This window comes from Phascolarctos cinereus, unplaced genomic scaffold, assembly GCF_003287225.1.
Source record: "Phascolarctos cinereus isolate Bilbo 61053 unplaced genomic scaffold, phaCin_HiC Scaffold_4;HRSCAF=312, whole genome shotgun sequence".
Classification (NCBI taxonomy): Eukaryota; Metazoa; Chordata; class Mammalia; order Diprotodontia; family Phascolarctidae; genus Phascolarctos; species Phascolarctos cinereus.
The window spans coordinates 608,820,549-609,108,906 of NW_027555847.1; the positions used below are offsets into that span (position 1 = coordinate 608,820,549).

The following is a 288,358-nucleotide window of genomic DNA, read 5'->3' on the forward strand; positions in this document are numbered from 1 at the left end:
TGTGTAAGTATATATACACACACATATACACACACACACACACACACACACACATATGTATGTGTGTATATATGTATTTGTTCCCAGCCTGTGGTAAAACATTCTGAGCTCATGTTGGTCTGATCAGCCACAGTCAGACACACTGAAACTTGATTCTAGCATAGTGATGTCATTTTGGTCCTCTTTGAGAATAAAGGACAACAGCCTCTGTGTGTGTGTGTGTGTGTGTGTGTGTGTATGCACACATACATATGTATGTGTATGTGTATATGTATATATGTATATGTAACATAGTTGGAACTTCATAAATGCTTTTTGATTGATTGGTTGGTTGACTGATCTGTGTGACTTTGGGGCACCCCTGGGGAATAAATCAAATCTAGAAAATGTCCCTGGAGATATGCCCACCTTGGACCTAAGCATCTGTGACCTGGTCAAGTACCTGAAATTCTCTGGGGTAGAGAGAAAAAAAAACCTAAATAGGACCTATTGGCAATCATATATTTATAACTAGCTAGGTGTAATGAAAATTATGTTTGACATGAATCAGATGATTTGATATCTACTCCAGATCTTCCAATCCAAATGGTCATGCATGGTTCATGATTATGCATCTTTTTTTTTAGGCAATTTTCTTGGCAATTGGGGTTAAGTGACTTGCCCAGAGTCACACAGCTAGTGAGTGTCAAGTGTTTGGTCTGAGGCCAGATTTGAACTCAGGTTCTCCTGACTTTTGGGCCGGTGCTCTATCCATTGCGTAACCTAGCTGCCCTCATCTTCTTAATTATAAAGTGAAGGAGATGGATCAAGTGATCTTTGAGATATCTCTCTACCTCTAATATTTACAACATGGGCAAACTAAGTGTTTCCACAACTTCTTGGAACAGAGTGTTTCAAGTTCTGGTTCAAGATCCAGACATTCTGTGATTCTATAAATTACAAGGATGGAACTAGATAGTGGTATTTCATAGAATGAGTATCAAAAGTTCAGCCTTTCATGGGTGTATGGATGCTAGAAACCAAAGCTTTTAGCTCATGGTATTTTAGTTCTACCCTGATGATTCATCATACTATGGATGTAACCCTAGACCACAAAGGCGAGGCCATTGGAGCACAAACATCGAATGGTTCAACCAAGCTGAAAATGCTTTGAACATAGTCCTAGTACAAAACTTTGCTCTCCAAGGGTTAGTTGGGTTCAAAGAGGACTTAACATGGCACTTTTTTTTTGCTGTGGTAACTCAGTCCCATTTTAAAAGGTGAACTTCTGAAAGATTGTGTGACTATTAATTGAACAGAAATGGAGCACAGACTTAAATCTAGGATTTCTGACTCCAGTTTTAATAAGAATATTCTCACTATACAATGGTAGCAAACTTTACTATCAACTATTAGAATATATGAAGTGATCGCAGGAGAAGGAATTGATTTCTATCCCTAAGTTGATTTAATTACAGAAAGCAACTGGCAAGGAGATAACAGAAGTGTTGTTCAGTTGTTTTTGGTTGTGTCAGACTCTTCATGAACCCATTTGGGGTTTTCTTGGGAAAGGTTGGAGTGGTTTGCCATTTTCTTCTCCAGCTCATTTTACAGATGAGGAGACTGAGGCAAACAGGGTGAAGTGACTTGCCCAGGGTCACACAGCTAGTGTTTGAGACAAGATTTGAACTCAGGAAGAGGAGTTTTCCTGCCTCCAGACTTAGCACTCCAGGAGCTGAGTGTTCCACCTAGCTGGTCCAAGATAACAGATGCAGTGAAGTTTTAATTTATAAATGAAGTGCAAAGACTTTATAAAATTTGAAGAAGTTGATGGAATTAAAGGGAAAGCTGAGGTTTGTACACTCTTATAGCTTTATAAAATGTTATTCCTCCCCACCTTGATTTAATTAGAAGAGACACTGCCACTGGATGGATAAAGATTTATCCCTCCCTGACAGCTCTCATAAGTCTGAGCTCTTCAGGTCTTTGGCAGTCCAAGCAGGAGACAGCAATCAAGGCAGATTTCAGCTTCTGAGAGAGAATTACATGGAAGGACAGAGAAGGCAGGGAAAAAAAAAGATTTTGCCCGTTTTAGAGTAATGGAGAAGAGTGAAAATTTACTCCCTTTCCCAACCACTCTCTTACACATAGTATTTACACTTCTAAAAATAGTTCCCAGCCTAGACTCTCTCAAAGGTGGTGAGTTCAACCTTTAAAAACTGTCAGGGGGGTGTGGCCAATTTTGTGCAACCAATGACATCAGCCCTCCATTTCAGTCAAAGAAAACACTTTTATATTTGGTAAAAGGGTGGCAGAATGTCAGTGCTAGGCAGCTGCCCTTCTATTTCTATCATGGAGAATCATTTTCACACAGGATGCTATGATATTGTTATATTTCATTATCTAATTAATACAAATCATTGTTTTTTGCTCCTTGCTTTCTTTTATTTTGCTGTTATTATATCAGCTGGGGTAGGCATCAAATGGTGGGAGACCAACCATCTAGGAACTGCATAAAACACATGAAACATGGGCAAAAATAAGGACTATTTGGAGGATCCCTTTGTAACATTTACTTTTCTCCTTCAATAAAGATGTATTTAGCTACTAGCAAAATGAGTCAATGGGCCTATTTTTAGACTTAACGTTCTCAAAATCATTTCAGAGAGGGTTATTTCTTTGTATAGAAAAATCTCAAAGCCATTGATGTAGTAGATAGGTTGATGTCACAGTTCTTGTGTTTAAGCTGAGAAAGAACTGATGGGAAGGGTCTATTAAGATGACTAAGTATACATGAGGGAATTAACTGGACAATAAGACAAACAGGCTGATGCAAATTATCCCTGCGGTACAAAAGAAGAGCACATATGTGGATGAGGGGTTGGATTTGCTCTGTTTTGTGCTAGAAGGCAGAAGCAAAAACAATGAGTAGATGTTAAAGAGAAACAAATTAGAATGATGATGCAAAAAATCTTCTACATAATTAGGGCTATCCAAAAGCAGAATGATCTTTCTTGAGAGGTGGTGATTTCCCTCTCCTTAGTGGTCTTCAAAGAGAGGTTAAATAATCACTTTGGGGATATGTTATAATGGAGATTTAATTTTTGTATGGTGTGGATTAGATAGCTTTCTAGGTCCTTTCTAGTTGTCATATTCTCTTGAAAGCAATTTGGAATACAACTATAGATCATATAGAAGGCAGTAAAACAATAGGGTTGCACGAACAGGGGTTTACGAATTCATTCATAGAAATGACTTTCTAAATTCTAACTTAACAAATATTCCAGAAATTTAGAACAGTTAAGTACCTCAAGAGCCATCCAATAATCTCTCTATGTTGTAGATGAAGCTACTGAGGCATAAAGAGGCAAAGTGACTTCCCCAAAGTCAAACAACTAGTAAATGTATGAGACAAGATTTGAATTTAGGTCTTCTGGATTCCAAGTCCAGCACCCTACCCAATATGTCATTTTGTCACTCATGCTCTCTCTATGCCTGCCTAAGATGTCAATGCTATATGGCAACAGTTACTTCAAAAGGAAACACACACACACACACACACACACACACACACACACACACAAAACTTCATGTGCCTCAGCCAAAAGACATCCAGAAACTATAAAATGACCTCTAAAGTTAATAGCTCTGTCAACCCCAAATGGTGCTCTCATACAGTGAGTAATGTCCTAGACATCATTTATACAAAGTCCTGCCAAAAGAAGTGCAAATTAGCTGAATTTTCACTAACTGCCAAAACTCCAAATATTTACTGAAGTTATCTTGCAATTCTTCATTCTTGTAGTCATTCTCCAAAAAGTGACTTGGAGCCAAGTAATATAAAACTTACTGCCACTGTGGTATAATCATATACAGGACCAACCTATACAGTATATCTGGTGATTGTCCTGACAAAGATGAGCAGTGTGACTTGATGTTTTCCATATTATCAGTTAAGATTAAATCCCCATTACCACATCAAATACAAAGACATCATTGGACTATGTGTTCTATTTATGAGAAAGGGTGATTTCAGGAACATTTTTTTCCTGCTCCTGTAAAGTCAGGAAGACAACTGAAGTATCATGATGACATTGAAAAGAATACATGATTTGGGGTTTATCTAAAATTAAATGAGCAAAAACTATTTAATGCCCTAATCTTGCAACTTTCTTGCTTCCTTAACGGTCCTTCAAGTTCATGGAATGAATTTATCATTGTAATTGGATTATGTATATCATAATTATCCAGCACAGTCATAATGCTTTTAAGGGATTAAAAAAAAAAATCCTATGTGATTGCAATTACTTTCCATTGTCAGTAGATGGTAGCAACTAATAATTTGGAAAGCGTATAATCATTAGCTCTCATGAAAAATTATATTGAAATGCAACAGAAATCACATAATAGGAGAATCAGTACTCCTAGAATAATAAATAAACACAGGGGGTAAATTGCATTCACATCTTTAGAGTGAACTTTTCCCACACACTCTTTCAGATGGAATTTTATTTCAGATATTTATTTCATCCATCAATTCTCTTTCCTTCACTATTCATTACAGTAGTAATAGTTGGAAATTCAATGGAGCTACATTTGAAAATTGAATACTTCATTTTTTCTTCATAATTTTTTTTCTTAATTTGTTACATTTGTTATCTTTTTTTGCTCCAGGACTAAATTTAGCATACTCTTTCTTACTTTTGCATTATAATTTTACTCTCTATTTTCAAGCTTTACATTACTTTTTGGGGGCACATGGGATGTTCATGGAGGACTAGAATCTTTGCTGTGAGGACTTGCAGAGTCCTTTTTAGGGCTGCCCACTTTTTGTGTCCATCTTCACCCAACTCTCACCTGTGACTCCAAGAAGCTGTAGAAAGGGCAGCAGTCACAGTCCAGGAAAATTATCTCAGTAGATGGGCTAAACCAAGTAGACGGTAACCAACAGGCCACAAACCCTTGGGTGAATTAGGGGGATGTCTATCTCAACAATGTGAAGACTTGCACCTAGTAGAACAGGTGGATGAGAACATTTTGTCTCAGTAGCCATGAAGGTGGCTGGAGCAAGCACTGAGGAACCCTTAGAGCATGGTTAGACATCGAAGATGCCAAGGTTATTGACTGCATCCCAGGCCATTGATGATTGTCTTGACTTTTGTCTTGCCACTGAACTTTGATGATTGGAAGAAAGAGTGAAGCTAATGACTTTGTGCAACTCTGCCTCACTGACAATGCAATTCAAAACATCGCCCTGTGATACCATTGGTCTTTTCTGAAATGAAAGACAAACAACATTACTTATTTTTTAAAGGATATTTTTTCTTCTGCTACTTGACAAAAATTCCATTCTTTTCTTGAATTAGTGCTAGTAAAGGTTTGTGCTGTCTTTCCTCAGGTATGAACTACATGGAAATATGAAGGAATCAACAATCAACCCATTAACAAAAGACTGATAAAGTATCTCATACTATTCATATGCAGAAGATGAGGACATTGGGATTAGATCCAGGATTCAGAACTGGTTCAATATTTGGATTAAAAAAGTAATTATTGATGGTTCATTGTCAATGTAGCAATAGGTCTCCAGTGGAGTGCCCAAAGGATTGTGCTTGGCTCTATGTAGTTTAACACTTCTATCAATAACTTGAATAAAGGTACAGATGACACAAAACTGGGAGAGCTGGGTAACACAGTGACTGAAAGAGTCAAGATTTAAAAATATCTTGACAAATGAGAACATCAGCCTAAATAAAATTCAATAGCAATAAAGGTAAAGTCTTGTACTTGAGCACAAAAAAAACCCCCTTCATATTTACAAACATAAGACAGTAGATAATGGATAGATAGTAGCTATTCTGAAGAATATCCAGGGCTTTTAACAGATTGCAAGCTCAATATGAATCAATAGTGTGTTGTAACAAGCAAAAAAATCAAATGTAATCTTGGGATCCCTTAAGAGGAACACTAAAAGGGAGTTTTCCTGTAGCCCAGGTCCCATTATATCACTCCCACCCCACTCAATAAATTCTAATAGTGGCTCCATATTGCTTGCAGGATCAAATACAAAATGCTCTGTTTGACATTCAAAGCCCTTCATAATCTAGCCCCCTCCCACCCTTCCAGTATTCTTACACATTACTCCCTCACATGTAGTCTTTGATCCAATAATACTGGCCTCCTGGTTGTTCCACAAACAAGACACTTCATCTCTTGGCACCATGTATTTTGTCTGGATGTCCCCAATGATTGGAATGTTTTCTCTCTTCTGTTGTGATTACTGACCTCCCTGGCTTCCTTTAAGTCTCAACTAAAGTCTTGTCTTCCTCAACTTTTCTGAATTCCTGTGACTTCTCATTATTTCCCATTTATCCTATATATAACTTGTTTTGTACACACACACACACACACCACACACACATACACACATATATTTATATATATAAAGCAATTGGAGTTAAGTGACTTGCCCAGGGTCATACAGCTAGTAAGTGTCAAGTGTTTGGTCTGAGGCCACATTTGAACTCAAGTCCTCCTGACTTCAGGGCCAATGCTCTATCCACCGCACCACCTAGCTACCCCCTTGTTTTGTACATATTTGTTTGAACATTCTGTCTCCCATTAGACAGGAACTGTATTTTGCCTCTTTTTGTATCCCAAGTGCTTAGCACAGTGACTGGCATACAGTAGGCACTTAATAAATGTTTATTGATTGATTGATTAATTGCTTCCAGCAATATGGAGGTGAGAGTCCTAATATATTCTGCCTTTATCAGACCTCATTATGACTATTGTATTGAATTCTGGATGCCACACTTTAAGAATGACGTTGATGGAATGGAGAGGTTTCACAGGAGGACGATCCACATGGTGAAGGGCCTTTAGTTCACATAATATAAGGACTGAAGAACAAGTTGTGTTTGGTCTTTACAAAAGAAGACTCAGGGATATATGCTAGCCAACTTCAAATATTTCAAGAATTGCCAGAGGTAAGATGTACTAGACTTATTCTGTTGAGTCCCAAAGGAAAAAGCACAAAAACAGGAGGAAATTACAAAGACAAAAATGTGGGTTGATGTCATGAAAAACTAATGCCAGAACTATCCAAAAGTGCTTTAGGAGATTGTTTCTTCCTCCTTATATGTTTTCAAGGAGAAGCTTAACAAGCAGTTGGTAGGCATGTTATAGTGGGGATTCCTTTCAGGTGTGGATTAAGCTGAGTGAATTTTGAAGTGCCTGACAACCTTCAGGTTATATTATTCTCCTGCTTTCTGTTTTATTTTTGAATAAGGTATTTATTTATTTATTTATTTAGTTAGTTAGTTAGTTAGTTAGTTAGTTTACTATCCACTCCTTAGTGTCTTCTCTGCCTGAAGCTAATTTGTATCCAATAGCTATAGATAATCTACTATACTACCGTCTGCTTCCCACTTCTTCCAAAAATATATGTTAAAAACACCATGTCTTTTTGTCTGAATGTTTGACTTCAAATATAAACAAGTCAGGGGGAGAAGAGGAGAACAGCTTTTAAGGGAATATATGTATCTTTTTCCCTCACAAAATATTAGGTTTAAAATCATGGGTAGATGGGCATTATAAATAATTATTTTCTTCAGAATTTCAGTTCATCAGTATACATAAACAACCTACGTGTTAGGATTAAAGTTTTTAAACAATCAGCAAATATATGTTTAAGTCATGGGATCAAACGAGATAACATCTTTAAAGGCACTTTACAAATTTCAATGCATAAGCAAAGTGTCCCAAAAGTTTTAAACTTGAATATCTTAAAACTTATTTTTTCCTAAAATTTTTAGGATACCTTGTATAAATGCTAGCCATTATTATTATTATATTTTAACATACATTATAAGCTTTCAAAACACTTTGAATGTATTACCTCATTTGTGGTAACACCACACTTGCGAGGTGGGTTCTATTATAAGCTTCATTTTTACATATGAGGAAACTAAGGATAAGTGGCATAGCTTGTAAGAATCTGAATCTGGATTTGGACTTAGGTCGTCCTGACTCTAAGATCCTACTTACAAATGGGTAGGATTCCCAAAGTTCATTTGTAATTTTATTATTTGCAGTTTAAAATATACTTTTCCAAACAAGCCAATGATAGAGTGAAAGAATGCAGTGTCTGGCATATAGTAAGCACTTAATAAGTGCTTGTTGACTTACTATGTCTAAAGTTAGAGGATCTGAATTCAAACCCCAAGGATGCTACTTGTGAACTTGGACGGCAACTTGACCTTCTCTGGGCCTCAGATTCAGCATCCGCAAGTAAAAGGGTTTGGACTATATGATCCCGTCAGTTCCTTTCAGTTTTATAATCTATAATCCTTTAAATTTGCAGTTCATTTCAACATAGGAATACAACAATGAATAATATATGGCATGTTTTTTTTAATGACATTGTATTTCAACCATCCAGACATCTCTTAGTAGTCCTGCTTATCTGAAATCTAATTTAAAGAATAACTTTCTTTGGTGAGTATCTTTAAAAAAAACTATTTCATAATAAAACATGAAAAATCTCAGTGCTAAAGTGGCTGTAGCTAAGCAGGCATGCTATTACATTACTAGCAGAGTTATGGATTGGTTCAACCTTTTTGCAAAGCAATATGGATTATATAGTGCATCTTATATTCACCTGCATATATTTAGACCAGTGATCTCACTAGTGAGACTCCCTTAGGAAATTATTGACAGAAAAAAATGATCCCTCTGCACAAAAAATATTTCTAGCAGCATTATTTTTTTTTAAAACAACAACAATGGAAAACATTCTATTTGTCCCTCCTGAGCTGAAGAATGGCTAACAATATATGACTCTAATATCACTGTGCCATAAAATGACAAGGTTAAAGAATTCAAAGAAATATGGAAGACATGAAATGACATTATGAAGAAAGAAGAACTAAAAGAATAATATAATATTGACTATGATTAGGTATTTAAAGACAATAATAATAGCAAAAACATTGTTAATATTCATAGAACATAATTCGCCTTTTAAAAAAAATCCAAATCTGCGCTTGGTTCAATGATGCCTTCTAGTTTTCATCTTATTCTCTCCTCCCCACTGTATCTAAAACCCTTGAGGAAGCCATGAATACTTGATGACTTCATTGCCTTTCCTCTTTCTTCTGAACCTTCTGTGATCTGGCTTCCAACTTCATGTCACTGAAGACACTCCTAATAAATTTACTGGTGATCTCTCAATTACCACATCTAATGGCATGTTTCCAATAAATCCTCATGTTTCTGGGCCTCTCTGAAGGCCTTAACACTATCTATCTCTCTTTTCTCCTGTATGTTTTCTTTTTTGGGATACCATACTCTCCTTATTCCTCCTGTTTGAATGCTCCTTATCAGTCTCTTTTACTAGATCTTTTTGTTTTCTTTTTGCAACTTTCAGTTTTATTGATGCAATTTCTTTTTATATTACACATATTTACAGATTACTCTCACTTCATAAGACATCTTGTATATCAAAGTAAAATAGTTAAGTAAATTAATCATAGTGACCTCATCTGAAAGCACATGCAACACTTGACATTGGTAGAACCTCCCCATCTCTCTATTTTTAAAAACTGACACAAATCTATTTCTCTCCCTCCTACTCCTCTACACACTAAAAAAGAAAAGGAAAAAAACTATTGGTGGGCAACAGATATGCATATTCAAATAAAACAAATTCCCCCAGTGGCTGTATTCAAAAATCTAATTCTGTACCCTAAATCAGTCATCTCTCTCTAATGGATAGCATCATCTAGAATCATGCATGTTCATTATATTGATCATTGTTCATAAAGCTTTCAAAGCTGTTTGTTTTTAAAATGTTGTAGTCATTGCATAAATTGTACCCTTGGTTCTACCAATTTCATTCTTCGGTAGTTTCCCAAAATCCTTGAAATTGTTCATTTTTATAATTTTGATGTTACTGTATACCATATTCATCTGTTTTTGCTCACTTTGCTCTTTATCAGTTCATATAAATCTTAGCACGTCTTTTAAATATATATATTATATTTATATATATATTTTTCCTCATTTCTTATAGCACAATGTTATTCTATCACATTCATATATCACAACTTTTTCAGTCATTCTTCAATTACTGGACAACCTCTTAGTTTCTAGTTATATTGCCACCATGACCTTTTCTCTCTTTCTTTTATTTCTATTGGGTATAGGACTAGCAGTGACATAATTTGGTCAGTCTATGTCATGCCCACTAATCATGAGTATTACCCAAGGATCTTTCCTTCTCATTCTATTCTTCTCCCTCTATTTCTGCTCTCATCAGCTCCCATAGGCTTAATTACCTCTAAGCAGATGATTCTCATATATGTGTATATATATAATATGTTATGACATGCATATATACATAAAAGTATGGGCATCTAAGTGATGCAGTGGATAATTTGCCAGGCCTGGAGTCAGGAAGATAAGTCTTCCTGAGTTCAAATCTGGCCTCAAACACCTACTAGCTGTATGACCCTGGGCAAGTCATTTAATCCTGTTTGCCTCAGTTTCCACATCTGAAAAATGAGCTAGAAAAGGAAATGGCAAACCACTCCAGTATCTTTGCCAAGAAATATGGAGTCACAAAGTTAGAACTGAAACAACTGAACAACAGGCATATGTATACAATATAGGGACACATAAGACTATGTGTATACATGTATACATACATATATGTACAATATATATATGCTTATATTCCTATCTGATTTGGGGTAGATGTGTGTGTGTACATGTACATGTATGCATGCATGTGTATAGATCCATGTACTTACACTTCACTTTTTTCCATGTATGATCTAGTCATATTAGCCTTCTTGGTGTTCCTCCCAAAAATATACATATATGTATATCTATCTACCTATCTGTCATCTCTTTGGTTCTAATATCTTTCATGTGCTTCAACCTCACACCAGCAACAACATCTTGAACATTTTGTGTTCTGTACTAGATGTCCCAGAGACCACCTCAAAATCAACATGTCTAAAACAGAACTCATAATCTTTTTAACCAAACTCTCTCTTCTATACTCCCATGTTTCTGTGACAACCATACTTAGTTGCATGTACCCATAGGCTCAGTATTATTCTCAACTCCCTCTATATACCCAATCAGCTAAGATTTTTTTTTGCCTTTTGCACTTCCACAATGTCTCTAGCTCTACTCACACAGCTGACATCATGATGCAAGCACTTATTACCTCATGCCTGGACTATTGCAATAGAATACTGTTCAGTTTCCCTATCTCAAATCTTTTCTTAGTCTAATTCATTTTTTGCTTAGGTGTCAAAGTGATTTTCCTAAAGCACATGACTAACTATGTCACTCCTCTATTCTGCAAACTCCTGTGGCTCCCTATTTCTTCCAGGATCAAATATAAAATCTTCTACTTAGCTTTTAAAGCCCTTTACAAAGTGGGCCCCTCCTAACTTTTTAGTCCTCTTACAATTCACTTCTATCTATAATCTAGCCACAATGGCCTTCTTGTTATTCCTCTCAAATGACACTCCATCTCCCTACTGTGCCTTTTTGCTGGCTATCCCTGATGTCTGGAATGCTTTCCCTTTTCTCCAGTTTCTGGTTTCTCTGGCTTCCTTCAAGTCTCAGTTAAATTATAAAATACTTAACTAGAATCCTACCTTCTTCAGGAAGCCTTTCTTGGTCCCTCCTGATCTCCCTCTAGAGCCTTACCCTCTGGGATTACCTTCCATTATCAATGCATATATTGTATAAATATTTGTAGGTTGAATCATCCACTAGAACATAAGCTTCTTGAAAGCAAAGATTGTCTTTTCCTTTTCTTTGATTCCCCATCACTTAATATAGTACCAGGAAGATAGAAAATGTTTAATAAATGCTTGCTGTCTAGTTGGCTGACAAAAAATTGATGAAAAAAAATCATGAAAAAAACCAATTATTTAGATAATACTATTAAAGTCAATTCACATGACACCTTCAAGATACAGTTAAAATTGGCAAATACACACAAACATATATTATATACACATATACATATACACATGTGTGTATAGAGAAAGAGGGAGGGAAGGGGGAAGGGAGAGAGAGAGAGAGAGAGAGAGAGAGAGAGAGAGAGAGAGAGAGAGAGAGAGAGAGAGAGAGAGAGAGAGAGAGAGAGAGAGAGAGAGAGAGAGAGAGAGAGAGAGAATTTTGCTAAAAATATGCAAAAAATCTCTATTATTCCATCAATTTGGATGTTCCCTCCAATGATACAAATTGCAACCCATCTATACCTGCCTACCTGGTGCAACTCCCATTCATGATCTCCTGTAAGTTCACTGTTAAATTTCTACTCAACCTGTTGAAGACCTTCCTTATGCTTCCCAATATACCAAGTATGCGAGTAGAGAATATAGACTACATATAAATCATTCCTTTCTTTTACCACATGACCATTCATCTTCTTTTCTGATAATATATTTCCCTGATGCCTTTGGCTTATACCTCCTTCAAAGTTCATTATTTCTCATATATTGCTGCCTGCTTCCACTACCTTAGGCCTCTCCATTGTCACCTGTGTGATGCTCATTTATAATAGAGACAGCACAGTTGCAGTCGCTCTCTTTTTAAATCTTGCATGCTCAGTTTTCTTGTTTTCTTTTCTAATGCTTTCTTTATATTTGAGAACAACTGTATTTGTTAAAAAACATTAAGAGTTATATTTATTAAAATATAAGAACTATTTTAAAATATTCTAGAAGTACCATCATATATAAAAGCTAACACAATTCATGTTATTAATTCTTACCTTATTCCATTGGATTCTCCCTCATGAAAATTAGCTTCAGAGGTAGCTTTTTTCTCAGCCCTTTTTTTTTGACTTTTTTCTAGATTTTTAAGAAAAATAAGCATGTATTAGTTACAGACAAGTTTGTACACAGTTGTTACTTTGCATGGATATTCCAAATAGAATGAAATATCTGACCTTTCTCATTGTCCTCTCAATCTCTTATTCTACAGTATGTATGGCTAAAATTGTCACATAAAATTCATTTTGTGCTAAGTCTATGTCCAAAAGAATGAACCAGAAACAAATTGAATGGGCAGATTTGATTGTTTTTATTATCTATAGTATATCCACACTGAAAATACTTTTTGTTTCTTACCTGTCAATCAATGTTACTAAATCTTTAAATTATGACTAATTAACTGAACACAGATTAATAGACTTCATGATGAAGTCATTTTGAAAATTAATACATCATTAGGGATGATATATTTTCCTCATGATATTATTTTTCTTTATATGTGCCAATCTTTGAGTAACCAAAGGGCAATGGAAAGATGCATGATGGACATAAGGCTTACAACATGTCTCCTGTGCAAAAAATGGCATGAGCAATTATCACCCAGGAAATATTTTATCAGTAAAGGAGGTGACCTAGCCCTATAATGAGAATGAGTGATAAAAGATGGACATCTCTATTGCTGCACTGGCTCTGATTGGGTATGTTAAGGAGAATCACTCTAGAGAATTTATGGGAAGATATGGGAAAAAATATACAGAATGGGAAAGTGCAATCTGTACTATTGGAGGGAATAACTTCAGGATTAATATCACAGATTCACTCCCACAGAGAAGTATCTTTAAAAATTAAAGATGGTGCTAGAAGATGAGGCATTGGCAATGAGGTAATTAAAAACAAAATTTTGATGAAATATTTTGGAAAGGCATATTGAGTATCTAATAGAGAAACTAATTCTGATACAAACCAAGTTTTTCCCAGTTATATGTTCATGTAAATAGAAGCTTCCCAGTTAAGATTATTGGGATCTCATTGGATGATATATCTCTAAATAGAATAAGGAGAAGTGTCATTTACCAAGTGCTATACATAAGCTTCCTTTTGGATTTACCTCTAAAATGGTTGCTTGGTATCTGTCTTTATATTTCAGCACATCTATGATATCACTGATGCAGGTAATCAATTAAACATGTGTTACTTAAGCACCTACTATGCATAAGGCACTCTACTTCTGACATCAGCTCATTTACATTACATAGATAGTCCACTTCCTTTTCCAAAGTCTTGAAAAATATCTGACACTATGTGAGGCTCCTGCCCAGTGGATAGACTTGTAACAATCAGGCCATCCTCTGAGAATTACTAAATTTGTGAACTTTGAAAGTCATGTAAATTCTCTGTTTATCAGGCAACTTTGCTGGTCTCATTTGTTAGAAAGAGATGCTCATAGAAAATTCCCTAAAAAAAATTACATCACATGTCTGGATCTGCCCACTTTCTCTTTAAAAAAAAAATCACTACTCCACTTGTTATGCATAGAACAATGTTGGAAATATGCTGCAGCCTACTCCCAATTGTCCTTTGGCTTACCAACAACTTTAACTTTTTAGAGACTGCAATATTCCCAGATTATTAACTATCTTACATTACAAAGAGACTAAAGATGTTAAAACATGGGCTTTATGCTGAAGAGCAGCTTGGGGTCATTTAAAGTACTAGACATTTTCCCAAATGCTATATGCTCTTCTCTCTTCTTTCTCTTCATTTTTGGACCTAAATGTCCCTGAATGTCAATGTCAATGAATTCTTGTACTACCTCAATAGACTGGTCATCCAACTTCAAGGCATAGTGTGTACAATAAACATTTTTCCATTGATGTAGTTTATCCAAGATTAATTTTTAGGTCAATCTCTAGATGATTTAAAAATAATTGTTCTGTTTTTTATGCTACCTAATTATAAGTGCTGTAAAATTACTTTGTTGTATTCTTGATAACTTGGAAGATTCCTCTTCTCTTTTTTGGTCATTTTTCATAATGAGACATTATTTCTATCCTCATACTCTAGGTGCTTTTACATCTCATCATTAACTGTGTGAAGTTAATCACATATTGTCAGGATATAATGATACTGCACAATAACTATGCCTCCACTGAAATTCTTTTCTGGTACTTCATCAAGGCATGGAAATGACTCTGAGTTCACAAAAGCTATAGCACTTTAAGGTTTGAAAAGTGCTTTTTACTCATTTGATCCTCAAAACTATCCTTTCAGGAAGGTCCTATTATTGCCCTCATTTTACAGATGAGGAAATTGAAGCACAGAGAGTTAAGTGACCTATGGAGGATCACTGTTATTGTCTGAAGAAGGATTTAAATTCAGGTCTTCCTGAATCCAAGTTCTGTACTCTATCTATTATACTACCTAGCTGCCTGAATTCAAATTCAAGACCAATTATGTCCAGAATTTGTGTCCTGAAGAGTCTTCTAAGGACCAGCCTGATTATGCATGGACAGGTTCCTCACCAGAAGTTTGATCACTAGGTAATGATTTTGATCACCTGTAAAATGAAAAGGTTCTACTAGATGACCTATAAGGCCCCTTTTGTCTCTAGAGCTATAATTGTAAGACTATTCCCATTTTATCACTTCATGGTTGGGAAATAAAACCCAGAAAAATGTTTGTCTTTCTTTAAAAATAAATAGATTGATTCAAATTCTCTCTGATATAAAAAGTTGTATGGTTAGCAAGGAGCCCATAACTTCTGGGGTCAATATAAGAGTATTTAATGAAATTTCTACTCAAATGTATGGGCCACTTAAATGAAATCAAAATTAAATTGAATATTCAGTATATCCAAATATATGAGTATTTGTTAAACATGGGGATTTGTTAAACATCTGATGATAAGCTTATTTTTTTTTCACTTCTTATTCAGATGTTTTGGCATCATCTAGGCACAGCTATATTTACAGATGTGATCACTTTGGCCAGTCTATCATGAAAGAGTCAACAAAGTTTTTGATAAACAACAATGGTTTTCTGATTATACCATTAATAATGAATCTTTGTAGATATCCATCAAAAAGAAAATGACAGTACAATTAGAATCATGTTACTAATTTTCTTCAACTATTCCACCCAAATGCACCAATCTCTCATGGTCAGAATATCAAAACTCAGTTTCTTGGTAGTGACCTAAGAGATATGATTCCTCAGCATATAAATAGGTTACATGCCCATAGTCAATGTTTAAAACTTGTTACCTCATATTGTTTAACTTTACCTTCTTAAATTGATAAGTTTCAGATGTTAGCTTTTACTATTAAGAATATAAAATGTTGGGGCAGCTAGGTGGTACAGCGGATAGAGCTCTGGCCTTGGAGTCAGGAGGACCTGAGTTTAAATCTGGCCTCAGACACTTGACATTTATTAGCTGTATGACCTTGGGCAAGCCACCTACCCCTGACTGCCTCATAAAAAAAAAATGACAAAATGTCATCTCTTATAATGTAATGAAGATTAAATATAAAAATTACTCTTGAAAACTTAAAAGCCCCTTCTCTACTTTCCTTTGAAAATGTCATACATTTCCACTGGATATAGCAAACCTAAAAATAATTTTAAAATCCATAGATCTGTAACAATTCCATTTGTTTTAATAACTGAATTTTACTTTGCCACATCTGTTGGTCTAGACCTAGTCTTCCTGCCCTCTTCCATATTGTTGAAAGACTGGGAAAAGAACTTAGCATCTGTTCAACCTGAATATACTCAGATTTCCATGAAATTTACTAGGAATCCTTGAGTGCCAAAGTGGCCCTGGGCAAAGCTAGAAGACAATCATTGTTCTTCTAAATCCTTTCCTAGCCCATTTTAAGTGTCTTAATAAGAGTGTCTTTACCTTCCTACAGCTCTTAGGATTCTCTAAAATAGTATCCTACCTGTCCCTACTATTTCCAGAGACACCTTGTTCCTCTTACCTTTTTCTCCCTTTTGTCTCCATCAAAACTTACCTGTCCTATCCTCTATGCTCTCAGGACTTGATCTGTGCTGTTACAGTTCACTTATATAAAAATAAAGCACTAGTTAATTGCATGATAATGAATTATAATGTCTTAATGTGTTAACCCTAAGTAAGATCTACCATTCTAACATGGTCCTTCAGGAGAAACAACACTTTAAATCTAGAGTAGGTAAGACATTTTTTAAAAAGCTGACTTTTAAAAAAAGTTTCATTCACGTAACCATTATAATATTGGTCTTGCCTAATTTAGCAGGATTGTCAGTGCTTATTTTGATGGTTGGGAAATGGTCACAACCTTTTAACCTTTTTAAGGTTTTAACCCTTTAAAGGTATACATTTGCCTTGATGCTTTTATGATACACATTTGAATTTCTGCTTACTTTGATTCTTAGAGGACACCATGATCTCATGAATATGACTGTTTCTTCCACCACTTCAGATATCAAGGGCCCCATATCTTCTCATCTGCTATGATTCTTTTCCATGTCTTTCTTTAAATCCTCCATAGAGGATCCCAAAAGTCAACTTTTTATGAGTTCTGTTGCTAAGGATAATAAAATTTTTGTGTGAGAATTTACTGAGACTTGGGAAAGTGGCCGGAAGAGATTTGCTAGCCCCATCATATTGTGTGCTAAAAAACAGTTTAATGTCCATTGGCCATTCCTGTTCTGTCATAACTTTCAAAACTGCTCTTAAATTACATCATTGCACCAAGCTCATGAAAGTTATGACAGATATTTCTTAGATTTTGCAGCATGTACATCTTCTCAGATCAATATTCTCTTACTTTCTAAGTTTCTCCTGCCAATACTTTTGAAGAACAGTCAATATTTTTTCAGCTGGATTTCTAGCTTTCCTTTCTAAATTATTTCTCACTCTCATTCCTTGAGTTTTAGAGATCAAAGTCCTTCCTGCCCCCCTCAAAAATATTGCATTTTTAAACCTGAATTTTTTAGTAGGTTGGCATTTTAGTAAATTCTTTTATGTGTGTACACATGTATACATGCAGTTAGGTAACATTTCTCTTATTCAATTTCTGTTTCTTAATGTTGGGGGAATTTGTTCTGGAAACATAGGAGCAAACCAAAACAACCTTGATTTTAATGCCATCTTTCCCATAACTTTGGTATGAGAAATCCTTGTCTGGGACTCTATCAACAACTGCCTAAGAATTCCTCAGAAGGTATAGAGTATATTTTTTATAATAACTGATAATGACCATAAGGATATCTGTCCTTTAAAGGACCCATATTTCCCCACCTGACCAAAGGCAAAAAAAAAAAAAAGAAAAAAGAAAAAAAAAAAGGCTGCGTGTGAGGGAACTGAAAACAGATGAAAAATATTGAAAAGATAATGAAAGAAAAAAAGAACAGGTTTAAAAATGAGAGAAAGAAAAAAAAAACAAAATTAAAAAGAACAAAACCAGAAGGAAGAAAAATAAGAACAGGAATGAAAGAACAAAATATGAAAGAGGCAAAAAGTAGACTTATTTTGGATTGAAGGTTTAAGAAGAGGTACAAAGAGTGGCAATAAGCCTGCCAACATTATATAGATATAACCATAAGAAAAAAGTAAGCTGGATAGGATTAAATGGTATATGAACCATCTTCAAATATGTCTTCAAATATGAAAGAAAAACTTTAAGAAATAAGAAATTAGGAAATAAAAGAAATGGAAAAGAAAAATCCAAAAGAAATGAAAGAAAATTGATTTATATAATGTGTTAAAGTTTACAAAGAAGACAGCAGAAAGGGAATAAGCATTTATTAAGCACCTACCCAATGCCAGGTACTGTGCTAAGTGCTTTATAAATATAGTATTATTTGATCATAAACCAGTGTACATGTGTTACACAATAGGAAGTTCCATGTAATTTACTAATTTATTTGATTATAAAGTCATAGTCATTGTGCTTATTTATGAACTTGAAAAAGATGGTATAGTATAATGGAAAATGTTAGATCATGGAAAGAAGAGAATTAGCAATAATCAAAGGTTCATATCCTGCCTCTAACGCCTGCTAGCTTTCTCTTTAACCTTAGATAAGTCAGTTATTAACCTCTTTGATCATCACTTTCATCATCTGAAAAATGGAGGTAATACCTTTGTTGCCAAATTTTCAGAGTTATTGTTGACGCTCAAATTTCATAGTGTACATGAAGTTCTTTGCAAAACTCAAAACTGCACACAAACGTCAGCTATTATTATACCGGCAATTGCACTGGGTTTGCATGTCAGCCCATTTATCATGACTCCAAAACATGACTATCAGGTCCTTAGCAATAACGTGAAAGTATATTGGTAAAGGTGGGATATGGAATTTTGAAAGACAGACAAATCCAAATTAGATATTCATGAATAAATATTTGCATTTGTGAAAAATACAGCTATCTGATTTTTATCCTGCTACTACTTGTATAATGCCTTCATTCACTTCAAATAGTGTGTCAAGGTTATAGATCTATAAAACAAGAAAAATAAACTCTATTTTTCACTTTTGTATTGCCAGTACTGGGAAACAGAATTTGTCAGTTTCTTAACTAGTTAATATCTCATCATTTTCACAGTCTTCCCTAAGTCAGATTAACAAACTGAATTTGAAAAGACCACACAGTATTTAAAAAAAGCAATTATCCATTTTTATTTTGTTTACATTGCACTGAAAATTTACATCATACTTTTACAAATTCTTTTTTTCATAAAAATATACTTCTTTACAAAAGGGTATGCATTAATATAAGAGGAGTAGCCAGTTGCAGAAGAAACATTGTTTAAACAAGGTCTTAAATGTATTAACCTTAACATTAATGAATGAATCATTGTTATTGCAGTCATTTGAATAAACAAGAATAAATAACTGATGGCATAAAATATAAAACAGCATCCTATCAGTAGAATACAGTTTTGAGAGATTTATATGAATTTTCAAAGCAATGGGTTTCAGAGTGGTTTGTACGAAATTCATTAAATGTTGTAGAAATCCAAGCAGCAGTCCTGGGTGCAATGATTTTTGGTAGGCACTCTGTATCATGGTATGAAAAGTTTAGATTTTCACAGAGTTATTCATATTGGAAAGGGACAGTAACAGATAGTTCACACTGGGTACGGATTTGCATCTAATGAAATATAACATGCTATGAAAGGAAGACAATGGCCCACTAAATAAAGAAACTGGGGTTATTAGATGGTCCATTTGAAATGAAAAGCCATCAAGCTGAAGTGGATTTCCTACCATGAAATGGAAACCACTCTACCATGGCCCAAAACTTCCCATCAGGACAAGGAGTTGCGAGAATTTGTCAATATGGCAATCTTTGATAAAATTGCGGCTTTTTTAAAAACCAGATTTCTATTGCTTGACCATTATAAATAAATATTCTAATTATCATTGTTGGGGGTTGAAACCAAAATATAGATCCAAACTCTTTGCATTTCAGAGATAATACATACATGTCTTGATTAAACACAGAAACAGTGAAATAATGTTTACACAGTAATAAAATAGAAAATGGTTCAGGTAGAGACTTCAATATGGAAGTATAATTGTATCAATACAGCAGTTTAACATATACTACTTGGTCTTTTGAAAAAAATGGGAACTTTAATAAGACAGTCACTTTGGGAGTATTATATAATTGCAATTTTTTAAAATTCTTTTAGCAAGTTTTGTCAGGTTCTGAAAGCATAATGAAATGAGGAATTCCGTACTACCCCAGTACTCACTGATTAAAATAATTATTGAACAATGGGGCTATCAAGGAGAGTAGCATGATCTCACTGCCCTTTGTAGAAGTTATTACTGCCAACCTAAGACAGGAATGCTGATATAATATTGAGGAACTGAAAACACCGGCAAATGAAATAAGAGCATAAACCTTATTTTTCATCTGTGGTACAAATTAACTCTTTAAATAATTTCAAGGTCATGTCATGATCTTAAAAACAAACCAATATGGAAAATGATATTTTGGTTAACAAAGATGAATAGCTGACAAAGTGGTACAAAGCACATACGCGTGGGAATGATGTAGCTCATGACTGTTAAAGAGAAGTCAGTGACCTATTGTCTCTTGTTAAGTATAGCTCTTATTTTCTACCCTATATCTTTTTTTTTAACCCAGTCCCTCTAATATAGTTTATAAAGCACAGAAATACTGATAGTGGATGCTCCTCCAATATATGCAAATAAGTTTATGTTTTAGAATAATCTCCTTTTTTAAAAAAGCAAATAAACTGTGAGTAAGCACTCACAGAGTGCAGCCGATTCTCTGTAAAACTCTCCATGGTAAACATGAAGAAGAGTTGTGTTCCAGTTTATGGAAAACAAAACAAAACAAAACACTCTTCTCTATCATTCCTCAGGAAAAGGTGACCCAGTAAATCCTGAAATGTGTGCTTTAATTTGTTTAGCAGTGGCCTAAATGTGCACTGTGTTGTGTTTCCATTTCCAGATATCTGAAGAAGCCAAAGTGTTACCACGTTATACCATTGTGCAGACTGTGTTCAAGTTGGGGTCAAATCGTACTGCTTTCCCTTCGACTGATTTTGCATTGGTATCGTACATGGGGTTTTCAAAAGCTGCTTGGCCATTGTTATTTTCATGTACTGAACATCCAGTGTATTGTGTTTTAGGTGCAGTCCTATGGAAGAGAAAATGGATTAGACAAATTGTGACTACTTTAGGTTTCCTTTATTAAAAACAGCTGATGAAGGGACAGTCCATTAATGTGTAGTCTCATTCTTTCAGAAATAATTAAGTTCTAAGGAAAATTAAGGAATTTTAAGGTCATAGAAAAAGATATTCATCATTCTTGCCTAGAAATGAAATTCACCATTAACTACACTACAGTCATAAGAACAAAAACATATATACATATATACAACTAAAGTGAAAACATGGACTATTTATTGTGGGTAACTAGTAATTAGGAATTCAATTTTGGATATGTTACATAGTAAAGCCTATTAACATATTATTTTAAATAACAATGATAGTAATAACATTTGAGACTTTAAGATTATACCTTCCTAAAATAATAATAGCAGCTAATTTTATATATTTATTCATTCAAACATTTATTAAGCATCTACTATGTTCAACATCTTGTACTAGGCGCTAAAGATAAAAAAAAAATTAAATGAAAAATAATCCCTTAGCTTCTCTGGGCAAATGGGGTGGGATAAGGCATGCAACATATCTACAAGTTAACTGAAAATATTAACAATGTAAATACAAAGTAACATGGGGGAGTGTGTAATCAGAAAGTCCTCTTCTGGTAGAGGTGCCTAGAGTAAGCCTTGAAGGAAGCTTGGGATTCAAAAGCACTGAATAAATGATCCTTATCCAAATAATCACCATACTTTCTCCCTAGGTTTAAGATGTCTGTATAGGGACAGGAGAGAGGGAAAAAGCATTTATATAGTACCTAATATGTACCAGACATTCTGCTAAGTGCTTTGTAACCATTATTTCATTAGAACTTCACAATAACCTTGCTGTTAAGTGCTGTTATCCCAGATTTACAGGTGAAGAAACTGAAGAAGTCGAGTTGCCTGGGGTGACATAGCTAGTAAATGCTTTGAGATTGAGACTGGATTTTGAACTCAAGCTTCCTAACTACAAGCCTGGAAGAGTGCTACCCATTACAATACCTAGGTGCTCATAGACAAATATACTATTGATGTAAAATATTCCATCACCCTTTTTATAGGAGCTTTTCCTTTTAAACAAGGTGTACTCTCCCATTGTCATATTCCAGATACATGTTGTATTCTGCCAAATCTCAATAATTTCTGCTTCTTTAATTCATTTTACAAACGCTCTACTTTAAGGTAACTCAAAAAGAGACATACAAATAGAGGGATTCACAAAAAACACATGAAAAACACATATATAAAAGGTGACAACAGAGCAAGTACCTGCAAATGCATACAAAAAAAAATCTATAAGTATAGTGTCAAGGAGGCTAATTCTTAGCAGGATCTAGGCATGGGATAAATGTTAAACATTAGAAAGCAGTTTTTTAAAATTTCAAAACAGGTAGGGACAACTTTTTTAAAAGGTAGAATTGTTGCTTAGGGTGGATGGGAAGATGATAAAACCAAAAAAAAGTGCGTGGACAATTCTCATTTTGCTACTGTTTTGTTTACCAAGTAGAATCACCTTCAGATTAGAAAGGAGAGAATAAAAATGGTTAATGAGTAATTGAGACCAATACAAGTTAGCTGGCCAAATTTACTCAATTTACTAAAATTTACTTAATTTACTCAAATGTTATCTGTGACATTAGCAAAAGTCCTGCTGGTAATCACGGTAAAATCCTGGAGAACGGGGCAGATGTTATAGAGTTAGGCAAAACTGTCCTGAGTTTTTAAAAGGGGAAGAAGGTAAATAAATATATTGAGACAGAATGGGTTTATTCAAAGTGTTAGGCAGACTAAACTTAGTAGCTCCTCTTTACTTTTTTTTTCTTTAGTGGGAGAACAAGGTCATATCATGGACACCATTAAACAGCTTGCTGAAATCAAAACTAAGAAGTGTCTCTCATGAGGTAGAAATAAATGCACGGAGTGATAATACTGCTCCTAAAACAAAGATGGTCAAGAACTAGTTGACTGTTACATGGGTTCTAGTGAATAATAGTTAATGTATCAGCATCAACCTGAACCATCTAGACTATGGCCCTAGGCTCTGGGGCTCTGATATGTGAGTTTGTTTTTTTTTTTCCTTTTTCTGGTCTAGAATTTGGCCTCTATAGTAAGTCCTGGCCATTTCCCAATGATGCTTCTGTTCCTATACTTTTCTTATACCTTCCTGCTCCCCTTTATCTGTTGTGTTATTTTATTAGAATGCAATGTCCTTGAAGGCAGAAACTGTACTTCTGGTTTGTAACTGTATTACAAGCAATTAGAACAGTGATAGGCCAATTACTAAGCACTTAATAATTTTTTTTTTTAGGCTAGGCAATAGGGTTAAGTGACTTGCCCAGGTCACATAGCTAGTAAGTGTCAAGTGTCTTGAGGCCAGATTTGAACTCAGGTCCTCCTGACTCCAGGGCTGGTGTTCTATCCACTACACCACCTAGCTACCCCCTTAATAAATTCTCCATCATGCATTTATTCAACCTGGAGGCAGCTAAGTGCTGCAATGGATAGAGCCCTGGGCTCTATCAGGAAGACCTGAACTCAAATCTGACCCAGATATTTACTATCTGTGTGACCCTGGGCAAGTCGTTTAACCTCTGCCTCAGTTCCCCTCAACTGTAAAAACATGAATTAAGGTAACAGTAGCCCCTACCTCCCAGGGATATTATAAAGATTAAATAAGATAATAATTGTAAAGCTTTTTAGCACAATGCCAGTAACACAGCAAGCACTAGGGATTCACAGTAAGCCTCCTGTTTTGGCAAAGTGAATTTATAAAAACTGTGAAGGGATTATTTACTTATTCTTTCCTATCCCCATGGCTAATATCTGCTAAAGAGGCAACCATTTTGAATTTGTACCTAGGTCCTGTATTTCACAATGTTTCAATTTGTCACTGGAAAGAAGACTCCACGAAGTTTTCTCTACTTGCCAGGTCCATAAAGGGTAGATTAAGGTTAACATTCATGCCATTTTATGTAGTACTTCCAATAAGAGGTGTGTGTGCGTGTGTGTGTGTGTGTGTGTGTGTGTGTGTGTGTGTGTGTTTAAGGGGAAAAAATGTTGCAGTGACTGAGGATAGAATTCTGAGTAATGCCACCTACCTCTGTTTATAAAGGTAAAATCCAAAACCAGCAAAAATAAGGGCAAAGAAAGGCACAAGGATAGCAATGGCCACAGAACTACTATTGGTACCATGTGGTTGGTTGGTAGTGTTAGGACCTTCTGATGTGTTCAATCCTGCAAAAGAAAAATGAAAGCTTGACAAATGCATAGTGTCTCCCTACCCTAAAGGCTTCAAAGGAATACTGACAATCAGTATTGTCTTGAATGAGTTTATCTGTACTCAAGCTATTTGTTTCATTGTGTATGAGTTTTAGCACAAATGTTTCTACTTGTTACAGTTTCACTTAATATACAAAATAAATGGATTCTAATCGAGTTTCAACAACTGCCTTGCAACATCGATTCCTATAACGACATTCCCTAATCATTTTAGGATTTTGTTTTTTCTTCTGGAAAAATAAATATATTCAAACAAATGTTAGTTGAGATTTGGTAAAAGACTGAGATTCTATTATTTCTTTTATCACAAACTAAAATTATTCAAGTAATCCTGAGCATTTGTGTTTTAAGAAAAAAAAATGAAAGTACAAGAATTTACAAGGTCAAGGAAAAGAATCAGTTCAAGATGAAATTTATGCTTTATATTTTTGGCTAGAGATAATAGAGTGGAGAAAAGGAGAAAAAGAGATACTATCACCTGAGATAATATGTAATATCGTATGCCACAGAAGTTCTTAATAAATCCACTGAAGCACTAATATTAAAGTGCTTATGCATTTTCTCAGACAATTTTGGTAAATGAAAGTGACAAATTCACCTTGGAAATTACAAGTACCTTTCACCACAGAAAATTAGTATATCTGAAGAGCACTAAGCTATTTCAGAAGGGGGCCCATTACTCAAAGTTATTTTCCCTCCTAGATACTACAAGCTTATTATCTGAGTGCCTCTACATTACCCAAGCAGTAAGAAAATTGCAACAATATTCAAAGCAAAAGGAGGTATTACTGCTCTTGAGAGATAAAATCAAATAATTTATAGTTTAATATTTTCCTTTGATAAGTTTCACATTTCCTTCTTTTTATTTGCTGAAGGGAAAGATGTTTTGTGTTGTTTATTAGAAATATGGGGGGAAAAGTAGGGGCTAAACAGACTTGGCACACAGAATTTCAATATTTCTAAAGAATTTGATCACTGAAACAGTTATCAAAGCACTGCACATGACCAGGACACTATTGAAGAAAATAAAATATTCAGGATATCTAATACACAGAATCCATGGCATGTTTTTTTTAGAATGTTCACAGTACAAGATAGTCAAAATGAATAATTACCTAATCGTTGAAGTCCAAACTGCCCATAATCTTTACCCTGAATAAATCCTTGAAACACATAAGTTGCTCCATCAGGTTCTGCAGAAACCTTTAAAACAATTAAGGAGAGAGAAGATTAAATCTGGAAGAGTTTTTTGGATATATCTACTCTTATCCTATCAGTGAATACTTAGGTTTATGCTGAAATGATTAATTCTGTACAAGTTGTTCCACTGTATAGCTTAGCATTAGGAAACAGGTCATTTTAAATATTATAAAAAAAAAATACACAATCATTGAGAGCATTGAAAAAATTTCTCATGGTTTTCAAATCCCTCTGAAATTAGAAAAATAAATCCCAATGGTTACAGTTGTAAACCAGAATTGCAATCTAAGAATACATTGCCAAAGAACTAAAAGCAATGACTTCATGGGACAACATGGAGAACGCCATGACAGATTTGCTAATGAAAAATGATACCTTACACTTGGATGATACATTATTTTTTTCTAAAATACTTATATATACATCATTTTATTTGATTTCCCAACAATCATGTGAGACATCAGGTATATTTATTTTATTAGCCTTTAGAAATTATTGGCTAAGTGAATCACCAAGTAATAGTGACCTTAAGTTCTGAAGTGTACAGTCTCCTAAATTATGTAAACTAAGCTGTTAGGAAAGCACTCCTACCTCTCAACTATCCTCCATTTACATGTTGTTTCATAATTAATAATAATACTATAATATAATAACACATATAAATAATTTGTGTTAAACATTGCCCTCTGTATGTAGTATGCTTTTCAAACTCAAATACTCTTGAGAAAAGCAATAATCTTAACTACTCCTTACTGTGAATGAGTTCATTAGATCAATTTTTCCATGACAAACAGCACTGGTGCAATGTGAGGGCAAGAAAAGCCTGAGGGAAATAAAGGAGACAGTTTGCAGAGGAAGGAGGCTTGGGGATGCCAAAAGCAAATTTAGCCAACTTTATAATTTTGCTTGGAGCCATCTCTGACCAAGGCACTGACCTATCACTTTATTTACTATTGGGACTTCCAGATAGGCAAAGCTCATTAGGAAGACTATTTCCCGAGCTATCCTGTTCAATCAAAAGCAAAAGCCTGTCAACAGGCAGCTTAACATGATTTCTCTGACCACGTACTAGCATTGTCAAGCCAGAAGTCTCATACTACATTTGATGTCTCTACTCCTCCTGGGCTAAGTGTTAAGTGGAGAAAGTTACAAACCTGAGTTGATTATTTACATGTCCTACCTAACTTAGACTGTTTGACAATATTTTCTCTATACCTCGTTCAATTCCTTATCTCACTTTCTCTTTTCCTTTCTCCAATAGCCACCAACTTCATTTCCATTACCTATATAAATGTACCACTAAAGCATACTGAACTTATTTTTCCCCCCAATACATGTCTAACATAAAATTTCATTAATATATTTATGTACATCATGATTTGCTTAAAAAAAAATTCTGGTCAAACAAGGAGGTGGTAAGTTAAACTAAAGCTAACAGATGATGTTTATATAAAAATACTTACAAAACCATCCATGGCCCAATTTTCTTCCTTCATTTTGCTCACTGAAGCATGAGCTGGTGTTTTAATAAGATAAATATGTAGCATTAGGCGAGCTTCTTGGCTTTTATAAACCCCTAGAAAAATACAAAAGCATCTTAGGACATGAAACATTAAAAATAACTGGGATTAATTTTATTTTCTTGTCTAACTCCTTAAACACATCAAGCATTATAGGTTGTAGGTAAGAGATGAAAAATAAAGCCCAGCTTAAGCCCCCCCTACTCCATTAAGTTTTCACCAATTAGCCTAACCTTCAGTGATCTCTGCTTTCTGCAGACACTCAGATTACTACATATTTTAGCCTTTAAGCACTAAATAATGTTTCTATTATTAGTAGTAGTACTAGTAGTAGTATTTGTATCTTTATTCTTTTGTGTGTACATCTTTTTGCCTCAAAATATAAGTTGATAGAAAAATGTCATGACTTATACTTGGTGCCACAAGAATATCTAGTAGTCATTCATTCAACAAATGCTTATGGAATGCACTGACATTAGGCTGGGTGCATTTCAGGAATGAAAGGAAGTCCTTCTACTCAAATACTGAAGATGACACAGATACACAGCTACATACAAGGCATCATTTTGTGAGAAATAAAGTATGCATGTAATCATGCTATAAGAATTCAGAGGAGGTATCAATAATCACTCCTGGGAAGGGAGTAGGGAGAATTTCACAAAAGAAATATCATTTTAGCTGGTCCCCAAAAGATGAGGAAAGTATGGCATAAATACTGACTCAGAGTCAAGAAAGCAAAGGCGATATCCAGGGAATACTGGAAAGTTCAGTTTGCTTGGAAGTTAGCGTATACAAAAACACAGGAAGTAAGTTAAGGCACCGAAGGGAGCACAGTGCCAGTGTTCAAAGATAACTGTTGACTGATTGCATTCATTGCTTCTCACTATGCCTCTATTAGCCCAGCTCTGCTGTAACTCATTTGACATTTCTCTTTACATTCCCAAGTGTGTGAACACACATTGGTCCAGAATCTAAATTATAGACTCTAAAACGCTTTTTGCGTACATATTCTAAGCTAAAAGAGCCATGAATACTTTGTTGGGGATCAGTACGACAACAGAATTTATAAATAGAAGGGATCTCAGGGGTCATCTACTCTAACTCCGTCATTTCTGAGACCTTATGGAAAATGTGGCTAAGGTCACATAAGTAGCAAGTGGCACTGATGAGGTCTACATTCTTGGGGTTCTGGGCCCCAACGCGGCATGGTGGGCCTTACCCGAATGAATTTGACCCAAATCTACTTTCAGCCAGAGACAAAGTTTTGTTAGGGATGGACCATACAGCCCAGACTCTTAAGGAATCTGAACTTTAGTGACGCCCATAAGGACAAGCAGGCATGAGGAAATCTCAGCATTTAAACGAGGACCAGGGTATATCTTATATACGCTCAAATAATTTTTGGGTGTTTGGAGAAGGGGCTGGGAGAAAGATCCTGAAGCTGGGGTAAGTTTAGGGAGAATTCCCATGGGAATGTCTGGGAGGTTGAATAGACAATGGAGCAAAGAACTGGAAGGAAAAGGTTGATAAAATCAAAAGGTGGGATCAAAGACTAGACTTCTTCCTTAGGCTTTCAAAGGAAGATAGGGAGAGAACAAGAGATAAAGAAAGGACAGCTGAGTGGAGTATAGCCTCAGGCAACCATCTGAGATAAGAGTGAGGTCAAAGAAAGTTTAAGGGTTTTCTGGGGCCCATAGATAAATGTGACCCAAATTCTTTTGGGGGTGAGGGGGCAAAGGTCTCAGCTTGGGCCCATATCCCGTCAGCACAACCAGGATTCACACTTATATCAAATAATTCTATATCCACCACTCTTACTTAGGAGTTGTTACTGAACAGAAATTAATTGAGCTTCTTTCTTTGAACACAGAATTTTGTTATTTGCAAGTGTTTTTATTTTAACTGTGAATATTTATAAATGATTCATGTCAATAAAAAGTATCATTTATTATTAATTCTCCTACCTTTCTTTTGACACTTTACCAACAAAATAACAAAAAAAAAATTGGGGGCTTCAAGAAGTATTGATGTAATGTAAAAAAGTGAGAATTAGATCTCTTCCATCAATATATTTTATTATTCATGATAACATTATTTACATAGCACAGAAACTTGTTCTAAGGATTTATTTTCAATTCAACCTAAGTGTATATACTCCTAAGACTAAATCAAAGATTTGTTTTCCCTCCATCCCCCATAATACTGAGTTTCACAGTCCCACGAGCAATTAGATTGGCAAATGACAAACTGTCTATAGGCAGACGTCATTCCATATATATATGGCACGAAAATACTGATGATTAAGTGGAATTACACATTTGAGCATACTGGGAATTCAGAGTACAAGTTAGTAACATTGCCTACTCATTGAATTCAGAAAGACCGAAGTTAAACTCCTCAAAGGCTTATTGTGTGACTCTGTCCAAGACAACCTTTCAGCATCAGTTTCTTCACCTGTCAAATGGTGATAACATCTATCTCACAGGATTGTTATAAGGATTGAATCAGGTTCTTTCTCCTTTTTTTTCTCTCTTCTCTCTCTCTCTCCACACACACACACACACACACACACACACACAGACACACCACACACACACACACACGTATATTTCACTTTGCAAACCTCAAAGTGCTATATTAATGCCACTGTTAATACTAGCCATATTTAAAAATGAGGTAGTATTCCAAGCTATTTTACATTCTATTACTATAGTTAATAAAGTATATTATTAACGAAAGTGTCATTGTTAATTATGTCCATTAGCAAATGACAATTTTTAAACATGTTTGAATTTCTTTGAAGTCTTATAAATGTACACCAATAAAATCAAACCACATTCAATAGAAATGTGTGAATTTAGTGTCAATACTGCTAATCATGCAAAGATGTAAAACAACATGCATGCACACACACAAACAAATTAGCTTTGAATTATATCATTTATAAACTTTAAAATTCTTTTTTTTTCTTGATCAGGACTTCGGATTGCACTTGGTCTTAGAACATATACACGCGAAAGGAGTCTTTAAAAATTCTATTCTAATTTTCATGCAAAGTATATTTCTGTATTAGCCATTTCACAAACAAAGCAAAGATTACACTTCAATTTGCACTGTGTTAGTTCTCTCTCTGGATATGGACAGCATTTCTTCATGATGAATTCTTTGGAATTGTCTTGGATCATTTTATTGTTCAGAGTAGCCCGGTGCTTAACAGTTGATCATTATTTCAACATTGCTGTTACTGTGCACAAAGATTTCCCAATTCTTCTCAATTCATTCTGCATCACTTCATATAGGTCTTGCTATATTTTTTTCTGAAATCACCCCATTGTATTTCTTAAAACACAACAGTACTCCATTACAATCATATGCCACAACCTGTTTAGCCATACCCCAACTGATAATTATCCCCTCAATGTCCAATTCTTTGCCACCACAAAACAAGCTGCTTTAAATGTTTCTGTACATATAGGTCCTTTTCCTTTTTCTTTGATCTCTTTGGTGTACAGACTTAGTAATAACATTGCTAGATCAAAGGATATGCAGAATTTTATAGCCTGTGGGTATAGTTCCAAACTGTTTTCCAGAATGGTTGGACCAGTTCACAACTCCACCAACAGTTTATTAGTGTATATTTCTGACAGGTATGAGGTGGTACCTAAAAATTATTTTAATGTGTCTTTCTCTAATCAATAGTGATTTAGAGCATTTTTTCATATGACTATAGATAGCTTTGATTTTTTTCTTCTGAAAATTGTCTATTCATATCCATTGACCATTTATCAACTAGGGAATGATATATTCTTATAAACTTGACTCAGTTCTCTATATATTGGAAGAACGCTGCTTCCCAGGCAGAGGTTAAGTGACTTGCCCAGGGTGACATGGTTAGTAAGTTCCTGAGGGTGGATTTGAATTCGGGTCTTCCTGATTCCAGACCTAGTGCTCTATTCACTAAGCTATCTAGATCCTTTCTCAAAAGTCTTTTTTTTTTTTTGCTTTTGACACTGCCTCCCTTAATCCATCACCTCTTTTATCATCCCTTACCCCCTTATCTTATCTCCTTCCTTTCCTACTTCTGTATTGGGTAAGATAGATTTCTATCCCAATTGAGTGTACATACATATTCTTCCCTCTCTGAACCGAATTTTGAGAATGAGGTTCAAAGCATTGCCCACCACCCCTCCATTATGCCCCCTACTATAAAGCTCTTCCTTGTATGCTTCTTTTAAGTGAGAACATTTCCCCCTTTTTATCTTCTCCTTGCTCCTTATTCCAATGCATCCCTCTTTCTCACATTTATCTTTTTTTTTTTGAGATTATCCCAACATAGTCAACTCAAGCCTGTGCCTTTGTCTATGCTGACTGCTTCTAACCCCACTAATAATGATAAAATTCGTAGGAGTTACATGTGTTATCTTCCCCTATAAGAATGTAAAAAATTTAACTTTATTGAGTCCCTTATGATTGCTCTTTCATGTTTACCTTTTTATGCTTCTCTTGAGTCTTCTGTTTGAATGTCAAATTTTCTTTTCAGCTCTGGCTTTTTCATCAAAACTGCTTGGAAGTCTTCGATTTCATTAAATATGCATTTTTCCCCAGAAGGATCATATTCAGTTTTGCTGCATAAGTTCTTCCTGGTTGTAACCCTAAATCCTTTGACTTCCAGAATATCATATTTCAAGCCCTCTGATCTTTAAATGTAGAAACTGCTAAATTCTGTGTAATCCTGACTGTGACTCTGTAATATTTGAATATTTTCTTTCTGGCTGCTTGCAATATTTTTTCCTTGACATGGGAGCTCTGGAATTTGGCTATAACATTCCTAGGAGTTTTCATTTTGGGATCTCTTTCAGGAGGTTATTGGTAGAATCTTTCAATTTTTCATTAATAATTTCTTGATATATGATGTCTAGACTCTTTTTTTAATTGTGGCTCTTAGGGAGTCTAATAATTCTTAAATTAGCTCTCCTTGATCTGTTTTCTAGATCAGTTGTTTTTCCAATTTCTTCTATTTTTTTTCCATTCTTTTTGACTTTGTTTTATTGTTTCTTGAAGTCTCATGGACTCATTATCTTCCACTTGCCTAATTCTAATTTTTATGATATTATTTTCTTTAGTCAACATTTGTACCTCTTTTTCCATTTCGCCAATTCTGTTTTTTCAAGAAGTTCTTTTCTTCAGTTAATTTTGTTCCTTTTCCATTTGGTGTAATTTGTCTTTTAAGGTATTCTTTTCTACAGTATTTTTTGTGCCTCTTTTACCAAGGTGTCAATTCTCTCTCCATAATTTTCTTGAATAACTTCATTCATTCATTCATTCATTCATTCATTATTTATTTATTTATTTATTTATTTATTTTGGCTAGGCAATGGGGTTAAGTGACTTGCCCAGGGGACAGCTAGTAAGTGTTATGTGTCTGAGGCTGGATTTGAACTCAGGTCCTCCTGAATCCAGGGCCGGTGCTCTATCCACTGCACCACCTAGCTGCCCCTTTTCTTTTCCAAATTTTTTCTTTACCACTCTTATATTTTTCTTTAACTCTTCCAGGAATCCTTGTTCTGTTTATGTACAATTAAGATTTTTCTTTGAGGCTTTGCTTGTAGCTGTTTTCATGTTAGTGTCTTCTTCTGATTTGGGGTCTTGGTCTTCCCTGTCATCACAGTAGTTTATAAGATCAAGTTGGGTTTTTTTAAATATTTGTTCATTTTTAGAGTCTATTTCTTGACTTTGAACTTTATGTCAAAGTTAGGCTCTGCAGGTGGGGAGACACACTATCTCATGTTTCAGGCCTTTTTGTGCTGCTATCTTCAGAGCTGGTTCTAGAAGTTGGCAAGTTTTTAGGGCTTCCGAGGTTGTGTGATCTGGGGAAAGGTACAGTCATTGCTCTCCTGGTTTGCACTCTGGTCTTTACCCTGGAATGGCCCCTGCTCCCCTGCAGTCACAAGTTCTAGAAATCCTCTTGGCTCTGGAACTGTGACCAGGTCCTCTGCTCCCTTTGACTGACCACAAGTACCACTTTCTATCATAGGATTGCAACCGTGTATGAACAACAGAGTTGCCTATCAATACCTTTGTACCCAGTGCCAACAACAGGTCTCTTGTAATCTCTTTCTAACCAGTTGTCTGATCCCCTTATTGTCTCCGGGCTGGTGTTGCTGTTGCTGCTCCAGCTGCTTTTCTGTTCCTATGTGTGGACTCTGGACAGGCCTCCACCCCAACCTCTCCTGGAGCTTCTAAGTTTAGTTAGGCTGGATAAATGTTTCATCCTGACCTTTTGTTTTCTCTGCTACTCCAAAATTTGATCCAAAACATTATTTTAAAGTTGTTTGGAGGGGAATGTTGAGAGAATTCAGCTGGATTGCTGCCTCTAATCTGCCATCTTGGCTCTGGCCCCACCATGAAGACTTTTTTTTAAGACATAATATCAACTTTCCAAATGCATAATATTGCTAACAGATTATATGAATATTTTGTACTATTATCTCTGTCATTAAAGGATTATATATTGTTATATTATTATATTATATTTGTTTTATGTATCCATTCTTTGTTGTTTTGCTGTTTTTCGGTTGTGTATGATTCTTCATGACCTCATTAGAGATTTTCTTGGCAAAGATACTGGAGTGGTTTACCATTTCCTTCTCCAGCTCATTTTACAGATGAAGAAACGGAAGAAAACAGGGTTAAATGACTTGCCCAGGGTCATACAGCTACAAAATGTCAAAGACCAGATTTGAACTCAAGAAGAGTTTTCCTGACTCCTGGCACTCTATCCACTGCACCACCTAGCTGCCCTTATAACCTTTCTACTTTTATTCATAGGCATTCTGAATTAATAATAGTCATTTAAACCTCAAAGAATGTTGTCTAACTAGAAAGTCTAATCTACTTAATGGCATTAAACATCTGATATTTCTAAGTATTTAAATGATATACTAAAATTACTCTTCATCTTGTTTTTATGCTATGTAAAGAAATTCTAGATAATGAAAATGATTAATTATTTTATAATGTAAGCCCTCTTATTCTGCCTGTATAAAAGCCCTTTTGGGGACTTATTTCATAATATTTTTACTTGAATAAATAAAGCAAAAATTCATTTAGTGGTCTATCAATAAATATTAACTATAAATGAATTACAAATTTTATCACAAACAGAATTATACACAGAATATTGTATAAAATTATAAATTATGAAATTTTAAAATTATGACAAATGCTGAAAATGAAAGCATCAAAGCACAGTATAGTTTTTAGTTTCTGACGAGGTACCTGACAGTAGCAATTCCATATTGCTGTTGCTTAGTGTTGCATTTACTCTTCCTGTGGATGAATTAAAACTGGTCACTGTCAAAGTCATGGGCTGTTTCCTCCCTCTGAAGTTATAAGAGCCCTTCCATATGTAATTCTGGGCAAAGACATCATCAGGAACTGTAGGTACACAAAAGAGTCATAGCAATCAACTCCTTGGGACTTGTACTTGAAATGTACTCAGTAAATATTTCTTCAGTGAATGATGATTTATTATATGTTAAAGTTCACAAAATGCTAATATTGGTGAACACAAATAGTTACATACTGAATAAAATTCATATCACTGTGACAAACACTGTGATTTATAATCTAAGAAACTGATGGGGAAAATGAAGTTATAAAATCAACACAAAACAGATTCATAATTTCACAGGAAGCTATGACTGAAATAATGCTGGCATTATGTAAATAGTAATATCGTTTTCAAAAAGGCATTAGTTAAAACCTTACACTGTACTCGTTAGATTAATGTCTTCAGAGAATGAGAGATACTTTATTCAATGGTATTGACATCAAAAGTCACTGAGTCCATCTGAATAAAATGTAAAATGACTTCTGATTTTAATTGTAAACTAGATGGATGAACAAGCTCTCTCCTATTAACATTCAATTTTCAGATAGAATTAATACCTAAAAATCAGGGGTTCTTGACTGAGAAACTGTGACTTTGTTTTTTGAATATTTTGACAACTGTTTACCAATATAATTAGTTTCCTTTGCAAACCTACATATTTATTTAATGCATTTGAAACATTCTGAGAAGTGACTGATAAACTTCACTAAACTACCAAAGGGTACCATAACACATGAAAAGGTTAAGAATCTTACATTTAAATAGAATAATGAAAAACTCTTTTACCTAGAGAAAAAGGAGTCAACAGGTTAAATCATCAATCATTCATTTATTAAGGACCTACTATGTGCCAAATGTTGTGCTAAATACTGGAGATACATGGAGAGGTGAAAACAGTTATTGCCCTCAGAACTATGTTAGAACTTTGCATGTAAGATCTGCTGCATCTCAGTTCTTAGTAAAATAAAATAATTCATATGTAATTTCATTAAAATTTAAAAATTATTTCACAATAGGCGAAAGACTTACAACTAAACCATTTAGAATCCAGGACACTTACAGATATGTGGCTTACCTCTTATCTCCTATTTCTGAAATAGTGATTTTAATCTTTCAAAGGGGAAATAAAGATACATTAAAGAACCAAGTCAGTTTGTGCAGCTTTTCTTTCAGCAGTTATATCAAACTCCTTGTATGTATTTCTTCTTTTCCTTTGTAGAAAATAATATTTAAACTTGCTTACAGAATGATCCCAAAGACCCAGAAAGGGACAGTGCTCTGCAGTTCTGACAGAGTAGGAAGCTTAGGAATTCCAGTAACAACAGACCTTGTTCCTAAGAAAGGATTACTGTCTACTGTACATATTTATATAAGCATTAAAAATATCTGAAATCAAAATCTATAAATTCAATTACCAAGTCTTATCATTTTTACCACTACTACATCTATCCAGTCTATCTTCTTCTCTCTATCACACAAACTTCACCCTAGTTCAGTCCCTTCCTATCTGGAGAACTGCAAAAGCCTCTGAATTGTTCCCGCTGCCTGAAGTCTTTCCTTGTGCCAACCCCTCTTCCAAATAGCTGTCACACTGTTTTCCTAAAGTTGTAGTCTGATCTGTATTTCTCCCCTATTCAACAAACTCCAGTGACTCCCTATTAACTCTAGGATCAAATACAAATTCCTCTGTTTGACATTTAAAGCCTTTTACAACCTGACTCTCACCTTTCATTCAGTCTGGCACATGACTGAATGTTAAATTGTCTGAAATCCAGCCTATATACAGATATTTTACTAATATGATAATTTTCAAGTAATATTAGCATATAAGGCAAAACACAGGGCTCCAAATAAATGGCAATATGGGGAATAAATGGCATGGTGGAATAAGTGTTGAATTTGAAAAAGATTTTCATTTCTTATCTTAGCTCTAATATCTTTTTATTCATTCATTCATCCATCCATTTTCTTTTGTTTCAAAGATCTAATTATCTTTTTCTGAACCCACGGAAATCTGTTTTCCAAAAATCGCTGGTGTATATGTCAATGATACCTAACTTTCCCCTATATTTCTGTCACCTGCAACCAGATTGTACACCGAACGGAGAGGCGTGAAATAACTTATGACATGGGCCAGGCGGAGTAGAATTACTGACTCAGTTTATTCATCTGAGGGCACAGAATATATAGGGAAGATCTAGCCTAACTTCAAAGAGTCCTCCCCGTGAGATATTCCCCAGAACATCTGCTGAGGATGTAACAATCATGAATTTCCTCCTTATCAGGGTTCCTAGATTGGGCTGTAGATTCCAAGGTTTTCCCAGGTGCCTAGGCGCCACCTGCATAGAGGAGTAAATATGTAAACCTAAGGTTCAAAGAGAGAGAAGGGATGTCTCAGAGACCTCGTTATCAAGAAGGAATTTAGGGAGCCGTACCACTTAATCCCTGAACCCTTTGGGGTGAAAGCCTGAGCAGAGGTCAAACTCTGCCTTGGATCTTAAACCCTTATCAGACTCTTAAGATCGGCCCTCAACATATTTCTATTTAAGTCAGCAAGCATTTATTAAGCATCAGAGATAGGTGCTGAGTGTTCTAAGTTTTAAGTGTTTTGGTCATTCCTTCATTTCTGCAAACTTTGTCATATATTTTCAAGTGTCATCAGTCACTTCTTCCTAGATCAGAATTAGGACCTAAATGACATTTCCATTTGTCAGTTTACCTATCTTTAGAATCGTTCTTAACCTGCGGTCTGTGAACTTACTTTAAAAAATATTTTGATAATTGGATTTAAATATTAATATTTCCTTAGAAATCTAATAGGTTTAATTTTGTTTATTTAAAAGCATTATTTTTATATAGAACCCATATTCTTCACTACACTATGAAAGGTGTACATGACATAAAAAAGACTAAGAAAATCTACTTTAGAAGCATCAAAGTATCGTAAAGGCATATCAAGGAAGAATTAACTTTCCTGAAAGAGGGAAGGAGAGGAAGAAGAAGAAAAAGAATGAGGGAGAGAAGCAAAGAGAGAGAGGGAGAGAGAGGGAGGGAGGGAGAGGGAGAGGAGGGAGGAGGGGGAGAGAGAGAGAGAGAAAGAGAGAGAGAGAGAGAGAGAGAGAGAGAGAGAGAGAGAGAGGGAGGGAGGGAGGGATGGAGGGAGGGAGGGAGAGAAAGAGAGAGAGAGAGAGAGAGAGAGAGAGAGAGAGAGAGAGAGAGAGAGATATTCAGAAAAGTCTAGATAAAGTCCTTCATCACTGCTCTGCCATAGACACATTCCAGACTTGTAATTTATTTCCTGTACTTTCTGTGATCCAGTGACACTGACCTCCTTGCTGTTCCTTGAACATGACACACCATTTCTGATTCTGGCCATTATCACTTGCTAACCTTCATGCCTTAATGCTCCCTCTCTCCTTATCTCTGCTTCCTGGCTTCCTTCAAGTCCGAGATGATATCTCTTCTTCTACAAGGAAATCTTTCTTGAGCTCCCTTGATTCTAGTACTTTCCCTCTATTGATTATCTCTAATTTACCCTGTATATAGCTTGTGTGTACACAGCTATTTGAATGTCATTTCCCACTTTTCAATGTGAGCTCCTTGAAAGCAGGCACTATATTTTAACTTTCTTTGTAGCATCAAGTAAATAACACAATGCGTAGGCACTTAATAAAAATGTATTGACTAACTCTCTAGTAATTCTATCCAGGTAGTCTGTGACATAATCTGATTACAGCATCACTGAAGTTTTTGCCTCTATCCTCTCTACTACGTTTTTTTCCACTGCATTGTCTCACATAAGAATATCTTAAACATCTTAATCCTATCCATCACAATCATACCCTTATTACCATTTGGCTTATTATATTACTTTTTTAAATAAAGCATACCATTTCAGAGTCATATTCCAGTGTTGTAGCTAATTTTACCTTGTCTTTCTGATACCTCTGAAGTTAAATCTGCCGCCTTTCATTAAAATTCCTTATTCCTCTTGCTTGTTATCTTTCCTTTGTGAAACTGTATATAGAAATCTGAGGCCATGGGTTTGTAATGTCTTCTGAATAATTAAAAAAATTACATCATACTGAATGATTAAAATTACTATTCAATATTCTTTTTCCTATGAATTTCTAGGTGTCTCTTACGCTTCTTTCCCCCCTAAATTTTAACGAGTCTTTGTGCTATTTATTTTGGTGGATATGCATAGGTTATTTCTCTCCTCCACCCTTCCCACCCCAACACACACTTGCTTTTAATTTTAAAACCCTTTCAGTTAGGTTTGCAAATAGCAGTATCATCAACCTGACTCAATTTCTGGTCTAGAGTCCATACTTCTTGTTTTCTAAGTTGTGGTCCTGAAATCCACATCCTTAATCTAGACTGTATCTTCTTAACCATATGCTTGCTTCCCTGAAGTACAGCTTGACTTGCAAACTCCATCCCAAAAGGTCATAAATAGTTTATCAGGAAACTAAAAGCTCTGTGGAATAAGGCTTTTTTCTGTTTTGGTTGGGAAGGAAATGACAAGGAATTTCACTTGTTGAGGGATCAGAATGAATAAGTATTGGTAGTCATAATTTTTTTTTATTTTAGTGTTTTATGCGCTTCACGATACCCATCATATCTCTGAGTTTATTGCCTTTGGATCAATTTTGTCATTTCATAAGTAACCAATATCTATTTCATACAATCACTATGTATTTCTAGTTTGCTTAATGAATGCTACAAGCTTTCCTTAGATTTCATTCTTCAAGGGTTCCTTCTCTTCTTGATTACCTTATCCTATGATCTTGCCACCACACACAGAACCAACCTCATGAAGTAGCCACTTAGGAAATGTTTCTTGAAATGAATTGCAACTTGGACCCCAATGTAACATAATAAGTGATAATGTCTGATCATGTGAAATAGATCTATTCTAGGATGTTAATTCAATTTGTAATCACACTTAAAATTCCTGAACATAATATAATCTTTAACAAGGTGTTTACAAAAATATTCAAATGATTCCAGTCTATCATTCCAAGTAGAAATTATAATGAAATGTTATAAAAATCTGGTAATATAGCTTCCTTTTTGCTAAACACTTAGATGAAAAGGGGTTAAGTTTATGTGTTTTTAAGGCTAACATTATTGTAATAGTTAAACCAAAAAAACCAAAACTGACTTTGATATAAAGAATGTGATCATGTTCAAATCTACATCTTTGCCCTCAACTTCTCCCCAGAGCTCCAGGCCTATATTCCTAACTGCTTGCTAGACATATACAACAGATGGTATTGCAACAACCTATTTTATTAGTACCAGAAGCTAAACATATTCAAAACAAAAATTATCATCTTTGAGTAAAAACCTGCCCTTTTCCTTATTTTTTTGTCTATTTTTATTGATACTTCCATCATCTTCGTCACCCAGTCTTGGAACCTCAGAGAAATCTTTGACTCCACAACCATCCATGTCTAATTAAGTTCTCTCAATTCTTTCTCCATGGTATATCCCGTATCCATCTCCTATTCTCTACTTCTACAACAACCATTCAATTTCAGGCCCACACATGAAACTTCACCTGATCCTCCCCCTCACCTTCACCCAACTCTCTGCAGACCCTAATGTGTTCTCAGCCCAAACTACCTTGAATCAATTTCATATACATTATTTACACTCTTATATAACTTTAGGTTTTCTCTCCCATTAGGATGCAAGCACCTCAAGGACAGAGGACTGTTTCAAATTTATCTTTGAATCCCCAGTATATATCTCAATGCTTGGTACATTGTGAGTACTTAATACATAGTCGTTCATTAATTGATTTTCTTGACTATTTTATTCTCCTTGAGGCTATTACCTTTCTAATCCATCCCTCACACTGGTGGCCTAATAATAAAACTAATTATTAATAATGATCACATTACTTCTCTTTTCCGTCAATGAATCCTCCTTATATTTTATTTAGTAGGTGAACTCCTTCCTGATTATATCATTCAAGATTCTTTATAACTTGAACTCTAATTTTTCTAATCCCACTGCAAACTATTCCTTTTGTGCAGAAAATCAAAACCAAACTGGTTAATTAATGATTCCTTGTCCTTGTCCTGCTCTCTCCATATCTAAGATCAAAATTAAAGGCTCTTTTTTCCTTAAATGTTCAAAGTAGGTGCCAAACTTCAACTATGAAGTTTTTCCCAGAACCTTCTAATTGCCCCCCACCCCCAGCTGAAAATATTTTTATCCACAAATTTGTCATAGCATTTTGCCTGAGTTCCTCCCTGTCCTTCACCCCATTCTTCCTCGTATCATGAGAATTTATGTGCATGACTCTTCCCTACAATTAGACTACAAGTTTCTTGGGAATGGTGATTATGTTATATCTAGATTAATAATCGTAGCACTTGATAAGGTTGTTGACTGGAATTTTTTGGATTAAAATGAATTTGGTTCTAAAACAAGAGGTTCATTCTAAGCCAAGTCTAAGTTCTATAGCTATGATTCCAAGTTAGGCATTAAATAAGTTTCTAGACTTATCCAGACATCAATTCAGAGAGTATGTGAATGTCATGGATGTCTGATACACTCCCAAAGACATAAATTTTAAAATCTCTTGTTAAAAAATAATTGTCAGCTCAACATTTGACATTGAACTAGAATACATTACAATTTAATGAAATCTTTCAATCACTCAGATAAAAATATTTGGGATATGATTTGTTTTGAAAATTTTTTTTTAATATTTTAGAAAACATTATCATTTTGTTATACTGTTAAATTTCATATCGATACTAAGTCTCAGAGACAAGATTCAGATTTTGGTCCTAAGAGTCTCAAGTTCAGTGTTCCAGTATTAACTCTTAACTATGAAATTTGTTTACGATGGTTTGTAGACATTGTATTAAGTTACTTACCACTTAACTTTGGACTAGGTGTTCCCAAAGCTGGTCTAGGATCTTTCACCAATATTTTGGAACCAGCTGTTGACAAAAATGGCAGAATGAGACATATGTATAAGCAAACATACAATATACCACTTTATGTGAAGATTTTCCGTTTTTAAATTTTTAAAAAAATTTATATTAATATGTTATAAGAATTATAAGAATTCTCCATTATTACAAGATGAACTACAAAATTTATTCTTTAAATTTGAATGGGACTAGGAGAGAGGGAGAGGGGAAGGGGAGAAAGAGAGGGAGAGAGGGAGGGAAGGAGAGAGAGAGGGAGGGGAGGGGGGGAGAAAGAGGTGGGGGAAGAGAGAGAGGGAAGGGAAGACAAAGGGGGAGGGAGAGGGAGAGAGAGAGGAAGGGAGGGAGGAAGAGAGAAAGAGGGGTAGCTCAGTGTCATATGAAACTGAGGACGGGAACTCAGGTGATTCTGAACATTGGAATTGACTTGACAGATATATAGAAGAGGTTAGGGTTCGAGGGAAAAGAAGAGTTCATTTTGGACATGTTAAGCTTGAAACATCAATAGGACATCCAATTTAAGATGTCTAAAGGCAATCAGTGAAGTGAGACTGTAGATCAGAAGAAAAACTAGGGCTAGATACATAGATCTGGGAATCATTTACATATAGACGATAACTGAATCCATGGGAGCTAATGAGATTCCCAAGTGATATAGTATAAAGGGAAAAAAAGAAGAGAATATAGAATAGCACTTTGGGGAAAACCCATAATTATAAAATCTAGCAGAAAGGAAGTCAGGTTCCCATATTTAGAAGGAAAAAATGGTAAGAGGAAAATTCTATATATGCAGCCAAAATTATTCAAAGATTTAAGAAAAAAAACATGATTATCCATGAAATAAGAATAGCTAAGAACATACAAAGAAAATCTAGTTCTGGCTACAGAGGAGTAACATTCTAGTAGAATAACAAAAAGAAAAAATGGTGAAGCTCAATATTCATTTATATTAATCTTTATGTTCCATACATTTTCAGGTGCCAGCAAACAAGCATTTGCCAGGAAAATATATCTGTACCTTAGTAATTGTTATATTGTAAGTTAACATGATAGAATCTGATAGCACATAATTAAGTGAAGAAAATGATAAAAACATTCACAGAAAAACATGGATAGACTTGCATGAAATAATGAAGAGTGAAATGAGCAGAACCAAGAGAACGTTGCATACAGTAACAAGAGTACTGTTTTAAGTACAACTCTGAGCACATAAGTCATTTTGACTACCATAAATACCCAAATTAACTACAAAGGACATATGAAGATGCTATCTGCATCTGGAGAAAGAACTGATAAATAGAACTATGTATAAGATGGTTTTACATATAAATATATATATATATATATATACATATGTATACATATATATATATATGTATATAAGCGTATATACATATATATACACATACACACACAGACATACATACACATATGTGCCTTATGGTAGCCATCTCTAGGGTGGGGGGAGAGGAGGAAAAAAGTAAAAAAAAAAAAAGAGAAAGTTACATGATAACTTTATTATATATTTTAAAGGAATAGCAAGTTGTACATAATAGATTTGCAGTTTTATATACAATTGTCTTTTTTTTTTCCTGTTCTACTATGTTATGGAAATGCTTGTTTTCTTTCTTAACTTCAGAATAAAATAAATAAAATTTTAAAAAAGCAAAAGACATCAATAAAAATGAGATTTTTTTAAAGAAAAAAAAGAACACCTAGTGGTAAGCATGGTATTTGGGAGTCATTTTTCTTTCAAAAGTTGGAAGACCATGCAATTTAATCTCCACAAAGTACATAACAGAATCTAGACAACTGGCACTTTTCTTCTACCAGATTTTTTTTTTGTATGGACAGTTAGACTTAATCCATTTGAATGATTATAGATTTTTTTTAGGAGGCTCTGCCATGTTCCAAAGTTTGATGTGATCAACACAGTGCCATCTACAAACAAAAGCAATTTGAAGAGCTTTTCACCTATAAGGAATTCCCAATTTATTTAGGTTCAACAGTGGAAATAATACAAAACAGAGGCAAACACCTTTGTCATATCTACATTTGCATATTTATACATTAATATTAATAAGAAATTCTTGAAAAAAGTTATTTCTAATATTACAAATTTCAACGAATACTGTATGATTCTGACATATATCTGAGAAATATCTTGTTGGAGAGTCAATAAATAATTATTTGGTGTTATTAAATTAAGTGCTATCAAATTCTCTAAGTTTTTTAAATTAAGTGTGATAATAAAGATGTAGTATGCTTTGCAACATCAAAAAATATTCACAGACTTCTATGAACTTTTGAGAATAATGACTACAACAATTGCAGAGATAACTGCTTCTTCATTATCTTAAGGTTCAGATATATTTTAGGGGAATGAGTACCCAGATAATTTCTGTATCAACCTTTTCACAAAATATTGAAATAGGTAAATATATTCTTGATTCAGTTTCAGATTAATACTTTTATTACTTGGATCTTTGATTTCTAGTAAAACTTTAAAATACAATTATGTAACTTAAAAATGAGACTCAATCCTATCATTCTAAATGTGTATAACCTCTTATCATATTATAATCAACGTGTTCCATATGGCAAATAACTACGGCCACAACAGAATTCTTAATAGAATGTATCATTATATATCTACCTAAAATTACAAATATCTTATCAACATTTAAACTATTTATGCATTTTGCTTAGATTCCTTGCAATGTAAAGATACCTCTAAATCATGTGCCCCCAGCAGCAAAATGCCCACTACTGAGAAGGTATTAAAATTGTTAAAAATCCTATTTCTGGGAGGTTGAGGCAAGATGGCAAAGAAAACACAGTGACTCACCTGATCTCTCCCCCAAAACCCCTCTGAAAACCTTTAAGTAATGCCATAAAACAATTCCTAGAATGGCAGATCCCACAAAAGGACAAGATGAAATAATTTTCCAGCCAAATACAACTTAGAATGTTGTCAGGAAAGGTCTGTTGCACCTGGGTAAGAGTAGAGCACTGTCTAGCACAGGCTGCACTAGCACAGATGTAGCCCCAGTAAACCAGAAGGCAGGCCTTAGAGCCACTGAATCAGCAGCAGTAGTGGCAGCTTCTGGAGCTCTCAGCCCACAGACAGTAAGTGGGTCGAACAACTTGTCAGAAGGAGATTAAGGGGTCTCTTTGACATCACTGAAGCAAGACTCTATTGCTTTACCCTTACTTGGATTCCAGTAGCAGTCCTGGGAGGCAGTCCCAGGACAAGGAGGAGCATTAGCACACCAGTGGAGCAGGGACACTCATCACGTTTTCAGGGCAGAAAAGAGCAGTAAAGAGTAGTAAAGAGAGAGAGAGTAGTAAAAAACACCTTTCCTTGCATCATACCACCCTGGAAGAATTGAAAACTTAGAGGTCTTTAAAAGTATCTCTGAAAACAGATGTGCAAACCCCCTGAAGCTTGAGAGAGTGTTCCTACCAATGTGGAAGCAGAGCCTCACTTTAACAAAGAGTTAAGTCAAGAAATAGGCTGAAAAATGAGCAAACAACAGAAAAAAATTCTGACCATATAAAGTTACTATGGTGACAAGGAAGATCAAAACACACATTCTGAAGGTAACAAAGTCAAAGCACCTATATTCAAAGTCTCAAAGAAAAATATTAATTGGCCATGGAAGAGCTCAAAAAGGATTTTGAAAATGAAGTAAGAGAGATAGAAGAAGAATTGGGGAGAGAAATAAGAGTGATTAAAAAATCATGAATAAAAGAGTCAACAACTTCGTAAAAGAGGCACACACAAAAAAAATATTGAAGAAAATAACATTTTAAAAAACAGAATAAGCCAAATGGGAAAAGAGGTACAAAAAGCCAAGGAGGAGAAGAATGCCTTGAAAAGCAAAATTGGCAAAATGGAAAAAGAGGCACAAAAATTCACTGAAGAAAATTATTTCTTAAAAAGTAGAATTGGCCAAATAGAAAAGGAGGTACTAAAGCTCACTGATGAAAATAATTCCTTAAAAATTAAAGTGGAATAAATGGAAGCTAACAATTTTATGAGGAATCAAGAAACAATGAAACAAAACCAAAGGAATGAAAAAAATATAAGACAATGTGAAATATCTCATTGGAAAAACAACTGACCTGGAATATATATCCAGGAGGGATAATTTAAAAATTACTGGACTACCTGAAAGCCATGATAAGAAAAAAAGGCCTAGACATTCTCTTTTAAGAAATCAACAAGGAAAACTACTCTGATATTCTAGAACCATAGGGTAAAATAGAAACTGAAACAATCCACTTATCACCACCTGAAAGAGATCCTCAAATGAAAACTTCCAGGAATATTATAGACAAATTCCAGAGCTCCTATATCAAGGAGAATGTATTGCAAGCAGCCAGAAAGAAACAATTCAAGCATCACATAGCCGCAGTCAGGATAACACAAGATTTAGCAGCTTCTATATTGAATTTTTGGAGGGCTGGGAATATGATATTCTAGAGGGCAAAGGATGTAGTATTACAACCAAGAATCATTTACCCAGCAAAACTGAGAATAATCCTTCAGGAGGAAAAATGGATATTTAGTGAAATAGAGGATTTTCAAACATTCTTGATGAAAAGACCAGAGCTGAATAGAAAATTTGACTTCCAAATACAAGACTCGAGAAACATAAAAACAGGATAGAGAAATCATAAGGGACTTAATAAGGTTAAATTGTTCACATTCCTGCATGGGAAGACAATACTTGTAACTTACAAGAACTTTCTAATTATTAGAGCAGTTAGAAGGAGTATATATAGAGACAGAGGGCACAGGTGTGAGTTGAATATGAAGGGATTATATCTAAAAAAATAAAGGGGTGAGAGAGGAATGCACTGGGAGAAAAGGAAAGAGAGAGGTAGAATGGGGTAAATTATCTAACATAAAAGAGGCAAGGAAAAGCTTTTACAGTGGAGGGAAAGATGGAGGAGATGAGGAGGAGTGAGTGAACCTTACTCTCATCAGAATTGGCTCAAACAGAAAATAACAACTTAATTGGGTATAGAAACCTATCTTAACCTACAGGAGAGTAGGAAGGAAGGGAATAAGAGAAAGAGGTGGTAGTGGTGATAAAAGGGAACGCAGATTGGATGAGGGGATAGTCAAAAACAAAACACCTTTGAGAAAGGACAGGGTAAAAGGAGAGAGAAAATAGAATAAATGGGGGGGCAGGGAAATAGTATATAGGGAAATACAATTAGCAGTTTTGAAGCAAGTTTCTCTGGTAAAGACCTCATTTCTCAAACATATAGAGAAGTGAGTCAAATTTATAAAAATAAGAGACATGCCTCAATAATCAAAATGATAAAAAAATGGAACAGTTTTCAGATGAAGTATTCAAAGCTATCTATAGCCATATGAAGAAATACTCTAAATCACTATTGATTGGAGAAATGAAAATTAAAACAATTCTGAAGTACTACCTCATATCTCTTAGATTTACTAAAAGACAGAAAAGGAAAATGATAAATGGTAGAGGGAACGTGGGAAAAATGAGACATTAATGCATTGTTGGTGGAGTTGTGAACTGATTAAGCCATCCTATAGATCAATTTGGAACTATGCCCAAAGGACTATAAAACCATTATTCTCTTTGACCTTGTGATACCACTACTAGGTCTGTCTCCAAAAAGAAACATAAAACAAAAAGGAAAAGGACATATATGTGCAAAAATATTTATAGCAGCTCTTTTCTGGGGGCAAAGAATTGGAAATTGAGGGGATACCTATCAATTGGGGAATAACTGAATAAATTATCATATGTGATTGTGATGGAATATTATCGTGCTATAAGAAATGATGAGCAGGAGGCTCTCAGAAAAACCTGGAAAGACTTGCATGGGCTGATGCAAAGTGAAATGTGCTGTGTACAAAGTAACAGCAATATTACAAGATTATCAGCTGTGAATGACTTAGTTATTACCAGCAATACAATGAAAAATACTATCCATCCCCAGAGAAAGAACTGATGGTGTCTGAATACAGACTGAAGCATACTTTTTTTTACTCTCTTTTTGAGGCTGTTTCTGTCTTTGTTTTCTTTCATGACATGAATAATATGGAAATGTTTTGCATGACTACACATTTATAATCCATATTGACTTGCTTCCCTTCTCAATGAGGAGGTGGTGGGGAGGTAGGAAGGGAGAAAATTTAGAACTCAAAATTTTAAAAACACATGTTAAAAACTGTTTTTACATGTAATTGGAAGAAAAATAAAATACTAAATTTTTTTAAAAAAAGATACACAAATTAATTGGGAAAAATAATATTTCTACACTTCACAAATATATACTATCACTGGAATTGGTAATCCCTGATCTGATGGTAGCTATCTTTATATAATGGGCTTTCAGAGTTGCTGTGGCCAAAAAGTTCATCATTCTGTGGCCATTTGGGGTGACGATATTCTCTAAATTATGTTACAATTTTTAAAAAAATCTAGCAATTAGTTATTTATCTATCTGGATTGTTCAATAATTATCTCTCTCCTCACAACAGTTTGATTTTAAGCCTTTAAATAATACTGACAATGAAATTACGATAAAATATGATTAAAATACGATGCTCTTTCTAAATAATCACATTCAAAAAACTAATTGCCTTTTGGGAAATTGTCTTTTGTCTTCATAAAGTTTCAAGCCATGTGGCAACAAATGAAATATTTCTATTTAATATTAATGTTGCTATGATATTTAGGCTATCAAAATCTTACCACAGAAGATGACTGAATGAAATTACCTTCACATACTGGAACTTTTCCTGTCCATGTGCTATCGGATCTACAGACCCTATGTTCTGTTCCTCCTGCTAAGAAGAAACCAGGCTGACATGTATATATCAGTGTATAGCCATGGGATGGAAGATCCATTCCTACAACATTTGCATGAGCAGGAGTTTCTGGCTGTTTACAGCTGTGTGCTACATGAAGGAAAGAGAAACATGGGAAAATTTCACTGAAGGGCCAGAAAAAGTCACAAGTCATGTTTTTCCTAACATTTCTCCAACTATTAGGATAACTCACTTCCCCATGGAAAATAGTTTAGGAGCCATTTAACATTTTTGGATGATTTAAGTTTTTAGTCCAATACAATGGCTTTTAGCAAATGAATGCACTTGTTTGGTAACCATCATCCTAAATAATGATGTAAAAATAAAATAGTATATTTATGAAAAATTATTCCTTATCCTAAGATTTTTCCTACATAAAATTATGTTAATGTCCAAAGACTATGTATATTAGATTGTCTTTTTAAATGTTATAACACTAACGTCTTCCATATAGACAGTCCAATGTGAAAAATACCTTCTACTGAAGCAAAATAGCTTTTTTCTTAACACTTAACAGGGCCCTTTATTTCTACATAGCATCTTGAATCATTGGGCCTGTTCCCTTCTCTTCCATCAACAGGAGACATTCTTTTCTTCTCAAACAATGCTTTTACCTGACTTCCTCTCTCCTCTTTCCCAATTCCACTAAAACAAAGCAAAACTAACAAAAAACCCAAGGAAACACACACACACACACACACACACACACACACACACACACACACACACATTCTTGCTTATATTTCAAACCATGGGGTATCCTTTAGGATTGTGACCTTCCTTAGGAAGCTCGAGGTCAGGATATTTTCAGAGGATAAAACCTCTACTCAAGAAAGTCCTTAAAGCCAAAGGCCTCTTGGCTCCTAAACAAACTCATATTTTCTTCCTACTTCAGTCAGTAGGTTAGAGCTTAGAGGTTGAAGGCTGAAACTGATTGTTTACAGACTGTCCTTTTAATTATTAGCCTAATGGACAGACTTAAAAAAAGTTCCTGAACTTTTCTGAAACTCATTTTCTTAATTTACAAAATGGTAATAAAAAGAACCACAGTCTGTAACTCACAGGGTTGTTGTGAGGATTGAATAGGATAACATACGAATGTGCTTTGGAAACTTTAAAGTACTACATGAATATCAATTATTGTTGTGATTATTAAAAGGGCTTTAAGCACAATGAAAAATGTGTTGATATTTAGTTATATTTTAGGTATATTTAGTTATATTTTGAGGTTTTTTGCAAAGATATTGGGCTCTGATAAAGAATAAAAACTTGAGTGATGAATACTTTTATAATAACCATCTCAAAAAAATAAAATATATCCATAATGTACTTATTAAAATTTATTTTCAAATGTGAGGGAGACATAAAAAAGGCCAATTTTCTTACAACCAATACTCACGTATACATTCAGGCTGAATTCCACTCCATGTGAGGTCAGGAAGGCAAGTTCGTGTTGTTGAACCTTGTAGAAGGTGTCCTTTTTTGCAATGAAATTGTACAACATTTCCCACCTATTTAAAAATTCAAGGGGAAAAAAGAGCATCATTGCAAAGAAATTTCCATTATCTTCAGGATGAAAAGTTATACTAGATCCTAGAGGGAAAAATGTTTCAAAATACGAGTCTTTGTGGGGGAAATTAGAAGCAGAAGAACAATAAATATTAAAAGAAGATGATGTAAACTAAATATCTAATAAATATGTCTCCTCTTAATCACACAAGAAACAGTAAACATATAGCAAGTAAGGCTGTATGCTAAGCATGAAGAATGATAAAGGTTATAAATGCTAAAGCCATTCAGAAGGAGGAACCACCACTAGGGAAACTGAGGAAAACTTCATTAAGGTGGTAGGGTTTGAGCTGAATTTCAAAGGAAAGTTAGGATTTAGATAAACACGGAGAAAGGGGAAAGTCTTTTCTGGTGGAGGAAACAGCATAAGCAAAGATACAGATATAGGAATGTTGATGGAAGCAGACAGCAGATCACTTTAGTTAGAAGACAGGAATTAAAGTAGGGGAAAGGTAGATAGAGTTGAAAGTGTTACTGGGGCCAGGTTGAAGAGGGTCTTGAGTAATGAGTAAGGAGTTTAGACCTAATCCAGGGCTAGCAAGCAATTCATGGGAAAAATAATTAGGAGAGTAAGTACAGTATAAGTCTGAGGAGGGTCTGTAATGTGATATGGTAACTTACAGAATTTATGTGGTCTTAGAGGGCTTTAAGAGACATATGCCAGACTGGTCAGACTACATGTTGGTCAAAACTTTTAGTTCAGGCAATCACATTTTAAGAAAGACACTATTAAGTTGGATCATATCCAGAGAAGAGAGAGCAGTATAGTATTGGACTTGAGATGACACCTACAAGGATCAGTTGAAGGAACTGAGTGGGGATTTTTAACTTCAGGAAAAAAACAAAACAAAACAAAACATGCCAGAGTATGGAGTAAGGATGGGACTAATTAATCTAGTTAATATAATTAAATAAATTATGTAAGTAATTCAGATTGTCTTATAAAATTAAATCTAGCTGAGTTACTTGGAAGGATTGTCATGTAGATTTGGTCTGTTTGGTTGTTTTTCAGTCACTTCAGTCATGTGCTGCTCTTTGTGACTCCATTTGGGGTTTACTTGGCAAAGATGCTAGAGTGGTTTGAGCAACAACAAATACACTACATAAACAATTTAAAATCCATTGAAATGAATCTTCTCATCAACAACTCTTTTAAATTGGCATGGTGTGGATTTTAACAATTGGTAATTGAACATATCCAAAGAGACATGTTTAATAGATAATATCTTTATTAAGTCCTTCATTTGTTCCTCTTTCTAGCAACTTAGTTTGCTGTTCATTAAAAGATGTTTCATTAATCTTGATCATGATGATACATCATATCTAGCAGTGTCTCTCTCTCTCTCTCTCTCTCTGTCTCTGTCTCTCACTCTTTCTATCTGGGCTTTAACAGAGTTTAACATACATTACTTTTTTATTTTTCTTTTGTAACAAGGTTGAGGTAAAGGACTTGCTTGGCTAGTATTTCATCATGTTATTCATCCCATTAAGGCAAAGGTTCTTGATCTGGTGTCTGTGAACTTTAAAAATATTTTGATAACTTTATATTAACATAATTGGTTTCTTTGCAATACTAGGTATTTGATTTTAAATTGATTTAAAATTTATAAACTATTATACTGAGAAGGGATCTAGAGAGACTTTTAACCCTTCCACATCACATAACTTTACAATGTATGTATACTAAGAGTTTGCCAATGGTTGATGTCATTTCTCTCTATATACATAATTTTAAAACACTGATTGCTTTTACTATATCAGTTTGTTGGTAAAACAAAATTATCAAACATTATAATTTTATAAATAAGTGGTTTACAAATAATTAGAGAAAGTATATTTCTTGTTGAATGATGCCCTTTTTTATGTCATAAATTTTGTCAATTATATCAGGGTGAAAGATAGTATAATAGTTGTTGGGTTGTTTCTTTTTTATGACATTCAATGAACATAAGTATCATTCCTTGTCAATAGAAGATCTTGCTTCTATGAGTTTGGGAATACGGTTGAGAAGGATTAAATGATTTAAAGTATATGTAAAGAAATATGATGAATTTATTTCTATGTTAACTGTCATAAATCTTTCCCAGGTTAATTACTGTTAACTCTTTTAGTAGCACTTAAAATGTTTTTGTTAATTTTTCTATTCATTACACTTCATAGCTATCCTGTTCTCCAAATGAAAAACCTCAATTGTTTCTCTTTGATGAAATTCTTAGACCACAGACTTTGCCATCATGAGATCTACTATGTATTCTTTCCCGGGTGCTGACACTGATTTGTTTTGTGACTAAAGCAAATCATGTAATCACTGTTTTGGTTTATCCATTTGTAGGACGAGGGCCAATACATTTGGCTGGCCATCCATTTCATGGAAGTTAGATGAATGATACATGCTTTTAAGTAACTGTGAATCTGAAGTCCTCTATAAAAACTGATATAACAGAGATGGAGGCACTTTCTTACTCTTTTGTTAACATCTGGACAGGATTCAAGCATCCTGGAACTATTGGAAAAGCTATGAAATCAATGCCCATGCTGTGACTGAATGGTAGATAAATGAAAACTATTCTTAGCAACAGCAATATGGCACCTTTGATGAGTGCTTCCTTTTAAAATGGCTGTTCTTCAGGCTCACATTGAATTTCATACAAAATAGCACTGCTAGGGAAAATTCTGCCACAGATTACAATTGGGCAATGTGTAAATTGGCTATTTCCTTTTTTGAATTCAGTATGCACTTTGGCTCCCTTTAGGCTCCTTAAATGGAAAAGTTGCTGAATCTCTACCTAAAACCTAAATTGGAAAAAGACAGAGCAAGAATGTCTGCTATACATGACTGAACATGCCAAAGAATTCTATTATAACAATTCACTTTCACTTTGCATTATAGGTTATGGTCAAATTGTATTCAGAAATTTCCCACATCAATAACAATGTCTAAGAAAATATCTCCTTCTAGGAATCCATTATTATTTTGCTGAATATCCAAAATAAGTCTTTGTTCACTCTTTGTCTTAACAACTTCTATCCTGGTTAACTTCCTCTTTACATTCTTCTAAGATCATACATACCTTTTTCTACTAGTCATCGCTAGTCTTTACTACCCATTAAATTTCATGCTGCCTGAACTATCTAGTCACTTACTGCCTCCTGTTTTGTATTTTCTCTATTTTTTCTTCATCTATTTTTGCTTCCTATCTAACATTTTTCATGTGACATTTTTATCCTTCCTCTGATCTCCTTCTCCCCCACTACAACACTCATCACAGTGGCTTTCTGTTTGCTTTTTCTGGGTTTATAAATGTGTGTCTAAGTGGAAGCAATGCAGTTAAAATGACTTCTGGGTGTACCTATCTGAATTTTTGTGAATTTGAGAGTCACTGGAGCTGAACTTATGAATATCTAGACTAACATTGTTCCTAATTCTTTTATGAGCAAAAAATTTCTGTCCTGAAGTTGAAAAGTCTATGTAAGTTGTTGTCTGACATTTCTAGGTGTGTAAACTGTTGACAAGCATTCATATAAGTGACACAGAGAACACTCAAAAGCGAAGTACTATTGTTATTGAAAAAAAAAGAAGAAAAGGTTGCAGTGAACTGGGCTTTATAAACAGGATTGACATGCTTGAGCTTAAGCTGAGAAACAACTAATTGGATAGACTTTTCACTCTCCAGGTTATAAACTGGCATTGCAACCAATTTGTGTCTCTACACATTAAGATATAAATAGAAATCAGGGGAGGTCTATAGAAGGAGGAAAAAAAAAATATCTCCAAGGCAAAGTTTAAAGAATTGGAATTTTTTACCCAGGATAAAAGAAGTCTGACAAGCAAGACATTTCTAATAAAATGACAATTATTAAACAATAGGGATTTCTATTAAGTAACACTGTCAAATCTTTAAGGGTAGACTATATATACATCTGAGTTGGGTAAAGTGGGGCCCTGCCTTGTCTTGAGCACCTGAATTGAATAATCTTTAAAAGTTTATTCTAATTAGAATTCTATAAAAATAAAAGAACATAAACACACTATTTCCTCAGCAAAAAGATGTTAAAATAAATGCAATTTTGTGGCTTGCTTTGGTTTACCAAAGATAAAGCATTTTCTTTAGTAGCAAGCTTCCTAATTAGATTTGAATTTTAAAATATAAACCCTTTTTTGAAACACATATTTAAAATACCCACTTGAAATCCAAATGTATTGTTCTGTGATCCATGACGTGGTACTCCCGGGTTTTCACATGATGTGCGGGTGGGCTCTGAAGTAGAGTTAAAAGCAAATTATGCCTCTGAAAGTTAAAATAAACCTCTATCTGTCATATAATTCAATTTTAAATTAACTGTGGTTGAGTGGACCCAGTGGAAGAATGAGTAACATGATACCATTTCATAGATTATGTAAAACTAAAATCAAACAATAATGTAATGTTCTTAGAGATTAGAGAATGAGACCAATGGTCCATTTAACTGCATCCAATGTGATCATCTTTGATGATTACACAAGTATCTATTTTGAGGCCCTTTTTAGGGGATTGAGAAAGGAATATGGTACTGTGGTAGTAACAGTGTTGGCAACATATAATTTCTTTTTCAGTCAAATATGGCTTGTTAAAGTGATTTTCTGAAGATTTTTAATTGCCAAGTAAACACATGATGAGTTATGCTTAGGCCTCTTGTTTTCTTAGTAGCAGCCAGTGCCAACTGTTTTGAGGACAGTATAGAAAAGTGAAATTGAGGACAATAATGCCCAGAAATATACATGGTCTCCTGAGCCACTGGGTAAAGGGATGGATAAGTTATACACACATAATACTAATGTGTACGAAGGTAGATTAACTTTTATCCATTACTTATTAACAAGTGATTCCCCAATTCAGAAGATAGAATATGAAACTGATGGCCAATAGCCATTTTGAAAGTTGGCTCCATTTTGATATTTATATCTGATGTTTAGTCTTTACATTGTTTTTAAAGAAAAAGAAGAAAGTGTTTATTTATAAAAAATTCCTATATGGAGCCAGGTTAACAAGAATTATATTTGCTATCAGAAGTGACCACTCCTCCCCTTCAGAAGCCAAAATTTCTCTAGAAACAAATACTTAAGCATTAAGAATGACCTTTGGGATTTGACCTGAATTTGCTGACACTTTGGGCATAGTTATATTCACTGTGGGGTATAGGATTTTTTTAAATGGTTTATCAACACAAAAAACAAAATCTTGTAGATTTATCAAATAGACCATGGCTACATACAATTTTTGTTCCTTCTCCATATTGTTTAATCTTATCTAGAATAAATATGTGAAAATTTCTAAATATCTGTAATTCAATATTCCAAACACTTACGTGTGTCTTCTTATTATGTATTCTATTGATAAGGTTATTTCCAGTACTTTTTTTTTTCTGGGAAAGTGATTTAAAAAAAAATCAAAACTATCAAAACTCTCAAAGTACCTATTCAGAGTATCCTAGTAATATTTCCTCATATTAAACATTTCCTAAATTAATGCTAATCTCAAGGGTCTCTAACAAAAAATGCCTCCAAAAACAATGTACCATTTTTTTTTAGCATTTAGTAATTCCGGAATGATTGAGCACAGTATTGTTCTTTACCTATACAATGTGGTGATGAACCACTCCAAGTTCCATCAGCTTGGCATATTCTAGTGCTTGATCCCACTAAAATAAAAGGGGCATTACAGCTAAAGGAGACTTCTGACTGGTAGATGAAGCTCTTGCCTTCTCTTTTTCCTTGTGCAGGAACTCCAGGGTCACCACAAAATTTTGCTATGAGGGGGGAAAAAGTGTGACAAAAAAGTTTAGATTTATTTACATTTTAATAAACTTGTTTATAGTCTTAAAGGTTTGCAAAGCACTTTACAAATATTATCTCATTTGATCCTCACAATAGTCCTATGAGGTAGGTGCTATTATTATCCCCATTTTATAACTAAGGAAACTGAGGCAAACAGAATATAAGTGATTTGTTCAGGGTCACACAGCTGGTAAATGTCTGAGGCTGGATGTGAACTCATAATCACCTGAAAAAGAATGCTTCTTTTGACTGAGTTATGCCCAGAAATAGAAATCTGGATTTCTCTGTTATCCTCTCCAGCAGGATGGTGAATGGCTAGAGTTTATAGCCAGGAAAACCTTGGGCTTCTCTTGCCTGAAAAACATACAATCTAGGTGACCTTAGACAGGTAACTTTACGTCTCTGGGCCTCAATTTCCTTACCTACAAAATAAGAGGCTTGGACTTGATGATTTCTAAAATCCTTTCCAGCTGCAGAACTATGATCCTATGTCTTTTGAGATATTCATAGAAACAAGGTGTACATATACAAAGGCCTTTTTCTCTTCTTTATCTCCCATGTAAGAAGGCTGACATGGGTTAGAGCCACATAAAGTTAAAAGTCTCACATTTTTTAAAACAAATCATAAAATTAGCTGTCAAGATCATCTCAGGCACCTCATTTTACAAATAAAGAAAATGAGACCAGCTAGAAATGAAGTTCACATTTCTAGTCCCTTCTCTCTAAAATCACCTTTTATTCATACTGTATGTATTTTTATGCATATAGTTGTTAGCATGTTGTCTCTCCCATCAGAATGTGAGGTCCTTGAGGGTAAAGCCCATGTTTTTGCCTTTCTTTTTGTCCCCACCATTTAGTATAGTGTCTGACACAAAGCAGGTGCTTAATGAATGCTTGTTGACTGACTGTTGCTGCTCAGTCATTTCAGTCATATCAAACTCTTCAAGACCTCATTTGGAATATTCTTGGCACACATACTGGGGTGGTTTGCCATATCCTTCTCCAGCTTATTTTACAGATGAAGAAACTGAGGCAAACAGGGTGAAATGACTTGCCCTGGGTCACACAGCTAGTAAGTACCTGAGGCCAAATTTGAACTTAAGAAGATGAGTTCCTGCCTCCAGGCACAGCATTCTATCCACTGGGCTCCCAGCTGCTCTAGCTGACTGTTAGTGTCACAGTCAGTATCATAACTTGCTCTTTTTATTCCTTTACTAGTATTCTTTTTACTAAGCTACGTTGCTTTATTCTCTCTTCAGATGTTATCCATTCTCTGTCTACATGGCGTGCCTGCACCTCTGGCTGCTGGTTCCCAAATATAGTTTTGCATATTTCAATTCACCAAATCATGCCTATGAGTACTCTCTTTCACAGCCTGTTTTTATAATAATCCCCTCCACCAATTTTGGCTCCACTTAGTTACATCCTTTTCTTTTTCCACAAATAAAAGAAAAGACAGTGTCTTGATATTGCTAGGATAAGCTTCCCTCATTACTATTCCTCCAATCCTAATAGGTACTTTCCCCATTCCTCCTCCTCCTCTTCTCCCTCTCTCCCTCTCTCTCTCTCTCTCTCTCTCTCTCTCTCTCTCTCTCTCTCTCTCTCTCTTTCTCTTCTCCTCTCTCTCCCTCCCTCTCTCCAACTGATCTTCCTAAAGCAGAGGTCTGACCATGTCACACACCCCACCCACATCAATAAGCTCCAGTGTCGCTCTATTATCTCCAAGGTAAAATAGAAATTCCCTAAAATAGAAATATAAAATTTTAAAATTGGATTCAATTTAAAATACACAAAAGTATGTATTTCCATGTTTATATATGTGCACATACATATATGCATTGTATACGTATGTGTGTGTGTGTGTGTATATATATATATACATACACACATATATGTATATAATGTTTTGAAATTATTAAATCTTAAACTTGCACAAAGATTTTTGGGGCACCATGTGTATCGGTATATAACTATATGTAGAAACACATATGTATATATGTAGATATAGATACACGAGTTTATATATATATGTATATATGTGTGTGTGTGTGTACACACACACACACACACACACACACATATATATATGAAACATATTCCTTACTGAATTTTCTATAAGGAATTTCTTACAAATCTGCTTCCCTAACCTCTGCATTACAGCCTTCTTACACTTTACACCCAACATTGTACTCTACAATCCAGTGACATTCTGACCTCCTTTAGCGTTCCTTTCTCAAAATACTTCATTTCCCAACTCTGGGCATTTTTACTGGCTATCTCCCATGCCTGGAATTCTCTCCTTCATTTCCTGGATTCTTTGGCTTTCCTGAAGTCTCAGCCAAAATTCATCCTTCTGTAAGAACCCTATTCCAATAACACTTGTGCTTTCCCTCTGATATTATCTCTTAAGTTAAAATGTATCTGTCTTGTTTGTGTGTAGTTGTTTGAATGTCCGTTTTGTTATTAGTGAGTTTCTTGAGAGTGGGGGTCTGTTTTTGCTTTTCTTTGTAACCTGTGTTTAGTACAGTGTCTGACACATACAACACACTTAATAAATGTTGGTTAATGTCACTTAACTTGACTGATTCACTCCTCATATGACAGGAATTACTGGTATTTGCCACTATGTCTGAAGAGCCTCCTTTGCCTATAGGGATTCCACTGTGCCAAAGTCCCAGTGAACTAATAATGTGACTCATATCCATTCTCTTTCTATTCCCTGCATGATATTAAACTTATAGTATTATGAAACATCCTCAATAGAGTTATAAAACTGAACATGCAACTAAAATATCAATGAATGCACATCAGATAGGGTTCCTCTAGATTGAATGTTAAAAGCATATTGTATACAAGAGTGACACTGTTATCATAATTCATTCTACATGATGCTTAATGTGATGCTTTAACATATGAGTAAAAATAGTAACATCTTTAAAAGAAAAACTGTACATTACATACAGAAATATCTATATTAAAGAAGTCATAAATCCTATGAAGTCGGCAACAATTTAAAACTTATCACTGCTACCATTATCATAATACATGATAATAATAAGAAGACCCAGATTTGAATGAAAAATCAAAGAAAAATTGGCAGGGATTTATTTTCAAAGCAACTTTTAGGGGTAAATCATTTGCAGCATTTTTCAAAGTTAAGGTGACTTGAGTCAAGCATAATCTTTCAGCAGATTTCAATCTTTTGCTTGATATTAACTTTTAAGCAGGTCTCTCTCCTCCTGAAAAATATTTCTTAAAGGTTATAAGTAGTTTTCACATATAGAAAAACACATTTTCACCTATAACTGGAGGATCACCAATTTTTTTTAACCCAGAAATTAGTCATTCTTTTTATATGAAAAAATACTTACGTAAGCACTGTGGTACTTCCCCACTCCAGGTTCCATTCCCTACACAGGTCAAAACAGCAGGAAAAGATAGTTCATAGCCCGGAGAACAGATGTAGCTAATACTAAATCCCCAGTCAAAATTTGTTCCTTCCAGTCTTCCATTAGAGATCTGAGGAGGAGTTGTGCAGGTAACAGCTGTAATTACATTAAAAGCAATTAGACACAGCTGCTATAAATATCTTGGGTATTAAAATATCCATGGAAGAACCATATGTGCTCATTTAACCTTTTTGGAGGACAATATGGTACTAACATGTTTTATTCCCCTGACAACATTTCTGCTTTGGGGTTGCAACTATGTCTTAGGGATATAATGGTGTGGTTATCAGGGCTTCTCTTACAAAATAGCAGGCTGCCCAACATCTAGTGGATGGAGAACATAAAGTGACCTCCTATAAACCGTACTGTAACAAATTATTAGCTTTATCTAAAATTATTTTACAATGACTTTTAGACACATTAGAGAGAAATATTGTTTAGATAAACATAGTGCAAGTGTTCTTCTGTCAGGCAAGAAGCCCAGAATTTAGAAGTAGCTCTAAGGCATTTTTTTCCTCATTTTATTTTTTTTCCCCTGAAGTAAGAGAGATCATGTACTTCACCCAAACAGCTTGCTTTCTTTAACAATACTTATGAATAGGATTAATGCTATGGATTGTGAACCCAGAACCACCATATTCTTTTTCCCCTTGTTTCTTTTCTTTTTGCCATTTGAAGTTTTTTAAAAAGCTGATCGTGAATCAACTTAATCCCATTTAACTAACTGCAGGATGGGAACAATAAAAGGGAGAGAGAAAGGAATAAATGGGAGTAGAAAAATAAAAGAGAAGATATCAACTTTAAAATAAAATGAGAAATTATTGGCTGTCAAATAGTTATGAGTAATTTTGACCATAATTAACATTTTTGTTTCCACTGTCACTACAAAAGAACAAAAAATGAGTTTTTAAAATCTGTTCAACTATATCATAAACCATTTTATTGAGTTCAAATTCTCAATGAACGTTATAGTCTTCTGAGTCAGAGTGAACACAAAGGAGAAGGAAAAAAAATGAACATATGAAACACCTCGTCATCCAGCTAATTAGCTATCAGCTCATAGTCATTTAGATAGATGAATGGCACTAACTGTTATAATCCCACAAATAACAACAAAAATGAGCAAAACCAGGACGATTTAAGAAATGATTTCAGTAACTGATAATATCCTATACTTATCCAGTGTAGTAATTCATATTCAAAGATGGCAAAATGGTTTGAAAACCTTCTTCAAATATTAAAAATTGAAGGACAAGGCTGTTAACCCCGACACTAGAGAAATAAATCACATCCACCCCCACTCCACACATATATACATACACACACACACACACACACACACACACACATACATATATATATATATATACACACATATATACACACACACATATGTATAATTTTAAAGTAGCATATTCTTGATCACTTCTATGGAAAATCTTGAGTCTAATTCAATGTAGTTCTTAGACCAGGTATAGACTTTGTACTTTCCATGTCTTTAGAAGTTCATTCCAACTGTCAGCAAATTAAAGCTAGCAAATTAAATTGAAATTAGAAATAATGGACTGAAGTACTTTGTTAATCATTAGACTAAGCTCCCTCAATCAAAGTAAATAATTGTAGTCATCTTTCAGTAGGCCATATAATTATATGGATTTTTTTAAGAAGACGTTCTAAATAAACCTTTGATATGACAAGAAAAACATCAATTTTCTCTCTGCAAAGGCTGCTTTTTCCCACAAGGAAAATAAAATGAAAAGACATTCATAAAAGTTTTAGATACTTTTAAATGTACTTATATAAAAATTTGAGAAAATATGACAAACATCAAGCACAAATATTCAAGAAACAAAGTCACACCTTTACAAGTTGGCATTGTCCCACTCCACGTGCCATTAGTAGTGCAAGTCCGAATTCTGGAGCCATTCAATTCCATTGTATAGCCTGGCTGGCACATGTAAGTAACATTTTGGCCAACCACATAATCATCTCCATACCTCATTCCATTGGCAGGTATACCAGGATCCCCACAACTGATAACTGTAAGAATTGAAGTTGGAGAACAGATGGTTAATGGGGTCATGCATTTATGGACAGGGTTTGGAAACATATGGTAGACATCATAATTAACAGAAAAAAATAGGCAATATGTTCATTATAACCACATACCCATTTAAATCCCCTACTGAAAACTCCTCACTACCCAAACATTGATTATCATTGTCAATTCTCTGCATATGTCTGAAAACCTGAAAAGCTTAGGTTTCAGAGAATGTAAATTCAAGAGAATACTTGCTGCTATGGCTTCTGGTCAGTTAAATGTCAAGCCCGCTAGCAATATTTCCAAGAGGATCAGGCATACTTGAAAGAGCTCTGAGAACAGAATTTAAAACATAGATTTGAGTCTTAGCTTTGTCATTTATTAGAGGTCTGACTTTGACCAAATGTCTCTAAGCCTCAGTTTCTTCTTCTGTAAAATAAGGGATTTCGTGTTAGAAGACCTCTGAGGTTTCTACTAGTTCCAGATTTACTATCATATAAAGACAATCCTTACATTCCTAACATACCTCCACAAGGCTTTTATGAGGATCAAGTGAGATAATGCATGAAATAATGTAAAAGGTTTTATAGACCTAAAAGTGCGACACAAATATTGTGATGTTACTACAATTTGGAGAGAGCTTCAACCATACTTCTCTCAGGGAAGATATTTGCCATTATGTAGAGCAGTTGACTTAGAGACTAGATATTTTGAGCTACTTTCTTCTACTATACCTGTTCTAAGGATGGGGCCAAATAGCCACTGTTTCATATCACATGTACTACTGCAGATTAGAGGATGGTTCATAATTATTATTGCCATTTTAAAAAGATTGATAATTTGCCGATGTTGAAAAGGTCTTAAGGTAGCTTACAGATAAAAACAAACATTTAAAGGTAAAGTTTTAATAGACAGTTTCTCAAATAAAGGTCCTGTATCTCAAACATATAAAGAACTTTTCCAAATCTAAAGAATGAGTCATTCCCCAACTGATCAATGGTCAAAGGATATGAACAAGCAGTTTTCCAATGAGGAAATCAAAACCATTTATAGTCATACAAAAATGCTTTAAATCATTATTGATTAGAGAAATGCAAATTAAAACAACCTTGAGATATTGTTTTATACCTATCAGATTGGCTAAAATGATTAAAAGGGAAGGTGATAAATGTTGGAGGGGATGTGGAAAAATTCAGACACTAAGTCGCTATTAGTGAAACTGTGAACTGATCCAACCATTTTGGAGCACAATCTGGAATTACGCCCAAAGAATTATTAAATTGCTTATGACCAGGGGTGGGGAACCTTCCCCCAGCAATACCACCACTAGATCTACTTCCAAAGATGATTAGGAAAAAAGGAAAAGAACCTAAATGTTCTAAAATATTTATAGCAGCTTTCTTTGTGGTAGCAAAGAACTGGAAATTGCAGCAATGTCTGTCAATTGAGGGATAGCTGAACAGTTTTTGATTGTGATAGAATACTACTGTACCATAAGAAATGATGATCTGGTTGATTATAAAAAAAACATTGATAGACTTGCATAATGAAGAGAGAAATGAGCAGAACAAAGTGAACATTGTATACAGTAACAGCAATATTGTTTTAAGAACAACTTTGAGTGACTAAATAATTTTGACTATTACAAACAGTAAAATTAATGAGAAAAGACCTATGAAGCAAGACACTATCTGCATCCAGAGAAAAAAACTGATAAATAGAATTATGTATAGAATGATTATACACACACACACATACATATTTGTGTTTAATGGTAGCCATCTCTAGGGCAGGGTATGGGAAGGGAAGAAAAAAAGAAAATTACAAGATAAATTTATTATATATTTAAGAGGAATAACAAATTGTACATGAAAGATTTGCAGTTTCTAAAATTCTACTATGTTATGGAAATACTTGTGTTATTTCACAAATTAAAAATGAAAAAAATAGTACAAGTACCATTTTTAATGAAACAAAGGGAATAGACATTTTCATGCAACTAAATTAAACTGATTTGGGCAAAGAAGTTAGGTGTATATTTGTTTTCAGAACTAAGGCAAGTTTATTTATTTTTTGCTTTCTGATAAGAAATTTTAATTTCTTTGTACTAATAGTTCACATTTATATTATACAGCATATTTTATGTAAAACCTCCCTCATAAATGATACAGTAAGACAGTAAGGACAAGGCATCTAGATGATGCACTGAACAGAGTGATAGACTGAGTCAGTTCAAATATAGTTTCTGATAATTTAGCTGTGTATCCCTGAACAAGTCATTTAATTAAGTGAGATAACATACATAAAACAGTTTGCAAACCTTAAAGTCCTATATAAATACTAGCTATCATTTGTCTCCCCTTTTTTAAAAATGGAATTTAAAACATTAAGTGATTTTACTAGTCACATAGCTATTAAGGGTCAAAACTGGGATTTTAATTTAGATCTTCTGACTCAGTGCCCAGTGTCTGGATCTTTTCATGAATCATTCAAAAGGTGTACAAGAAATAAATGTCTAAAATAAATTACATTTAAATTTAAGAAATTTTAGGATTAGGGCATCATACTGACTATAGACACACACATACAGTATTTAAACTAAATTCTTTTTCATAATTAACTCACCATTAAAATGATACAAGTCAAGATTCCTTTTGTTCTTTTCTAATCAGTTTAAATTATGAGGAATTAATACCTTGAACAATCATTTCAATGTAAAAAATATGTATGCAGGATATTCTCTCTACCTGATATTCCCTCCCATCCCTCAAGACAGTCTGCTAAAATCACACCCACTGAGTACAGTACTTACTTCTATCTTCTTCTTAATTAAAGTTTTGCATGCTTGATGATTTCCCTCTTATGATTATTGATGAGAAAAGAAATAATTTCTAAATCTATTCTGTATGGCTATGACAAAGTAGAACAAACAAAGAATAATACTGCTCATTTATTTTCCAGGATCGACACATTTCTATTTACAGAATAAACATGTATTAAGTAAAGAAATACCCACCCAGTGCCTGAGATGCCATAAATCAATTACCTACATTCCTATGAAATGGTTTTGTTGACTAGAACACTTCATGAATCTTTTCTTTCTGACTACACTATATCAATTATTTGCATCAGGAAGTTGTCAGAGAAAAGAGATAACACATACATGATAAACTGAAGTCTATCAGGATGAAGGTCAGGAAAAAAAAATAGAAAGAAGTCACCTTAATGATCTTCAGAAGCAAAGCTTAAAATAGTTAGAGAATCTCAGAGATCAATAAACAAGGTTTTAAGTACTTGCTCTGTTGCAAATACTGTGCTAGGTACTGGGCACACAAAGACAAGAATGAAACATTTCCTACCCTCAAGAACTTTACACTCTCTTAGGGGAGACAGTATGTATGTATGTATGTATGTATGTATGTATGTATGTATGTATGTTGTTGTTGTTTGTCCTTTGTTTACCAAGACAACAGATGACATCATGGAGGTGATGTCTTGACTTGAGTGTGAGTTGTATTTAAGTGAGGCAGAGTTGCACAAAGTCATCAGCCTCACTCTTTCTTCCAGAGTCATCCAAGTCCAGTGGCAAGACAAAAGTCAAGATGACTGCTGATGATATAGGATGCAGTGGATGACCTTGGTGTCTTTGCTGTTCGACCACGCTCTAAGTGCTCCACAGCACCTGCTTCAGCTGCTTTCATGGCCCCTGGAACAAACTGTTTTCTTCAGCTCATTGGGGTGGGGGTGGGGGTTGGGGTGGGGGTTGTCTTCACATGTTTATGGTAGACAATCCCCTAACTCACTGATGGTGGATAAGCAGCCCTGAACCAAGCCCTCATACCAGAGGCACTAGTCCTCCCTGAACACCCTATACACTCAAGAATCAATAAAAATAAACACAAGTTGACTTGGAAGGGAATGTGCTAGAAATTGGGGATGATTAGGAAAGGCTCTGTGCAAAAGGTAGAACTTTAAAGAAGTGTAGGATTCTATTTGGCAGAGTTGAGAATAGGTAATTGAGATGTCATATGTTAAACAACCAAAGTCACACACATGGTAAGTAGCTGAATTAATATTCAAACTGAAGTTCTTTGATAACCAAAGCAGCACTGATTCCACTAAACCTTGTTCAGAAACATTTGCTCTTGATCAAGTTCTATGAAACACAGTGACTGGCATGGAGTAGCTGCTTAATAAATGTTTGTTTAGTTCCAGGCATGGGGGACTGCAGGTACAGAGGTTTAGAGATAGAAAATGGAGTGCTTTATATGTGGAACAGAGAGAAGGCCAGTTTGGCTGAACTGCAGAGGACAAGAAGGAGAGCAGTGTGTGAAAAATTACATTGAGAAGGGATTTAAAAGTCAGTGAAGTTCATCTTAGAGGCAACAGACAATAGAGGCAATTGACTGAATCCAAGTTTTACAGAACAAATCCTTTTCTTAATGGGATTTGTCAAAAGGACACACTCAAGGACCTAGAGGCTGCAGGTTCCCCACCCCTGATCTAGATCAATCTCTAGCTAAGGGGTAGACTATCTACAACAGATGTCTCCACTTTCTTTCCTCTTTCTCCTTAACTCCTTGCAATGTGGCTTCCAAACTCATCATTCAACTGAAACTATTCTCTCCAAAGTTACTTACTAATGATCTCTTAGTGCCTTCTCTCAGTCCTTATCCTTCTTGATCTCTCTGCAGCCTTTGACACTTTTTTCACCCTCTTCTCTTTGACACTCTCTTCTCTCCAGATTTTCATGGCACTGCTCTCTTCTGGTCTTTCTCCTAACTGCCTGATCACTCCTCTGTCCCCTTTGCTGGATTTTCTTCATTTACTTTATATCCACTAACCACGAGGGTCTATCAAGGCTCTATCCTGGCCCCTATTCCAGTTTCCCTCTATACAATTTCACTCTGTGATCTCATCAGCTCCCATAGATTCAATTAACATTGATATGCAGATGATCCTCAGATGTACTTGGCCAGCTCTAACCTCTCTAATGACTTCCATTTTGACATCCCCAACTGTCTCATAGACATTTAAACTGAATGTGTTGCAGACATCTTAAAATCATTATACCCAAAACTGAACTTATTTCCCCCTCTTCCTAAATTCCCTATTACTTTCAAGGGTACTGCCATATTCAGTATCACCCTCAACTATTCACTTTCTCTCACTCCCCATATCCAATCAGTTGTCAAATCCTTGTGATGGGGAGCTTGGATCCCAGCTAAAGACCAAGAGACAGTAACCTAGGAGTAGGCCCCAGTGAAGCAAACTATCTCTCCCTGCTACAGGAACAAACTCAACCTGTAGAATTTCCCTTGTATAAACAGGACTATCTTGTACTGACAGATTATCACATACTGACCCCTATAGTTACCATATACATTCCAGAGGTTAAGCAATAGATGTCAACTCCTGAGGCTATTTTGTATAAACAGGACATTGATTGGCAACAAGCAGGACAGCCATGACCATCAGTTGACTTACTGATGTAACAGACCTAAAAACACATCCCTTAAAAGCTCCCCCTCCTTGGGCTTCCTGTAGTGAACTCTGGGTAGGATGCCAGTGTACTAGGTATAGAAATTGCACGTTCCTTTAAGAACTCACCACTCCTTAATCCCACCCCAGGCCACCTAATTAGCATAGTTGGAATACCATGCACTGAGCTCTTCCCCATGAAAGCTTTAGCTTAACTCCCATTTGGTGGAAGTTCCCTAAGGAACTTAGCCTACTTTACAGCATCACAATAAAGCTTTAGCCACTTGAATGGAAGACAGTTTGAATCCATGAATTCTTTCCAGACAATACCATTTGACATCCCAATAATTTTGGGGATCCCTGCACCTCATCACTTTCTCCTCTACCTTTGTAACATCTTTCCTTTAAATGCTTTTTTCTCCTATGACATTGCCACTACCCTGATGTGAACCTCATCACCAGATGCCTGGACTAATGCAATATCCTGCTGGTTAGGATTCCTACCTCAAGTGTTTCCCCCATTCCCATCCATCAACTACTCAACTGTTGAACTTAATTACCTAAAGTGTCAGATCTGTCTATATCACCCCTCCCCCATTCAATAAACTCTAATGGCTCCCTATTACCTCCAGTATTAAATATAAAATTCTCTACTTGGCTTTTAAAGCCTTTCATAACCTGACTCCTTTTCTACCTTTCCAGTCTTTTACACCTTATTCCCTCCCATGTACTCTAGCATCCAGCGATAATGGACATCTTGCTGTTCCTTGAATATAATATTTCATTTCCCTAATTTTCACTTGCTGTCCTTCCCTGCCTAAAATTCTCTCCATCTCCAAGATGCTTCCAAGGTTTCCTGGCTTCCTTCATCTCACTTCTATACTTTGTACAAGAAGCCTTTTCCAGTCTTCCTAAATCTGAGTGCCTTCCCTTTGAAACTGTTCCCAATTTATCCTGTATGTATCTTGTTTGTACAAAGATGAATGTTATCTATACAAGAGGTGTCAAAGCTGCAGCCTGCGGGCAATATAGCCCACAACCCTCCCAAGTGGAACCAGATTAAGACATAATTAGGAAATATTTAACAAATAAATAAAAACACAATAAAGCATAGATAATATTAATATATGTTTTTCAAGTCAGTGTATGACCCAGAGGGATCCTTATGAAATGACCTTCATTTTTATTTGAAATCAATACCACTGGTCTATACCATTAGCCTGAATTCCTTGAGAATAGGTATAGGATTTCCCCTTTTCTGTATCCTGGTGCTCAGCATAGTGCTTGATACATAGTACATGGTACATGGTAGGTACCTAATAAATGTTAGTTTGTTAGTTCCCAATAAATGGTCATCTACCTTCCTTCAACTGGTATTCAGATAGGATACTTTAAGTACCCCTACAGTTCTGGTAACCTTCCTCTCCAACTGTTAAAGTTTGTCAGTCTTCTTCCTAAAATGTGATGTTCAGAAAGGGACACAATATTCCAAATAGGTTCTGACTGGATCAGAGTAAAAAGTATCTATTACCTATATCCTTCCAAACAGTATGTTTCTACTAATACAATCTATAATTGCATTCCTCCATGAAAATTCTACTCCAATGACCTATAATGGTATAGAAATTAAACTAAATTATCAAACATTATGATAACAAAGTAAAAATTCTAAGAGGTCCTACCAAATTGTATAAGTCTGGTAAGTATTTCTGTATCTTATTGTCTAATAACCAGCTTAGTGAAGTTCTGAAAAGATCCAAACCAGAACTTTGGCCACTGGCTGATGAATTTTGAGTGCATGGCAACTCAAAGGGTCATAGAGTTATATATTTATTGTTGGAAAGGATCTTAAGAAATAACCTAGTCTAGCTCCCTCAGTTTTAAGAAGAGAGGCCTGAGGCCTGGAGAGGTTGTGATTTGTTCAAGGTCATATGCATAGTAATTGGTAGAATGAGTATTCAAACTAAGGTCCTCAAATTACAAATGCAGAACTCTTTCCAATACAACAAGTTCACATATATTTACTGAGCTATCTGTCTCTCTAGTGGGAGTGGGGAGGAGGAAGGAATAGGAAGGAGACAGGGATCTACACTAAGGAACTCGTGAATGTTTTGGAATACTGATCCCATTAGCTTGTTTGGTCATTACAACAAATTATTCACTCATGTAATTTGTGATTCAATTTTGTCGTTTAGTCATTTTTCAGTCATGTCCAACTCTTTGTGACCCCATTTAGGGGTTTCTTGGCAAAGGTACTTGAGTGATTGGCCACTTCCTTCTCCAGCTCATTTTACAGATGAGGAAACTGAGACAAACAGGATTAAGTGACTTTCCCAGAATCACACAGCTAGTAAGTGTCTGAGACCAGATTTGAGCTCAGGAAGAGGAGTATTCCTGACTCTTGGCCTGGTACTCTATCCACTATGCCACGTAGCTGCCCAATAAAATCTCAAAACCTTTTCCATAAGAACTATGTGCTAGCTCTGCTGTCCTAACTATGTCTATCTTTTACCTGTGTCATTTTTTTTTTACCCTCGTATGGGACTTTACATTAAATTTTTTCTTACAATACCCATCAATTGGGGAATGGCTGAATAATGGAATATGATGGAATGCTATTGTGCTATAAGAAATGATGAGCAGGCAGACTTCAAAAAAACTTAAAGACTTATATGAGCTAATGCAGAGTGAAATGAGCAGAACCAGGAGAACACTGTGCACAGTAACAGCCACATTATTGGATGACTGACTTTGATAGACTTGGTTCTTCACAGCAATGCAAGAATTTAAGATAACTCCAAAAGATCCATGATGGAAATTGCTATCCATACCCAGAGAAAGAGATATGGAGTATGAATGCAGATGGAAGCATACTATTTGCTTTCCTTTTCTGTTGTTGTTTGTTTTATTGCTTCATTCTTATTGTTCTTCCCATTAGTTCTAATTGTTTTTTACATCATAACTAAGGGGAATATATGTTTAACATGAATGTATATGTAGAGCATATATCAGATTGTATGCCATCTTGGCGGGGGAGAAGTGGGAGGAGGAGAAAATTTAAAACTCAAAATCTTATAGAAGTGAATGTTGAAAACTAAAAATAAATAAATTAATTAAAAAAAGAAAGGAAGGAAGAAAGGAAGGAAACAAAGAAAAAAGAAAAGAAAAGAAAAAAGCTGTACTACCAACTGTTCTAATTAGGTCCCCAGTGGGGCAACTACGACTACTCACAGAGTTGTTGTTTGTTCTTTGTTCTGGAAGAGGATCCTGACATCATGGGATGCCTGTCAATTGAGAAATGACTGAACAAGTTGTGCTATATGATTGAGATGGAATACTATTGTGCTATAGGAAATGATGAGCTCAATGATCTTAGAAGAAAATGGCCAGACTTGCATGAAATAATGAAGAGTGAAATGAGCAGAACCAAAAGAATGTTGTATGTAGTAACAGGAATATTGTTTTAAGAACAACTGTAAAAAAAAACTTTGAGTGAATAAGTCATTTTGACTTTTATAAATACCCAAATTAACTACAAAGGACATATGAAGGGAGACACTATCTGCATCCAGAGAAAGAACTGATAAATGGAAATATGTATAGAATGATTTCACATACACACACACACACACATACATACATCCCTCCCTACATATTTATGGTTGATAGTAGCCATCTCTAGGATGGGGGTACGGGGAAAGGAAGAAAGAAAAAAAGAAATTTACATGATATCTTCATTATATATTTAAAAGGAATAACAAGTTATGCATAATAGATTTGCAGTTTCATGAGCAATTGCCTTTTTAAAAATTATACTATGGGGGCAGTTAGGTGGCATAGTGGATAGAGCACCAGCCCTGGATTCAGGAGGACCTGAGTTCACATCTGGCCTCAGACACATGACACTTACTAGCTGTGTGACCCTGGGCAAGTCACTTAACCCCATTGCCTAGCAAAAAAAAATCATACTATGTTATTAAAATGTATATTTTATTCCATAAATATAAAATAAATAAAAATTTTTTATAAAAAAGTTTCTCTTTTTAGCAATCTTTCAAGATCTTTTTGGATCCTTAATTCTGTCATCCAATGAAATAGTTATTCCTTCTAGCTTCACAGCATTTAACAGGTATATTATCTATGTCTTTATAAAAGGTATTGATTAGTGTGTTTAACAGATGTGCCAAGGAAAGAACCTTGTAATATTCTATTAGAGACATACTTCTAGGTTGATATCAAACCATTAATCATTCCTCTTTGGATTCATTTGGTCATGAGATCACAGTTCTAGAGCTGGAAGTTACCTCAGTGGCCATCTGTAGTCTAATCATCTCATTTTAGAGTTGAAGAAACTGAAGCCCAGAGAGTTTGAGTGATTTGCTCAAGTTTACACAGGTTAGAAGCATTAGAGGCACGATTTATATTCATGTCCTTTGATATCAGTCACGATATACTACAGTACCTTATACTGTACTGAATTGCAACTAATTTGCATGTTTCAGGATTCTGGGAAGATGGTGGAGGGAATGGCAGCCTAGGGAGAGATACTCTTCAACTACAGCAAAAGCAAAGAGTACCAAAATGTAGAAAATTCAACAACAACCAATAAGAAGAAAAATGAATGAAACTATCGTAAGTTGATTCTTAGAGAAAAAAAGTGCTGAAGACTATATTACCAGTGCTTTGTTCCAGGGTTACCCTATCACATGCTACAAGATGATCTATGAGGACCTTTAACCCTGAGGTTGTAACAATTATAAGCAATGACTGAGGAATTAAATGCTTTTTTATTGGTATCCCTGTTCCCAAGGCAGGCGGATACCCCAGAGCTCTGGATATTCCCACACTTTACCTTCTCACAACCCAGACCCTGGCTCTGGATGGCTCTTCAAATAACACAAGAGGGGAGAGAGAGAAAAGTTGGAGAAGAAATATTCAAGGATAAAGCACCACTGTCAGCAGCATCTCGTGAACCTTTTCTTAGCGCCATGGGGTAGCTTGGGTCTAAAGGTCAGTTACAGTGAGGGCTGTGGAGCTCGTAAGAGTGAGAGTATTAAAGGTGAATAACAGACCAAGAGAGTGGCCAGTCAGAGTCTTCTAGAAGCAGTGCCCCAGATAATCAACATTACCTTTTCAGGGAAATAGACCTGGCCAAGCTCTGGTCGTCTGGGAAGACAAAGAGCCTGCACCATGAGCATGTGGAGAGGTACAATAGCATTGGCTCTTTAAAATGGAAAGGACTGGTAGCAAAAAGTATGTTGTCAAGAAGGACATTGGAGGAACATCGGCACTCTGCTCAAATACATTAAAGAGGAAAACGAATAAACTTCAGAAGAATCATTTCAATGGACGAGTACATTATAACAAAGGGAAATGAATCAAAATCCCCTGAGGAAGGCCACAGAGAACAAGTAATCCTAGTGGCGAAGAAAAAGAGGGAAGGATAGCACAGACATTGTCAGATATGTCACTGGATCAAATGTTTCTGTTAATTATTTTGTCACAAGGGAGTAATCAAATTGGGGTGTGGGAAGGGGTTGAAATAAAACATAAAGACAAAGGCCATCAGTAAAGATGCGTATATATAGCATATGAATGCTGTATATGAAATAGTAAATAGTATTATTGCATGTTAATATATGCCATGTACTATTATATATTAATATACACTACATATTTATATGTAGACTATGTACTATTGTATATTAACATATTAATATATACTACTATATGCTACTATATAATATTTAGTATTATGTAAATACTATACACACACACACACACACACACACACACAAAGTATATGGTTCTGCCACTGCTGAGAATGGTAGCTCTGGCACCAGAGGCCTACTCTCCCCATCCAGGTATACATGAAGACATGAAGACATGAAGACATGAACACATGACCCTATTGTTTCTTCTGGCTCTGTTCATTCTATTTCTTCATGCTCTTAGCTGAAATGGACTTGGAAATGGACTTGAATAGGCTGCAACTTTGTGAGCTCTGAAAGGTTAGGAGAGATGCTAAAGGTCCAGAAGTTTTTGGAGACCATGCTAGAGTCTGCTGGCAACTGAGGCTGGTCCACCAGAAAGACCCTGAGAAGCGGCTTACTTGACCCAGTCCATTAGTAGATTGACTCTAAGATACCATGTCCTGTTGAAGCAAGGTATTGTGTCTTTCCATCAGTTATGCCACATTTGGAAGTTTGAGTCCTGGCTCCCAAAGGAATGATTTAGTATAGGGACAAGTATGTCCCTAGTTAGGGGCAAGATGTGTTTGTACTTATTAGTTAAATGATACAGGGACACTAATCACTGATGCTTGGTATTGGAGTGAAGACACAGGAATGTGGGAATGAGCCAATAGCGTTAGAAGCCCCAGTGTCTATCAGCAGTACCCCTAAAGCCACAAGAGGGAGCTACTGCTTTCCTTTGAGGGAGCCAAATCATGAATTGGAGTGTGATTTGGGATAAGGGCCCCCAGAATTTATAAGGCTACTACACGTATCCATGTACATATAAATGCTTGCATTATGTACTTACGTATATTGTGACTTGCCTCTGACACATACTGCTGTGTGACCCTGGGCAAATCACTTCAATTCTAGCGCTCTAAGCAAGTCTCTGAGAGGATAAGTTTCAAAGAAGGTGCTGACCTACATTGATAGAAGGAGTTTCCTCAACTAGGAGCTCCCTATACCCATGAAATAATATACAGTCTCTATTCCTATCCCTATTATGATAGATTCTGCTGGCCTAATAAGGCTAGGCCTGTTCTCTCCCAGAAAGGGTTCTGTTACTGCAGAGCTAGGCCTTTAGCCTAGAGGGTGCAGGTTCTTTTCTCACAATATCTGATTCTTCAAGCTTCTAACCCTAGAGTCTCAGGGAAAATTATTTAAAGCTAAGGGTCGCTTATGTATAAATATCCCCAAAAGGGAGTAGAAATTATCTTAATGTACAATGTATGGGATGGCTATTTTTTTCTGTTACTGAAAAGAAATGCTTTAAACACAAATAACTAAAATTCTTATATTCACGAAGACTTAAGACATGAAATATATAACTTTTATACTCAGCAGTTTGATATTTAAAGCTTTAAAACATGAGACAATTAATGGGACTGCTCAATAGGCATTTCCTTTCAGCCTTGGTTCTACCCTCAAGATCCACAGGCTTAGGCTCATTCTACTGAAGGTAGTCATCTTCTTTGAGAAGCACTGTAACAATTTCAGGGAGCATCTTGCAAAGTACTGCTGGCACCTACTAAGGGAGCCAGGAATTCCCAAATGTTTTACTTCACTAGGCCTTGTGGCCTCCTGGATTCTCTAGGAGGGGAAACAACTAAGTGGCTAGCACAGAGGTCTGTTCTCAGAGAGCTTTCCCCTTCCCTAGCTTGCCTGGCACCTGGATTTATGAACGGTCTCCACCTTCAGGATTCCTATAGTGTCCTCATGGTCAATCTTAGGCTGTAAAACACAGATCCTATTCATCCTCCCCTAAGAGTAAAGCCCTAGAAGAATCCCTCAACTTGGAAAGCAGGGTCTAACTGCTCCTGCTATAGGAAGAAAAAGAATTCTAATGTGAAAGGCAGTAAATGAGCGGGGGTGTGGGGAGAAAAAGGTAATCAACCAAACATACAATGAGATTCCATAGGACAAAGTGGAATGGGAAGGAAGGATTAGATGGGTGAAGGACAGGGTTGACATGGTTGATATGAGACAGCAGAGATTGGTGGCCAGATAATAGAGCTTCAGCAGAGGCATTTAATAACCACTGAACCACCTAGCTCCCCCAATATGATTTTTTTTTGGGAAACTTATACGGACTTTCTTGCTGACAGGCAGGGTCAGACAGACAAGGCAAAAGGTACAGAGTTAGGGATGTTTCCAGACTCACAGCAATGCCATTTCTGGGTTTCAGTGACAGGGGGTCAGAAGGGTTGCCATGAACTAGCAATTCTCTCTCTTGCCTTCTAACCCTTCTGAAGATCCAGGCAGTCTTCTCTTTTTGTATTTATTTGTATATATGCTGTATTTATCTGTAGATATTTTGCATCCCCAGTAGAACATAAGCTCTTTGAAGGCTGGGACTAGCTCACTTTCGTATTTGTATTCCCAGTGACTAACACTTTGCTTGGGACACAGTAAGATTTTTAATAAATGATTGTTTAATTGGTCTGAATGGCAAAGATTTTAATTTTTAGACTGACTTTGAAGGAATTCCATTCCATTCCATTCTGATTCATTCAATTCAAGAGACACTTACTAAGTGCCCAGTATGTTGAGCACTGCACTAGATTCTGGGGAACGCCATTTTTTTAATATAAACCATGCTCTTTGTTCTTATGAATTTTACCATCTGTGAGATAAAAACTGATTAGATGCATGACATAACCTCTTTAACCTTAGTTTCCTTATTTGTGAAATGAGGTGAAAGGATTATTAAGATCCTTTCCAGTTCTCATTATTTGATCTTAAGAATATTATTCAATTTGCTCATTTAACTTTCACTGGAATACTGATTTCCAAGCTTCCTTCTTTCTTAAAAAATTCTATTACTTTAGTACTCTATCCCACAGGGCCCTCGACAGGACTTGATATTGTTGGAATAGGGAGAGTGTTATCTCTGAGATTCAAGATGGCAGGTCACTACTTCAAATCTGTTTCATACATTTCAAGTTTCATTATATAAATACTATATCTTTTTATTAACATGTATAAACTTAAGCAATTTATGTAAGCTGTGGTTGGTGTCATTTGTGGGCTGCTCAAAGTCTCAATTTGCATTGTAATGGCCTTGTACAGATGGAGCAACTTGACAAGTTTGAATTAGAACTTTTCATTCCAATTAAATTTAGTTACCCCATGTAGACACTGCCTAAATCTATGATTTAAAATGGTTTGTCTCATCCTGGGACATTTTTGTTTCTTTACTGAGTTTGACATCTTCTGTAGAGTTTTTCCCCCCCAAAGAACTAAACCAAGAGTTACTGATTTCAGCTCTTACTTCAATAGCAAATTCATCTTATAAATGGCTAGCACCTGAAATCAATCAATCTCTCTCTCTCTCTCTCTCTCTCTCTCTCTCTCTCTCTCTCTCTCTCTCCCTCCCTCCCTCCTTCTCTCTCTCTCTCTCTCTCTCTCTCTCTCTCTCTCTCTCTCTCTCTCTCTCTCTCTCTCCTCTCCCTCTCTCCTTCTCTCTCTCTCTCTCTCTCTCTCTCTCTCTCCTCTCTCTCTCCCCCTCTCTTTCTCTCTTAATATATCTCTCTTCATGGCTTTTCTTCATCACTCCCATAAGTTTTACTTAGCAATGAATTATAAAGGTGAAATTCATGTCTCCAAATAGCACAGTACCTCAGCATAGCACTGATTAGCTGCTGTATTCATTTATCAAAAATAATAAAATGGCTTATTATATCTAATAATATATGTATACATACATACATGTTGTATATATAAAACATATTTACATGCATGTGTGTATATATGTATATATACATATTTTTCATTTTACAGATGAGGAACTAAGACAAATAGGGTTAAGTGACTTACCTGGGGTCACATAGCTAGTGAACGTCTGAGGCCAAACTGTAACTCAGATCTTTGTGACTCCAGGCCTGTATCTTACTGACTCCAGGCTCTATCCACTACACCACCTAGATGCCTCTCATTCAGTGTAATCTATTGATTTTACATGCGAAGAAACAAGATCTGAGAAAGGTCAGTGACTTGCCAAAGTCCAAATAGCAAGTGAAAGAACTAGGATTTGAGGCCAGGTCCTCTGATTTCAAAGGAACAGCTCCTTCTATTACACCATTCTGACACCCACTTATGATCCTATAACAACTCACAGAAATGTGGAACACACTTGAAAGAAATATGATGGTTTTTATAAGTCTCAGTCTTTCACAATTCTGCCTTACTGTCAAATCCAAACATTACAAACATACTTTGAATATAAGATGACATTACAAACATACTTTGAATTTAAGATGTATATGTTCAATAGTATTGAAAGGCTATTTCATAAAATAGGACCTTTGACAGAATTGTCATTTCAGAAAATGACTCTGGAGTGCAACAGATTATTGGTCAGCCAATAACAGTTATGGGTTGACATTAAAGTCTTAGTAATTTGGTATTTGGGACCTGAACATCATGGATACATATACTTAAATAAAAGAATGAAAAATAATATGGAAAACAAATAATTCTAGCCTTTTCTCTATTCCAAAGTGTGATTTGCTATGACTGCCCACTTGAAGAAAATGCCCATCTACTAGAAGTTTCTTTAGTTGATAAACACATGTCATTGTGGCCAATAAGGGGCTTTATATCTGCCAGTCAGAAAATCAAGAGTCAGAAAGAGTCAGAGTCAGAAAATCAAGCATGATTATTACAGTGTAACCTGAAAGAAATAATTAATAAAAAGCCTTTGGGCATTTAAAACTAGAAAACCTAGTCAATATGCCTGATACCTTTGTTTTTCCTTTTAAAATACTGCCTTATACCTTTGTTTTTCCTTTTAATGCTGATTCATTTGGTGCCAAACTGAAATCCAATGTTCCCTCTTTAGACCAGTAGTTGGCAAAATCAATAATACATTAGTTCCATTATTTAAAAATAGGAAGCACTTTTTAAAATTTAATACAAGTTGAAGAATTCTAAATAATGTTTCTTTTTTTCACTTTTTCTAGGTAGAATTGCAAGTGGAATCTCTAGAATGACATAGACTGTATTTTCTCACATATTTTCAAACAAAATTCTTAAATTTCATGTGACTTTCTGGAGTTGTTGAATAACATTGCATATAACACAAATCTATTTTCAAAAACAAATTAATAGGTCTTAAGAGCCGATAGATTTTATCAAAACAAAATCACATACCATCTTTGCTTGATCCTGGAAATTTAGAAACTAACACTGCTTGTGAAGAGAGAGATTGAAACGATAGTGACCAAATACTGGAAAAATATATAAAATATTTTGTTTTTAGTATAGCAGCACATAAGACATTTAACTGTGCTGAAATGATCACCTGACAGAAAACCGGAGTTTAGGGAAGATATTTATTCATTCAGGTTACCAGTATGTCTTATAACATATCAAGATTTCTATCTCTTAATATGAAAGAGAATGCACATATTCAAAATACCTCACAATTTAAAACATAATTCTTCCAATTTTCAACATTATTACCTATATTAAAAAAAATCAACTAATACAAAGTAGCTTCTGGAGTGCCAGTATCATCGAAAGAACACTGCTTTGGGGCTGTATGGATTTTTCAAAATGTAAGTGAGTAAATATGACTTCATTTCCAGGTAAAAATTCTAGAGCATATATTTTAAAATTAAAAATAACCACAACAGCAGTAACAATAATTAGTGTTTATGATGACACTTTAAGTTTTTCAAAGTACTTTATAAATATTATCTCATCTTATCACAACAACTCTGGTAGGAAAGGGCTATAATTATTCCCATTTTATAGATGAAGAAACTAAGGTAGACAGGCTGCCTCAGTGATTTACCCAAAGCCTGTTACACAGCTAGTGTACTGCAGGCCAGATTTTAATGAAAGTTTCCTGATTCCAGGATGTCCACTCATGCCACTTAGCTGGCTTGTGAGCATATTAAAGGGAAAGTAGTAATGACTGAGGGTCAACATTGGTTCAATCATGCTAAATTACATCAATTTCCTTTTTGAATAGCCTTAGTAGACTTGAAGATCAGTGGAAGGCTTTTAGCAAGCTTTCATCTTGCATAATCTTTCACAAGATGGAGAGTCGTGAGCTTGGTGCTAATATGGAACATCTCTGAATTGTCTTAGTTGTCAGTACTCTGCCTGTCCTTAAATTATTTTTGCATTTACTCATCTGTATAACATTTTATCCCTCTAGTGGAATGTAAGCTTCTTGAGGACCTGAGCAGGTGTCTATCCATCCATCCATCCATCCATCCATGCATTCACAGTATTTATTATGTTTGTTTTTGTTAATTTTATTCTGTCTTTGCATTACTAGAACCTGGCACATAGTAGGTGGCTAACAACTCTTTGCTGAAATGAATTGAATCGAATTTCAGGGTATTCACAAGGTCCTGAGTATACTCAGATAGATAAGATGCCAGCCCTCCTCTCAAGTTGCTAACAATCTAATGCATATAATATCTAAAGTTTGGGACTGTTGATTTCTTTATCTTAGGTTGGAGATGATCTCTAGTATCCTTTCAAGCTCTAAAAGACTACCAATTTACTGTCAGTTAAATAATACTTCACATCCTTTAGATGGTATATTGTTTATATGAATGCAAGCATCTGTGACTAAAATTTCTAAAGTGCTCTAGGAATAACTCCACTTTGTTCTCTGAAGAGAAGCAGAGCATAGAGTACAGAAAACAGGACTGTGAGTCAGAAGATCTGAGTTTGTGTCCTGACTCAATCACTTAATAACTCTGTAATGGTAGAATTTTGTAAACTTCTATTTACTATGTAATTGTGAGCTGGTAGGTGGCACAGTGAATAGAATACCAGGCCTGGATCAAGGTGACCTGAGTTGAAATGCAGCCTTAGACCTTATTATGTTTGACCTGGGCAAATCTTAACCTCTATTTGCCTCAGTTTCCTTCTCTGGAAAATGAGGAAGATAATAGTACCTACCCTCGCCCCCAGGGTAGGTGAGGATCAAATGAGATAATCATCGTAAAGCACTTAGCACCAGGCATGGCACATAGTAAGCATTACTAACGTAAATGTTAGCTATTATTATTAGCTATAATAATTCACAACATCAGAGAAATCATAGCTCTAAAAAGTTATCTTCATAAGACATAGGAATACAGACTTAGAGATATCCTTTCAATTAGACTCTGAGCTCCTTGAAAGGGAGGAATGCTTTTTTCCTTTGTATCCCCAGCACTTAGTACAATGCTTGACACCTACTAGGTGCTTAATAAATGCATGTTGATGTGATTTTACTTTCCCAACTCTTCATTATCTTAGTCCTGTTGTGTTAACCCTTTCATGGCATATAACTTCTCTGTCACAATTATGAATGAACAAAGTATTTACTAAAAATTTACCATATCTGAAGTGCCACATAGTTGTTTCATTTGGTGTCTTTGTATTCTCCAAGACCATATGCTCGTTGAAGTCAGGGACCATGCCTTACTCATACTGATATCCACATAGCACCTAGCATAGTGTCTTGCACATAGGAGATGCCCAACAAATGATGAATTAAATAGAACTGAATCATAATAATTTCAAGAAATGATTTAGTTCTCCAAACTTTTAGTGTTAATACAAGCATTTTCATGAGGAATACTTAATTTAAACACGAACGCTAGTATACTTCCCACATTCCAAAACCTTTTACATCATGAACATACTTCTCTTTATAAACACACTATTGTGTGACAGGAAATGATCAAGACATTTTTCCACATTTTTAGTAATACATATGAAAACAAGTCACTGAAAATTTAACTTACTGGTACAATTGGGCAAAGATCCAGACCACGTTCCGTTGGCTGTACACTGCCTCACCGATGATCCAGAAAGTATGTATCCCTCCATGCAGGAATAAATGACTGAGCTGGAGAATGTTGTGCCATCTATACGGAACACTTTCCCATTGGCAGTAGTCCCTGGGTTACCACACTGCACAGCTATAAAGCAAATTGATAAGAGCGTATATAACACAGCAATTAGAGAAGCTCTCACAAAAAGTTAATGACTAAATAATTACTAAAAATTACCCAAAGGAGCTATAAAGTACCCTAAAAATAAACAAAGTACCCTATTTTAGAATTGCTTGAAATTCAAGATGAATTTATGTGGATTTTATTAGTTTAATTACTAGGAATGTAAATTGCATTATGGACTACTTGTTCAGACTTTTATTGTTGAATTGAGTGAAAAACTTGTGTGGTGCAGTAATTACTCAATAGCATAGCCTCGGGGCGCCACAAAATCCTTGAAGAAAGAATTATAAAACTCTGTGTCTTATACTAAATATATACCTAGTGTAAAATTAGAAGATAAGCTTTGTAATAATAGTGAGCTCCTGCAGAGGTTTATTTTTATTTGATTTCTTTTATGGGAGGGGTATAAAAACATGCTATTTAAATATTACAGATATTCATTTATAATGTGATATATACAGACATGTAACTCATAAAATGATCATGAATTCTATTTCAAGATTAGGGAGAATAAAAAATTTACTACACATAAACTAAAATAACTGTAGTTAAATTCAAATAATGCATTTTAATAAACTCTTACTATTCTTCATGCCTTTAGAGGGAAGAGAAGGGAATAACCATTTATATGTCATTTACTACATACAGGTACAATGATAAACATTTTTTAGAACTATCCCAGCTCATCCTTATGATAACTCTTTGAGGTAGATGCTGTTATTATGCCCGTTTTATACTTGAAGAAACTGAGGCAAACAGAGGTTAAGTGACTTGATGAAGGTTACACAGTTAGTAAGTGTGTGAGGTCAAATTTGAAGTCAGGTCCTCCTAACTCTGGGACCAGTGCTCTCTCTACTAGGGCACCAGATGCCTCCATGCACTCCATGTTTTCCTCTATACAGAATGATTCAAGCATAAGACATTCTGATCAATTTAACTTCTGGTTAAACTCCATTAACCAGTTGTTATATATATCACATGTGGATTTCAAATAGTCAGAATGTTGTTGCTTCGTCATTTTTCAGTCATGTCTGACTGTGACCCCTTTGGCACGTCCTTCTCTAGTTCATTTTACAGATGAGAAAACTAAGGCAAACAGGGTAAGTGATTGGCACAGGGTCCCACAGCTAATAGTAAAATATACAAAACATAATTTAAAATTTTGCTGATAATTCAGAATATATATTAGGCTGTTGTAATGATTCATGGTCTAAGGCATTGGTCTCAGGTTCCATTGTGATGTTGCATCCTTTACATGGTTCACTGTATCACAAAAACACTCAGAATATAATAAAAGTCAGATTATCTTTATCTGACAAACCTTTTATCACCGTACAGACAGCAAATAAACAAGGTTTAAATAGTAGGTAGATAACTGACTGGAGTAGTAATGCAAGTTGACTGCAAGAAATGAGGCAGAGAACAGAGTGGAGAAGGGACAGGATAATAACTGGCAGGCAGGTACATCTAGGCAAACTCAATTCTAGGCAGGCAGATCACTCCTTACATGGGAGAGAGTTTATGATTATATTCCTTTGGGGGTAGGTAGTACTCTTCAATTACCATCAGCTTATAATTGGTTGAACATCTACCTTGAACCACTACCCATTTCTTAGAGAGGCAAAGTTGCCTGGCTTCTGTTCCTACGTGGCTTCTGACTCCCTCTATCCATCAGGCCTTTCTTTATAAGGGGGAACCAAACCAAACCAAAACGAAACAAAACTATACTTTCTCTCATCTCTCTTGCTAATAAATGGCCACACTGCGAATGCTTTGTCTCTTGGGATGAGGTAGATATCCACAGCTTGCTAAAAGGACTTGGAGATACTTTTAACTCTGCTGAGAATTTTAACTTTGTTTCCATTTTTCATGTTGTATTTATGCAACTAAAATCTTGTACTTTTTTTGTTTTAAGAGAAGAGGGTGTTCTGTACCTTCTGCCAGCCATAATGAAAATGTAGAATGACAAGAATGTAGCTGAGTCTTCGAGACAATGTTTTCTTGAGTTTCTAGACTGATCAAAGTATTCTGCACAAAGTAAGGTGTTTTTAAATTTTGTTTAAAGAAAAATAGTAAATAAAGGTACAGACTTATAAAATATAATTCCTCATTGTAAGATTATTTCTCAAAAGTGACCTAGGATAATTAAGAAAGGGAAAAATTCTTCATGCTTTTTTTTTCTTTTTTGCTTAGGTGACTGGGGTTAAGTGACTGGCCCAGGGTCACACATCTAGTTTGCTGTCAAATGTCCGAGGTTGAATATGAACTCAGGTCCTGCTGACTCCAAGGTCAGAGCTCTATCCACTGAACCACCTAGCTGCCCTATCTTCCGGCACTTTTAGAGAAGCAATTGGTATCTCACAAGTAAAGTAAATGGGTATTAAGGAAAGGTAAATACTAAAAGCTATATTCAATTACCCCTCCAGTCCTTGGGAGAACTTCTGCCTTGGTACTTCAAAGGTCATCTAGTCCACTAAAACACTGATAACCTTTTTACTCTAACAAGTCCACTTGGCTTTTAGAACTATTCATGGCCTACCTTTGCAGCTTTACTGCACATTATGTGCCTTCACATTCTATTTCAGCCAAATAGGCCTACTTGCCTTTTTGCCATACTTGAAATTCCATCCCCTAAAGGCACAGTGGTACCTTTGAATAAGCTATCTATTTGTCATAACTGGAAAGCAGTCCCTCAAGTCTCAACAACACATTGTTGCCCAACATTCTTCAAGGTACAACGAAGGACCCACCAGCTATAAGATGCTTACCTGAATCCCTCCTTTTCCTAACTGCTATAACACTTTCTGGAAATGACCTTTCATCTTATTTTTTTTATGTTAGATTTAAATACTAAAACTTAAATACCCAATAGAGAAAAAAAAGGTGGTTACCACATAAAGACTAGCCTAGAGGTGTTTACTCTTCACAGGGACCAAACCTTGTCCTGGGATTTTTCTTCAGATCTTCTCCAATTGTCCCATGAGGGTCCCTGTTTTGCCCTTGCTCTTATTTATTTCCACTGCTCTGTGTTTGCCCTGAGGTGCCATTTTATCTCTTTTGTAGGGGAAAATCTTGAGCGCTTGGAATTTTCTGACCAACTCCACCATCTTCCCATAATCCTCCCTTTTATTTTAGTGTTATGCTTTGTTTTTGCTCTTCTGTGTACATGTCATTCAACAACAGTAAAATGTAAACTCATGGAAGGCCAGAATTTCTTTGTACCCTAACAGTGGCTGGCATATGGTACAACAGGGATAGGGACTAGACCTGTGATTTGAATAATAATAATTTCTGGATGAGGGCACTTCCCCTACCAATTGCAGCTTCTCTGCAATTTATATTCTTAGAGAGTTACCTAGAGCACCGAAAGACAGAAAGATAAAGTGATGTGTCCAGGGACACATAGCTATTATGTATCAAAGGTAGGACCTGAATCCAGCAAAGCGCTCTTAGGGAGGGACAGGAGGTTGTAGGGATTGGGCAGATTAAGCCACTGCCACCACTACTTCTCCTCAATCCCTCGTGGACCCAGACCAGCACACTGAACAAAGGTCCTTGGAATAGCAGTGCTCCTCTCCCTACGTTACCTGCCTTGCTTCAAGGGTTCAAGGCTGTCTTTGGCAGCCATCAGCAAGGGAACAAATCCTGTGGAGAAGAAAAGCTATCTTGTGGAAAAGAGGCCAACAATTCCCAATACGACCAATACCAACTAATGAATGACTTCCACCAATGGGGCAGGCGAGCCAGCCTAGCTGACGCAAGAAGATATTATGAAGAACAGACAAGAAGTAGGTTGCAACAGGGTAGGTGTCAAGTCACCTTGACCACCACCTCCTCATTCTTTAGGTGACACAGCCCAGTACCCTGAGCTCAGCCTTTGCAGCTATTATTCAGAGAAGGCATTCTTGTACAGAATGTGCTTGCTTTTCTTTCCACCATCAAAACCAAACAAGACTGCCACTGATGGCCAAACAGCCAAAAAGCAGAACAACAGCAGATTTTATGGCTTTTAATTGAATTTTTCTAGGCTTAAGGACTTTCTATATTATTTTTTATTATAGCAGCCACAATATGTTTTGGGGGTAAAATTAATTAGTACTGTTCCTGATAAAGTCAACATATGAATTCAATAAGCATCTTTGAAGCACCGATAATATGCTCAGTGCCGCGGATATAAAGAAAAACAAAACCCAGCCCGAGCTCACAGACTGTTCACTATGGGCAGGTAAATTACTATTAGAGTCATTACATGGTAACCACCTTAAAAATCAGCACTAAAATTATTTCACACACTTTAGTTAAAATAATATGATGATATATTATTTCAAAATATCACTATTACTTTGTTCGGTTTTGATCATACTACACTTACTTTTTGCTTCTCAGAAGTCATTTGCAGCAGACATGTACTAGACTTTCCACTTTGCCTGACATGGCTATTTGATTGATCACAGGGCTTAGGTGAAATGGGAGTCAACGACTCCCTTCTCCATGAGATGGAAGACTACCAGACCTTACCTTTTATTCCAAACACTGGCTTATAAGAACTCAAGACCTTTCAACTTATTCCCTGCCATCCACTAACACTGTCATTTCTTCTACTTACGTAATCTGAGGAACTTCAGGAATTGCCTTCTACCCCACCAATACATCCTTGGGAATTCTGGGCCTTCCCATTTGCCCTGCAACTAAGCTTTATTTCATGCATTGGTCCTCCAATTTATATGAATTTTTTGAGAGAAATAACTGTCTCATTGTTTTCCATTTGTAATCCCATTGCTTAATATAGTGTTTAGCACATATCAAGTGCTTAATAAATGATTTTTCATTCTTTAATTTCCTTTGTAAAGCCTGCCATGGCCTTTGGCCCATGGCAATAAAATCCTAATGCTATCAAATGCAGAATATCATCTTATTTATATGTTAATTATCTTTTTCTAATAAAAATGTAGATCTGAAAATAATGTAGTTATCACAAACTAGACATCCAAAAGACACTGTTTTCTTCCTTTCTCATCTAGGCTTCTGGAATCAGCAATTTTCTCATCTCTCTCTAATTCCCCATCCATTCTTCCCTCATTTCACTCCAAGCTGTCAAGCACTTGAAGACATTGACCAAATGGTGCACAAAAACTGTTTTAGTTGCTTTACTATAGAGCTTGCGAGGGGTTCTGAATATGAGGATTATTCATACATCAGTGATTCAGCAAGCAAACTCAGCTCTCCATGTATTTCTGTCTTACTTAAAGAATATATAAGCATCAGTTCTGTTCAGTGAAGTTTCCTTGTACTTTAAAAGTACTGGTCAATCTCTCCAGAACTCAACCTGCAGTTGTACTGAAGGCTTCCTGGAAGATCCTTACAAACCTTCACATTAGCTGGTGCCTTGACTCTTTCTGAATTAATACACATTATACTTGTGCCCTGTTCAAACTTCTATCTCCTATCTCTTACAAACACACTTTAATGACAGTATGACATCTGGCCTGGAGGATATGAACTAAAAAGGAAAGAAAGGACAGGCAATAAAGAAAGAATAAAGAGAGGTACAGTCTTGTAAGAATAGAGTCAGGATCACTAAAGCAAAGAATGAGGTGAGGCTGATGAAAAAAGTTCAGGAGAACAAGGAGCTGTTTATGTGTTTCTGTGTGTGTGGGTAGGGGGGTGTTAAGCTATATAGGGTAAAAGAAGAAGAAAAAGGAATACTACTTAGGATGGATGGTACAAAATAAAAAAAAAAAGGAAAGAAGAAAAAACTACTACTGTTTTGAATCCTATACTTCCTTGACAGAGAATAATCTTTGGAAGGACAGAATTTGAATGGGAATAAAAAAAAATACTCAAGATACCAGGGAAACAGAAAGATATCGCATTGCTACACTTAATGAATTCAAGTCATCAGGACTAACTGAACTACTTTCTTACAAAAGTACTGAATGAACATGAAGATATGATCAGGACTGACTTGCTAGCTGTTCTTCAGGTACAATCTCCTATCTCCTCTCTTACATACAAATTGTGCAAACCTTGAATGCTCCATTTATACCCCCCTCCCCATCTCTGCCTTGTAGAATCTTCACTTTCCTCCAAAATTCAGACATGTAGCCTTTCCTGACTCCCAGTGGTTAGTGCCCTGCCAAGAATTAGAGGCCTGCTTCTCTTTGGTAGAATCTTTGTAACATACCACTAACTTATTCTGAGACTACTAGACATCTGCTGACCAATTAGTGACAGATTGCCCCAAAATTATGTTTTACCCATGTGCCAAACTTCCTTTCCACATTTCCTCCACTAGATATGATCTACTTTGATTTCCTGCTACCAGCCCTGACATTAAACTCTTCTCCTTTCATTTCCTTCTACTGCTCATTGTTGCTCTGTCTTATTCAAATTAACCACTCTGCTTTGGCAAGTTTGTCAAATCTCTTTCCCGTGCCTGTACTGAATTTTCCCATTCCCCACTAAGCCCGGTGTTCTGATGTTATAGCTTTTCCCCCAGCTTTCTTCTACTTGTGCCACCTTTCTCAGTCAGCCTCATGCCTCTGTTTCTTATTCCTATTTTCATGCTATCTCCTATATTTGAAGAAATGGCACATTCTTCATGTTCTTGTTGACCTTTGCCCTTTTTAGCAGGAATACTCATAATATTACATAGAATGGTACATTTATGTTTTCATAAGAATTTCTAAAATTTTTTCAATTCATCATGCTTGAGACCTAAACTATATACCACGTAACCACAGTAATAATCATATCCAACAACTTGTTAATACTCCAAAAATCTGTAATTTCATTGCTGTTAGTAGGCAAAATAGATTATCTTTGAGAATTGCTATAGCAAAAACAAAATAAAAAAATTCTTTTTTTTCTCTTGTCAGCCCGATGAGAAGAAGCCTTTGTGAACTGGCCTAGTCTGTTCCTATATAGTCTATTATCAGGCTCAAAAGTGGCACAACTTGTAAAGTCTTGTCATAACATATCTTTTGCTGGCATTGACTTAGTAAACACAAGGCCACTGACAAATGAGAGGAGAATATCTTTAGTAGAACTTTAAAAAAAGATTTCAGGAAGGGAATCCTGAGAAGACAGCAGAAATGGAGGCTCTATAGGGGCAGCTTCCCCTCAAAATATTACAATTTGTTGTTGTTCAGTCATTTCAGTCATGTCTAATTCTCTGTGACCCAATTTATGGTTTTCTTGGCAAAGATACTGGGATGGTTTGCCATTTCCTTCTCTGGCTCATTTTACAGATGAGGAAACTGAGGTAAACAGGGTTAAGTGACTTGCCCAGGGTCACATAGCTAGTAAATATCTGAGGACACATTTGAACTCAGGTATTTCTGACTTCCTTACTCTAAGTCTGGTGCTCTATCCACTGTGCCACCTAACTGCCCCAAATATAATAATACTAGTAATAAGCCCACAAATACAGAAAACTCAACAATGCCAATAAAAGAATAAAAACCCAGGGCAAAAGCCATTCTAAAAGAAACAAAATATAAGTGAGGATTAATTCATAGACCATTCATTCCTGGTAATTCCTTGTACACTCTTACCCTACTTGCACAATACAATCAATGACCTCTATTTTTCCTAATACCAGGGCAGCTAGGTGGCACAGTAGATAGAGCACTGGGCTTGGAAGCAAGAAGACTCATCTTCCTGAGTTCAAATTTGGCCTCAAACACTTAGTAGATGCATGACCCTAAGTCAATAAATCCTGTTTGCCTCAGTTTCCTCATCTGTAAAATTAGCTGGAAAAGGAAATGACAAATCACTCATGGATCTTTGCCAAGAAAATCCTAAATGGGGTCACAAAAAGTCGAATACAACTGAAAAATGACTGTACAACAGCAGTTCCCAAACCCCAAATGACACTTTAGGTAATATCTTTTAGAGTTAGTCACTTGGCAATGGGTGTGTAGGGGATGGGGCAAAAGGAAGGAAACAATTCCAAGTACACATAACCAAGAAATAGCTTAATCAGATATCAGAATTTTAATATGAAGGAATAAATTTTGCTTGTAGCAAGGTAAACAAATAAATGGTACTTAAAATTATAAGGAAAACCAATCAGAATAGTGTAGGTGTACTTTAACTCTGTGGTTACATGAAATAATAGGGAAAAAATGGAATAAGATACTTCACAGAGTGAAGTAAATCAGAATATATATATATATATATATATATATATATACATATATATATATATATTTATATTCAACATGTAAAATGATCAAACAGCTAATTTTAATAGTCACGGCTATTCCCTTCTCCTGATATTCACTGATATTTATTTTTTTTAAAAAAGAATCTACAATAAGTAATATTAATTTAGCCATGGTCTAGAAATCTTATATTTTAAGTTTAAGTTGACTTGGATCAACCTTGGATTAGCTCCCCAAATCACACTGCTCATTAGTTTTGCCCTCTTATATTTCCCTCTAGGAAATATGACACTATAGCTAATATATAACTTGGTTCCAGGTAATATATACCTTGTTCTCTTTACCAAACGAAGGCAAAAGAATTCTTAGTTTCTGTGCTAACATTCATGATAACAAATCATGTTGAGAATAGAAAAGCTGTGTCTTTACTGATCAAAAAAAGAAGAAAATGTGGTTCATAAGGCCATAAAAAAATAAATTTAATTTGCTCCCTTTTTCCAGCAGATCCCACTTTTTCATTAGGCCCCTATATCCTCTCACAAACCCAGAAAACACTGGCTTGGACTCCATTCATGAGGTAAAATAATTTGGGGTTGATTGAGAGACAACTTGCTCACCCATACCACTTTGCCCTAGAGATTCATATAATCATTTAAGAGACCACTCTAACCATTTGAATTCTCCATGGAAAGAAGAAATATGACCTGCTGTGCATTAGACCTGAACTGTCCAAGTAAGCCCTAGCAAAGTAGTAGGAAAAATTCAGTTCTTTAGTATCCCCATGTCACGACTTCAGTTTCTTGCTAACCTACCTTGAAAGTAATATTGAATGAGGGTTTCTGAGTTCTCAAGTCAGGAACCAGGCACTCAAAGTGAGACTTCCTTAACAGACTACTTCTCAGAGGAGAGGAGGACCACTAACAGGATGATCACCTTGAAGCTAGAAGACTAAAGATATTAGAGAGGGGCAGGAGATCGAGACCTTGATAACCATCCACAATAACTGTCGTGAATTGCTCAGATGGTGAAGGATTATGATGAATGTACAAATATCTGTTTAGGAGTCTCACATAATATCTACATTCTGGGGACAGAATAATGACAGTAATGGGTTCTCTTTGTTCAGCCTTTTTCTCTTCTTTATTTTCTATGGTGAAGTTTCTCCTTAACATCCAGACTACAGGAAGATACAAATCTCTAAACGAAGGATCATGCCCTTATAACTTTATCAAGTTAAGATTATCAAGGAATTACCTTGATGAATGCTAGGTGGCACAGTGGACAGAATATAATGCTGGGCTTGGATTTCAAATCTGGACTCAGATACTTACTAGCTATGTGACCCTGGGAAAGTCACTTAATCCTCTTTGTCTCAGTTTCCTAATCCGTAAAATGAGCTGGAGAAGGAAATGGCAAACCACTCCAGGATCTTTGCCAAGAAAATCCCAAACGGGGTATTTGGGAGGTGAGGACCTGAGAGAAGTGTTCATGGAATAAATTTCCAAGATTAAATGACTATTGTTTTAGGTTGAAGTAGCAAAATATTAACTTTTAACTTACCTTTTGTTAGATTTGATTTATTATTTATATTTATTATTTGATTATATTATTTATATTTATTATGATTTATTATATTGTGAGATTGTCCTTCTTTGTTAAAGAATCCTATAAATCCTACTTCAAAAATGTAAGGGAGAGACTTGTGTAAAGGCATGAGAGGATTGGGTAGATATGGCCCAGGGGTGGGGAAACCCCTCTAGGGTGGCTCTCTAGGTGTCAAGTGTAGTCCTTAGGACTTCTTAGCTCATTTTGAGATAATGTGCTCCTGATTCTTTTCTTACATGATTCTGTCACACTTTTGCATTCATTTTCTGATACTTGTTTTTGTTTCCCTTATCTGTATATATCTTTAAAAAAAATCTAATTCTGTTGGTAAGTTTCTTGTGCATTCATATTGGTCTTTCAATACCACTCCCTCTTTTTTGTCCTTTACTGAGCTTGTTTCTCTTTGTATCTTCTCATCTATCCTAGGCTATCTCCTTTAGAATTTTAGGACATGGAATCCTACTTTCTTACCCTTTGAAACTTTCACTCCAAAAAAAGTATACTGCAAATCAAACTATGCCTAGTTTTCCTCTCCTTCACAAACTCTAAGACAGTGTCTTTCCTTTCAAGGTTCTCATCATTTCCAGCCCCAGCAACTAGATGCTCCTTATTAAGGACCAAATGGTAAAGAAAAGACATTTTTCTTATTGTTTCCTCTATCTTATTATAGCTGGCTTGGTTTGGTGGATAAAGTGGTGGATCTGGAATCAGGAAAGTTGAGTTCAAATCTGTCCTAAAACACTTACTAGCTGTATGGCCCTGTGCATGTCACTTATTTTATGTATGTCTCAGTTTTCTCAACTGTAAAATGGATAATAATAGTACCTACTTTCCAGAGTTGCTGTGAGGATCAAATAAGATAATATTTGTAAAGTGCCTGACATACAGTTGATGCTATTTAAATGCTTATTCTCTTTTCTTCCTCTTCCCCTTCCCCTGATCCCAGAATAGTCACTAGAAGTTTGGTAGCTGAGCCCAGATTAGTCGGTTCTGACCAATAATTTGCTTGACTCAGACCAGCAGTGGATCAATCAGGAAGCTGAGACACCACGTCCTGCATGCAAGAAAATGACCAGGAATTAATTTGAAATTATTCTTATGGACCAGCTCTCACATGTGAGGATTTAAAACAAACTATAGGCATCCAAGGGAGTATTTGTAGTAGGGTCTATATTTAAATAGATAAGATTTGTGTTTTGGCCTACCTCGTCTCCAAAGAGACTACAATTTCTGCCCTTGTAGAAAACAGTTGGAAGGTTGTGATTGGGCAATCACTCTTTTGCTTTCCTACTATCTAGAGGGATATTGGTCTAGAATTACTCTGCATCATATATTTGTAGTTTAGGGGTATAATCTAATTTTGGGGACCAGGTAAAAGCCATTTTCCCTGGTCACTTCAAAGGTGAGGGTAAAAGCTAACTCAATTACCTCAATACTCACTCTCTCTCTTTTTCTCTGTCTCTCTCACCAAAAGCTTATTATACAAGTCAATCACATGTATCAAGCAAACATAGCAAACAATAAAACAAAAACCAAAGAAGTCTTACAAATTAATTTAAACAATGGAACATACAAGAGGATGAAGTCTTTTTGACTTGGGAGGGAGAGGAAAATTTACTTCAATCAAAGAGAGAATGATTTTACCCCAGAAAGCTATTCCTTGAGGTCTCTAGGAGTGCAAAAATTAGGAATCAAAGGCTACAATGGGGGCAGTATGGATTGCTTTTCTCTCATCTCTGTGGATCTCAGAAGCTCTTCCATTTGCCATTCAAAGTTCATGCCCTGAATCTCACACTATCCCTCTCAAACTTGGCTTCTCCCTTCTTCTATCTCTCCATTAATCAGGATTCTCATCTTCCTCATATACATGATAAATAACATTACAGATACAATGGCTTCTTAGTCATTCAGGAGTCATGTTTCCTCACATGCAGGCATTATCACAGGATTGTCCATGGAACTGTCCAAATCTACTTGGATCAGGGGTGTTATAATTCCATAATAATTTAAGGTTTTTGCTGTGGTTTTTATACTGATATCTTGTTTTTACATTATGTGAATTTCTCCTTGTATCCCTGCCTCCCCTCCTAGAGAGCTGTTGTTGTTTGTCTTTCATTCTTCAAGAGGACTACGACATCAGGGAGGTGATGCTATTACATGAAAGTGGATTGGATTTAAGTGAGGGAGAGCTGTGCAAAGTCACCAGCGTCACTTTCTCCTCCAGAGCCATCTGGGTCCAGTGGTGAGATATAGATCAGGACGACTGGAGACCCTGAATGCAGAGTGAGGCCTTGTCCTTTTAAAGCTAAGGTCTTTCCCAGGTCTCAGTTTGACTGAGGCAATGTCCATTCAGTGATTAAGGCTAGGTAAGAAATGAGATAGAGAATGACCTCTTTCTGACTAGGTAAAGAGGTTATTCTCTACTTAGAGAGCTATCCCTTTTAAAAAGGAATTTGAAGCTGTTTCCAGGGACATACAATTTTACTATCCCTCACTGGTGTACTCTGTCTCCTGCCAAGAGAGCAACATTCCTATATTTTAAACTGCAGCCCAGAAATACAAATCTTTTTTATCAGACGCCATCTTCTTAACCACTTCCTAAATGCATTTGTTTGTTTTAAAATCTTGCCATAGATCAACCACACTGATGAAAAGCTCACATCTGTCCTTAAGGTCAGTTTCTTGCCCAGGGCTTCACAATCTGTAGCATGGTTCCTAGATTCTTTCTGTTTGTATCATTCCCTTTTCTCCTACCCATTTCCCTGAATCCCTAGAAACTGGTAGCAGTCCTCAGTTCTGACAAGTTTTGTGAGGTCCTTGATTATGTCCTGGGTATAGGCCTGGGAAAGTATAGAACTCTCTTCTATTCTGAATGCCAGTGCAACAGTTGGCTGGCTCTGTAGGGAGACACTTACTACTTATATTCATTTCTTTCTCTGACTCTTACTGAATGAGATCTCTCACTAGACGGCACTTATGAATCCACATGATCATTCCTTGAAAGACAAACAGCTGTCTCCTCACAAGTTCCAGCTCCTTTCTCCCCTCTAAAGAGTTCACATCTTATGCTATTTATGCTTATTCTGTGATCCTTTCACCCTTTGTTCTCTGTGTTTTCTCTTTTAAATTCCTAATATTCAGAATTTCCCTCTGCCTCTTTAGATTCTTCTTTTTCTTTGGATGCCATTCTTGGATGTTTAAAAGACCATTTCATTCTCCCTGATAACTTGGAGTTTCAAGAAGTAGGCAAGTCTGTACATTTGCTTGTTTGAACCTACTTCGCCACAGCAGAAAGATCAATTTGTAGGTTCTGATCTAGTCACTCAGTAATTCTTGTTTTCCATACTTGCTTGAAATAAGGTTCTAAGTTCTTGCCAGTAACTCTTGAGGCTATATCTTGTGGCGAATTGCAGTGGCAAACTACTCTTGGACATAGTCGGGGACTTAACTGTTGATATTTATTTCTCCTGAATTGTCACTGCTTTTCACCTCAGCTGCTAAAATATCACTCAAATCTCTGCCCTCCTCTTTAGTCCTATGGTCATCATGCTAGTGCAGGACCCCTTTATAATTTATCTGGCCTTTCAAAAAATCATCATTACACATCTTCCTTCATTCTATCTCTGTTAACACCTTCTTCTGTATTATGGCCAGAATAGCCTTTCTTATACAAAGTTATGGTCATATAACTTCTCTGCTGACGAATCTTCAGTAGCTTCTTATTGCCTAATTAAGTTCAAAATGCCTTAGCTTAAGTTGTTCCTTTGCTTGGAACACCTCCTTTCCCCTCTTCTGTTGACTTCTATTCATTCTGTAAAGCTCAAATCGAATACCTCCTCCTCCTCTTGGAATCAATGAATCCTTGATCCTCCTTAATCAGCATTGGACTTTCCCTCTGGGTTTATACAGTACTTTGTCTTGTACCTCTCTGGTATAGTTATCATATACCGTAATCTCATATATTTCATCTACCTATTTTACTTTCTTATTCTTCAGTAGACTATATGATCACTGAGGAGAGTAATGGCATCAGATCTAACCTTTGTATCTCCTCTGGCACCTAGCACTATCCTTTGCACACAACAGATCAACTAATTAAGTAACAAGCATTTTTTAAGGGCCTACTATATGATAGGCACTATGCCAGATGTTTTGCATGTTAATGAAAAAATGAAACAACCCATACCCTCAAGCAGCTTATTTTCTAATGGCAAAGAAGACTATACACACACAGACACACACATGCTGCAGAATAATACAATATATACAGAACAAACACAAAAATATATAATGCTTAAATACTTATGATGAATACCTGTTTGCTGCATGATACTTTATATAAAGAAAATTATAAAAATCACACTTTCCTGTAGCATGAAAATAAATTATTCCTTTAGTTCTATTCACACAGTGTTTTATATATTCACAAGTTATAAGAGATATTGATAGAGATTTTGCTTTAACTGGAATTTACCTTTACATTCAGGTTGTCTTCCCGTCCAACTTCCATTGGCTAAACAAATTCTTTCTTCCGAGCCATGGAGGATATAACCAGTCTCACAAGAGAAGCGGACAACACTCTTGGTCCTAAAGTCACTCTCCTGTCTGGAACCATGACCTGGAATGCCCGGATCCCCACAAGAACCAGCCACATCACCTGGAATTAAGCACAGTTTAGAATGTTATGTTTTGACAAAACAAGCCAATCAGTTGAAATCATAACATTTACTTTCTACATGTTCCATGTCTTATATGAAGAAAGAATTGGGAAGACACAATGGCTTCATAAAGTAGGGTTCCTATTTCTATGGATTTTTATCCATGTTCATGGAGTTTGGAGGCATTCAGCAGGCAACATATGTTTCAAGAACATTCTAGATGCCTACTTCCAGAGTTTTATGACAATCAAGATGTGCAATTTGTAACTAACAGGAGAATTAGATTAAATAACAATAGTTCTGTATACCAGGTGACTGATAATTTATTCATGATTTTTCTCAGTTTTTCAATTACATCTTATTAGGTAGAACAGCTAAATTCCAGGAAATGGGAACTGACATTTATATGGGGCTTTTAAAGCCTGCAAAATGCTTTACATATATTATCTACCTTGAACTTCATAACAACCCTGTGACGAAGGTATTACAGTAATTATCATCTCTGTTTTACAAATGAGGAAATGGAGGCTCAGATAAATGACTTGCCCATAGTCACACAGATCATACATGTCAGAGGCTGTATTTCAAGACATTCCTTACATACCCCATAGCCAACACTATATCTACTATATCCTGCTGATGTCTAGATACATATCATGTAGTCTAGAATTTTACTTCATAATTCATTGTTTCATTATTTCTTAAGCAAAGATGACTGACATATTTATATACTTACTCTATATGCCAAGATAATTAATTTGTAAAAGCTGAAGTTTAGGCAACCTATTTTGAATACTGAAAAAAGAAATTGTATATGGCTAGGTATTAATTCCTTTGAATTTCAGTGTTAAGAATTTATTTGACTCTGTCACTTCCTAACTCACTTAAAATCAGTTGTCTCTACAGGTTCTTTTCTGTCAGAGGTAGAGAGAAAGAGGTGGATCTATCAGTACAGCTAATCATAAAGAATAATTAGTAATGACTTATCAAAGGATTTTGGTGGATTGAAAAGAACTTTTCTAACAAGACATATATATGTATTTATATATATGATATTAAACGGATAAATCAACATGTGCTTATATGTATGTGCTTACATATATACATGTATATATATGTATATATATGTGTATATATATGTGTGTGTGTGTGTGTGTGTGTATATATATATATATATATATATATGCAGCTTTGTAATCAGTAAAGAAGGTGCCAGTTTACAAGAATATAAGATAATTTTGGATTCATGGACACATTCATCTTTTTCAAAAATACAGAAGAATTTTGACACTGAACTTTATTTTGCTATGTGCTTATTCTAAGACAATAATTGTGATGAATATTATGTTGAGATGTACAATGTAGTTAAAGAAAACAAATGAAGTTATCTTGTGAGTTTTTGTTAGCTTTTAAGAATAGTGTAGCACAGATCAACACGTGCACTTTTTTACATTTCTCCTAGAGCCAGAGGGTATGCTAGTAAATATGTAGCAACCAATTCTCTGGGAGAAAAAAAATTCATCACTAGCTTTTAAGTTTAGTGTGCATTATTAACATTTTCTCCATCACTTTCCTAAGTCTAGACAATCAACAAACAATAAATCAAGCCCTCATTTGTGACATTTACTGATTTCCAAGGTGTAAATGCTCACAGTGACAATATATTAGGCTTTCCTGTTTTGAGCTGGCTCTAGCACAACTTTATCCATACACTCCTGATTTCTAAACTTTCTGCCAATACCCCTGAAGTGGTTAGAGGTACCTGTGTTTTTGTTTTTAATTTATCTTGTCAATACTTTGCATATCAACAATGTTTTCCATTAACATTTTCAAAGGCATGAAAACTGATGGAGTATAAGACGTGATTCTGGCTTTCTAAAAGTCCACTCGTTGGCTCCCTACCCCAACTCCTTCCACATCACAACAAGTACAATTACATGGGGAAGGCAAGGGAAGAGAATAAGCATTTGTACGGTGCCTACTGTGTGCTAGGCTCTGTGCTAAGTGCTTTACAAATATTACCTAATTTAATCCTCACAACAACCCTATGAGGTAAGTGCTGTTATTATCCCAAATGGAATACCACTAACCTTAACCAGTTGTCTTTCACTCACATGGTTCATATGCATGTGACTAAATTTAGATTATACATACAAATCTAAATGTACATACATATACAAAAAGATAATGCATGTATTTTCTATTATAATTACTACTTTAGGGAAGTCTGGGTCAGACAAGTTCTTCACACAGTACTAAATGGTTCAAGATCAGTAATTTCATCTCAAATACATCAATTTGCTTTCCATATAAAAAAAATACCAGATCTCTGGCCACAAATTATCTTTGGAACCCAAACTAGCTATTTGAACCTGTTGAGACTGGAAAACAACAAAACTGCTCATGATTTGTCAGTTGTATTAACTCTAGGTAGAAAAAATATTTTAAGGAAATAAAATTATCTTTAGAACTGTACAGTCTATTGTTATTATCCTATAATTTTTAAATAAAAGTTCTCTACTAAAAATGTTTATACTGATATGTTCTAAGATTTTGCTATGAATTTCTATTTACTCTTTCCCCATTTCACGTTTTAATGGCATCACTAGAGTGACAGTCGATATTAGCAGACTCAGAAAATTGTTTTTCTTAAAATAACCCATGTTTCAACAGGAAACACCTTTACGTAAATTTTGTACCAGTTATAAGAAAACTTGCATCTCAAGTTCCATGTTTTATTTTTTTTAACCATAAACCTGTATCTCATATCTAATTCTATTGCTGACTATTGGTATATAAAGTTGTGTAGAAGGGAAAAAAAAGGAAGGAATACAAACTGAAATAGGAGAAGGCATTTTGAAGTGTTTAGAGAGCTTCGGAATTATGAGGAAGTTCAAAGATCAAATATTCAAAGGATAATTTGGTACCCAGGCAGGAGATGATTGGTAGAACAAAATATACAAACAAATCAGTAAGACATATTATTAGTAACTAGCATTTATCTAGCACTTTAATCTTTACAAAGCACTTTACAAATACTATTTAATTTAATTGTAATCTTCTCAACAACCATCTAAGGTAAGTGCTATTATTTTTCCCTATTTTACAAATGAAGAAACTGAGGCTGAGAAAGGTTAAAGGACTTGCCAAGCGACACACAGCTAGTGAATGAGGTAGGATCTAAACTCAGTTCTTCCTAATTCCAAGTCCAGCGTTTTATCCACTATGTCATTTAGTTGCACAAGACTAGGTAAGGGGGTAATAAAATAAAGGAAAGGAAATGGAGTGTGGCTGTCAAGATGTTAACTGTTGCTAAGCAGACTTTTCACAATTGTATTTAAGAGAGTTAAAGAAGTGAGGGAAATTGAAGTCACCCATAAGCTGTTTGCCAAAGTAGTTCTGATTGTGAACTACTAGCAACAAAGTCGTGTGACTAAAGCTCCCTAGTATAGTAAGTATAGAGAGCAGAGAGAAACTTGTGATGACCTAGAACAAGTATTTCTTCTTCTGCCAATGCCATTAGATTGCTATCTATCATCAAAGGGCAGACTGGTCTTTTTTCTAGAGGAGAAGATAAAGGGATTCCAGGAAAGCCTCTCAAACCTTCAGGTTATGAGGAGAATAGTTTTTAGTATATGTAATAGACCAAAGAGCAATATTTATTTTAAAGTGGACACAAACTTAAAGTTTCTTTAAAAAAAAACCCAAAACAAAAACTGGTAGAAATGTTTCAGTGTAGAAACTGAAAAGAATAATTACTTGAAAAGGCAGAGGAGAATCCTGATACATGGCACACTGGAGGATGGGGAAAAGGTCAAAAATAGAAAGAATGAGAACCATTTTGTAGAATTAACCACTGAATACTTGGAGCTAAGAGAGAAAGTTGAGGCTCTTCTTTATGAAGAGATGGTTGCTCTGATTAAAAAGCAGCTCCAAGGAATAAGACTGTAGATCCACAGGTGCTCTCATGTGAGAGATCATCTAGTAAGGGGGTCATGTGGCAGGTGATGAGATTTTAGAGGCAGCTGGTAGTGTAGAAGGTAGAGTGATTGGCCTGGATTCAGAAAGACCTGAGTTCAACTTCTGCCTTAGATACTTATCAGCTGTGTGACCTTGGGCAAGTCAACCTCTTTCTACCTCAGTTTTCTCAACTGTAAAATAGCAATGATGATAACAGCTACCTGGTAGGTTTATTGTGATGATGAAATGAGATGGTTTTGTGAAGTACTTAGCATAATGCCAGGCATGTAATAAGCATTTAAGAAATGCTTGTTCTCTTCCCCTTTATGGTAAGGAGCAGTTATTTTTCAATTTCGCAACAAAAGAGATGTTGCTCTTGGATATTATTCAAGATGCACCAGAGAACCTCCTAAGAGTTATTGAAACAGATCACTATTATACATTTTCAGTGACCCAGATGGACACAAATGCTACTTCCAGAATGAAACTAGAAAGCAATGAAAGAGATTAAGAAATTTTGGAAAGAAACCTGAGGGACACAGGTAATGTTATACCTGATGCCACTTAAAGGCAACATTTAATGAAGTAAAAATCAGATTTGGGAAATGAAACATGGTAAATAAGATGATGTCTAAGAATGGAAATTGAATTTCTGGAACACAATTTACAATATAGGAAGCTTCTGGCCAAGGATGGAGTAAATCTAAAAGGAGGTTTGTATTAATGCATTACCCTGGAGTCATACAAATGTAGTCAAAACAACTTTAAGCTGAAAAAAGAAAAAAAAGAAGGAGAAACCTGTATAAATATGCATAGATACCATGAAGAGTAGGTAAAATGTAGGAAGAGAAATATCAGAAGAGATGCCTAGGAATTTATAGGAGACATAATCCAAGAAAAGAGCCAGTAATAAAACCCATGTCTTTAGAAGTCTATGTAAAATTGCACAAATTATGGCTAAAAGGATGAGAACTTAAATGCAGAAAGGCAAATTTGATCTCACAGTTATGACTAAGATACAACAGAATAATACACATAACTAGAATGCGGCTCTGGAAGAATACACTTTACTGAAAAGAAACATTGGTAGGGGGATGAGATAAGGGATAAACACTGACTATTAAGAAGAAATAGTTACATGACAAAATTTAGTAATGGGGGAAATTACTTTGTGAAAGATGAACACAGGAAGAGATAGGAATGAGAGTATCAGTGAAATGTACCATAGATCACCTAGACATAAAGATGAAAGATTAGTTCAGAGACCATATCACATTTCTAGCAGAGGCATGATACAGCAGTGAGGAGGAAGTCTGGTTTGTTGCTGTTCAGTTGTGTCTGATTCTTTGTGACCCCATTTGAGATTTTCTTGGCAAAGATATTGGAGTGGTTTTAGCCATTTCCTTCTCCAGCTCATTTTACAGATGAGGAAACTGAGGCAAATGGTGAAGTGACTTGCCTAGGGTCACACAGTTAGTAAGTGTCTGAGGCCAAATGTGAACTTGGGTCTTCCTGACTCCAGGCCTGGCACTCTATCCACTATGCCACCTGGTTGCCCCAAAGTTCAGTTATCTAGTCCTTATTTGAGCTCTATCTCTTTGTCCATAAGAAGCAGAGAAACTAATAATTTATGGGTTCGTCTCATTGTTAATTTTATCCTTCAAAGGGTGGAGGATATGAGGTGGAATCTCAGAAGTGCTTTGGTTTGCATTCCTCTGATTTTTAGTGACAATGGCAAAGATAACAAAAAAGGAAAATGATAAAGGTTGAAGAGGCTGTAGGAAAACTGACACATCCATGCAGAGTCGCTGGATTTGTGAATAGATACAATGTATATACAAAAAATTCCTAAGCAGTGTATGCCCTTTGACTCAGCTATACCACTGCTAGGCCTATAACTAAAAGAAATCAAATAAAGAGGAAAGGCTATTTATGAACCGAAACATTTACAGCATCTCTTCTTGTGGTGACCAAAAGCTAGACTAAGGCGATATCTATAAACTGAGGATTGTCTGAATAAGTTGTGGTATATCAATGTATGGAATATGTGCTACAAGAAATGACAAAGCAGAAGATTTTATAAGGCATGGAAAAGCTTAAATGAACTTATGGAGAGTAAAGTAAGCAGAACCAGAAAAATAATTTATACTATCATTATGATAAAAATAACAATTTTGAGGACTTTTATAAACTGATGAAAATGAAATGTGCAAAACCAAAAAAAATAATTTAAACTGCTAAAAACAAACAAAAATAAACCTTGAATGATGTACAAATTATGACCAATACAATGATTTAAAAAAAAGTAACAGATTGAGGATACAGAAGGAAAAAATATATTTTTACATGTAGCCACCGAGGGAATTTGTTTTGCTTTATTATGAATATTTGTTATGTGGTTTATTAATTTTTTTGTTTCCTCAGAGTGGGGACAGGGGAGGGAAAATATAGAAAACAGATTTCAGTTGTTTTTTTTTTTTAAAGAGACGTGGGAAGGTTCTATAGATGTGAAATGTTGAATGCACTTTCAGATGAAGTCTTTGTTTTATTAGATTTACTTTAACAGTTTTACTTTGTTATAAGTGATCTCTCATGAAATATGAGTAATTTGTAAATGTATATATTTTAAAAATAAAATATACCAATAAAACTCATTCTCCCCAAGAGAGAAAGCCCCATGCTGAAGTAGAAATGATGGGAAACTTGGAAGGAAATGTCTAATTTATAGAAGAAGAAAACCAGATACTCTTAACACTTGTTTTCTGGAGACATGATCTCAAAAGATCTATAAAAGGTAGGAATCCCATAAACTAAAATTCTAAAAGGGAAATCGAAACAGGAGGGATACAGAAACTCTTAAGAATTAAACTATGACACAGTGAAGAAATTCTGATTAGGAAGAAAACTGATCATTACCTAAAAATACTAATGCACAGAGAGCTCACAAATCAACTTAGATTTTTTTTTAGATAAGTGGTATAATAGAGCACTTGACCTAAATTCAAGAAGACCTGAATTCAAATCCTGTTGTAGATTGTTCCTAGCTATGTGACCTTGGGCATGTCACCTAACCTGTCTACTTCAGTTTCCTCATCTGTATGGGGACAACAATAACACTGCCCTCCTAGGGTTGTGAGAATAAGATGAGATAATATTTGACAAAGGCTTTGCAAAATTTAAAGCACCACATAAATTATACCTATTGGTAACAATAATAGTTATTATTATTTTAGAGGTCAGGGGAAGTATGATAAAGGTGTGTTAAAGTGTTTTAAAAATATAAAAATTTAAGGAAACAATGAAATTTGGATGAAATAATGTAGAACAAAATAATCACAATCAAAAAAACCATATAAACAATGATCATAACAATATAAATGAAAAAATCAAACAATGAATAAATAACTAAAGCAGTGAAGGTCTTAGAAAATAAATAATGAAACCATGTTCCCACTTTTTAGGAAAGAAGTGGGATAGACCCCTGGGAATACAGTATGCAATGTCAAATGCTGTTGTTGCTTTGGATGTATTTGCTTACTTGTTTCTCATTTTCATATTTTCACAAGGAATGTTTCAAAGTGAGGTGGTGGTGGTGAGGTCCTCGAGAAATGAATGTGGTCTAAAAAGAATCTATTTTTTCAATAGATTAGCACCAGAAAAGATAAAGCTGAGGCTGCCAAGAAAAGCTAAGGAAAACAACCACAAAAGACTTTGATTTTTTGTTTTAGTTATAGTGGAGAGAGAAAAAGTAAGATCAAAGAAAAGAAGGCCTACTTCTTGAGGCAGATGGAATGATGAAAGTGTATGCAAGAGAGGACACAAAACTACTTAATTCTTATTTTGTTTCATTGAAGGTAAGTAAAAAGATAGGAACAGAATACCTAGTTCAAGTGAAGAGTTTCAGTCATGAGTTCCAATGACCTATATCCTCAGATACTAAAAGACCTGGAAGATGTTATTATTAAGCCACTGTCAGTTCAATAAGCATTTACCAAGTGTGTACTACATGCCAAGTAATGTGGATATAAATACAAGCAAAAATTGAGTCCTTTCTCTCAAGGATCTTACATTCTAATGGGAGAAGATAATTCAGAAAAGGGAGCTGAAAATGCTGGTGGTAAAGGGAGGGAGATGTAGCCACATGAGAGCATGGTGATGAAGTCCACAGAATAAAGGATGGCTGGTCTAAGCCCTTGCACAAAATGGAGGTTCTGGGAGAAACTCACCAATAAGAGAAGGGGGCTATCGAGGAAAAGGAAGAGAACATAGCTGAAGCATGGTCATGAAGTAAAGAGACTGATGCCAATAATCTTTGGAAGATTATGGAAAATGAGAGAGGGACTATCTGAGTGAAGAAAAGCAAATACTCTCTTTTCTTAAAAAAGATGGAATATGCAAACTACGGACTAGTGCACTTAACTTTGATTCCTGACAAAAGTAAATACATAGGTAGTGAATATTTACTAAGGAAGTGACAGCTACAGAGAATCAACAGAAATTCATGAAGAATGGATTATGTTGGACCACTTTTATTTCCAATTCTGATAAGGTCCCTAATCTGTTCCCCATGCGTGTGTACTGTACTTGCCCAGTAAACGCTTCTGGGTTTTGCCAATTGATCAGCTGGCTTTAATGGCCACTGAGCTTCCTCCTTTGTGATATCTGTCAAATGCAGTTTTTTATCCTCCAAGCACAGTAGTTTGGAGGAACATCTTTTACAAATTAGTTGCTTATTCTATGGGAGTGTCTGTGTGTGTATGCATAAATATCCACATATTTAGAGTAGACAGAGTGCTACATCTGGAGTCAAGAAGACTTGATTTCAAATTTAGGCTCAGATATTTACTAACTGTGTGACCATGGACCTCTGCTTCCTCATCTGTAAAATGAGGATATTGATAGGACCTACCTTCCAGGGTTGTTGTAAGAATTCAATGAGATAATATTTATAAAGCCCTTTGCAAACCTAAAAGCACTGTATGAATATTAGCTACATACACATGCACACACGTTTGTATATGTGTATACATACAATGTACATACACACAACCTTTTCTGTCTCAAAAGCAGAATGCAGTTATCTCTCTAGTTAGCTTGTTAGGTAAACCGAATGATTTTGCCACTTGTTATGAAACTAAAACAAAAAACAGTCAGATTCTTTCATACATTTATGGTGAATATATTGAGTATTCCTATGATATAATGACTACTTTTTGATCTACTACTACCGGGAATATCAAGATATAGTATTCTATTCCCACATAATCCCCTACTAACCCTGACTTTATAATGATGACAACACATAGATTTAGGGATGCAAGTGGCATCGATACTGTAAAAGTTAGTATCTGGATCATGGAAAGGCCATTACAGCAGAGTAGGTCTGTAATCAGCATGATAAGATTTATGGGATAAGCCACAATCAGCTCTATTTCTCTCCATTAGCTTGGAGAAAGAAACTATTGGCCTTCCTGGAAAGATAAACCAATCTCAGCACTTTTCCCATTTCAAATAATTATTGTTCTCTTAGCCTAGAGTCTCTATGAGGAAATTCTAACAGCCTGAACTTCTGGAGTATAAGCTATTGAAACAACTGAAAAGTTAGCCAATACTCTCATCACTGAATTTATAATTATACAGTCTCAAGTTGGAAGGGAGATTAGTAGCTAAAAATCCAATTTATACCTAAGCAAGAAAGAATCTCCTTTCTAACATACCTTAAACCTAAACCATTAATCAATCCTCCATTTAAAGATCTCCAGGGATCAGCAATCTATTATTTCCCAAGGTATCCCATCTTACTTCTAGATAGACCATTTATCAAAGGAGATAAAAGTTAATACCTACCATAGCTACTTCTAAAGGATGTTGTAAGTTTAAAATATGGTACCATATATGTATGTGTGTGTGTATACACACACACACACACACACACACACACACATATGCACAGTATATGGTATACAGGTGTACATATATGAAATGCTTTGAAAACTACTGAATAAATGCAAAGTGTCACTTAAAGCCTTGTTCATTGCATTTATTCAGTCTGCTGCACTTAATAAGTGTACACTGGACTGCAGATACTTGTTGTGTGACCCTGGGCAAGTCACTTAATTTCTGTCAGACTCAGTTTCCTTATTTGTGTAACAGAAACAATGAAAGCATCTACCTGTCAGGGTTGTAAGTATCGAATGAGATATAATATATAGTACTCTGTAAATCTAAAGATGGCATATAAATGCTAGTTATTATTATAAGACCAAGAGCCAAGCACTTGGACTGGTCAAAACATCTCTAATACAGTAGGAGCTATACAAGTAAATACAATTATATTTTAATAAGAGGTTATATAATACATAATGGATGCATAAATACCACCAAAAGTATCAACAACAGAAATAAAGAAATGCAACAATATCTCCATATGGATAAGCATGAGATATATAGAGAGAAATACAGAAGGGACGCAAGATAAAGGCCTCAGCTCCTAGAACATGTCATCAGACTTATTAAGAGCATTTTAAAATATACAACTACAGTTTTCTTAATTAAGACATTGTTATCCTGAACATTTTCATAAGTAATAAATTAACCGTTTAGTAGACACTTAAAAACAGATTAGATATTTATAAAGGATGACTACACATATATGTGTATATATGCACACATACATATACACATGTATGTATATTGCATAACGACAAAGCTGGAGAAAATAAGAGTTGAAACCTGTTCAATTTTGTAGTTAAGAGGTCAATTTTTAATTAAACTCAAAAAGTATATATTAATCACCTATATTTAGAATACCTAGTTTCCTTAAAAGCTCAGCTAAAGCACTACATACATGAGGCCTTTCCTGATTCCCCATTTCCTAGTACCTTCTCTTGAATTATCTTGAATATATTTATTTTGTATGTACTTATATATATGTACATTTTTTTTCTCCTGGGCTTAAATTTAACCTCCTTGAAAGTAGGAATGTTTTCTTTGTGTTTCTGAATCTAGTATCTGGATTACAGTAGATATTTTAAAAATACTTTTTGATTGGTTGATTGATATCAAGTACACAGAATGCAAAAACCAAGGAATTAGCTTCATTAAATTCTGAAGAGAACTCTGTACAGGGGAAAAATAATAAAAAGATGTATCTTTCATAGTAATTGCCCCCCCCAAGATAAATAGAAAAGTTACTTTCCTATTAAGTTTTAAAATGAAAAGTTATCATACAAGTAAAACATCTGAAGTTTTATTGAGTGGACAAATATGACACATTTTTGAAGATTTATTCCATTTAGAATTAAGCTGTAAGTAAATTGTAGTTTCAAAAGGTAAGTTTGAAATAAATTTGTTAGGTTGAGATGTCAAAGTAATAAGGATTAATCCTAAGAAAAGCTACTGTATTCTTTGCTAAGCTTCCAATGAAAATATATTAAAGTCCAGTTTCCTCATTCTAGCAGAGAGTACTTTCCTTCACATAAATTTGATTCCCAATATAACTCCTTATATCAGGCATTTCACAGGTTGGATCATGTCAATAATCATATTAAAACACATTTTCCAAATACCAATATTATAGGGGAATTCCACTGGATTTGTATAAAATTATTTACTTTCCTCAAGTGGATTTTTACTTAATAGAAATATAAGGTTATTTGTTTTGTTTTGTTTGGGGCTATTTCTAAGAGAATGAAAACCAATAGTTAAAGTATGTAAGTTTTTCTAATACACATCTTCCACCTTTTCAAAGCAGTACCTGAACAATGAGGCTGTGATCCACTCCAATGTCCATTTAATTGGCAGGTACGTGCTGACTGGCCAAGAAGGGTCCGTTTTCCTGTGCACGAATAATGAACAGTAGAACCAAATGTATACTTCTCTCCAGACAGGATTGCATTGGGAGGAACGCCAGGGTGTCCACAGTCAATCACTACAATACATAATTATTGAAGATAAAGAAATATTTTAATTACCAATCAAACGACCTAAAACAAAACATTTTAAAATTATGTTGGAAGCATGATTGTTTTTTACTTATATAAAACACAATTGTCTATCTGATGTCAAGGTATCACCTTTCTTTAATAAAGGGTATCACAGTAGGTATTTTTTTTTAGCATCTGTCCTCTCCTAGAAGTGTTGTTTGTAGGGGAAAGAAGAGCCATAACTAGGTATCTTAAGATATGGAAAGATAGTACAGGTTTGCTTCCCCAGGTGTGCCATACACCTGTGTGATGTATTTGTGGATAGTCCTGAAATCATACAATTGTGGGGGACATCAACAAAAACTGTAAGCCTTTCCCCAACCCTATGTTCAGATATATACGTGTGTGTGTGTGTGTGTGTGTGGTAATCGAGGTTAAGTGACTTTGCCCAGGGTCACACAGCTAGTGTCAAATGTCTGAGGCCAGATTTGAACTCAGGTCCTCCCAACTCCAGGGTCATTGCGCTATCCACTGTGCCACATAACTGCCCCCACATACATACATACATATATATATATATATATATATATATATATATATATATATATATATATATATATATATATATATATATATATATATATATATATATATATATTTATATATATATATATATATTTATATATATATATATATTTATATATATATATATATTTATATATATATAATAAATTTGGAACGTGAAGCCAAGTAACAACATACATATATATATATATATATATATATATATATATATATATATATATATATATATATATATATAAAATAAATTTGGAATGTGGAGCCAGGGCGCAAGGTGGTGGTGAGGTTGGGTGGGTGGAATATGCTTCCTTTTTCAGTTCCAAAGTGAAAAAGCCTAATATAGGGAAGATAATTGCATATCAATCTCAATTCCCTCAATCAGCTTTAAAGACTAGCTCTAAGGTAATCACTGGAAGAAAAGGGTATTAAAATTGTCAAGTTTTCCACTTATTCTTAACATATCACTGTTGTGATCTTTATTCTGAATACTTTGAATGAATCACACACTTAAGGCCAACCTAGTACTGGCCCACTGGTCAGACATTTCCAATCTTACTCTCTCAACCCCCCCCCAACCCTCCTCCACTTCCACACATATTGCTATTTAAAGAGAATAAACACTGTCAGTTGCTGTTAGTTTATTTAAGCTGAAAGTTACAATCAGATCACTAATGTTTGTATTTCAATGACCTGGAATAAGAATGCAGGCTAAATGTTTCTGGGAAATCAAGTTGGTTTGCAAAAGACCCTGACACCGACTAAGCTATAGCATTATGTTGTTTGAGTTAAGGTTTTCTGTTTTCTCACTGTGATTCTGGGCTGTAAGAGACAACACAGTAAATCCTTGTGTATATAATTATGTCTTTGAAAATTTATCCTTTTGTATAACTAACCCCAATGTATTCTCTGAACAGAGGATCAGAACTTGAGGAGAGGTGTTAGTAGGAAGTGAAAGTTATATAGAATTGAAGGATTTGATCCTGTGAAATGAAATGAAAATTGGGTAGAAATCTAGTAAAGATCAACTCATCCATAGATCCTCTTTTCTGATTTTCTCTTGTGATACACTCAACCAGGTGGCTAGCTCATCCAGTTTAATGAGTTCTGAAAAGCCTGGCTCCTTCCTAGATGATTCTCCCTCTGTCTGCACCCCAGCATTGTCTTAGAATGTGGAGATTATGTGATGCCTCACATACTATAACATGAGTGGGATACAAAGGGAATGGAAGCAAGAAAAGTAAAAGGAGGGAGGCCAGTAAGGTCAGTATCTGACAATGTATTTACATTTTAAACTTAAAACCTAGTCATATTGTACCATGCAGCAACTGATACTTTAGCCAAGAGTAGGCTAAGGGACCTATTAATTGATAGACAGATGAGTATAGTTAGAACCACATGCTATTTCATGACATATGTTCTCCCCAAAATTTGATTGAAAGTAAGGACTTCTCTTAATGGAGCCTGTTATTTTTAATTTAGAATGATATGTACTAAGTTATGGCTGCAGGACAAAAAATGGTAGCACAGTGATCATAAAGAATAAATGCTAACTCAGGAAAACAAAGCAAAAGTTAATGAGCCTCTTTATGTTTTGGACTCATGACCACGAAACAATATAGAATGCGAACTATCTCAGTAAAATATATATGAACCACATATTAAAAAAAATAGACTGATGAAATACCTTTCTTGGAATAGGACATTTTGAAAGAAACTCAAGGGAAGGAGAGAATAAGCATTGACAAAGCAACTACTCTGTGCCAGACAATGTACAAATCACTTTACAAATATCTCATTTTATCCCCATAACAACCCTGCGAAGTAAGTGCTATTATGATATACACTGGACAGTTGAAGAAACTGAGACAGAGGTTAAGACTTGCTCAGAGTGACAAAGCTAGTAATAATTTGAGGCTAGATTTGAACTTGGGTCTTCCAGACTTTAGGACAGCTGCTTTATCCATTTCACTTACTGATTTAAAAAATATATATATTCTACTTCACCACCTAGCTATCATCTTATCTGGTTCTAAAACAAACTACTTGATGATTCAAACCAAAATTAATTCAAAGTATTAAAAAAAAATCTGCCAAAACAATTGTTTAGACTGTAGACAGACAACTGGTTGACAGACGTGGACATACCATATTGGATCATGTAGACACAGCTTGAAATTTGTTTCAACTTCTCAATTTTATCAAAAGGCTTATATATTTTGAATCTTTAAATAAATTTATATAATGAAATAATTTCTAAAGAAAACCCAACCAAATAATACTCATAATCTATTCAAATGTTTTAGTATTCTTGATTAATTTCAGATTACAACTTTCCCAGGACTCTAGTAGCTGAACCAAATGGTACTGCTAGGTATTCTCCATCTTACTTTGCCATTTCCCACCTCTTTGAATTTGCATATGCTGTGTCCTCATGTTATCTACTGCCATTTTTATCTTTCTTCATGGTTCAGTATAGGTGCTAGCTCCAAATGTAATTCAATGTTCAAGTTAAGTCACGTATTTTCCTGGCTAATAATGTTTGCCACTTTCTCAAATTTTCCTAGACCATATTGTCTGAATCTTTCTGTAGCCTCATCACAATGTATCTTGTACACATTTATCAACATATGCATTATAGTCCCCTAGTAAATTATAAACAAGATAAGGGCAAAGACTATGCCATTTTTAAAAACCTTTTTATTGGTAGAATCTCAACACAGTACCTACCTCCTCCTCCTCCTCCTATAAGGATTTTTTAAAAATGAATTGAATGTTTGCTATTATAATAAATTGCTGAATATCCTTCAATGTCTTCTTAATTAGAAATTTAAATGTTTAGTAATAAGCTTAACTTTAATAATACTAATAAAACAAGTAAATCTATTCATTTGTCTGAATGTTTAGATCTGTGATTTCATTGTATAGGAAACATTTATCAGGCAGACTCTCTTTACTGATACAGAACAGTAATTCTTTAGTAATTTATAGTTTCAAGTTGCACATTGAGGGTTGTAATATTGGTCAACCAGCTCATAAGTATTAGACACAAAAATAGAACACAGGTTTTTCCAACCCCAAGTCCTGGCTGCTCTTCACATTGTGTGTGTGTGTGTGTGTGTGTGTGTGTGAGATAGGTATAAATGTAGGTGTGTCGATCTAAATAAGTCAGTTTCAAAGTTTCAATCTTTTAACCTCCTAAGTAATCTGAGGTCCCGAGAAATGTTAAAATAAAAGCCAAAGCTACTTAAAATCAATGCTAGAAGACTGTAGAGGGAAACAAGAAGAAAACCAGTGTTTCAAACTCAAAGAAAAGAGGAAGGAATGATTTGTTTTAAATTTGAAAACTATTGACAAAAAAATCAAACATAAATGAAAACTTCTACAGAAGTTGGAAACTCTCAGGCTCGTAAGACCTTCCTTTGTGAAATTAATCTAGAAGAGAAATGTACTTCAAATGCATTGCTTCCATGACATTTTTAAGGAAAAGAACGCATTATCTACTTACTGATACACTCTGGGAGGGGTTTATCCCAGTGGCCATTTGGCTGACATATTAAAACTGAGGATCCAAATAAAAAATACCCAGGATTGCAGTCGTAGAATACCACAGTTCCATAAGTGAAATTCCCATGTTCTATTTTACTTTCTCTTTTAGAATTAGCTGGAATTCCCGGATCAGAACAGTTGACAACTAAGAAGAAAATACATGTTTTTAGAACAATATCTAAAATGTAATAAATATTCATGATGTCAAGTAATTTCTAGGAAGCAGCTCAAGAAGATATATATATATATATATATATATATATATATATATATATATATATACACATATATGCACGCATATGTGTATGTATATACACACACATAGAAACATATCACTGTGTGTATGCATGTTGTAAAGCACTGAGTAATGATCTAGTAGCAACTTTTGCTACATTTTCTAAGAAATTTAGCAATAAAACACAATTTTGCCTGAAGTCACAAGGTTAGAGGTAGGAGAGATTAACTAGTCTAACTTCATTATTTACAAATAAGGTCCAGAGAGACCAAGTAATTCGCCTAAGGGATTCTGGGTCCAAACCCTCTTTCTACTACATCACATTGCTTCTCATGGGCCTGGAGAGTGATAAAATATCATTGTGATGAGAGGTGGATAAGGGGGAAGGGTCTTTCTAAATTTCTTACTCAACTGCAATGTTGCAGATTTGATCCTTGACAGAAAAGAATATTTGAACTTCTCTCAGTGCTAAATAAATGTTTTGAGTGAATCATAGACACCTGCTTAAAGAGTGAGACATTTCTTTAATTATAATGGACTCCTCCATAAACTATGTGAATACCAATATTGGTGTGTACGTATGTGCCAGCATGCACATGTGTGCAGAAAACTAAAATCCCATCTTTTATAGGAAGTCTTCTCCAATCCCTTCTAAAAGTGTGTTTTCACTCTTTTAATCATTTTCCATTCATCCTGTACATAGCTTACTTTGTACATATTTGTTTGCATGTTGTCTTCCCTATTAGATTGTAAGCTCCTTGAGTGCAGGGACTGTCTTTTACCTCTTTTTGTATTCCCAGTGCTTCACACAGTGACTGGAAGATCTTAGGTGCTTAATAAATGATTACTGAATGAATGAATGAATACCAATACAGATATGCAATTCCTATAGTCTTAGAGAACTGACTGGAACACTAAGAAATTAGTCCTCCTCAGAGTCACACTGTCAGTCTGTGATAGAGACTGTATTTGAAATGAAGTCTTCATTACCTGGGGACTCTCTACTCTCTACTCATTGCCTCTCTATCCATCAATAAATTATAAAGTAATGACCATCATATTTACAAACAGATTTTGAAATAAATATTGACTTGATGATTCTGTGGCTAAATGAGGGAAACTTCAAATAGCATTGTATGGTTTTCTGTGAGTATCTGTAGGTTTTTTAAAGATGAAATAAATAACAGATAGGTAACCAAATAATTTTTAAAATCAATTTCTTATGTGTGTGTTATGTGTGTAAATTAGATGCATTGTACATTTAGGTTTTTCCACATCTTCCCAAAATAGTTTCTTGAAATTTTCATACTTTTCATGTACAAATATAGTCTAAGTACAAGGTAATAAAGTTAAATAGATATTGAAGGGGCACTGACTGTTTGTCTCTTTCCCCCCCTTAAATTAAGCGACAATAAGAATAAAAAGCAAATCACTGCTGAAGAGGAAAAAAAATCACTCTTTGAGATTTATTTTTAATAGCTAGTATAGTTACTAAAATGAACACTGAATGAAGCAATTAATATAATGAGCATTTTCTATTAAAGTATTAGTTTACCAAAGTTACCTCAATTATAATGATTACGTACATATCAAACATATCAAACAAGATATTATTAATCATGCCGTCTTCTTTAAAATATGTTTAGAATTGGAAACACTTTTTTTTTTCAAATGGGGACTAACACATGCTTCAATCAAAAGGCTTACCTTTACATACTGGTGGTGGATGGCTCCATTGTCTGTTGGCCTGGCATTGGGCTTTTGTTGGGCCTTGCATGATATACCCAATATTGCATGAGAATGTTACAACATCATTGAAGTTGAATCCATTTCCACTTGTTCTTCCATAAATTGGACTACCAGGGTGACCACAGCTAACAGCTGAGAGCATTTAAAAGAACAAAACAACAACAAAAAAGCCCCAAAGATAGTAATGTTGGTTATTGGTTTGCAATACTATTTAATACCCCAAAGACAATTTAATGAAAATGTTTATTTCTTGTCTTTTTTTTAGCCTGGGCCTATGATTTCATTGAAGTTGGACTGCCAGGTGAGGAAACGTGCTCTGTCAATAAAGATCCACAAATTCTCTGTAACTTAGAGTCTTAGATAGTTGCCTGAGGCACTACAAGGTAAAGCTGTTCTCAAATAAAGTCTGAGTATACCATTCTGGCATTTTGATTAAGACTTTCCACAAAATAGAACGAGCCTGTCTTTCTACTCTAATCCCCTACTATTTCTATGTAATGTAGTACAGTGGAAAACATGCCAGACCTAGAATTAGGAAGGCCTAGATTCAAATCCTATCTTAAACCCTAGTTGTCTGATCTTGGGAGTCACTTAATTACGTCCATAAAAATATGATAAATGTACTAAATATTTCAAAGCAATTATTTGACAGATGAAGAAACCCAAAGACATTTAAGGGGATTTTATGATTTATGTTTCCATATTTAAAACAGAAATGTTTTTACCTTTCCTAAGAAGACAATAATTATAATTAACATGAGAACAGAATTCCCCTATTGTTTTTTGCCATGCTTACTTACGCACACAGGATGGCAGCTGACCAGACCAATTGTGATCCTGTTGGCAGATCCGTACAGAAGAACCAATCAATCGAAAACCAGGATTACACTGATAAACAACTGTGTCTCTGTACCCATAATTTTCTCCAATGACTTGTCCATTCACAATGAGCTCTGGAATCCCACAATGACCCGCTGAAATAATGTTTACATAAATTGAGGGAGAAAAAAGTTAGTTGTCATTTTGACACCTTATTACATGGCTTAATTTCCTATTCTTGAAATGTATATTTAAAAGCTCCTCGAAGACAAAGAATGCTTCATTTCTGTCTTTGTATTATCAGCACCTAATACTTGTACCTGTAATACAGTAGGTACATAATAAAACATTATTGAATAGAATCTATATCTAATTTTAAAATAATTTACAAAGGAATTTACCTTATCTTTCTGATATTTTCTGTGTAAGAACACTGGATGACTTGCAGGCAAATTTACTATATTTTATATTACATTTTGATAATAGAGAAATAATCAGAATAGTATTTATCTTGCTATGAGAAATACCCAACAATAATATGGAGTAGAAATGTGGATCAAAACTTGACACAAAGCAAAACTGATTTCTCTTTCTACAGAAGGCAGACAATAATGCACAGGTTCAGAAAATAAATGGAATGTATAAGCAATGCAAAAAATAACATTTATTTACAGATCCTGTGCATTATTGCCTGCTTTCTGTAGAAAGAGAAATCAATTTTGCTTTGATAGTGGAAAAGATAATCTGAAAGTATCAATAAGGAATAGGGAGAATTCTGACTCCCTCACCTCAACCAGTGATTAGGAGAACAAGAGGAAAGTACTATTATCAGGAGAGAGCTAGGTCTCAGTGATGAAAGGAAATATGTTAATTGAGCAGAAAGCACCACTGAAAGGGCAAGCAGAATTTATTATCTACTCCAGACCTTGGTGGTTAGTGGCTTTCATATGCAGACTCCCACAGCATTCTCCTTCCTTCTTTAACAAGGTTCATTCCCACCCTGCAACTCCTGTCTTCACACCAGGGGCCTATAACATATTTATTAAGTATCCTTCAAATACACTAATTTTTCCCCTCTTCATTTTAATCAATTCACATGGCAAATTCCTCCACTACATTTCAGCTACACAGAGAGATTATTATAACTTTGATCTTGCTATAGCTCACAAGTTTCTACTTCCTGGTTCAAGAACTCTGAAATTTTATTTTATGATCACAAATCTTTAATCTTTCCATCTTTGCCTAAGCTTTACGATACTTACCTCCATCCTTTATTGTCAAAATGACCTTCAATTCCTCTAAAACTCAGTTCTTTCTCAGGCTAACTTCCCTGCACTGGATATATTCTTTTTCCTTCCCTATATGGAACCATTGGTGAATCAATCCAATCATTATCTTCTAGATTAAAATCCCTTGCTCCTCTTCTATTGTTGATAAAGCATGTATATTGTAGCAAAGCGTGTTAGGTCAACAGGAGCAATTCCACTTTAAGCTTCCATTCTGTGACCATGTAATTATTATGTAAGTTTTTTTGTTTGTTTTTGTTTTTCTGTAATATAAGCACTTGAACACTATAGTTTGATGTGTAATGTACTCAAAACCTGATAACTATTGGTGACTGTGTGTGTCCTAAATCTGGTAAACAACTGATAAACATTTGCTAATGACATTAGTTTTGATTTAAAGTTTCCTTTCATACAAGCTTAGGTAATTGATCACCAATCAGAATTTAAATGTAATTTGTAAATGGCTTAACCAGAACCATAAAAATCATTAGTGACCTCAGCCATCAGTCTGCTTCTGAGTGGTCAGAATAGATTCCTACATTCCCCACACTTCAAGATTGAAGCATCCATTGTTTACTGGAGGGCAGTGTCAACTGATGGAGACTTGCAAGAATGCCACCTCAAAGGGAGACGCACAGCCTTCACTTAGGCTAAGAGAGAACCCTAGCAGGAGCACTGGTAAAATACTTGCTTACCAGAACATTTAGAAGTCACGTTGGTGTTTCTTTCTGGAGGAATTGATGTTTGTTTCGTTGAATAAGTCAACAAAGTTAGATTGCATGCATTGATTGTTATAAATCTTATTAATGAATAAGTATATGTTAGAATAAAGTGCTTTTAACATTGGATTACTTCTAACCTCCTTCACTTCTATTCATGTGATGTTGATTGGAGGGTGAAAAAAAATCACAAAAATCATCTTCGCTAGGTCTGCTAAGAATTTAAATTTTCTAATCTTACCTGGGTCTCACTGCAGCAAGACAATCATTACACCATTCCCTAACGGATTTGTTATCCCTTTCTGCACAGCAGCCATTCCAAGCCTTCTTATTTCTCTTCAGGTCCTCTCTACTTAGGACCTAATACTTCATCAAAAAATTGCAGCCACTTCCCAAGAGCTTATTCCTTCCCCTCTTCTTCATTTCAAATCATTCAGATGTGTTCCTCAAATACTTCCTCTCCTTTACTCATCTCTGATGATCTCCTTATTCTTCACATATCTTGATTTCATTGCTTCTAGCCTTTTCCTAGAGATTATCCCCTTATCATTCTCTTCCTTATCTTGAACCTCTCTACCTCTACTGAGTCTTTCCCTTTTCAATGAAACTACTCTTCCAAAAGTTACCAGAGATCTCTTAATTGACAAATATAACAGTCTTATCTCAATCCTCATTACTCTTGATATCTCTGCAGCCTTTGAGACTAGTAGATTGCTCCTCCTGGATCCTCCCTCTAGCTTTTCATTACATTGCTCTCTGCTGATTTTCCTTTCTGCCTGATTGCTTCTTTTCAGTCTCATTTTCGGATGTTCAAAGGATCTCATTCCATTCCCATTTCTCCAACAGATTGTCTTCTCTGTCATATTCATTCTAACGCTTATTCTTAATCTCCCCCTTTCTACTGTCCATGTATTCCCCAGCCTGAAAAAAACGTGACTTGATCCTTTCCTCACTATCATCCTATATCTCTTCTGCCATTTGTAGGTAAACTCCTCAAAAAGGTCATCTACAATCGATATCTCCACTTCTCTCCCTTTCTTCTTAACTCCATACAATCCTGCTGCTGACTTTATCATTTTGCCAAAACTGTTCTCTCCAAGGTTACCAATGATCTCTTGGTTGCCAAATCCCATGGCCTTTTCTGTGTCCTTGTTCTCTTGGTCCTCTCTGCAGCCTTTGACACTGCTGATCATCCTCTTCTCCTGGATACTCTCTTCTCTCTAGATTTTGAAACACTGGATCTCCTTCAACCTATCTGACCTCTCCTCAGTCTCATTTGTTGAATCCTCATCCAAAACATGCCTTCGAAACATAACCATAACTTCAGAGTTCTGTCCTAGGGCTTCTTCTATTTTCTCTCTACGCTACTTCATCTGGTAACTTCAACACCAACCATGGATTAAGTTACCATCTCTATGCAGAAGGTTCCCAGATCTTCCTATCCAGTCCCAAGACCTCCAATCTTACATTTCCAGCTGCCTTTCAAATATCTCAAACTAGATGTCCAGTAGATATCTTAAACCAAACATGTCAAAAATGGAAATTATCATCTCTCACCCTAAACCTTCCCTCTTCCTTAACTTCTTTATTATTGTAGAAAGCAACACAAAGCAACATTATCTTCCCTGTCCCTTAGGCTCACAATGTGGGAGTTATCCTCAACTCCTCACTATCCTTTCTTCCCATTCCACACCTCCAAATTCAAGTTGTTACCAAGGCTTGTTGATTTCATCTCTTCAATTTATGCCTGCTTCTCTCCTCTGACACTGTCACCACTCCAGTGCAAGCCCTCATTACCTCACTTGGGCTACTGCAATAACCTGTAGATCTACTCGTGGGGCTACCTGTTTCAAGTCTCTCTCCATTCAAATCCATCCCTCATTCAGGCACAGAAGTGATTTTCTTAAAGCACAGGTCTGACCACGTCAACCTCCCTCCCCCAAATCAACGAACTCCAGTGGCTTCCTGTCACCTCTAGGATCAAATACAAAATGCTTTTTTGACATCCAAAGCCTTTCATAACCTTAGCCCTTCTTAACTTTCCAGTCTTCTTATACCTTATTCTCCACCACATACTTTTTGATCCAGTTATATTGGCCTCCTGGCTGTTCCATAAACAAGATACATTATCTCTTACTTCTGAGAATTTCTCCAGCTGTCCCCCATGCCTGAAATTCTCTTCCTCTTCAACTCTGCCTGTGGACTTCCTTGGTTTAAGTCCCAACTAAAATTCTATCTTTTATTGGAAGCCTTTCCCAACCCTTCTTCAGGCTAGTACCTTCCCTCTGCTAATTATTTCCTATTCTACATATAGTATGCTTTATACATACATATATATATGTGTGTGTGTGTGTGTGTGTATATATATATATATATATTTTTTTTCCTTTGCATGTTGTCACCCACATTGGATTGTGAGTTCCTAGAGGGCAGGGACTGTCTTTTGATACTTCTTGTATCCCTAGAACTTAGTATGGTGCCTGGCACAAACAGGTGCTTAATATATGTTTGTTGATTGGTTATTCATCCATGTCATTTCCACTAACCATATGTATTCTCTGAGGCTCTGTCCTGGGCCTCCGATTTTTTTTTTCTCTCTGTTATCTCATTTGGTGAACTCATCAATTCCCACGGATCCAGTTACTCTCTCTATGCACATGATTCCCATAATTATATATCTAGTGCTATGGATAATCTCTCTCCTGAGTCTCAGACCCTGAATCTCCAACTGTCATTTGCACATTTTTAACTGGATATGTCATAGGTATTTCAAATTCAAATTGCTAAAATGGAACTCATTTTCAAATTAGACTTTAAAATAAAAACAGGATTCGAACTCCAGAAATTTCTAGAAGTTGAACTCCTTTATGGTCAGTCAATCAAACAATCATTTGTCAAGAACCTACCACCCCTGTAGCTTTACTCATTATGGAATATGTCTCCATAATTCCTACCTCCTCCTCCCTACTTCTTCCATTAGTGAGATCCTCCTGGAGCCTCCCCTCTGTGGAGGGGCCGGACTGGCCTGCCTTTATTTCTCTACCAGCCCTGATTTTCTTTAGACCTCAAAGCCATGTTTCAGAGCTGGGTACTTTCATTCCTCACCCCAACCCCTGTTTCAACTCCCTTTTGTGTATTTTCTTCCCTGATTAGAATATAAGCTCCTTGAAGTCAGGGACTGTCTTTATTTTTGCTTTTACTTGTATATCCTGGGCTTAATAACACAGTGAATTGATCCTCATATATCCTAAGCTCAAAATGCTTCCTCATTCTGGTCACTCTTTTCTGAATATTCTTCAGCTTACCAATGTTCTTCTTAATCTATGATAGCCAGTGTTTTTGATTTTTTGTTTTGTTTTTTAAAGCAAATTAGAATGTGTTCCAAATCTTATATAGGTGACAGCTATTATTTCTGTAGACTTGATCTGCCCCATCTTATTATTCATAGTTCCCTAAACATTTATAGTGTCTTTCCTTTGTCTCCTGTTATACCCTGTACTTGAAATATCCTCTTCTCATGTCAAAATTCTTCAAGATCCAACTGAAATGTCATCTTTTTCATGAAGCCTGCCCTGAATCGTCAACAGATTGTGATAATTCCTTTGAACACTCACAGATCTTTGCTCCTCTCTTACAACACATGGCTATTTATGTATTTATTGCATCAAGCCCTAGCTACTTAGTTTCATGAGACCAAGGCCTGGGTGTTACTTATTTTTGCATTCCTCTATCCAGAGGTTCCCAAATTTATTTGGCCTACTGCCCTCTTTGAAAAAAATTACTCATGTCCTGTTGGGGTTAGGTTAGGTTAACCCTTATTTTTATTCAACATCCCGAAATTGTACCTGAGGCTGCTACGCAGCCCCCTCCCCATCGTTCCAGCTCCCCTGAGGGGGCGGTATCACCCACTTTGGGAACCTATGCACACTTAGATATACTCTTTGTCATTGTAGGTATTCATTTTAAAAGTACTGAATTTAGAGATTGTCAAAAGGTAGAATAAGATGCTTCTGGAGGAAGTTACGGATTGCTCGTGACCGCAGGTCTTCAATCAAAGGCTGGATGATCATGTATATTGTACTGGTGAATTCCTGATGACTACTGAGATCTTTTCCAACTCATAATGCAATGATTTTATGATTTTATGAATGGAATGGATGTGCCTCCCTGATTCCTTCAAGTTTCAGCTGATATCTCACATTCTACAATCCTCTTTTTTTTTGTCTCCCCCTTCCCACCTGCTAGTGCCTTGCCTCTGCATTAACTTCCATTTACATTGTATGTACCTTGTATATGTATAGTTATTTGCTTGTTGTCTACCCCATTGGAATGTGACCTCCTTAAGGACAGGAGCTTATTTTCTTGCATTTTTTTGCGCCCCCCCCCCCAGGGTAGCCTTGCATAGAATTATGAATACTTGGTGACTGACTGACATAATTCATTTCACAATTTTTACATTTCAGTTTATCTCAATGGTTTTTCTGGGGGGCCTATTTTGTACCTTTACAAAAAAATACTGACTTTTCTGTTTCATGTTTTCTTTCCAAACCTGTTGCTCAATCTAGCTCTCTGCTTTTCCAAATTTATGACTACTCAAGCTAAATTTATGACTACTTACTAAAATGAGATTACATTTTTTGGGGGGGAGGGGTTAAGGCAACAGGGGTTAAGTGACTTGCCCTGAGTCACACTGCTAGTAAGTGTCAAGTATTTGAGGCTGGATTTGAATTCAGGTCTTCCTGACTCCGAGAGCAGTGCTTTATCCACTGCACCACCTAGTTGCCCCTAAACTGATATTACATTGAGTAAACTAGCATTTGATAACAGAAAATACACCACTAAGGGAGTTATGAAGAAAAACATGATACCTGTAATTCTTTTAGATATATACAGGTTATTCACTATGCTTTCCTTTTTGATTACTTTGAATTGCTATCTAATATTTGTTATAGATTTTCCCCTGAAAAGAGAATTTTTCTTCTCCCTTTATGAAAATAGTATAAAATCATTGTGACTATCAGATTGTAACCCAGAATATACAGAAAAAGGAGTGTGAAATCATAGAGAAGAGTATTTTTTTCATTCCTTAATCTATACAATACCACCCTTAGATAAAAACCTTCTCTTCCTTGCTCCCCTATTCCCATGGGCTGAAAAGAAGTGAAGATATTTTGGCTCCCAGAGAGACCTCTGAAAATAGGTCAAAAAGATGGTTACCTACGCCCCTTACTTATGTCTTTATAACTTACAGAGAAACAACATAATTTTTTTTGAAGTATGTGTATATTTGGGTAATCTGCCAGAATTTTAAATCAATCAATCAATCTGAATACGTGTATATGTACACACGTGTGTATGTATGTATACATACATGTCACATTGATCATATTTAGATAATATAGAATTTGAAATTTTAAAAACCGCTTAATCATTTAAATTCTCTTAAGGTACAAACTCATATTCTTAATTTATACAAATATTAGCAGATTTGTGCTTGAGTAATATATTTTTTAAGTGCTGGAAAATTTTAAATTCTTTTATTTTTGTATTACCAAGGAGTTGTTTGAATGTATATATAGGATGGGGCCCCTGGCCTACTTTCACCATTTGAGTATGTCCAGTACTTGAATCCAGGGTGAAAAAAGACCCAGGGTTGAGCCTGAACCAAATCTCCTTCATACATGATCACTGGTTTTGAGGCCATATTTAAGCCAAAAACATCCAGAAAAGAAATTTTTGCACAGATCTAGAGAAGATCATAGTACTGATTGCTGCATCTTTTGGATGTAGAATATTCTAAAGAGCTAAGAAGTATTGTATCACCAAAGCTGCTAATACCTCTCCCCCCAAAATGATCTTTTCTTGTACATATACTTATATATATTTTCCCTAAAATAGAATGTAAGCTTCTTGAGAGTAGGCATTTTTTTTTACTTTTGTCTTTCTATCTAAGCACTTAATAGATGTTTACTGATGGACTGACTGACTTTGTGAGAACTATGTGGGTCAATCACGGATACTGATGGTCATTGTTCAACTGATAAAACCCATACAAGCAAACCAACTAGGTTGTCAGATAACATTAATCCTCTTGACTCAGTAACACATACTGAAAAAGTTTCACATTCCCATTTCTTCTACATTCCCATTTACTATTTTTGACAACTTTCTATAATTCTTTTCACACTTTGCCTAATAAAATTGTATTACTGGATTCTAAAGTATGCCAATTAGCAAATCTGCCTCAGAAAAACTGGGATTTAAACTAAAGGCTTCTGGCTATACTCTTTTAACTTACGAATAAAGATTGTATAATATGTGAATATTTTCAAGCTTATCATTAGGCATTTCCTATCTTCCTGCAGGCAAAAATGTGTCTTAAAATACTGAAATATAGGCATTTTGTCATTAATTTCTTTTTTATCAAGTATAAACCTAATTAGCACATAGAGCTAAATTGGGAACATTTAACAGTACTCTGTTTTCTTTGTAGTATTTTTATTAGGTTTGTTAAGGGAAAGATAAAAACTCTTTCCTACACAGGCAAGTTAGAAATTACTGCAGAAAATGTCCTTAGTATTTAATTCTACATGTATTCATATCCTTAAACCCTTTCTTTGGAGAAAAATGAACCATAAATCATGACAGCATTTTAATATTAAGAGAATTAACAAAGCATATTTGAAAAGAAGATGAAACATAAATCATGGCATTCTTTTAATACTAACAAAAAGAGTATAAGTAGATAAATATCTTCACCACTTTACTAGTGAGGAGTCTTTATAATATATTTTAAAAGAACTTAAAGTTTAAAAAAAAATCTACCAAAATTCTATTTCACAAATGGTACTGTAAAGATTTGGATGTAAATATAGTTAAATATAAATAAATTTTCTGCTATAGTCTGATTCTCATGCTTCCTTGTAGAATGTAATTTAACTTCACTTTTTGCAAGGGGATGCTAGTGAATAAGCTACTAAGCAGTAAGAAAGGTGTTCAGTAAGAGATCCGTGATAGATTATATATCTCTTGTCCTCTTACTGCCTTATCTGTATTTGAAGAAACTCATCACGATCATAAGTTTCTTTTTTTTTTTATTCTAGCAACTCAATGGTACCTTCTAATGTACTAAGATGTTGCAGACTGTGTTGCTGAAAGGAGTGCTCACACCAAAGAAACTATAGATCATTCAAGAAAAAAATGACTAATTATATTAATATGAAATTAAAACTCTGGAAATTTCAAGATGTCCAAAAGTTTCTTAAGAGAAAGATACTGACATATGTTACTCTTCTTCTTCATTCACTTACACTCATACTATCAATATGACTGTTTTATTTTTACATCAAAGCCTAAAAAACAAATCCAAATCATACTGTAGAATTACACAATCCAGAGTAAAAAAAAACACAAAACATAACACAAATTAAAGTTAAAATGCTGGAGCAATAATGCATTCATTGAACATTTAGTCAATAGTCAGTTGATATATATTTTGCATGAGCTGAATATGGTTAATGTTAGTCCAATCATATATTTACATGTTATTCTAACTTTCAATGAATTTTCCCCATGGTTCTATTCACCATACCTGAAGGAAAATGGTACTCTAAGATGATAGAATGTAGAGTTAGAAAGTAACTAAGCAATCACCTGGCCTCATCCCTCATTTTACATGAGTTTACATGAGGTTAATGTCAAATTTCTCATAAAGACTGCTAGTTGATTAATTTCAGCCTTAAGAGCTTTTTCTATTGTGTGCTATTTGATACATACAATGTATCCCAAAGTCTTAGTGAAGTTTGAAATACCTGTTTTAAGACTTTTGGGGCACCCTGAATTTCCTTACTTTATGATAATAATAATAATAATAATAATAATAATAGTAGTAGCAGTAGTAGTAGTAGCAGCTAACACAGATTGTGCTTTGTACTACACAAAGTCCCTCTCCCACAACACCCCATTGAGATAGGTAATGGAAGTATTATCCTAATTTTATAGATGAGAAACCTAAAATTCAGTAAATTTCAGGGATTTTCACACTGACATGTATCAGGTTAGGACTCAAGTCCAGATCTTTTGAATCCAAATCACAGAATCAAAGATTCACAGAATCTCAGAGTTAGAAGGGCTTTCAGAGGCTATCTTTTCAGCCCATACTTGAACAAAAATCCCCTCTGCAACAAAGAAAATTGTTCATCCAGTCTTTGCCTGAGGAACTCTGGTAAGAAGATATATGATTTCTCTTGATATGGCTCATTCTACTTTTTGACAGATTGAGTTAAAATCTGTCTCTTAATATTTTCAACTCATTGATTGTATTTCTGCCTTCTGGAACCAAAAGGAAGTCTAATTCATCTTCCACTGCAATAGCTATTCAAATACTTAAAAGATACCTATATTCTTATATCTTTTCTTATCCAGACTAAATATTCTTTATCCCTACTTCTTTTAGCATTTATGTGTGTACCTACACATATGTATATATGTACACATATGTATATAAGCACAATGCATAAATATAAGCATGCATATATGTATGTTATATGTTATCTCTATCTAATCTCAACATCCCTCAACATCTTGGTGCCATACTATGAAGATTCTCCTACTAAATAATGCCTTTGCTAATCTATATAGCACCCCCATTGGGCTACTTTTCCCAACTCCTACTTGCATTATAAGGCTGATTACCTAGACATTGGCTGGCTACTTTTTTCTTTTTCTAGGGCTAACATAGGGAAGATGGGGGTGGTTTTCTAATGCTGTCATTCATAAGGCCCAAAGAAGACATTCATCATTTATTACCTGCCAGCTTTATTATTTATCTTTTATGATGGGATATGTGTTGAAATTACATAATAAAAATAATTGGTACAAAAAAACTTTGACAGAATCTGAGATCCATAAAATCAGAGATAAATTCTCACATGAGTGCGTACAGAGTCCAACAAAAAATGTGTTCAAGCTTAGGGAACACATTTGTCAAAGAGATATCTTATAGCTCCTGATTGAAAGGAGGGTATGTCATGGCTCCATTTCTGAAGTCCTTATGAAATTCTTCTGTCTTATAATTCTCTTCTGGGCTCCAAGAGAGAGGGCCCTTGGAGAGTCTAGAGGCTGCCCCTCTTAGGTATGTCTAGTTTATCCTCCACTACAGATGTAGATATTGCTATTATTAGACCTTGATTTTCCAGGGGCATTGTTAGTTTTGTTGATGGAAAATTCAAATATCCCATCAATTTGACAGTCCCAATGTGACACTTCTTGTGGGCTCAACACCTCCCCTACTTCATTATCTGCTGTGGTGTTCTGGTACAAGTACAAGAAATTGGTCACTACACGCTCCTAAAGTTTTGATAAAAGACATAAATGAAACAGTCCCTGCCCTCAAAAAGATTACATTCTATCAGGGGAAGGAAACAATATGCACATGAAGAAGTATATATGCAAATTATACTAAAATAAATACAGTTTAATTTCCTTTTTTTTTTTTGAGGAAGAAAGAGCCAGAGGGAATAATAACAACACTTACCTTGCAGGGTTGTTGTGAGGATCAAATGAGATAATATTTGTATAGTGCTTAGCACACTGCTTGGAACATGGTAGGTACTATATAAATGATTATAATGTTATATCTATATGCTATATAGACATAAATATAAATTTTCTTCCTTCCCTTCCCCATTATTAAAAATGTTAAACAAAAGGGGTCACTAGAAGCTTCCATTAGAGAGTACTTTTCACATATGACCATGAAGACACCTCTGAATCTAACTGTATGATAATCTATCCCATACCTCTCCATCTTGTCCATAAAGCTGCCACGAAAGATTTTATTAAATATTTTAGCCAAGTAGTTTCTATAGTGCTGTTATACTCTATCATAATACACAATGAATGTAACTTCATGAGCATTTTAAAGAGAAATTTTAAAAACGCCTTTTCTCATTTTTCTTGCTTCCTAATTTTGTAAGAAATAATGATATGTAAACTAAGTAGGGTAATTAAAGTATGTACCTAAGCATCTGGTTTCAGTTCCACTCCAGAGTCCAGAAGAAAGGCATTCTCTTACAGTTGAGCCAACAAGCATGTACCCTGAATCACAGGTAAAGATAGCTGTTGATCCATATGAGATTTGAGTTCCAATCTTGTTTCCATTTGGAGGTGTAGGAAGTTCTCCACAAGAAATAACTTTAAAAAAGTTGAATAATTTTAGAAATTAATATTCTATGCATAGTTTTATAAAACAATATTATCAATCCACAGTATCACTTACTCATTTAAGTTGGAGATTGTAATACATGACAGAAATGGTCTTGCAACTTTACAGAAGAAAATCGAACAAGTCATGTTGACAACTTACTTCTTGAAAAACTTCCCCTTGGGGGAGCTATTTTTCAGGTCAGGACAAATCAAGGGGCTAATATGTTGAAATGCTCTGGGCCTATTTGTTTGTAAAATTAAAATGTACTTGTTGAATAAAAGATACTTCAACAAAGAGCCTAGATAGCACAATTAGAAAGAGAAAATCTGGGGTGATGGTGTACAAGAGAAACATTTCAAACTTGGGGACTAGTTAATATGATTTAATAATATATTTTAATATGGTTATATATTTCATGTTTTACATCACATATGTCATAGTCACTTATTTAATGTACAAATTATGCATATTCTTACAACACAGAGCACCAAAAAGAATCATGAACTGCTAAACAAAATATGAGAATTTCAAATCAGAAACTTCAGGATATTAATTTCTAGTCACCAACAAAAAAGTTTTCATTATGTATTTTCTTACACATGGCACTCTTCTAATTTGTGCAATCATCATAAACCTACACAACCTCTGCTTTCATTAGTTTTCTAAATTGTAGAATGAAGATGTCCATGCTCTACTTACCACAGAGGAACATTCTTAGGATTTCTCAGAAAGGGCTTTTAGATGGTTTGATTTCCCAAAATGCAAAACTTTTTATTGAGCTACTTTGGGGTTCCCATATAAAATGGTACTGCCGTTCTGAAGAATGTGTATATTCACTTAAACAGAAAACTCAAGCTAAGTTATAATACAGCAACTCGTTAGTGCAATTATTTGAAAAGAGAAAATGGCTCAGGTTATTTTCAATGCTATTTTCTGTTTTTCCATCAAAGTCTGCTTTAAGCATTTCAGTAAGTAGGTTCATATACTCTTTAGTATTACCTCTTCTAGTTACTAAATAATTGCTATTATGTAGGACTTCAAGGGAAATCAATATTTATGATTTTGTCTATTTTGTACTTTTAAGGGAAATTCTTTTTGAAAGTCATTAAACTTTATAGATAGTGCAATACTAGATTTCAAAAACTGTTATTCAGTTTTTTTTAATATTTTCATTTTTTAGGGAATGATTTATTTACTTGTCAGGGCAAGCAGCTAATTTTCATTTGTCACAAAGTATTAGAGATTTGGCTATATTTGTTATTGTAACTTCTGTCAGTTTACTGTTACATGCTAGATATAATGAGTTAGAACCCTCATCTATTTTCAGTAGTCTTTAGAATATTAGAGCTGAAATACTGGGCAATGAATTCATGGCCTACATAATTCTGAAGTTAAATTCTGTCACAGTTCCAGCCACTTGAATAGACTAATGCATAGAATACTGGCTTGTGCATCATATAACCTGCCGCCTATTCTCATATTGTCATTGATCAGTTTTGAGAACTTGAGCAAAATACCTAACTGCTAAATGCCTCAGCTGTCTTATTTGTAAAAATAAGCATGGTGACAGCTACTTCAACTAACTCATGATGTTATCATGGAAGTAAAATGACACAAAGTTTGTGTAAAATGAAGTAGAATTCTTTTAATGCAAGGTTTTATTATTTTTTGTTTTTATCATCATCATCATCATCATCATTATCATCATCATCATCATCATCATATGGTGCATGGAGACCTGGTGTTAGAGTCCAGAGGACTTATGTTCAAGTTCTTCCTCCGACACATATTCGCTGAGTGTCCATGGGTAAGTCATTTAGCTTCTCAGTGTCCAAGACAACTATCTGAGAAGATAAGTTAGAGATATACTGATATACAACCAGTGGAAGTAATAATGGCATCAGGAAATCCCCATGATAATACGGTTACAGGTCCGAATAATAACAGATTAATAATAAATATATTATTATCATCATCTTGATTATCACAGGTCTAGCACCCATATCTGATAGTACTAGTTGATATGTTATTTGTGTGTTTTGGGAAACAAAAGACAATTCATCAAATTAGCATTTCAATCACCTGGTATTTTTCATATGAAAATCACACAGTAGGGGAATAAAAAACTAGAGAAGTAAATACTCACTTTGACAGTATGGTCTTTCATTTCTCCAGCTCCAAGTCCCATTAGCAAGGCATTCGATAGATGCTGGGCCTAATCCATGATAACCAGGGTCACAGCTAAAAACTACTTTAGTTTTATACTCATAATGGGAGCCGTTCACAATTCGCCACCTTCCATGTTCCAATGAGAAGGAATTAATGCTTGGGCAAGTAACAACTATATGAATAAAAAACACATTGTCTTAATTAATTCAATCTTTTAGTTGTTAGAGAAATATTTTTTGAATATCTATTTTGTGCTTGACTAATGAATTATAGAATGTTGGAGTTGGAAGCAGCCTCAGAGGCTACTTAGACCAAACTGCTTCTGAACAAGATTCCTCTCATCCAGTGCATACCTGATCATTCTACTTTTCATTAAAAGACTCTGATGAAGGGGAATCTACCAACTCTGATGGGGTGCATGGAACTTTTTTATGGAGGTGATTGTTAGCAAGCTGTGTCTGACATCAAGCCTAAACTTATTTCTTTGTGACTTCTATCCATTGTGTCTACTACACCTGGCCGTAGGGCCAAGTAGAAGAAATTTAATTTGTCTTCCTTGTATTCACCTTTCCAGTACTTGAAGACAGCTCTCAAGTCCCTTGTAAATTATCTCTTCCATAAGCCGGACAACCTCATTTTCTTCAATGAATCCTAGCATGGCAAGCATGTAAGGTCTTTCACTATTATATTTACCCTACTCTGTGATCATATTTCATTTTGAAATAGAGATGAAATGATCAATGTCATATTTTTTATTACAGTCTTTACTTTTAGTCTCCTTAAATCATGTCATAGGTAGAACCATTCCAATTACCATGTCATATTTTTCAAGTAGGTAAACTACATTTAGTATAGTATATGAATTGCCATCTAGAAGTATGTGAAACTGTTCTCTTTAAAATGGTGTTAAAAACAACTTTGTTAGGTTTATAGGAAGTGTCATGTGTGTAGAAGGATTTGCACTTGAGAGTATGTCCTCTTTCTTAAAAACGTTGGTTATAAATTTAGTCTATTGCAATATTTATCTTAGTGTAAATGGTAGTAAGAACAGATACCTATTTGAAGTGTGAAAACAAGTTATAATTATTTTTAATGAATACACAGTTTTTAACACACAATCTACTTCAGAGAGTTATTGTGAGGAAAGTACTTTATAAACCTTTAAGTGAATATAAATAAGAAATATCCTTATAAATAGCATAGGGATAAATAAATGAAATATGGTGATATATAGAAATCTCATTTACTTTTCCCTGTCCAATGTGAATAAAAGGGAAAACCTTAAATTTCAGTCAGAAGTAAGGAGAAGGAAGATGATCCAGTATCACAGATAATTCACTGGTCATATAATTAGCCCCTGAACATAGAGTTGGATATATTGGAAAATAACGATATTTTTTAAAGATAATTTCATTCATTCTGGAATACTATATTCAATTCTAAGACCTGCATCTTCAGAGGGAGAATGGCAAACAAAAGCACATGTAGAAGAGGGTGAAAAAGTCTCAGGTTATCTGATTAACAGGCTTGTTGTCTCCAAATTGTCACAATCTATTTTAAAATTCATTTACTTTATACTTCACACAAAATATTTTTAATATATCTTCTTATTTCATTTCTGCAGTAGCAATGAGGAACAGTTGGGGCAATCAACTCTATGTTAATATTTATTCTCAAAATCACCACACAAGAAGGTTGAAAGAGTGAATATATTTAATGTGGAGAAGAGAAAAAAACAGCACACATGATATTTATATATTTGAAGGTCCCATCTGGAGGAGCAATTCTTTAGATAATATGGGTCTCCAGAGAGCACAACTAGGAATAATACATGAATATGATTCTATAATTCTAAGAGGGAAACAGATTTTAACTCAGTGTAAGACCTTGCCAAAATGTGGCTAGCCCAAAACAAAATCCACTGCCTTATGACATGGTTATTTGCTCATTACTAGAATTGTTCTAGCAGGAACTGAATGACTAATTCCTAGAGAATTGTTGAAGACATTCATGCACCAGGTCTTAGGGGCTAGACCAGAGTTTCTTCCCACTGATTATTATCCAGACCTAGCATACTTGTGTGCACTCAGCATATACTTGTAGATAGATTTATAACTGAAACATAAAAATAATGAAGATATTATTCTACAGTTCCATTCATTTAATAATATGTTTTCGTCTGGAAACTTTGAAATATGCTTTTTAAAAAAATGGGAATGCTCCTCATTTCCTAAATACTTTGATGCCTACAATAGCAGAATCAACTGTGAATAATCCCCATTGTAATAAACAAATTCATCTTAACAGTAATCTCAGTAGTAGATGGGATTTGAAAGTTGACCATTTTTTGAAGCATAAAGATACAAATTATGAAAATTCTATTACTTACCCACACAGCGAGGTGTTTTATTATGATTGCTCCATGTTCCATCAGATTGACATACTGCGGTGGTAAGTTCTTTAGATGAGAGTCTGTAGCCATCATTGCAGAAATAGGTAACACGGGTGCCCACCAAATAATCTGTTGTGAGTATTCCACCATTTGTTGGTGCTTTAGGAATCCCACAAGAAATTGCTGAAAAGAACATAAACCCCAAATGCTACTAAATCTGTCTGTTGTGAGAAAAGTTTATTGGTTTATAAAAAAAAAAGATATAAAAATGTATCTGGGGTTTTATCGAGTCCTTTGAAAAAATGCTAAAGTGAAGAAAAGGATTTCCTTAATTTCCAAGCATAAGTGCTGTTCAAAGGTATATTATGTAAACTTATATTTATCCAGATCCCATATCTACATTTCTGCTGTTTATCCCTGATTTTTTCATATAGTTTTCCATTTAGCTCCTAAATAGCTTGTTTAGAGAGACCAGCACTTTTGTGCTTATTGGAATATAGGAAAAAATAGGAAAAATGGCATAGATTTTGTTGTTGAGGGAAAGGGAAGAGGAGCAAAGATTTCCAAATCTTTTTATTCTCCTCCATCCAGTCTAGTCCCTGTAGTTTGGATATGGGTAGGTTTGGGGGATGAGAGTAGGGGGATGATCAGGCGAATCACTGATCATTTTGAATTTCTACCAACCTGATGAAATTATAATTCATGGGCTATTGCTTGGAAGTAACAGAAGGGCATTCCCCTTCTGTGAGTATGGTCACTTCCCAAGAAGAAATATTTTTCAGTGGCATTAAATCAAGGGCACACGCCCTAAAATCTCATCAGCTCAAATTGATCAGTGATTATTTCCATCATCTTCCTTCTACTCTTTGCCTAGTTAAATATTTTCCATCCCTGTAGATTTAACTTGGCTAATTGAGAGCACAATGGTCCATATTCACCATTCAGGATAGCTCTACAGTGATTTGGGGAGATACCAAAAGTTTTCCAATTGACATAGTTCTTGAATTCCTCTCCCAATGTCATACACTCAGGCCCACCACGACTGTGATGCAGAGTTAAGTTTCTGAGTGGGTCCAGACCTCCCATTGCTAGTGGTCCTGAAAAGCATATTCACCCTTCCCCCAAATTTCAAATATACACTCAAATACTTAAATGAATATTCATTTCATTGCATATTCTAATGATGCAGATAACAACTAATCCATTCCTGCTAATCCTGTGAGACTTGTTTAAGTCTCAGAAATTAGTCAAAGGGGGTCAACATGTTGGAGGCTTTCCTCAATTTCTTCTGATATCATGATGATACTAGTGAAGCACTACAGATCTTTGCCTATTCTTTCTCACTTTTATTACAAGGCAAGCCCATTTTCCCTTTTAATTATGCATTGCCTCAATGACATCTTTTATTTTGTAGCCTTCTCATAACTATCATGTACCCCTCCACTGCCATCTATATGATATTCATTTTATAGTCTGTATCCCATGACTTACTACCATATGACAATATAGTATAATGGAGATATTAAAAAGGACTTTTATTTCTACAGCTATACTAGGATCATTGAAAGAGCTTGCACTGTCCCAGATATATGTGTATGTGTGTATGTATGTATGTATGTACGTATGTATATATGTATATCTCTCTATCAATCATCAATCTATTTATAATCTAGACAACATGCATAGGTTGTCCATCCAAATGTATGTCATAATCTGGATAACAGGAATTCTTCCTCCACTTAGTCTTCTCCACATTGATGGTAAGACTAAACTATTTTAAATAATTACAGATTTTTTTTCCAGGAGCACTTCAATATTCTGAGAATTAACTGAATAAATCCCTGTAATACACAAACAATCCAAATGGAGGTCATGATAAGTTGTCCTACCTCACCTAATTCCAAGGCAAGTACACTGGCTTATAATAAAAATTTAGACAAACTTCAAAGATGTGTGGTTAAAAAAAATGATGAATCTTACACATACATCCTGGATACGTCCTGTGGCCCAGCTCTTCTCATCCACCCTGAGTATTCTGATATTACATAGACCTGTCTCAGTCCTGGCAACTGGACCCAAGGAGGCCAGCTTCTATTTTTGGCTCATTTTCCCTACTCCAGACTTTTATGCTAGAGAAATTCCTCAAGTAAAACTTTGGTATAGTTCACAGAGATACAGCATGGTATAGTGGATGAAGAGTTGAGCTAACAGCCAGGAAGACTTATGTTCAAGTCCTGTATCTGACGTAAAATGGCCAGGTGACCCTGGACAAATCACTCAACCTCTCACTGCTCTACTACTTCTCTAAAACTATAAGTTGCAGAAAAGTTGCTAGTTACGCATTGGTAGAGAGTTTCCCCATGTGGGAATTCCCTAAGTAAAATAAATCACAGGTCCAATCTCTATCATTATTCTATAACTCACGTCTTAGTATCTCCACAGATACTCAATGGGCATTATGGGTTGAGCATTTATTTTGGCCTATAGAAAGTGCTTTTAGCTCAGAAACTCCCTACTCGTATGCCATTGCCTGTCACATATCTAGCAACGATGCAGCTGATGGCAGAGAGAATAAAGCTCTGAGCCTGGAGTCAGGAAGATGTGGTCTCAGGTACTTATTGGCTTTGACACCCTGGGGCAAGTCACTTAAATTCTAATGGCTTCAGTTTCCTCAACTGTAAAATGAGGATAATAATAGCATCTTCCACACAGGACTGTTATGAAGATCAAATAAGTTAATATTTATCAAAAGCACTTAGCACAGTGCCTGGCACAGAGAAGTTGCTACATAAATAATTATTGCCTTCCCCTTCCCTTCCCTTTAATATATACCTGTTTAATTGAATTGAATAATATGATTCTATAGTATTTGATTACATCTTGATGCTGTTGTCAATTGATATATACTAAAGTCATCAAATATTTTCGTAATGCTTTTCTTAGATTGGTCACAAATAAATTGTGCAAAAGCACATGGAACACATCTATCACTAGAACTATCCATATATTTGTTATTGTTGTAAGGAATCAATATTAAAATATGAGCTTGGGTAGGAAAATGTACACTCTGTATTAAGTTTCCTTCTCTAAATTGAATAGTTTCATTTTAATATTTCTAATAAACTTGAGCATTTGTCAGTTCAAGATTCATTGCTCTAAAAGCAAAAGGATTTGGTTAGAAAGGAGGGAATGAATTAATGAAATCAACGTAATGCTGACAAAGATGAATAGCAGGATTCCTATCACTGAAGAGTTTGATCTATTCATAATTTTGTACCTTGTAGAATGTGGAAAAGCAATGAAGTTGGCTTAATAAGTTATTTATCCAATTTTGAATAATAAGCATATAATTATCCTTGCTATCTAATTATAGACCCCTAAACTAGTACTGCAAAGGTAAAAGGCTCCCTGAATTCTGTTGAAACAACATCACATTTTTATGTGGGCCTCTGGAAAATTCCAGCCCATGATGAGAGAAAGAAAGAAGGATGGAGGAAGGTAGAAAAGGGAAAGAAGGACAGAGTGAGGAAAAAAGGAAGGGAGGGAAAGAATTTTGTATTGTCAGCTTGACATTTATTTTCAAATCTAGTTTTTCTTCTATGTAGAGCTCTCAGTTCAGAATATATATCTTTCAAATCATTACCAAGGAAATTATTTTGGAAACTCATTCAGCTTGAGAAACTAATATATCTTAAAACAAAAAGAGAAGCACCTATGTCCAAGAAATATTACAAAAAAATTATTCCCAGCATACAAAGGGAAAATTAAAAAAAGAACCATCCCTCCCCAGCATTGTGCAGTTTAATGACAATGGAATAATCTGATCTAAATGCGATTAACTGGCAATGAAAAAAATTCAAAGTAAATCATTGTAAAGGCTGTGATAAGCAATGATCTAGATATTTTTATTAATATTGACCTTTAAACATCTGTAATCTTCTAGTTGGAAAACATAGGCAAGTTTTGACAAAAAATCATTTTTAAAAAATCATATAAAGAAAAGTTGGAGAGAACTGGATATATTAAGAAATTTCTCTTCAAAAGTAAGTAATATTTTAAGTTTTACAACGTGTTTTCCTTATAATAACCTGGTAAAACAGGCATTCCAAATATCATTATCCCTAATTTAGAGAGGAGAGGAATGAAGCCTAGTGATCTGCCCAGAGGTCACAAAGGTGAAATTTGAACTAAGGGCTCTTGTTTTCAAATCCATTAGTTTTTCCAACACATAATCATTTTCTATTCCAATCAAATTTCTCAAAACAGTTTTTTTCTCTAAATAATAATATGCAAATAATCCTGACAATGTCAAAAAAAATTCTTTCTATAATTCTAAAACTAACTTCATATATTTTCCTTCTACTGTCTAAAAAAGACTGCTTAAAACAGTAGGGGAAAAAAACACTAAATTTTATTGAGTATGATCAAAGTCCAACACACAAGACCAGTTTTAACTAGTTGTTGTACTGATAAAATCTGAAATGTAATATGCCTGTTGATTTTTTTAAGATATCATCTTCACCAATAAAAAATGAGAGGCATGCGCCTAGACAGTTCAGTTCAATATGATAAAAATACACACACATATCCATATATCTATACAAACACACACACACAGTGAAATTCTATTTTGATGTAGTTGTATCACATGTGAAATACTGTATTTAATTATGGAATCCATATCTGAGAAATACACTGATAATCTGGAAAACATCCAGAGAAAGGGAACAATGAAAGTGGAAGGGCTTGAATTAAGAGCATAGGAGAATTCACTGAAGGAAATTGACAGGTTTAACCTTTAAGAGAAGATTTAGGGTGAATATGACAATTGTATTAAAGAAGTTGAAAGTATATCATGTGAAAGATTTGTTCTGCTTTTTTCCCAAAAGTAAGAATTAGAGGCAGTGGGTGAAAGATGCAATAAGACATATGCAAAGAAAAACTGTATTATTATAGCTATCTAAAAGTGAAATAGGCCTCAGAGGATATAATAAGTTCTCCCTCCATAGAGATCCTTAGCCAAAAGCTGGATATAGAATGTATTCTTGTTCAAAAATGGGTTGAACCCATGACCTGTAAGGCCCTTTCAACCCTAAAAGACTGTGATTCTTTAAGGCACACTGGACTTGAGGACATATTGAATATAACTATTAAGAAATAGAGAGTTTCTTTACATTGGACTGGATTTGTCAGATGTTGGACATTCAAGGACATCCTTTGATTTTTGCCTTCTTGATTTAATCAGATAGGTGTATGAGTTTGACAAATTCAGAAATTAAATCCAAGTAGGGGGAAAGATATCCACTGTAGAAATCCAGACAAGGTGACTATAACTATAAGCTGTCTATAGTTAGGAACTAGGCCAGGGGTGGGGAACTTGTGGATTCAAAGCCACATGTGGCCCTCTACGTCCCCAAGTTTGGCCCTTTGACTGAATCCAAATTTCACTGAACAAATATAGATTTGTTCTGTAACAGTTAAAAGGCTGCACCCAAGGACCTGGAAAGCCACATGAGGCCTCGAGGCCACAGATTCCCCATCCTTACACTAGGGCTGTCTAGTTGTTGAAATTGCATTGTAACTCACAGACGTTATTAACAATAGATCATTCCAAAAGGCAACTAATGCCAAACTAGCAGAATAATAACCTCAAAGATCTGGGAAAATATCCCACATAGTCACATATATCGGTCTTCAAAGAGCCCAAGGTTTTATTTAATTATCTTGGTTACAGTTACTCTTCGCACAAATGGTCAGTTCTTTCAGAGTATTTACTCACAGCCTATTCAGTTTGAATGAGCTCTTGACAGTAATACCTACCCAAGGAAGCCTGATTTCACAGTTTTTGGTGATAGATACTTCACTTAGTGTCATAAATGTATGTCCTAACCCTGGTAAAGTTCTTCAAGATCATGTTATATGAGGATTATGGTGAAGGAACTGGGTATATTTATTCTGGAAAATAGAGGGCTGTCCCTTCAAAATATGATGGACCATCATAAAGAAGGGGGGCTAACTATTCTGTGTTGCCCAAAAGGATAGATCTAAGAGCAATAGGTGGAAATGTCAGCATCAAATTTGGGTTAATATAATAAAAAAAGGCATTAGATCTGTGCAAAAGTGAAATTTACTTTCTAGGAAGTTTTCCTCATTGGGATTCTAGCCAAAGCGTGGTTGGCCACTTTTTGGTTTTTACAGAGAAGATTCTTCTTTGGATATGTGTTGAATTCTGGTCTGTGAAACTCTTTTCAACCTTGTGATTCTGTACTCCGGCTGGGCTGACTCAGGACTGTATTTCAATATCTTTTTTTTAAAAAATAAAATAGTCCTGTATCAACCAACACTATCATATTTACAAGAAATAAACTGATTGCAGTTTAATGTTTCAGGTGATAGGAGGTAAAAATGTCAATATTTTAATCTCTGGTTTTCATTGTTTCCACATTCTCATTTTAGGACTTGAAGAGTATAACAATGCCATGCCAAAGCTACAAATGAATTTAACAAGAAAATTGAGAGTCTTTCCAGTTGTTTGATTTTGTGAAAACAAAATTATGAGTGACTAAACGTATTTTTTTAAACTTTTTAATCAACTATTCTTTTGTGACATGATGGCCACGCCCTCAAACTAAAGCAACAATCCAACTTTTCAAAGTCCTGTCTCAGTATAGCCTGCTTAATCTCATCAGTTTTTCCAAATCTGGTTCAAGAGGTTTCTGGCAAATAAATACCTGAGATAAATAGATTTTACAGGTACCATAATTATGCCAAGGAAAAAGACAGAACCTTAGAAGAGTTTAATTAATGTAAGTGGCAAAAAAAATTATAATTTCAATTGGCTCTTTTAGCAACTTCTAGTGAATGTGCATTTTAAATTCTCATTATCCAGTATTATCATTTCCTTCAAAGGAATGTATGGATCTAAATAAAAGCACATGCGTTTTCAGACAAGTTTAGTCAGGAAAACCAATGACATAATTTTGAAAATATAACAGGCTTCTTAATGGGGTTATTTCATTTTGATATAATATACTCCACCTTGACAGGCTGGAACAGGTGCATCCCATGCGTGGTATCCATATGGAGACTTTCTGCACACAGCACTGCTTTTCCCAACAAGCCTGAATCCTCGATCACAGGCCCATCGGACTACACTATTAAGTTGACCCCCTGTCTGACTGATGATGTATCCATGGGGAGGAGATTCTGGAGTACTACAGTAGAGAGCTAACCAAAAGAAGAAAATAATTCCTAATTAAATTACTTACATGAATCAGAAACTCCATATTATTAGGTCTCTATACATTAATAAATAATGACTATAATGTAATTCAATATGAATAAATGCTCATTTATTTGAATTGCAGCTTATCTGAAACTCATTGTGCTTTATACTCTTTTAAAAAAAAACCTGTCCTGTTTTTTTAATGACACACTAACATTATGCTTTCAACTTCTTATTGTCATAGCTATTTAACACACTGTATGAGTTTCTGGTTATCACTGAATAATGTACTTGAAATATTACAAAATTTCAAAGAACAGATAAACATTTTATTGAATAATACCTCCTAGCACTAAAAGTGCCTCAAAAATAACACTTTTGGTTGAAACATATTATAAATACTCCAGCAGGAAAAAACATGGCAAATGCTGCTCTGTACTTCCCATGTGACATCCATACTATACCATGTCATACACAAAATATCGCCTTACTGGAACAGAGGCAGAAGACTATAAAATCTCATAACCTGTTTTGATGTCTGGCTAAAAAAAAATATCCATTCTGTCACATTCATTCTAATGATACAAAAATGCAAACAAACAAAACAAAAATAAAAGCTTCTCAGTGGAATAAAGCTCTTTCTCATTCTGAAAGTCTGAAATGTCAAAACATAATGTCAAGAATTTTGCATGTGTGTGCTTTTTGGATGGTTCAGGGTGAGAGGTTCCATTTACCCTTAGAAAAATCTCAGACTGCTCATCTAAGGAGAATGAGACATTCTTCACTAACATATGAAATATATGGGATTAGTACTGTATGTGTCATAAATTGCCTTAAAAAAAAAGTAGAGTATCCTCAATGTGTGAAGCAACTTTTGAGCACTAAAAGGGGAAAATGGATTCTTAAAAATCATTTCTATTCAATTTTCTCTTGAATGGCTAACTATCTGATAAAACTGTGGTACCTCATTCTCTATCACAGAATACCACCAGTGTCGTAGTCATTCTGATGTTCAAAATCACACAACTGAATTGGTTCCTGGCACAAGGTTTACAGGGTGAGAAATTCTGAGGAATCCTAAATATGCATTTTGCATCACATAAAATTACAATCTTTCATATTTGCATTGCTAACATCTATTTTGTAATTTTCAGTAAAAGATATTCCCTGGCAATATTTTCCCATATTGACAAATGGGAAAGAAAACATATTTCTCAAAGCTAAAAGGGGAAAAAGTCAATATACATCTGAAATAAAAAGATCACTTTGCAAATGATAATACTTTGCTCAACATTTTACTTTCGCTTTTTAAATTTTTTTTGGTATACAATTACATTGTTTTTTTCACCTGAAACTCTGAGAGGGCAGCATAGTTTAGTGGACAAAATGTCAGACTTGGAGTTAGGGACCAGGGTTCACATCTTTTCTTGGGCATTAAATAGCCTGTGACCCTAGACAAGTTACTTAATCTTTCTGATCTCCAGTTTCTTCATCTGTTTATAACTGATGACCTCTAAAGTCCCTTTCAGCTATAAATCTATGATCATATGATCTGTGAACTCTGAATCAGAAGGAAGTCTTGTAATTGTCATTTGCATACTATAAATAAACTGGATTGAAACTTATGTCCCAAAACATGGTGGCAGAGTTAGTACAGAACTTTTCCAAAAATAATTTTGGAATTGTTCCCCACCGCCCTACATCCTCTGATTAGTTATCTATTGGAGCATGGCTCTCCATTTGAATCAATGTTGGACATTAGAATTTTATCAGAAATTCTTTAAGCAAATATTTTCCAAATCAATATTTTCTTTTCTCATTCTAATTACATTAATTTTGCTAGTGCAAAAGTTTGCTAGCTTTGTATCAAAATTGCCCATTTTGTCATTTATGATTAGCTATAGCTACTTTTAGTTAAGAATTCTCTCCCTAACTACGTAACTCCCTAATTGTGAGAGACATCTCTTTCAATTTTCTTTTAATTTTTTTTTTAAATGCTGTGACTTTTCATATCTCTTCAGAGAATATTGGGGAACAGGTAAAAGAGGTGCCTTTACATCTATTTTCTCTCAAATCACACTTCGGTTTTTCTAGCCTTTCTGGGAAAATAAATATTTGTTCACTTAATATTTTGTGATATTGGGTTTACAAAGCACTAAGCTACTGATTTCAGTTGCTTCTGGCTTTTCCTTACCTTGCCTTTCTTACTGATTTAATTTTCTATATTTTAATCAGTATCAGCATTTTGATCACTGCTACATAACATAAATTAATATTTGGTAATATTATTTTACATTGTTATTTCCATCTTCTTCCTTGACCAATTATTTCTCTTGATATTCAAAACTTTCGTTCCTCTAAATGAGTTTTATTTTTATTTTTGTCAGATTACATCAATTGAATTGGTAAATCACTGAATCTGTAAATTAGTTTAAATAGTATTACCATTTTAACCTTTTGGGCTTGGCTCAATCATGGACAACAGAAATCTCTCCAATTGTTTTTCTTCCCTTGTTTTGATAGAGACCATTTTATATTCAACATGGATACAAAGAGAAAAAATTTACTGCTTTATTTTTAATCTCCCCCCCAAAAAAAAACTGTAAGAGAAATCTAGTTTCTTATATAATATTCATTTTTGTATATTGAAATATTTGTTATTAATTTCTAATAGCATTAAATAGACAGTTTAATAAAAAATAAATCATATCCCCCTAAGAAATAGAACATTATATAATTATGTGTACATAAGTTCTAAGTATATCTTGCCAAGTTAACGCCAAGATATTTTATGTATTTTGAAGTTATTTTGAATGGAATTTTTCTCTCATTTTCTCCTGGCTTGTGCTTTATATATTTATATATAAGTGTTGATGATTTTATTGCATTTTTGAGGATCCTGATATTTCCCTTCCATCATCTTGGTTAATTTTTAAATTGATTTTACAGTATTTGCTAAATATATCATCAAGTTTACCTGCAAATGGGAATATTTGTCTCCTCTTTGCCAGTGTTCATATCATTAATTCTTCTCTTGCATTACTGTAATAGCTAACATTTCTACAATAATATTAAATATGAATGGGAAAATTATTTTTCTAGTATTGAATTATCTTCCATCTTTAGTATAATCCCAACTTGGTCATGCTAAATATTTTTGTTTCTATTCTTATAGTATCTTTGCTAAGATTAAAAAGTTGCATCATCATCATTCAGTAGTGATATTGCCAGCAGATTATTCATATACTTTCACCCAGCCATCCTACTACTGGACATAAACCCAAAGGAAGGCAATGACAAAAAAAGTTTCCATAGATAATAAAATACTCATTAAAACACTTTTAGTGGCAGTAAAAAAAAATAAAACTAAAAGCAAAGTAGGTGTTCATAGAATGACTATAGACAAGAATATTGTAATATAAGAGTAATGAGTCATTATCATCCAATAATAAAAGATAAATTCGAGGAATAAATGAAAATATGGGAAGACTTGAGTGAACTGAAGCAAAGCAAATAGAACAGGAACAACAGAATAGTATATATAATGACATATGACCACAGAAATGAAAACAAAACTATGATATTACTGAACTCAGATTCACTGAAAAGCAAAGTCTTGGTACCAGACAAAAGAAGATAAAACAATCTATCCTTACTTTCAGTAGAGAGGAAGGAAATTATGAGCATGGAATATTGCACACACTGTCAAACAGTTACCTTGCTGGATTTTGCTTTTTTTACTGTTGAAAAACAAAACAAAACACTGTGGGGGCTTTGGAAAATGTTTCTGATATTTAAAAGTACATTAAAAAACATGATTGTGGTTAAAAAAGATTTTCAGATAAACTAGATCATGATCCAAGTGGCATCATCCTAATATTTTATATATACTCACAAAATCTTTGCCATTGTCTTGGGAGATATGTTACATAATGCCCAATCAAAATAGCTTTATTTAAAGCCCGCAAAAATTTCACATCATTGGGGAGAACTGGAAGCAAGGGAGGTACTGATAGTGTGACAGAGTGAAAAAAAATAAAATCATAAAATCAAAAAGCACACAGAAAGAACAGAAGGAAGTTCAAAGACGAACAAAAACAAGATAGCTTTGGAATGAGTGTGTTGAATGTGTTACATGTTTTCTTGATTCCTCCAAGTTCTAATGCTGTCCCTTCCAAACTATCTGTATTTCATTATTTCTATATATATGCATTTTTTCACTGAGTATTTGTGCTGTATATTTATATACGTATTTGTCTCCCCCATTAGAATGTAAGCTCCTTTCCCAAAGGAAATATTTCATTCATTGTAATTGTATTTTCAAAACCCAGAACAGTGCTGGGCCCATAATAGGTGCTTGATATATAATTATTGATTAATTGTTTTTAAAATGACATTGGTGATTTCTACTTCCACATAAATTTTTTTTCAGTTCTCCCTTGTATAAGAAATAGCTTACCTTAGTGTTTTTCAAGTTCAAAATAACAACAAAAAATTATTGTTATTAAGTATAAAGTTTAAATTGCACTAAGATTTTGGAGACACCTTGTGTGTTACCTCCATATGACATGCAGTTAAATGGACAACTGATTGAATTGGCTCCATAGTGCTTGCATCTCAGAGAAGCTATTTCAATGCACAAATGGCTGGGCCTATAATGAGAAGTAATAAGAGATCCTGCCCTACTCCATGTCAGGAAAATTATATAGTTCTTTCAATGATCCCTACATGTTTACTACTCCAAAAACCCATATCTTTAATGTGACTCTTTTCCTGAAAATGCTATATAGCTTTGAGTCATGCAATGCCTTTATCTCAGAAAAACTAAAATGGCAAATGACAAAACACAAAGCAACACATACTTATAAACAGAAGAAGAAAAAACAGTGGAGGGAAAACAGATATGTAGAAAACTTGCCAGATCATCTGAAATGTTTCATGAATCAGAAATTAAAATTACTTATTTTTTTTGAATGAAGGTCATTTATAAATGATAAGGACTAGAAAATAATTAGATGTCCAGCAGTTAGGGAATGACTGAGCAAATTACGTTATATGATGTAATGGAACGCTATTTAGCTTCAAGAAATTATATGAAGGGGATAGTTTCAGAGAAACTTGTGAAGTAGTATATTAATTGTTACAAAGTCAAGTGAACAGAAGCAGGAGAACAATTTACATATGCAACAGCATTGTAAAAATGAAAACTATTGAAGACACTTAATACAAGGATCAATCATTACTCTAGAACACCAGTGATGAATATTATCCACCTAATAAGGGAGTCATGGGCTTAATAAGCAGAATGAGAGATACATTTTTGTACAGGCCAATAAGAGAATTTGTTTTGCTAGATTATGTATGTACATATTTCTTATGTGGGTTTTGTTTTTACTTTTGCTATTTTCGTTATCAGAGTGGGATTTAGGAAAGAGAGAAAATGATTGTTAATTGAAAAAATAAAAGTTAATTCTAAAAAAGAAAACAGAACAAAAAGATATCAAATGGTAAACTGAAACACTTTCTAGAATTTTTATAGTATTTCATCCTAATAAATTATGACAGTGGAACCACTGTTTCTGATCTCTTACTACTTCAATACTCGGACTGCTATATAAGGAAGTGGGAATGACACATAAGGGGGAAACTGACTGACTATACCTGACCACAGAAGACACAAAGAAATTTATGCTAGAGTAAATGTAATTTTGAAGGTAATGAGGGACTAATTTTAATACATCTCAAGAATAGGACAATATCTCCAAAATGAGAAAAAAAAATAAAATTTTTAAATAACTGAAAAGACGTTAGAAACTACTGACTCTTATGCCTGCTTTCTCATTTCTATATCTTTATAAGACAATTTCATGCCTCTATAGCCCTTTAAATGACTCCTAACTACTCAATGACACCAATGACATTTTTTAACATTATTATCCATCCCATAAAACATTTATATTATACACAAGTTTCTGATCAAATGAGATGATATCTGTAAAGTCTGACATATACTAGGTGCTTAATTAATGTTTGTTTCCTTTCCTGATATGATTTAGTTAGGAGGGAATTTCGAGAGGGGATGTTTCCCATACTGATAACATAATGAATGGGGGTGAGTGTATGGAATACGGTAGGGAGACTTCCTAGTACTTATGTTACATGGGTAATATAGAATATGATGATCTCCCAATGTAGGCATACAGGTAGACTCTGGCATATAGCAAACAATTATTTTACTGGACAATATGGTGCAAAATACATTATCAAGGATATGTATGACTGGAAAAGGAAGTAGGTCTAGTCATGGAGGGAGAGTGAGCAATAATACATGGACAGCTTGGGTGATTCATAGTTACCCACAGAATGCTTTTATAGAAACTAGAGCAAAGGTAGACAAGAACTGAACATGTTGAAAAGGTAGAGAGGGGCTAGGATCTACTCTACTGTAAGTGTTGCTGTACTTAGGAAATCACTGATCTTCATTAACATACAGAAGTATTCCTTCAACATGTTGTCAATCTCATTAGAATATAACCCTCCTTGAGGGTAGGGGGATGTTTTTTACTTACAGCTTGCTCAAGATTAATGTAAGTAATGAATTCCATGAGCTGGTAAGATTACTCAAATTTAAACTACATACTTCTATGGAGATGGAACCAATGACCATATTTTATATAAATTTAAGTTCAAATAACATGAATTTGAATACATGCATTTCTTTGCATCTTCAGTACTTAGCACAATACTTGGTAAACAGTAAGTACTTAATACATACTTTTAGATTTTTTAAATTAGTGAATCAATGGATAGAGGCTATTGTAGAAAGCATCTCAAATAACAGAAAATTAAGGCTATTACTTTCATTTTTATTCTAACTTTGTTAAGACCATGAAATATTTAATAGTACAAGCAATTTACAAGTGAGTAAATGGTTGAAGTATCTCAGGAACCCGAGGAAATATAAGTTAAGTTATTTTCTATTTGAAATTTTAAAAAATATATACTGATCATTGTTACTAATATGATAAACTACTTTTTTTCTTGTGTGCACATACCACATCAATTAATAAGTAAGCATTTAATACACATTTTCTGTATGCTCAACACTATTAAGAGCTGTGGGGAATACACAAGAAATATACAATTTGGTCTCTACCCTTAGAGTAGTTGAGATGTCATTAGTAATATACTTTGAATCAAAACCTTCTACAATTTTGAGGCTGTCTTGACACAAGACTGCTAATTCTCATTTAATCTCATAAGGCTCCCTCAGGGGTACAGGGTTGTTTTGAATGAACTATGGAAACAAGAACTCTCTCTGCCTTACAAAAGAGCCTGGAAATAAAGTCAACATTTCATGCTACACTTTTCAAAAAATTCCATTTTACATTGAGATGGGGCAAAAAGTGAATGAAACGGATCTTTCTGCACCAATAAGATATGGGAAGCTTATGTATCCTCAGCCTTAATTATAAATGTGTGTCATAAACTTTGTTGCAGTAATTCTAGAAAATAGTCAGTCGGGCTTGTTTGCTATCTAAATAGGTAATCTGAATTTGATTCAATCATAGGACGTCAATCATCTTCAGAAAACTTTTTAATGAAATACATGCACAGGAACTCTACATTAAAGATTCAAGTAATTTAAGTAATTTATTTAAGTAATAAGAGAAACAAATGATATACAAATCCATACCTATATATCTTATCCTGAATCCTTTCTTATTATTGCCATGATCTGCTGACCACTGCAGGAAAACTTCATGACCATTGCTGGATATATTAAGAGCAGAGGAGTAATCCCCACTGAGTGAAATAAGCACTGGACTTTGAATATTTGGTCCTTCATGTAGAAAACACAAAACAAGAATTATATAGACACAAAATTTCTTTTGAATATCACAGAAACACTAACATGCTTGCTGCTTTAAAAAAACATTTTTAAAACAATCTGTTCCAAATTTAAAATTAAGTTAAATGCATTATGGCTGTTTCATAGTCTGTTGTCCAGAGCCAATCTATTTTTCCCATTAAACTTTACATAAGACACAACACTATGTTTTAAAAGACAGCTTAAATGCAAAGCTGACAGACATGCACACACACATACACTGAAGTGATAATCTATCTATTCATCATATTCATATTCCATTTAATCTTTCCCTAAAAATTCCTTTAATAATTTTAATGTCACATTTTAATAAATGTTTTTTGAATGTTTAGTGAAGATAACAGTGAAAGAAGTTATGAGTATAAGAAAAGCCAACACTTACCATCATATACCTGAAGAACATCAAATTCCTTTTCTGTCTGGAAGAATTCTACAAACATGCTGATGTTATAGCCTTTTTCTACTGAAATGCTCCATGCACACATCTGGAGATTTGGGTAGCTATCAGGGTAGCCAGGACTTAATATGACACCCGTTGAATCTAATCTTAATTCGTTGGCAGGACAAAGCACTATGAAATAAAAAGGTTATTAAATAATACAAATGTTTTAGTTCCTATGAACTAGTGGATAAAATCTTCTCTACCCATGGCTTTAGCTGATTGTAACTTCTATGGCAACAATAAAGAGTTTGATGTGAAAAGACCATGCACAAAATTATATGCTGAGACTATCTGTACTATGGTAGAAGGCTCAACATATAGTCATAGAAAAACGTCCCAAAACCCCCGCTAGTAATTTTTATCATGTTTATGCGTTATATAAAACAGGTATAAATTTTATATTATAAATAAATACATGGAATATATTATATTTGTCTTTTTTCTCTTTTCACTACTACCCATACATACATGCATCTCCGATATACCCAACTGCTTCTAGACATTGCTAAAAGCTGAGATCAATTTCTGATAAGAGTTTATTCTTGGGGAAAGGGGTGATTCAAATTCAATTGTAAGGAAAGAATAGAATCTTTGAATGTCACACCTGGAAGATGTATTCAGAGATCACCTAATCCAAACCCTTCATTTGACAGATGAGAAAACAGACTGAGAGGCAAAATTGCATGCCTGTTGTCATACAGCTATTTAGTGGCAAGGCTTAGAATAGAACACAAGCCTCTTAAATCCTAATAGTCCTCTTTCCATTAACTACTTAACTCTGACTTCCCCAAAAGACTTAAAATACTATTAAAATACAAAGACAGATATCATTTCTATTCTGCAAAATAATATTCAAAAATGAAAATAAATTTAATTTTTAAATTTTGCAAGATATATTTTATTGCCATATTTTATTTAATATATTGTGCAGGTGAATTTTACTATTCTTGGCAAGGTTCTCTTTGTTTTCATCCCTTCTCTCCCTACTTCCAACAACAGTATTCTACATTATGCTTACAACTAATTCAAACAAGTGACTACTTGTTACTCTCAGTTGGAAAAAGAAAAAGAAACAAACTAGCAATCTCTACATTTGATGATCTGTCCTAACCAGAAGACTATTCTTTCATTTCAAATAATAGTGAGATTCTGATTCGGAATACTCAGATCCCTCTGTCTAGTGGGATGCTGCTGTGGCTACTTTGGCTGAAAAAAAGCCATTATTAAATTTTCATTGTGAGCACTGATACCTCAGAAATCAGCAAAATCTGCAGATGCAGGCTTAATTTACTCTTTTGTTAATTGCCTAATCTTAAAAAGGTGATGGGGAAAGAAGAAATTGTTAATAATACAGATTAAGCTTAAAAGTCTGTCTTCCTTCCCTCCTTCCTTCCTTTCTCCCTTCCTCCCTCCTTCTCTTCTCTCTCTCTCTCTCTCTCTCTCTCTCTCTCTCTCTCTCTCTCTCTCAGAGAGCCAGAAGCAGCAAACCCCTTCCTGTAGCCAGTCAGAATTTGTGGTTAATGCATAACTGATAATGCTGCAGTGATATCCTCTACCACTTTCTCTTTCTTCACCCCTATCTCACATGAAATGGTCTTAATCTTTACCAGGGCTAACCTGCAAAAGTTATATCATTCAACCTCCATACCTCCAACAGATTGCCACCCTCTATATCATTCTGACTTTATCACTTATTTTTAATCTCTGTACTGCCTCATTCAGTATTGCCTACCAGCATGCTCATGTCTCCCCATCTTGAAAAAAAAAATCTTCACTTGGTCCTTTCATTGCTGCTATCACCCTTTATCTCGTCTGCCTTTTGTTGCTAAGCTTCTCGAGAAGGCTACTTTCGTTAGGTGCTTCTACTTCTTCTCTTGTTACTTTCGTCTGACACCCTTATAAAACCAGCTTCCAACCTCATTATTCCATTAAAAATCCTCTCTCCAAAGTTACCAATGATCTGAATCAACAAATTCAATGGTCTTTTCTCTATGCTTATTCTCACTGATATCTCTGCAGCCTTTGATACTGTTGATCAGTCTCTCCTTCTTGATACACTCTTCTCCCTAGGTTTTTGGGACTTTCTCCTGGTTTTCCTCCTACCTATCACACTACTCCTTTTTGGTCTCCTTTGCCAGATCCTCATCTCGGTTAAATTCTCAATTGCAGGTACATCACAGAATTCAGTCCTCTTTTCTTCTCCCTCTATAATACTGCACTTAGTGTCCTCATCAGCTTTCACGGATTAAATTAACATCTCTATATTAATTCTCAAATCTACCTTACTTGCCCTAATCTCTCTGCTGACCTTTAATCTCAAACTGTATGTCCAGTAAACATCTTGAACTCAGCATTTCAAAACTGAACTCATTATTAAACTTTCTCCCTCCAAATTTATGTTACTTTCAAGAGAACCACCATCCTCCCAAACGCCAGGCTTACAACCTAGGTGTCATTCTTAGCTCTTCACTATCTTTCACGGCATCCCCTGTTTATGTATAATCTTTTGCCATGGTCTATCAACTTGCAACACCTCTCAAACATGCTTTTTTCTTTCCTTTGATAATTCTATCACTCTTCTATAGGCCCTCCTCTCCTCATGCTTGTTCTGTTGCAATAGCTTGCTGGTGTTTCTCACCTCTCCAATCCATTCTCATTCAGTCACCAAAGTTATTTTACTGAAGCACTGGTCCAATCACGTTATCTCCCTACTCACTAAAATCCAGTGGCTCCCTATAACCCCCAGAATAAAATACAAAATTCTCTTTTTGCCATTCAAAATCCTTCACAATCAATCTCCCAACCTCCTCCCTCCACTTCCAGCATTTTTTTTAAGGCAATTGGGGTTAAGTGACTTGCCCAGGGTCACACAGCTAGTAAGTGTCAAGTTTTTGGTCTGAGGCTGGATTTGAACTCAGGGCCTCCTAACTTTAGGGCTGGTGCTCTATCCACTGTGCCACCTAGCCGCCCCCACTTCCAGTATTTTGAAACCTTATTCTCTGTTACTTATTCTTCACTACAGTGACACTGGCCTCCTGGCTGTTCCATGAATAAGATAACTCCATATCTCAGTTCCTATCATTTTCACTAGCTGTCCCCCATGCCTGGAACATTGTCCCTCCTTATTTCTGCTTCTTGTTTCCTTAAGGTACTAACTAAAATCCTATCTTCTCCAAGAAGCTTTCTCTAGTATTTCCTAATTCTAGCGCATTCTTTTAGTTTTGTTTTTTTGTCATGTACATAGCTTATTTGTACACATATGTTTGCTTGTCCCCACAATTAAATTGTGAGCTCTTTGATGGCAGGGGCTGTCTTTTGCCTTTTTCTTTTGTAACACCAGGACTTAGCACAGTGCCTGACACATAGCAAATGCTTAATAAATGCTTATTGACCGACTAGATGACTTTCTAGCTGAACTTCAGACCAAGTGCCATGGCTGTCTTAAGATCACAACAGAACCTGCTGGACAGCTAGCTATAGGGCAAAAAAAAAAAAGATAAATCAGGCTCTTCTTGGTTCAAATTAATATACCTGAAGTGTTACCAGGGGCCTCCAGAGTATATAATTAAATATATGTATCCCAGACTCAAACAAAATAATGTGCAAAACAGCTTAAATTTAGGGCACTTTAGGTTTCCCTTTGAAGAAAGGCAAGACCCTTTAGCCTCCTCAACAAAAACCCCAGGAGGAAAGTAATACAAGTATTACTTCCCCTATTTTGCTGAGGAAATTGAGGCTGAGAAACATCAAGTGACTTACTCATGATACAAAGTGAACAAGTCTGAGATCAAGGACTCAGCCAAGGCCTTCTAACTTTTAAACCAGTGGTCATTCCATTATTTTATAGTCATCATCATTCTTAATAATTTTATTACTAGAAAGTACAACCTTATAGATACTCAAAAATAAATTTCTATAAAAGATGTGGAATGTATTTCTGTACTTCGATAAGGGCTATGGCTGAGTTTTTGAAAATTGACAACAGTTTTAAATAGCTACAATTACCTAATTCAGAAGAATTCAGTGCTGGTAATCTATGTAATTTACTTATACTTCTCTTTTTCAATCACTATCTGTAACTTTAATTATAATCTCACTGAGGGACATGATTATAATGCTTATATTACCAAGCATCTGGCACATAGGGGGCACTCAAATATTTGTGATTTTTAATTGAATGTAAATGACTCCTGGAGTTATGAAAACACTGCCATAACTCCACTTAGCTTCTTTGAGGAATGAGGTGAGTCTATATTTTCCTAAATGAATCACACTTCTAATGGAAAAAACTGCAGTTATTTAGAACACTCTCATTTTATAGAGGACAAAGCTAAATATTTTTACAGTTTTTTTAATGTAAGAAGTAACTTGGTGTTTTGATTTAGAAGTTCACCAGGCAATCTGGGGATAGTAAAAGTAATTAAGACATAGTGAACTGTGTCTGCAAAAGATGCCACCTATTTTACAGAATAAGCTATCTTTTGCAGACAACCAAATGTTGATGATGAGGGACGTGAAAGTTATCAGTGAATTAAGGAAAGAATTTTCTATTTTGGGGTTCCTTCGCAAGTTGCTCATTGTTCATCCTAAAATCTTTGCATCTTTGGAACAGGTTTGAGAGATTTTTTTAAAATTTTAAAATTTGAGCATAAGATGTCAAATCGTTTCTTGAATGATACAAAGGTGAAAATATACATCACTCTTCCCCCCACCCATGTTTAAAAAGAAAACCCTGACTGTTGGTTTTTTACACACTTCAGGAAAAAAAATGTGAAGTTATAAACTTGAAAGTTGGACAGACTTAAAATAAAATTGAAAATGAGACTTCAAACCTTACAAAAATGATTGAGTTGAAATAAAAGAAGTTTCCTTAGCAACGCTGGTTCTAGCACATTTTAAGAGGAAGGTAAATTAATGTCACTGACTCTTATTAAGTTTTATGAAATTAGTCAATTAACCATTTTGGATCTTGACAACTGACTGGACACAGAGATTAAGAGAAAGTGAAGAATTGAGTATGACTCCAAGGTTAAGCAGTCTTTGTGTGGAACTTAAAGTTAACATGTCAGTTTTATTTCTAAACATCATTAATTTATCATATATTTAAAATGCATTTGTATGCTATAAAATTTTGATAAATTTTTTTCTGGATAAAACAGAAGCTATGAAACAATTTGTCAAGATTATTATAAAAACTGGGGTGGGACTTTTTTTTTGTAAAATTGGAATTCATTGCTACATAAAGTTCATAAACCATTTCCTTAAGGCATTTTTAGTTAGAAAACTGAATACAGAAAACTAGGACTTTAGATACAAGAAACCTAGTGGTAGATACTAGAATATATATCTAACTGTAAACTTCTTTCTATGGAAAATACAAGGGGGAAATCATAACTTGCTTGCATGTCCCAGATTGCCTTCTATCTGCCACTGTAAAATGGAAAAAACATCTATCCTCTCTGAGAAGTCTGATAAACAATTTTGTATGGTCTCCATATTATTAGAAAATTCTCAAAATATCAAAAAAGAGATTTTGTTTAAAATGGCAGTGATTACAAGTAAGTGACAATAAAAGTAAGTATCTCACATCATCCAGTATTACCACTGGAGTATTCTCAAAGGAAGTGATAGTCCCATGAAGGCCTAGTGAGGTTATCACTGAAGCTAGGGGAGAGTTAATATAGTCAACAGCTGAAATTTTTTTAATGTTTCCCTTCTCTTTTCTTCTTCAAAACAATAAACAAACAAACAAACAAAGTTACACCAGATTTAATTTTAAGGGAAGCTGGGGGCAGAGTCAGGATGGAAGAGAAAAGGAAGCAACCTGCCTGAGCTGTCCCCAAAACCCCTCCAAAAACCTTTAAAGAATTCCATAAAACAATTCCAAGAGTTGAAGAACCGACAAAAGGATGGGGTGAAATAATTTTCCAGCCAAAGACAATTTAGAAGGTCAGCAGGGAAGGTCTTTTGCACATGGGTGAGAGTGGAGCATAGTGCAGAAGCACAAATCTGGCCCCAGCAAATTAATTGTCTGCTTGCCTTTCCAACGAGGGGGCTTGGGGAGAGAGGAAGAGAGAGAATTTAGAACTCTAAAGTTTTAAAAGCAGTGTTAAAAATTGTTTTTACATATAACTAGGAAAAAATAAAATACTAAATATTTTTTTAAAAGGAAAGCTGGGAAATTCATTCATTTCAGGAAAGAGGAGAAATTGAATGCTGGACATCTTGCTCAAATAAGAATTTGAAACAGTGGATAAGATATCATGGAATGAATAAAATTATACCAACTATACATCTCTCAAAATTCCTGCCTTGTAAACCATTAATATATGTAGTTACAGTAGTCCTTATATAATAAACAAAATAGCATGCAAATCAAATTGTATATTCATGATAATACCTTGACAAACAGGAGGTGCCCCATCCATTTGAAGCCGTTCTCCCAATCTGCATGTGAGAATTTCATTGCCAACTAAGGTAAATCCTGGTAGACACTGGTACCTTATGATGTCACCTGTCAAGTCAAAAGACTTTAGTTAAACGAGATGAGAAAAATGAATATTTTGCCTTGAAGATTTTAGGTTAACATTCTTCACAAACCACAATATATATTATAGTAAAATGAGTAATACTGATGGAGGTTGAAATTAAAATCTTGTAAACAAATGAATTAGTACATGTACAAAAATATAAGATTATTTACTTTTGTTTGTAATAATTAGCATCAGTTTGTTATTTTTTACCAAATCAGACAAATACAATCCATAACTAATATGAAAGAACATGTTAAAATTATGTATACTTTTCCCACATTTTTGAATATAGAAAAAAACTACAGATTACATTTTATCTTGGTTCTTATGGGAATTTTTTATAACAATTTGAGGATAACCACTCAATGCAAACAATTCTCTTGGGAATGAAAGGAAAGAATTCTTCTTGCACACTCCCTGAATTCCAAATGTTCTTCATCATCAGAATTATGCTTGGAAGTATAGGAGAATAATATAACCATGGAAACACCTCTGTAATGTCACAGGAAAATAATCTTAAAGGAACACAGCTAAGCTCTTGAGAGAAGCCAATAATAAGCACAGTAATTCATCAACAAAATAGTCCCAGCTACACATCTGTTTCAGCTGCTACTATCCTTTTCTAGACTGCTTTACCCTTCTTCCACTTAGACCAATTTTAAAATGCAAACCCAATCTTGCCAAACCCACAGGAGATGGTGAGAAATAGTAATGCTTTTATTCACTTTTTCTAAGTGTTTACATTTATAACTGAATAAATGATGAGATCGTCTCAAAGTGTTTTCTTTTCAGAAGTCATTTAATAAACGTCACCTATTTCAAATTCATCATCTTCTGTTAAAATTTCTGCATTTGGTATAGGTGGTGGAGGCTGGCATATTCGAAGCTGGTAGGCTAAAAAAAAAAAAAAGAAAATGTTTTCATTCATATTTTCTGTACATGTGAATAATCGGTAGATAGAAAGCTTACATAGATAGAGGGGGTTTCCTCATCTGGAAATTCCCTTTAGCAATGAAATCAAAAGTCCTATCCCTAGCTCTATAAATATGTACGCAAACACATAAATAGTTAAGTATGTACTCTGATACTACTGCTTAATCCATAACATAGCCCTTAGTATTTTATTCTATATACTTATTTCACTATGCATATTTTGTTTTTTATCCTACTGTTTCATAATGTTCTGCAGCTCACATGTTAGCCCTTTCTTCCTAATACTACATTACTGTAAACTCACTGAGAACAGGAACTAAATTTTACAGATAGATAGATAGACAGATAGATAGATAGATAGATAGATGAGAGATAGGTTAGATATAAATTCCCCATAGTATCTAGCAAAGTAAATGGCATGAAGTATTAATACCTGTAGATTGTTTCTCAGATTAAAGTTTATGAACAAAATTAGAATTCTTGATTTTATGTGTTAATGCTCTCTTTATCTAATAACCTTCTAGGTTCTGCTGCTCCCATTCTGGCCATCATACCCAACCCCTTTCACCTTCTTGTCCTCAAAACTTGGACTCTGTCTCTGGCAGAATCTGTTAAACTCTGATGGGTAATCTTTCATTTTATCTAGTGTGAACCAGACCCCCATTACATACAGGCCAACTCAATGTCATAATCTCTCTGATATCTTTTCTAGTTCACTTTTATAGATTGTTTTCCAAATTAGAATGTAAATTGTTTTCCAAATTAGAATGTAAATTCCTCATGGGTGAGATTTTCTTGATTACTTATTTGTATCTCCATTACTTAGTACAATTCCTGGCTACATAGTAAGTACTTAATAGACATGTTATCTATATAAACTCACTGTCTATTAGAAATCATTATATGTGTTTAGCCCAACCTATACAAATATCTTTTCTGTCTTCCACCTGATTGTTACTGAACCCATTTGACCTATCTAGAACGCCATTTATAAACCAAGTACCATATTTTTGATTTTTCAACATATTGCTGAAAGCTTACCTTCTATAGCAAATCTTGCCAAACTAATCCTACCTAGCTTCAGTATGTATCATTACAGCAATTAAGACCACAATATTATAAATTTAGACATAGAAGGGAATCTTATGATCTTTGTGAAAGTAAATGTAAGGGTAAAAAAATAGGACTGAAGTCCATTCACCTTTTTCTTGAGTCACTATGACAAAATAATTCATAGAATTAAAAAAAGAGAGGGTGTTACACAAGGGACTACTCACTTTTGTTCTTTGTATAACTGGCAGCTATCATAGTGCCTGACACATAGTACACTTTTAACAAATGACTGTTGATTGATGAGCTTATCTGTACTTATCTAGATTTTTCCTCAAAACCATGGATAAAATCTATCATTGGGCCAGTACCTGAAGTCACTGTCATCTCAATGCTATTATTGCTATAATAAAGAATTTTACAGAAGTTTTTTATAGATTGGAAGAAAGCAGTACAATTTGATTATTTTTTTATTTTTTTACTGTAACTCTTTGAAATAAATTATACTGATTATATAGGATGTCCAAAAAGTCTTAGTGCAGGTTTAAGATTTAATAGCTTAAACTTGCACTCAGACATTTGAACACTATATATTTATTATGTTTCACAGTTATCATTTAATAGAATAGCTGAAAGATATAGGAAAGATTATGTGTTTAAAGTATGTATTTGTTTTATACTGATACATATTTCTGAAGAATCACCACATTTATATGTTAACAAGTTGATAACAATACTTTTCAATAGCTAATTTATAAATAGTTCCTAATCTGTATGTTGTTGGCCCTCTTGTTCTGATTGAGCAGAAACTCCATTTTGTCAAGCAAGTGACAACATAAAAGTTTTTTTTTTATTTGAAATAGTTTCACAATTTAAATCTGTTTCTCTTTTATTGTTTTTAGTCATTGTTACCTTTATTTTCTTTATCTCTTTATAGTATGTTATAAACATGGTTTTCAAACAAGGATGCTCCATTTACTTATTTAATTACAATTGTGAAATGATCACTCAAAAAGAGACAAAATTAGACACTTTTCTCCCTTAATCTAACGAATACACTCTCAAAACCCATTTTTTTGACTAACAACATGGCAATCCTCAGAAGATGATAAAGTTTTCATATTTGTAAAAAAATTCTGAAAATTATTAAATCAGTAACTTTTATTTGACAATTTTATTCATAATGAAGTGAGCTTATCAGAGAGAAGGCAAGTTCTTAAACTTTAAGGAAGTCCCAGAGAGTTGGTGAGGGCATTGATAATAATATCACCATTCACTAATTTTTTTTTTAATTTTTTTAGGCAGTGGGGGTTAAGTGACTTGCCCAGGATCACACAGATAAGTAAATGTCAAGTGTTTGGTCTGAGGCCAGATGTGAACTTGGGTCCTCCTGACTTCAGGGCGGGTGCTCTCTCCACTGAGCCACCTAGCTGCCCCTCATTCACTAATTCTTGATAGTGTTACCACTCAAATTGCCTAAAGTACTAAGGAAACTAAGGAGAAAAATAAATACTGCTTAAATAAATGTGATCGGCACTACAGTGAACAGTACGTATAGGAAAACATTTTTTCTGGTATAAACTAAAGGTGAGGTAAATTGAAGTTGGTAAGAGTAACAAGGATTAAAAGACATATTATGACACATCATCACTATTCAGTAATGACTTAAGAATTAGCCTGATTCTTTGACCTATAGGCCCACTGAATCCTCCTGGAGTTTTACCTGAATGGTTATGGAAAAATACATGTACCTCATCCAATGAGTTTATATAAAACTATGCTGCTCTTTTCTTCTATAGGTTGTAGATAATAATTTTCATCTGTAGAGGGCAACTTTATATATTTATTAACATACTTGATTCTCATAACAACATCATGAAGTAGGCTGGGCAACTTTGATTACCACTATTTTACAAATGATAAACTCTGGTAGAGAAGTTAAATGACTGATTCAGGAAAGTGGGCTCAAAAATGAAAAATCAACACTAGAACACAGGTCCTACTCCAAGACTAACTCCTTCTATTCTCCAGGTGCCTTTACAGAGAGACAGATATATGGCTCTGCACATAATCCATTAATTTTGAATGCAGAGGTCGCATTCTGGCTTCTGTTTCTCATAAATCATTATTGCTAATCATCTTGCTAAAAGTAAAAAAAAAATGAGTGACCTTTAGGCATTACGTTTTCAGACTACACTAAATCTTATGGGAAGTCATTACTTTGGAGAATCATATAGAGATAAAGTTGTCTCTGTTTAACTTTTGAGGATTCATAGATTAGGGTACAATTACTGATTTCATTTACGGTGTGCTGACACAATGCACAAGAGAAAGCAGATATGGTGCCTGCTTTACAGTAATAGATTTAAGACCACATGGAGAGCCATAAATTATATAAACAGAAAAAGACATTGGGTATCCTAGGTACCTGTTCCACAACATTCATGTATTCCTTTAAGCAGTCCCCTCCCCTCCCCTCCCCTTTTTGACTGTGGATAATTTTCATTTTGCAAAGCTTTTTATGCCTGTTATTTTTGGTCATAGGAAGTTTTATGAAGGTGATATTTCATAAAAGACAGATGGATAATCTGGATATGCCTCATAAAAAGAGTCACTAAAAGAGGGAAAATATACTTTTTTGGTAAATTATTCTTTAATATGTAAATAATGGAAATGTATATGATTGATGTGAACTTAAGAAAATATTAGAAATGTTTATCATTCCAGGTAAATAAAAATAAAGAGTCCCAAAGCTAAGAAACAACATTCTAGGAAAAAAAGATGACAGAAATAATAAGGCCAAATCAAACATTTTAAAGGAAACCAGATGAGTAATCTTTTGATCTGGGACTACGCATAGAAATAAAAATTAGCCAACTGGTAAAAACTGAAAATTTAGTCAGGTTGTTTTATTAACATAGTCACATAAGTATTTAGCTTTCTAAAGTATTTTGACAAGCGACAATGAATACAATAGTAGTAGAAACAGAAAGGGGGGGCATGGATGTGTACAAATGAGAACATGAAAGACAGAGGATTCACTAGCTAAATGAGAAAGAAAAGGAAGGGAAAGAAAACCACAAATGTCAAAGAGAGGTTATTATTTGAATAGTAGTACCATTGACAGAAAGGGGGAATTTAGACGGAATAGAATACAAAATACAAAACTGTATAGTTCTGTTCACTTACTATATTCTATTTTATATTATAGATATTTGTGTCTGTCTTATTTATCTCAAATTGTCAGCTCCTTAAGGAAAGAGAGAATATAATTCATCCCCTTATAATATTGTTTCATCAGATTTTAACTGAATTGAGTCGAAACTAATTAGATAAATCTTAATAGGGATAACAAGTGCTTAATAAATATTTTATTTGATTGGTTTGTTGATTAAACGTTAAGTCCTATGGCACAGTGGAAAGATTACTGATCTGGAAGCAAAAGATTTGGGTTCAAATTTCTGACAATTACTACTTTTGGTGAACTTGGGCACATTAATTAAACTTTATTCATCTGTAAAACGAGGGGGTTGAACTACATGGCTTGTTAGTTCCCTTCCAGCTCTTGAACACTGATCCTAGACAGGGGAGGCATGACTAGACAGTAGTTTATCTGCAAATTCACAGAGGTTTTAAGGGATGATGAATTCAATATGTCCATTTCATGATATGGAAATGAAAAATAGTAACCCCAATTTTTCCTTAGACAGATTCAAGATAGAAATAGTATGAAGAACTGGGGAAGTAATATTTCTTCTCTACAGTGCTAAATTAGGCTACATCTGGAGTACTGTGTTCATTTCTGGGTTCCATATTCTAGGTTTTGCACAATGACATGGTCATGTGTATATTTTCTTGCTAGGTTGAACAGTCTGGATATTATAATATGGAACCATTGCAGGTGCTTGGGAACAGCAGTAATAGGGGAAAAAAAACTAAATTAGTTTGTCAGTGAAATCCAAGGAAGCAATGGATTTCAGATTTCACAAATTCAAGACTAGCTGTAGGCATGAGAAGAGGATTCTAGGTGTAAGGATTCTGACAACATTTATAATGAGAATACCATACTACTAAACCTAAAATGTTAAATGAATATTTTGGCAGCAGGGAGGCTAAAATAATAATAATACCTCATATTTATATAGTATTCTAAGGTTTACATAGTGCTCTATGTTTTAAATACATCATCTTACTTGCTCTACACAGTAAGCCTACAATGGAGGTGCCATTATTATCCCCTCTTTAGAGATAAGGAAAATGAGGCTCAGGGAGGTCATGTAAATTGTCCTGGGTCACAGAGCTAATAAGTAATTAGTCTGAAATTTCAACACAGGTCTTTCTGATTATAAGTCTGGGATTGCAGCGACTATACAATTCTACTTTCTGTAATAGGGCTTGAGCAATATGAATGATAGATCATGTGGTCATTTTAAATTGTCCTGAAAACTTCTTTGAGAAATAATGTCAGCCTGTGGGTTCTGTCTTACACCTATTTATGACATTGGGAAGCTAGGAGAAGCAGTGGATACAGAAGTGGCCCTGGAGTCAGGGGAACCTGAGTTCAAATCTGGCCTCAGACATTTGCTAACTGTGTAACCCTGGGCAAAGTTACTTAATCCTGTTTGGCTCAATTCTTCATCTGTAAAATAAGCTGGAAAAGAAGATGGCAAATCATTCCAGAATTGCCAAGAAAACCCCAGAAGGGATCATGGAGAGTCAGACATGACTGAAACAACTCAACAATAACACACTAAGCTTCCTTGATCCTCTCATAATTTCTTCTAGAAGGACACTAAATAATGAATAAACAATTCAAGTAGCTCAAGAAGTATGAGACTGAGATCCGAAGAGGCAACAAATGTATAGTAATGTGATTCTATCACTAGGACTCAACTAACGGGCTTCTCTTGTCACTTAATTTACCTGTGCTTGTCATTATATGTTCCTACAATCAGGACAAGTATTTTTTTCACTGTTTCAGGTTGCACTTTTACAATGCCAAAGAGACCTGTTAATTCAGTGCAAGTGAAACAAATCACTCAACTTTGGGTTTGTTTTTTTTTTTTTGCTAAACAATGGGGTTAAGTGACTTGCCCAGAGTCACACAGCTAGTAAGTGTTATGTGTCTGAGGCCAGATTTGAACTCAGGTCCTCCTGACTCCAGGGCCAGTGCTCTATCCACTGTACCACCTACCTGCCCCAAATCACTCACTTTTATGCCAACAAAAGGAAAAAAAAAGTTGTTTGATTGAATTATTTACTTTCTAATGGTTTGAGCTGGCATGTTGCAGACACAAAACTTGTGCCTGAATTAAATCATTATTTAACGAAATCAAGAGACAATTATGTATCCTTTTTTTTGCTAATCAATAAATAGTCTATATTGTGGTTATCTAGGCCTAATCTGTATATATTCATATTTTTGACACTAACCAATTATGTCACTGTTATTTTCATTGATGAGAGAATTCATTGTCATGAGAAATGTCATTATTTTGCTTAAAAATGAAAACCATTACATTTTGCTTTAGTATAATATGTAAACTGCATAAATGTCATAATGCTTTTAATATATTCAAATTATTCAAAATATTACGATGTTTTGATATAACTTTAAAATTACATTAAAAAGTTATCACTGTTCAGAAGTAGTCTAGCAAGGCATTGCTCTTTCTATAACAAAGAATATGAAAGAAAATATTTTGTTGGTGGAGCTAAAGTGGGACTAAGATGATGTAATAAATAAGTAAATGTTTCTTCAGCTCTCTACCATTTGATACCCAGTAAAGATATTCGTGAAATTATTCTCCTTCCAGAAAAAAAAAAAAGAAAAAGAAAGATTTGTTTTAATGGGAAGAACTACCTTCGAACGAATTCATTCCATGATGACAGTCTTTCAACTGAAGAAAGACTCAAGCCACCCTATATGGAAAATACAATTTGGGATCAATATACATATTCAATTATTTAATCATAAACCGGAAGAATGATTTTAAACAAAGAGACTATCAAATACATCAGTGGTTCTCAAAGTGTGTTCTGGAAACTCCTGTGGGTCTCTGAGGCCCTTTAAGGAGGTCAGAGAAGAAAAAATTATTTTCATAATAATACTGACATTTTAATTTCAAATATCCCTAAACATCAGTAGTCACTATGCACATAAACAAAAGCCTTTTGGAGGGTCCTCAAGAATTTTTAAGAGTGCAAAGTGTTCATGAAACCAAAAAGTTTAAGATTTTCTGAAGTAGATGTATTTTTGAACACCTAGAAGGAAGAAGTATTGAGAGTTTCACAAAACTGTATGCTTTCACTTTTTAAAAATTCTGCATTGAAAATCTATTGATGTTTCGCAATCACACGCAATCATATACGAACAGCTGGTCTTTCTTTATTGGTTTCCCGGCAAACTGTTATTTTCCTCTGTGTAATTACTGACTGATTTATTTGATGTGCCATTTTTTTTGCATGTGAATGTCCCCAAGTGCCTTGAAGATGGCCCTTTTTGCTGACACATGTAATGCTTTTTCTCAGGTTTCAATGGTAAAAAAATTCTCAAGTTTAAATAAATTTTCAGTCATATATTTACATATGTTTCATTCAATTTATGCAAATCAAAATTACCTAACGTTAAGAAAATAGGAACTACTATATAATACCAACCATGATAACTGAGAACAAAGAAGCCACTTGTTGTGAAATCACTGTGGAATTTGATTAAAATCTGATTTGAAGTGCTATAGACTGACTCCAAAGCAGTATTGCCACTGAATTGACCAATTTGAGGTGAGTTTTGATCTGGTCCATCCCTATAAAGAAAAACAAAGAAACAAACAATTTTGTGGGCATGTTTTGTGATTAAGTATTTTGAGGGGAATAAGCATTTAGCAGTGCAGGTGACCTAAGGACGGATGTTGTAAGAACTAACGAAGTGCTTTACAAACCTTAAAGTGCTACATAAATATCAGTTATTATTACTAGTCCACAGTTAGTAGGCCACCAGTATGGTAATGACTTCATTCTCAAGTCTTCTACTGCACAACTAAGTTCAAAAAATGTTTAAAAAACAATATAAAAAAGATGTGTTAATAAATGCTTAACAGCCAAACTCTCCGGATATTAACAAAAGTATACACATATTTTTAATATTAATCTGCATTACTAACACTTTCTTAATCTAGATAATAAGCCAAATAATAAATCAGGTCCTCATTTGTAGAGATTGCTCATTTCTGAGTTGTAAATGATCACACTAAAAATTTAACCATCAGCTCTCATAACCTCTTAACTTGATATCAAGTTAGAGGACACTTGTTACCACAGATAAATTGAGCCTCTTTTTATTCACTCTGGTTTTTGTTTTTTTGAAGTTAATAATACTTTTGGGAGATTTCTTAGAACATTATTAGTAGAATCTTAAATTTAAATTTCTGGAATTCCATCAAATGTCACTCTTATTTCTTTTGAAAAAGTTCAATGTTTCCTCAATTTTCAATTACCTATAGATTTTCATTTTAATCAAAACACCAAAACAGTATTAAAAAGAAAATAAAAGTTCTCCACTTAAAGATTTGACCAATGAAATTATCCAACATGAAGTGAGCAGAACTAGAAGAACAATTTATACATAACTATTATAAATAAAAACAACCTTAAAATACTTTAGAATTCTTATTAGTGCAATGAGAAATCTTAAGTTCAGAGGACTGAAAGTGAATTATGCTATTTCCTGCTAGAAAGGTGATGGACTTAATGTAGCATGAGATAAACATATCTAGAAATGGCCAACATGGGAATTTTGTTTTCTGCTGGACTATGCATATTTATTAAGATATTTTTCTTCTTTTTTTTAATTGTTCAATCGAGAAGGGAAAGAATAAATGTTTTTAAAAATAATAAAAAAAGAAAACCCAGGAGCAACAAGAAATTGTAATATTTTTTCAAATTAAGATCTTTTCTTTGGTATGCTTTTTGACAATTGTTGCCTTGGAATAGGGATAATTGTGATTTGCCAGTCCTCCAGATCTACTACATTCTGATGGAAAAAAAAATGGCAGATTAGTTACATATTGGTATTCTGAGCTTTCCCACCTAAAAAAATATTTTATTTTATAATATTTAGCTACTTCATGATACAGGCCAACAAAAGCCTATTTTCCTTGTTTATCTGATTCTCAGAAAGATTTCCTGTCATTCCCAGTTACTGCTATCCAACTCAAATATAACATAGTAATGTGTAACAAGGAATTCTGAAATATTTTCCTTCCCTACCTTGTCTCACTGTGACATAGCTGAAATCAATCAATAATAATGGCTCTTGCTTACCAGACAGTAATGAAATCATATATTGGTTCTGTTTGGAGAACTGTAAAATTGATGTAGATTCCATTTCCCGGTGGTACTCTTACAAGCCAAAAGCAGTCTTGAAAGTTCGGATATTCATCAGGATATCCAGGAGAGTAAATGGTGCCATTCATTGCAGTTATATTACCACCACAAAGGGCTAAAGCAAAACAAAACAAACCAAATCAAAATATAAATATTGACTACAACAGTGGCACATACTTTGCATTTTCTTAAGCAATATAAAATATTTATCTGGTTATAAATTTGAGACATTTGTGCTTGAATTTTGGTATGTGAAATAAAATAATTTAAGAAAGTGAATACACAGATATTGAACTTTTCCCTTTTCCATCTCAAGTATTAGAAATCTGCTCAAAAGAGCAAAATTGCACCCCAAGATGAATTAGTTTTTTTTAATTTTTTTTTTTTTAGTTTTTAGGCAATTGGGGTTAAGTGACTTGCCCAGGGTCACACAGCTAGTGTGTGTCAAGTGTTTGGTCTGAGACTGGATTTGAACTCAGGTCCTCCTGACTTCAGGGCCAGTGCTCTATCCACTGCACCACCTAGCTGCCCCCCAAGATGAATTAGTTTTAAAATGGCTTCAGTTTGGCTTCTCAGACATGACAAATTTGTATCTGGCATAAGGGAAGAGTGGGAAGATTTGTCAGTGTGAAAATTCCCTCTACCAACTTAGTAGATAAATCTTAGGAAGTTCTCTGAGGCACAGGAAAGTGAAGGTATTTGTCCATAGTCATATGGTCAGTAAGTGTCAGGGATCTGGTTTGACAAAAAGACAGTTTGTCCAACTAAATATGGTACTAGATTTAGAATCAGGAAGACCTGGATTCATATCCTATCTCAGATACTTACTAGCTCTGTGGCCCTAGGCAAGTCACTTAATCTTTCTAGTAAGTCTCAGTTTCTCAAAATTTATTCCTAAAATCTTCAATTGGACTTGATAGCCTCTAAAGCCTTCCAGTTCTAAATCTATGAATCCAAGTCTTTCTGACTGAAACACACTATCCATTTTTTTTTATGTGCGATGATGTTCCATACTTCTAGTTTCTAGCACTTCTAGTAATGTCTGGCATTCTTCTTGAAGCATTAAAGATACACAAATGTGAACCATCTGAGTAGATTACAAGCCTGTGGTCTCTATTTTAAATCACAAAATATATTTTCCAGAACAAATTTCTTAAGTGAAACAAGATTGCATTAGCCTGCTCCTTAATCATTCCCTCCTCAGATTGCTGCATTATTGTCTCACCACTCTCCAGAATTTCTTTCCCTCCTTCATCCACCCCCTCCCCTACCCACAATGTTCCCTCTCTAAAGCTGCTGTCATTTACACGCATTGGGTTGTATATTTATTTGGCAGAATCCACTGCCCTTTGCTCCTGTTCAGTATTATGGCCTTTCTTGTTGCTCTCCTTTACTTGGTTGAAATGCAACAGCTCCCTGCTGCACTTCTTTAAACCCTCAGGAAATGAAGGATGACACTGGAAATACAATCAAGAGTCAAAGCTCTTTCAGAATGAAATAGCCAGAACCATACTTGCTCTTGGCTATTTAAAATTTTCCTGCTCTTTCAGGTTAACTTACACAGGTAATAAATAGATGGCATGGGATTCTAACTCAGGTACTTTGTTTTCACATAACGTGCTCTTTCCATTATACTCTACTGCCTCTTAGGAGGTGAGATGGGACTTTTTTTTTTGAGATGGAACTTTTTAAACATAAAAAACAAATCAAGTTTAATTGTGGAAGCTGCAGGGCTGGTGAACATGTGCAGCATGGTCAGCTGCTGTCTTTTTAATTGGCTGTGGATATTCAACAGACATTAACTAGTCAAAGCAAGTGACTTGGCTTGGCTCTTTCCTGCCTGGCTGTGATAGACAGAATACAGAGGAGAGAATGCTATGAACTTCTGAGTAAAAGGAGAAGCCTTGGGCCTTATCTTTCCTTAACATGTGGCCCAGGGGTGCCTGGCCATGATTGCTTCTATCTGTGTTTTGTGGTTTCTTTCCTGTTTTAGATGATGGAATACTGGAGTTGGCTATGACCTTGTGAACTACTGAAGTTCAGAATAACGATCCACCAAAGATCTGGGAGCTACTGCTTTTTGTACCATCCAACACAGCAGTGAGGCCCTGAAGGAAGACCTACCTCTATTCCAGTTGTATCTAAGACAAGGATTATCCAGGGGTTATGCTATATTTGGAAGTGGATTTGGTGGGTCATCCCACATAGAAACTCCTTTAAGTTTAAGCCCACTCACCCCAGTGACTGAGATGATATGGATGAGAGTATTTTCTATGGTGCTTGGGAGAAATATTTGTAACTTCTATTCTTGCTTTAACTTCATAATAAATATCCCCATTTTAAAGCTAATTGGTGTTAATTGTTTAAAAGGAACTATGGTATGAATAGTTGGTGGTTAAAAGAGTGGAGAACACACTGGAATGAAGGCTGAGGTCAATAACATTAGAAAAAACTACCCAACTCCTCAGTGGTACCCCTTGAACTCTAACATGTAGCTGGTTTCTGTCTGGGAAAATGAGGCCATCATATTGCTTCACAAGACTTACTAAAAAAAGCTGATTCTCTGAAAGTAGCATAAGGATGGCACATTTCCTAGAAACATACCTTCACACCTTGGAAGAGGATAATTCCAGTTACGACTGACTCCATGGAGGCAAGTCAGTGCTGAGTTTCCAATAAGAGTGTATCCTGGGAAACACTCAAAAGAAATAGTTTGGCCTACAGTGAAATCATTTCCAATCACAAAACCATTTCGAAATGGGCGTGGATCAGGGCAGCTTTGCAACTGATAAGCTAGGAAAGAGAAAAAAGAAAGATAAGTTCAGAGGATGAAAGCTAAATAAGACCTGTATTTGGGGATTATAAGTTTCATAGAGAGTTATATTCTTTTTAATTAGTTATGCTTAGTAATTTGCTTTTATGCTAAATTATGTCAATGACAGCATAATATGAATTTCTTCTCATGCCTACCATATTGCTGTTTAAAATGCTGGTACAATTCATAAAAATGCATTAAATTTCCTCACCCCACCCATGCAATCTATCCTAAATTAGAGTCTTTAGAGAAAATATAAACGTACTCAAAAAGCTCCAATTTTAATCAAACATATTCTGATTCTCTTACACAGAATGTGATTGCTTATTGGTTTGAACTATATATGCACAGTTATATTTACAGATATATGTGTGTAAAACCATTTCTAGTCTCTTTTTAAACTAATTTTTCACCTCCAATGAAACAAGTAAATTCCCTTCTGACTTTTTCAGAGAGGCTGTGTACTAATGGATATGACAAAATTAGAGTGATTCCAAGTAAAGTAATCCTTTCTGAAGAAGTAAAAATAAGCATTCTTAGTTATATGTTAGGAAAATCTAGAAATTTGGACTGGAACATCGAGAAAACCCATGCTTATCTGTGAAATAAATTATAAACAAGCAAATCCTGCTTTTACAGAAAATTTGAATTTTCTATACACAAGAGCAAAAATTCTGATCGAAATTGAACACGACACTTTAAACAGCTTAACCAAAATCCATTCCAGTATTATATCTAATAAAGTTCTGAGTTGTCCTATGGCAGGTTTTGTCCTGGGCTAGTCCTTCTTACTACTACTACACTAGTTTTTCATTTTTCACAAAGATATTATTATGACACAATTTACTAAAACCTGATAAATTCATTGCTTTATTGATAGCAATTGGATTATAAGATTCTACCTGCATTTAAAGGATAGAGACTATGAAATTTCACTGGTATAGGGAGTTACAGCAACTCCTTCTACTAATTTTGATTGGCATTTATATATGTATGTATGTATGTATGTGACAGCATTATCATTTTAGAGATATGCCTTAAGCACTTAATGATTAAGTGACTTGCCCAGGGTAACACACTCAGGATGTGTCAAAGGTAATGCTTGAAACTCATATTCCTGGCTTCAAGTCTGGCTCTTTATGCCATATTGTCTGACATGCATTTGTTGCTGTTTTAATGAAAGTCTTTCTTTCCAATGACATTATTAGAACAAACCAAGGTCATAGGTCATACAGCTTGAATAGACCTATATATGAAAGGATACCTGTAATTTGAAGATTTTGGGGTTTTCCTTTCCACTTTCAGATTTGTCAGGAAGGACGCAGATAATTTGCATTGGTAGAGAGAGTTGCTTCCCTTTGGAGTTCCCTATACTAGTGAAATTTCACATCTAATCCTTTCCCTTTATAAGTCTACATTCAGGACCGGATCTTTCCCTTACATTATGATGTACTCAATTAAAGATGCTGAAATATAATTTAGGATCAAGATGGAATATGAGGCTTTCCATAAATAATTATAGCAAAACTGTAATTAATCATAGTGAATTAAAATTTTTGATTAATATTATATAAGTTCAGGGTTTAACATGTTGTAGTACCTTAGGATCAAGAGTCTAATGATCTTATTGAACATTACACATGTAAAGCAACACTTAGAAGTTGTAGGGAAATGGCATGATCTCAGAACCTACTGAATAACATTAATTTTCAAAGACAAAAAAACCCAAACAAATACCTTCCTGATTTAAGCTTGCTTTATTGAAACTCCATTCCCTTCTCCTAGAAAGAGAATGTAGCAAATAAGCATAGTAATTGAACATTCCCATTACTTAGAGTCTTATTAATTATTTCCTTTTTTACCTTGATATATTATATGAAATCCTTGCTTATTTTGAGAATAATCACTGTGAAAATATAAGCTGGTTTCATGGGTAGTGCTAAACAGAGAAGATGGTATTTGAGGACCACTAAGTCGCCCAATAACAGTGCTTGTTTCTGAAGATCCACTCCTTACTTCCAAATAATCATGGATTGTTTCAGTGGAGAAATTCACAAACTGCAAATGTACCCCTAAAAAACAGAGAGAGAGAGAGAGAGAGAGAGAGAGAGAGAGAGAGAGAGAGAGAGAGAGAGGGAGGGAGAGAGAGAAGAAACATACATCATTTAATAACAGATCAGTGCAATGACCAACCATGATTTCATAGAACTAATAGTGAAGAATGCTGTCTACTTCATAAAAAAGGGATGGACTAAATATGAAGAAATTACACATACATATTTGGACATGGCCAATGTAGAAATCTATTTTACTTGACTAACCATATTTGTTACAAGGGTTTTATGCTTCCCACTTGGGGTGTGTGTATATATGTAGGGGGGATAGGAAGGAAATAAAAATGTGTATTAATTTCAAAAGAAAATAATTTTAAAAATAACCTGGCCAATGGTTTGTATAGTACATAAAAAAATTTTGGGCTTGTTTGTGACCTGTGTCATGGGTTCATTAGTTTGAACAGTATACAGAGATAATCATTTTGCCATGCTTAATTGGTATAGAATGTGTTTCACAAATGCAAATTGCTGGGGCAGCTAGGTGGCGCAGTGGATAGAGCACTAGCCCTGGAGTCACGAGGACCTGAGTTCAAATTCTGCCTCAGATACTTGACATTTACTAGCTGTGTGACCCTGGCAAGTCACTTAACCCTATTGCCTAGCAAAAACAAACAAACATAAATGCAAATTGTTGGTTATGAAAGAAACCTGAAATACTGGTCACATTTTAGGAATTTGAAATGTTATGCGCCTTTAGTCATTTCAGGCAAATTCATTCTCATTTTTAAAATATTTTAAAAAATTATATTAAATTATATTGGCCTTAAATTCCTGCTTTTCTAAAATGTAAAACATTATGAATATTATATTCATATAATAAATTCAAATTAATAGTACATATTCAAGATATAATATATACACTGTCTGTTAAAATAGAATTTTAAAAATCATTTGAAATACATCTAGAGTGTTGTTGAGGCTAATAATGTTGAAAAATACCTACTCTATTTAAGCCACGTATTTAAGATAATAAGTAAGGTAGAATAAATGTCTCTGAGTGGCTAATGAGAGATTATAAGAATCATGGTCCCTGGTCAGGCATATCTCAAAGAAGAAGAAGTTTCTTTCACTAATTTATAATGGATTTCTTATGAACAATATTTATATAAGACTTCAAAAAAGTATTTGTGTTTCTAGCCACAGAATCACAGAACCTGTACCAGCCTGTTATAAATTTCTTAAATTTGCTGTTGCCCATAGGATATAGTACAGTGTTTCTTTTCTTTTGTTCTAAACTTAGCTCTTTGAACTCTAGGAGATACTCCTTCATTATAATCTTCTGTTGGAGAAAAAGTTATGCTGAGTATTTTATCCATTTATTATAAAACTCTTAGAACTAATAATGCCTTAAACTCTTTAAAACCCCTTTTCCCCAATACAGAGATCCTTTCTACAACACCTGTGAATGAAAGAGACAGAGACAGAGAGACAGACAAACAGACAAAGAGAGAAGGAGAAAACGAGAGACAGCCAGAGAGCGAGAAAGTTCATTGAACTTCTTTGCTTTCTTCTACTAGTCATGGAGACCTCATGACTTCGAAAAAGATTTTCTTCCATTATTGGATAGGAAAACCACTAAATAAGGAGGTTTTAGTTCTATGGTTTTCAAAGCAACATGGCTTAGTTTTCAAGATGTCCTTCTTCTCTGTAGTTTAGGCAGTACATGAAAACTTAAAATCATTGTATTTATTACATTAGAATGAGAATGATCTCACACTATCCAAAAAGTTATTCATTTTCTTTTATCTAAGAATGATCAATAGATTTTATGGAAGAGTGTAGATCTCTTCAAAAACTTCTTAATACCTACTTACTTTGTTCATTATCTTTGATAAGATAGTCAAGGAAGTAAATGATAAGTCATTTAATGTGGATGAAAATTGTAAAGAAAAAATACAATGGCTCATTCATTGAAAATTGTTAATAAGTCAGACTGTGAAGTCTGTAAAGTCACAAAGTTAAGCAGAAAATTAAGACAAGTGTCTGCACAAATGAACAGAAAACTTATACTTGTTTTTCCAATGAACTGAAAACATCAGGTAACTTTATTCGCTTTAATTTTATTAGTTGCTCCACTTTTCTGTTTTACCACATGAATCCATACAAAGAACTATAATGAGAGAGGGAGAGAGTGAGTAAGCACAGGCTCATGTAGTCCACTATATCTAGCTGAGCCGAGATGAAGATAAAGCTGTGTTTTATATCCCAATCCAGCTGCACACCTGGGGCTTCTTCCTTATTTGTACTGCCACCTGTCCTTTGGCTCACTTGTCTCTATCTGGAAGTGCACCCTCAGGATCATACCTCCAGAAAAGTTGTCTCTAGTTCGTAAGGACTGCTCAGCTTTGAATTTATACCCTACAGCTGAGTTGTTTTCTTTGGTTAGTGTGAGAGTGCAAATTTACCTACTTCTTTATATCTAGCAGGCCTCCAAACAGACCTTGTTCAAATCCCATCTAGCAGTTTATACAGGTCATCTTGCCATGCCCTGACACCCTGGAAGGTTTACCATTCCTATTCCTTCTGCCTTTCACTCTGGGCACAGAAATCAAATCAATATTACAATTGTTTCTGCATGCTCATCAATTGCTCTATGGATAAACTCACCATTTCTGTAATATCTCCTAAAAAATACTCTCTTCCCTGGATACTATCTCATCTCTATATGTGTTGCCTCTCTCTCTCTCTCTCTCTCTCTCTCTCTCTCTCTCTCTCTCTCTCTCTCTCTCTCTCTCTCTCAGATTATAAGCTCCACTAGGGGATGGACTGTTTCAGCTGGGCATAAAACAGGGCCTATCATGCAAAAATCACTTTAATAAATGATTTTTCATTAATTCCTTTATTCATTCATTCTATGGGTATACCTAATATTTGAGTTCAGATAGGTAGAGATAGTATTGGTTAATATCAGCATATTAGAGTAATCAATATTTTACTTCAGGAAAACATTTCAGGAAAAACAAAACAACATATTCTTACAGATACATACCAAAGCCTATAGGTAATTTTATTGTCCATGTGCAATCTAAGCTGCTAGGATAGTTTCCAGGAAATCCAGGGCTTAGGATCACTCCACTGAAATCTGACATAGCACCACCACACTGAGCTGTAAAATAACAGAGCTATATTAGGAGGTATTAAAGTTATGTAATCATAGGCTAAAATATAGCAGTGAAGCCTTAACTCAGTCATCAGGTATTAAAAATATGCATAGCATTTTCTAAAAGAATGAAAATAATCAAATGTGTATGCTAATAAAATTTGTAATATAAAACATACTTTGCAAATGGCTTTGAAGATAGCAGGGAATTCCCCACCACCTCATAATACACGGGGAATATTTCTTAAATGTTAAAACAATACAGTTAATGATATTAAAGCAGAAATTATTTGAGCTAAAACCTTAACAATAATATCAGCTTATGTAAATAAGATTTAGCAATAGATTAATCACAAACATAACATTTCCTGTTCTTACAAAAAGACTAAACATTAAGTATGCCAAAATTCTGATATCCATTTAATGTGTATATCCCCTGTTCATGTTGTCACAGCCATGAATCAGGCAACAGAACAGTGAAGTTCAATATAAATATATATATATATATATTAGTGGAAGGAAAAAGCGAGTTTTACTTGATGAATAAAGAATTAATGGGCATAAACTGCATATGCTTCAGAATTTTAGTCTGCATGTATTCATATATACATATATGTATATGATATGGACCACAATGATAAACATTAATTGTTTGCATAATTACACATGCTAGATATGTGAAAAGATCCCTTTTATAATGTTTAAATTATTATTAGAAGGTCAGGAAATTATTACACACAAAATATCATTTACACTTTTGAGGTCTATTCCTTTCTATAAACCCAAATAATTATGATTTCAGCTTTGAAGTGCTTCATTATTATTTGTGGATGGCACTTAAGCAGCAACATGTTTTGACGACTGTACACAAAATTCTTGCCCATAGTTTAATTCAACCACGTTCTACAAAATATTATGAATTGCTCAGTCTTGGGGTTTTAAATATTATTGAGGGAAATTTGGTGAAATCTGTGAAAAAAAAATTCTATCAGTAATTGGGATGACTGGTCTGTAAGACATCTAACACTGACATTACAAGTTTTTTTTTCAACCAACTGATTGGACTGTGTTTACAGACAACCTTTATTAAGAATGCTTTCTTTTAATTATACAGTGTGGGTCAGCTTCCTCTTGGACTTGTGCTTACTTTTTCATAAAACTGTTACTATGACTTAGCTTTCTTGATCTAATATCTATGATTTTTCACTGATTCTCTACCATTCCTGGAAAGAACTTACCGTTAATTCTCCTTCAGAGTTCCTGTCTTCGTTTAAGTTGTAGCTCAGGACCCAGGACGCACATTAAGCCTTTCCTGATCTGATCAGTTTCATATTTAACTACTTTTACACATTTGCATTTATCAATTTTTTAAAATCATGCTGTACACATTATAAATACGTACACACATACAAGATCTACTTATTACCTACCTTAATGGAAAATAAAATCATTGGCAGTAAAGATTGTTTCGTTCTTTGTAGATGTATCCCTAGAGCCTAGCCAGCAATCAACAAAGCCTGGCACAGAGTAGGTGCTTAATAAGCACTAGCTGTTTGATTAATTATTTAAAGCTATTAAAATCATCTTTCCTGGACCTAAGGTAATCTTTGATATTCAGTTATAGCCCATCGCTTTTTATCCATTTTTAAAATTCAATCTCTTATCTGCTTGATGTAAAATGGAAGCAGGCATTTTAATTTAATGGAAAATTTTTGAGTTTCAGTTAAGAAGGAATTCTCCTAAAAGAGAAATTTTTGTTACCAGATTCCTCACATAATGATAATTTTTAGTAAAAGGAAAAAAAAATTTTGGTCATTACACATAAGGAAGTTTGTTAAAATACGGTAATATTTTTAGAGTGCTTCAGAAATCTTAAAGTGCTAAATAAATGTGTATCAATTACCACCATCTTTAACACCAAGTGACTTAAGGTACTCTATTCATATCTTCCTATTTATCTGGACTTTAACTCCCTATTAGCTACTTCTATTACATCCTTTACAATTCAAGATTCATTTTCCTTGGCAAAGAGAATATAAGCAAAATAAAATAAGAGTTAGGTGGCTCTTTCTTCACTGTTGGGCTATTATCTCCTGACGGTAGACCTGGTTTGAATTCTGGCACTGCTACTTAATAGTACAACTACACTGTTCTCTTAGGATAATTACTTAACCTCTTTGGAATTCAGTTTTATCATTTATGAAATTAAGGATTTGAAGCAGATGACCTCTTAGATCTTTTCCAGCTCCATATCACAGGTATATGATTTATGAACAAGAGAGAAAAGACAAGGTAGAGAACATTCAAATAAATGTCAATGTTGTCAGAAACAGAAGGGGAAGAATGACTACATCTATGGTTCTTTCCTTTTAGAAGAATTGGTTATATGATGATTTGAGTTAGGCAGCAATGTGGTGCAGTGGATAGAGGGCTGGGCCTGGAGTTGGGGAGACCTGAATTCAAATCTGGTCTTACATACTTACTGGTTATATGACCCTGACCAACTCAATCATCCCTCAATTTGCCTCAGTTTCCTCATCTGCAAAATGGGGATAATGATAGCAAGTACCTTGCAGAGTTGTTATGAGGATCAAATTGAGATAATAAGGATAAAGTGCTTAGTATGGTGCCTGGCACATAGTAAGTGCTATATAACTATTGATACATAATATTTGTAAAGCACTTAGCAATGCACCCAACACATAACTGTTGCTATATAAATGTTTATTCTCTTTCCCCCATCCTTGGAGCCAGCTTGGAAGTTGGGAACTTTAGGACAATAAAAACCCTCATCTGTTCAGGTCTAGAGAAAACAATGAAGTGTTTTATTTTCTTTGAGCTTCTGATGCTTCCATAGTTTAAGAAAGAGAACAGGAATTCAAAAGAGACAATTGGTGTCTTTTTCTAAATGTACTGATTTCTTTCAACTGATAAATTTTCCTCCACTAACACTCTACTCTCAACTAATAATAGTGTATCTTGGGGATGTACTAAATTGCCAGGGCGCAGGTAACCTATCAGAGGGTGTTTTAAAACTTGTAACAGAGATAATAACCTTTCTATAACTTGCAATAAATCATGAGTTGCTCAGATTTTCAACCCCCCACATCCCCTCCCAACCAGGATTAAAAATCTGAAAAATAAAATCACAAACTATAAATATTTTAATTTAATAAGTTGGAAAAGTAATTAATCATTAGACTTACCTAAACAAATTGGAATAGGATAATTCCACCTTCTTACAGGTCCAGGCATACAGGTTATATGAGAATGGCCCTAAAAATACAAGCAATGAAGTTGGACAAAGGAGCTATTGAGAGGTCTTGAATTACTCTAAGATTCTGTTAAAATGCTAAAAATTCCACCATCTTCAACAGGCTTTTTTCTTCTCCTCTTTCCCTCCCCTGGTCCCTAGCACTCCTTCCAAGATTATTTTCCATTTATACTTTGTATATCTTGTATGTACTTAGTTATCTGTTTTATCTCCCCATTAGATTTTGAACTCCTAGAGGGTAGGGATGTTTAAGCCCTACATGAATCCTTGTTGCCAGACTAACACATATTACATCAAAGCAAATGCTTATAGACAAAGTAGGGATACAAAAAAATAGAGTACTTAAAATGTTTTCTCTGGTATGTTTTCTTATTTTTATATACATTTTTTAGTGCCTGTAAATAAATCACAATTCTGTAAGACTGACATTAGATCTTGATGCTCATGATATTAAGACCTGTGATTTCATCTGTTATCCAATAAAAAAAATTACAGTTATAATTCAGCAAAAACACATGAAAGGAAGGATCATAAACACATTACTTTATAATTTATGTTTTAAGATATTTATATTATAATTTTAAAATCAAAATGAGGTATATTTATGAATGGAAGTCAAATCCTTTAAAGACAGAAATTTGATATTCCTTATTTAACATATGAATCTGATTAAAAAATGAAAGAACATCTAATTTGTGTCTCTATGCCTTTATGGTATATATTTATGGAATTTATTTTAAAATTTCCTTCTACAGAGTTCTTTTGAATAAATTACTTCCTAAGTAATCTTCCAACTGTTTTTTTTCCAATTTGTATATTGTTGTGTTTCACATCAATATTTTAGAAGGACTGATAAGCAAAAAGGACTGTAGGTTTCTGAGAGCTTACAATGAAAATCAAAATAAAATCTTTCTCATAATACACAAAACACACAGAACTTCCAATGACATGTTCAAAATAAATACAATATTTTTAAAAATCATAAATCAATATAAATTATTATATGTCTAAAGTAGGATCATTAATATACTTTGCAAAACATTTCCTTTAGTAAAATAAATAACTGGTCCATTGCATCAAATGAAATAACTAAAAGTATTACTTTCTTCTTTTTTTTGAAAATCCAACTTTAGAAAATAACAAGTTTTACTAAAGGTGGGGGGACTTATTTCCTTGGGAGCTTTCATGAGCATTTCAAGAATACTGTTGCTTTAAATTAAACAGTATATTTTATACTCAAAAACACTTGTTAAGGGAAAGAAGTAGTGGAGTAAATATATAGACATGTAAGCATGTATACATATGCAAACATATATATATGCAAATATAGAAGATTATATATATTATTATATCATAAAAATAGAAACATATGTATAAAAATGCCAAAGAGTCTAGAAATCATTTGTATTTGCTTTGGAATTAATCCAAGACAGGCATTCACATACTTTCACACTCATAGTGCCCTCACCTCCAAGTCTGAATTACCTCTTGACTTAATTAGCCCAATAACAGGATGTTCTGTGGAAAAAGTGGGCTTCTGATTGACACAGACAATATAAAAAGTTGCTCATCAACCTGTTTACAATAAACTATTAACCACATTGGCTAATGGAATGGAACATGCAGATTAAAACAACATTTTTCAAATTTGTCTTACCTGAAGGGAATATCCTTGATCACACTGAAAGGACACCACATCACCAACCATATATCTGTCTCCAATTTTGATTCCACTGCTTGGAGTCTGTGGTTCAGGGCAAGAATCCAACCCAATTGCTAGGAAAAAATAATTTAAAGAATTTAAAGAAAGTACCAGTTACTGTCAAGTGACCATATTTCAGTTATTAGTATTGAATATTACACCTCATAAAATAAGTTTTGAAATTGAGTCATTTGGAATTTCGTTGAGTATATATGCATATATATATATATATATACACATATATATATATATATATATATATATATATATATATATATATATATATATATATATATATGTAAATACATTACACTGTAACCTCATACAAACTTAATTTACCACAGAGAAACAATAGGTACAATGCAAATTTGCTTTGGCAGTAGAGAGGGGCCAAAAGTAAAATAGGCTAAACTTTTTCAGGCTGCAGATAGGTTGACTAGAGACAGACTGATGATTATTGGTAGCCATGGGTCATGTGACAAACAAGAGAGTGCACAGTGGCAACCCTGCATTTTTCAGGGCCACCTGAAATCCTTTGGCAGGCCAGAAGTGGCTTGTGCAGGCATGAGCTAAAGTATAAGAAACTTTTCTTTCACAGGAGTATGAAATGTAATAGGATTATACAAAATCATGTGTTATAGTAACACTCTAGCATATATCTTTATTATTATATGATGAGGTTTTAATTTGGTAGAAATATTTTCACATTTTCAATTTTATAGAAATATGTATGTATATACATATGTAATTTTTTTCTTAAAACAGACTGCTGTCAGAGAGGATAGAACTTATTTTCCCCTCGATGTCTGCAATTTTTCCTCAATTTTTACATTCATTCATAGGTCTTGATGGAGGTCAGAGAACAGCTCAAAACACTGCTACTATTTACAAGAAAGAAAAGAAAGGTTTTGGCAGGAGATTTCTCAACAAAGGAAAACAAAATACTGAATTAAAGGTTTTCATGAAAGGTTTGCCCGCAGGAAATCATTTAAGGCATTAAAAACATTGCTTAATTTTGGCCAAAACAATTCTCTTTAAATCATGTAGATGCACATTGACACAGGCCATTAAGAACTTTGTATCCCTAGAAATCACATAAACATTTATTATTTGACTCCATTCTTTCTAATGGTACTTTTGGGAAGAAATCAAATTAGTGTTTGGAACACATTAAGGGAAACTATTACCAGTTAAAAATTATGTGCTGTATTTATCTATGAAAGTATCCGTTACATACTATATTCAAATCACTATAATTATGGGTTGAATGTCGTATCCATTAAATTAAATTCATTTCATCAATACTTAGCATCAGGATTTGAGATACTGTCATTCACTGTCAAATTGCTAATAGTACAAAGTTGAATATTTGAAATAATTTGTTTTAGAAATTAAATCATCATAGAAGATAAAACAATGTTGCAAGTAATAAAAGGAAGAAGATAATTTATCAGTATCTACTACAGGATATATGTAATCCATCTCAGAAACAGAAATATTTCAACTCTTAGAAACTAGAGTAGACATGGAAAAGTCTATCAGTCTATCCTATGGTATACATGATTTTGGAATTATTTTAATGTCTTGGTTACTCTTAAATTCTGGTAAAATATATAGCAAGATTTGCACCAATATGCTTTCAGCTAATTACCCATAATATTTACCTTGGGTTTAGAAAAGAAATGTATTCATAGTCATCTGCTATTAAAGCAATCAAAGCTTGGTTGTGTAAAAATTGCATCTTGTTCTGGTCTCCTTGATAATTCCCTTCCCCACCCCTAGTCAGTGTAATAACTTTATAAGTAGCCAGCATAAAGGGACAATAGCAGAAAGACTAATTGCAAAGTGGACCCTGACAGTCATGTACAAACTATCCCAAAGATCAAAGCAATATAATTTACAAATTTTTATCATATATCAACCAAAAATCATATCCTGGTAATGTGTGCTGAATCGGAGGAAGCCAGTTAGCTGCTGCCTTTTGGTCCTTTGATATATAAATCCTAGATAAGTTCAAGACCTCTACAATAAAGAACAGCAGATTACTAAACAGTGCCGATAATTTTGAGACGATGTGGACATGTTAATTAAAAGTTTTACTGGCAACTCTGAATGATTTAGATACACTAGTGAACCAACCCCAAAACAGCACAGATAAAAGTTGGTTTGGGGGAAAAACAACAAAAATGAGACCTCAAATTCCTATCTACTGATCACTCTTCCATCTCCATCAGGTCCATGATGCCTAGTACTTCCAACCCTAATCCATGGTTACACAAATGATACTCTCCGATTCTCCCCTCCCCATCCTTTTCCCCATTACCACCTGCCTTCCTGCACTGTTCTATCTTCTGTTCCCATGCTTTCTGCCTTTGTATCCCTTTCACCACTTGACTTGGTACTTTCTGTGCCATTTGGCCCCACAACCTCTGTGACTAATTAAAGTGTGATTGCCACCTTATTTCTCACTATCAGTTGTGGTCTTTCCCAGTGAGTACCCAAAGAATTGGGTGTGTTTGTCCCATTTCATAATTTCATAAATTATCAATTCATTGGTATATTCTCTAAAGAGTCTTAAGATGTATGGCTGCTAAATTCAATTGTTTTGATACATAATAGGGTCAATCTTTTATAATTTTCCAAAGAAATTTTGTTTGTGCATGTGTGCAACCATGAATATTCGGGCTAATCGGCAATATTTAAGTCAATGGATTATTGTAGTCACTGTTGCAAGAGATCAGAATGCTCTTCTAACCCAGTGGTCTCCAAACTTCTAAAGTCACATAGCTCTACAGATTATTTTTTGATTGTATACTCCAACCCTTACCCCCTAATATGTGTGTATTAATTTATAAAGAGACATGATCTGGCTAAGTGTCAAGAGCAGGGGATTAACAGGTGGATGTCTAGAGTCCACTGGAACCCTACTGATGATGAGATAAAGTTTTTTTAAAAGTCCCCATAACACTATGTGGACCCTCCCACCAATAGAAGAGTGTCAACGGGTTTCATGAGGGTTGTAGAGCATGGGCTGACATAGAAGGGTTGAAATCTATGTCATTAGAGTGAGATCCCAGTTCAATGAAATCAAAGATACATTTGAGTATTTGAATATATATAGATATAGATATAGATATAGATATAGATATAGATATAGATATAGATATAGATATAGATATAGATATAGATATATGCATTATCATATTAATAATTATTTACATTATCAACAATACAGAAAATAAAATAAAAATAAAAAATAAAATAAAAAATATGAGACAAAGTTGAAATAATGTTTGATCTTACTATGAATTAGAAGCTCCTATAGGGTAATGAGTAGAGTAATAACATAAGGAGATCTGTACTTTAGGCAAATTACTTTGCAAGCCATATGAAGGACGACTGGAAAGGGAAAAAGGTTTAAGGTAAGAAATGAATTAGAAGGATATTGCAATAGTCCAAACAAAAAGCAATGAGGGCCTGAACTAGGGTAGTGGTCAGGTGAGTAAATAGAAGGGAACATATGTGAAAGATGGTGTACAGAAAGAAATGAAATGATTTGGTAACTAATTGCATATGTAGGGTGAAAGAGATTTGCGAATAGTGCTAATGGTGTAACTGGAAATATGGTGTTGCCCTGGACAGTAAAAGGAAAGTATAGGATGAATGTTGGGGAAGAGAGAACATAATGGGTTTGTGATGAAGTTAACTTATTCATGCCTACTCATCTTTTTTTTCCATCTAAAAAGCAAAAAGCAGGATTGTGAGGGATTATACTCATGGGCCCTCTCTTAGAGAGCAGATCTTGGCTTCTAAGAGACAGGTACCTCACCTAGGAGTTTACCTGGGAGGCAAGTATATGCCTTGGATTCCTGGATACTGGTGGGGTATAATTGTACTGAGTAGCCAAAGCCTAGCTCAGAATGAGGATGTTGGGAGTTTGCACAATAGAGAATGAGGAATTAATGGATTAGTTTGGGGTATTGTGCTACTGGAGATAAAACCTATGATTGACCATAACCCTGATGCAGAACTTCATCACTTCATGCCTACTCTCCATATACTACTCTCCATATAAGTACCACAACTTGCCACAGTGCCTGTTCCTTGGACATGAAAGTCCATTTTTCATTTGATATGCTTTTGTATCAGCTTTCCTCCAAACATGGAATGTTCTCTTTCTAACCTTTATCTCTTAGATTTCCTGTTCTTCTTTAAAGCTAAGCTCAATTCAGCCCTTCTTGCCCCTCCCTTCTGCTTCTAGTGCCTTTTTCCCTTTGAGTTTATGTTCTGTCTACTTTGTATATATCTTGTACATACCTATTTATTAATCTATTGTCTCCTCCATTAGATAGTGAGCTCCTTGAGGGTAGGGACTGTTTTGCCTTTCTTTGTGTATTAAAATTGTATCTTGTTCTGGTCCCCCTAACCAACCCCTCTGCTTCTAGTCAGTACATAAATTTTAGCAAGAAATAAGATTGCAAAGAAAAGCCCGGAAGTCACATACAAACTGTCCCAAAGATCAAAGGAGTTTAATTTACAAGTTGTATCATATATTCACTAAAATTCACATTCTGGTAATACATGCTGAATAAGAGGAAACCATCTAGGTGCTGTTTGTCAAAATTCTCGTATGAAATTCCAGATGCATTCCAGATCTCCACAGTTCCATACTAACAGAACATCAGAAAGGTGCTGATGACTTTAAAATAATGACTGAAGTTTTACAGATAACTTTGAGATGATCTGGATATGTTAATAAACCCCTAAGTGACACATATAGGAGTTGTCTCGTTGCCCTCCAAAAATATAAAAAGGAGACCTCAAACTTCTGTCCCACCCCCCAGCTCTCTTCCATTTCCATGCTGCCTTGTGCTCCTAACTCTAATCCACCTCTCCTCCTCCCTATTTCTTCCCTCACTCTGCTTGCCTTCCTTCAACACTCCATCACCTGTTCCCATGCCATCTGCCTCTTCACCACTTTTTGTGGCTTGTCTGCCTTTCTGGGCTTTTTGCCCCCATGCCCTCTTTTTTTTTTTTAATTAAAGTGTGATGGCTACCCTGTTTACCACTGCCAATCATGGTCTCTCCTGGCAAGTACCCAAAGAACCGGGTGTGACTGCTGTCCTCAATTACCAATGCATTTTGTATTCTCAGAACTTGGCACAGTTCCTGGCACATAGTAAGCATTTACTAAATGCATTTTGGCTGACTGGCTAACTTCTCTGTAATTTAGAGTCTTAGAAAGTTGCCCTTGGCATTAAATGACTTGACCTAGCTCTGTAAAAGAGAGTTCTGTCCCTCTTCTCCAAAACTTTCACTACAGGCCATCCATCCAAAACACTGAAGGCTCTCACTCCATTCTTCCCACCTGATCAGTCTCATCTTCTCTTCCTGTCATATAATTTCTTAATTGTCATCCTTTATTCTTGTTCTTCATGGTTCTTAATTGCTTATATGCTAAAACATGTTTTGACTTACCATGAGTTTCTCCATTTTCCTGTGTGATATTAATCTTTTGTTCTGATACTATCCAATCTGTCCAATCCAATAGGCATTTATTAGGTGTCTACTATGTGTCAAGCATTATGCTAAATGCTAGGGATATAATTAATTTTAAAAAAAGACAGTCCCTCAAGGAATTTAAAATTTAATGGGGGAAGACAATATACAAAAGGAGTCAGGAAAGTGGGGAAGGGGAAGTGAGCAGACCAAGAGGTATGTGGCATAGGGGCATCTTGTTCTATGGGGTTTAAATTAGGCATGATAGCAGATATAGAATGGAGTTATTTCCATTGTGACATCTTCAAAAGAATTTTGAATGATTTTGAAAGATAGGATATAACTTGATGAAAAAGTACCTCCAAGACTAATTTTTTTTTTACTGAATAAAATGCTTTTTATAATCAAGAAACAATAAGCACAATGGGATCTTATGATTATTATCATTTAGAAATATTTATGAAACACCTGCCATGTGCAAACTTTGTGTAAAGCACTGTGGATATAAAAATACGTTTTTAAAAAATGAAACAATCCCTACTCTCATCCCCACCCTTTAGTTAAATGTGAGATAGTAAAGCTATCACCCATAGTTGAATATCACTTCTGAAAGCTTATTCCCTTTGCTATTATCATTGAAGATACCTTGGATTTGTGCATAGCTGATATTCATACACATTTTGTATGTCATCTACAAGCAGTGGTATCTGAAGTACCTTACCATCTCCAAAGAATCCTTCCTTGAACTTGACTCTGTGCTGGATCCATCATAATGTCAAGTAACTTAGGCAAACACATCTTATTCTAGACCTTTCCTAGTGTTTATTATTCGAGGGCCATAGAACAGCATTATTTCTACTATTATATATTCCAAACAATTCTGAATGACGTTGAAAGATGGAAGGGAGATAAAAGAACTTGTAAGACAATATGTTATTGTACTGAATCAAATGTCTTTTATAATAAAACAGTACAATGGGATCTGACAATTATTATAATTAAGCAGTATTTATTAAATACCTACTGTGTTTATGGAACAAAACAAGCATTTCCATAACGTAGCATAATAAAAAAGATGATTGCACATGAAACGACAAATTTACTATGTATAACTTGCTATAGCTTTTAAATAAACAAATTTACCACATAAATTTCTTTTTTCTATTTTTCTTTCTTTTCTTCCTTTCTCAATTTTTAATTCAATATCTACTTTTCTATATCATGCTGCTGCTCTAATCAAGTCTTCCCTGTTTCCAGCTTCTGAGAAGGGGAGTGGATTCAGAGTCAAAGAACCTAGGTTGAATCTGATCTCTGACCCTGGGTATCCTTATGATTTCAGGCAACTCACTTCAACTCACTGGGCCTCGTTTTCTTCATCTGTAAAATGAGAGGGTTACACTAGATGGCCTCTGATGGCCTCCCTTCTAGTATTAGATCTGTTATTCTGTGGCAGATTTATGGTAATGACAAAAGAATGAATATTGGGCCACAGGTGAGAGGGTGAAGAGAATAAGCATCTACAATGCACCATTGCGTACCGTGCTTGTTGTTGTTTCATCTTTCATTCTAGAACAGAATCAATGACATCAGGGAGGTGTTGTCTGAGACCTTCAGCCTCAGGGTTTTTGGCCCAAACAGAAACAACTACTATTTGCACTCACTCTGAGCCATTAAAACCCAAACAATGACCAAATGAGGCTTGGGCTGGGACCTGTTCTTGGTCAATCAGTGAGAGCCAGAGTGATCTAGGGTTAAGGCATGGTCAAGTACCTCCATGTGAATCCCAGTAGGCTTTATCAACGCCTAGGCTTCAGATGCTATGTTTCAAGAAATCATAAATGAAATTTACATGAGGCAAAAGAGTTAATTGCCCCAGTTTTTTTTTAAATGATAGAATAAGTAGGAAAAGGAAAAAAAAAAGAAATCTAGCCCACAGACCCCAAGATATCTTTCTAAGAGCTTTATAAATATTATCTCATTTGATCCTCACAACACACCTGCAAAATAGATGCTGTTAGTGTCTCCATTTATAGTTGAGGAAACTGAGGCTGAGGCCTTCCCCAGTATCACACAGATATTAAGTATTTGAGGCTGCATTTGAAATGAGGTCTTCCTGATTCCACTGCACAACCTTGCTGTCCGAAACATTCCCAATGGAGATAACCTTTTAAGAAGCCAGAATTTTGGGAGAGGACTTGGGTGTCACCCCCACCTCTTTTTTCCCCAAGTTGAGTTGAGGCCCTTATCTTGTTTGTCTTCCAAAGCTGTTCAAAACTTTGCCCTTCCTACCTTTCCAATGTTTTTACTCCTTACTCCCCTTCATATAGTCAAATTTAGGGACACTGGTCTACTTGCTAGTACTTGAACAAGACAATACATCTCTTGACTCTGGGAATTTTTACTGGCTGTCACTCTCTCTTTCCTCATTTCTGCTTCCTTGATTCCCTGGCTACCTTCAAGTATCATATGAAGCCTTCCCCATTCTCTTAATTTTAGTGCCTTCCCTCTGAGTTTATTTCTAACTTATCCTGTATATATCAAAAGCTGGAATTAAAGATTTGAAGATAGAAGTTAGTCCAACCACCCACACATGAGAATAAAGACTTAAAGAAGGGGGGTGAGGTCACAGTTAACAACAGACAGAAATGGAATTTGAACTCTACATCTCTAACTCCAAATTCAGCATTCTTTCCAACATGCTATGCTGTCTCTTCTAGGTAAGACAGAAATAGAATATAATACTTTCATCAACGCTGCAACAGTTCTCTCATTAAGATAATAATTCAAGTCTCTTAGGGATTCTTTTGATAATGTCTCTTCATTAAATGAGTCAAAAACCATTCTAACAAAATGTCTCTTCAGAATCTTTTTCCTTAAAGGTTAACTCAGCAGACTCTTAGTGAAGAAATTCTCTTGGTCTTTTGTCCTGTGCTTCATATTCCCTCTTATAAACATAGTAAGTATCCATAATTGAACCCCTTATTACACACATATATCTATTTATCTATATACCTCTCTCTCTATATGTACATAAAATACACATATTCAATAATTATATTAATTATAGTAGTAATGTAATGTTACAAGTTACATTATATCACATACAATGTAATACTACATATTATATTATAGACTGTATATACATAATATCACACAATATACAATGCATAAATTGGATTGCTAAATATTGTATACACATACATATACATGTGTATATATAAATGCACATACATATAACCTATATTTAATTATCTGTGAATATACTGTATTCCTCATGGAATTTAAGTTCCTTGAAGCCAGACACTTGTCTTGTATCCCCAGCAATTACAAGAGTGCCTAAAATATAGTAGGCACTTAATAAATGTTTGTTAATTGATTGATATAATAAAAATTGAGGTGTTTATAAGTGGAATGGGTCACCTTCATAGGTAGTGAGTTCCCTATCATTGGAGGTCAAGAACAGTGTATAAATTATCATTGTCAAGTACAATTTCAAAGGGAATCCTTAGCCAAGTGTGGGTTGTATTCAATAGCAATTGAGTCCTTTTCTAATACTGGGACTCTATGATTCTGTTTATGATTTGTATCCATGGAAGAGATGTCCATACTGCCAGAAATCCCTGAAATTTTTATAATGATTTGTTTGTGGATGTTTATGTGTATGATTCTTTTTTCACTATCAATCAAGGAGTACTTATTAAGCTTTATTATTTATCACCCATCTATTCACCCACCCATCCAGCCAGCCACGCAACTATCCACCCATCTATCCATCTATCCAAACATCCATTCATTTGTCTCATCTAGCTTTTTGGTTTGTATTCTATTTTATGTAAATTCTTTAGTCTTCTGGAATCTTGAAGAATGAAATCAGTTATACTTGTTTTAACTAGTAAAAACATTCTAGCAATCACTCATACTTAATGAGCTGTTTTTTATACGTGGAATTTACTTATTTTCCCTTAGGATACAATCCTTGCACCAGAATAAGAACATAGGGTTTTGTGATTTAATATATAGTAATGATGATGTTGAGATTTAAGGGAAGTCTTGCATATTTGCTTCTGCTCTTCTAACTTTCTTTTTTTCCCAGAAGACATCAGCTTTACCAGCTAATCTATTTGCAATACAACCACCCAATAAAAATAGGAGATAGATGAGCAAGTCATAATTCCCTATATATGGATACAATACAACTACCTCATTAAAGACAGGACATAAATAAACAAGCCCTGAATATGTGGGTATACTATTTAGCTTGTGGCTTAGCAAATGAAGTATTTTTTCTAAAAGTGGTAAAGGGGAGATAGCTATTTAAGAAGCTACAGTTTAAACACTTCCATCAAATAGTTATTATGAAAAAAAAACTAAAATTACTTGTTTCTCTTATCCCACCAAGTGAATAGATACTGAATTAGAAAGAAACCCAAAGGATCACTGCTCCTCCTTCTAAGAGACAGAATTAATATATATATTTTTTATTTTTTTTCTTCTAAGAAATCAACATGAAAAAGGATCACAAAAGTCCTGGAAACAAACTGTAAGAATATTAACTATGATCATTGAATGTTATGAAGAATTTTAGTCTCCATAAGCTACAATTTTGTAAAATCAAGTTTTTGGCAATCAAGAATGCTCTATAACTTTTTAATGGGAATTGGGTGAATTAATTTACTGTTAGAGTCAGAGACAAACACAATGGATCCAGACACAAATTTGTATATAAAATCAAATTGAGCCAAGTCTGTTGTCAAATTATCTCTACCTGTGTCCAGTCTGAAAAAATCTAACTCCTTAGTCCTTCACATTTTCAACATTTATTTATAACCACCACATTATTTTTTTTGCCCAGCTCCGCTCACATAGAAATAAATCTACAGCAGAAAATGCTATTGATCAGTTATAGTTGTAAGTTCTAAGTTACTCAAATTTTATTCCAAACATCATTTTTCTGAAATAACTTCTAATTTTTCCACCAAAATTCAATATTATTCTTTAACACATTCTAAGAAAAATGTTTTATTACTGATAAGGCTCCCATGCTGATTTGACTTATAGGGAGAAACAAAGATTAGTTGCATATTAATCAATGACAATAGCTAAAATGTTTTATAATGTTCCAACCCTAAGTCACACTGGTCTTGAATATTTGATTTTTGCTTTTTAGGCAATTGGTGTTAAGTGACTTGCCCAAGGTCACACAGCTAGTAAATGTCAAGTGTTTGGTCTGAGGCTGGATTTATACTCAGGTCCTCCTGACTTCAGGGTTGGTGCTCTATCTACTGTGCCACCTAGCTGCCCGCAATACTTGATATTTTTTAATGTTACATAATGCACACAGTTTAAGAAAGAAGAAGTAACTTTTAACTGGAATGCTTATTCTAATAATTTCATCATATGATGAGAAACATATGTTTGTTAGTGGATGCTTTCAATTCAAAATCTACACTTAGCCTTTTAATTCCTGTTAAGTTAAAAATAGAACACATATCACTTGCAAATAGATGTTCAAAATGAACAGCTAAAAATGTCACAATCCTTGAATATCCTAACTTTTTTTGCTAGGCAAGAGGGAAAATGTTTAGATTTGTGATGTGTGGGGATAAATGCATGTATCTTATTCTCTCCATGCCAGTAATCTTGCCTTGTTCAATAGCCTATCTAAACTAAGCTGGGTCTAAAGAGTAGCTGACAAAGACAGTCACAAAACTGAGAAATTTGTCTATGATTTGGAAACCTACACTCACTGTTTTAGAACAAAGAACTGGTTTGGGAATAGGGTGCTCTTGATTCCCAAAGACTCATTAGACACTCAGAGATTGTAAGACTCATAGCATCAGGGATCAGGTGAGACTCAATTTCCTCTTGCACATCTCCAAGTTTTCTTCCTGCCCATTCGCTTCAGTTTGGGAGAAAGCAATTACAAAGAGGTTAGAGAAAGGCAATATGCTCAGTCTAAAATTCTGTATGGGAAACTGACCAAAGAGGGACCAGAAATTCTTAAGAATAAAAAGGAAGAGGTATCTAATAAAGCAGATGTGACTATACAGTGAATTCATCGACCTACTTTGATTTTTTAAAAGACACGCACAGATTATGGAAGCACAGAACTGTAACTGAGGATCAGTACAGGGCGATGGCATCAATTTAAAAAACAGTGTCAGAAGAGCTTAAGCTCAGAATGACTGATGCTGATGCTTTAATTCAACAAGAAAATGGGCCTTTAAAAAAAAACTATTTTACAAGCAAAAATAAGGTGAACAATAATAAGGCTACCACTTAGAAAGAATTGGACAGTGATCATGGATGATTGAGAAAAGGCAGAAGTGTAATGCAGGGGAAAGTATATTGGATTGAAAATTAGAGGGTCTGAGTTTGAATCTTGGCTTTACCACTTATCATCTGTATGACCTTGGGCAAGTCACTTAATCAAACCTCAGTTTTTTCATCTGTAAACTGGGAATTGTATACTAGACAACTTATAAGTTTTTTTCTAACTTTAGATCTAACTCAATTCATAGTCTGCTTCATCTTTCAATATCAAAGAGGACTTGAAAAGAGATGACAAAAACAAGCAAACAACACATAGGTAACAGGGACATAAACCTAGAGGTAATATGGGAATATAAGCTTCTAGGACAGGGACTATATATCACTTTTGTATTTGAACAAATTTGCTCTCTTGACCAAAAGATCTCTCCCCATTGACTGGAAGAATTAAATCATTTAAGCAGTAAATCTATGATGAAGCCTGATGTTAGCAATTCTCTAAAAGGAAAACCTCATGGAATTCCCAATTTACAAACAGGTTATATTTTTCAAGTTCCACTGTAAGTCATAGGATCAAAGATTTAGAGCTAAAAGGGATGTTAGAAGTCATCAAGTATATTACCTTCATTTTACAGATGAGGAAACTGAGGAAGAAAAAAGTTAAATGAGCTGTTCAGTTACACAGCTAGTAAATATGGTAGTCAGTAGGTGAACCTTGTTATCTGTGTCACCAAATCTAGTATTATACAGATGTACAAGTCACTCCAGAGAAAAATGTAAACTACCTTAAATAAATGTAAACAGCAAAAGAAGCTCCAATCATCCCATAGGAAAACATGCACATAACCTTGGGCCAACCCTATCACTATGCTTACTTCGTTCTGTTTCTATATAATGACTGACCTGACCTGGGGTTGGGGTAGGATCCATAATGGTACTTTGTCCTGTTGCCACCCAGGAAGACTGGCTTCTTGTGAGAAAACTCTCTTAAACAATCCAATCAACCTAATTAACCCTAATAAAACCCATTACTAACCAAGCTAGTATGAACACCTCTTCCACTGGTATCTCAGCATTCTGTTGGATGCTATGCCATCCTACCAACTGGCATAATTTGGGTAGAACGGATCTGTCCCTTTACATTTAGCATAGTCAGCAGGATAGTCTGGCCCCCTACAAATCCCATGTCCCTATAAGTACTCAAGACACTATGGCCTTGACACTAGACTACTACTATGAGACATTACACTACTCTAGATACTAACTGCCTTAAGTAATTTGGAACTTGGAACTACAGTAAATAATGAGTTAAATGGACATTTGTGGAGTAATATTGATCCTAACCATCATGTATAACAATATTTCTATGGAAAAAATGATATTTCATATTTCAAGTCTGCTTCCAATGTACATTTCATTTCATGTGTGGATTGGACTAAATGACCACAGAGGTCCCTTCCAACGTTAAATTCTGTGATCCCTTGTCCAATAGTTAAGTTAGTCACTGACCAATGGTACACAAAAGAATCCTATTAGCTGTGGTCAGGGAAAAGGGATACCTTAAGCACTTTCATGACTAGTAGAGAAGTGTTCCACATTGCAGAAGAGAATGCATCATTTCACTATTCCATACCCCTTCCAACCTTTCCAGTCTTTTTGTGTATTACTCTTCTATTCACATTCTGTGATCCAGTCTTACAGGCCTACCACTTGTATATATAGATGACAGTCCATCTCCCATCTCAGTGCATTTGCTTTGGCAGTCTCTTATTCATGGGATATTGTTCCTCTTCATCTTACAACCTGGAATTCCTGGGTTTACTTCAAGATAGCTCAAAAGCCTATCTTGAAGAACTCCCTTTAAAACCTGTGTTATATTTATCTTATCTACATTATGTATATTCTTCCATATGTTCATATGGTCTCCTTCATCAGAATGCAAACTCCTGAAAGAAGGACAGGAGGTAGTCTTCATTGCTTAGTCCTGTGCCTGTAAGACAATAAGCACTTAATAAATCCTTGAGATTGATTAAATGATTGAAATACTGGAAACTGTATGTTCATATACTCAGGACAACTTTGTATGTAAATGGATTCTATGTGAGAAACCAGCAACAAAACTTAATCTCATTTAGTCAGCTTTCTTTAATATTCACTTTTGCTCTAAATTTTGTAGAGGAGGAAGTCTATAGAACCAATGTTTGATATTTCTGATCACCCAGGGCTTAAAACTCTTTATTGGGTACAACATAAGGGAGAGGTAAAAACATAAAGGAGAAGTAAAAATAAATAAATAGCTAGCTAGATAGATAGATAGACAAATAAATAAACAACCATAAATAAATAAGCAAATAAATAAATAAGCAAATAAATAAATAAATAAATAAATAAATGAAGCAAGCAAGCAAATTCTTTTGGATTATGAGTCAGAAAATTCAGGTGGCCATCATAATTACACTATGTAGTTTAACTAGGTAGTATATATGGCACTGGGCAAGTCATTCAACCTCATAAAATGGCCTCCATTTCTTTATCTGGAAAACTGGATTTAGTGGAGTTCAAAGTTTCTTCTGATTTAGTATTCTTTTCTCCAACACTCTTGTTCCTAAACTCCTAGAGTGGGTCAAAATTAGAAAATAAAGGACAGTTTGTCCAGAATAGCTGAACTTTTGGAACTTAAGCCTGATGAATACTAAAGCACTTAGATTGAAAGCCTATTATTTTATCAACCAAAATGAAGGGAGCCAAATATTACTGGGAGAGCAACAGATTTCAGAAACAATGCTACTAGCTCAAAAGGCTAAAAACAAAGAGGTGGCGGGAAATGATGAGGAAAATTTTAGGACAGGAAAAAAAACCACACCACGAAATCAATCATCCAATTAGGTTAACCTCACCTGATATTCAGTCATTACAATAAGCAAGTGAGAACTGGTTTGGCTTGAGATGGTAAGGAAGAACAGTTATAAAATGACATAAAAATGGGCTACAATAAAAATCTTAAGTGTAGATATTCTGTAATTTCATAGCATTAATGAGTAATAACTCATTTCAATATATTTGAAGAGCCATTACCCCTACTTTTATGGAAGTTCTCTTGAGTTAATGGTATTACAAATGACACATACTAAATATATAATTGGGCAGAGGTGTTTCTAAAATTAATACTGTATGAGGTTTTTCTTTGCATATGCATGAATGAGGTACTAGAAAATTAGTATAAATGTAGCTGTGATTAATCTCAAAATAAAATACTACTTTTTAGGAAGAATACTCAATTATCTAATTGGCCAAAAATAAAAAAAAATAAGTTTATAGAGAGCCTAAAAGCAAATCCATTAATAACCACTGTTACCTTTTAAGCAAAAAACCCCCCCAAAAAAACAAAGCAAAACATTATTTCACCCATGCTTGTTAGCAGGATAATGTACTCAAGTATACACCAAGTATGTTTATTTACCTTTAGCTGATGGAGAACATCACTATGTACCCACCAGGATTTAGGTTCTAAGACCATGTATAACAAAATAACTGGACCCCTGATGATCTTCAGTTGGTTGAATACAGGCTCATTAGAGGGCATTGTTAGTCTATTGATGACTTTCAGTTTTTTAATACATAATACCTTCCCCAGTAAGGCTACTTTGTACAGCATTCCCTCTGAGCTATTCTTCAAAATTGTATTCAAACTCAAGGGTGAGTCCCCCAAAAGGATAACTGCTACCCTGATGTTCAAGGTGCAGTCTGTAGGGCCATTCTGTAAGATGAACCCACATAAACAGATAGTAGATACAATTAGCTCTTAACAAAGAAATTTAGTAAGAAAGAATAGCAAAATCAGTAACTTTAAAACATTTCATCCATGAACCCAGGATACACTCTCCTACAAATACAGCCATCATCCATAGGAAGAGTCAGCTCAAACTTAGCTTAATTAAAGTGGTAATGAAACAGACGTAAAATATATGTGGCAGAAGCAACTCACAACTTCTTGTATCCTTTTTACTTAGAGTCCTCACAAAGCTCTCCCCTGGATGTGGCATTTCTGCTTGACCAGCTGATCAGCTGCCAGGCTGCATCTGTTCCTCCCTTGAATCCACAGCCATTCCTCTTCTTTGTTGCCAGAGGTCATACTCCTTGAGAATATTTTATTCCCATCTGGGGCATATGTTTCTGCTCCCTTCTGGATGTGATATCTTCTAATAACTGAGTAACTTTCTTTCAAAACTACATGGCTGGTGGGAGGGGGAGGAAAGAACTTTCCCACTACCCTCTGCAAGGGTAGCCACTCTTGGCTTGTAAACTTTCTCACTCTCTAAAGTTAAAGCCCCAAAAGGCTTGGGCAATTTGCTTAGCGAGTCTGCATTATTCTTAACTCAGTAAGAGAGTTGTTTTGACCTCATAGAGAAATCTTTGGGGATGGGCTCCAAGAATTAAAGTTCAGAGAAGTCTGACTGAGTTATTACTCCTTCAAAAGTACTTTGGAGGGGGAGCTAGGTGGCTCAGTGGATAGAGAACTGGCCCTGAAGTCAGAGGACCTGAGTTCAAATCTGGTCTCCACCAAACACTTGACACTTACTAGCTGTGTGACCCTGGGCAAGTCACCTAACCCCAAATGCCTCAAAAAAAAAGTATTTTGAAGAGGGCAGAGCCAAGATAGTAGTGTAAAAGCAGTGACTTACTTGAGCTCTCCCCCAAACCTCTCCAAATACCTGTAAAAAATGGCTCTAAATAAATTCTAAAGCAGCAGAACTCACAAAAAGACAGAGTGAAACAAATTTCCAGCTCAAGACAACATGCATGGTTGATTAGAAAGATCTACCATGCCATACTGGGAGAGAAACACAGTTCAGCATGGGTGCACAAGCAAAGACCAGGCCCCAGAGAACCTGGAACAGGCCTCAGGGGACTGAATCACAGGCAGCTGTGGCATTTTCCAGACTTCTCAACCCACAAATGCCAAAGACAACTTAGAAGGTCTGTAGGAAAAGTCTGTAATTGCAGTGGTAAGAGAGAAGCTCAGTCCCAGCCCCAGTCCTAGCATAGCCTCAGGGCAGTGGCTGCTTCCTGAGCTTCTGGCCCACAGACTGAAGGGCAATCATGGGGTTGATCAGAGGGGGATTGCATAGATCTCTTTGCTGGTGCTGATGCAGGATTCTCTCGCTTTGCCTGTGCTTGGATCTGGGTCACAGTTCTAGGTGGCGATCCTGGGGTGAGGAGGAGTGCTAGCATGGTGAAGAGAGAATCCTCCTCACAGTTCCAAGGCAGAAAAGAATGCTTGTGGTCACTCATAGACCAGAGTACAGGGCAGGAAAGAAGTAAACACCTTGCCCTTGATAATACTACCTTGGAATATCTGAAAACTTAGAGGTCCCTAGAAGAATCTCTGAAAACAGCTGCACAAACCCCTGAAGCTTGGAACAGTACATTCTCCACACTGGAAGTAGAACCTTACCTTAATAAAGAGTTTAAAACTCAAGTAATTGGCTGGGATCATGAGCAAACTACGCAAAAAAAAGTCAGACCATAGAATCTTTCTTTGGTGACAAAGAAGATCAAAACACACAACCAGAAGAAGACAACAAAGTCAAAGTTTCTACATCCAAAGCCTCCAAGAAAAATGTGAATCAGTCTCAGGCCACAGAAGAGCTCAAAAAGGATTCTGAGAAGCAAGTAAGAGAAGTAGAGGAAAAACTGAGTGATGCAAGAATATCACGAAAAACAAGTCAACAGCTTGCTAAAGGAGACCCCAAAAAATACTGAAGAAAATAATACCTTGAAAAATAGCCTAACCCAAATGGCAAAAGAGGTCCAAAAAGCCAATGAGGAGAAGAATGCCTTGCAAAACAGAACTGGCCAAATGGAAAAGGAAGTCCAAAAGCTCACTGAAGAAAATACTTTCTTAAAAATTAGAATGGAGGGGGCAGCTAGGTGGCACAGTGAATAGAGCACCGGCCCTGAAGTCAGGAGGACCTGAGTTCAAATCCGACCTCAGACCAAACACTTGACACTTACTAGCTGTGTGACCCTGGGCAAGTCACTTAACCCCAATAGCCTAAAAAAAAAAATCAGAATGGAGCAAGTGGAAACTAGTGACTTCACGGGAAATCAAGATGTTGTAAAACAAAACCAAAAGAATGAAAAAACAGAAGACAGTGTGAAATATCTCACTGGAAAAACCACTGACCTGGAAAATAGATCCAGGAGAGATAATTTTAAAATTATTAGACTATCTGAAAGTCATGATAAAAAAAAAAGAGCCTAGACCTCATCTTTCAAGAAATTATCAAGGAAAACTGCCCTGATTAGAACCAGAAGGCAAAATAGAAATGGAAAGAATCCACTGTTCAACTCCTGAAAGGGATCCCCAAAAGAAAACTCCTAGGAATATTGCAGCCAAATTCTAGAGTTCCCAGGTCAAGGAGAAAATACTGCAAGCAGCCAGAAAGAAACAATTCAAGTACTATGGAAACACAATCAGGATAATGCAGGATTTAGAAGCTTATACATTAAGGGACCAGAGCACTTGGAATATGATATTCCGGAGGGCAAAAGAGACAGGATTAAAACAAAGAATCACTTACCCAGCAAAACTAAGTATAATCCTTCAGTGGAAAAAATGGATATTAAGTGAAATAGAGGACTTTCAAACATTCTTGATAAAAAGACCAGAGCTGAATAGAAAATTCGACTTTCAAATATAAGACTCAAGAGAAATATGACGAGGTAAACAGGATAGAGAAATCATAAGGAACTGTTTACATTCCTACATGGAAAGATGATATTTGTAACTCATGAGACCTTTGTCAGTATTAGGGTAGTTGGAGGGAAAAAAAATTACATGCATACATAGAGAAATAGACAGATAGATAGATAGATAGATAGATAGATAGATAGATAGATAGATAGATAGATAGATAGATGGCACAGGGTGACTTGAAGATGAAGAGGTGATATCTGGAGAATAAAATTAAGGGGTGAAAGAGGATTATACTGGGAGAAGGAGAAAGAGAGAGGTAGAATGGGGTAAATTATCTCACATAAAACAGACAAGAAAAGGCTTTTATAGTGGAGGGGAGGTGGGGAAAGGTGAGAGGGAATGAGTGAATCTTATTCTCATCAGATTTGGTTTAAGGAGGGAATAATATATAAACTCAATTGGGTATGGAAAGCTATCTTATTCTACAGGAAAATATGGGGGAAGAGGATAAGAGAGTGGAGAGGCGATGATAGGGGTGAGAGTAGATGGGTGGAGGGGTTAATCAGAAGCAAATACCTCTGAGGAGGGACAGGGTCAAAAGAGAGAATAGAATAAAAAAGGGGCAGGATAAGATGAAGGGAAATTTAGTTTTCCACAGCATGACTACTATGGAAGTGTTTTGTATGACTACACAAGTATAACCTGTATTGAGCTACTTGCCTTCTCAATGAGGGTGGGTTGGGAGGGAGGAAGGAAGTGAGAAAATTTGGAGCCCAAAGTTTTAAAAATAAATGTTAAAAAATTGTTTTTACATGCAACTGAGAAATAAGATATACAGGCAATGGAGTATACAGGAAAATAGAAGAGTAAGGGGATAAGAGAAGAGGGGGAGATGGAAGGGAGGGCAGATTAGGGGAAAGGGTATTCAGAATGCATGCTGTCTTAGGGTTGCGGGAGGGATGAGATGGGGAGAAAATCTGGAACTCAAAATCTTGTGGAAATGAATGTTGAAAACTAAAAATAAATTCATTAATTAATCTTTTTAAAAAATTACTTTGGGGAAAACAGCTGAAGAAAAATATGATACAGCTACTTGAAGACATATTTCCATAGTATAACTGCATCTTTACAGTTAAACACTTCATTAACATTTTGTGATTATATTATTGAACTTCTGTGATTATATAAATTCAAATGTCAAAAGTTGAAACAACAAGCTGGTATGTAAAGAGCTAAGAAGGTCCATTAAGAATACACAGATCACATTACTGAAACTATATTATTATGACTATATTATATTGTACAAAGCCGTATTATGTGTATTCATTAAATACTGCATTTTGGTATATTATGCCAAATACTTATACACATATATGTAAAATACCAAATATATATAAATATATGTCAAATATACATATACACATATACATATATGTATGTATGTATATTGGTAATATATAGGCATATACATATGGCATATTACAATTATATTGTATGTATACCATTTATATATGTGATATTGTATATTACAATTATAGAGTTTTTTAATGGTACACATCACATATCATTTGATTCTCAAGGCAATGTAAACTAAGAACTATGTTTTCCATTTTAAAAATGTAGAAAGAGAAATCTGAAAATTCATATGACCGTATCAGTGTCTCACACCTTATAAATATCATGTCAGACCCTGCACCTGAAGTAGTTTTCTGACCCCAAGACTCCTGTTTTTCTCTGGAATGGGCTCCATATGTTAACATCAAGGGAAGTCAAATGGAGGCATCACTTGTTCAAAACACTTTGAGGGCAATAGCTAAAGAAAAAAATTGAGAGAGCTATATCTATAACACAGAGGCCAAGGAATTCCAGGTAATACTCAGGAAAAAAGAGAAAAAAAACATTTTTCCTTATCTTGGAGTTCTTACTCTATTTTGGGTCATAACCCTCTTCATCAGTTAGGTGAAGCCTATAGACCCTCACAGAATAATGCTTTTAAATGCATAAACTAAAAGATATACAATTTCAGAGAAAGTCAATTATATTGAAATAAATATTCAACATTTTTCTCCATTCCAACTCATTAACTTCAGAATTCCTGCTCTAAAGCTTAGCCCAGTGCTTTGTTTATAGTTGGTACTTATCATATTTGCTGAATGAATGAGTTAATAGGAGGAAATATGATCAAGGAGTACTCATGTATGAGGTATTTTTTGAGCTTCACTTTGCAGGATGGAGAAAATTTCAGTAAGCGGGGCTTAGAGAGACAGCAAGAGGAAGGGAGTAGAATATTATGCACTATGTGATTTCTTTTCCAATGAATTTAGAGGAAGTTAGGTAGTGCCAAGAATAAAGTATTAGACTTGGAGTCTAGAAGATCTGAGTTTAAATCCTGCCTCAGAAAATTACTGTGCCATCTTAGGAAATTCATATAACTTCTTTCAGCCTTAGTTTCCTCATCTGAAAATGAGGATGATAATAACACTGACCTCACAGGGTAGTTGTGATGATCAAATAACATATGTAAAGTGCTTTGAAAACCTTAAGGCACTATATAAATGATAGTTATTACTATTATAGATGAAGTACATGAATTCCAGACTAGGGGATTTGTACTTTATCGAGTAGGCAGTGGGAATCTGGTTAGTATTTTTAAGAAGGGAGCAACAGAATCAAAATACTATGTCATGAAATTTTAGCTGGAGGTGGCTTGCAGTGTGGGCTGGAATGAAAGGAGAAAAAATAGAAGCAATTCAGAATCTATTGCAATGATCACACTTGTGCTAGCATTAATTATAATATTATCTTCTAAGCTGTGAGGGAGAAGGACAGATCTATAGTATAAACCAGGTTATTTGCCAGGATTCATCTTCCAAAACTAGGAAACGGGTGATTCAACTCAAGCATGGTCAATCTATCAGTATTAATTAGGCCATTAACACTTCCAAAAATTCTTTGTAAGGGAACTCAGAGAGAAATCACAGTTGCTGGAATGAGCCTTACATCTAAATGTCCATCTCTTAGGATAGATGACTATCTTTTACTCTATCTGCAAATTTTTAATAAAAAGATATTCCTACATTAGAATGGAAGAAAACTCATATTAGGTGAGAATAATGTAAACTATTTATATTTTAAATGTTTTTAAAATTGCATAGGATATTAATGGCATCTCCTGCTGGTATTGTGAGGATGATTTTTGAGGGTATTTCTTTCCTATCTCCCCCTCATGCTTCTGAATACAATAATTCACTTAGATCTTAGAAACATCAGGATCAAAGAAGCATAGATGTAGAAGTTGAGAGAATTTGAAGGCAACCCAGGGACCAAATAAGTATACCTCCCTCTTTTTGCAAGTGAGAAAACTGAAGTCAAGAAATTACTTTTCCAAGTCACACATGACTTATGGTAGAGCAAGAACTCAAATGGCATTCCTTTGACTAAAAATCCCAGAGTTCTTTTCACTGTACAATATTGTATATTCTCTAATTGAACTTTTAATTTTTTTTTGCTGGTTTCTCATGCTCTTCCTTCTTCCTAAATATAGTTTTCTATCATTAATACCTCCTTTAGGCCCTCTTCTCTTCTATACTTTCTCTTTGGACAGCATCTATACTCTGATCACAAAATGATAAATCACACAGGTAAAAGAGGAAGCTATTCTTGCAAGGGACAGAGCACTCAGCCTGGAGTCAGGAAAACCTGAGTTCAAATCTGAACTCAGACACTTATTAACTATGTGACCCTAGAGAAGTTACTTCACCTCTTTTTGCTTCAATTTCCTTAAGTTTAAAATGGGAACAATACTAGCATTTACCTCACAGGATTGTTGTGACTGGCACATAGTAGGCATCATACAAATAGTTATTCCCTTCTCCTTTCCCCTAAAAGAATGATGAAACATTCCACTCACCTCGTCAAAGAGAACATGAATTTAAAATGCAGTAAGATATATACAATATGCATATACCTGTGTATGTGTGTTTATTCAAACACGGCTGATACGGGAATTTGTTTTGCTAGACTCTGCATCTATATATTGATAACTTAATTTTTCAATTTTTTCCTTTAATTTTCTTAGGCTGGTAGTCAAAAGAATAGGTTAATTTTTTGAAATGTTACCCAATCTTATGTCTTTCAATGCTTTTTAAGATATACCTTCTGATGCTTATGTTACTACTACTATTACTATGCTTCTCTGAGTCTCTCTTCATTTATAAAATCAAATTAATTGGGGTAGCTAGGTGGCTCAGTGGATAAAATGCTGGGTCTGGAGTCAGCCAGATTCATCTTCTTGGATTCAAAACTGGCTTCAGATGTCTACTAGCTGTGTGGCAAGTCACTTAACCCTGTTTACCTCAGTTTCCTCATCTGTAAAATGAGCTGGAGAAGGAAATGGCAAACCCCTCCAGTATCTTTGCCAAGAAAACCTCACATGGGGTCATGAAAATTCAGACATGAACAACAAAAATATCTAACAGGTAAAGATAAAAATAAATAATGCATGTTAAAAAACACTTTGCAAACTTTAAAGTGCTAAATAAATGAAAACTATTATTGCAGATTATTATTTTATCAGAGGTAGTATGGTATAATGTTTAAAGAGTTGGCCTCAAAATTAGGAAGACCTTGAGTTCAAGTCCCAACTTTGCCTTTGTCAATTGGCCTCTCAGGGATCTAGACCATAGATAGCAAATATTGGCCATTAGTAATACTCCCCAGTTCCATGAAACTATATTAAAATGTAAGTAAAAATAGTTAACAAAATCAATAAAAATACACTAAGACATAGGTAACATTACATTTTAAAACTTAATATATAGACTATAGGGATAGTTATATGTGGATTTTTGTTTTTGTTCTGTCATTTTTCAGTTGTGTCTTACTCTTCATGACCTCATTTGGGTTTTTCTTGGCAAAGATATTGGAGTGCTTTGCCATTTCCTTTTCCAGCTCATTTTACAGATGAGGAAACTGAGGCAAACAGGGTTAAGTTGACTTGCCCAGAGTCACTTAGCTAGTAAGCATCTGAGGATAGATTTGGACTCATGTCTTCCTGACTCCAGGACTGGCATTCTATCCACTGTACCACATAGCTGCTCCACATGTAGATTAGTGACCCTAATTTCTATTTGAGTTTGACATCACTGCTCTAGGCAACTCTCCGACTATAATTTGAAAAGAAGATGCCAACCAGTACTGATAAAAGTAGCTCCTTCATCTAAAAATGCTCTGTAACACTGAGCACATTCTGTAACTCTGTAACTACTCTGTTAACACCTGTCCCTATCCTCCCAGTAGTCTTCTTATAACTAGGTATCATTGGTCAAAAATGAATGCTTCTTGTGTTGTAATTTCATAGCTGCCTCAATCCTGTTATTTTAAAGTTTGTCACAGAAAAAGAAAATTATTTATGCAAAAAAAATTAATTTTACTCAACTTATATAGTGTCTTCTCCAGAGTTTCTGTGAATAAGGCACTCACTGAGGCAAAGTTTAAAGAGTCACTTTTTCTGATTGTACTACTCACTATTTTCCAAACCACTGCTGTTACATGGGACATTTCATTCATCTCACATATATTAGCAGGAACAACCACAATTACACTGTCCATTCTGTTATTAGAAAAGCAGCAAGAAATCCTGTGGTGGCTTGTTTTATTATTTTTCCATTAAGAGCTTGTTGTGAATTTAATTTAAACATCTTATAGGTGCTTACTAGTCTTTAAATTTTCTGGTTCAACCTTCTCACTCACTGCAGATACTTGGAGAGAATAACGGAGATATAATACATTGATGCCTATCTTCACCAGTACTAGTTTTGGAGTCATGAAAAAAAATTTCTGACAATACTGTTCTTATTAAGTTAATTTTGAGAGAGGCGCCCTTGGCATTCATGTAATGAAAATCAGTGAAACTATTTGTATGTACCTCCACAACATAAACCATTTTCTTTTTTCTCCTGTCTCTTTTCTACGTAGCATTGTTGAAATCAGGAAGACTTGGGTTCAAATCTAGCCTCAGAAGAGGCAGCTAGGTGGTACAGTGGATAGAGCACCAGCCCTGAAGTCAAGAGTACCTGAGTTCAAATTCGGTCTCAGACCAAACACTTGACACTTACTAGCTGTGTGACCCTGGGCAAATCACTTAACCCCAACTGCCTACAAAAAAAACATTAAAAAAAAACAACAACAACAAATCTAGCCTCAGATATTATCTGTGTAGCTTTGGGAAAGTCTAACAAAACCTCAGTTTTGTTGTCTTAGAACAGGGCTAATAATAACATTTATCTTAAATGAGTATCAACATATAAAGTGCTTTGCAAACCTTAAAGTTCGAAATACAATAATTTCTCTGTTACTTTCCCATTTTTCTTCATATACACTGTCATTTCCCTAAAAACAAATAAACAAACAACAAAAAAAAATTTTTACCTTTTCCAACCTTCCTCTTGTTCTGCATAAGGTTTGCTGGTGATACATTGGCTTCACATAGTCTCAAAAGTAGAATAAGACAGGGACTCTGCTAAGCCATAATATTTTCCATATTCCTTAATTTAATTTGGATTTACAGTACACATTTAATGAAATACAAGAATTGGATGATGTAGATGAAACTATTCCTGTGGCCACTATTACAACACTCTAAAAGTGCTATCCTTGTCAATCTACACTGAGAAAAAAAATAATAATTCCTCTACAGATTGAAATGTTTTGGTATTTAAGTCTGCATAACAAAATATATGCTTCACCATACTTTTTCTAATATTGACATTAACTCAGCAGCTTATTAATGCTATTTGCGTTAAACTTACTAGAAACTTAAACTTTTCCCAGCAAATGCTTTGACAACTTAAGTGGAGCCCATCTATTCAACATTTCAAATATTGTTGAAGTAAATAATTGAATACTGTTCTAAACATATTGCAACTAAGTGGGCTTTGAGAAATAAAGCTAATTCTATGTTTGAAGAGCACACATTATGTTCTCACCAGCTTGCCTTTGTTGTTTTATATCACAATCAATGAAATTCTTCCATTATAAAAGCAACCTGGGGAAGACTTTCCTTGAACTAAAAGTACCATTTCACAAATGTGTATTTCACACAATTGTGAAATCAGTGATAATAAATGTGAGTTGTCCACCAACTCTCTGGAGAGTTGAAAGACCTATCTGATGCAATTTTGCTCACACTGAATCATACTATTTTCCTGCTGGAAGTGACATTTTAGATCCTTTAGTACAACATCTTCCTTACGCTGATAAGGAAACTGAAGCTCACAGAGGTTGTGACTCGTCTAAGATTTCACAGAAAGTGAGAAATAGGAGCAGAAAAACCTAGTTTCCTAATTCTTCATCCAATTTTTGTTTTGTTTTGTTTTCTATGACACTCCACTGATCCACTGTGCTCATGACTCATGGGACCTTCCTTCCTAAGTTCCTTATTCTAGAAGCATTTATTTTATATCCCAGGTATTTCTCTAGCAGTAAGTTCTCCATAAAGAACTAATTGTTCTTTAAGTAGATAAATGAAAACAATTTGTGGTCACAGACCGTGTAGATAATAATAATAGTTAACAGTTACATACCTCCTTAAGTCTTGCAAAGCATTTTACACATATTATCTAACTTGATCGTTAAGAAAAGGAATTTGGCATATCAGGTAGAGATCTAGCACTGAAGCCAAAAGACCTATGTTTGAGCACTGCTAATGATACATGATGGTTTTATGACTATGAGCAAATCATTTAACCTCCCATGTCTCTAGGCAACTCTCTAAGATTCTAACTTGTAGAGAAGGTGCCAGTCTAGATTAAAGAAGGCATTTCTCCACTGGGGAGTTCCTATAACAGTGATGTCAAAGTTGAATAGAAATGAGCGCCACTAAACCCCATATAAGGATCCCTGTCATCCATATATTGACTTTAAAAAAAGTGCTAATATTATCTGTGCTTTACTGTATTTTTATTTATCTTGTTATATATTTCCCAATTACACTTTAATCTGCTTTAGGCCACATTTGGGAGTGTTATGGGAAATATGTCCTGTGGATATCTGTTTGACCCCTCTGTGCTACACCATTAAAACCACAGATTCATTCCTATCTCTGTCTTTAGCCTGATGACACCACAGTGAGGTTCATCTACATGTTATTTTAATGTGAATTGTCTTGCACACTTATTTTGTTACTGTTTTCATTGTTCTAAGACTAGACTTGGATGGATCACACGCCTTATGTTGCATGACCATATGCAACATATTAAGAACAATGAAGCAGTTGGACACAGAGTATAATAATAGGGGCAGATACTTTGTTTTCACTGGACAGTTAAGTCAATGAAGAAGTGGGCCATATAGGGTAACAGAAATACAACTAAAGCTGTTCTTCATTCTGAAAGTGAGTCTCATGATAGGAAAAGCATGGGAATAAACAGAATTTCAGAGAATATAATACAGGCTTAGTCTCATAGTCTTATGTCCATTTTAGAGATGACAAAACTGAGGCTCAGAAGAGTTAAGTGACCTACTCATGGTCACACAGTCAGTAAGTGTGATAATCAAGATTTAAGTCCAGATACTTGGCACAGAACTTTTTCCACACACTACACTGACTCTTCTGTAGTCCTAACATTTTCCACCACTGTCCCTTTGCTCACATCTACTTTTTAAACCAAGAAAGTCTTCCCCCATCTTTGCTTTCTGAGATCCTGCCAATTTGTCAAATCTCATCTCAAAAGCTACCTACTAGGGACAGCTAGGTGGTGCAGTGCACAGAGCAACAGCCCTGGAGTCAGGAGGATCTGAGTTCAAATCTGTCCTCAGACACTTACTAGTTCTGTGACTCTGGGCAAGTCACTTAACCCCAACTGCTTTAAAAAAAAAAAAGCTACCCACTCAAGGAAGCTTTTACTGATTCTTCCAATCAGAAATTATCTTTTCTTCCTCAGACTTTTTATTCTACTATGTTCCTGTCTACCTATATTCTATTGTTTATCAGATAGATTTTAAATAGATTTTATATTAAATATATATTACAGATATAATGTATATATGCACATATATTACATATATAATATTACATAGTCTTATGTGTGTCTAGTTTATAAGCTGAAACAAAGACGATAGTTTTTTTTTAATTTGCATCTCAATATTTAAAACAATTAACTCTTGATCTGGAATAACTCTACAACGTCACAGCATAAGCAAACTATATGAAAATCAATAAGAATACAATAGTTTTTATAAATTAAAACACAAGGGCACATCATAATCCTACAGAACACAGGTTAAATATCATCAAGTATTTTGTTAGAGATGCTCAATTGGTCATGTTAATATGAATCATTAATGTAACAAAGACTTTTAAGATTTTAAAACATAAGAACATTTATTTTACCTGTGTATTCAAGATGAAATCCAGCAGCTGATACGCTGATATCTGACTGAAAGTTCAGGTACAAATTGTTAGATGTACTGTTCAGAAGGTGTGGGATCGTAGTTCCTGAAATTAAATGGCAGATAAGATTATCATATAATGGCTAGATCTACATACTCCATAACAAAATGCAGTTGGGGCAAATTTCACTTATTCAGAAGATGACTATTGAGATTTTTAGATTATCTAAGTCTTCTTCCTTTTTTTTCCCACTCTGTTGATTTGTTGTGTTTCAACATTGCCACTGGAGGATGGAGCTAATCCTTAGATCATTTCAGGTTTTTATCTAGAGAATAAGTAAAAGCAGAGAGAGAAAGGCAATACTGGAGAGAAGGGTACAGCTAATGGTAAGAAATGAGACTTCAAAATAACCTGTGGATTTTGAAGATAATCATCTACCTTTCATATTATTTTTGAATGACTGAGAACCAAATCTGAATGAAAATCAACTTAATGAAAGATGAAAACTTTTGGAAGATCACTTATCAGTTTAAAGGAAAGAATTATAGTAAGGAGTGTTAAAACTCTCTGACTTCCTTAAACATTATTAAAAGAAGTAATTATAAAATTAAATTCAAGTTATCATGTGTTTATTAGTTTATGTGCAACAAGGTACGAGATGAGACCAAACCAAAATTTTACTTAAGGTCTTCATTAGCCGCTATTTATTTTATAGGCAGAAATGAAAAGAGAAAGAGGAATGGGGAAAAGAAGAAGGATGGGTAGAGGAAGAGGGAAGATATTCAGACTTACTTGAGTTGCATTTATATTTTGACACTTTAATTTACCTGAATAACTTCCAAGTCTTGGAGCATTGTTGTCACCACCATCATAAAAGTCCAGAGAATCCCAGTTATGTTCTGTAGCAAAACTAACAACTTGCACCTGAGAAATGACAGGGAGTCATACACCATTATTTCTCTCCATTTAATCATATCTGTCATCATTTAATACACCGGTATATAAATATATATATATATATATATTTCAAATCAATCAGAAAATCACTATGTAGAAAGACGTTAACATTAAGAAGTCTCTGTATGAATGTTGGCTATGCTGTGTGTATAATCATTTCACTTCTTACTCATTACATTTCAGAAAATAGCTGTGTGTTATTTTCAACCCAAACTACTGGTCACAATATGGTGTGACACAAGACCTTAACAGTTGTCTATATTATCATCCCCTTTTCTACCAATTAATACAGGTCCTGTAGCCTTGAATTCAGATTTTTTTTATATTTGTTTGTATTTATCCACAAGTCTTCTATAAATGTAAACACTATCACTGTTCATTGAATAAATATGACACTTGCATTCACTCAGCATTTTTCAATTCCAAATTACTTCACAATTATTGATTCACCCACACAAATGCAGGTGCCTGTTTGTCAGTGGTAAATGCCACATGGCAACAGATGCCCTTTCTACTGAACTGGCAGTAGTCCCAGTGGCCATTTTACAGGGAGGAGGAATTGCTAAATCTGTGTGTTTCCAACATAACCATCATCTCCTAAAACAATTTGCTCCTTCCTCCTCTTCTCACTCTTTCCTATTCATTTGCACTCTTTCTCTTCTTCATTACTTGCTGGCATCTCTTGGGTGCCAGGTAATAAGAAAAAATGACATCCATCCGGTCTCTTTCAATAGCAGTTATTCATTCAATAGATAGTTGTTTATATGCAAAACACTGCTGTGTATGGAGAATAGCAAGTAGGCCAATTTGAGTGGAATCCAGAGTGAATAAGAGGAAGTAATATGAAATAAGTCTGAAATGATAGGCTGGAGACATACTGTGATGGGCTTCAAAGATCTCTTCTGTTTAGGAAAGTTTACATTTTATTCCAGAGATTATAAGGGACCCCTGAATCTCTTAGTGTGGGAGAGTTACAGGGTCAGTTTTGTGCCTTAAAAATATCAATTTGGCCACTATGAGGATGCCAGATTTAAGAAGGGAGGGACTGGGGGCAAGAAGGCCAATTTGGAGACAGGTACAACATTCCAGGAGACAGGGTAATAACTTGTGAGTAGAGAGAAGGGACAGATACCAGATATGTGGAGCAAGAAAATCAAAAAGATTTGGCAATTGATCTGACATGTGGGTAAGTGAGAGTTGAAGAGTCAAAAATGATTCCGATTTTGCAAACCAAACAGGATGAGGTCCTTAAAGGTAAGAGTGAAACAAGGAAGAAAGATAGGTGAAGAAAGGGGTAAGATAATGACTTATGTTTTGGACATGATAAATTTTAAATATCTAAGGGACATCTAAGTAGAGATGTCCAGCAGGCAGTTAGTAATAAGGAGTGGGAACTCAGGAAAAAAAAAATAAAAGTTGGATATGTAGATTTTGGAGTCATGTGCAAACAGCTATTGCTTGAAACAATGTGAATTAGTAAGCTCCCCAAGTGAACCAATATAGAGCGAAAAGGGAAGAAATTCAAGGATAAGGGCCCTTAGTTAAACCCATTCATAAGATGAATTGTAGATGATGATCTAGTTTTAAAGAAAAAAAAAACAAGTAAGCATAAGTTGTCAGGGAGGAGGAAAATCAGGACAGAGTCATGTTACAGAAATCCATAGTAGGGGGCAGCTAAGTGGTGCAGTGGATAGCGATCCCTCCTTGGAGTCAGGAGGACCTGAGTTCAAAATTGACCTCAGACACTTGACTAGCTATGTGACTCTGGGCAAGTCACTTAACCCCACTGACTCACCAAAAAAAAAAAATCCATAGAAGACAGAGTTTTCAGGAGAAGAGGTGATTAAAAATATCAAATGCTGCAGAGAGGCTAAGAGAGATGAAAATAAGAATACTTGAGTGGATTTGGAAATTAAGAGATGGTTGGTGAACTTGAATATAGTTTCTAGTAAAATTGTTTCATTTTTTTGTTTGTCTGTTTTGTTTTTAAATGACGGGGAAGATCTGGGAACATCTGCAGCCAACAGTAAAAAAGAAAAGTTGAAGATAAGAGAGATATATGATGATTGAAATGGGAAGTAATAGCACATGAGCACTAATGGAGACATTGGCCTGGTGGAGGAGAAATGCTTCCTGCGGAACTAGAGCAAAGGGAATAATGTATAGGAGGTTTGAAATAAAGATTCGGGAAGGAACTTGCTTCTCAAAATTCTGAGATGGTATTCTTTTCATTATGCTATCCAAAAATTGTTTTTAATATGTAATGTTATATCAACTGACCACAGATGCATGATGGGGGAATACAAAGAACACTGGTTTGACTCCTAATTCTATTACTTATTAGCTCTGTTAATTTGGGTGAGTTAATCTACTTCCTAAGAAGGATTCTCATCTGTAAAATGGGCATAAAATTAGGCACACTATCTACTTCAAAAGGTTTTACAATTCACTACAACAAACATCTATTGCTCAAATGATGTTTTTTAAAACACAAAGTGCCATGAAAGCACTAAATAGGAAGCAGCTTGTAGGTTAGTGTATAAAGGACTGGGTTTAGAGTCAGGAAAGCTTCCGTTCAAATGCAGCCTTAGACATTTACAAACAATGTGACCCTAGGCAAGTCACTTAATTTCATTTTGCTTCAGTTTTCTCAACAGTAAAATGGAGAGAATAATAGCAGCTGCCTCACAGGATTGTTATGAGGATCTCATGACAAAATATTTGTAAAAAACAAAACAACGTGCTTATTATTACATTGCCTGGCATTTAGTTAAATACTATATCAAGGCTTCTTCCCTTCCCCCTAAGAGTAATAAGAAATTCTCTTTATGTGGTGCAAACGAGGGGGCTTTTTGTTTGTTCTCATTTTTTCATGTTATTTTTGTTTGTTTTGTTTTGTTCTATAAAAAGAGCTCAGAAATTGAAAGGCTTGCTCATGATCAATGAATAATTAGCATTAAGATTCACTATTTGAACTCTGGCCTGCTTATTACAAGTCCCTCATTCTTTCCATTATTGCTCTGTCAATTAGTCTGTCAGTTTAGACATGTGAGACCATTTTGCCAAAGTAGAAGAAGGCAGTTTCTGCATGGGATAGAAAGTGAAAAGACTTAATTCAAGAATTTCTAACGACTTTTATTTTATCCCTTATTTGATCCTCTAATCAAATTACTCAAATTTTCTAAGGCCAAACAGCACTTTTAGCACAGACTACTGGCACACTATCAGTGATCTTTATAAAACCTTGGAAAAGAGAAGTGCCTTAGGACTAGTGCAGTGTGGTCCAACTTTTCAAAGAAAAGAAGAGAATAGAGTCTATAAATCATAGATCAGTAAATTTGACCTTTATATCTGGAAAATTTTAGAATCCATTATTCATAAGAATAGCTTGTGAATAGTTTGAGATCAGTTCTTGGAAAGAGAAACAGTGATTGATAAAAACTAGTGTGTATGATTGTGGTACATCAGGGGATTGTTAAAGAAATCATGTAAGTTGGATTTCGGGAAATTATATGACAATTTCTCTCTATTCTTATGGATAAGAGAGGGGAGGGAAGAAGAGGGATCTTTTTATTTGCTAGATTATACTAGAATTATTTGTATTGGGAATTGGTTGAATGACTGTCTCTAAAGTTGGTTAATGTTAATTTTTAGGAAGGTCTCTAGTGAAATGCTCCAAAGATTTGTTCTTGTTTTTGGGAATTTTGTGGTAGCCATATAATACTAAAAGTGTGTCTTCCTATTGGGAATGGCTAAAATAATTATGGTACATGAATAAAATGGAATATTATTGTAATAAGAAATAAGAAACTGGCAATTTCAGAGCAAACTGAAAGACCTCTATGACCTATTGTAGAGTGGAGTGAGTAGAATATTTAAAACATTGTAGAGAAAAAAAAAACAACTTTGAAAGACTTCATAATTTTTATCAATGCAATGATAAACCATGAGTCTAGAATATTAAAGATGAAACACACTACTCACTTCTTCCATAGAGGTGATTAACCTAAAATGCAGAGAGAGAGACACACATTTTTGAGCTTGAGAAATGTGGCAAACTGTTTTGCTGGACCATGCATTTTTAAGATGAGTGTTTTTTTCTTTATTATTGTTGCTGAATTAGTGGTAACAATGGGAGAAACACCTTATAAATAAATAAATATATTTTTAAAAAATAAATAACATAATATTGGCTCCAATTAATATAAAATTTGGCAGAGAAAAGACATCTTTATCAATGACTTGGAATAATTTAGAGATGGCATGATTCTCAATATGTAAATTTTTAAAGTCCAAATATTTAAAAAATCTCAATATGTTACAGGTTCCCCACTCCTACAACTAGAATAGCCTGAAATCAAAGAAGATGGTTGATGGTAGTTTCAACTCTACTTCTTTCTTAGATTTACTAAAATTAAAAAAAAAAGACGTCAAATATCAACAATGAAGGATTTATGGTTGGTATGTTCACTCACCTATTTAAAAAAAAAGGAAAATTTGAACTGCAAAAATCATGCTTAAATTATTTCCTTCAAATAGATCGAATTTGCTAACATTTACAATCTGAGAACACAAAAAGAAATTGATTCTCTTAAAGAGTACATGGAAATCAAGCTATGCATTTTAGAATATCAACTGTATAGATTCTAAAATAAAGCTAACTTCAAAAGCACTTCAGCAGTTTCAATAATTAGGAAATCTTATTACTAGCTTACAAATGTATTATATTTTAAAAATATATTCTTGTGGTAATTCTTTGGAACTAAAAAAACATTACACAAATAATATCATAAATAGACAGTAAATTCATGGGATAATCCACAAAATTGTAATTAATCTATAACTGAACAAAAATAGTTTTATGTGGAATGAAAGCTATTAGAAATCAATATAAGACAAAGTTAATAAACAAAACAGAAAAACAAAAAATGAATATTTTAAAAATGTTTCTTGAATGCCATTGCTTAAAGAAAAAGTCATATTTATTTATAAGAGGCTTAAAACATAAATAATCTTGTAATAATGCCAAATTAATCTACTGGTAACTTTTTAAACTTTATTTTAATAATTTTTAAATTTTTTCCCAATTGCATATAAGTACAATTTTTAAGATTTTTTTTTTATTTTGAGTTCCAAATGTTTTCCCTTCTCCTTCCCCTCCTTCCTTGAAATGACGAGCAATTTGTTATAGGTTATATATGTGCAGTCATGCAAAATATATTTCCACGCAAAATATTAGTCATGCTGTGAAAGAAAAACACAGACAAAAAAACCACAGAAAAAAATAAAGGAAATGAAAAATGTATTCTTTTTTTTTCTTTTCAGGCAATTGGGAGTTAAGTGACTTGCCCAGAGTCACACAGCTAGTAAGTGTCAAATGTCTGGTCTGAGGCCAGATTTGAACTCAGGTCCTCCTGACTTCAGGGCCAGTGCTCTATCTACTGCACCACCTAGCTGCCCTGAAAAATGTATTCTTTAGTCTGTATTCATGAGTTCCATTCTCTGCAGGGAAACAGCATTTTTCCTCATGAGTCTTTTAGAATTGTCTTGGATCATTGTATTGCTGAGAATAGCTAAGTTATTCACAATTCATCATCACACAATATTCCTGATACTGTGTACAATATTCTCCTGGTTCTGCTCACTTCACTTTGCATCAATTCATGTAAGTCTTTCCGTTGTTTTTTTTTTTTCTGACATCATCCTGCTTGCAGTTTTTCTTTCTTTCTTTCTTTCTTTCTTTCTTTCTTTCTTTCTTTCTTTCTTTCTTTCTTTCTTTCTTTCTTTCTTTCTTTCTTCCTTTCTTGTGGCAATTAGCAATTTGGCATTATTGAAATGGCTACACAATTTTCTTTTCTTTTCTTTCTTTCTTTCTTTTTTTTTTTTGGCTAGGCAATGGGGTTAAGTGACTTGCCCAGGGTCACACTGCTTATAAGTGTTATGTGTTTGAGACCAGATTTGAACTCAGGTCCTCCTGAATCCAGGGCCAGTGCTCTATCCACTGCACTACCTAGCTGCCCCCCTGCTTGTAATTTCTTATAGCACAATAGTATTCCATTATAATCATTTACCACAACTTGTTCAGCTACTCCCAAATTGATGTACAGCCCCTCAATTTCCAATTGGAGGGAGCATCAACATTGGTAAGATCACAGATCCATCTAAGTATTCAGATATATATTATGATATGCAAGAGAAAGAATTTGTTTTGTGCCAGTGACATTGCCAATCGTATGACCACAGACAAGCCTTTTCTCTAAGTCTCAGTTACTTCATTCTTAAAATTGAGGCTATAACAACTGCAGATTGTTCATTCATTTGTTATTTGTCCTTTGCTCTCAAAGAGGACCATGACATCAGGAAGATGATGTCATGACTTGGAAGTGAATTGAATTTAAGTGAGGGAGGGCTGTGCAAAGTCACCACTACTGCATTGGACTGAATTTAATTAATTCAAGCTCAGTCCCTCTCACTAAAAACTCAGTGCTTTTTACATTTACTAGTGTGTAGCCCCATGATAGTAATAGCAGCTAGTATTTATAGAGTATACAGTATTATATAATATATATATATATATTATATAACTATATATACTATATATGTTATATATAGTATTTATAGCATATTTGAGATTTGCAAAGCAGTCTACTAATATTATCTCATTTTATCCTTATAAAAATCTTTTGAAATATGTATTACTACTATCTCCATTTCAAAATTGAAGAAACTGAGGAAGAAAAAGTTTAAATGACATCTCACTAGGGTCACACAGCTTGGAAATGTTTAAGGGTGGATTTGAAACTATGTCTTCCTGATGTCCATTGTTTTATCCACTAAAGCATTTGGCCACCTTATCTTAAAAATAAGAGGCTAACCAAATATTCCAAATTGGGTATTTTTACACTGGGGAGTAGCTACTTCATCCAGTAATTTTCTATGATATGCTTTAGTTGCTATCTTCCTTGTTTTACAACTCCTTTATTTCATCGTGTATCTCTGCCTCTACTTTTAATACTTTTCAAAGGAAGACTGATCATTCCTAATCTGCCTTTCATCTAAAAATATTTCCACAATAGCCATCTGCCAACATATATATACATATATATAATAACATCTATTCCATTCTTTGAGATTATATCTGCTGTACGTATGTGTTATCTGTGCATGTATACACAGACAGCTTTTTAAAAAATTCTATCATACCTGTAAAAAAATTAAAATATAATGGCAAGTATGTAAAAAAAAATCACATAGCCTTAGGTAAATGTTCACAGATATAATTCCTTTCCCTCCCACCAGGGAATTCCAGACATGGCAGCTGGTGTTAGGAAAACAGTGATAATCTAACGGGGGCCAAAGTGGAAACTTAACTGAGCAGAAGTGTGGGGCCTGAATGATACAAGGGAACATAGGAAGTAGAGGTGAAAGGTATCTTAGCATTCATCTCAGCATAACCCTCTAACTTCACACATAAGAAAAATTGAGGCATATATCAATAATGCAGTCAAGAAGAAAAGTATAAAGAAGTAAAAGAATCACTACACCTACTATCTATAAGAGGACTAGAGGAAAATTTTATTGGCAGAAGATGCTGGGAGTTTTCCTAGTCCTCTAGGCCAAAGCATTTGTGGAAATTTACATGCTTTACCTCTCACATGCCTTAGTTTCTCTTTCCCTTTCTTCCAGGAGATAATTACAAGACCAAAAAGAGGAACAAGAAACAGTCCTTGTATGCCCATGCCAGTAGTCTGTGATGTTGGCCAAGACCCTGGACCACAGTCTGTGGCAACACACTGTGCTACCACACCAGGCAAAGCCCTGGTCCATCCCATTGTCTGTGGTCATGTATACCATGCAACTAGCACATGTGCCAATCTGACCACAACGGGGCATAGTTGAACTAATAAATACTATGGTTAAAATTATAAAGAGAAGAGAGTGAGGCTACCACAGGCTGGTGAATTAATAGAACAGGATGGGATGGAAGGAATAGAGATCTCACTACAGACTAAAAATAGTATTAGGAGGAGGAAAAGAGGGAGTGATGGAAGGACAGAAGGTTATCATGAGAAAGAAGAATCTTACATATCAATATCATTTAGGTAGTACTTATGCATGATGGAAAAACCTTAAAAGTGACCAAAACTGGGGGTAACTGAGATGGAGAAAAGATGTTGATCACAACATCTGAGGAGGTCAATAAACTAGAAGGTTAGAGCATTTGAGGAGACATTAATGAATATGTTTAAGGCCCTAAATTTGTTGTTCAGTCATTTCTCAAATGTGTCTAACTCTCTGTGACTGCATTTGAGAATTTTTTGGCAAAGGTATTAGAGTGTTTGCAGTTTCCTTCTCCAGCTCATTTCACAGATAAGGAAACTAAGGCAAACAGGGTTAAGTGACTTTCCCAGGGTCATACATTTACTAAGTGTCTGAGGCTACATTTGAATTCAAGAAGATGAGCCTTTCTGACTTCAGTCCTTGCTCCATCCATTGTACTACCTAGCTGTCACTAAGAAGGCTGGAAAAATTGTGAGCCAGGCATTATATTCCTCGAGGAAGAACGAAGAATGACCTGTAGTCCTTGAACACATGGTGATTATTGCTGTCTATAACTGAACTAAAAATCTACATAATTTTCCCTTTTGCTAAATTTGTTATAAGTATAAAAATAAATATCTTTAATTTTTTTCACTCTTTTTTCCAGGCCATTTACTGTCATCTTTTCCAAAGTAATAAACTTAATTCTAATGAAAACTAGAGATAAGAATAACTTAGAAAACTTTTTCTTAGTTAAAAATTACATTTTGAAATTGATACTTTCTATCATTGTTTACTGGTTTCTTGATTCTTTTTTTTCCCTCATAAATCATAGCTCAAATTTCTAAGTAAAATTGTATCATTTAATTGGGAAAGAGTTATTTTTATGAAAGACAAAGTTATATTCTATGAGTCACAAATACAATTCACTCAGCCAATGTCGAATCAGTGGTAAAAATACAATCACTCTATTTGTTTTGAAACGATCCACCCGTGTATCTGAACTTCTATTCAATTTTACTTTAGCAAAATGGACAGCATGCAAGACTTCTAGTCTCTCTGGTTAAAAATAACTTTCTAATAAATCTTAGTATGACAGGTGTTAATGCTTGCTAAAACTCTTGAATAATCTATCTGTTCATGCTATTATCTCTGAAAATATCAGTTTCATACATATAAAAAAACAAAAATAAAACACATATATTCTTACTTGAATTCCAGCTCCCTCTGGTACTGTGATCTTCCATACACAATTCAGATTGTTGTCATAAGGCTCTGGGTAACCAGGAGATAAAATGGTCCCTTTGCGCTTAGTTAAAACTCCACCACAGGGCACTGAAAGTAAATAGAATCAAAAAGAAAAAGATAAATATACAGATATGGAGGGATGGGGGAGAAAGGGAGGGATATAAGATGGAAGAGAAAGAAAGAATGAAAGGAAAGGAAATCAAAAGAAGATATTCTAAATGATGGTTCTGGAATTTAAAAAGTCAAAATTGCATTTGAATATAATAGTACTACTGCAAGTTTGAAATCATTCAAAACCATAAACTATATAGCCATGCTGTCCTATTTTTTAAAAAATTAACATACAATATAATTTGATGGAAATAAGGCCATGAATACAAATAACTAGAATAATATAACATTTTATGATTTTTATTGTTTGAATATGATGAAATAAAACAAATAGAAGTCAACTAAAGATTATTAATTTTTCAAAAATTGACAGCAGATTTTCTTTTCTCTTTTGTCAGTTTATATACACTCTTAACACAACCAGGAAATAAAAGAGATTGTATTTGCTAAAGGAAAAGAAAGGCCCAGAAAGTGGCAGTCTATTTTTTCCCAACAAGTTAATATAATAGAAATAAGGAAATCAACCTGAAATACTAAACTATCTTTTTAAAATTTAGGTGAACAAAGGTCAGAATTGCCAAAGGTATGCTCTTATTAATTTGCCCTCAGGCATACCCTGGCCCACAATCCTTTGAAATCTTTATAGCTTAGTGACAACATACAGTAAGCAACCATTACACTTGCCAGATGTTCCATTCTATCTTATGGGTGGTGGGCAAAGATGAGTCATGAAATTTAGACCTGGTAGGCATTTTGGAGTCCATCTAATACAATCATCTCTTTTATGAATAAAAATGTTATGGCCCAGAGGCAGTCACTGGGGTATAACAGCTCATACAGATAGAAACAATTATGGGGTTCAGATACTCAGATGCTTTTTATGCAACAAATCAATTGTCTGGTTATTTGGACAAATGGATATAGTGTACAAATCAATCAAGCAAGTATCAAGTAATTATTGAGATCCCACTTTTTATGGTAGGTACTATGCTAAATGCTGAGGCTACATTAAAAAAAGGAAGAAAGAGAAAGAAAGAAAGAAAGAAAGAAAGAAAGAAAGAAAGAAAGAAAGAAAGAGAAAGAAAGAAAGAAGACAGAAAGAAAGAAAGAAAGAAAGAGAGAAAGAGAGAGAGAGAAAGAAAGAAAGAAAGAGAGAGAGAAAGAAAGAAAGAAAGAAAGAAAGAAAGAAAGAAAGAAAGAAAGAGAGAAAGAAAGAAAGAAAGAAAGAGAGAAAGAAAGAAAGAGAGAGAGAGAAAGAAAGAAAGAGAGAAAGAGAGAAAGAAAGAAAGAAAAAGAAAGAGAGAGCGAGAAAGAAAGAAAGAAAGAAAGAAAGAAAGAAAGAGAAAGAAAACAAAAGAAAGTAAACAGTGCCTTCCTTCAGAGCTAACATTCAATGGGGAAGATGGCACATAGACAATATAAACAATATAGGGCTTTAAGGTTTGATAAGTGCTTGATAAATATCATATTTTTATCACAACATGCTGAGTGCTGTTATTATCTACATTTTATAGATGGAAAAACTGAGACTGAAAGAGATTAGGTGACTTTCCTAGGCTCTCAAAGGTAGTAAGTGTCTGAGGTTGGATTTGATCTCAGATATTCCTGACTACATGTCTAACAAACATTCTTTCTACTGGCCCAATTTTGGGAGGGAAGACACCGGAAACTTGGTTGCTCATGAAAAGCTTCTTATAGAAGGTGGTGACTAAGTTGTGTTAAAAAAAAAAAACATACAAGAGTTGTATGCAAGGAGGCATGGATCCCAGGCATGGAAGACACATACTTATGGAAAGTGGAATTTTGCAAGTGAGGAACAGCCAGGAAACCATTATAGCTAGACCATAGAGTACACAGAAGAGAACAATGGGCAAGAAGCCTGGAAAATGTTTGTTTCATTAATTCTACATGGAATAATTAATTCTTATGACAGATTCAAAGGACAACCTTCTGATATGACCATGTAGTTTCCTAAAGAAGAAATGTTTGCTATCAATCAACAGCCATAAAAACAAACAAATAGACAGAAGGTTCTTAATCACTAGGTAGTTAAGGCAATTAGCAGACTCAGTGGGTAGAGTATTGGGCCAAGAAGATTTGAGTTCAAATTTGGGCTCACTAGCTCTGTAGCCTGGGCAAGTCACTTAACTTCTGTTTGCCTCAGTTTCCTCATGCAAAAATGGGGATAATAGCATCTACCTCCCAAGGTTGTTGTGAAGATCAAATAAGATAATAATTGTAAATCAATTAGCACAGTGCCTGGCACATAGTAAGCCATACATGTTATTTATTATTATTGTTAATTAGAGAAATGGAAATTTAACAATTCTGAGAATCCACCTCAAACCCATAAGATTGACAAAACTGACAAAAACAGAAAATAACAAACATTGGAGGATCTGGGAGAACACAAGCACATTAATGCACTGTTTGTGGGTGGAGCTACAAATTGTTCTATCCATTCTGGAAGTCAGTTTGTAAATAACACTCTAAACATTATTTAAATGTGCATACCGTTTAAGCCAGCAATACCATTACTAAAATAGACCTATAGCACAAAGCTCAAAGAAGAATGGAATGCATAGGTACAAAAATATTTATCACAGCTTTAAGAAATTATTTTTAATATTCATTTTTTAAAAAATTTGAGTTTTGAATCTTTTCCCTATGTCCTACCCCTCCCCACCCATTGAGAAGGCAAACAGAATGACATCAATTACATATGTGAAATCATGCAAAACATATCTTCCTATTAGCCATGGTACAAAAGAAAAAGAAGAAATAAAAGAAAAATGGAGGAAGTTAAAAAAAGATGCTTCAATATGTATTCGGACTTCATTAGTTCTCTCTCTGAAAATTGAGAGCATTTTTTATTATAAGTCTTTTGGAATTGTCTTGGATCATTGGAACAGAATATTTTTGTCTTTTACAATTGATCATCATTACCATATTGCTGTTACTGTGTACAATATTCTCCTAATTCTGCTCTTTTTCACTTTTGAGCAGTTCATGTAAGTCTTCCCAGGTTTTTCTGAAATGATCCTACTACACACACACACACACACACACACACACACACACACACACACACACACATTTTCCTTTTTCTTTGATCTCTTTTGGATAAAGACCTAGTAGTGATTAGCTGTGTTTGTACTTCGTTCTGGAAGAGGACCATGACATCAGGGAGATCATGACATGACTTTCAATTGACTCTGTTTTGAGTGAGGGGGGGGCTGTGCAAGGTCACCAGCCACACTTTCTCCTCCAGAGCCAACTGGGTCCAGTGGCCAGATATTCATCAGGATGACTGGAGGTAGCTCAGAATGCAATGGAAGACCCTGGTTCTTTTAAGCTAAGGTCTTTTCAGGTACTCACTTTGAGTGAGACAATGCCCATTCAGTGAATAGGTCTCTTTAAGAAGTCAGTCAAAGGATGGTCCCTTTAATTAAAAAAAAAATCAAACTGGCAGGGGAAGACCTTCAGGGTTGCTGGCCAAAAGAGAAACAGTTACTGCACAGTTGAATGACATGCACAGTTTTATAGTCTCTGGGCATAGGTCCAAATTATTCTCCAGGATATTTGGATCAATTTGCTACTCCAACAATGTATGTCCCTTTTTTTTTAACATCCCTTCCAGCATTTGTCATTTTCTTTTTCTGTAGTAATAGCCAATTTGATAGGTGTGAGGTGGTACTTCAGAGCTGTTTTAATTTGCATTTCTCTAATCAACAGTGATTTAGAATATTTTTTTCATGATTATAGATAGCTTTGACTTCTTCTGAAAACTGTGTGTTCATATCCTTTGACCACTTATCAATCAGGGAATAACTCTTGCTTTTATAAATTTCATTCAGTTTCCTATATGTTTCAGAAATGAAGCTGTTATCAGAGAAACTTGCTGTAATTTTTTTCTTCCAGTTTCCTGCATTTCTTATAATCTTGGCTGCACTGTTTGTGTCTGTGCAAAAACCTTTTAATTTCCTATAATCAATATTATCCATTTTCCTTCCTGTGATGCTATCTCTTATTTGGTCATAAATTCTTCCCTTATTCATAGATCTGAGAAGTAAAATTTTCCACGCTCCCCTCATTTGCTTATAGAATTCTTTACGTCTAAATCAGTACCTGTTTTTACCTTATCTGAGTATATGGTGTGATAAATTGGCCTACAAAGACCTGGTTTCTTGCAAGTTGCTTTCTAGTTTGCCCTGCAATTTTTGTCAATTGTTGCCCTAAAGACTTGGATTTTGAGGTTTATTAAACACTAGATTACTATGGTCACTTACTACTGTGTATTGTGTACTTAATCTATTCCTTGGTCCTCCACTCTATTTCTTAGCCAGTATCAGATTGCTTTGATGATTTACTACTCTGTAATATAATTTGAAATTCGGTACTACTAGGTTGCCTTCCTTCTCATTAAAAAAAAATTCCCTTTATATTCTTGCCTTTTTTTTTCTTCCAAATGAATTTTGCAATTATTTTTTCTAGCTGCATAAAATAATTCTTTGGTAGTTTTATTAGTTTGGTACTGAATGAGTAAATTAATTTAGGTAGAATTGTCATTTTTATTATATTGGCTCAGCCAACCCATGAGCAATTAACATTTCTCCAATTATTTAGGTAACAGCTCTTTTTGTGGTGATAAAGAACTTGAAAGTAATTGAGTGGCTGAACAAATTGAAAAAATTATAATACATGACTGTATTGGAATACAATTTTGCCATAAGAAATAGTGAAAGGGATGGTTCCCAAGAAATCTAGGAAGATTTGTATTATCTAATGCAGAATGAAATGAGCAGAAGTAAGAGAATAATTTTTTAAGAGAACAACATTATAAAGACAAGTAAATTTGAAATAATTAAGAATTCTAAACCAGAAATTATTTTGGAGGGAAAAGAGAAGGTAAAAAGCAATTTAGTGCCTATTGTGTAACAGCAAGATAAATGCTATTATTATTTCCATTTTACAGTTGAGAAAAATGAGGCAGACAGAAATTCTGACTTGCCCAGAGGTCACATAGCTAGTAAGTGTCTGAAGTCAGATTTAAACTCACATCTTCCTGATTCCAGTTGCAGTACTCTTAGATCCATTGCACCACCTAGCTGCCTAAAATTCTATGATGAAATAGAATGAATGAAATAGAACCTGTTAAAAGAGAGGTGATGTACTCAGGTTGAAAAAGGAGACTTTTTTTTTAAACATTGCCAAAGAAGGATTTTTTTGTTTGTTTGTTTCTTTGACTATACTTTTTTTGTTGAGGATTTTTGTTTTCTTTTGTTTTCAACTGAGGGAAGAAGGGGGAGAGAAAATGCATTTTTTGTTATTAAAATAAAAATCCTAGGATCCTCAAAAAAGAGAAAAATAAAAGATAAAAAAAAAGTTAATGGACATCTTTCTGGGCCACTTCATCATATGAGTCTCCAAAAAGGTAAAAGTGAAAAACTGACCTAAATTCCTTCAAATTCTGTTTTCTATTCTATTCTACTCAATTTAACAAACACTTATTCGATGCCTACTACGTGCAAAGTACTTTAATAGATTTTGGAAAATAGGTTTCTATAATTCTAGCACAATAAATTTGAAGAGAAAATGGCACTCTGCATTTGAATACATTTTATAAAAGTTAAATTTAAAATTGTTGAAAAGTTTACCTCCATTAAGGACACAAAAAAGCTATTTTGGTCAGTAAGAGAACCCAGGCTGGAGGGTGTGTTTTTTTTTTTAAACCAGTTTGTACAATGTCAATATCACATGGAAATTAGAGATTAAATTGGCACACCTTTGAATTGACAATGGTAAATTTTGCTACTTCTTAGGGGAGGATGGGCTAGGACTCAGGTGCAATGAGATCTTATATGTTTTTCCCACTCTTTTGTGTTCACACTAAAGGAGGCAAGATCAAAGAACAAAGGCTGTCAGGGAGACACACCATAAATCAGAAGCCTTCCCTAGGCCTGCCTATAAAGAGAGGGTAGGCCAGGAAGAGAGTATTAGCCCAGGTATTTCACTGAAAAATGAACTAAAGATTTAATGCCTACAGGGAACAGATAGGAAACTAGGGGCTTTTCAGCATATACCATCAGGGCTAGAAATACAGAAGTGCTGATCCTTCCAAGCCTCTAAGATCCCAGACAGGTTGAGGACTTCTGCTGTTAAAGCTGCTAGTAGGCACAAGGGCAAACTGAACCCCAAAACATAAAAAGAAGTATTATCATGGTGGTTTCTGGCTGGAAGTATACCAAATGTTGGGAGTATACCAAATATTAAGCTAATAAGGGGGTCATGAATCTTTGGGGTTTTGCTTGCATGCTTAATTCCAAAATGGATTTCTACTAGAATTTAATTATAATTGTGAATTATATAAAAGTAACTTGAATGGTTTTTATTGGCTCAGTTTTAAAGAATAGCACCATATTACATGTAAACTCTGTAAAGGAGAAAGCTAGGTTGTGCAGTGAATAGAACTGGATTTGGTGTCAGGAGTTGAAATCCTAAATTAGACATTTACTAACTCTGTGATCCTAGGTAGGTCACTTAACCTCTGTTTTCCTCATATTCCTTAATTGTATAGAGGATAATAATAACACCCAGTTGTGAGCATCAAATGAGATGATATATGTAGAGTGCTTTGAAAATCTGAAAGTACTATGTAAATATTATTATTGTTAATATTATCAGACATGTCAAGCATTGGGTTATGGGTTTTGTGATAGGAAAAAGAAGCATAAAACTTCTATAGAATACTTAAAATGAGGACACATTGCATTTGAGATCAGAAAGTATCCAAAGGGGATGTATTTTATTTGTTGTCAAAAAATTTATGATCTGATAGCAAAGTACCAACAAGATTTATTATTTTAACAGTTTAGCAGATCTGTGATTTCATGAATGTGAGTAATCTCTCCCCAGGTACATACTGCAATCCACCTATATGTTCTAATCTTGCGCCAATTTTGACTACATCCTATACTTCATTCCTCTATGGGGAGATCCAAATACCACCCACCTATTATTTACTAAACCTTGATTAGAGTAGAGGGGTATGGGGCCAGGAAACCCGACTTACCTTTACTCCCTTAATTTCCCTTGAACTTTCAAGTGGCCAAGTCTCCATGTTCCCCCGATACATTGGCCCATCCCAGAATAATCCTTTCAATTATCCATTCTTTGTGGCTCTGACCTTCAATTCTCTGTTATCTCTGACCCTTCACAGCCCTCGTAAAATGGAGGTTGGTTACCTCCAGACCATTCCAGGCTATTTTTCCACTCCTTAATTCCTTTCAGACATCTTCTATTACCTTCCAGTCACCCTAAGCTATTGGCCATTCCTTGATCACATCCAGATCTTCCCATAGATCTTTTTCCTATAAAAAGGGTTAGTCTCCTCTACCAAAGGGTAAATTCTTAAAATCTCGTCCACCTCAACCAGTGTTTTAATAAACCTTGTCTCTGACTGAAAGAAGGCTTGAGTCAAATTCTTTAGAGGCAGAACCTACGTCTTCTGCCTTTGAATTTCAGGGTTCCCAGCACCCTAGACTGAAACAAAGTGACTACCCTTTATGTAAGTAATGATTATTTTTAAAATATGGGGGCGAGGAGCATTTGGTTATTTATTCTATTTTCAGAAAGGCAGTGTGTGGTTACCTGAGAGAGAGCTAGTTTCACCTTAAGGTAGCTCTGGGTTTAAGTACAGTCTGTGATACATACTGGCTATGTGACTTTCTTTAGACAAGTCACTAGACCTCCCTGTAAAATGAGGGGACTTGTCTAAATGGCCTCAGATATCCCTTCTAGCTCTGTCTCTAGGATACTATGATTCTAAGTCATTTAACTTTTCTGCTAACTTTCAAAGATGCTAAATTGCAGCCATTTGCATATCTCAGTTGGTAAAGGGTGTTATCTCTTTCAAGAGTTCTTTATATCAGTGAAAGCGTAAGTTTGAACCAAAGGTGAAATATTCTAAACTAGAATGGTCTTGAATTTAAAGGCTTTCACCTACTTTCAAAGATATCAGAGTGAAGAAGGCCAAGAGAGAACGTGAGTAAACTTGGAATTGTTCCTACAGAGTTTCTTGATCAGCTACTCAAGGCTACAGCTTGTCTTACCTCATTTGGGTGCTGGCAGGAGAATTACTCCTAATCGTTCTTATGTAAGAGAGCTGGAGGTAAGGAGAAGCAGAGAAGACAAAGTATTTGGTGGCTTCTGAATTATGGAAGGTAAGGTTCTACAAGAAACAGACCTGGCTGTAGGAAGTTATCAATAGGTATAAGCTATTGCACGCAACAAGCAACAGATGATCTCAATTTTATGTTGGGAGAAAGTTAAAGCGTAGTCCCTCAGGATTCAGTCCTGCTTTAACTTGGTGATCTCATCAGCTCTGGCGGATTTAATTACCATCTCTATGCTGATGATTTTCAAATCTGCCTTTCTTGTCTCCATCTCTCTGCTCACCTCTAATCTCACATCTCCAACTGCCTTTCAGACATCCCAAATTGGATGTCCAGTACACATCTTAAAATCAATATGTTCTAAACATAACTCATTGTCTTTTTCCCTAAACACTTCCCCAACACCTTCCCTATTACTGTAGAGGACAATGCCATCCTCCCCATCTCACAGGCTTACAACCTAGGATTCATCCCGGAATCTCCACTATCTCTTGTTCCCCACCTATACCCAAGCCAAGGCTTGTTGATTTCACCTCTGCACCATCTCTCAAATATGCCTTCTCTCCTTTGATAGTTCCATCACTCTGGTGCAGGCTGTATTAGCTTCCTGGGTGGATCTACTTGCCTCTAGTCTCTCCCCACAGTTTTCCATTCTCCATTTAGCCATTAAAATGATTTTCCTAAAACATAGGTCTGTTCATGTCACTTTCTTCTTCAATAAACTCTAGTTTTCTACTACTGCCTCCAGGAGCAATTATAAAATACTCTGTTTGGCATTCAAAACCTTTCATAACAAAGTTCCCTCCTACCCTCCAAGTATTCTTATACCTTATTCCTCAACATATACTTTTCCATCTAGTGACCCTAGCTTCCTGGCTGTTCCTTGAACAAGACACTCCATCTCTTCACTTTGGGCATTTTCTCTGGCTTTCCTATGACTTTCTTCTTTGCTTGAACTACTGACCTTCATAATTTCCTTTATATCCCCCAACTAAAATCCCACCTTCTACAGCAAACCTTACCCAACCCCTCTTAATTCCGGTTCATTTCCTCTTTTATTTTCTATTTATCCTCTACGTAGTTTTCTTTGTATATATTTGCTTGCAAATTAGATTGTAAGGTCTTGAGGGCAGGGACCATCTTTTGTCTCTTTATTTCCCTAGCGCTTAGCATTGTGCCTAGTAGTCACTTAATAAATGTTTCCTGAATGAATAAATAAACTGGATTATGTGCAATGAATAATAGCTCAGGTAGTGAGTAGAATGGAAATCTTAGCTGTATTTTTAGACTTATCATGTTTGAGCCCAGAGAATAGAACTAAGATTATTAGTTACGAGTCTCAAAGTAGTAAATTTAGGCTTGATATGAGGAAAAACTTCCTAAAACCTACAGTACCAGAGCTATCCAAAAAGTGGAATGGCATACCTCGGTAGTTAATATATTATCATTCATTGGAAGTCTTTAAGCAAAATCTAGAGGACAACTTATTAATTGTGTTGTAGCTAGAACTTCTTTTAAGGTAATGATTGTATTGGCTAACAAAGTACCTCCTAACTGTGAAATTCTATGATTTTGAGATTCAATAGACACCTAAAAATATCCAGGAAAAAAAATCAAGAAAGGAGACAGCAATAAATCCATGAATTCAGATGTCCTGACACAAATACAGGTGCTAAGCAAAATGAAATAGAGATCCATGAGCAGGGAGACATTTGAACTCAATAGGTAACAGAAACTTGTGATCAGACTTTACTACTACAATGTTGCTCTGCAAGTATACCCATACAGATGAAGTTTGGTAAATGGGATAAGGATGGGCTAATACCAATGTAAATACAGAAGATATGATAATTTTAGAAAATCTAGGAAATAGAGAGGGAAAGCTTAGCCAGTAATTACTGACGTAGAGCCAGACATCTTAGAGAATAAAGTCAAGTAGGCCTTAGGAAGCATTGCTAACAGTCTAGGGGAGGTGATGGAATTCCAGCTGAGTTATTTAAAATCCTAAAAGATGATGCTATTAAAGTGCTGTACTCAATATGCCAGCAAATTTGGAAAACTCAACAGTAGCCACCGGATTGGAAAAAAGATTTACATCCCAATCCTAAAGAAGGACACTGCCAAAGAATGCCCAAATTACCTAACAATTGCACTAATTTCACACACCAGCAAAGTTATACTTAAGATTCTGCAAGCTAGGCTTTAGCAATAAGTGAACCAAGAATTACCAGAAGAGCAGGTTGGTTTTCAAAGAGGGAGAGGAACTAGAGACTAAATTGTCAACATTCTCTGGATTATGGAGAAAGCAAGGGCATCTGCTTCTGCTTCATTGACTAAAGCCTTTGACTGTGTGGATCACAACAAAATGTGGTAAGTCCACAAAGAGATGGGAGTACCAGATCATCTTACTTGTCTCCTGAGGAACCTGTATGAGGATCAAGAAGTAACAGTTAGAATTAGAACTAACCATAGAACAACTGATTGGCTTAAGACTGGGAAAGGCATAGGACAAAGCTGTATAGTGTCACTTCATTTATTTAACTTATATGCAGAGTATATTTTGTGAAATGCAGTCTGGATGAATCAACAGCCAGAATTAAAGCTTCTTTATCTTTATTTATATTTATTATAAACAACAACTATCTTAAATATGCAGACAATACCACTCATGTCAGAAAGTGAAGAAAAATCAAGAAGCCTTTTTATGTGTATGAAAGAGGAGAGTGTAAAAGATGGCTTGAAACTTAACATGGGAAAAAACAAAAAACACGAAACCTAAGATCATGGCAACTGGTCCCATCACTTCCTGACAAATGGAGAAGAAATGGAAGCAGTGTCAGATTGTATATTCTTAGGCTCAAAGATCACTTCAGACAGTGACTTCAGCCATGAAATTAAGACACTTGATCAATGGAAGGAAAGCTATGGCAAATCTGGATAGCATCATAAAAAGCAGAAATATCACCTTGCCAACAAAGTCAAAGCTATGGTTTTTCCAGTAGTCATGTATGAGTGGGTTAGTTGGACTGGTAGGAAAATTGAGTGCTACAGAATTCATGCTTTGAACTATGGTTCTGGAAAAGACTTTTGAGAGTCCTTTGGACAACAAGGAGAGTAAATCAGTTAATACTTAATGAAATCAATTCACACTGCTTGTTGGAAGGACAAACATTGAAGTTGAAGCTTAAATACTCTGGCTACATAATAAGAAGACAGGACATATTGGAAAAGACCTTGATGTTTTGGGAAATGTTGAAGCAAAAGGAGAAGGGGAAAGCAGAGGATGAGATGGACAAATAGTGAGATGGAAGTAACAAACATGAGCTTGGACAGACTCTGAGAGAGAGTGGAGGATAGAAAGACCTGTAATGCTATAGTACAAGGGGTCACAAAGAGTCAAACATGACTCTATGAAGGAATAACAAAAATTACATATGGATTTATAAAATCATCCTTCGAGCATGATAGGGGGAATAGTGCTAGATAACAGAAGACATCTAGTTGGACTAGTCTTAGAGTCAGCAGAGCCAGAATTCAAATCCTGCCTGAGACACTGAAAAAGCAACTGGTAGCACTTTGGTTAGAGAACTAGACCTGGAGACAGGCTGACCCGAGCTCTAATATGACCTTAGATACTTACTAGCTACATGACCCTGGAAAGTCACTTTAGTTCTATTTGGTATAGTTTTCTCAACTATAAAATGGACATAATGATAGGACCTACCTCAAAGGGCAGCAAGCAGTAGCACAGTGGATAAAGTGCTGGCCCTGAAGTAAGGAAACTGAGTTCAAATCCAGCCTCAGACACTTACTAGCTGTGTTATTCTGGGAAAATCACTTAACTCTATTTGCCTCAGTTTTTTCATCTGTAAAATGAACTAGAGAAGGAAATGACAAACTATTCCAGTATCTTTGCCAAGAAAACTTCACATGGGGTCATGAAGAGTCAGATACAACTGAAAATGACTAAACAACAACAACCTCACAGAGCTGTTGTGGCAATCAAATGAAATACTTATAAAAACGAGTTTTATGTCTGTCTGTCACATAGTAGGTGCTACATAAATGCTTATTCCTTTCCCCCAGTGAGCATATGTGTATCCTTAGTCTAGTCACTTAATCTATCTCAGCTTCAGTTTTCTCATTTGTAAAATGGGGACACTAATTACATCTACTTCATAGTATTGTGATCATCAAAGATAAAATATACGTAAAATCCTTAGCAAAACTTTAAAAACCATATTGTGTTTTATCATAACATTATTCTAGCAGTGGGTCAGAAACAATGTCTTAGGGTTTTAGTGGACTCTAAGTTCAATATGAATTAATATTAATGATATAACAGCCACCAAAAGGTAAACAGTCTTAGGTTATATCAAGAGATGATATGGACACAAATATAAGCTGAGACAGTGCCTGTATTCAAAGAGCCTTGTGATCTACATGTTCATAGGTAAAGTAAATACAGGTCCTATACAAAATAAATACAAAGTGAATTCTTGAGTAGGAACTAACGACTAAGAGAATTAAGAAAAGGCTTTTTTAAGGAGATAAGACATAATCTAGGCCTTAAAGGAAACATAGGTTTCCAAGAGGCAGAGGTGAGGATGGAGAGCATTCCAGGCATAAGGAAAACTACAAAGTCATGGAGGCTAGAAATAAAATGTCACACACAGGGAATAGCAAGTAGGCCAGTTTTATTAGAGCTAATAAAACACATAAAAGAGCTAATATACTAAAGCTAAAATTATTATTTTTACAAAAATATTGTTTCTATGATCTCTTTGCTCTTAAATCTACTTCAGAGAGAGAGAGATTTTACAATAGTCCTAGATAGCAAACTCCAAGATTTAATCATTTCTGTTGTCAAGAAAGCCATCTTCTTTAATCTCCTTAAACTCTCATCCTTTGTTAATATTTAGTGCAATTTTAAATCTTGCATTTTGGGGGAGAGACAACCCGCACAATAATTTAAAATAATAGAGCAATGTAGCAAGTGAAAATGAATTATTATAGTCTCTTACAATCTGTACAGAGATATCTATATTTTGGGTATGGCACTAGAATGCATGTCAGTGCAGTCAAAATCCTTGTACCATCAGCAGAGAGCCCTGCCAGCAGACACTACACCCATGTATCTTGGTAGACTATACTCAGTTTAATATCTCTTTGATCATGGCATGCATCACTACATGGCTAATTTCAATTTTTAATCGCATGCATAATACACGGGAAGATATGAAATGCTTAGTCTTTCAGGAGTGATTCACAGATTTAAATCTAAGTATTTTAGTATTTAAATGGAATACTCTGAAAATGAGAAAAATGAGAGTGAGAGAGAGAGAGAGAGAGAGAGAGAGAGAGAAGATAGTTCACCTTGAAAGTGACTTTTAATATAAGACTAATGGAATGTTTTGTTCCCGCAATTATGGACACTGCTTTCCAGTCTATTTTATCACAAATATGAAGCCGTCAGTTAAATGGGAGGGAACTGCAACTGGAATGAATAGAGCCCCTCTATTTTATACTTATGTAACTGATCGAATCTGTCATCACCTACATGAGCAAACTAAAGGTCAGTGTCATGTAAAGTACCTAAATAATTACTGGCAAAAGCAGGAGCAAGCAGAATGATTGATACCTGCTTTCTGCAAAAGTGTATTTAAACATTCACTATGGGGTTGATGCAATTTAGTACAGCTCTATCTATGTCTAGCACTTCAATTATTAAACTGATTTGATCCAATGCAATTTCCAATTCATCTATATTTCATGACTTTTATTGGCAAAGGAACAAAAGTGCACATGGAGTAATTAATTCTTTGAGTCTATAAACCCCTTCTTAGCACAAGTATCTTTTGGCTTTTGGGTGGCACACTTTAATATAGAGGTTATGGGGTTTAATGGAAAGGTGCTTGTTTTGGAATCATGAAGCCTAAGATTGAATTTCAGCCCTCCATGCTGACTATCTATATGACCTTGGGCAAGTGGTTTATCCCTGTATAAAACTGAGATTGGGGTAATACGTATACAACCTTAAAGAAAGGCAGCATGGTATAGCAGATAAAGAGCTGTCCTCAGAGCCAGCAAGACCTGGGTTCAAGTCTTGCCTCTGAAACTTAGTGATTTTTATGACCCTTGGTACCTCACTCAACAATTTAGTGTTCTAGGCAACTCTTTTAAGATTCTAAATTTCTAGAGAAAGTGCCAACTCATACTGTTAGAGGGAATTTCTTCACCTGTTAACTCTCTACAAATGAAATAAGAGGTTTAGTCTCTCAACCTCCAAGAATTATCCGTTTTCTCAATTTGAAAGCATTGTGTTAATGTGAATTCTAGCTAGTCATCCATGACATTCACAAGTCTGGAAAATTTTATAACTCTTCAGAAGTTGAAACATCTTCACTTTATATTAGATATAAATTTAAGGACTACATTTAAAATATGTTTTTATCTATAGCAATAGAGGGAGAAAATATGAGTTTGGATTCTCAATTTACCTATGCTTGTTTTAGATACAAACCTGGTATATGAATGGTCACACTGTTGCAGCCTCTTCTGAAGGCCTCCTGGCCATAACAGTTGTTATACCCTACCTCAGATTTCTTTTCTTTCTTCCTCAACTTGCGGTTCCTAAGATGTTACCCTGTCTCCAACCCTACTTCCCTCCTGGCCCCAAACCATTTCTTTCTTAAACCCAAGAAACATTTATTAAGCACCTCCTACATGAAAGATAACATACTAGGGACTAGGAATATATGATAGAGTTATTGTCTTCAAGTAGCTTATATTCTTGGTGGGGGACGTAGAAGGGGGATAGGCAGTTAACAATATATATACAGAGGAGCACATCTAAGCCACACAAAGTAGATCCAAAGTTATTTCCAATCTAGGTGAGAGGTGGTGATGGCTTGGATTACAGTGGAGCTTCTTTGAGAGTTAAAAGGGAACAGTGGAGAAAATATTGTGAGAAATAATTGACTTAAGATGACAAGAGGGGAGGGGAGAAGGGGGAGAAAGAAGGAGGGATAAGAAAACAGACTGCTCTCCCTTACTGCCTACTACTACTACTTCTCTTCCAAACTTAGTGCTGAGGCACATTTGTCTTCTGCAGTATTATGCTATTCCTACCATGACTTCTAGAGCCATTTCAATATTAGGAAGAAACTAACCTACATAGAACTGGACATTATATGTAGCCTAAAGGGCAATGGCAAAGGGAGTAATGAACACATATAGGATGTAGTATAGGGCAGCTGGAGTCAAGAAGACTCATCTTCCTGAGTTCAACCTGGCCTCAGACACTCACTAGCAGTGTTAAACCTGGGCAACTCACTTAACCCTATTTGCCTCAATTTTCTCATCTGTAAATTGATCTGGAGAAGGAAATGGCAAACCACTCCAGTATCTTTACCAAGAAAACCCTAAATATGATCACAAAGAGTCAGACATGACTGAAAATGACTGAACAACAAGGATGTAATATATTACCAATAAAAACTGAAACACATAATGATTGACATAAAAGATAGCCATAAAAATGTATGATTGAAAAAGGAGGTGGGATGATCACCTAATGAGGTGATCAGGAATTAGGAACAGCAGATGGTCAGCTTGGGTACTATAGTCGGCAGGGATGTTAGAAGGCCTCCATTATAGGGGAAAGCTTTTCTACAGATGATTCAAGTGAGAACATGGAAAAGAATGTTTTAGGATAAGAAGGATTACAATCTACTTTACTGAAGGGAGTACTCAGAATGATAAGATTGCAAATCCATTAAAATCCTAATTTTGGTGACTATGTGTTGTTTTAATGTAACTGTATGGATCTGGTATTGTACAGGTGCTGGTGTGACTTCAGAGCCTAGATATAGCCTACACCAAAGCAGGAGGCAACTGAATAATGGTAATACTGTATTCGAGAATCAGCCAACAGCTACCTATCTGATTGTCAAAGATAACCTCTTTATTCTACCTTCCCAACCCAAGTGGAGGATCTTGGCACTGAACCCTGAGACATGACAACCAGTCAGTGTTAGACCAGTCAAAGCATGGGTCTTAAGAGTTCAGCTACTTACTTCCAGGTAGTGACAGCATAACCTGATCGTAGGGAGAAAAATGCCTCAAAGGCAACCTCTTGAGTGCTACTCTGAAGCCATAATGTGAAAATAAACACCACAGGTATATTCAAAGAATTTTTAAAAGGACAATTAATATTGTGATAAGTTTAGCTTGTCATTTAACTAGTTCCAAGGTGAACATTTTCAAGATTACTCCACTGATTCTATTTTATTAGGAGATTCTTATTTTTACATAAAGAAACAATATCCAAAGACTTCCAAGCCTCAAGCAACTGGTATCCAGCAGGACTGGAGAGCCAATGAACCAAAGGCCAATTTTGTCCTTACTAAACATAGACTACAATTTTTGTAATGTGACTTAGGTAAAATCCAGAGTTTTCATTACACAGAGCAGTAAGAAAATATTTTTAGTCTTAGCACGTAATTTGATGGTTAGTTTACTTAAAGTTATGGTTGGTTAAGATCAATATTTCAATCTAAGATCTAAATCAGTATATATAAAAATATGTATAGAGGTAAAACAGTCTCTACAGCTCATAAATCCCTGGTCATCCTTTCGAAGTATGTGTATTCTCCTACTCCTCCCAAACCACTGGACAGGGTATTGGAATACTTATTGCTCCCAAATGACATTTCCAAATTATCCCTCCGCCACACTTGGACTTTTCCTCTGCTGCTAAATAATACTCAGTAGCCTCCTCTTCTGAGGCTTGCTCTATCCAAATATATTAGCCAATCCATATCCTGGTGACAATTATATATGAGCTTTCAGGTCATTATCCTTCATTTCTCAAGTAGAACAGTAGTTGACTCACATTCTTCCGTCATATGCTAACTTCAGTCCTTAAATAACAGGATTTCAACATATGGGTTAATGTGACTTTAAACATCCTTCTTTTCCTCAATATCCTCAAACCATGCTATTCTCCAGTCCTTCTCACATGGTAGGCATGTTCACATTCTTTATATTGCCATTTCCCATATTGCTCCACTGCCATGATCAGGAATTCTGAAATCTCTTTACCCAATCATAACCTCCTATCAATTCCATTCCATCAGTCACTACCCTTAAACCTGTTCTTTGTCTCCTCAATGAACTACAATTTCATGCTTGCTCAGGCTTCACTTTTTCTCTTCCCACTTCTAACCATATTGTTAACCAGTTTGATCTTATATTATCCTCCACTCTAAAATCTCTTGGTTTCTCATCTTTTCACTTCTCATATCTGCCCAAAAGACAATATGGCATTACATTCATGATCTGTCTTCTCAGCTTTTACCACTGATAGAGCAAGGGAAGTCACTAAATCTTGCCAACTGGATCCACTGCAAAATTTTGTTACCTATGAAGAGGCTGGTGGTACAGTGGATAGATCACTGGACCTGGATTTAGGAAGATTTGAGTTCAGATGTGACCTCACTAGCTATGTGACCCTAAGCAAGTCATTTAACCTGTTTGCCTCAGTTTCCTCAAATATAAAATTGGGATACTGATAGCATCTATCTCATAGAGTTATGAAGAGCAAATGAGATAAGTAAAAAATGGTTAGCATTGTACCTGGCACATAGTAGGTCCTATATAAACAATTATTTCCTCCCCTCCCTGGTATCCCCCTCTCTCCCCTTCCCTTCCTTTCTCTTTCCTTTTTTCCTTTATGTTATCTAATCCTAACTAGGCCCTCATGATAGGTGAGGTAATCTTTTTTTTTCCTAATTGATTCTCTACCTTATTCTGCATAATGTTTGTTCCAAACCTTCTCTTTTGTGCTAGTTTCTCATAAACTCTTTCTCCCAACATTCTCAGTTGAGGACCTCCCTTCATAGTTTATTGATAAAACCTAAGGCACACCCTGGGAACTTTCTCTTCTTTTTTCTACATTTCAAAACTCTTTTAAAGTGATCTCTCATTTTCTACTCCTTTATCCCAGGCTGAGGAAGAGGTGGCTTTCTTATCCCCTAGCCCAAGCTTTGTACATAAACCCTTCATTATCTCCCATCTCCTCTACCCAAATGACTCCATAAATACCCATTCTCTACTTAATCTCCAATTTCTCCCCATTGACTGATTCCTTTCCTGTTATCTACAGGCAGGATTAAGGCTCCCCAATCCTCTAAACAGAAAAGCACTCATGGAGGACCCTATAATCCCCTCAAGCTATCTTTCTAGATCTCTCCTCCCAGTCACAAACTCCTAGAAAAAAAATAAGTTAATTGCCTCTTTGTCTCCTTACTCACTGATCCACCCTTTGCTGTGGGGGAGTAGGTGTGGGGGTAGGATGTTATCTCTCAATTGAAATTGTTCCCTCCCAAGTTAATAATGATATTTTAATTGCCAAATTAACATAATGACACTTTCTCATTCTTCATCATTCTTGATCTCTGTATTGTCTCATGTAAGTCTCCTCCCAAAAAAGGGAGAATTTCAAAAAAGAATGTAAATTCCTTGAGGACCAATGCAACTTTATTTTGTTTAGCATCTCTAAGGCCTTAACTAGCACTTGCCACATAGTATGTACTTAATAAATGTTTGTTGAGTGATTAAAACTGAAATTAAGGGTTTAATCCTCCTCAATAATCTGATAGTTGGATAATTTTCTTCAAGTCGTTTACTCTTTGCCCTTCAGTTGTTTTATCTGCAAAGAGAAGTTATTGGCTAATGTGATCTCCAAGACCATGATCACTTTCAAAATTCCATTAATTCATGAATCTATTGGACAGCATGACTAGAGATATTTAGGTTACTTCCCAGCACTAACATTTTTGTTATTGTATAGTTTTTCAATTGTGTCTGATACTTCATGACCCTTTTGAGGTTTGGTTTACCATTTCCTTCTCCAATTGATTTTACAGATGAAGAAACTAAAACAAACAAGGTCAAGCTACTTGCCCAGGGTCACAAAGTAAGGGTCTGAGGCCTGGTTTGAATTTAGGAAGAGGAGTCTTCCTGACTCCAATCCCAGCACTCTATACACTGTGCCACCTTATTGCCTATGGGCATTAACATATTACATTGTTAATAACAGCTATCCCATTCTTCTACTAAGCTCACTAAAGGCAGGGAGAGTGCCATTTAAGTGTATGTGCACACACAATACATATATAGGAATATGTACATGGTAATAGTTGTTTATATTAATAAAAAGCCACAGCACCTTGCTCATAAATGCTTAATGCTAAACTGAATTATTTTAATTGGATTTCCTTTTTCTTCCCCTATCTAAATACATTTGTCATATTTGGGTTAAACACATTTTTGTTAAAATAGGGAGAGTAAGCTAAGTAAATTATTGAGAGCATAGAACATTCCCAGACTTATAAATTATATAGACTTTGGGGTACATGATGCAAATAGAGGTCTTTGTTTACATATATCCTATCAATACACATATTTGGTGAATGGGGTTCAACTAATTTCAATGTTTCCCTAGAGGGAGAGTATACAGCCTCCACAACTTAGGTTTACAATGCTTTAATTAGATCATGATCTCCTTGAGATCAAGTGCTGTTTTTACCTTTCTTTGTATCACTAGTGCTTAGCATAGTGCTGGGAGCACTGTAGGCACTTAATGAAAGCCTAGGGACTGGGTAATTAGTGGTACTTGAGATAATGCCAACTTAATCAAATATGATAAATGAGAGTTAACACATACGGGGCATGATATATTATTTTCAAAGGCCATCCAATATTCATGGGAACAAATAGAGAAAATAGGTCATCTTAAAATTAATTTTTACTTTATTTTCTCTTCTATTTTGTTGAACCATATGACCACCAATATCTCAATTAATTAGAACTAAACACCCAATTAATCTCAATTTATTTTCTGTGCTTTTAGTAACACAGCAAAAGAGAAGATAATGAACTTACAGCAACAATTTTTTTGAACTATTTCTGGGCATATTCTAAGGTCAGTAACAGAAACAATTATATTCAGAATAGCATATTTGGTGATACAAGAAAGCATATTAATTCATTTTAAAAAGATTCAAAACTGAGGGTTAAAACATGTTTAACTCCACAATCAATCTGAAAACTCAATTAGAATATCCTTTTCCCAGCCTTTCCAATTATTTAAGTTTTTACTGTCTATTGCTTGTGACAGGTTGAATAAAGCCTTTCAGAACAGTAAGCTTTAGAAATCTTTCATAAAAGTCTATAACCAAATTATCATAGTGAGAACAGACACTATCCTTTGGGTCTTTATATGCAAATTATAGGGCTTTTTCTTTTTTTTACTCAAATATATGAAATTTATCCAGAAATATAAAAATTTGCAATAAACAAGGCTACTAAAAATGTTGAGTTGTGAAAACACTACTTCTGAATATAAGGCATCTTATATAGTGAACAAATACTAATTTCAGTCCTCCTGGATTAAAGAAACATCACACTGGGAATTATGTTCTAAATCTGTGGTAACCATTTTGCAGTGCATTATTCCTTCAATGTATATCAAAAATCCATTGACACATAATTTTGCAGATGTGTGTAAATACTCACATGTGTATATGAGCATACAATGAAGCAGGGAAATCTTAGACAATTATCCTGATAATTCATACTACATACTTTTTTCCTTCACTTGAATTATCAACATAATTGCCCCAACTTTCCACTTCATTTTACATGTTTAAGTATGATAACCAAAGAGAAAAATAAATTTTGAGTGAATTGTTGAGTTTTGGAATCAAAGAAGAAAATTTTCAGATGATCCATCCCTTTAAAACACACAATAATCAGAAAACATACATCTTTATATACTCACCAATACATGTAGGTAAGGAATCATTCCACTGTGCCAAAGAATTGGGCACTGTGTCACATCTAATTGCTATGGATCCATAGAGAATGTATCCTGGATTACATTCAAAAAGAACCAATGAACCAACTGCAAATTCATTGCCAATCCTTCTTCCAAATCTTGGTTCAGGAACAGAACTGCATTGTGTCGCACTTGTTCTCGGGACAGCTGCATGCATACAAACAATTGTTGATTTCAATTTTACATTTGATAGAGAAGTACAGATTTTCAAATGTTACTATGTACAGATACTTCAAAGATTATTCATTTATTTCTAAACTAAAAATAAAAATAAATAGATAATTCCTAAAAGTTCCTCAGATTTCACAGGTTACAATAGTATTCAAATTACATCATGTTAATGTTTTATCAGTATGGTCAATAAAATAAAATTCATATTTAGAAACTTTTAACCAAATAAAGTGGCTTTTGAAAATGAACTATATTATCCTAATATTCTAGTTCAGAATAAAAATACAATATGAGATAGATATCTGGATTTATGGGATAAAGGCTGAAAGATGAATTTTACTTAGTTATAATGGAATACTCAGTTTATAAAAACATGAGTTATAAGTAAGAGTTGACATCTCATTATTTCAGTGTCTGATACTTCAAAACACTATTACAGAAACCCAGTAATGTATCTTAGTAATTCAGTAGCAAGACCACAGAATTAGCTACTTCAAACAGGTGTACTGTTTTTTTCAACTTCAAAGGAGAAAATACACTCAGGCTAAACAGAACATGTCAGACAGATTAACAACAATAGAAAAATTTGACTAAATGGGATATCAAACTTGAGGTCTTTTTCAGAATTCATTAATATGTACTTCAATTAGGATATTTTATAATGCTTGAAATAAATTCCAATGATAACAGGATGTTTTTTTACACATACACACACACACACACATACACACACACACACACACACACACACACACACACACACAGATAGATAGTAATGAAAGAGATCAGCAAGAGCCAAATGAGATCTGACAAACTTTCCAAATAAGCCTACCTTCATATACCACTTGATCAAACATAACTGAACTTTTATAGTTCCTTTTCTATCACTAATGTCTTCAAAACGTTCATAGAGCAAATTATTATCTAGTCGATAGTACAAAATTCAAGACAAACCAAAGTAGGATAAGGGGATTTAACAAGAACATCAAATTATGGAGTTAAAAAAAAAGATTCTACAATGAGAACTAAAGATAAGTTAACTAAGATAAGACAGACAAGAGTATCACATGTGATTTCAAGAAAACTATCTAAAATAAAAGTTCCTGAAAATTTGGGAGAGTGGAAATTATCATAGGGAAAAAAAGAAGAAAAAAAATTTACAGAGTACTGACAATCGCCCAGAAAGCTATAGCAATAATGTAAAAAGCTTAAAAATCAGATTCTGTAAGAATAGTAGAATATGTATCATAGAGTCATAAAATTCTTTGCATTTATAAGTGGACCAGAACTAGAGCTATAGTAGAAAGTCCTGGGACATAAATATTAAGGTGCTTATATTTTCACAGATAGAAGAGATGAAAATTCATAACATTTGTGTAGTGCCATGTCATGAATTAATAATATATTGAAAGTAGATTGTAAGCACATTAATGACTGAGCAATGAGAGAGAGAGAGAGAGAGAGAGAGAGAGAGAGAGAGAGAGAGAGAGTTTTAAAATCATGATGAGGTCAAAAAGGGGAGGTAAATGTGAATTCTAAATTGAGGGTGAGGAAAGAAGTAATTAAGGTTTGAGAGGTGTTTTCAATGTAAAAGATAACATCCATCTTTAAGACATTTATGGATATGTGCTTTTAAGGAATAATGTGGAGCAGAAAGTTATATTTGAAAAGATCATTCCTTAGTGTTTTTCTAGGCTATTGTGTCACTTACCTTGATAAACAAAGTGAAATCCCTTAGCTGTTATTGGTCCAACTGAAGTAAATCGAATTGTGATGTGATTACCTGAACTCAGTGGAAGTGATTCTCCTACTCAACAAAACAAACACTAAGATGTCATAAATAATTTTCATTAAATAAACCTCAAAAAAACTACTAAAATGTTCTGCCATTTGAAAACTGCAAACTGTGATCTATCAAAATTAATTTTAAATGACTACCACTGATAATAAAGTCTCTAAATGGTTGAATTCAAAGGTACTTTATAACTACAATCTTTAATTAGAAGTTTGATAAACACAAGCTACTTTTCTTAAAAGTCTTAAAATATTTCATAATACAATAAACATATATACATAGAGTAATAGCACATAATATTTTCATAGTGCTTTACAGTGGCTTTTTTCCCTAAATCACTTTCACATATATTGTCTCAAAATGAATTAATAAATTCAAAATTGAATTAGTCTAATACTAGGGCACATTCCCAGGACAAGGATAGAACATAGTATGGTTTTTTTTAATTCTTGCATTAGTTCAGTTGGCTTTTGACTAACTTCTAATTGAGTTTCTATTTTAAAATATGATTACATTTTCAACTTAATTTGTTTCCAAGACAGGATGACACAAATCTCAACTTTCACTACAGCACCCATCACAATCAGTACTAAGTCAATAACTGAGGCATGTCAGTTCTATTAAAGGATACCTGAATGGGATCCTGAGAGGGAAGATAACAGAGAAGATTGCTGAGTTGGCCCATCATACACCTCAACCACATCGTGGAGTGATGTCTGGAAAAATACAAACTGGCCAAACACCACTGATCAACAGGAACCAGGAGAAGCAACATAAAATCACCAACCATTCAAAAACAAAACAAAACAAAAAAATAGAAAGAGGAGGAGAGAGAGAACAAAGTATTACAATATGATAGTAATTTTTCCCCTACATTTCAAAGAGGAGAGTTGCCAATTGGTTGTTTTCCCTGAAAAAAAATATTTCAAGTGATAGAAATGAGAATCTCATAATTTCAACAGAATCATGAAAAATCTGATTCTGAAGAAACTGTGTTCACACATTTCAATTTTAGATAATAAATATTAAAATTGATAATTTATATATTATCTTCTCTACATTTTTATTTGGACTATAATCCATAGCTTGTTTCTGATAACTTTGTGACTCTCTTCTCTTTCTAGTTTTCTCTTCACTTACAAGATTCGGTAAAATGAAGCTTATAAACTCTGAGGACCTTATTATTCTTTGGCATATAATTTGAAATGCTATCTCATTATTGTATTTCAGCTTCTGCTAATAATTTTACTACTCTTTGAAACAATCATTGAGCATGATGCTTCTTCTGGGTACTATATATTGTTTTGTTCATAAGTTGATGTTAAAATGATCTCTAAACAATCGTTCACAAAATGCCTGAGGAATTAAATTGTATTGTGATTCCTCATGCAACTGAGATTCTTGAATAACAGGATTTACCAAATGTCTATATATATTTTTTTCCATTGTAGAAACAATTTTGAAATACTTACCAGTGGAATTTTTACAAGATTGCCCTGGGATTTCATTCATTCTGCACCTTGAGCACACATGCTAAAGTTTATTTGCAAAAACTGATCCAATTGCAAATGGTCCATAAAGCCTAGAACTTGGTAGACAAGATGTGCCCCCAGTGAAAGAGGAAGCTTGTTTTCTGGACTTCTAAATAATGAAGTTAATAATAGATTCTTCAAAAATCTCTATTTTTCATTCAGTTAAAAACAGTTCATTCAAAAATGATGAAAATAAAATACATTTTCAATAACTTCAAAATATGTTAAACTATTTCAAAGTCTTTTAACTGTTTTTCAACTTTTTTAACAATTAAAAAACAATACTGGGATTTTACTTTTCTCTGGACTTACTCCCCATGATTACTGTTCAGATGAACATATCTGTATGTAAGCCTGATGGTTTCTTCATATGGATATCGAGATAAACCCTGCCTAGAAATTTATATGGAAACAATCATATGTAATAAGCTACTTGCATTCTGTGGCCCATTAAAATTAGCTGGTAATCTCAGTCCAATTCTTTGTAAATGAAAGGAATATATAAAACACAGCAGGTATTTTGCTGTGAATGTAAAAAGAATAATTTAATAGCAATTATATTGTTTTCAGTGTCTAGAAATCTGAATCTTGAATCCTTCCTGAAAACAAAATTAGCAAAATTCTATTAGTAATTCTTCCCCATAATATTGTAGTTCTTTCTTAGGATTCAAGAACATAGATTCCTTAGACTTAGTTTATAAACAATAAAGAGGGAAGAACTCTTAAGTGGATTCCTATTTATTTCTAACAATGAATTGGAAATATTGTAAAGCAAAATTTCAAAGAGAAAAAGTCAGAATATTATCTTCTGAGATCATCTCCCAAAATATATATTCATGATTTTTAGGGCTTTAAATTTTATTTTAAAATACTTAGCAATCAATACATGGAATAATTTCCTCCTCATCTTCAGAGATGCTTGGATTAATAATGCTATTTCTATGTGTTTTGCAAATACTCTGGCAATGTGAGAACTCATGTCAGAGAATTCCATTATAAACTGAAAGGTTTCTATTCTCTGATAAATGATCCATAATGACACAAATTAACTGCAATAAATTTACAAAAAAATGATCCTTTATAACATATGCTTTCTCAGCTTGCTGTTCATGTACCAGTAAGTTTAGGTCTGAACAAATGGGTGAGAAAGAAATGTGAACTCCTCACGATTCTTTTGTCCTATAATCAAGGAGCATTTAATTTTCAGCATACCTTCCCTACACGTAAAGTATTCAACCATCTCATCCAGACAAGAAGGAAATTTAAAACACTTAAAAAATACAAATATTTCTGCATATGTCTCTTTTTTCCCCTTTTTTTTCTTTGCTTATCCAACATTTTGGATTCCTTGTCTTTTCAGCTAGAGTTTGAAAAAAGTCTTATTAATTCTAATATTCCTGTTTAAGTAAGACACAGAGGAAAAAGCTTGTTCTTTCACCACCTGCCTCCAGTACTAATATCTTAATCAGCTATTTATCTGAGTGTGCAGATTCTCTTCTTCTAATGAGGTCTGAATGACCAGCAGCAATAACTTAACAAATATGACTCAAAGAATTCCAGGAAAACTTTTGAAATTTTCTTCTTGCATGACTTTACTGACTTAGAAACTGCTGCCCTAAATGGTCACCAATGCATTGCTTCTGTTCTTCCAGTGACCTGACCTTAATTTCCAACTTCATTTCAAATTGCTGCAAATTTTGTGAGCGGTGCTTTAGCCAAACAGAAAGATTGGCCATTCTGTGCATATATATCAGACATTTTCCAGTTTCTGTACCTTTCCTCTTATAATCAGCCATGCCTAGAATGTCTTCCCTCATCCTCACCTGTTGACGACCTATCCATTATCAAATGCAGAAATCAAATGCCGCTTGATCTTCATACCAAATTTTTTGCCATTCTCCCCCCTCTCCCCTCTGTCAGGAGTAATTTTCCTTTCTTTAACCTTGTATGATGACATATTCTTATTAGATCTTAGTCTTTGACATAAATATTGCAAAGTTACTCTATAATTAGTCATTATTAAAATAATAATTGCATATTTATGTATTGTCCTAAATCACTTATAGATTATAAGGTTCAGGAGAGTTATAATAATCTATTAACTATTATCTCATGAACATTTTTGTATTTTGCACAAAGTAGGTGCTATATAAATGGTTGTTCAGTGAATGAATGAATGCTAATCACTGAAGGAGACAACACTGCATAGGAGAAAGAGGACTAAACTGAGACTCAGAAGAATGTGAGTTTCTTGATGGCAGGGAGATTTCACTTTTGTCTTTGAATCCCCAGTTCTTTCCTGCTCTGTTTGTCCTTTGTTCTTGAAGAGGACCATGACATCAGGGAGATGATGCCATGATGTGCAAATGAACTGGATTTAAGTGAGGGAGGGCTGTACAGTCACCAGTCTCACTTTCTCCTCCAGAGCCATCTGGGTCCAGTGGCCAGATATGGATCAAGACAACTGGAGATGGCCCAGGATGCAGTGGGGGACCTTGGCCTTTTCAAACTAAGGTTTTTAACAGTTTCAGTTTAGGCTCTGGCCAGTGTTGGCAATGAGGGGACGAAGCTAGAAGATACCATGAGATTATTGTAGGCTGCCTGGAGACCCCCTGTTGTCCCAGGCTCTGGTAGGTATCTTTTTCGTTCTGATCCCAGTCTTTTCTCAGAGCCTAGTTCTTAGAACAGTGATTCCAAGTAATAAGTATTTAATAAATGTTTGTTGATTTCACTTTTGCTTCTAACACTATTTGACCACAGATAGGAAAGTTACTTAAGGTCTCAACCTCCATTTCCTCACCTGTATGATGGGTATAATAATGCCTGTAATATTCTATCTAATACCATTGATACAGTTGTGATAAAATAACATACTAAATGTTTTTGATACTTATGAATTATTTGAAACAATTTCAGTAAACTGCATTAGGTGAATACATAGTACAGGTTGGATTTCAGTGAGTTAGTTTTCCATAATTATACGATCACAATTCTGTACCTAAGCCCAGTTTTATATGTAGTACTTTATGGTTTCCAAGGTGCTTTTCTCACAGCTAACCTTTGAAGTAGTTTAAAATTTTTATACCCATTATATAAAGGAGGAAACTGAGTCTCAAACAGTTTGTGTTTACACAGATACCAAGTGTGATCAATACATTCCGTTTAATTGGACCATCCTGTATATGTTGGTCTTTATTACACACACACACACACACACACACACACACACACACACCCCAGTTTTTCTCCTTAATTATTATTATGACAGCATGGGAAATGTTTATTTTTTATCCTTTATTAATATTGTTCGAATCTAGATTTTTGTGGCTAGAAAATTGTCCAATGCAAAAGCTTACTGTAGAGGTCAAGCTGACCTCAGAGATGCTCCAGCCAGATGGTTTTAAGGAATGATTAGATCTCACCCAGTACTTCTTTTAGGTTTGCTCAAGTCTCATTTTGGGCCTTCTCAAAACGTGTTTTGGATTCTCCAAATTAGACTCACTTATCTGTTGATATATATCACAAAATACCATTCTAGAGAATACCTATTGCCTACATGAAGCCAATCAGGCAAATGGCCTCATGCCCTTGTCTGAATTCTGCATAACGTAATCCCGCAAAGACTCATAGAGAGATAACTTCTTCTAACTTTCCTCCTCTATGACATGATCAAATAAATTTCTGTCTAAAACTATTATAGATTTTGGGGTTTGTTTTTGTGATTAACAATACCTACTGGCATAGTTTAATAAAGTCAGTTATAGCATTTAACTGTCCCACTGAAAGAACCATGGAAAAATAAAAAACAGGGTATCACTGGGGTGGGAGTGGAGGGTGTCATGATGCATTGAAAGTCAGGTATCTTGCTTAGTGACCAAATCCAGTTATATATGGATGTACATATGGCAGCTAATGGTGCAGTAGATACAGTGCTAGGCCTGTAGTTAGGAAAATTTGAGTTCAAATCAAGCCTTAGATAATGACTAATGATGCAGGCTGCCTCAGTTTCCTCAACTATAAAATAAAGATAACAATTGCATCTACTTCTGAGGGTTGCTGTGAGGATCACATCAAGCACAGTGTCTGGCACATGGGAAACATTTAGTAAAACATGTTCCCTTCCTTTCTCTTTTCCTTCCTTCCTTTGTTCCTTCCTTTTTTTCTTTCTTTCCTCCCTCCCTCCTTTCCTTCCTTCCTATGACTAAGTGAAAATAAGAATTTATAAGCCATTCATGTACAATGTACTCTTCTCTGATACATTCTAGGAATCTCTGAAAGATACATGAACTCTTCTAGGCTATGGTACAGTATAAAATAATATTAAAACCTGCATTTAGTCAGTCTTATATAGTGCTTTGAGAATTACAAAGCACTTTCTAACCCAACAGCACTGAAAGGAAGGGAGTACAGTTATTTATTAGTCTAGTTGAATATAGCACCTTACTATGCAAGAAGTTAATGAATGTTAAATATTAATAATGAAAACAAATATTCTTCAAACCACATTTAAGTTTTGGTCATTAAACAAAAAATATAAATTGCATACTTGTATAGTTCTTTATTTTATGCATTTCATATCCCGAAGTAACAAACAAAAATGGAATTAGGTCCTCCCCAGTGCTCAACTCCATCCTAGTAAACATCTTGGAATATTTATCAACCAAATTCACATTTTTACACACCTAGGATCCTAGTCAACATGATGTTACTTTAGTAAATACCAACTTGACCTGGTTATATTTGTAAAAATGATTTTTAAATTAAATCTGAAAAACTTATTTGCGTGAAAACTCTGTTCGGCCCCAAAACATGTTAGCCCTCTTTATTCTATAATCTACTTCATCATGGATCAGTTGAAAGAACTGGGGGATGGCAGTATTTAGCCCAGAGGATTAAAAAAAAAAACAGATAGGAGTATGATATTTGAAAAACTGTCATGACAAAGAGGGATGAAACTTGTTCTATTTGGCTGTGAAGAAAAGAACCAGGATGATAATTATAGGGAGGGAAATTTCAGTTCAAAGGAAGGGACTTTATGAACAATTAGAGTTGTCAAAAAATGAAGAGACTGCTTTGGGTAGAATTAGGTTCTTTGTCATTTGAAATCTGTGAGTAGAGGCTGCAAGACTATGTAATCCTCAGTCAAGCCTCAGACTAAAAGTATATTGTCTAGCATATTTTGTCTGGGTCTCTCCTTTGCCCCTACTCTCACTCTCCTTACATTAAACATACCCTTATAAATGTCATATTAACTAAAAAAATGAGAGCACTTTAAGGACAGAGACCATTTTACTTAAAAAAAGCCAAATGCCTACAGTGTCTTGTACAGTGATTTAATAAATGTTTACGTAGTTGGGAAGGGGTTGTGCTAGATGACCTATAAGGTCTTCTCCAACTCCTAAATTCTTTAATTTTAAGACACAGATACTCCTATAATTAATGCTTGAAATAAAATTGATTGTTTCAAAAAATTTCCATAGATTTTATGTTCATATTAAGAAGGACATTGATAAGCAGGAAAACATTCAGGGAGGGTCACTGATTCCATAGGAAAATCACTTAAAGAAACTGGAGATGTTTAGTTTGGAAAACAGAAGACTTCAGAAACATAATAGTTATCTCAAAGTATGTGATGGATTATTCTGTAGAAGCTGAACTAGATATTTTTCTGTTTGGCCCCACAGGGCATAATTTGTAACAATGACTGAAAATAAAATTGCAGAGGCAAAATTAGGATTGAAGTTAAGTTTTTTTTTCCCCCTGAGAATTAGAGTAAAAAAAAAGTAGAATGGGCTGCCTCATCTCTCTCTACCTCTCTGTCTCTGTTTCTCTGTCTCACTCCATTTTCTCTTTCTGTCTCTCCCTGTCTCTTTCGCTATCTCTTTATCTGTCTCTGACTCTGTTTCTCTGCCTCTCTGGCTGTGTCTCTTTTTGTTTCCGTCTCTCTGTCTCTTTGTTTCTGGTTCTGTTTCTCTGTCTCTGTCTCTTTTCCTGTTTATTTCTCTACACTTCTCTATTTCTTTGTGTCTGTCTATCTTTGTCTTTATCTTTCTGTCTCTATCTTTCTGTTTCGTGTGTGTGTGTGTGTGTGTGTGTGTGTGTGTGTGTGTATCTACCTCTCTGTCTCTCTCCCCATTTTCCCTGCTCTAGGAGATAAAGGATGGAACAAGGCAACAGGGCAAAGAAAATGAATGAAAATAAAAACATATCCAATTAAATCTATATATGGTAGGGCTCAAAGTTTCTATAAGAAAACACAAATTATTGAGGGTTGAGACAAGGAATAAAACATATAGAAAATCCCTTTAGGGCTCTGCTTAATTATCATTTAAATGACTACTACTATTCTAAGATCCATATTTTACTCTAATATGCTAAGAATATGAACTAGTTCTCATTTTTATAGCTACATTGGCTGGTGTGTCATTCTATGATGAACACAGAAAGACATAATCTCTGATTTTTTTTTTCTGCTTACTTTTTTTTCACAAATTTCATACTAACAAAAATAAGTATATTTATATGTGAAAACTATGAATACATTACAGGGACACACATAAAGTTAAAAGGAAATCAAATCTAAAATGTGGTTTCATCTCTGATTATCATGAAAAAAAAACATTCTTTAAATACACTGAATAGCTATTTCTGTAGTTTCTGACAGAAGTCACTCTGATGTTTTCATTTGCCCTAACACAAATCTTGAAGGGAAACGTAATTTTCATCATGATTAACATATATGCTTTCTTGTATGTAAAAATAGATCTATTCTAAAAGAAAAAACACAGAATTTTTTGTTTTTGTTTTATTCTTGAAGAGCAAAACAGTCATTGTTTTAGCAGATTCAAGACAAAAACTTCTGTTGGATCTGTGAAATGCTTTGTGGTCTGGAAGAATTTCCTGTCTAAAAATACTTGCACAGCACACAGATGGGGGTCTTAATTCTGGAAGAAAAGCATGAGGAAATTCTGCTGGGGAGTTTTCTCTACAAAGAGCATTGGCTGTGGACATTTAAAAATAAGTGCCAAATCTAAAGTTATTATAAAATATTTTAAGGTCTAATTCCCATTGGAAAAAGTAGCTCGAATAGAACCATTATCTGCTGATTTAGTAAGTACAAAATTTAAAAAAAAATAACTTCAATAGTATTACTGCCACTGCTATCACGATAAAGATCTAATTACCTAGCACTCCAGCAATGAATTAACCATATAATACAGACTGTAATATTAAAATGAAAATTTTAATTAAAATTTTTATATTATAGTCATGCAATTATTGTCAGAGCCTTAGAAAAGGTAATGACCAACTTGACTACCTGGCCCTGTTTTGGTTGAACCTTCAAAGTCAGAGCCCGTTAATCCTCACCTAGAATGGGGCACACTTCCCATCTCAAGAAAGAAGAATTTAAAGAGCTGTAGGTCTGCAACTCATCATTTGCACATTGTATCTGTTTCCCACTTTGATTTGCTGTTCCAATTCCCCAATAATTCAGTTAACTGAATTTGAATCCTTGCTTGATTCCCCAGTCACGACAGTAAATAAACTGGCTGTCCTTCAACTTATATATTACTATTTTTGGGCTCCTAATATCTGTCACGGGGCATTACTAACCAAAGAAAACAACAAAAAAAGAAACTTGCCACTTCAACGACCACCATAAATACACTTTAACTCATCAAGTTTTAAAGTCATATTCCTCCCTGTCACTCTTATGATATTTCATATTCTTTGAAATAGTTTGTGGAGTTGCTCCATGGATTCATGAATCTTTAGAGATAAAAGGCAACTTAGAGACTACTTATACCAATTCTCTGATTTTACCAAAGAAGAAGGAAGATTAGGTGATATAATCAGTGTACTGAAAAAGTTAGCATAGGAGGGCAGGACTAGAATCTGCGTCTCCTAATTTCCCAGCCCAATACTTGTCCTAATACACTGCCTTGCACCCTTGATACAAACACATATTAAAAGTTACTATGCAGTTAGATCTGTTAATTATGCTAACCACAACAACACGTTCTTTGCTCCGTGCTGCTGTAGCCTTTTCTGCTTTTTGCTTGCTCCAGTTAAAGAACTGAGGGGGGGAAAAAGATTATTTTAAAATATATATACTCAATTGGCACTGATTTTTAATGGAAAGTCATTATAATGTCCCTGGATAGTAAGCATGAGACATAAATGCACAATAAAAACCACTGATGAAATAGATTTACATACAGAAGTTATTTAATTAAGAACTTATTTCTAATTAATGACAACTCCTCTGTAGGAACTCCAGTTCTGAATACAACACATTAGAATATTACCCTGCAACCTTTCCTGTTCATGCTCAGAGCTTCACATTGATCATAAATTCAGAAAGTGCTACTTCTGTGTCTCTTGTACAGAACTAGGATAATTCCACCTCATTATAATATAAGTACAATATAGGCTAATGACAATACTACTATTAATTACAAATATCTGAACAAGGTTTTTTGCATTAACATAAATATCAATTGAAAGAGATACATGATAAATAAATAGATAGGGCATTCCTATGATTACTGACGATAATTGACCATCAGGAATGGGATAAAACAGATTAGGTTAAACAGTAATACCATATATATGCTTCTGCAGCATTTGTCATTTCTCAACACAAGTACAATATTAAAGTTTATTACTTAGCGCCAGGCTCAGCTGGCATCTTACAGAACTGAGCTTGAAGGTGCAGGATGGGAGTAATGCAAAAGTAGTCAAACTCTGAGGGGGAAAAACATGCATAGTATAAAAGTCCCCCACTCCCACCCCCAGGGATAGGTCTTTAAAAGCAAACCTTTGTTTATGACAACAAAGAAATAGGAGGCAGAGAAGAGAATTTGAGGAAAAGAGAAAGAAGGCAGCAAGGAAAGAGAGACAGGAAGGAGTCTAACAGAAGCAAATGATAAAGATAATAGAAGAAAGCAAAAGGGGAAACTGAAGAAGTAAAGAATCAACAGATATCTACCAGTAACTATTATGTTCCAAGTACCATGTTAGACTTTTGAGCAATTATTTTAGCCTTAAAGCAGTTTACAAACTAGTTGGGAAGACTGCACACACACATGCACACTCATACCCACATACATATATGTATATAATATATCCATACTATATATAATATTCACATATAGAATAAAAGCCATGATAAAAAATAGTAAGGAACAAATTTGAAGGGAATGATACAGAACCAGTTCTATATGGGCCATATTTAATATCTATATCTTTTTATACTAAGAATCTTGCATAATTCCTTTTAAAAGCAGATAACAAATAGTTGTTGAAGCGATGAATCAGATACTGATTCAACAAATATTTATTACATGTTTTCTTTAACAAATGCACAGTTACTACAATGGATACTAGAAAGAAGAAATGGCTTCTGACATCTGAGTTCTGGTTGGTTTTTTTTGTTTGTTTTTTGAAGTTTTACCTGTAGATGTTTCAGAGTCATTCTCTTCTGGGTTTGTGACTTGAACATCCCTATCACTGTAATAGCTTTTTTATTTTTATTTTTTCATTTTTTTTAAATGGTAAAGCTCTTCTTTGTTGTTGTTTGCTCACTTTCCTAGTCTATTTCCTGCCTTTAGATTTTATGTTAAAGGCAGCCTTTGTGGAATTCTGGAAGGAAGATCTGAGCTGGTTCTGCTGTTACTTTCTTGGGGGTGCTGATAGTTGTATTATTCCAGTTATCTCCGGGACAGTTCAGACTGGATACTTGTGAGTTTTCTGTGTTCCCAAAGTGGTCTGATCCAAAGATGAGACTGATCACTTTCCCACTGGCCTTAGTTGTACCCATTCTGGCCAGGCTTTGTGTTTGTTTAAGCAATGGCCTATGGGCTTGCCCCGTTTGGAATTTCAGTAGGATTGCTTCTAGATTCAGTATCTAGAAGGAAAGCTCTGCTTTTGTGCAGATTGACAATGTTCAGAGTGACTTCTCCTTCATCTGGTATTTATGACCTGGTTATTCCTCTGATGGCTTTAGACTGGACTAGAAGGTGGAACTGAGACCCTGCTATACTGCTGGGGTCCAAGCCACACAGTTGTTGCTTATTTCTGATCTTGTTCCTTACTTGGTACACACACTATGTCCTATGACAGCTCCCTATCATAGATTATCACATCTAGTCCATGTGCCACCCTCAGACTACCCAGGATTTATGATGAGGAAGTAGTGAGTTACAGAGTTTCCCGCTGGGATGTTTTCCTTTATACAAGTTTAGACATCTTTAATCTTTATCTGGGACCTCTTCTTGACCTGGTGCACAGGCTTTCCCTGAACTAGCATGCTCTGTCCTTCTGGCCAGACCTTGTCCCCAAAGTCTACAGACCTCTCTGTTTACCTATGGAGACTTGGACTAGAAGAATGACTTACAGTGATTTTTTTTCCCTTGAATTTCCTGAAAAGGATTCTGTCTAGTTCTAGATTTTCTAGATTAGTGTGGAGCAGTTGGAGTGGGAGAGGAGCTTACTATACTTGTTCCTGTATACTATTTTATTTCTAAATTCAGTAACTTGATTCCAATTTAATAATTACAATAGCTAGTATTTACATAACACTTTAAAGTTTGCTAAGTGCCTCACAAACATTATCTCGTTTTATCCCTGCAATAACCCTAGGGATTTTTATTGTTGTTGTTTCATTGTTTCAGTCATGTCTGACTCTTTGGGACCCCATTTGGGGTTTTCTTGGCAAAGATACTGGAGTGCTTTGGCTCTGTCATTTCCTTCTCCAGCTCATTTTACAGATGAGGAAAGTAAGGCAAATAGGGTTAAGTGACTTGCCCAGGGTCACACAGCTAATAAGTCTCTGAGGCCAGATTTGATCTCAGGAAGAAGAGTCTTCCTGGCTGTAGGCCTGGCACTCTGTTTACTGTGTCACCTAGCTACCCAACCCTAGGAAGTAGATACTATTATTATCCCCATTTTACAGAGGGAAACAAAGTTAGTGAGCTGCTCAATGTCACTCAGCTAGTAAATAACAGGCAGAATTTAAGCTCAGATCTTTCTGAGTCCAGGTCTAGTGCTCTGTCCATTATATCATCTAGATGTCATTCTAATTTACCACCCTCATTTCATATTGATTTCTTTTTGCAAATGCAATATTTGAAATACATAATAAAGAGTCATCCAAAAAAACTCTTAACATTTCAATATTTTGTTGATAAAATCTGTGGTAGTCATATGGCCCAAACTATTAAAAAATCTGTTTGTTTGTTTGTTTGTTTGTACTTGTAATCATTTCACTTCTCTTCATTACAGAGAGAAGGAGAATTAGATGGGGAGATCCTAAGATGGATTTTCTAGGCCTGGGGATCATGGGTTGAACCATAGAAGATAGAGTTTTTAAGTCTTCCAAACAATTTTTGACATTGCAAATCAAATATTGAAAGTTTAGTGTACTGACACAGAGATGAACTTCAGAGGCACAGTGACAATATGTGAACTGGATTTAAGAGGGGCAGAGTTCCGCAAAGTGATCAGCCTCACTCCCTACCAGGCATAGAAGCCTAGAAGAAAGACAAAAGTCAAGCAACCAGCAATTGCCTGGCATGCAGTGGATGACCTTAGTGTCTACGATGTTTACCAAGCTCTAAGTACTTTACAGAGCCTGCTTTAGCTGCCTTCATGACTATTGGAACAAACTGTTCTCATCCATTCATTCCATAGGGGGGATGTTTTCACATGCTGGAAAAAGTCATCTACTAACTCACAAACAGGTTTGAGGCTTGTGGATTACTCTCAACGTGGTTTAGCCCACTTACCAAGACAGTTTTACCAGGGTGTGGCTGCTGCACATACCACATACTACATACTTCTTGGAGCTGCAGGTGAGACTCGAATGACAGATAGATACCAAAGGTGGATAAACAGCCTTGAAAAAGGCTCAGCAAGCTCTCACATCAGAGGTGCTAGTCCTCTCTGAACATAATACAGGAATGATATATAATACAGGAATCAAGTATGATTAAAAGAAATTGTTGGTACCCACACAATATTAAGCGATCTTGAGAAAGGACTCCAACAGTTAGGTTGATTCTTGTAGAAGGTTTTCTGAAGGACATTGGCAAGACTCTAATAAATGCTTGTTAATTGATTCTTCACGGGCAGGATAAGAAAAAGTAATGAATTGTGATACAATGCATTGGAGGAAATAAACACATCACTGTGATCAGAGAACCATGGAATTATTGAGTTTTAATTCAAAGGTCACACTGAGTTTGAAAACTTTGGCCTAAGCAAATGACAATAATCCTGGATAATCTGTAGCCTGACCAGAAAGAACATTGGAAAACCACTCAAGTAATCAGATTCCTCATATTACCATGCTCCGCCACATAGAAGACATTTTTGACTCTATCAAAACCCCTCCTATCAACACACTCAGTTTTACAGCCCTCATTAAGAAGGCCACATTAAGAACTCATCACAGAGGATTATGGATTCCAATAGTTTATATGTGCTAACTATACAATCTCAGCCCCAGTGAATTCTGCTGGAAACAGTTGATGTCTTCCTACTCCCTGAGTTCAACTGGCCTGCCTTCTTATCCTGATAACATAAACGTTCTTTGACATGAGTGGAAACCCACAGATTTGGTACTCTCAGAACAAAAATGGTCGTGGGATAAGTTGATATTATAAAACGGTGGACACAATATTTAAGAAAAATAAAACCAGTAAAAGCTGATGAAATAGTGTCAACTTTTTTTAAGGCATTTTAAGAACAATACAATGGAATCATTATAACAAGTCAAGTTCTACACTTCACTAGTTTTTCCCCCATTTCCCTTGTTTTATCTTAAACAGGAAAATATTATTTAAGCAATTATCAATTTCACTTGACAGGACTTCCTTAAATGTAAATTAAGTTGTCAAAACTTCCTCAAAGTGAATCACAATATTGTGGACATTATAATTTGAATTTTATGGCCTCCTATCATTAGAGATACAATTCAGGGGACTACAATGAGTCAAATCGAGACAAGTTGTATGTGGGAGGAAATGTTTTGCTTCTTTTTTCTTTTGTTAAATTTTAGAATGCAATAATCATTTTAGTATAAGAAATAATAACTCTTCATGAGGATTATTTTGTATAAGTATTCTCAAAGAATTTAATAAGTCTGCTGGAAGTAATGTAATAAAGATTTTTGTAGTTTGAGACGTTCCTTTTTATTCTGTTTTTAGGTAGCTCTGCACAATGGAGAACATTTGGGGTGCAAATTCAGATTCAGGTACTTCCTTGTAGACCCCGATTGATAAGTTACTTAACTTTTTTCAGTCTCCATTTCAGAATCTGTCCAACGAGAATAATACTTTTAACATGTAACTCACAAGGCTATAATGTAAGCCCGAAATCAGAATATACAGAAGAAAGGGAATCAATTGAGTACATCAGTTAAATCACCCAACCTCTATAAAGATATTTTCCAGATTATAAATCCTGATACCTTATCCAGGTAAGAAGATTTCTCTATTGCATTATCAAACACAGACTTTAGACTAAGTATAAAAAGACTTTTCATACGATGTGTATTTAAACTATTTTAAAAAAAATAGTTAGAGCCAATGAGTCATCTGTAAAATACAGAGCCAATTCAGGTGCAAGAGATCCAAATATGTGACATCTAGGAGAGAGAATGGTCCTGGCCAAGCTCCATGAAGAGTCATTTGGGAGGTGAAGGATAAGAGTACTTTAACCTCAGCCTTGGAACCCACCAACTTCCCCCATTCCCCTCCCACAAGAGTTGAACCTCCAAAATCTGGAATTATTATAGATTATATCCCATAATCCCACCATTCTAGTAGCATTCTGGAATAGTGGATGGCAGTGTTTGCATTGAAGTCCAGGACAGAACAGATGAAATGAAGAAAATTTAATCAAAATTCTAGGAAGAGCCCAACAGAAGTGTTATACTATATGTAAGGGGAATGTCTTGAAGATCAGCAAAAGGACTTCCAGAACCTATGAGTTATCCCTCTAGCACATGTGCTCTCTAAGCTTGAGTCCACTTCCCCCGTAGGCTATGTCTACTTCTAGAAGAATCTGTCACAGACATTTGGGGAAATTTTTTGTACCAATTGTCCTTATTATACCACATTAGTAAATATTCCTTTCTAAAAGCTAATCAATGTTGGATGACTAACTGATATCAACTGCTAATCATGATGGAAAGCACATCATTGGGGGCTCATGAGCCAATAGTAATAGAAAGAGATCTCCAACGCCTCAGGGTTAATCTTAGACCCCTAAGAAGATGTAGTAGTCATATTCTCTGTAGACATCACTTGTCAGTTTGAGTGGAGTTCAGATAGTCACTCCAGAACAAATGCTACACATAAATGAAGGTTGATATTTTTCATTTTCTGAGTCCTCTTCCTAAACATAAGCAGAAAGAATAGGTCTATTACTCTCTTTTTTTTGTATTTTTTTTTGGGCTGGGAAATGGGATTAAGGATTAAGTGATTTGCCCAGGGTAACACAGCTAGTAAGTGTCAAGTGTCTGAGGCCAGATTTAAACTCAAATCCTCCTGACTCCAGGGCCGGTGTTCTATCCACTGCATCACCTAGCTACCCATAGGTCTATTACTCTTAAATGACCTTTAGAAAGTCTATATTTAATAGAATCATAGATCTTGATATTTGTAAAGCTGAAGAGTAATTCAGACCATCCTATACCCTGCCCCTCAAAAAATTAAAAATAAATCTCTTATACATTCTCTCTTGCCTGATAATCTCCACTGTGTAGAATTGAATCATTTCAGGAAGTGATCCCATTTGTATTCATATGAAGTGTTTTACTTTATTTCATCTCTGAAATTTCTACCCATTACTCCTAGTTCAGCTCTGTAGAGTGAAGCAAAACAAGTATGATCCTTCTCCCATGTAACAGGTCTTCAAACGCTTGATGGCAGTTATCCTTAACCCCTTCATCTCCCTCCTCCTACTCCTAGTCTTCTCTTCCTCGGATTTAGCATCCTCAGTTATTTCAACAGGTCCTAACATAATATGAACTAAAGGCCTTTCACAATCCTATTGCCCTCAAATGGACATTATTCAACTTATCAGAACCCATGTGAATTTGTTATCTTATCAATTCAGAGCAGATCATAAATCATCCATGCCTGACTCTTTTGTGTCATTCTTGCCCTGACCTCCTCAGGAATTCAGCACAGGCCAACAGTCTATAGTGTCTTTGCTTATGTTCTGCTGAAAGCAAGAGAATGCCAGTGGGACACTCGGGTCATCTATTCGTCACGAATTGCTATGGAGTTCTTTGTTGATTACATATTGCAGTCTGTTCACAAACATCATATACCTGTCTATTGCCCTCATCTTCATTATTCAGAGGCAATGGTATTCCAACTCTCATTGCCACAAAGCAATATTTAAAAAATCATTTGTGTTGAAAAGATGGACCTTGGCTGTTATATAAGGGTATGCTGAAGACAGATCAGTCTGGTTCATTAGCTGACTATTACACTTTCAGTGTGAGTATTCATACCTTGAGAATTAGCACATTCTACAAATCAAGGCTTGATTTGTTCTTTTGCTGATTGTCTAAACTTGGGAAAGTGAGGAAGAAAATATTAATAATGTATATTAGGCTGAAAAGTGTGTTGTGTGTAGTCCTGTTTCCCCATCCAAGAATGACGATTATTAAACATTTACCAGCACATCAGTGCAGCTGTAGGAAGCTTGAGATCTCACATTTCCAGAGAGAGAAAAAAAAATTCCATACTGTGTTTGACTATCATATCACATTGTTAACTCACTGAGCTTTCAGTTTACTAAAGTACTTCATATTTTAATTTATAGTATCTCTGTAATGGGGGATTGACCAATGAAAACACAGTCACTGAGGCTTGGACAGCTATTTTTTAATTTCTTTCAGTTTTTAAAGTATACCTAGATATTATCTGTCTATTCCAATCCGAATGTGTGGAAAATTAGTTGAGTTTACTTCTGGTCATGAGTGATTGAGTATTTGGTATATATGATGACAAAATTTCTTCTAAATGTATGGCTAGCAACAAGAACTAATGATTTATGAGGTAGTAAGCAAGAACTGAATGTATACAAAGGGATGACCTGTTCATCTTTCATTCCTTTTCCTTAGCAGCTTTGAGTATGGAGGGTTACTTAGATTGGAGTGTGTGTGTGTGTGTGTGTGTGTATAGGTTCAGTGGTACAGCTGCCTGAATTCTCCCTCCCAAGTACCATGTGGCTATAAGCACATCCACTTCTTTTTCTTTTGGGTTTATCCTTTTCTTATCTTATGTGAATGCATATTCCTAGATATGAAAGCCTATGAAACCAAAGAATTTCAGGAGATCCAAAGGGCCCATCAAAGATACTACCAGCAAACAGAGCATATAAAAGTTAGTGGCCAACAATAGAGGAAGTACTTTTACACATTTGTGGAAAGAGACAGTCACCTGAGAGTGGTGTTAAATTCAGGGATGATGACCCCTTATAATAGAGGGAAGTCCTGGCTTTGGACTCCAAAAAGGCAACAATTTTCTAAACCTAGTAGGGAGGTATACATAAGGTAAACTTCAAATTTCTATGAAGGGAGGAGTGTTTCCAGTGCCCCACATGTGAGTCTGCCACTTTGATAACATAAGTATACTCTACATGTAAGTCAACTTTGGGTTTCCTGAATTAATACAGTGACCTGTGCTGTCTTATGCTGGAAGATTTATTCTCCTAAAATCCCAAGAGATAGTTTTATCCTTCTATATTTTCTGCCTATCCTTAAATTCATGATCATTAATCCTTAATAGAACTGAATATGACTTTCATATCAAGAGGAAACCACAACAAAATATTGTGTTAATCACATAACATACAAGAATATCAAATGGTCCCATGGAAAAGATATTAAAAACTACATCTCATGGAAACTTTTTCCAACAATATCAATATGTCATCTGGACCTGGTAAGTGAACATTTTTTAATGTGGACTAAGGAATAACAGAGGTTGAAAACTCTGAATTTGAATCCATGGGTCACACTGAGCCAATTGATGAATACAATATGAACAAATGCCTTTCTCTTTTCAAGCTAAGATGGGCTTGAACATAAGGTTATCAAGGAGAAAGCTGAGTATGTGACCATAAAAATACTGATTATCACCATGAAGTCAATGCTCAAGAATATATTTGGAGCTAATAACATCTAAACAATTCCAGCATTAAACATACACTTTTGGTGTGCCAAGGAAAAGGCATATTACTTCAATGAAGCTATAGAAAGATAATCGCTTCCTCATAAAAATTGAAGAAGAGAATTTATAGATATTCTCAGAGAACATGTTAAACAGGTTAAAATTTTACCTAAATATTTTTGGAAAAAAACAGACATCACTGACCCATGCTTGTCACCCTTAATGTAACCATTTGCTATGCTTTATGGTCTTTATTTTTTCTTTTCAGAGGTTGACTAGTTATGTGACAGACATCAGGTAAGTATTCTACCTTAAGTCAGATTCTTCAGAAAAATGAAGAATCAAATGAAGGAGGTTGGGAGGCCAATTAGAGTACAGGCTAGTATAAGTCAATACCTGACAAGACCTATATGCTAATAGTTGGCTGAAAGTAACTGATGGTGGTTTATTTTCAAAATGAGCATATGGTACAGCTAAGACTACAGAATAGAATCAAAAGGCATTTTTTGAGTTACATCTACTCGAATTCAATCAACTCTATACAGACAAATTAGCATAGAAAATAAGGCTGTCATGAATGTATGTGTGTGTGTATGTGTATATATACATATATACATATATGTGTGTGTGTATATATATATGTATATATATATATATATATATATATACATGGTAATAGAAATGAAGTGGTTAATAATTATGATTCAGAATCAGATCACTGTCCTGAGAAATTACAGCAACACCATCCTTAAGAAACCTTGGCTTTCTGTTCATGCATATATTATACAGTAGAGTGGTAGAAAATATGCAACATATAACTTCAATTTGTAAAATTTTAGCATTTAATGAACACTAGAAAAACAAGAGTTATACCCCAAAAGCCTGCTATATTACAAATCAACACATGCTAAATAACCACACTACACAGAAAAATTTCAAAACAGTCTTGAAGAATTTGGTAAATAGGGGCAGCGAGGTGGTGCAGTGGATAGAGCACCAGCCCTGAAGTTAGGAGAACCTGAGTTCAAATTCGGCCTCAGAACTAATATTTGACACTTACTAGCTGTGTGACCCTGGGCAAGTCACTTAACCCCAATTGTCCAGAAAAAAAAAAAGAATTTGGCAAATAAACTGTGCCTGAACTGGAACACCATTACAGACAGGATAGCTGCCAACTACTGCCCTGTCATAACACTGATCCCTAACTATTTAAGAGCAAAGGTGTTCATAGCTGTCACCATAATACACACAAAATCCAAACTACTTAGAATAAAGAACTTTCAAAATAAAGAGATGTAGTGGGAAGGGGCAAGGAGGAAATCTAAAACTATATGGAAAGAGGACAATACACACATCACCCCACGTCTACTTGTTGTACTGAAGATGTTTTCAGTGAGCATATAGAGGATGAGCAAATAAAGCATTTGTTAATTGCTTACCATGTTAAAAGCACTGAGCTAAGGTGTGAGGATACAAATAGAAAACTTAAACATTCCCTGTCCACAAGGTGCTCACACTCTAATATGGAAGATAATACATATGGATGTCTTCAGCTGCAGGTAAGATGGAAAGCTCCTACGGTCCTTAGGGTACAGAAACAAAGCAGATGGCAATGCATCTTTAATGTCATTTCTATTAATAAAATCATGGTAGTAAGAACATTATCTTCCAAGTTTTCAAGAAAATGTGACTGTAGTATCTATAAGTACAGTTGGCAGGCTGTATCTCCACAGGGGCTACACTTGGGCTATAAAATTACACACATACACACACACACACACACACACACACACACACACACACACATACACAAAGCAGTAAATTAAGATAGCAGGACATAGTTATAAAGACCCGACCTTGTAGAAAGAAAGAACTTAAGCTATGTTCTGCCTTTGAGTCATACTAGATGTATGATTTCATGCAAATAAATTAATGTCAAAGTGTTTTAGGTAACTCTCTAAGACTTTAAGTTATAAGCAAGTTTTCAGGCCACATCATTGAAAGGAATTTCAATGTGGGAGTTCCCTATATTAAATCATATCTCTGGACACCTGCCCTTCCCCACAACACATTTTTTAAAATACTCCCCAAGCTCTTAAAGAACGATGAACAGATATCTTAATATTACAGGAAGACCAATATTATATATTTATATAATACAGCTAAATGTAGTACACTTTAAATTCATGACCATTCAAAATTCCTTGAAGAAAATAAAAAGAAAAATGAAGGGTAGTACGGAAAAGCATGTGTCTATTCTTTAATTTCTTTGGAGGCACAGCATCTAAAGAGCTGAAGAATGATGGATGAATGCTGCAGACTGTAGTACTCAATAAATACATGAAGGCCACCTTGAGCTGTGAAATCTGTCTCTATGAAGTAAAATATTTCAGAACTGACCCATGCTTGTCACCCTTAATGTAACCATTTCCTATGCTCTATGGTCTTTTTTTTTTCTTTTCAGAGGTTGACTAGTTATGTGACAGACATCAGGTAAGTATTCAACCTTAAGCCAGATTCTTCAGAAAAATGAAGAATCAAATGAAGGAGGTTGGGAGGCCAATTAGAGTACAACCTAGTATAAGTCAGTAGTTTTTCTCATGCTGTTTGGCCTGGGCTAAGTTTGACACTTGTTCTCCTTTGCTTGTATTACCTCAAACTGCCAGAACAGTTCCATCCATCCAAATCCCTTTGATGCTTATAAGACCTATTTTAAAGCTGTCTTGTACCTAATCAAGCAGACTCCTTATCACTAGCATGTCCTTCTACAACAATGCTATACTCAGAAAGAATCTTTTGTCAAAATGAATTTGGGCACTCTGAAAAGAACTGTCCCTCTGCAACCATAATCTGCGAGTCCTTGGTACAACCAGTTTTAATGGAGGGAGGTAGGAGAGAGCATTCCAAAAATACTTAACCCAGGCATTACCACTGGACCAGAGTTGTAATCTGGTATAAGATCCTGAGAAAGTATACAGTCAGAAGTAATATGGCTATTACAAGAGCAAAATACATAGTGATTTCTCTAAAACAGTACCTTTCCAAGGAATGATTTTCAGTGTAGCTAAAACTTTTGTCTCCAAATATTTTTCTGGAAACAGTGGACTAATTCCAGAATTCTATGGTTGTCCTATATGGGACGACTTTCAATTCCTAATATTTAAACAGTTTTTCTTTTTTCAACATAAAATCATCTGGTTCAAATCATCTTCTTATCTGTAAAATGGAGTAGAAAATATCAAAAGATATGGAAAAGGGCTTTATAAACCATAAAATGTGTTGTGTAAATGTGAGCTAAGAAACAACACTAAAAATATTCTGTTCTTTCTAAGAATAGCATCCTATTCTCCTCAAACTCTTATTTCTGTTACACCCTTAGCTACATCTCAAATAGGACCTATATCAATACGCACATGGATGAGCAAATATTACCCAATAGCAATATTACACATTAGAATGAGAACAGTAAGAGACTCCTCCTGCCCTTCCCCGCAAAAAACGTGTGATGCTGTAGATGTCAATCATCATGAAGGGTCATGTGAGTTTTCTCCCTAACCCAAAGATTAGAGAATCAGTACTCTTGTGTTTTCTTGCCCTTATTTTCTTACTTGCTTTAGGTGATAATTTTAATACTTAACTTTCAAATGACATGTAAAAAAATATAGCTATTTTAGTCCCCAGTTCTCATTATCCAATCCAACACAAACATTAAAGTAGTCCAAGTCCTAAAGTAATTTCACCACAACCTTCTGTCAAAGCTGTCAATTGTGGTCCATCCTCACTGCCACAAAAACAATATGAAGAAGGAAAATAAATAAGCCACAGTTCTCTACCACTTGAAGGGCTCAAAAGATATTTCTTATGAAAACAACCTGTGAGATAGGTAGTAAAACTACTGTGATTCCCATTTTTATTGATGAAGATATTGGGACTCAGGTTATTTCATGATGGTTACAGAGTTAAGTGTCAAGGCTGCAACTATAACCTAGGTCCTCCAATATCATGCCCAGTATTCTGTCATACCGTGCTGATTCTTTTATAATCTGAAAGGACTATGGATGATGACCTTAACCAAAAGTAAGGGGAAGAGTTGTTCTGCCATAGTATATATGAATATATTCATAAATCAGTTAATGTACCCTAAAAATAACAATATGCTCATCACTACAAATAATCAGATTGTAAGGTGATATTAATTGTAATCAAAGTTTAAAAGGATTTGAGGGGAGAGTAGGTAGTCATTGTTAATGTGGAACCACCTAAATTCTAAATAGAAGCATGGCATATAGGAAAGAATATTATTAGTCTAGGAGTCAAAAATCTTGTGGTCTAGTTCTGATTCTACAACTAATTAGCTTGATAAGTCACTTTATCTCTTTAGTTTTCCTTCTTGTCATCAGTAAAATAAGATTACATAGTTTCTAGTTTCCCTTACAATTACAAAAAAGATTGACAACAATCAACGATTATAAAAAATATTAAGCAATATTTCACAGCACATTTTGTAGCCATACAGAGAAGACATATCACCTGGACATGTATATACAATAACTAAGGCATGGAGAAAGTAAGCATTAATTCAGGGAGAAGATGTGATGACTGCATGCATTAGGGAAGAAGGGTATGGTTTAATTAACATGAAAAGGAAAAGTTGGAGCTGAGGTATGGATATATACTGTGCACTAACCAAGTGATGAGTTTCTAGAGATCGTGAAGTCTAGGAATACAGCTGGGTGGAGATGATGAGCATCTGTTCCAAATATATGGAAAGGTACAAAACTGTGTGTTCAGAATTGGTCAACTGAGTGGACCCATAGTGCTGAATGCTGATCATTGTCAATTTAGATTATAATCTCTACTAGGGGATTACAGTGCTCTATTGGGGGTGCTATTCTATCACATGGAAGGGAGTTTTGACTTGTTGCTTAGACTTAGAAAGCAGAAATCAGGTCAATGAGTAGAATTATGGGGAGGCAGATTTTGGCTCAACATAGGAAAATCATCCCAACAATTAAAGCTGTCTTATAATGCAATGAACTGCCTATGAAGATCTGGGGCTCTTTGACATTCGAGCTCTGTAAAAAGAGTTGGATGACCTAACCACTTGATGATGATGGGATTCATGGTTGGGTTGGTGACATACTAGATAATCTCAGGGGTTCTCTTTAAATTCTGCACTTCTGATCATCTTTTATATATTTAAATGTTTTAACTGAATTTAATTATGAATGCTCATAATAAAGAGGCAGCTTTAGTTTCAAGGAAAAATAAACTTTTGACAATTATTTCAATTTAATTTAAAGAAATATTCATTGCGCTCCTCTTTTGGGCAAACATTACCATCTAGTAGAAAAAGCAAGATATACACAAGAACTTTAATACATATTGTGGTTTGCTAAGATACAGCACTGTTAAAGTTCAGAGGAAAGGGTGATAATTTATATTTCGTGAACTGGAGAAAGCCTTATGGAGGAAGCAGTATTTTGGCTACTATTTAAAAGTTGGGTAGTATTTCGTCAGGACCAAATTAGGAAGAAGGGTAATCAGGGGATGGACAACTCAATAGGGATGCATATGGCATATTCAGTAATTGGGAATGTTCCGGTTTAGTGGAAGTGTACATATCAGCAGCTGTGGTATAAGTTAATGTTGGAAAGGAAGGTTGTAATGAGATTGTGAGGCCAGGGAATTCAAGGACACAGTTTTCTAGGACACAGCAACCCTAGTAAGCCCTAATGTTGGGTTGTTGTATGTGAAATGTATTTTCTGTTAGATAACTATTTTTCACAGCAGTTAGTAGAATGCTTACTAAGGCAATAAAATAAATGGACCACATTTTAACTTGCATGTTTACTGGCTAGGTAAAATGATTTATTGCTTATGTCTCAGAATTGTTCCTGATATACTGTGTATTAAACAAGTTGTGCATTTGTCTTACTCCTTCCTTCTTATTTACTTATGTATTTATTTGTTTATCCACATAGTGAAACTGTTTATTAGTAGACCTATTAAGAAGAATCTCTCAAGAGCCTTCCAATGCATTTTTAACCATGTCGGTATACATGCACACACATATACACACACATGTACACACATGCATTTCCTTATTTAAAAAAGGAAATAAAAATCAGCTATAGAATAGTGCAAATTCATACTCTATTATACCATATATATTCCATTACACCATACTCTATTATGCCATAAATGTTCCATTTATTTTTAGTAATTTAGCCCTTTCAATACTTGTTCACCTTTCCATATATTCTAGATGCTGGTCAGTCAGTAATAGGTGGCTTAGGCTTTTCCTAATTAAATTACAATCTAAATCTGTTTAATTATATATACATTTCAAAACTTCTATCTTCATCCATTCTCTCTTTTGTCTCTCCCACATCAGAGGAAGGAATGGAACTACTTTTTACTGAGACTAAGTCTTCTAACTGTGCCTTTGACAACTTCTCCTCCTATTCCCTCAGAGGTTTTGATCACCAATCACCCCCTTTCTTTCATCATCAGTCTTTCAACCTCTAAAGAATCCTTACTTCGACTAGTAAACATGGTCCAGTCGCCCTTACTTTAAAGCAACCTTCTTTCCAGAGATTCTTCTATTTCTTGAAGTTTTTGTCTTCTCTTTTGCTTTCAAGTGACTGTGAAACTTCTAGAATGAATGGTTTTAGTATCTCTACTTTCTCACCAGGCACTCACTTCAACTTATGTAAAGAAATTCCACATTCATCATTCTACCAAAATTGCTCTCAGTTGCCAGGAAACTAATGGATGAATGAAATGATCTTTTTCTAGCCTCATGCTCTCTAATGAGCCTGAGTTGGTGTGAAATAGTGAAAAAAAAAGAAGTGATAAATTCCATTTTGGACTCTGGCATTTACCAGTTACATCACTTTTTCTGAGACTCACATTCCTCATTTGTAAAGTTGCAATAATAATAATTGAACTACCTACCTCACAGGGGTGTACAAATGAAAATGTTATATAAAATGGGTTATGATTATTGATCAATTCATCCTTCTTGGTTCTCTCTTCTCTCAACTACTGAGACATTGTTCTGGTTCTCCTCCTAACTTTCTGCTTGCTATTTTGTTTCTTTCACTGGGGCTTTTTCCTCCTGAGGCAGAACAATCCAATTTTTGTCAGTTCTAAGTGTTCAGAAGTTTAATCTTAAATTGAATTGAAAGCTATACTTTTATAACTTTCATTCACTAAACTTAGTTCTTTTACTATCTCATCATTCTGATTGCCTTCCTCTGGACGCTCTTAATCTAGCTTATTAGGTTCCTAACTTAGACGGATTCGATCAAGGCAAGTGTTAATTAAAACAAAACAACAACAAAAACTGTCGGTGGTTCCCCAAGGCCAACTGAATAAATTCATATTCCTTAGCCTACTAATTAGGGCCTTCATAACTCTACTTCGTGTGCATTAAATACTTTTGGTTAGTTGGTTTTTGTCCTCCATTTTCGAAGAGGACCGAAATGACATCACTATGCTAGAGTCAAGTTCCAGTGTGTCAGAATGTGGCTGATCACAGACCAATATGAGCTTGGAATATTCTATCACAGGTCAGGCACAAATAGTCCATGTGAACATTTGGGGTGGACTCTCTAAGTTTGCACATCTTGTGTTTCTCTTGAGCTATTTCAATTCTGCTTTGCTCATAAAGCACACCACCTTCTGTAATGTGGGCATATCATGCTAAGCAGTCTTGTGCCAGTGTCTTCCACGTCACACAATTCCAAAGTTCTTAAGAGAGACCCTTGAGTGTGTCCCTATATTCCTTCTTCTGACCACCATGTGAATGCTTGCCCTGTGTGAGTTCCCCATAAAATTCTCTTTTTTGGCAAGTGTTTTTGCATTTGAACAACACGGCCAGCCCATCAAAGTTGTACTCTCTGAAGCAGAATTTTAATGCTTGGCAGTTTAGTTCAAGTAAGGACTTCAGTGTCTCATATTTCATCCTGCCAGGTGATCTTCAGAATCTTCCTAAGACAATTCAAATACAAGCAATTCAGTTTTCTGGCATGGTGCTGGCATACTGTCCAGGTTTCACAGGCATAAAACAATGAGGTCAGCACAACGGCTCCGTAGACCTTCAGTCTGGTAGTGAGTTTAATACCTCTTCTCTTCCATACTTCCCTTCGTAGCCTCCCAAACACTGAGATGGCTTTGGCAATGTGTGTGTCAACCTCGTTTTCAATGTGTATATCCCTGTAGTCTTTTCAAGTTGAAAATTTACCATCAGAGTAGTAGCTGACCTTGATGTCATATTCATCCTCATTGAAAGCATTTGACAACCTGGCTGAAAACATCATGCTAAAAAGCACGGGAGCAAACACACAGCCTTGTTTCACTCCATTGATGACCGGGAAAGCACAAAAGCATTGTCCATTATCCAGAACCCAGGCAAGCATTCATCATGAAATTGACGTACAATGCTAATGAACTAACTTCTCCAGGCAACCAAATTTTGACATAATTTGCCATAAGCCCTCATGACTGACACTATCAGAGGCCTTGGTCAGATCTACAAACATTGCATACAGACCTCTGTTCTGCTCCTGGCATTTCTCCTGGAGTTATCAGACAGCAAACACCAAACCAACCATTCTTCAACCCTTTCTGGAGCCACACTGGCTCTCAGGTAGATGACCATCTTCCAGGTGAAGGATCAGCCTATTAAGATCTTTCAGTTCTACTGGATTTTGTGTTGCCTATAAGTGTGTGCACATTCCATGTGCTGATGGTGAATGGAATCATCTTTGCAGATGTTTTTATACATTTTTTTGTGTTTTGAATGCAGAGTGGGATTTCCCACCTGCCTTAGTGATCAGGCCAGGGTTGGGTAAGCACACAATTTTTAGGACACCTTTTCTAGTTCCTTCCTCACACTAGGAGGTGAGCAGTGTGATCCTTAAAAGACTGCTCAGACACTCAGGAGGCTGCTGAATCCCACCGCTCCTTCCAGTGAGAAACAACTCTATGGCCTGTGTGCAGGATTGTGACTACAACTCCCAGTGTATCCACACATGCTGCTTCATCACTTACCTGTTGCCACAGGACTTTGAGATAGGTAAAATGGTAAAATGGTATAGGTAATGTCTTTTGATTCATGTGTAAACAAAGTCATCAGCCTCACTCTCTTCTCCAGAATCATCACAGTCAAGTGGCAGGACAGAATCAAGAAGGCTGGGGCTGAAGATACAGTGGATGACCTTGGCATTTTTGATGTCTAACCAAGCTTTAAGTGCTCCACAGTGCCTGCTTTAGCTGACTTCATGGCCACTGGAATAGATTATTCTCATCCACCCATTCCACCAGAAGTCTTCACATGTTTGGGTAGACACCCCCCTAACTCATCAAAAGGTTTGAGACCCGTTGGTTACCCTCAACCTAGTTTAGACGCTCTGCCTAAACGGTTTACTGGGGCCACTGCTATAGGTTCTTGGAGCCATGTTAGAGATAGGTACAACAGGTGGACACCAAGGGTGGAAAGCAGCCCTGAAAAGGACTTGGCAGCCTTCCCACCAGAGGTACTAGTCTTCCTTGAACACACCCTACCGCAACTAAATACTCTAAACATTAGATATTAAATACTCTTGACAAAGGGGACTATATGCCATTTTTATTTATTTATTTGTTTGTTTGTTTGTTTTTTAGGCAATTGGGGTTAAGTGACTGGCTCAGGGTCACACAGGTAGTAAATGTCAAGTGTTTGGTCTGAGGCTGGATTTGAACTCAGGTCCTCCTGATTTCAGGGCCAGTGCTCTATCCACTACACCACCTAGCTGCCCCACTACATGCCATTTTTCAAAACAGTTACTAAGATTTTCCATCTTTGTGTCTTTGCCCTCACTGCTTCCTATGCCTGGAATACTTTATCCTGCTTTCCTTCCTTCTCTCTCCTTCCAGTAATTACCTTTTGAAAACCTCCCTACTCCCTAACACATTTCACCAAGTCTATCCTGCCACTCCCCTTACTTCTTGTCAGAAGTTACTTCTCCATGCTCTAAATCTTATATATCTTCATTTATACTTCTCTGATGTACTTATCACACATTATATTATAGCTTTTGCTCTACATGCATTTTCTCTCCTGCCAGATTTGTAAGCTCCTTACCTTCAGAGATCATGTCTTATTCATCTCTGTTACCACCCTCTCAGTAGGAAACATGGTGTATTATATATAGTTGATGCTCAATAAATGTTTTTTAAATTAATGAAGAAATGAAATGAATAAAACAACACAGAGAGTTATCTTTTTTTTACAATTGTACTAATAAAATAAAATTTTAATTTTATGATGATCTCAAAGGGAATTAGTACATCAATAACAAAACACTAATACACAAAATATTATGAAATCTAACTGAGAAAGATTGTGTGTCTTTTTTGAATATTTAAAAATTCTGCTGTTAGGATACAGATAAAACTAAATAAAGAGGAAGAGTAGTTCAAATTACAACAAACTATTATTTGGGCATGGCTAAGGAATGCAGTATTTAATCAACTGCTGTTATGTGTCTAGTGTTGTACTTAGGTATTAGGGTTGCTATTAATTCCTTTACTTATTCCACTCATTCAAAAATATTTATTGAGCACCATTCTGCATACAAGTAATGTCTCAGCAGTGTGATGGACAGAAAGATGCAAAAACCATAATTTTTACCCTGAAGGAATTTGCAATCTTCAAAATTTTACATTAGAATGAAGAGGCTAATAATAGACAGATGCTTGCCTACAGACAAGAGAGACCAGTAAGGAGGATATGGCAATACCCACAGAATTACAGAATCACACCGAATCTCAGAGTTGCAAAATAGCTCAAAGGTCTAATACATATATATATATACATATATATATATATATGTATATATATATATATACATATATATATATATATATATACATATATATATATATATGTATATATATATTACCTCTACAGTATCTTCACTAAGTGGTTAGCTTTGCACCTCCATAATCTCCTTCCTACCACTTCAAATTCTCTTCCTTTTCTGTCCTCCCTTTCCACTCTTCCCTCTGGAAACCTTGATCAATTGTTAACAAAATCCTTTTCATGCTAGTTGGAGAATCAGAGATTAATGGAGGGACCAAAAGCCATGGTAAAGATGAAATAAGTTTTAGAGGACTGAAGCAAAGGGAAAGAAGGAAGTATAGGAGCTTATAATAAGAAAGAGTGATTGCTGATTCCAAGATCATAGAGATGGCATAGTTAAGGGTGATTGTGAAATCAAATTGTTAGCATACCTTTGGACAGCTGAAGTGGAGTAAAAATATAGCTAATGCAAATTAAGCAGGTTGACAGTGTCCAAGGGGAAATCAACACTTAAATTAATGTCTGGAGCTTATGGACACAGCTCTGGCTATGTCTAAAATATACTACATCCTTGGCTAATCTTACCAGTTCTAGGTGCTATTTCTCTCAGTGCCATCCCTGCCCATTATAATACAGTGGGCCAGAAGAGTCATTACACTGGATTCCCTCCCTACTGCTGCTCCCCACCCTCCCTATAATCAGAAATTTAGAGCTAGAAGGGACTTTAAAGCTTTATGTAGTCCAACATTCTCATGGAAAGAATTGAAGCCCAGAGAGTTTTGAATCTTTCATTAGATTGTGAGCTCCTTGAGAGTAGGGACTGTCTTTTGCCTTTTTCTATTTTCCTAGCACTTAGCACAATGCCTGGCACAGAGTAGGTGTTTAATAAACGTTTATGGAATTGAGTTGAGTTGACTAAGGACACACAACTAGAAAGCTAGGAAGTTTACTCTCACATTGAATTGAAGACCAGAAGTGAACCAACCCAGGATCACTTCAGATCTAATGGCCTCTTTATACCTCCATAATGTCTCTGCTACCACCCCTCTACAAACCCTTCTCCTTCAACCACCTATATGTATCATCTAATTCAGACTTTTTATAATTTACCAGATAATTCTCACTTTTTCAAGATGTCCAGTACCTGGCTCAGTTTTCCCTGCCTATCTTACTCAGCTTCTCATTCTTGGGGAATTCAACTTATTTTTTAATGTCACCTAGAAAATCATCAATCTTCTTAACTTCCATCACTGATACTTATCACTCAAACTCAGTAAACCACAGATTGTTCATAACTTAGACTTCACTTATAACTATCTCCATGATCTTAAACTCTGAAATTTCTCTGAACATAAATTACTTTACTTCCGTCTTTTCCCTGTGCCTCACTCCTTCTTAACTTATTCTTGATCCTAACAATAATCTTCAGTTCCTCTATTTCTTCTTTTCTCTCAACCCATTACTCAGCTTTAGCCTCATTCCTTTTTTACAGTCTTGATCAAGGTAACTACACTGTACTCCATCCTTGCATCAGTCAATTGATAATCATCTTTAAGCGTCTATTGTATACAGGCCCTGTGCTAGGTGCTGGGGATGCAAAGAAAAAAAATAGTCTCTAACCTCAAAGAACCTACTTTTTACTAGAGAGGTAAAAAGGCACATAAATAACTACATGCAAAATAGGCACAAGATGCTTTCTGAGAGGGGATGTACTAGCATCTGTGGGTGTGTGACCAGGAAAGGCTTCATGTGAAGGTGGCACTTGAGCTGTGTCTTGAAAGGAACTAGGGTTTTAAGAGGTGGATGTGAGAAGCGAGTACATTCCAAATATGGGGGAAGAGCCAGAACAAGGACGATGCAGTATCTTATGTGAGCAAAATTTAAAAAAAAATGTAAAATTGGGCTGAACCAAATGATGTGAGGATAAAAAAGTGAAGTTTGGACCAGTTTATGAAGGTCTGTCTTTACAACATCCCTCTCATCCCCATCTTTCAATCCTAGTTCAAGCCTTCATCATCTCTTGCTTAGACTATTGCTATAGCCTTCCAACAGGTGTTGCTATCCCTGCTGCAATTCACCCTACACTCAGCTGTCTTGGTGATTTTTCTAAAGAATAGGTTTGGCCATGTCACATTCCCTCCCCACCCATGATAAGCTCCATTAGTTCCTTATTACATCTAGGATCAAGTTTAAACTCTTTTGTTTGGCATTTAAAGCTCCTCATAGCCTGTCTCCTTCCTACTTTTCCAGTCTTTTTACACTTTACTCTTCTCCATACACTCAACAGTCCAGTAACATTGGCCTAATTGTAAGCCACTCTACTGCCTGTTTTTGTACGTTTGTACTACCTATCCCTCATGCCTGAAATGCTTGTCACATTTTAATTTACTTGACTTCCTTTCAGATTCAACTCAAATTCCTCTTAATCCTGTGTGTGTGTGTGTGTGTGTGTGTGTGTGCGCGCGTGTGTGTGTGTGTGCCTTCCCCTCTCAATATGCCTTCCATTTACTCTTTATCTAGCTTCTCTCCAGTTTAATTACATGTTGTTTCCCCTACTAGAATGTTAGCTCCTGGAAGGCAGGGAATACAGTTGTGCCTCTCTTTCTATCACCAGTATTTAGCAAAATACCTGACATATAGGATGCATTTAATAAATGCCTGTTAACTTAATTCATAAAGAACTTTGGATACTGAATGGAGGAGTTTCTGGAAGTAATCTGCATAGAGGTAATAACTGGACACATTATCTAATAAATGAGGGAGTATAGAAGGAAAATCTAAAGGTTTTTAGGATAGAACCTTGAGCACCATTTATAGCTAGGAGGTGAGATATGGATGATGAGCCAGAAAATGAGATTGAGGAGTGGTTAGATACAAAGAAGACAGAGCAAGTGACAGAAACAATCAAGGAGAGTCAGTTCCACAATGTCACATAATACAGACTCATCAAGAAGGATGAGAATTGAGAAGAGTTAATTGCATCCAGCAATTAAGAGAACACTTTAAAAAAAGTTTCAGTTGAGCGATGAAGTTGAAAGCTATACAGCAAAATGGTTGAGAAGTGAGTGAGAATGGAAATGTAAAGCAACAAATGTTGGTAGCTCTTTCTAAGGTTGTGACTTGGTAAAGAAGAAGAGATATAAGACAATGGCTTGAGAGAATAGCAGTGTCTAGTGAGGATTTTTTTTTTTTCAGGATGGAGACTACTCAGACATTTCTTAAGGGAAAGAGATTGAAGGTAAAAGGGAAGGGAAATGATAATTGCGGATAATCTTCTGGCAAAAACAGAAGGGGATGTAATAAAGGTTACATACAAAGGTTTAGTCTTGGGGGTAAGAAAGGCCACCTTCTCCTCGGTCAATGGAGTAAATGAGGAGAGAATGGAGGATAATGTCAAGGAGATGTGCGATGTAGATAAGGGGAGAAGTAGGCACTCACAGTGAATATCTTTTCATTTCACTGGGAATTCTGAGGTGAAGCCATCAGCTGAGTAGGTAGAGGATAGAAGTAGATTAAAGAGACCAGAGAAGAGAGCCTACCATCATTTCCATTCAGCTTATTCTCTATTCTGTGTCACTCTGACCATCTGCTTTCTTTAATATTACTCCGATGCTACTAAATACCACTGGAGGATGGAAAATGTTACATAAACATGCTGAGTAGGTCCACTATAAGTCAATGCTATGTAATTATCAGTTGGGTCTTCATTGCTTCATGACCATACTTTTAGTTTTCCTTAACTAATTCTCTATAATACTCTAGACTTGCCTAGGGTCACATAGATAGTGTCAGAAAGGATATTTAATTCAGTTTTTCCTCTTTTTAGTATGTTCTTCCTTTTATGGTATCCATATTCTAACTCTTTACATCTCCTACTCAACCCTAGAGTTTATGAGAATAAATCTAACTCCTTTTCCATCTGACAACACTTCAAATTCATGAAGACAGCTATGATTCCTGTTCCCTGCCCCAACCAAGTCTTTTTTTCCCCCCTCAAGTTTAAACACTCTTAAGTTGCTTCATCCAATCATCATCTGACATGGCTTCCAGTTCCCTAAGCATCTTCTTTGCCCTTATCTGGATGTACTCTACATTGTCAGTATCCTTCCTAAAATAAGGCAACCATCATTGGAAGTGACTTTCTCTCAAGAGTAGAAGGATGAAACAATGGGTGAATATACAGAATATAATCAAATGTGCACAGAATAAATTAAACAGACTCTCTATCTCTTAGTTTTCTGTATAATATCATCTGTTAGGGGCTTCAGGAGGGAACATAATAAACAGAAAAGAAAAGATTATGAAGAATTAAATTCAGTTCTGTGAGTGCTTTTTCTGCCCCTTCTAAATTCAATGCACTGATACTATTTTGTAAAAGTAGATGTCAAATAATGGGATAGTACCCCAACCTGCTGTTTAATCATTCAATCGTGTCTTACTCTTCGTGATTCCATGAACCATACTGTCCATGGGGTTTTCTGGGCAAGGACAGTAGAGTGGTTGCCATTTCCTTTTCTAGGGATTAAGGCAAACACTAAGTACCACTAAAAAATGAAACAAAAAAACACAAAACAAAAACAAAAAACCCAACTGGTTTTTCCTTCCCAAAACTAATACAAACTGAATATTTGAAAAAATAACCTAGAAATAAAGAACTACATTTTTATTCTTTATTTTTAAAAATGTTCTTTTTATGTAGTACATTAGTTTGTCTATATATGCCTTCTCCACCTAATAACACAGTTCCCCCTGCCACCAAGGAATGCTGCCATAATTTACTCCTGCACTTCCCGTCTAGAAATCAGCTTTAGCCCTATATGTGATAACCACCCTCAATGTACCATTCTGAAACGCAAGTACCTTCCGTTTTTACCATTTCCCAAACCCTAACTCCAAAACATCAATGAAATTATCAGGATTTATGACAAAACTCTCATCTTTGTTTGCTACCCAACTGAAAGTAATCACAGTATTGTGTTAGATCTCATACTGATGCCAAGAATAAAGTATTTCTAGCTAAAGTAATAGCTTTAAAAGTATTTCAGCCAAGTTACATCCTAGGTGTGCTTATACTGACATGATTTTCATCTTCTCTATATTGTTATACAGGAGAAATTGTTTCTCCCCAGGTTTGAGAGCTTTGTGCAACTGTAATTTAAACCTTCATCAGCTTTGTGACATTTTCCAGGTATTACTGGACACTAATATTATTAAATTAAAATACAATGGCATTCTGGACAAGGCTTATATAGCAATTCAACAAAAGAAAATAACATAGGTATTCAGTTGTGGACAGGGACCAGACTTTTGATTTCAGTCAGTCAACACTTATCCAGTACCTGCAATGTGCAAATCATTTTGCCTGCAGAAGATACTCCAGATAAAGGAACTCCTTTTAACTAAGGTTAGCTCCTTATCTGAAATTTTTAATGTTAAAAGACCTACTTAGAATTACTGTAGCATTAAGCAAACAGCCCAAGGTTATCTCATCACTATGCATTTAGGTAGGGTTTGAACCCAGTCTTCCTGGCTGTGAGTCCAGATTTCTATCCATTTTGCCAAGATGCCTCTCTAAGTATGGATGTTGATACTATTTTGTAAAACGAGATGTCAAATAACCAGATATTGCACTAACTTGCTGTTGTTATTCAGTTGTTGAGCTGTGTCTTACTCTTCATGACCCAGTGAACCATACTGTCTATGGTTTTCTTGGCAAGAACAGTGGAGTAGTTTGCCATTTCATTGGGAAATCCTGATAGCAAGATATGCAACTTTTTTCCTCTATCATGGGCTCTATACTTGGCTGATGGACAAGGTCCTAGGAAAGCTCAGCTACAGACTGATTAGGTCTGGTTCTGTCTGTTCCATAATGAAATTGATTGGATATTTATAATATTTAATACCTACATCAAAAGAGTAATATCAACGTGAAGAGTAATATCAAAATTTCTGGTTAATTGGAAATAATCTCTGTGGGAACAAAGTCAACTGTTGAACTCAGATGAATCATTGCTATTATTATTTCTTACATATACTTATATTTTTTTAATTAGTTATTCCATCCACTAAGCAAAATCAATTCCAATACATTCAGTTCTATTTTTATGGTCAAAAGACAAGGATAAGTAAAGAAGTTTTTAAAATACTATTTGACTTCAGGAAATAATTAATTGATAATTTTAAATCCATTTACTTTTTTAGAGTATCTCTTAAGATTGCATTTTCACTTCATTAGAGTCTCTTTCATATTGTTTATGTACAATTAGAATGAAATATGATATAAAAAGAAAACCTCAGTACATCTGGACACAGTGTTTTGAGACAAACATGTTAACATATTTTGCAGGACAAAACAAACTCCAAGATTAAAACAAAAGCATCACAGGGAAAAAGGTAACTGAGGTAGAAATATTTACAGAAAGTTTCCAAGATAAGGGAATTATTTCCAAGATACATAAGCAAGTGATTGATATTTATAATAATGAGAGGCATTTCCTAATTGATTATCAAAGGATATGATCAGACAGTTTCAGAGAGACCTTGAAAGATTTGTATCAACTGATATAAGTGAAGTGAATAAAACCAGGAGAATAATTTATACAATAACTACAAAATTGTTGTCAAACAATTTTGAAAGGTTTAAGAACCACAACTACAGAGGACCAGTGATGAAACATGCTACCTGAAGGATGCTGAGAGACATCTGAGTGAAGATTGAGACACATTTTTGGACATAGTCCAAATTTGTTTTGTTTAACTATGTATATTTGCTATACGAATTTTCATTTTTTTCCCCAATGAGTTGAGATGAAAGAGAGAGAAAATAAAAGTTTGTTCACTAAAAAGGATAAAATAAAAAACCCAAAGCCAGAAATGTTAATTTACTGCTTCTAAAATAATTACTATTTTATATGTGTGTAATCACAAAATTTCAGAGTTAGAAGAAACTGTAATGGGCTCTATTGAGTGAAAAAGAATTTCCCACTGTACCACACTTGACAAGTTATCAACCATCCTTTGCCTGAAGATCTTCATAATGAGGAGAAACTCACTAATAGTAAGCATAGATATAGCACATTGAGATTATAAACAATTAATATCACTTTACCTATGCTATCTCATTCAATTTTCAAAAAAACCTGGGAGGTAGGTGGTAATTATTATCCCTGTTTCACAGTTGAGGAAACTGAGGCAAATAGGGTTAAATGACTTGCCCAGGATCAAACAGCTAATAAGTGTCTGAGGCAGAAATTTAACCCAAGTCTTCCTGATTTCATGTCCTGAACCCCATTAGCTACACTACCTAGTTTCCTAAGAAATCTACATTATCTTCTAAGGTAGCCTATTCCACTTTTGGATAACTTATTATTAAGAAATGTTTTCTCAACTCAAGTCTAAATTTCCCTCTTTGCAACTTCTACCCAATGCTTCAAGTGTTAACCCCTAGTACAAATAGGATAAATCTAATCCTTCTTCCATAATGACAACCATTCAAATGTCTGGAGACAATTATCATGTTCCCAATGATTCTTCTCTTTCTCTATCTCATCTCTATCATCCAGAATTTCCCTCATTTCATCAATTCATTAAGGATTGATATTTATTTACTTATTTTTATTATTATTATGTTTTTGGTGAGGCAATTGGGGTTAAGTGACTTGCCCAGAGTCACACAGCTAGTGAGTGTTATGTGTTAGGCTGGATTTGAACTCAGGTTCTCCTGACTCCAGGGTTGGTGTTCCATCCACTGTGCCACCTAGCTGCTCCCAGGATTGATATTTATAATAACCATAAGGCCCTTTGAGACTATGAAATGCCTTCTGAATTATCAAAGAGATCAAATTATGTTCGGGTTAGGTTTTCTATTAAGGACACTACATTAACTTCTGTTGTTTGATTATTTGTAATTCATACTTAGTATACATGCTAACAATACTTAAATGCTCAAAGGGCTCTGGATCTCATAGATATAGCTATTCCCTCCAATAGTACAGATCATAGCTTATTCAGAGTAGTAAGACCAGGGACCTAAAGCTGAAAAGGACCTCAGAGAATATTGAGTCTAATCTTTTCATGCAATGGACGAGAAAAACTGAAGCCCAGGAACATTAAATGACTTCCCTCATGTCCCAAAATGGTAAGCATGAGAAGTAGAGTTTGAACAAAGGTCTTCCGACTCCAAAGACTGTTTTCCTTCAACTTACCAAACCATAATCCATACTTGCCCATTATGTGTGGATCTTATTTATATCTTCCTATTAATCTCTCATAAGAGATACACTTAAAATCCTGGAGGCCTTCTTTTTTTGATGCCAAAAGTAGTATTAGTAGTATACATGAGCTAGGTAGTTTTACTCCTTGCTTTTGCCATATGATCAACTCATCTTCTAGAATTCATGTGTCATAACTGACAGAGTTGTAGACTTAGAATCAAAAGATCTGAGATAAATTTAACCTCAGTCACTCATTAACTATGTTATCTTGAGAAAGTCATTTAACATCTCAGTTTACTTAATTCTAAAGTGAAGAGTTCAGACTTGAAAGGCTCTGAGGTCCCTTTCAACTCAAAGTCTATGACTCTATCATTTTCTATCATATATCATATATTTGTTTATTCATATACATTTATGCTGATTTTCCTCCAAACCTTTTTGTTTGAAATGTCTCTTCTTACACTCAGTATTCACTGCTTCATTGCTCATTGTGTGCCCATTAGTTCTTCAGGGGCTGTAGCATTCCTTGATTCACTCAACAACAAATAATAACTCTATTAAGCAAAATACAAGTCCATTCAATTTTTTTCTATCCAGGTGAACTCCTTAACTGAGGTAATTAAAATAATTTTCAGAATTGTTAAACTGCTGTCACTGTTGTTAGGATGAATAAAAATTATTATTCATCCCTCTCCAGGCTCTATTCTTGACTCTTGAGACTTTCCTACATTGCACAGAATCCTCCTTACCCTGTAACTTTACTCTACTCCTGGACTTCCCACACCAGAAGTACTACTAATTATTCCTCTGGTATAAAGGGCCATAAAGTCCTTTCCTTTCTAGTAATGTCTTCACAATACTTTTCTTTGGACATAGGGACTTTTAGGTAGGTTTCTCAGTTGAACTTCTAAGGTCTGCTCTTCTCTCCAGCCTGACTTTTGATTTACAAGAATCTCTCTCTCTCTCTCTCTCTCTCTCTCTCTCTCTCTCTCTCTCTCTCTCTCTCTCTCTCTCTCTCACACACACACACACACACACACACACTCTCACACACACACATTCTCCTGGAGCAGGCTCTTTTCTTTGCTACGACACGTCTCAGTTTTTGAATCTCTTAGACCTCAAATGACTGCCTCCCTGTATCTCTGACTGTCTATACAGTATATTGTTCCTAAACCACGCTAACTGAGGTGTCCCCTTCAGGCTGCTTGGCTTGAATGATACAACATTTCACTCTCTTCTTAAAGAATTTGTAATTTTAGCCATTTTTTTCCCTGATCTCACACTGCCTTCTCTGTTCTGGTTAGTATGAAGCTTCTAATCAGCTAATCTTGCTCTTATTAGAAATTTCTGTTGCCACAGGCTGCCTTTCTGTAGCTGTGTCTCCTCTGATAAGACTAGGTGGCCTCGTGACAATATATTTTATGAAATCATATTCTAAAACCAAACTCAAATTATATAAAGTGGTACTTACTTCTCTCTCTTTTTTTGGAATTGAAGAACAAGTATAACCATAGTTCTAAAAAGTGAAACAACTAAGAAAAATGTTAATATAGGAATACACTATTTTTATTGCTTCAATATTGGTTATCTTTTTTCTTTTTACAATAATTAGTCGGCTACTAAAAAAGCTTTTATAAAGAAGGTCCAGAAGGGGGATACACACACACACACACACACACACACACACACACACACATATATATGTATATGTATTATGTTTACCCCCAGAGAGACAGAATATTGCTACAAGCTTTATTTTCTGAACACCCCAAAATTTGTGAAACTATGTATATAATTATTCATATTTAATAATATGCCAAAAGGCTAAAATCTGTGAACAAAACTTAGAAGAAATTAATAACAGCATTTTTATTTGGCTTTTATCTGAAGCCTTATTGTGACATGAAGGTAACTCTAAGTTCTCAGAAGGCTGAAAATACTGGGAGGCCTTACACCAAAGTGGACTAGCAATGGGCTTTGAATTAGTTATTCAAGTACCAACCTTCCTAAATTCAGAGATGCTTATACCAGGTTAACAGTCAGATGATGATTTTACTTTCTGGGTGATGATTTTTTTTTTTTTGCCTGTGACAACTCATGAAGACTATTTCTCAAGGCATGGAGTGAGTGGGTGGTGATTTTATTAGTAGAAGCAGAACTTATTTTGACAAAATCACAGACCCTTAAAGTACTTAAGTATTGGCTTCTGTAAGTAAATTTTAAAAAATAACTAATTTCATGTGGCAAATATTCCACACTAGTAATATGGACAGGTATTGTATCATTTTCAGTTATGTTTGACTCTTTGTGACACCATTTGGGGTTTTCTTAGCAAAGATACTGGAGTAAGTAGGCTGAGATTTTCTTCTCCAGCTTGTTTTATAGATGAGGCAAATAAAGCAAACAGGATTAAGTGACTTGCCTGGGGTAACATACCTAGTAGTCTTTTGAGGCCAGATTAGAAAGAGGAGTCTTCCTGACTACAGGCTAGGTACTTTTTTCACTGCATCACCCAGCTTCCCATACAGACAGGTACTATATTCCAAGGAAAGGAAGACTGGATTTGTATTTTGGAATTTCTCTCTTAAATTTCTTTAGAATCTAACCTTTAGCATCCCTACAACTCAGCTATATCTTATGTGTAGTTGATTTCCTAAAAAAAGTAGCATGTTATCAGGCCAAACTGAGTGCAAGGAGTGACAGAAAACGTTATCATTAAGGAAGCATATGAATGGAAATGGAAATGAACTAATCATAAAGAAAGATTTAGGGGAAACAGTTGGACTTGTGATTGGGGGAAATGGTAGCCTGACAATATTAAGAAACTAGAAGTTTGCCAATATTGGGTGGATTCCTTGCAGAGTATTTATGCAAGGGCATGGATAAGAGTTGTGGAAGATGGGAAGGTAAAAATAGTTTGTGATTTACACTGTTGGAGAGAATATCCACATTGATGAGATCATAGTGGCAGCAACGGGAAAAGGTATAACGTAGCAACCTTCATCAAATAGACTCAGAATTTGACTGCCATAAAATGGTGTAAGAAAGTCAGCATGTCCTTGTTTTCCACAGAAACCTACATACATAATTGACTCTTGTTTGTTGCATCATCAAAACTAGTTCTTCCAAGAATAATAACAAATCTAAAATACGATTGTGCAAATTGATATCCTTTTATAATAAATTAGATACTTTACCCCAGGGTGTGGAGACCAGGATAAATTACATTATTGTGAATTACCTTCCCCTCTTTTCCCCTCTACTTTTGACCCCAGTCCACCACAAAGCTTTTACACAACTGAGAACTACACAAAATGATTATTAGATTCAACCCATTCAACCAACAGCATAAAATTCAGGACCAATAAGTAGTAAATATGGGTCACAACAAAATTAAAAGATGTTGTAACAGAGATTAAGTAGCCAAAGAAGAAAAGCTGTCATCAAGATACAAAGCTTTTACATAAAATGCCATCAAATTTACTGACATTTTTTTCGGTTATTTCTTTAACTTAGAATTCTAGATTAAGAAAATATTTCTTAATGTCACAAATATTTCTTATGTCCCTTAAAAAGGGACATAATTTTATACTGAAAAGACACAATAAGACTTAAAAGCCTTTATTTTCTATAATTTCTACATTTTAAAATTTCTATTTTCACAAATTATAGAAAATGCAGTAAAATACAAGGTCACTTGAGAAGTAACTGTGAATCAAATAGGCTGAAAACAGTAAGAACTGCTTTGAAATGGATTTTTTTTTTTTGCAATCAGAGTAGTTGCCAATTATTTGAGGTAAATAGGTTGGTAAAAGGTTTTTCCAAAATTTAGGTAGAATTCCATGTAAGGAAAATTTCAAAATAAATGTAGTGGTTTCTTTTTCCTTTTGTTAGTTTTGATTTCAAATGAAGTGCTTGGTTTTCAAATACTGTAAGTTACAGGATTTCAATTTGTCAAACAGTTGAGAAACTTGTATGTTTTAGACAAAAATTCATATGATACCAGTATTATACTATAGACAACACATTGCAAACAGATGGTGGATTGCTATAAAGATGCATTTACTTGAACATGTCCTATGAAATCATGAATATAAAACTAAAGAATTAAAATGACAGAGATTGGATCTACTAAATGCTGCTTCATACATTGCTACCTTGATTAAGGTGATAAACGTATTTTTAAAAAATACTGAAATACTCAGCTGAAAGATGTAGTTGGTTAAATCAAACACCTAATTTAAGGCCAGTTTTCACCCTTTGAGTTAAGTCAAGTCACCAAATTTTTTATTGACTGCCTCCCATGTACACAATAATACACAAAGTCTGGTGGGTGGGGATAGGGGGAGAAGTATGACAGATTCTTTGACTTCGAGGACACTAGAGAATATATGAGTTTAAGAACAGGATTGATTAATTTCCTCTACTGAGTCACTATACCCCACTTACAGGGAGTTATAAGATTCCTTGGTAACCTAATCAGGTGAAAACAATCAATTAACTTCAATCATACATTCTATTTTCAATCCAGTCAATCATAGGCTTTGGACTAAGTGGGAAAAGTCCTTGGAACTTGAGTGCTATTGCACTGAAATAATGTTCAAATAGAACAAATCAGTCATACCCTAGGAATCATCTATAAATGATCAAACTGATTTAGAAATAAGAATGATTAGAGCAGTTGGAGCAAATGGGGCACCCCAATTGTACCTCTGGGAAGGAAATGCCTTAGGTCTGGGGAAAGCAGAAGGACCATCTTCACTTTAATCCTTTGCCTAGGTCTTCTCCTCCCCTTTCCCTCAACCCCAAACTTTGTCAGGAAGAAGTCTTGGCAAGTTTCACAGAGTCCAGGGGATGGTAGACATCCTATCTTCCCAACAGCATCCTAGAAGCATTCTCAGAATATCATTCAGAAAGTATCTGCATTGGGAGCCAAAGAACCTGTTCACAGATCCATTGTGCTACAAATGAGTCAAACAAAGAAATTATATTATGCTTAAGGGAAACTTGTTGAGTACCCCACAAATGATAGGAAATGACTTCCAGCCATTGGGAGCTAGGGGTTACTCCAACACGTGCTAAGCTTGAGCACACTTCCTCCTGGACTTTACATGTACTTTTGGAAGACGGTCTATTTTGTATCTCTTGTTCTTACTGTACCATCTTGGTAAATACCCCTTTCTAAATGTGACTTAATGTAGGCTGGCTAAACGATTTTTAATTGATGATCCTATAGGAGGCTTGAGCCAACAACATTAGCACTATTCTTCTACTATGACTCTGCTTCTCAGGGACATTACTAGAAAACTCATGGGAAAATGTAGCTTTATTCTGGGATGAGAGGTTTGTCTATGAGTGTCTGAGTTAAGATAAGGATTATCAGAACTTATATGGGTTCTTTAGGCAAAGGACACAGAAATTGGATTCTGGCCAACACATTAGGTTGTGCATGCTATTATCTTATTGTACTCTTTTCTTCAACTTGGGGTAGAAAATAGAGGAATATCACTGTTAACCATTACTGCTATAGTAATTTGATTTCTTGCATGCCAATATACAATGTGCTTCTCATAAAGAAATGGAAAAAAGAAAATGGTACCAGGGAGTACAAGCCATTGACTAGGGACTTCTACTCAGAATGTGGGTAGCATAATGTAATGGAAGACTATCGACCTTGTGATAAGGAGAGACTGAGGTTCAAATCTTACCTCTAAACTTACCAATTATGTGACCATGGGTAAGCCACAAACTCTTTGAAACTTGTTCCTTTGTTTTATTTGTAAATAAGCATAATAAAATGCTTTGTACTTACTACACAGTGGCATTGTGAGGATCAGTAAAGCATTCTTCCAGCCATAAAGGAGTATGTAAATATCAGCTACTATTTTTATAGTGGTTATGCTATATGGTTATAGTTAGAAGTCATAGGGATGGTGACATGTAGCTAAGCTCCTTATATACTTGTTCTTTAAATTTCAACATGTTGTGATAATGAGAGAATATGGGCTATTGGAATCAAAGATTGTATTGGTTTTTCCGTTTTGTTTGTTTTGTTTTTCAGTGAGGCAATCAGGGTTAAAAGTGAGTTGCCCAGAGTCACACAGCTAGTAAGTGTCAAGTGCCCAAGGCCACATTTAAACTCTGATCCTCCAGACTCCAAGGCTGGAGCTCTATGGAATCAAAGCTTCAATTCAACAAATATTCATTATATATATATATTTATATATATATATATATATATATATATATATATATATATATATATATATATATTGGGCAACTTACTAGGTGCTGGGGATATTAAGACAGAAACAAAACAGTCCCTGATAAATGCAACATTATTTCAATAGAGAGCACTAAAAACATAACAAGTTGTAAGGGGGAGAGGTTCATATAAGACTTTGTAAGGAGGAATGGAATTTAAGATGAACTTTAAAGGGTTCTAAAAGGTAGAAGTGAGGGAAAAGAGCATTTGCAGCATAGGGGCATGTCTTTGCAAAGTTGTCATAAATCTTCCCTTGGAAAAAGTTTACTTGTAAATCTTAAACTGTTGTTTCAATCTTTCAAAGACCTACGATTTCTTACGTGTGGTTTCTCCTCTGACCCATTACAATTTAGTACCCAGTGTTTGAGAGTTGCTGTTAGAATCACAGAAGTATAAAGTTTTAAGTAATCTCAGCAACCATCTAGTCCAACTAAAACAATGAAGGAACCCCAGCATCTGTTTGAATCACCATCTTCTTAGGCAGACCATTCCACTTTTCCATAGTTCGAGTTGTTAGGAAGTGATTCTCATTAACTCTAAACTGACCTTTGAAACTTCTAGCCACTACTTCTGGTTCTGCCCTCTGCGGCCGAATGGAACTAATCTAGTTCCCCTGAACAGGACAACCCTTCAGACACTTGAAGGTAATTATCATGTCCCTGAGAAGATTTCTGGTTAATAAAATCAACTAAGTGATGAGCCCCTCCAATCTTAGTTGCTCTGGTCATGGTACATACATCTCTTACCAGGCTGTTCTTTGAGATCTTTCCAGATTGGTAGGACATGTCAGAGTTTATAATCCTCTAGAATTAGGTAGACTAAGGGCCAAGTCCTGGCCATGGTAAAGTATCAAAGGACTTTAACAGAAAAAAAAATGCTCTCTACAAAAGAGCCATAATTGTTGTTTTTAGTATTTTTCTAGGGACATTTCTAATAAAGTAGATTATGCTTAGACAAGAGCTACATTTGTATCTCTTGAGCCCAGTTTTCATTAGTGCTGATTTCCCCTACTAATTTGCCTAGTATAGTGTGAATATCACTCATTCTTCAATTCTATCATTTCAACTGGTGAGTCTCTGAAGTTATGGGAGGTAGTTTCTAGGATGCCCCCTTTCCATTCACACTCTTAAAGTTTATAAGCTCACTTCTCCTCATTTCCCTAAGGTCCCCTCTAAAGTAAGGTTTCAGTTGGAACACAACAGCTCATCAATACTAAAAAGTGAGGGAATTCCTTGCCTAAAGTATTGCAGTGTTAGAGATAAAAAATAATAATAAAAATACTTCTTATTTTTCTAAAACCATGATTTACTCTTTTATAAATCTTTACATAGTACCTGAGGATCTATGTGAATGAAAGAGATGAAGATGCTGAAGTTTGTGACACATAAGGATCAGTTGAAAGAGTTGTTCAGTTGTTTTTCAGTCATGTCTGACTCTTTATGACTCCATTTGGAGTTTTCTTGGCAAAGAAACTAGAGTGGTTTGCCATTTCTGGATGAGGAAACTGAGGCAAACAAGGGTTAAGTGACTTACCCAGGGTCATACAAGTAGTAAGTGTCTGAGGCCAGATTTTAACTCAGGCTTTCCTGACTCCAATGATTTTCCCATTAGAATTCAACTACTACAAGGAATACTTTACCCCATGTTCTTGTGTCAGCAGAATAAAGGCACTATCTATTATTTTGTTTTTCACCACATTAAAGGTGAGAGAAGAAATATTTAAGGTAACCAGGTAATAGTAACAAGTTATTCAGTCCTACCTCCCATAGCAGAAGTTCTTAATTTTTTCTTTTCTTTTTTCTTTTTAAGCCTGGTCCCCATCAGCAATCTGGTAAAAACCCTATGGATCCCTTCTCAAAAATCATGTTTTTAATACATTATATAAAATACATAGGATTTCAAAGGAAAGCAATCTTACTGAGATAAAGATCCATTTTCCCCCAGTGCAGTTCATGGACCCCTGAAATCTATTCACAGACATATTGGTCACTCCTGGACCTCAGGTTAAAAGCTATTATCCTATAGCAAGGCTTTCCTGGTACAGCAGTCTATTGAGACTAGGTTCCTTCACCTAATAGCAGGATTGAGGGAATATATATAGAAACAATTAGAATAACAAACTAACAAGTCAACTAAATGCAACTGCTGATCAGCAAAGTGATTTTTACCAATTCCTGCGTTTATCCTAATCTATCTTACTTTTGAAGGGCATATTTAAAGGTCCCTTGAGTGTTTTTCTCCTTGGCTGGTACACTGGAAAAGGGCACCTTTTCTCTTTGCCTGCCTGAGTATATGTCAGCCTCAGCATTGAGGATGTATTGAAGTCAGTCCAAAGTCCTGACAGAGATGACCAGCTCTAAGACAGACCTCATATATACTGTGACATATCCCTGACTGGGGGGTGGGGAGACTCTGGGAGGATATATAATATATTGGCACATACATTCATAGTATATTATTTTAACATTTTAAAATTCTATCTACATATGTTCCTCTTGAACTCAAGCTTTCTTTCATTTCCTATCAAATATCCCATCCTACCTGACCCAATCAACTCTCACTGACCTTTTCTACTTCTGAATTTATAAACCTCATATTGTCTATAGCACTTATATGCTTTCTTAAGTATTCTTAGGTGTCTTTTTCATAATCATTTCCATTAAATGTCGTGTGAAGCTCTAGGGATACAAATAAAAAGATGTAACATTTGCCCTGAAAGACTTTATACTTGAGCAAGAGAGATCTGTGTTTTACCTCCCATCTGGACTATATTTATACCTCTCTCTTTTCAATTACCCACATTGCCTAGTAGAATTGATTATCCAACAAAACGACTGACAAAATACATGTGTTTTTTCCCAAGAGAAAAACAGACAAATAATAATAATAATATGGAACATGTGATATTATATTATCCCTTGAAGGTTAGCTGATCTTAACATTTTTATGTCAATAATTGTTCAGAAATCTTAATCAAACTAACAGTAAGGAAAAATTACCAAAATAGAGGAGTATGAATTCTAACTAAAGACAAAATGACTTTACATATTATGACATGCTAAATTTCATTTTCATTGGGTACCTAAAAATAATGTCTACATGAGTGAGAACATAGCAAGCTCAGTTCCAAAGATACTTCTTAGCATTACTCCCACAAAGGGAGGGACACTGGCATCTTCTTTCCTTGGCAAACACAGCCTGGTTCCCAGATGTTAGGTTAGAGTCATATTGCCTAAAATACTCCTTTATTTTGTCAACAAGTTTTTGACAACCAGCTGGGATTACTGAGGTGCTTTGGGAAGGGGCAGACTTGATGATTTCTGAAGGTCTCTCTCTTTCTAGCTTTTTATTACAAATGTGCTGTTAGAAACTGTGACCTTCATGTTTTGTTTTGTTTTTTTTTTTAAAGAGACTTACTGATGGCAAATATTATATCAGTGCAGAAATATGGCTCTGGATATTATTTCCAAATTGTGTATAGTTGGAATGTGTTCTCTGAGAAACACCTGCAGTCTTTATTTGCAAGACATGCTAGAACTCGGATTCCTAGACTTACCATCAGCTTGCAAAGAACAACTCTTCCTAAAAGATACAAAGTCAGCTGCTATAGTTCCCCAACCATTCTTGGTCTGGCCATCATGCTTGAGACTGTGATTTAGTGAATTACTGGTGAATTTCTTTGTCCTTTCTACTTATCAAAGCAAATTTAACATGGATACTTGAGTATCTAGCTCTCATTCATTTTATACATGAGTAGCTCAGGGCAGTTGCACTGTGATAAAGGTGACTTAGACATGGTAAGGCTGTATGTGTTCCAAGATCAATTTTGTCATGCCACTTCAGCTTTATTGAAAATATTAAGGAAAATACTCAGGAGGTCAGTAGGGTTAGATTTCAGAGTTGTACAACAGAAACTCAGAGAACACACCTAAGTTTAACCAGAAGTTTGATGTCATATGTGATATGCTATTTTTTTTATCTTTACTTATTCTTGCTTTTTCTCAAATAACTTTTATTTAAGCCTTAGAATATTTCCGATTGTGACTTTAATAACATTTAATCTTTCATGGCAACAAATGTTAAAAATGATTAAAATTCAGATAGACCACATCTAACAATGTAATCAGCATTCGATGCCTGTCACATGCCATAGCTCTGTAGAAAAGAGGAAAGTTATGTTTCCTCTCACTTTTCCTTTGGGATTAACATCAGTATTTGTAATTAATCTTATTTTGACATTTAAATTTTACTACATCATCTTCCCATGATGAACTAACTACTTGATTTAGCTCTTTATTTTTATCAGCAACTAGTTTAACAAAGTGGCATCAAATGGTAAAAAATTAGGGACATCTTTTTTTTTAAATGCTCTTTTGTAGGACCTTGATTACCTTCACTGGGCCTGTAAGACAATCAGAATCAATGACTTTCCTCTTTGCATATTCATGCAAAGGTAAAAAGGACAATAATCCCTACACAGCCTTACTACAAGATTTTTTTTTTGCCTTGCAATGCTCTGTAGCCAGTTACAATAGAACTTTCCACTTTTTGCTGAGAATATCCAAACATCACCTGCTAGTACTCTGTTGCATCTTCAATACTGCTATACAAAAAAAAACGATGAATAAGACTTTTTCATAACACCACTCTTCTAGTTATGAGGATGTGGTCAGATAAGGTCATGACAATCACTAATGCAAATAACCTCAACACTGTGGAGTTCTCTTCAGGTATTAATGACCTTCTTGGCCTAGCTCTAAAACAACCCAATAATGAACTGTTAAAAACTGATTTTTTTTTGTGGTCAGATAAAATGAGAACCCAAGCACATGGTATAACTGAAAAATCACTGTGCAAGAAACCTGTAGATCTGGGTTCAACTCTTGGTCCTGCCACAAACTTAATCTTTGATACTGGATAAGGCACTCTAATCCTCCAGGGCAAGGTTTACTTATCTGCACAATGAGAAATTGAACTAGATGGCATCATATGGCCTTTCTGCAACCAACAAAAACTGAAAGTCTGTTTATCTAATATGTATTTTTCTAAGCACCTTATTTAATTTCTTCTCTACCTCACCTTCGGGGTATAAAAGGAGTAAGGGTCAAATTAAAAAAAAACTATGCAAAGAAAATAACTGGGAAGTAATATTAATTTTAAAATTATATCTATTCAGAAAACATGAATATGGTTTTAACAGTATCACCAACTATCAAAATATCAAAAGATTAAATGTATTTAGCTTCTAAAAAACACAAAAATATACATATATACATACATATATCAATCAATCAATCAACATCTATTAAGAGCCTATTATTATGTTCCAGGAACTATGCTAAGCACTATATGTGTGTTTGTATAAATATATATGCACACACATGTACACACATGTGTATATACATGTACACACACATACACAGATAGATGATAGATGAATATTTAGATAGCTGGTAAGGACAATTTGTAAATAAACAATAATTTCCTATGTGAAGATTATTTAACATTGAAGAAATTGTACTCCCACCTCCCTTAGTTGTTTAAGAAACCCTCCTGTTTGGCTTAGGAGTAATTATTCAAGGAGTAAGTATTAAGAAAAGAAGCAGTATCTTCTAATGATTCTTTCCATTCTTAAATCATATTCAAATCCTTCACACGTATCCAAATAACTTAATTACAAAGTCTACAGTTTTCACACATATATATGTATATATGTATGTGTATACATATATTTCCCCATATAGTTTTATATGTGTGTATGCATATACAAACACACACAAAACTGTATATATATGCATATATTCAACACATATTCACATACACAAATATATATTGTATATATGTATATGCATACATGTATATATATTCACATGTGTGTGTGTTTTCTCCCAAAAGTCTTAGTGTAACTTAGAGCTTAATTTAAAGATAGCTAGGTGGCCGGCTAGATAGAGCAATGGGCGTGGAGTAAGGAAGACTTGAGTTCAAATTTGGCCTAAGATAATTATTAGCTGTGTGACCTTGACTAAGTTATTTTACCTTTGTCTGCTTCAATTTCCTCAACTATAAAATGGAGATAATAATAGCATCTACCTCACAAGGATTTTGTGATAATTAAATGAGATAAAAATTAGATTTGTAAAGTACTTAGGATAGTGCCTGAACCACAGCAGGCATTATATATAGCTTAAAGCTACACTAAGACTTTTGGTACATCCTTTATCTAATGTAACTGTTAAAGGTGATTGCAATTAATACAGAGATGCCCATAGTTGTGCAGAAAGTATTGGCTAACTGTGCCTGGGAGTTTTAGCTTGGACTATATACTTGGTCTAAGCTCTACACATGCCTATGGCAAAATTCATTTATAGAATCATAAAACTATGAGTTCCAGAAGTCTTATAACCACACACAAGATAATTTAATAAATAAGAATTCAACATATATTAATTTCTTCTTTGGTATTTTCTCATTTGATCTATATTTTAACTACTGAACAATGACTGAAATTATTTTCATCTGTGAATTATGATTTACTAATATACAGTAAGTCATACATAACTGCTATATAACTATAAGATTCACAGAAAAGAGGAAATAAAGGTTACAATTTCATTCTTACTTCACAGATAACACAATTTTCATTTCATCACAGACATACACTGGCATGGAATTTAAGAGTCACAGTGGTCATATTATTCATGTCTAAAATCTTTTGGGACCTAAACTTAATGGTAAAATTACATTTATTATTAAGTGCTAACTCAAACTTTTAAAAAGTATCTGTAGACAGTGAAATATTACAATACACAATTATATTATAAATCT

General features: G+C 35.0%; 2 protein-coding genes and 1 long non-coding RNA gene across 3 annotated transcripts; all 3 read right to left on the reverse strand.

Annotated features, from left to right (window-relative positions):
• Positions 1–19,425: 19,425 nt before the first annotated feature.
• Positions 19,426–110,075, reverse strand: LOC110193575 (CUB and sushi domain-containing protein 3). Its single transcript, XM_078151796.1, has 16 exons — positions 110,015–110,075; positions 106,877–107,050; positions 94,977–95,159; positions 80,517–80,693; positions 61,363–61,542; positions 59,425–59,598; positions 55,852–56,025; positions 54,424–54,497; positions 50,069–50,180; positions 48,580–48,759; positions 41,751–41,816; positions 34,737–34,895; positions 27,402–27,514; positions 25,854–25,941; positions 24,558–24,693; positions 19,426–21,449 (listed from the first exon to the last, which is right to left on the reverse strand). The coding sequence occupies exons 1-16, from the start codon at positions 110,073–110,075 to the stop codon at positions 21,290–21,292; spliced, it is 2,211 nt and encodes a 736-aa protein (XP_078007922.1). The 3' UTR covers positions 19,426–21,289.
• A 3,888-nt stretch (positions 110,076–113,963) lies between these two features.
• LOC144457027 (uncharacterized) lies at positions 113,964–128,519 on the reverse strand. The gene is made up of 3 exons (XR_013486310.1): positions 128,335–128,519; positions 126,002–126,175; positions 113,964–114,131 (listed from the first exon to the last, which is right to left on the reverse strand). It is a non-coding gene; the product is annotated as an uncharacterized LOC144457027 (long non-coding RNA).
• Positions 128,520–128,919: 400 nt separating this feature from the next.
• LOC144456580 (CUB and sushi domain-containing protein 3-like) lies at positions 128,920–155,081 on the reverse strand. Its single transcript, XM_078151797.1, has 8 exons — positions 155,051–155,081; positions 153,654–153,734; positions 152,708–152,821; positions 146,248–146,436; positions 145,671–145,817; positions 137,788–137,976; positions 130,747–130,932; positions 128,920–129,008 (listed from the first exon to the last, which is right to left on the reverse strand). The coding sequence occupies exons 1-8, from the start codon at positions 155,079–155,081 to the stop codon at positions 128,920–128,922; spliced, it is 1,026 nt and encodes a 341-aa protein (XP_078007923.1).
• Between the last annotated feature and the right edge of the window lie 133,277 nt (positions 155,082–288,358).

Coding starts and splice junctions, on each gene's coding strand:
- LOC110193575 (XM_078151796.1), bottom strand. CDS start 110,075: ATGGCAGTAGATAACATGAGGACACAGCATATGCAAATTCAAAGAGGT. Junction 95,160..106,876: donor ATCACAGCCTCATTGTTCAG/GTACTGCTTTGA, acceptor GCTTAATTCCAG/GTGATGTGGCTGGTTCTTGT. Junction 34,896..41,750: donor ACCTAGTCCAAAGTTAAGTG/GTAAGTAACTTA, acceptor GTGTACCTACAG/TTCCTGATGATGTCTTTGCC.
- LOC144456580 (XM_078151797.1), bottom strand. CDS start 155,081: ATGATAGCTGCCAGTTATACAAAGAACAAAA. Junction 153,735..155,050: donor CAGTTATACAAAGAACAAAA/GTGAGTAGTCCC, acceptor TTTTTTTTTTAG/CCTACCAGCTTCGAATATGC. Junction 145,818..146,247: donor TGTTCTTCAGGTATATGATG/GTAAGTGTTGGC, acceptor TTCTACATGAAG/GACCAAATATTCAAAGTCCA.